Raw genomic sequence first — 243,843 nt, forward strand, 5'->3', positions numbered from 1 at the left:
GTCATCCTCACCAGTGTCTTGACCTGACTGCAGTTCGGCGACTTCAGTGGGCAAATGCTTACCTTTGATGGCCACTGGCACGCTGGAGAAGTGTGCTCTTCACGGATGAATCCCAGTTTCAACTGTACCCGGCAGATGGCAGACAGCATGTACGGCGTCATGTGGGTGAGCAGATTGCTGATGTTAACGTTGTGACAGAGTTCCCCATGGTGGCGGTGGGGTTATGGTATGGGCAGGCATAAGCTATGGATAATGAACACAATTGCATTTTTTCGATGGCAATTTGAATGCATAGAGATACCGTGACGAGATCCTGAGGCCCATTGCCGTGCCATTCATCTGCCGCCATCACCTCATGTTTCAGCATGATAATGCACGGCCCCATGTCACAAGGATCTGTACACAATTCCTGGAAGCTGAAAATGTCCCAGTTCTCCCATGGCCTGCATACTCACCAGACATGTCACCCATTGAGCATGTTTGGGGTTGGTCTGGATCGACGTGTACGACAGCGTGTTCCAGTTCCCGTCAATATCCAGGAACTTCGCATAACCATTGAAGAGGAATGGGAAAACATTCCACAGGCCACAATCAACAACCTGATCAACTCTAGCCGAAGGAGATGTGTTGTGCTGCCTGAGGCAAATGGTGGTCACACCGGATACTGACTGGTTTTCTGATCCACGCCCCTACCCTTTTTTTTTTTTTTTTTTATGATATCTGTGACCAACAGATGCATATCTGTATTCCCAGTCATGTGAAATCCATAGATTAGGGCCAAATTAATTTATTTCAATTGACTGATATGAACTGTAACTCAGTAAAATCTTTGAAATTGTTGCATGTTGCGTTTATATTTTTGTTCAGTGTATATAGGCACTTAGAATTACTGTTCGTTTTATTTCATATTGCACGTCACAAACAACAATATACAAAACAATTAAAAACAAAGCATTAATGTTGTACTGGTATTATAGACACATATTGCACAATAACTCAAAGCAAATTAAATATCTACTTGCTGAAGCAGTTTTTAATTTACCGAATGAGGTGTTCACGTGTGGCAGCAATGCACTAGCAAAAGTCACAAGGCAGTGACGTCAGCTCCCTAGCAACAAGCCTCCTATGTTGTTGGGAATTTGAGAAAAGTGAGGAAGACTAATGAAATGAATCACTCATCATAACCTCATCACCACCAGTGGCACTGAAACAATTTTTAAAGTGGGGGTGCTGAAAGCCATTGAACAAAACTGGAACCCCTGTATATGATAGAAGCCATGCAAAGCCAGGGGGTGCTTCCGCACCTTCAGTACCCCTAGTTCCAGCACCCTTGATCACCACTCCCATCAGCTCTAACAACTCGTAACCTCATCACCCACCCCCCCTCAGCACTGGCTGAGAAATTATTATCATATAAAACAACTGCAGGTGTGTACCGGTAGCAAGCCTGTCACGTACCAATACCGGTAAGTGTACCACAGGTTGAAAACCACTGATACAGCAAACATGTATTTTCATTTTTAAACAAGATATCTGGTACTACACTAAAAATGATCTTCTTACAGGATATGTCAGATAATAATAAAAAAAAAAGGTTTTCCTGTGAACCAACAGCTTTAAATGAAACCCACCCCTCGTCGCCCTGAACTTAACTTGTGGGCACTTCCACGCCAGGTACTTCAAACCACAGAAATTTATAATTAGGGTCATGGTTGGAAAAAAGACCTGGACTGGAAGTCCAACGTTTGTCTACCCATGTTCTAATCTTTTTTCTAAGACTTGTGAGTTTGGTAATTTGTTTGCTGTGACACACACAAAAAGAGTCCCGCCCCCACCTGAAATGACTGGCTTTACTCTGCAGTGTATGTTAATTCTTGAGCATGCGTGAACCAGGAAGTACAAAATATGAGGAAGTGAGTGTGGGTAGCTGTGAAAGCAAAAGTAGAGCAGTAAATAAGGCTTTGTGTTCAGTCTGTGTTTGTTTTTCATCTTCGCTACACAGTCCTTCTTTGGGCAGGCCAAGCTACACTGTAGCAAGAAGCAGGGAGACAGAGAGCCAAGAAGCATTAAGCAGGATCGACAGGCCATAAGGGGCTGCTGAAGCCAGTCAGGAAAGGCGGTGGAGCTGCAGACAAGGAATAAGTTAATGTTCACCATGCAGATCTCCAGCTAAACAGCGGGGGAGGTAGGAAAACAAAAGGCGAGACAAAGGAAAAACAAGAAACTAGACCAAAACAGCAGGGGAAACCCAGGAGAGAGGGGGCAAAACAAAAAAAAGAGAAAACACTGGCATTGCACAGAGGGGGAGATACAGAGGATTCACAGCAACAGAGCAGGGGGGAGGAGAAAACAAGCTGGAAGGCAGCAGTGTTGACAGCAACAGTCACTATAGAAGAAAGATCAAGAGAGTAAATGTTTAAATGTGGTAAAAACATTAGAAAGGGGCAGATACTCGAAAACAGGTAGACACTTCACACACACACACGCAAACACACACAGGCGAAGTGTTAGTTTTCCGCGTGGGTGACAGTAACTCGATATTTACAAGCAGCAGAGTCAATTGAATTATCCAGTTTAGTCAGAGAGCAGCTGAGGTTATTTACAGGGCAGATATACCTGTAGAAGACAAAATGGAAACTGCAAATCAGTCAGGACAGGAGGATTTGCCCAGCGATGGAACCTGCGATGCTTGTGAGCCTGATGAACCACAGCAGGCTGTGAAGTTCTGCCAGGATTGCAACTTTGCGTTCTGCGCAGTGCATGCTGACAAACACCATAAGAGCAGCCGTCACCAGCTCCAGGACTGGGGTTCTACAGGACAGGGCAAGGAAATAGCACCAGGGACAGGGGAGGCAGCGGGGAAGCCAGAGAGCCCAGGGGGGGATGCAGAGGTAGGTGAGGGGGAGGAGGGAGCAGTTGGCGTGAGTGCAGAAGCAGCAGCCTCTCCCAGTAGGGTGGCAGAAGAGACTGTGGAGGATGTTATTACCAAAGCCAAGAACACTGCCACTGTGGAGAGGCTGCGGTGTACAGAGCATGGCCAGGAGGGGACTCTGTACTGTAAATCAGACGAGAAAATCATCTGCGTGATGTGTGCCATACAGGGGGCTCACCGGGAGCACCAGATCATCACTCTGAGGGAGGCGTACCTGGCTTTTAAAGTGAGTGCACAGAGGAGATGTGACAGATCCACACATCAATACATTACAACATACAGATACAAAAATGCTATTGTTTAATTATCCTCCCCTGTAAACTGTTTATGTTACAATTTAATATTTGCTTAGCAGACACTGCCACCCGCAGGACAAATACTGTAATTGTGGTTTCATAAGCCCCAAATATTAATTCATTAGAAAATTCTTGACAGCAATGTGAACAACTCAAAGACTCATTTTTAACCACTCTATGGGAATTGGAAAGGTATATGCAGCAATACAAATGCACATGTGTGGCATACACATTCAAAATCAGTGGAAACCAGTGCCAGAGGAGTAAAAAGACATTTATTTCCACTGTCAGGGACAGCCTCTCTATATATAATATATATATATATATATATATATATATATATATATATATATATATATATATATATATATATATGTGTGTGTGGGGGGGGGGGGTGGGGGGGGGGGGGGGGGGGGGCGGGGGGAGTTATTGTGCTTAATTCAATTTGAAATGTTAATGTTCTTAAGGGTAATTATTCCTATTTCAAATGGACCGTAACATTTTAATGAATGTTCAAATAATACGGATATAATATTTGTTTTTGAATGACATGACTCTTCTTGATAACACATAGAGAATGCTTTTTTTTTTTTTTTTTTTTTTTTGTTGACACATAGAGAATGCTCAAGTGGTGCAGTATACTGCGATAGGTCAGCTGAGGGCTGGTCAGGTAAAAGCAGGCAGTCACACACAAGAAAGTGTCCTTTTAAGTGCTTTGAACATTTGCATTGTTTTTAACAAATAAAGCTAAAATAGCATTCAATAAAGACAAATAAACAAATTGGGCTAAATTCTCAAAGCCATTCTCCAAATTGTCATTCGTGTTATTTTTGTCTGAAAAGAAAAAACATCAAATACAATTCTTATACAACTAAGAAACAATTTTGGACTATTCATGACCCCCTAAATGAAATGCCTGAGTCGTTTATTTCTGATTTGGTCAGTTTATTGGGTGTTTTTTTACTATCTAAAATGATGATTCTGTGTAATCAGCTTTGAGAATCTATCCCATTGCCTCCTGTGTGGTAGTTTACACCGTCCCAGCTGTCAGCACACGCTACATTCCTCTCTCTTCCTCTGCGGCCTTCCTTATATCCACCCGGTGGATTCATAATGCTAAATTGATTAATTACCAAGCAAGGCCCACATTCCTCCATTCCAACCTCATTGTCACATGGCTGGAATGAAGGAAGCCAGTGATCCATTTCCATGCAAGGAGAGGGAGTTTCAATCCTATCCCATTGTCTGCTAAGCTACACCATCATGTAAACTAATGATGTGACAGGGAACCTCAATCTGCCACAGCCAGCACGATTCACACATTTGTTGGCACTTGAAGTTACAAATATAGAACTGGAAGTGAGAATGACAAACCAGTGATACAACTTACAATAGAAAGAGAATGATATAAACCTGTCTCTCGTTTTCTCAAGGAGAAAGAACCAACGGATCTGCTAGGGGCCACAATGCAAATGGCAGAAAACATAAAGGTGAAATGGACAGATCCCAATGTAAGTACGGTGGGTTAATGCAAATATCCCTCCACACACATACAGTACACAGCAGCTCTCCAGAGCTCTAGTTTATTGTTATTTAGTTCTGTCAGATCATACTAAATCCAACATGGGCTGCAATTTGTGTAATTGAGGATTATCAGGGTATTAACTACCTCACAGACACTTTCATTAACATGCAGGAAGCTACCCAGGTGCTGTGGTTATATTTAGCAGTGGTGCTAATTAGAGAACAAAGATGATGGCCAGGACTCTCACAATCTTTCTGAGCACGCCTGGATAAAAGCCATTTCCAATCAGCTCTAAATGTAGCCATCGGGGTTGGTGATTCTGTAAGATAAATCATGTCACGGACATGACTGTGCATAAATTCACGACCAAAAAAATGACTAAGACCAACAATAGTGTTCTACCCTGCCATTACCATTTTTTTAATGTTTCAAATCATTCTGAACAAGTTATATTGCTGTAATATTGAGTTTTCTGTGTGCTCTGCCTTATAAAAATTTACTATAGTAAAAGCTTAGCTACAGTGGCTCTCAAAAGTATTCAACCACCTTGGACTTTTCCACATTTTATTATGTTACAACATGGAATCAAAATGGATTTAAAATTATGAGCTTTTCCCACTGATCAACACAAAAAAAGTCCATAATGTCAAAGTGAAAAATAAATCTACAAATTGTTCTAAATTAATTACAAATATAAAACAAAATAATTGATTGCATAAGTATTCACCCACTGTATGTGTAATACAGCATAGTAAAAGCATGGTAAAGCATAGGTAAGCCTTGTAAAGTCCAGAGATGTATGGTGAAACATATTAATAAGCATAGACTATGGTAATGCATCGTATAACCATAGGAAAAGCATGACAAAATTGCCAAATTACTGTGCAGATTTACTTTGGTAAACTTTTAGAAGTGCTGTTACTCATTATAACTGGCTGCAAATATTCAGAATGAGCCAATAAAATACAAAATTGAATGTAAATAATCAGTGCAATCCATTTCATGGGGAACAATTAAAAACAGATATACCGTACCACCCAGTTGTTGGTAAGTGGATAGCATCTGGTGTAACACAGCACTTATAAGACACCTTGCATATTAAAATAATGTTCATATGTTTGACGGAAGGGCTGTTATCTTGTCATGTGTACCAATCTATTTAGTGCTACGTATCCCTCTGACACAGGGATTGACTTCAAAGCAATTGAAAGTCAGACTACACATCGATTTGAGACACTGTCAACCCAGGTTAGGATTGAGGGCTGACAGAACTCAATCTCTCCAGCTCTTTAGTGGAAGCTACTGAAAGAGGATTCAATGAGAAGGACACAAGACAGGTTTTAAATCTCCAGCTGCAGAAAACAATTTGTATGAAGAACCAAAGACTACGAATATATTACACTGTCAGCAAAAATGTTGGAGACTGGTGAACACATTTATAAATAGCAGTTATAAAAAAAAATTGCTGAATTGTGTGATTGAACTACATTCTAATGTGCTTGCATCTTCGCATTGGCAAATTCTTGTAGTTGGAATGTTTGTCATTCAAATGTAGTTTCTTTTAGTATTTCTTAATTCAGCCCAATTGAGTGTTTAATAGTCATGGATGATTGCTTGCTTGTCACAATGTAGATTTTTTTCAGCTCCAGAACTATATATGAATGGATAACAGCTTCCTGGTTTGTAGGTCACATCGCAGCTAGACAACTGGGTCTGACCCGCAGAAGAGAAAATCACAAAATTCCAGGAAGAAACAGTGACAAACAAGTGAAAAGATGTTTCACACAAAACAGGGACCAGTGATCAGTTGCTAGTGCAAATAAGGGGTATGAAAACAGAAAACTCTCATTATCAATCCAGTTATTATCTCCTACTAGAATATAATGCAAGCACCTGTACTTCCATTCATATGGAAGTAAAGGTTTAGGAGTTACATACTGTATATAACTCTACATGGAGATAGTGTGTATGTATATACAGTAAGTTCCTGTCTGTCTGAAGAAACATTGTATCCATTGCAGATTCTGAGCCCTGTCATGAGATGACGATTGAAGCTCTATAACCACACCATGACCACTCTTTTTCATTGTGGTAATGAAGCTCGCTTGTGGTTGCTATTTTATGCCCACCTATCGTTCTGTTACACTAGTGATGCAAGAACCTGGTAAAAGCTTTAGGTGGGCAACATAGTTATTTCTTTTCTGTAATGCAGATCATTTGTAGCAATAAAAGTAGCAATTCCTATGTGACAATACCTTTGGCCCACCATGTACTGTATCAATATGAATAAAAATGCTTGCTACAAAAGTAAAAATATATTTACATAGAGCTGCCGTTTAAATGATTGCCGATGCAACTTTAAACTAACTTTTTTCTGGTCAAGGAAACCACATGTGCATGGTCATGAGGTCTTGAATTGCTTTACACTGATGTAATATTTTATATTAAAATAAGGGCTTCTGTTTTTTGTTTTTTATTAATTAAATTTTTCAGTGCTTATTTTTAACTACTTTCGGTTACTTTCCAAAGTGCTTGCACGTTTTTTTGTCACGCTATGTATAGTAACTCGACAGCATTTACATACTTACAGTAAGTTGCAGCTTCTTTCTTTTGCAGTTTTCTTCAATGAAATTGTTATAGTCACGGGGCACATTTTTTGGTTTTTTTTGTGTGTCTAGGCATTTTTTTACATTTCGACACAATTTGCAATTTTGTTTTAAATTCAATATATACAGTATATTAGAAAACAAACAGTAGTGATGTAATTGAATGTCTCTTAAGCACACACAAGTTGTTTGTTGTTAAGTTTTGTAACTGATGTAATTTAAAAAAGGATGGTGAGTAAGTAGATTCAAGAAAATGCAGAGCCTTTATCTTCAATCAGTTAGGTTTATTGAAATATGCAGGGAGTCTGGTCCCAGGTACAGGACAAACAGCTTACTCGTCCTTACAATTTTTGCTTGACATTAAATACCCCTCTATAGATGGTCCACCTCCTCTTTCTCTGACACTTAACCAATAGCAAAGGTACAACACATAATTCTGTTACCATATACTATATGTATTTAATTTAGTGTGTATGTGTGTGTGCGTGTCTGTGTGTGTGTAGTCTAGTGTGACGACCTCTGAACTCAGTGCATTCCTCTTCAGACCCCTGGTGCCCCAAAAGGTTCATATATCTAGTTTTTGTCATCTTCCTTGTTCATATTTCTCCGTATTGCTTGGGACCCTTTGAGTTCAGTGGCATTATCTTTTACTCTCCCTGAGAACCTTTGGGTCCAACAGCAATCCCTGCTGGGCATTCCAAAAGTCTTAGAGCCTGGCCCCTTCTAGTCCACAGAGAGCTGTTATAGCTTGCAGTCAATGCTGGGCAAGAAGTTTGTAGGCGTAAGGGCTCTATCAGTTGTTAGCAGTACATGCAATTTGAACCAAACAGTTTGCTATCTGCAATATTAGTCTCATTTCAGAAAAGAACACCGGTATAGCTCTGCCAGTCCACATGCGTAGCAAACTGATAATCAATTCTCCTTCCATGTTTTCCAACAGTAACATTAACTTTTAATTTTCTCCTTTAAAAAAATAGGAATTCATTAAAAACTGGAGTAAATGCTTTGAAACTATGACCAAAAGTCCTCTACTCTTCTTGTAGAAATAAATATGACATTGTCTTACATTTCCTATTCATTCCAATGTTGTACCATACTAAAGTGGTAGAACTGGTACATAGAGAATAGTATAATACTCATAGCTGAAAGATTACAAATATTTATAGACACTAATTACTTTCATGGGTTCTGGCAGCTCCCTTTGGCATTGTCTCATTGGTATGTAGGCTGGGAATTCTTTATTCCCAGTATATGGCACTTTTACAGTTTATCAGTTTCTGGGAATTACCCCGATAAAGGCATTAGTTTGACTTCCGACAAAGTTTGACCTTCTATTTCGATATCCGTGAAACATTGTAACCATATCTAGATGAATGTTTGTGAGTAAATGTTGAAAAGCAGATGTGGTATGGATTCTCACTCAGTCTCTGTACACTTGTTGTCTTCTTTCTCACCCTCAACTCTCCCTCTCCTCCTCTCAGCAATCCTAGGCGTCACTGAAGCTTAGCATGCTAGTGAAGTCGTAGTCGACCGTTAGCGCATGCAGATGAGCTGGACCCCTGTATCTCTTGTGGGAGACTTGTAGTACATTACTGTCAATTAAGTTTAGGATGCATCTCTGCTCCCAATTAGACAGATGCACTATTCAGATCTCTGTGAAGTGTGTGTGTGTGTGTGTGTGTGTGTGTGTGTGTGTGTGTGAGAGAGAGAGAGAGAGAGAGAGAGAGAGAGAGAGAGAGAGAGAGAGAGAGAGAGATGAGTGCTTGTATTGTTTGAATGAAATGCAAATTGCCAATGACTTCATTCTGCAATAATGCAGACCTGGAATAAAAGATAATGCCATTTCATAAAAGCATGAAATGAATCATGCTGCTCTTGTTTGGTTCAACATGCTTGTCTACTTGATGAGGCATTCCAAATGCTGGAACATGGCTGTGCCATACAGCCCTTGTGTATGTTTACCATAGTAAAGGCATGGCAAAGTGTAAAAAACATATCAAAAGCATGTTAAAACATAGATAAAACATTGTAAAGCCCTGAGAGAATAGCAAAGCATGGTAAACTCTGCTAAATGCATATTATAACCATAACGGAAGTTCTGCACATTCTAATATTAGAAGAAAGAAATTCTGAAAAATATGACTAGAAAACCCCCAAACATGTCTCTTTGTGTCACTCCTTCAGATGGGGACAGAGGCGTTGCAGGACTTCGTTCACGGGCAGTTTGATGAATTGCATCGGCTGGTGCTGCTGGAGGAGAAGCGAGCACTTCACCTTGTCGACCTGAAGGAGGCGGTAGCAATATCTCAGACGGCCGAGAAGATGGCAGAGATCAGTGCCCAGACAGAGAAGCTGAAAGAAGAGATGGCTGAGATCACCAAGAAGCTCAGTGCCATTGACCACGGGGAAGAACCTAACCCAGACGTAAGCAGCCTTCACAAACCAATCTCAGTAGTGTTCACTATGCCTTATCTGTGTTCTTTCTCATTCTCTCATCATTTCTATAAAATAATTCATTAGAAATGCTAACCTTTCAACTAGAGTTCCTTTTCAAGGCCTTTATAGACGTTTGTTTATTTAATGTTTTATATGTTAGTGATTAAAGTAATTTGTAGCAAACAAAATACAAATATTTCATAAATTCCATTTTGTACGTCTTAGCTACTTAGATCTCCAATATGCAAACATGTATTTTCATTTTAAAACAGACATCTTCCAGGAAGTGTGTTACTGCTTTTGCTAGCTTGGTCATTTCACCCCAGCAGTGTCTTCTGGATAAAAGGATCTTACTGGATGATAGCATGTCAGTCAATAGGGGAAGCAGCTGATTGGTTGTTGACAGGAAACAAGCCATTAAAGGTGTAGGTTCAATTCACCCTCTGAGTAAAAGGACCAAGAAAGTGCAAGGCAAACACATGTCTTACATACAGATTTTTTTAACTTAGTGTAGGAGCAGATATGTTTGCTAAAATATTTGTTTCTTTCAAAACTGCATGTTTGAGGTCTATATAGTGAATGGATGTGCATGGTAGAGATCAATGATGTAACTATTTTGTTAGCTACTATTACTTTAAATACAGCTGTACTTACAGAGAATGGAGAGTGTGTGTGAACAGACAATAATGGCAGTTTCTCATTGGCCAAGGCTTCTCTTATGGTTCTGACAGTATCCTGGACAGACTAATGAACCAGGAAGGAGATGTTGGTCTTTTCAGAGAACTTAAACATGAAAATAAAGATAGCAGCTGGAATGTTCAGAAAGGAGAAAACAGACACAGTGGGAATATTGAACAATAACATTTAGAACATAAGAACATTTACAAACAAGAACAGGCCATTCAGTATATCTAAGCTTGTCCTATTCTTAGAAGCTGATTGATCTCAAAATGTTGTCAAGTTGGGTCTTAAAGAAGTCAAATGCTTCTGCCTCAACAACATGACTAGGTGGCCCATTCCATACCCTCAGCACTCCCTGTGTGAAGAAGTGTCTTCTACCCTCAGTCTATCTCCATTGAAATTTCACGTGCCCTCACATTCTAGTTTCTGTGCTGCTCTTGAAGTATTGGTTTGTGTTAACTGTGTCAACTCTTTTTAAAATTTTAAAGACTTGGGTCATGCCCCCCTAGTTCTTCTTTGCTCTAGGCTATATAGATTTAGTTCTTTCAACCAATCTGAAAGGTGCTAACAATTGTCCCTAACCCATGTTCCTTTTGCTTTTGTGGTGATTTTGTTATACAGTATTGGAAAAGATGGAAATACCTGTCAAGATGTCAGGAGAAAGCATTTTGAACAATTTTATTGTTATTTTATTAATTACATATTTTGATATTCTTAAAATAAGATTTTACTTTATTATCCCAAGTATTTGATGGTAAAAAGGAGATCCCTATTTCATACTTTTGGTTTTGCTTCTCTGAGAAATATCAAAGCTCATAGGTGACATTTATGACCTGTAGATGCTGGAAGCCAGCGAGTGTTTGTTTAGTGCACAGAGACGCAGAGGCGGCACACAGAGGCAGCAGCTTGTGTGTCTACAGAACAAGTCTCTTGTTAATCAGACTCTAATGAAAGTAATTAGCCTTTAAAGGGCAATGGTTGTCACATTATTTTGTATCTGTTTTCGCTGATTAGACTTGATCCCAGGGAGTGCACGCTATGTTTGATGTCTTTCCACAAGAGCAACACGTTTTCCTTGGACAACATTGGGTAAACTATGACAAGCTCCCTCTTGTGGTCAATGGTTGTGTTTAGTTATCTGAGCTTGTTTGCCCAGGGGACACATCTTTAACGTGAAGCAATTGTAGCTAACAAAATAATTACATAAATGTGCCTGTTTTTCACTTTCGCTATATAGGTGTCAAATGTGCAGTTTTGAAAGAAACATGTGTTATATCAAACAGGTATTGTTTTGCAATACGTCCAACTGTTAAAATGTATACAAAAATAACTTTATATACTATCATTTGTTTCACCCCTCCTCCCCTTTCTTTGTAGCAAAAAAATGACAGACTTCTGATTTTCTTGTTTACAGGATATGATGACAACACTGAGGTAAGGAGACGGCATATATATATAGAGAGAGAGAGAGAGAGTAAGGGATTGGTTCATTAAAAGACAATGTAAACTAACTGGTTGCTAAACAAAGTAATTCATGTGAAGTGTTTGGGATTAAAAACTAAAAGTGGGTTAATGATTACCCTGGTAAATGATGAAGGTGTGTTAAATCAAACCTGGTAGTGGTTACAGGTGTCAGGATCAACTCCAGGTTTATTTAATTGACTAATTAGCAGATTAATTAAGGTTTAAAAGGGTGTGAGTGTGTGTGTGTTTGGGGTGGGTGATAGTAGGAGTTTGGTTTAGAGAGTTGGAAAGCAAGTGGATTATAGTGAGACTGGAAAAAACGAACTATTGGAAAAGGTATTTGGGATTATAATTTGGATTGTGAATTGGTTTTGACAACAAGGAAACAGGCTTAGCCTGCCTCGTTATTAGATAGAGAAAGAACTGTTTAGCTAGGGCCCGAGAACGGGTTAGGTTTTGTTTTGTTTATTTTTCTTTTTAATATTGTAAACAATAAACACACGCTACTGCGTTTCTTGACATCCTGTGTTTAAAGCGTTTATTTGAAGAAGGAAAACGTGTGATGGGGGACAATCCATCATATAAACGTGTGATATATATACAATATAGATATACATATATACTATATATATCCATATATATATATATATATATATATATATAATATATATATATTACTATATATATATATATATATATATATATACAATCTTCAGATAAATCCAGGGCAGTTTAATTTATTGCCTATCACACACAGAATATAGCTGAGAGACAGCAATTTAGCACATGTTACTGCTAAAATAAATTAGAGCTTGATAGTGGCCCAAATGTTGAATGGTGTGTTAGTCAGAAGCCTTTTGAAGGAATAGCATGTAAGTGATTTATGTAAAATATCAGAACTAAATGTGGTGTTAAAAAAAAACCTTCTGTTATAGCTTTCAAAATAACTCCATCTTACCTGCTGCACTAATAACTTACCTGCACTATTGACTCTGCATCCTTCATAATATATTAGCTCTGCTGAGAATATCATTTAATTTTTAAAAGCTGAAGTAAGCTGAGTATACTTTAAGTGAATAAAATGATGGAAAAAAGAAACACCAAGATGTACATTTAAATGAAGTGCAACATATGTATAATAAGACAGGTAATGGCAGAATATTGTATTAGTTTAATGCCCTTTGATCTACATTCCTGTTACAGTATGTAACATAATGCTTGGGTATATAGTCAAAAGTTTAGACTGCAAATCCAAGGAGGTTATCACAAGGTTGTATAATGCACTGGTGAGACAGTACTTTGTACTTTTCTGTCACATAGTACACTGCAGCCCTTGAGTTAAATTAAGAATAAGCAGAATAATCCCAGAGTTTAAAGGAATTATCTTAAAGAATCTATTAATCATAGAACAAAGAAGAATTAGGGGGGCTTGACTTTAAAATCTTGAAAGGAACTGACATAGTTAACCCCAACCAGTACTTTAAATGCAGTACAGAAACCAAGACCAGAGACACTGCTGGAAATTATGTGGAGAGACAGACTAAGGAGATACTTCTTCATACAGAGATTGGTGAGGGGATGGAATGGGTTACCTAGCCATGTTGTTGAGGCAGGATCACTGCAATCCTTTAAGAGCAAACTTGACATCAACTGCTTGGTACCAGATGAGTTTAGATGGGCCGAATGGCTTCTTCTCGTTCATTAATTTTCTACGTGTCCCTCAAAATAAATGTTGATCTCACATGTTTTACATAAAAGGTGCACACATTATGTTCAATGTGTATTTTAATTTTAAAGGTATTTTTTTCATAGCAAGAAAATTAACGCCTTTTGCATTCTTTTCAACATTTATGTTATATTTTATTCAAGTTTTGGTTCTTAAAGAGGTTATTACCCATTTGGTAATGGTTACACTCCTATTTCAGGTAACCAGGGTTATGATAATAACTTAACGTTTGCTGCCACTGCCAGTAAGGATAAGGGACTATTTATATGTTTCATGGCTTGCTTGCCAGTAGCTTCTGATGGATGCCTTATATTTTGTGACCCATTATAAACATTACTTACTGTGTTCCAAGCCCAGCTTTGGTGAAAATATACAGCAGTAGATTGCATTGAATGGTTTGTATATCCACCACTTGGCTCAGCTTTAACAACATTGAACCAGTTTAATATATACCCATTGGCTCTAGTGAGTAGATGGTGTGGAGGTGCTGAGGATGTAAATAAAAAGCAGGTGGGTTTTCAGGCATTTTGTATTGCTGTAGTGAAAGTACAGGTCTGAGTGGATTATTAAAGTCCTCGTCATTCCACTATTTCTTTTTTGTTTGTTTCAGTGTGGGAGTTCCAATTTTTCTTTTTATTGATTGTTACTGTTGCATATCTTTTTAGTGATTCATCTTTTTTTTTTAATGGTTGTATTACTATAAAGGGTTTATGAATTGAATCATCTTCTATTTTCTCCTCTCCTTTTTCTCTCTGTTTATCCTTTAGTGGATTCATATTGAATTATTAATATTTTGTGAGGGGGCCCCAGCCGTGGTGATGTTGTGAAATGTTTTAACGGGTGGAACTTGAGATTGATCAAGAGAGCAGCATTTTATAATGTACTATATATGAAAGTTAAAAAAAAAAGCCCTGGATATGTGACATGCAGGGTGCACAGTTCCTCTTTGTATGTTTCCAGTTGCAGTTGTAATTGGTACGAGGACTGTAACAGATGTTTAGTAGCACTTCCTGGAATCAAGGGTGTCTGTATAGCAATGTGCCTGCAAGCAGAATCTACAGTATACAAATCTCGTGCAGCAATAGTACACCTAGCACTTGAAGTAGCTGTCCATAGATGAACACTGCTCAATGGAATATGCCTTGTAAATGAATTCAAGGCAACAAGCCAAACCGAGATACTGTTCTGCTCGTGGGATGTTTCCGATGAGTGGGTGGCTCAATGTTCATCAAGAAGCAAAGATTTAACATTACCATAGTAAACCTCTGAGACACTTAATCTGCTAGAAATAATACCAAGGCTGAAACATTTATTTTTCACATCACTTGGGGGGGACTGTGAAGTAAAAAAAGTAAAGCAATGGCACAAGCTTGACAACGAGCTACTCTAATGGCCATTTATTTATTTATTTATACCTGGAAAGACAATTCTTAAAAGAAGTAATTTACAAATTCCACACAATGCAGGTCTAAGCATTCCATAATTTTAAATATCCACTTTTAGTCTTAAATACATTAATAGTTCAAATTGTAATTCCATGAGACACAGCTAATACTCTATAAATCCTTGCCAGCTAGATTCACTACAAAACCATTTACAGTGTTAATGATAATAATCGCTAACATGGAACAACAGGATATACCATGCAATGTGGTAGCACTGCGAAAGAGAAAAGCAACTGCACATGAGTGGTTTGAAGCTCTTTGCCCTCAGATGGCGCTACACCAGCTTCTTTTCAGCACCCTTCTTAGCAGCCCCCTGTTGGTGAGATGAAATTAGTTTAAAAGCTTTATAACCATGAATACAGACGAGCCTTGTGGTGGACGGGGTCACCGGTTTGTGCCTAGCCTCCATGATATAAATATTAGAAATACTGTAGGTATTGTGTATTGGGACAAGGATTTCAAAATTCAGACTAGCTAGTTATGGGAGAATGTGACTGGCCTAAGATGCAGTATGTTTGACTTAATGGGGAACTTTAAAACCTGAATGGTCAAGCTGAATTGGTTAATTGATTTCCCGTTAAGCTTTATCAGTGTATACAGGAGGATCAGTAAGACAGCTGCTCAGTTTCCCTGTCTCAAAACCTGCTGCCTATAATATACTATTTCTACTGCAGTGAAGGAAACCTCCCTCCAGCACAACCCAGTTTGACATCTTTTCATCTATTTTCTCACAATAGTTTTTTGCAAAATGTTGAATTTGAGATTAGAATGGCCACCTGCTCCCACTGTTTGGTCTAATGCCCTCCAAGCTGTAACAACTTGTTTTGAGAATCTAGTTTCCTGGAATGAAATATAATTCTTCAAGCTCAGTCTTTGTCTTGTCATTTTGCTGAAGTGTCTTAACTAGACATGCTGAATGGCTTTGCTTTTTGCTTTTTTAAAATTCTGTACCTGTTAGTTGAGTTACTTGGACTGTTAATATTATAGTATGTGGTGTAATATTTTAGTTTACCCATTGCTCTTTTAAGTGAACTATAACTAGAATCTCAACATTCATTTGCAACGGTTGTAAAATGCAGCTCGGCTGCAGTTGTTAAACCACTGTTCTCTGTCCATTTACTGCACTTTACAAACATACAGAACATCACTGCTGTAAATTCAAGATGAGCACTATCAGTATGACAACAAATCCTGGGCGTGCCAAGTTCCCAATCTTGGCTGATGGCCCACAGATAGGGTTTGTTGGCCTTTACATTCCTACATGGTACGGGAAGAAAATCAAATGTAAAACTGGGTAGACATTGTTTTAAATTGATTACATTTATATAACAAAAAGCATACTTTAGCTTGGATTTAAGGGGTATTCTTGAAGGTTTTATTTGTTTAATAATCTATGTAGTTGTTAAAAGAAGCTTTGATGACATTATAGAGAAGACCCCATATTACCAGATCTCAGAATTAAACAAGACTTCAAGGAGCTGCTGCAGCTGAGCAGTCTGCCCAAGGAGCAGGAGCACTCTTTGTTTTCAGATGACTAATATGGTAATGTCTCCCTGAGACTGGCCTCTAATTATTGTGAAGCTCTTGATGTTTATTAAGCTGAGGCTGGACAGATATCACAGTGAATTTGTTACGGGACCCTTCAGAGTGTCCAGCTCTTATTACTGGTTATAATTACATTTCACTGTTTGGCACTTCAGGGAGCTTTCAGAGCAGCCTAACTAATTTCAAATCTATACAACACAGGGACTAACAGGTCAGTAGAGCTAGTGAACTGGGACACAGTGTGGCTTAACGCAAATGCAGAGTGACTGGGCGGCCTTGTGGTCTAGTGGTAATGCTGAGGGAATGGGCTGCAGTGTGATATAAGGGTTTGACATTATATCATGTAAAATAGTCCAGATGGTTTCCTGGGGTTGAGTTTATCTAGAGAAGGAGTGAATCTGTGTTGTGGGGTTGAGCTCATCTAAAGAAGGTGTGGATCTGTTTTGTGGGGTAGAGTTTATCTAAAGAAGGTGTGGAGCTGTGTTGTGGGGTTGAGTTCATCTAAAGAAGGAGTGGATCTCTGTTGTGGCACTTGGTTAGAGTCTAAATGGTACAATGGTAGTAGTGTTAGTTTGAGGCCACTCAACACTTGGATGTCATCAAGGTCATTAATAGCCCTCTCCTGTCATTACTCTCCTGTTACCTCCTCCTGTGTCGTTATCAACCCTTTGAGGTGAGAGGGGTGTTCAGTGAGTGGATAAAGGGCTGTATTTCAGAGGTGAGGGGTTGTGTTCAGGGACTGGATAAAGGGCTGTATTTCAGAGGTGAGGGGTTGTGTTCAGTGTGTGGATAAAGGGCTGTATTTCAGAGGTGAGGGGTTGTGTTCAGTGTGTAGATAAAGGGCTGTATTTCAGAGGTGAGGGTTTGTGTTCAATGACTGGATAAAGGGCTGTATTTCAGAGGTGAGGGGTTGTGTTCAGGGACTGGATAAAGGGCTGTATTTCAGAGGTGAGGGGTTGTGTTCAGTGTGTAGATAAAGGGCTGTATTTCAGAGGTGAGGGGTTGTGTTCAGGGACTGGATAAAGGGCTGTATTTCAGAGGTGAGGGGTTTGTGTTCAGAGAGTGGATAAAGGGCTGTATTTCAGTAATCTAAGCTGATGGAAGAGATTGAATATTTACATTCCCTATGGAGATTAAACTGGCTGGGCACATGAGCCCCAACTGGAATTACATACCACATTGCAGCATCCTGTTAATAATTAATTTATTAACGTGTCACTTCCATCAAACAAGTATGTTTCAGAAGAGACTGCAAAAGATTGAATTCCTCTCTGACTATTCATCAACATGATGTGGAAATGTGTGTCTTCTCTCATGGTATATGGCAGTAAATCATACTTACCAAGGTCTTTACTTTTCTTTAGACTTATTTTTAATTTTTTTAATTTTTTAAATTAATTTTTGTTACTTCACTGGTATTGCTGTCCACTGTCTACTTTATATTCATTACTATTATTTTTCTTTTACTAATATATTTAAAATATGCCGATCATTTAAACAAAATCTGGCCAAGCAGGTATTTTACGATGAGACCCATGAGACCCGATGAGAAACATGCTCCCAACAATATACTGAAGAATGTCTATTTATGACACAAGAATTATTTGCAGCAATAAGGTCATAATGCCCATAAACCTATTTTTAATTATTATTTTTCAAAAGTTCATAAGATCAGTTTTGAACTTTAAAAGCATGAATCTGACACAAGAAGGCAATTTGTTCTTATATGTTCTCAATGCCCAATTCATGATTCCATTCATGAATTAGAACTTGAGATAAATTTATAGATATATGTTGCATAACTAATCTTCTGAGAAAGAGTGAGTTTGATCAACCTTAATATTGATGCGCTATTTATGAAAAAGGCTGCCATTTCTTCTCTCCAAGTCCTCAGTTTTAACCACTCGTTCTTCTAACTCACTAGCCCACTATAATGTCAGTATGAAATCCAGTTTTACTGAGTAAAGTCCCTCTCTTTCTCAAATACCTCTAGAGTGCTATTTGGTCTCTTGAGATGAGTGGTTGTATCAGATACTGTGTTATTAGAAAAAGCAGTAAGATAGTAATAAAAACAAAGACATAAAGATGTGGAGAAATGCGAGCCTCAAGACCCAAACCTCCTCCTGCGAGAGTTCTGAGCTGCTGTTCGGAAAACTAACCAAGATCAAGCTGGCTTTCAAGGTTTAATAAACATATAGAGACTGGATACTTCGGGTTTTGTGGAATGCTTTTTCCCTCATGTTGACATAGTGTCTTCCAGGGGACAATATAGTCCTCAGACTTTGGCTAAGGGCAATACAATCCCCTGTCAGACACTATACCCACTTCAGGGACAATAGTTTTCCACTATATGCCTGAGCTCCAGTACATATTGTATAACATTCTCACTATACAATAGGAAGTAATGGTTTGTTCTGGTAACATAAGGGTGAAGCAGTTGCCCTGAGTGTAGCATCCTGTAGATAATTGTAGCTATGTATTCTTGATGAACGTTGCTCCACACCTCCTTGACTGGATCAGCTGGATTTCTAGGCTTGGGAGATTACCTTCTGCACTTCATGTCTGTTACAATCCATGCATGCTCTATTGTTCAAGTCAGGGTTGGCTTGTTCTACACCTCTTCCTCTCTGGGCACTGAGCAAGCCCAGTGAGATGAGGAACCATCTTCCATAGGTAACAGCTAATGTTTTTCAAGCAACGATAGAACTCCATGCTTGCTGTTGCAGTAATTAACCCTTTACGGATCATGTGTTTCTATGGGCTAGGGAGCCAAATGGCTTCCCAGATCACCACATTAAAGCAGCCTTCTCATTTTGCTGTTAGCTGAAGATGTTTCAATTTTTTATGAGGGCATTTGGCTAACAAAAATGCATCCAATATCTGTGAAATGACAGAACTGAGATTCTTCTTAAAAAAAATGTTCCAAAATGTTTCCCATTCATGCAGCATTTGGGTTTCTCTCTCCAGTGTCAGCTTGCTGGCTTAAATGATGCAGACTGACATTGATATGCCTGTAGTTTGTGCCAGAGCTGCAGCCAATTGTTTCCATTTCCTTCCAATAATCATCTAAGCACTCTGAGATTGACTTGTGGGATCTAGTGTGCCTGCTTGAGTAGCTACATGTTTTACACTTCTAAGTTGGAAGTTCACAGGAATAATAGCTGAGAACCAAACTGTTTGCAAACTTTGAGATGACTTTAGCCAGCTTGTTCAACAACCTGCCCAATTTAAATGTCTCTCAGTTCTCTGAAACCTGCTGTTTGTGGAATGGGGATTTCACCAGTGATTTTCCAGGTGGGTGTGCTGTTTGTAACAGTTCTCCTTAACATATTCAATGTGTTTCAGACAGGCTTCCTGCTGGAACAGTTCCTGACTGTACTTTCACTGTCCTCACTACTTTCATGAGTACTAAATATTCAGAAAAATAAAAATAAATGTTCACATGCCTATAAGAGTGTGTGCTACAAAATATGTGTCTTAGAAGATTTACAAGTGAGCTGTGATGAGACTTGATGAGCTTTATGATTCCTTTCTGTCCACCGTTTAATGAGCTCAAGAAAAAGATTCAGAAATATGAAGGGGTAGTTTTAAAATAAAAAATAGCTTCCCTATGCCTAGAAGAAAATCCCTCACAACCCACACCTAGCACTTGTTCATTACGAGACTTAGCTCAGCTCCCCAATATTGAAAACAATAATTATTTTTATCCTACTAGCAATATCTTTGTACCAGCTGTGTTTAATTTATTCAAAGCCAAAAGACTTTAAAAGCATCAAAACACACTTGTTAAAATGTAATGCCCAGGTTCCTCGAATGGCTCATCCAGTTTAAGTTAAAGTTTAAAGGTTTAAAAGAAGCAGCTTTAGTAAAACAAAATCCAAAGTTTAGCTTTTTTTTAGAAAAAAAAAAGACAAGCCCCTACAAGACAGCTGTGATGTGGCTGACAAAAATGACGAGGAGCAAGTCGGCCCATGGAGCTGGTAATGCTGAGAAACTGCAGGCAAAAGAAAATGCGGTAGAAATGCAACAGACTCCTAACTACATTCGAAGCTGCTCAACAAAAGTTAAATTTATCTAGTCGGTGCCCAGGGCCCCGGGAGTTCTTAATCCGGCCCTGACACACACACACACACACACACACACACACACACACAGTAGTCTCTGTGTATAGGAACACATCCTAAGAGAACACTTTGACTGAAGAGAACACCCTTGTGGTGAAACTCATTTTTCCCATTGTAAATGCTCCGGTTAAAGGAACAGGAACTTTGCTTAAAAGAAGACCTTCTTGGCACCACTAGCGATTCGTTCACAACGAATACAGTACTATTTTGTAACCCGATCATCAAACAGAAATTAAAATGGTTTATTCAGTCTTTTCAAAAGCGACTTGTCATTGTGAGTGTGTCTTGAGCCACACTGATTGGTTTATTAAATCTTTCCAGCACCTCATCACTACAAAATGGCATGTAAACAAAACGGTGAATGTGCCGCTGTTTCTCTTGCTACAAAAAGTTGGAAATTGTTCAAACTCTTGAAAAAAAACCTGAATCAGACACAAGTCGCAGAGCAATTTGATGTTTCCCGTTCTGGTGAGTTGCTTCACCATTCTGTTAAATAATGTGCATATCTTGTATATTTCTGCTGCATTTTTTAACATGTGTAGCGGTGCTGTGACAATTTAGTTTGACAGTTACTTTATTGTTATAGTTGATTAACATACACTTGCCTATTGCTTTTCTTTTACTTATTTAGTTCATTTCATATGTAATTGCACGTGCGTCATGACATGTGAAGCAGGTTGGCTGGGCGTAGTGACGTCACAGACCAGGAAGATAAACATGCAAACGTATTACTGGGGTAAGAACACTTTCGGCGCTTGTATTTAGTAAAGTAAAATAAATAGTTTTAACAAAACAGAAACAATCAAAATAAACAGCATAAAAAGCGGGCAAAATAGACAGATAAACAAAACAGTGGACAAACCCTCAAACAAGTATCGTGCTGGTCCTTCCTTACTTAATGGATAATATATGAAAATGTGTAGTTTTTTATATAAAACATTCACCAAATGAATGGCATATATTTATATTATAAAAAGAAATATAGATTTAGATTATAAAAAACATGTATTTAGATTAAATAAAACATGCATTTAGATAATAAAAAAAACATGTATTTAGATTACAAAAAACACATTTAGATTATAAAAAAAGACGTATATGGAGATCACTGTGTGTTACATATACTAACACATGCAATCCTTATGTAAAAAAGTACTGTAAAATCAGGTCAATTTTATAACTATTTTATTCATATACGTCTAGAGTGTAATTGGGTTTCCTGAGATTAGTGGTTGCATCGGGTACTGTGTTGTTAGAAATAGTAGTAATCTTGACAAGTAGGTTAGCCTTCTGGCCTCAGAATTACAGGACACTTTAAATCAGTTTTTTTTAACTCACCTCTAAACCGCAATTTCTTTGATTTACAACATGGAATGTGAGTATGAATTGTATGCAGTGTCGCTAAATGAATGTCATTGTTTTACAATGACTCGCCTATGGGCGGGATTACTTCCATCAAACAGACCGGTACAGCTGGCTGATTTTTTTTATTTGTCTGATTGTTTGATTGGGCGAGACTGTGTGAAGAAGGAAGAAATATGCAATAATGAAAAAAAGTGTGGGTGAGGTCAGTTCTCTATAAGGATGGAATTTAACTATTTTGATAGATATTTTTACCATGTCGGGCTGGTTTCACAAAGCCTGGTCCAAGATTAGTGCTAATCCGGATCTGTGAAACCAGCTGATAAAAATTCAAGAAATATGATTTTAATCTCAGGATGGAATCTTCGCCTCCAGCAAACAAACAATGATATCCATTTAACGAAGCAGCAATTCACACTCACTTTACTTGTTGATTAAAATCAATTAATGTGTGGTTTATAGGTGATCTTAAAAAAAAAAAAAAAAAACCTGACCAGTCTTCATGTGTGCTGGAATTATGGGGCAAGTGAAATCTCAAGTCTCCAGTAAAGAGGAGCTTGTGAATTAGCGTGCTTCATTTTTTTTTATTTTTTTTTATAGTAAACTTATTATTTATTTGACTTCTTTGTGAAATGGTCTACTATTGTGTTATATGTATATTTATATGTATGTGTCTAATTCATTATATTTCACTGTATTGGCAGCCAAGTTGTTACAAAATCGTCAATGTGTGTTTGGGACAAAATGGCAAAAAAGAAATACCTTCCAGAGATCTTATGCATACTGCTGACATCAGATGTGAAGCCTCACTATCATCATGGTAACAGAATCCAGAACCAGAGGCTAGTCTGATCACAATCATCCAGGATCCAGTCCTACACACTGGAATGCAGTTTCAACAAGCACAATGTATATGATTGGTCAATGAGCTGGTAAACATTGTGAGCATGTGGATAAGAATTAAAAAATCCATGTTCATGCAGCTACTGTGTAGCTTTGACTGATCAGTGCTGCCACCGACACATACCACCGCCATGGAGCCCACCCTGCAAAACCCTTCCCTGTCCATCTAACTGATCAATGCACCCACCTACATCTGCCAACACCACAGGGCCCACCCTGCAGAACCCTTCCCTGCCCATCTAACTGATCAATGCACCCACCTACACCTACCACTACCATGGAGCCCACCCTGCAAAACCCTTCCCTGCTCATCTTAAATCCTGGAGGGAAAACTATTTCACCATGTTTCCTCAATCATACTGTAGAGTTCACTATTGAATGCTAGAGTTGAATGTTTTTATTTCAAAAGGTTTAACAGCTCCGATTAAGAAACATGCCAATGCATTTTGGAGACTACTGCATTGTTCAATGTATTGAGACAGATTTCTAAATATGCACATATTCCTCATGTGCAAACATATTTTAAAGCTAGACATAAACCACCTTGACAGTGACATGGTATCTCACTGATTTTGTATCATTAATATAGCAGCATAGTAACATATATTTTGGTGTTTTCCTGTACACACAGATCACATATTTTAGGAACTGCACAGTACTAGGATGATTTAGGTCTTGTAAAAGTCATCGGAGAACTGAAGTTCCTATACTAGCCCCTCTGCTTTAAAAATTTCTCGTTGTTCGCGGATCACAGAGAGGGCTTCAGTTGTCTGTGCTGTCAGTCCTCTTTTCACAGGTACTGCTGTAACTTTTGTTCTTTAGTACTTGTGTCAAGTTTAGATGCTGCAGTGAATTGTTGCACAATGGGCTCTTGAGGCCTTATTTAATCAGTTTTTATCCAATATCCAAGGTTGCTATGGAAACATGCTATAACTGCTTGCATTGGCACCTTGGTAACATCTTTAATGAAGCAGGGAGGAGTATACAGAAGTATGGGTAGAGCTAGGTGGGCAGATTGGCTGTGTCAACAATGCATCATTTCATGGCCAGGAAAGATATTTAAATCACACAGAATATAAATGAACAAAACAGGATGACCGGCGTGCCATAGAGTATTCTGTTCATGTTCCCCTTATCCCTTATACACGTTTACCACAGTCATTGTGCACAGCAATTTTGCAGTTTTCTCATGCTATTCCCATGGTTATACTACTGTATGAATTTACCATAGTTTCCCATGGCTTTTTAATATGGTTTGCTTTACCCCTGTGGGCTTTGCATTGTGCTTTATGTCATTTTTCTGTGCTTTACTATGGGAATCGTTTATAAGGGATCTTCCATGGGAGCTCAGGGTGTTTTGCATTTCCAGTGTGGTTCGCTCTTGAAGGTATGTAGGCTTTCGCGAGGATTACAACCTTTTTCCAAACCGTACCCCTTAATGAGTACAAACTTTCAACATGCATCTGTTTCACAATACCCTTTATTGGAGTCCGGTGAGATCTAGTTTAGTTCAATGTTACTATAATAAGGTTTTGAAAATTGTTCAAAGGCTCTGTAGGGTCTATTCAATTGGTCTAAAAGATGGTGGGCTTTCATAACAGCATCTCTAACAGTGTCTTTGCATCTATTTAATGTATTGTTGTCTATTAAAGTAAAATGCCTGGTATGGCCCTAATTTAATATTTAATGCTGGCTATTTTAATATCTGCCATAAATTAAGATCAATTGAATATTGCCTGGTACTTAAAATGTCTAAATCTATGCTTTTTGTCTACGCAGACCCTCAAAAGTGACTCAATTTGGTTTGAGACATTATATATATATATATATATATATATATATATATATATATATATATTCTTTATTTTTGAATTTCCTGTGTTCTGTGTTTATCTAAAAATATAAAACGGGTGAGAAACGTGTAATACCCAGAAACAGAAAAGTAGCTCATCTGTTTCTGTAGCTGATGCATGCATAAAGATGATTCTATCTGAAATAATGAAAAGGTGAGGGGGGCATGTCCCCTGTGTAAGTTACTCCTTTGTAACCACATAATAGGCCTAATATTTATTTAGTTAAAAATAAAATGCTGAATAATATTATTATCTGTATTATAAAGTGCCAACACAGCTTTTCTTCAATTCAGATACTGTATCAAAAGGGAGAGATAGAAACAGAAGTTAGACTGAGAAGTTGCTTACAGTTTGAACAACACCGTTGTACTGTTTTTACTGTAGAGATATTGCATGAATCACTAGTATAGGGAATTGGGGGACATGCTGTAGGACTGTGTGGCAAAGTGGCTGAGTGGAAACAGGTGCAGGAGTGATGCAGTACGTTAAAGAAGCAGACAGAGATAATTGTAATCCGGTTTGGAAATGTTTTTATTGTATTTTCCAGGTCTGGTGACCAAACAATAACGTGTACTGCACAGGGTAAATAAAACAGGAAAGATAGTATAAACAATATCTGCACCACAATAATACAGACATGGTCATCAGTCCTGGGTGCATGCAGTAGTCCTTGTGGTGGGTGATACAAGTTTCTATTTGTGACAATGGTGAAGTGCTGTCTGGTTTAGTGCTAACTCTTGGTTAGCATCTCTAGTAATGCACAAGACAAGACAAGACAATTACAAGACAAATAAACAAAATACTCACAGTACTTTTTAAATGCAACAGGGTTTCTTACAGTCCTTGTCAGTTTATGTACACAAACCAATGCATTATTGCAACGGAGTCTCGCCCCCTTCCTACTTGGCCGACTTCCCTTGAACCCTGGGAAAGAACTGTCAGGCCAGCCCGTCCAAGGAACTCTTTTCTCGCTGCTTAGCACCCTCACAGGTCGAGAGGGAGATATTTCTGTCACATATCGCAACGCTCAGAGTGGAGCCGAAGGAATACTTTGCTGAAACTATCTTTCCCATTACTCCCCCTCCCGGGAAAAAATAATCTGTATTTTTATGGTCTTTCCTCGCACGGTGTACCATGTGGTTCATGAAGGGTTGCAACACCAGGTACCACGAGTTATCCGGGCATTGCTGTCCTTCGTTGTGCTTAACTAGTTGAGTGGGGCGTGGTCTGTGACAAAATCAAATGAATGTCCGAGAAGGTAATATCGTAAAGAGTGAGTAGCCCATTTAATGGCCAAACACTCCTTTTCAACTACAGAGTAGTTGCGCTAGTATCTTTTTACTGAGATAGTATCTTTTTACTGAGATACATTATTGGGTGTTCAATTCTGTCTACCTTTTGGGACAAAACAGAACCCAAGCCCACGTCTGACACATCGTGTGGAGGATGAATCTCTTGGTGAAATCAGGTGCGATAAGGCTGGGGGCCTGGCACAGTTTACACTTAATATTATCAACCCCCCCTTAAATAAATTTGGGGCACTCTTTTTGGTGAGGTCTACTAAAGGGTTAACCACTGTGGCATACTCAGGGATAAAGCGGTGGTTTACAACCAAGAATCATTATATTTCTGTCAGAGCGTTATATCCAAGGCGCATTATAATCGAGAGCCTTATAGCGAGGGAGCACTAAATCATAGACATGAGTATCATTAAGAAGCAGGATTTTTAGAGCAGCATTCTGAAAGATAGATTTTACAAATAATAATAAAACTATAAGAAACAAAAGCACTGTTAGTCAGAAATTTGTTTTTTTTTACAATTTCAGATGTTTTGCTCCATTCCACCCATTTCAGAATCTTAATTTAAAACTAATAGAAAGTAAGTCATGTGGACAAATGTGACTGAACAAACAAAACGACATGCTGGCCAAAGTAAATAGACAGAAAAACAAAGTGGACGAACCAAACAAGTATCGTGCGAGTCCTCTCGCACGAGTAGAATTTGTTATCTTTTAACTTTTAAATCTCTCCTCTCCACACCTGTTCTCCACTTACGAACACACAACCCCGAGTGAGTGAAAAACATGCTGCTTTTAGGCAGCTGTACCGAGACTCAATTGCTAATCAATCATTCAACTGGAGACTCTATACAACTGTACGTGAATTAATTTAGTGCAATCTCCCGTGCTCACGTATTATTACATTTTACCTGCATGTGAAGTGCTGTGCAATCCTCGTGCCTAAGTACAAAAATACATTTTAAATCACTCATGTTACACAGACCCATTTATATCCCGTGTACCAATGACTATACATCAACACCAACATTAACACGCTACATACAACATAAAACACTAATAAACACAAAGGGGCGGGACACGCCGCCACACACCGTCATGGCTTAAAACTGCAAAGCGCAACCCCTTACAAGACAAGACATTCCAACTTATCATCCTATGTGAACTGTTGCTTCTTTTTAAGGAGCAATGTTGTGTTGCAGATTTTGTACGCTGTCGGTGAGATGAGGTTTAAAGCTCTATAACCGTGAATGCAGTCCAGATATTTTGCATAGTGGTTAAGATGCTCACTTGTGGTGTGCAGGTTTACCAGTTCACGTCCAGTTTCCACCGCGTTGCAAAGGAAATGCAGATATAGAGGGTATGGTCTCAAAACAGCAAGCACAGACCACTGAACCAGTTTTAAAGCACTTTCTATATCAGTATTGTATGTGATCTCGGTAAAACTTGCTCTGTAACGTTACCAATGAAAGTGGACCAAGATGTCTTAATAGAACAAAGTGGAGAAACATGTAAGATTCATACGAATGTAGCTTACTGAAAGTGTCCCTTAGGTTTGCCTCAGTAACGACAAATGCAATCTCAAAGAAAGAACAGAACAGCCAGGAAGAAGACAGCTTTTCTATCCTAATGATTTTATCTACAAATTGTTATTCAGCCAGCTTACTAATTAGCTACCCCAGAGGCCTGGGTTCAAATCTGTTTTTAAATTCCCTAACGATATACTTTAAAAGGGACTGCAGCTAAGAAATGAATTCCATAAATCTTCCTTGTTGTGCATTCCATTCGTTATTATAAGTCTCACATATACATTTTTAAAAGAAACAATTATTGTAAACATGTTTTTCTTTTAAAACATGCTATCGGGTCCTACACATGGTAAAGAAAACTCTGTACAATATCAGTGCTTTCAAATAATGTTGGACTAGGGTCAAATTGTCCTCATCCCTCCAATTGCTTCTTTTCTGTCAATAACCAATCATCTGCTTGCCTTATTGGCTGGTATGCTTTCAGCCAGTAACATACAGTGCAAATATAACATAAAAACTGTGAAAATGGGAGAGAAGTAATGACACATCATGTTAAAATGAAAATATATATTTGCTATAACGTGTTGATGTCAAAACTGCATGTGAGAACGCTGCAGCTAATTGAAGTGCAAAATAGGTAAGATTTATGGAATTTTTTTTGTTGTTGCTACAATTACATTAAAATTAGAAACTGAACCTCTGACCACCAGCATACTCCTCCAGTGGACAACATAGATGGAACTCTCTGGGGTTAGCTTCTTTTCAACTGTGCAGTACAATAGCATAGTTCCTTTTCTATAGTAACACAGCACCTTTTCTGTGCAATTACTGTCTGTGTCCCACAACTCTGTTCACTACCTGTTCCACCGTCTTGATTAGCACACTGCTGTATGTTACAAACAGATGACTTAGACACCCACACGTGGAGCCCCATCTGTCTTCTACCCAAGTGATGGATTGTGTTTGTTAATGTTTGCTGGAGAATGACATCACATTGTTGTCGGAGTTGCAAGGCAGCAAAAAGAGTTTCTATTTAAATCTCTCCCATGCTCCTGTACCAGATTAATAGTGAGCTTTCTTGGTGTGCTGTTCTCTATTCCATTTAACCTCCATTGTGGTGATCAAACCTGTTTTTCTTATCACGTTTACTTGTTATGGCCACTGTATTTTCCAGCTGGTGCAGTACTTATTTTGTTGTGTTGGAACGTTGATGTGGATATGATCTAGTGAAGTGGTCAGAAAGGCACATGTCAACATACTTTTTATAAGCTGCTGCGCCTTGTCTGCTCATATGGTATGTAGTTTGCAGTCATCATAATCAAACAGTTTGTCATATTCAGTCTGAGATAGGATTTAGCTGCCATTCATAAAGCTCACTGAAACATAGGATGGTCTTAAATGAATAGCCGATAAATACAATTAGTAAATTGTACTGTGAATGCAGTGTTAATCACTATGCTTGTCTCATATTGTGGTTTATTAGTGAACCATATATTACATTTTTGATCCATGTAATAAAGTTCATGGGAGCAACACCTGACCTAGGAGACAAAGGCATTGGAAAAGGTATTGTGTGTCCAGAATGGGTTATTGGTCTTTCCACACAAATAGTTTTCCCTGTGTAGAAAACAAATGTAACTGATACTGTAGATTTACAAGAAACCTTTAAATGACTTTATAACATGACTTGACAAGGTTGTAATAAAGGGGTCCATGTGTGTCTCACCTGTTAAAGGCAAGGCCATGTGATATGCATTCTGAATCGCACAGTGAAGGGAGCACAAGTACGCGTCCTAACAGTGCAAAGTTGATATTCTTCACACAGTAAACATTTCACTGGCTCTGGGGCAGGTTAGGGAGACTGTTTCTCTTGACCACACTAAAGCAGAACCTACAAACTAAACATCCCTTAAAGCTCAAAGTGGACACTTGCAGTGCTGGCCTCACTGGTGTGGCGAGGCGATTGCCTTGGTTATAGGAATGGAGGAGCACACTGACTGAGCTGCTGGGATTGCTGCAGTGGACATAGTTGGACATTCGAAATGGTAAAGAAAACTTGGCACACCAAATAAAAATTGAAAATGGCCATGGAAAAATAATTTTGCATTAGAGCACCCACAAACATGTGATGAATCCTGTTAAAATATATTCAATATATTCAATTTTGTGTGGACGACCAGCACTGTACAGGTTGACCTCTGGGCTTGCCAGTCTTTACCAGAAGACGGCTTCTCATCATTGCTGACAGACATGCCAGTGAAGCTGAGCAGCTTGACTGTAACCCTGTAAGGGTGCATCACCCTGCTAGAGGAAGGGCTTGTCTGTGACCCTGTTAGAGTGCACCTAGACCTGTAGTTCAGAATGTGAGGGGTAGGCAAATACCCACCTAAACAACTGTTGGTTCATTCTGAAAATCATCTTAAAACTGGGACCTCAAAGAGGATCCCTAGTGGCTCAGCTGGTAAAGACATGGCTGCATGGTGTCCATCTTGAGTCATACAGTCAGGGGAGTGCAGCTTCCTGGATTGCAAAACTGGTCTCTCCTGGGGATTCCACAGGGAGTAACAGGCAAAATTCAGCAGATACTGTTTCTCTTCATCATTCTACAGAGGACTCTACCGGACAGGTGCATTTAACCTCACTTAAAGTGTTGGCTATTGGTCTGGTCTGTACCATTATTCCAGCCTGAACTTTGAGATGAGCGGATTAAAAATCTATGCTACCAGGATGTTTAGATCTTGTGCCCCCAAACATTGGCATTCAGTGTCAGGTTCTTCTTGAGTATTGAAGCAGTTTTCCTCCTGAAACATCTGCTTAGCCAGCATTCTTGCACTTTTCTTAATTTGTTAGTCTGCAAAGTAAGTGAATCATTCATGAAGGATGATATATAATTGAAACTGGTATGGTACTATATACATGGCATGTTATTGTATCCAAGGACAAGGTCAGTGTGCTGGCTGACAAATAAATAAGGTTAGATTCATGGAAGGGTGAATAGGTTAGCCGATTTTCTGCTATGTGGACTATTTCAAGAACAGTCTAGATATCAGAGTGAGTTCATAGTATGTGCTACCCTAATAAACTCACAGGGAAAACACAATGAGATTATAGAATATATTCATGACTCTGAGAGCTGTGAGTAACCAACCTGTTTTTTCCCCTAATGACTGACATGCTATGCACCCCCTGCTGGGGTAAAATGACCTCGGAAATAAAGCAGGAACAGAATCCCAGGAGGCAGAAGGAGAACGCTTTCTTTAACTCAGTGTACAGCTATGGAGACAGGTTTTGCATCACCCTATATAATTAACTCGTTTTGCTTCAAATGAAATCTGCTGAATACTATTACCTTAACATATTGAATTACATACCGCTTTGTAGTTTTCCATATACTGAAGTAAACCTGACAAAAATGTTAAAATCTAACATGAAATACTGTACCGCTATTATGTCGTCTGGTAGACTTTTGCGATATCATTTTCTTTGATTACATGTTCTAAATTATGTTCATGTAGTTTTTTTTCTTATGTCTCAAACCTAAAATTCTAGGTGATGCAAAACTTTTGCCCATAGCTATAGTACCAACATAAAAATGTATGGTTGCTATAGCATGTGTTTCTTTCAAAACTGCACATTCGAGACCTACTGTATATAATGAATAGTGCATGACAGGTATGATTTATGACATTATTTGGTTAGTGTTTCTATTGATACATATTGTTAGTGTTGCTGTTATTCTTAATTAAATAAATGAAGTTGATTTGAAATGCTCATTTTCTGATTTGTCCAACAGGAAGGAGTCCCGGCGTGACCCCCCAGGCAGCGCAGGGTCATCATCAAACCACGCCCCCTAACACAGAGCCATGCCCTCCTCTGTGCCCTGGAGCCGCGGCTGCTCCCTGCTTCATAGTTAAAAATTCTTACACCTTTAAGGAATACTCTCTGAATTGCAAAGAGTTATTTAATATCGTTTACACAAGCGTTGAGAGATGGAATAACCTTTTCAAATTCGATGCTGCTCAGTGAATATTTCTTTTCAATTTGGAATGTATCTTTAGTCAGTCATTTTAATCCAATGACGGGCATTCACACATTTATCCAAATTACATCGCTTTGCTAAGCGGATGTAGAGCTTGACCTAAAAAAAGTTATTCTCTCTAGCTTATATCATACTTGTTAAATAAACGTTTAACCTCTTCAAGGGCTTGTGGGCTATTCTGCTGTCCTCATTTTTGTAATTCCTGTTTTAGTCTCTGAATGTTAACTGTGTATACAGGGCCGGATTAACCAATCACTGGGCCCTAGGCATGTACTTGCAGGCCCCCTACCCCTGAACAAACAGCCACACACACATACACACACCTTTAAATACATTATAGTCTTTAAAACTAGCCCTCCACCCTTTTATAACAGGTATAATTCTCAGTTTGAAGTTATTATGAACAACTGAATGATTAAACTGTAGGTAGTGTGCTAAATACATTTCAGAATAAAACTGGAAAAAACTGAAGCCTACGTTAAATCCTGTAGCACAGCTCGACTTCGACTTTTCCTGATTTACTGAATAAAAAGGCAACAGTTCAAACAAACAAGGAAGTTGAAAAAGGTTGAAGAAGGTAATATATAGAAGGTGCTCAAACATTTTTCACTGTAAACGATAGCTCCACAATAGTCCAGATAAATAGTAAAAAACAAACATGCCTGTACATTGTTGTGTAGTCAAAATTACAGTTTTTTGTTGATCGGGTGGGTTTCGACTTGCTTCATTAAAGAAAATGCCCTTTTCGCAAGAGCAGAGAACTTACCAAAAGTGTTGGCATTCAAGTAGGTTCAGATGTTACATATGGTAGATGTCTGTACCCTTTGGAATTCTGTACCTGTGATGTTGCCATGCCGACACAGCTGTATTCAGAGACCACTGGACGTGAACGCATGATGTTTCTGAACAGTATTTATATGTAATACAATGAAAATGTGTTTTAAAAGAAAAGTTGTATAATGTTAATTGTATAAGAGTTTCACATATTGACCAACACAGGAGGCTGAATGTACTGTATATCTAGAAAATCAGTGGTGGTAAATTTTGCCACAGAATTAGTTTTGTTTTGTTTACAATATTTGTTGCAAGCTGCAGCAGAACTCAATGACAGTGTTTGAGAACACAACGGAACTCGAGTACAGAAATATCTTACGTGCATGTCCAGCGATCTTTTAAAAAGTGCATCTGCACAAGCATGGAATAATGTGGGGATACAGAATTCTATGGGGTAATGTTACAGAAATCTGCATAACACCTGTCTTAACAATCTGGTTTTGGGATACATACTTTGGTTCAAATGTCAGTGAGTGAAGTTTTTCCAATCAAACTGTATATGTAAAAAACAAACAAAACAAACAAAAAGAGCCTATGGTGGAGTCTTTTTAGAACCTGTGGCGGAGTCTCTCCCCCACCCCCCCTTTATGTTTATTAGTGTTTTATGTTGTATGTAGTGTGTTAATGTTGGTGTTTATGTATAAAATACATGGGATATAAATATGGGTTATGAGCACAAGTGTTTAAAATGTATATTTGTATTTAGGCACGAGGATTGCACAGCACTTCACGTTCAGGTAAAATAATATGTGAGCACGGGGAATTGCACTTTTATTAATTCACGTGCAGTTGTACCAAGACGCCAGTTGAATGATTGATTAGCAATCGAATCACGGTACAGCTGCATAAAAGCTACATGTTTTCACACACTTGAGGTTGTGTGTTCATGAGTGGAGAATGGGAGAGAGAAGGAGCAGATTAAAAGTGTAACAATTGCTACAGCGTGGTGGAAGTGCCAGCACGGCACTTTTTTGTTGGGTTTGTCCACTGTCTTGTTTAGTGTTGTCCGTTTTGTTTGTTGGCCAGTCATGTAGACTGTGTGTGAGTCTCTTTTTGTGTAGATTGGGGGTGTAGACTGTGTGAGTCTGTTTCTGTGTAGATTGGTGAGTGTAGAGTGTGTGTGTCAGTCTGTTTCTGTGTAGATTGGGGGTGTAGACTGTGTGAGAGTCTGTTTCTGTGTAGATTGGGGGTGTAGACTGTGTGTGAGTCTGTTTCTGTGTAGATTGGGGGTGTAGACTGTGTGTGAGTCTGTTTCTGTGTAGATTGGGGGTGTAGACTGTGTGTGAGTCTGTTTCTGTGTAGATTGGGGGTGTAGACTGTGTGTGAGTCTGTTTCTGTGTAGATTGGGGGTGTAGAGTGTGTGTGTGAGTCTGTTTCTGTGTAGATTGGGGTTGTAGACTGTGTGTGAGTCTGTTTCTGTGTAGATTGGGGGTGTAGACTGTGTGTGAGTCTGTTTCTGTGTAGATTGGGGGTGTAGAGTGTGTGTGTGAGTCTGTTTCTGTGTAGATTGGGTGTTGTAGACTGTGTGTGAGTCTGTTTCTGTGTAGATTGGGGGTGTAGACTGTGTGTGAGTCTGTTTCTGTGTAGATTGGGGGTGTAGACTGTGTGTGAGTCTGTTTCTGTGTAGATTGGGGGATTATAGACTGCACTGCAAAAAAAAAAAGAAAGTTGGAAAAAAATTATTCTAAAAAATAGCAATGTCACAATGAAATCTTCATCTGAGATTATTTTTCTTGGCTTTAAAAGACATTGATTATGTATGTTTCTAGTTTCTAGATTTTCAACACCTTTCATTACAAAGTGTTGCACATTCACGAATCAGCAACATTAAAAATGTTTTGAGCCCATCCAGTGGAATGAAGTGACCGTATGGTACCACTTATTCATCAGGGAGAAGTTTAAGAGCCTTAAAACATCAATAAAGCCACTGCAAGATCAGTTCCCTCCCTCACAACCAACCAATGCAGAGACCCCAGGAAGAGGGCAGCGAGGCGTACATCAGAATTCTGTAAAAAATGAAGCTGGAAGTCACTGTAAATTAACATATTATAATAATCATTTGCAAAGACTCACACACTGTTTAAAATAGTTAACATATTATTATTATTATTATTATTATTATTATTATTATTATTATTATTAACTAGACTTCATTAACTTTCTAGAGACAGATTAGATGAGTAGCGTTCCGCATTTCAGATTTATTCCGAATTTTACCGAAAAATCACGTAGCCCAGAGCTGACAGAGTTAGGAGCACAGAAAGCAGTAGTCATTGTATAACATTTGTGGAGCACAAAAAAACAAACCAAAAGAAAATCTGTCAGAGAAAGGGAACAACTTTTGTTGTGTTCACAGAAAATTGACCCAGAACCTATAATTGTTGCGCTCAGAAACACAAGTAAATTCCAGGTCAATCAGTTTGATTTTGCTTGAATACAACAAATGCTGTGTCTTTCTGGGGCGGCAAAGCATAAACACAAGAAACGCGAAGAAGAAGAATGGAAGCGGCAAAGCGGTGTGTTAGAAAGATTCTTACAAACAGGAAATTCGGCACTGTCATCTTCTTACACTGTCCCTAACCCTGGCAGTAGAGGATTCTCTGCCAACTAAACTATTGGTTGCAGCACAACCTTACAATCTGTGACAGAGCCCTAGCAACCTATTCTGGTGAACCTGCTGAGTGGACATCAATTGATGAAAAATTGTGTCACTATTTTTCGTTAAACTAGCCAAGCCAAAACGCTGGGGATTTGTCTACTTTATTGCGCAGGTATGAAACCAAAAACCGGTGCCTGACTAAGGAACATTTTTATTGAAGAAAACAAAACTGTACTCCGGATAGCCCCGCTGTGCCAAATACAGTGTGTAGACGGCCAGAACCCCAAGCTCCTCACCGCTGGCTCGTAAGTGGGTAGCGAGGCACTGGAGTAGGCTCCACCCTAACGAAGTGGCGGCTGAGGGCAGTGGAGAGGGCCTCGAAATCTCAGAGCTCTTCAGGACTAAAAACTAGTAGCAATTGGAGTGCTTGTCTCCAGTGCTGCAGCTTGCTTTCTTCTCGGGGCTCCAGCTATTTGCTAGAGCAGCCATCTTGAATTTGGCCTGGTAGGCCTCCCAGGGCGAGGCCCCATTGTAACGCACGGCCTTTGCCCTCCATCGGTTTCTCTTCAACCCTCCCACGATGTGCATGGGGCAGCCTTAACCCTTTAAGGATCAGGATCGTGTTGACATGATAAAAAAGCACTTTAATTATTTTTACTATTATTTTAATTTTAAACATTTATTTTGAGAAAATTGCTTTGAGTATTGCTTATAAAGACCCTGAGAATAAACGTGTATTATCTGTCATTGCAATCACTCAGGTGAAACGACGTCTTGTAATTTGCCCAATTATCAATGTTTTTCAACAAAACTTTCAGGAAGTATTGTAATTGTAATGTGACAAGCCCCGCTGTCTCCAGCGTGAGAGAGAGAAGTGCCGCAGCCAGTGGAGTCTACAGGACAACAGCTGGGCCAACCTCAGCAAACACTGCATTTGTCCCCCGTCGCCTCCCGAGGGTCCGCCGCCACCATCGCCACCCGAGGGTCCTCCCGAGGGTCCGCCGCCGCCGCCATCGCCTCCCGAGGGTCCGCCGCCGCCGCCATCGCCTCCCGAGGGTCCGCCGCCATCGCCTCCCGAGGGTCCGCCGCCGCCGCCATCGCCTCCCGAGGGTCCGCCGCCATCGCCTCCCGAGGGTCCGCCGCCATCGCCTCCCGAGGGTCCGCCGCCGCCGCCATCGCCTCCCGAGGGTCCGCCATCGCCTCCGGAGAGTCCGCCATCGCCGCCATCGCCTCCCGAGGGTCCGCCATCACCGCCATCGCCTCCCGAGGGTCCGCCATCGCCGCCATCGCCTCCCGAGGGTCCGCCATCACCGCCATCGCCTCCCGAGGGTCCGCCATCGCCTCCCGAGGGTCCGCCATCGCCGCCATCGCCTCCCGAGGGTCCGCCGCCGCCATCGCCTCCCGAGGGTCCGCCGCCGACATCGCCTCCCGAGGGTCCGCCGCCATCGCCTCCCGAGGGTCCGCCGCCATCGCTTCCCGGGGGTCCGCCGCCGCCATCGGTTTTCGAGGGTCCGCCGCCGCCATCGCCTCCCGAGGGTCTGCCGCCGCCATCGCCTCCATCGCCTCCCGAGGGTCCGCCATCGCCTCCCGAGGGTCCGCCATCGCCTCCATCGCCTCCCGAGGGACCGCCGCCGCCATCGCCTCCCGAGGGTCCGCCATCGCCTCCATCGCCTCCCGAGGGTCCGCCGCCGCCATCGCCTCCCGAGGGTCTGCCGCCGCCATCGCCTCCATCGCCTCCCGAGGGTCCGCCATCGCCTCCCGAGGGTCCGCCATCGCCTCCATCGCCTCCCGAGGGTCCGCCATCGCCTCCATCGCCTCCCGAGGGTCCGCCGCCGCCATCGCCTCCATCGCCTCCCGAGGGTCCGCCATCGCCGCCATCGCCTCCCGAGGGTCCGCCATCGCCTCCATCGCCTCCCGAGGGACCGCCGCCGCCATCGCCTCCCGAGGGTCCGGCACTGCTATTACCTCCCAAAGGTCTGTCGCTGTTGTTGTCGCTAAAACCACAGTATAACTTAAAGCCACCCATACAGAAAGAACACATATTTTCAATATATTATAAATAAATGCAATGTAACCATTATATGTTACCTATATGCATTCATATATTGATGTACATATATTCTTAATAAGTTTTTCACAAGGCGTGAGCTGGGGGTAGAGATAGGGGTAGAGATAGGGCAGAAGAAGCAGAAAGGAGTGGTTAGTAGGACAGAGTGCCAGCTAGAAAGGACCGGACCTAGGATAGAAGAGCAGGCGAGGCCCACTCTAGTAGCAGACCAGCGAAGCTGGACATGGAAGCTAGGACAGAAAGTGATCACTGACTGAGGGCAGCGATGCCGACACAAGCTCAGGGCCGACGGACCTAGCAACCGAAAACATATATGAGGGTTATGACTCGTGGAGCCGCCCCTCAGAGGAAGATGGTCCCGGAAGACTAGGACACGAAAGGAGATAGAGAGGGAGAGGTACCCAGCATCTGAGACTTCTGTAAAGGGGCGCTCATTAAACCCCCAACTGGCCGAGACTTCACGCTCCCTGGGACCTGAGATAAGAAAAATGCACAGAAGGTAGTATGGGACTCGAGCATGAGTAGCCACGTCCCGAACTGAGACAGAGTATAGAACCGCCTTGAGTGAGGCAAGATAAGCGCAGGAGCTGCGAAAGAACAGAGTGTGGCCGGGGGTCCGCTCTGACTCACACGGTGAGAACCCCCCTGAAGGTCTAGGGTTAGCTGAAGCCATGCCCTGAGGTCGGGGAAGTGAGATCACTTGCCCCCCAAAGGATGGACCCCCGGCACTCCACCAAATCACCCACACCGTGAGACAAACAAAAGAGCACATGCCAGAGCATAACATAAACAAAAGACTAGAAGGACAAACGGGACAAACAGGAGGATGGTTAGTAAATTTAGTAGGATATGACTATGTGTATACCTGCTGCTCAGTGGAGAGGAAAAAACCCTTTGAAGCTAATTAGGGGAAAACCTCTAGTGGCTCCGGCAGACAGGTAGCCCCCACTTCAGGCATACTAGCAATTTTGGAATGGGCTGCAACTATGTCAGAAGGAGATGAATGAACATAATAATCCACTGCAGAACAAGACCGTGCCACATGGTCTTGATCAGGCTCTGATTGATGCTGGCCCTTGAAGCGGAGGTGGCTGCACCGATATGGAAGGCACAGGGTAAATAGCTGAGGAGGGAGGCCTGTCCTGGAGAGGAGGGTGGAGAGGTGGGTTGAGAACCAGAGACAAGTGACAATGGATCTGGAAGAATTGATGAAGAGAGGGTCCGGGGGGGGGGGGGGGGGGGGCAGGGCTTCCTGCATGAGAGATACCTTGTCATTGCTGAAAGGGCAGAGAGCAGACTTTGTCCTTGAAAGCTGAATTAATTGACTGCACCGGAGTTGGTCTGTCTTTGAAGTGTGCAGCCAAATAAGAAAATAGGAGTTGGAAATAGAAGAGAGGTCACATAAATGAATATCCACAGAGGGGAAGCAAGAAGCTGAGGGAACTGTGAATTCGGAGCTTCGGAGTAAGCCAAGAAGACTGTGAGGCAGATGGTCTCCATGAGTAGATGCTCGTAGGGGAAGAAGCAGCCTTTCCGAAGAGTAGAGATGATTCTAGCATTTTTAGAAGGAGCAGCAACTATATCAGGGAAGGATGAATGAATGTAGGAATCCACTGCAGAGGAGGACCAGCTCCCCCACCTTCGTGATCAGGCTGGGGGGGGGAAGGGGAGAGTCGAGGGGGGGAGGCCTGCTCTGGAGGAGAGGGTGGAGAGGAGGGAGGTCTGCTCAGAGGAGAGGGTGGAGAGGAGAGAGCCATGCAAGGAGGCAAGGAGGGAGGCCTGCTCTGGAGGAGAGGGTGGAGTTGAGAAGGGAGGCCTACTCATGAGGCGAGGGTGGACAGGAAAGAGGCCTGCTTGGGGGGCAAGGGCGGAGGAATGGAGGGAGGTCTGCTTGAGACGAGACGAGTGATGATAGGAGTGAGATGAATCAATGAACAGATGGTCTGAGGAGGGAGTGGGGGGGGCTCCTGCTGTGGAGATGCCTTGAAAAGGGGGATAGGGAACTTGATACTTGACGTGTGAGTGGACTGACTGCGCTGAATTGAGCCGTCCTGAGGTATGCAGCCAAGTGATGGAGTAAGCATGGAAGGTGGCAAAGATGCAGCTGATCTCCATGGGTAAATCATTGTAGGGAGAGAAGTGGCTTTTCAGAAGAGTGGAAATTAGCAAATGTAGAATATCCCCAGTAATGTTGTTGAAGCTGACACCCTGGGATCCTTCAAGAAGCTGCTTGATGAGATTTTGGGATCAATAAGCTACTAACAACCAAACGAGCAAGATGGGCCGAATGGCCTCCTCTCGTTTGTAAACTTTATATTTTGATATAGACAGACGGGAAGGTGAGGCAGGGGGAAAGCTCTTAAGAATCCCACAGAGGGTCAGACAGAATGCTGAATATGGAGAGACTGGAGGGAGTTGGAGAGGATCCCTAGCACGGACCATGAGAGCCAGGTTTTGATTGAAGGGCTATGACTATTCGAATCTGGGAGCAGGGGATTGAAGACGCTGAGCAGGCAGTAGAATAGGAGCTTGAACAAGGTGGAGGGTTGCAGACATGTAATGCTGAGCAGATTGAAGGGGGTTACAGAGAGTAGGTTTCAGTTAAATAGCATCTGGAGAAGATGAGGATTCTGGATGGGGGTTGTGGAATCAAATGGGACCAACTGACTGAACTTGGATACCGAAAGTAGAGGCAGAAGAAGAGCTGGAACTGAGGGCTAATCGGCTAACATGAATCGGCTACTGGGGAAGCACGGCTCCTTTGCGCCCCATGTTCTAGAAATGAGGGTAAAGATGAGATGCCGCCTTCCTATGTGTTAGTTAATACAGGATCGATCAGCTGTTTGCTACTATCATGTCTGCTTGAAATGGAAAATTCACATTCAGAGATTTGGGTTTCGCAATGCCAGTTATTATCTTAATAGTGGAAATCCTTAACTCATAATCAAGACAGATTTCAAGTCTCATACCACATCTCAAACCAAGTATTAATGCTGTAACATTTGGGAGGAATAGGATTGCTGAAGAAGTGCCCCGTATTTTGATTAGAGGGAGAATAGCGTTAGCCTTGATTGTGGGAATACTGCCACGATCTGCGTATTGGAGGAAGGCTGGAGCATTGTTGGCTCTGGAGAAGTGCAGCTGCAGACTTCAACAGTAAACTAGAGCGACTTTGCAGCTGCGGTGGTGAACATATCTGAAGAGGGAGTGGAGATCTGCTGTAGTGAGGAACAATTAACAGTAGCGGGATCTACTGAACAGAGCAGAGGCCTGAGGAAGAAAACAATGGAGTGCTATCAGTAGTGTGCAGAGGCCCAGCTGTGAGAACAGAGATTTGGGCAGAGATGAAGATTGCAGAGATCTGAGACTGCTGCAGAACCAGAGAGGATGAAGAATGTGTTGCTCCGAGGCGTCTGCAAAACCTATTGATTGGTCGGAAGCAGTTTATTGTCTATTGGGGGTAGGAGGACACTGACTGGAACATTGATAAATTGTAGGACATGGTTCCATGACTGACTAGCGGCTCGCGTTGATGAAATGATGACTTTTGAGGAAGCTGGTCGGACCGGAGGAGCAGTGCCAGATGAGGAAACACGAATCTGGGAACAGGAATAAGTCGCAGGAATGGATGCGTGATGCAGGAAAGCAGGACGTTACTATGATGGTAGATACTGAACATCTCAACAGCTGAGTAAGGTTGCTTCATGACCAGGCCCTTGAAGAGGGGAACTGTTGAAATTGGAGAATGTCAGTTGCTACAAAAGGTTGAGGAGGAGGGGGTCTCCTGTAAATCCCTCGGAATGACGACAAACTGCAGGATGTGTAGAAAAGCTGGAGCATGTGAGCTTCACAGCGATAGCAAACCAGCTTAGAGACTGTGTAAAATTTGTGGTGTTACACTGCCATCTAGCGGTTGTGATTAGAATTAACCATTGGCTTGAGTGAAGCCGGGTAGAATATTTGGTTATTGTGATTAAAATCCTTGTCAGTGCAGAACAACAATTGCGTACTCTTTTAGATTTTAATATCTTCGTTACATGTTTTAGGACAGTCAGTCATGTATATGAATACGTTAACGCAGTATTTAGATGTCACAATTCGGAGAGTTGAATGAGCCCTCGCAGGTTGTAAAAGCCCAGCGGTAAGCAAGCCAGAAGATTGCTGTACTGAGGTACGGAGCTCGCAGTGCAGGGCAGGATCCTATGAAGGAACAGTAAATTTGCAGGCTCTGGGAGCGGAGGAGGTGCGCTTGATTGCAAGCGAAAAGTAAAGGAATGTTCAGCTGACAGATTTTTATGGTGGATTAAATAAAGGAGCAATGGCAAGGCAAACGCTGACGACGGGAATGTCGATGTCGTTGAAGGAGCTTTAGAGATTTTAGTGGAGGGCCAGTTTGTCTAATAAAGACGCGGACGAGATGAGAAATGAAGCTGCGGTTTGAACGGTGCTGTTGCTAGGCTGGAGACTGGAAAGAGCAGGAAAGACTAACGCTGGAGCTCCTGCAGCCGAATGGGGAAGCTGAATGATGAGAAACAGCACCGGAGCAGGTAGGAAAATATATGATAATATCTTGGTAGCGCTGCGCAGAGAATTGACCTCCAGTAAAAGGCAACGAAGTGTAGATTAGCGGAGAAATACGTCTGAGCGTGTGCTACACAAAAAAACGAAACACTAGACAGCAAAAGGTACAAGTGATCAGGGCTTAAATAGTAAATAGGAACTAATTGACAGGAAATTGGAAACCCCCTTGCTACACGCCTCCTGAACTTACGCAAGCTAACATTTATGTTAATGCCTACTTTTGAATGCATATTTTTCAGACACCAGAAATATTTTTGTAAATAGCATCACTCTCTGCTTAAATCTGCATTTTAAACTGTACACAAAAACCTGCATATGTCAAACATCCATAGGCCATAAAAGACTGAAGATAGCTTAGTTACACAAGACACAATCAAAGTTAGCTTAGCACCTATGCCATCTCATTGTTATATTTTACTAAGGAACAACCTTTGAATAAATATTAGATTTTCTATCAGTTACTACAAGACTTTGTGCTTTAGAATGATGGCAGGGAAAGATATGCCTCAGTTATCTGTTGTGTAACTCAACTATTTAATTCAGGTTTATTCTTTAATTTGTCCCTTTTTAGGCATGTTTAAATGGTTGCTACTTTTTCAAACTTGGCTTTTTGTATGTTAAATATTCTGATCAGATACTATACAAAAGAAGCCCTGCTGATTTGACCACAGCCAGCATCAAGTAAATACCCATAATAGTCATCCTTGAAAAAATAAACTGCTGCAAATAACTTTCTACAGCACATTTGGATATAAAAACCTCATTGTCCACCCCAATAACAATGGTACATCCTATGAGATGTGGCAGAAATGTCTGGGTTATGCATTCTCCAGTACTGGGCTGAACACTTACTGTATTTTGGATTGTTATTGTTTCATTAATCTAAATGTGTACTTGTGACAGGAAATGGCGTTGCGGTGACGTCAAGCCAGGAGGAGGAACAGAAACAAACCACTGCAGGTACGATGCAATGGTGCTTGCGCCGTTTTACTTTAATACACAAAAATAAATAAAATATTTAAACAAAAACCACTTGCTCACAGAGCACAAATAAAATAAATACACAAAACAACTCTCGAACACAAATAGGTCAGGGTGGGCAATCGCCTTCACTGTTCCTATAAATATTCTTAGTTTTTAAATGAATCAATCAATCAGTCAGTCAATCAATCAATCAATCAGTCAATCGACCAATCGCTCTTATTCCTCCTTTGAACACCCCACACAGAGTGCAGACTTTGATTTACTATAACCAAGGGGTTAAACTGTATCAATTCTCTCATTACCCCTTAGCCACATTCTGCACAAGTTTTAAAATTAGCAACTGGCAGAGGACGGGATGCCAATCCCGTCTCTGCCAGAACACATCTAAATTAAAACAAAACAATAACAAAACAAACGCGGCTACGTCGTCATATTTAAATCCAGTAAATAAATACAAAAATAATAACCGTGGCTTTCGCCGTCAAAACAATAACAAACACAATAAATAAATCATAACTAATTGTGTGACTGCCGACTAGTTTAACAACGCACTAGCTGACAGCCACACATTACCACGAGGTTTTTAAAAACAAACACACAGGGTCCCGCCATCATATATATACAAATACAATACATAAATCATAATACAAAGACAAAATAACACGATACAGGGGCGGAGGGGGAGACCCCGTTCTAAAAATAAACACAATACATTTAAACAGCAGGGCTCATATTTTATTATTATGTCCACTTTGAACAAATTGTAGGGTGTGGTAACTTTATTAATTTATAATGAATTAGACCATTTTACTTTTATAATTATTCGAATTACATGGTTTATTGATTAATGAAAGATTATTCTTATAGTCCATACATGGTTACATTTGTTTACATTCATTGGTTATTCATCGGTTATTTGTTTACATTCATTGGTTATTCAAGATACAGAAAGATCATAATTATTGCAACCCATTCTTCTAGTTGAATAATGGTAGTCACCTAACTTGCAGTCAAAATGGTAAAAAGCCATTACCTTCAACTGGGAACATCGTTTCAGAACAGGACCGGTAGGTCAGGTAGTTGTTAGTCCATTTTCAACCCGAGCGATTCATTGAACTATAGTCTCCCCTAAGTTTTGTATTAAATTTGGCTTTGCACATTATTTGTCTTAATCATATAGAATTCCATACTGTAACATCTGGTTTCAGTTTACATCTGATTCACATTAGCTGATACAGAACTCTTCACATAGCATGAACCTATGCAATGGTAGACCATTTCACCATTCTAACCATGGATACCCTTAAGTCTTGGACTCCTTCAAAATGCATATTTGTACACAGAGTACAATATTGCATGTTTATTTTCATGAAAAGACACAAAGTGAAACTGGCAGAAATGTATCTGCAGAGTTCAAAACGGTTTGGCTTAATTTCTACATTTTTCTTATTTGGATAATATATGAAAATATGTAGTAATTTGTATAAAACATTATTTAGATTATTAAAAATAAACATTTCTATTATACAAAACACATTTAAAAAAAAAACACATTTTTGGACTATAAAAAACATTAGTATTTAGATTATAAAAACATACATGGAGAGCACTGTGTTACAAATACATAAAATCCTAAAATACTACAAAATCAGACCAATTTTATAACCAATCCACATATAATGTTTATATAAACATATATGTACTGTATACACATAAAAAACAAATGAAGAAAAGAGGCATATAAATGTAACATTATGGGCAAATCCGTTACCACATTTCATTGCCTCTGAAAAAGGACCATTAAATGCTAAAAACTAAGTTGCTAAAAAATGTAATTAGATTACAGCAACTTGTAGCATATAATGTGTTGCCCCCAACACTGGATACATCTATATATAGTAGAGGCACCAGGGTCTGTCAGGAGAGCTTTACAGTATGGATGATATCTTTATATTATGTCTGATATACTGTATAATACAATATATATACAACACCCATAAGCTGTATACGAAGTAGTGTATTGCCCATTTAAAACCAGAATGCAAATTCTGCATTTCTGTAGATTTTTACTTTTTTCATTCAGTATGATTCCCAGTAGGCTATTTGCATGCAAACTAAGCAGGATGTAACTACAGTTCCAGGCCACATGTGAGGCATGCATTTTTGAAAACATATCTATGCTTAACTTAATATTTTTAAATGGGGAAATGCACTTTAATGTTTAGAAATAATGCAATGATCTATGAGCAATTATATATATATATATATATATATATATATATATATATATATATATATATATATATATATATATATATATATATATATTATTTCCTGTAGGTGGGGCTAGGTGACTTAACTGGCTGCCTTTACCCTATGGAGATCTGTATTAGTCCTGTTCAGGTCAACGTGAAATGAGTTTGGTGGTCTCACTGTCGTCCCCAGTGAAGCACAGCACAAAACGTCTACATTATTCAGCTGCATTGCAAGTCTGCTGTGCAAATCTGTGCCTCACCATAGCCAGTGCCATTGTTCCTCATCACTCATGGACACTACATACACAGCCACTACAAAAGAAAAATATGACCCTACTGTAGAGTAGAGGCTGAAACTCCGAGGTGGCTGTCAGTGATAAGTTTGGTGATAAATGCTGTCTTTTATGTAAAAAGGCGGTCTCTTATAACATCAGAAAATGCATAAACGAGAGGAGGCTCAGAAGTGCTTGTTCGGTTCCTAGTTAATGGTTGATCTTAAAACTTGATGATGGCTGAACTAAAAAAAGTCAGGTCTTAAAGGCTCTGCCAGGATGTGAGTGGTGTGGAAGTGAGGGAATGTCCAAACAAACAAGTAAATTAAAAAAATGTCAGTGTTTAATAAACCGATTTTACCCCCTATCCGACAATGGTTTGGGGGTGGGCATGGCGTGTTACAGTTCCCCAACTATAACATGTTTCAAAATGAAAAACCAATTGTAATTTCATGTGCACAGAAAGGTGCTCCAGTGGAGATGTGCCAGTGGCTTGCAACATGGCAGAGCAGGTGCTCCAAATATTCCTGCTGGCTCCGCTGTGTCAGCTCCCATCCACGTCTCCATCTGCCAAACAAAACAACAAAACACAACTCAGCGCAAGGGGCCATACCCATGCAGGTACAGGAGGTATATTTGCAGCTCAGATTCCTTCTTTCCTGTTCACAGGATCCCAATGATTTGTTTTATGCAAATGGAATCCTTGATACGTGTATAGTAATATATAAAAATAGCAGTTCCCTACTGCAAGCCAATGGCAATGGTTACGACAGCAGAGCTGACAAGACTTCAATACAGGGCTGATAGCAGACTTAATTAGCAGGTGCCCTGTTCCAAAGACTGCACAGGTTACTGATACAGTATTTTGCAAGGAACCATCTGAAAAGTGATCACTATGGGCAATTCTGGAGAACAGACTGAAGGAATTCACCGAAGAGGGTACTTGTTGGGTGATGATCACATCCAGAACAATTAAACCTCTTTCAGAATTCTCACAGACTTGAATCGTATATAGAAATAGGCCTGCCATTTGAATATGTTAACCATTTAATTTACTATAGGTTGTCCAAAATGTAAATACTTTCTGCCCTCTCAATTTGCATTTGTTATGTGTTTTATTTAGTTATGTATGTTCTTATTCATCATTTATTGCAGTTTCTGCACTCAGGGATATTTGGTATGCTTTATGAAGTCGCCATTACATTTCACCTTTAGGGCTGTCTGTGAGCAAGTCTGAGCAACATGTAATTTCTATAATGATGCCAGTATAAAAATAACCATGGACTGCATGCTCAGTTCAGTTATTTGTTCTAGGGCCAGATCTGCCCCGCAGACAGAATAACATGTTTCCAATCTGATTGGTTTACTATGGAAAGGAGGTGGGGTTTTGTTTCAATGACATTTCTCCAATTGATTGGTTTACATTTGGAGGCAGGGTTATTTTTTACTTTTGGCTGTTTATTATATTAACTTACAAACTTTTAGATTTAAAAAGCTTTATAAGAGGTGTTCCTTAAAACAAAACAAAATAAAAAAAGAGAAAATAAGGGGTATTCTGTGCTTATTTGCTTAAACTTGCAAAGTTTTACTTACTATTTTAACAAAACATGCATACATACTTTTATAGTATTAAGTAATCTTATTTGTAAGATTTTTTTTTTCTTCGTTTTCTGGGTTTTTCCTTTATTTAATAAATAATTTATTTAAGCTTCTCTCTTATTAATTCAGTAGCATTTCCAACATGCAGTCCCAACTGTATTAATAAGGAAGGCATTGTTTGAGTGTTTTACTTAATTTAGATTAGTAATAGAGGATGCCATGTTTTTCTACAGAATATTCTTATTTTGACTATTATTCAAAGAGCTATGTTTCAAAATTTCATCCTACATTTTCACAATGTAATACTGTTTTGCTATTATTTACTGCATAACCAAAAAATACAGATATAGATGTGTTTGCAAGAATGAAGTTCACAGAAGCGGTCATTCATAGTCATTCAGTTTAACAATAATATTATATGGGCCTGTGACAGAGATCGAATGATGCTTGGTGTTAGATCTCCCTCCCGCTATGTAAAGGGAACAGAGTACCCTGGACTAAAAGGCATGACAATTTATTCCCGTGGGTAGGTGGAAGTCGGCCGGCTAGAAAAGGAACTGAGCTACGGTACCCGAACTCAATGACTCGAACGGGAAACGGCGTGGCATCCGTGGATTGGAGAAGTGAATGCACTCATTAACCAAGGGGTCATGAGGGTGGGTATAAATAGGGGGTCATAGCAAAATAATCTGTTCCTTTTTAAATGATTGGATTTGACCTTGAAGGAATACAATGTTGCTGAAAAACTGTGAGTGTTTGTCTTGTGTTTGTTAATGTCAGCTGTAACTGTTGTTTGTCTCAACAGACTACCAGTAGCGCAAGCCAGCATCAACCCAGACATCACTTTATTCCCCTGAATTTCATGGAGAACTGTAATTACACCAGTAGCACCTAATATCACTCATTGTCTCATGTTTGTGTTTAGTATGGGTGTGTGTAAAACTGGACTTTTGGTTGCGGGTCAAAACCGGGGATTACAATTACGAGTGATACACACTGCTGTATAACTCCAACATTTAATATTTACAGGTGTTTACAATAAGGCTCTGGACATTGTCAAATCATATTTCAATAAACACCCTTGCACCTGAAAGTAACTGTCTGTCTGTTTTATATCCGCTTTGCACTGCACTCACCTGTATCCACTCACCACTTTGCTACAAGGCCATATATAATTATGTACAGGTATGGAATAATTAATATTTATGTTTACAGATTTATTATTGTCATGGTTGTCCTCTGCCTTGGGAGAATATGTGTTATTGTCAGTGTGAGAATCTGCCTTGGGGTAAGGTGTGTGTGTGTGTGTGTGTGTGTGTGTGTGTGTGTGTGTGTGTGTGTCAGTGTGAGAATCTGCCTTGGGGGAAGATGCTTCATGTCATTGTGAGAATCTGCCTCGGGGGAAGTGAGAGTGAGTGAGTGAAATACATTTTCTATTTATTATATTTTACTATTGGTAGATGTTAAGTATCCCTGCATTATTTTTCACTTATAGGTGTGTTCACTAGAAGTTTAAAGGTAGAGTAATTAAAAATGTAGAGTAATGTTGCAGGTGATGAACACAAAGGACATGAAGGATCCTCACCCAACCAGAGGTTTAGGTTCTGTGGTGATGGGAGAACATCATATGTTGATCTGATGAGGAAACTGATCCTGCTCTGTTCCATAGGTCTTGCCAGCCAATCTTGCGTTGTTCCACACTCTCCCATCTTATCCATTCTCCCTGCTTGGCTTGGGAAATGGTCTTTACACACCTGATCCTCTCCTGCTGCTTTTGAACCTCGTTGACTACCAGCTTTCTCCGTTGAGCTGGGGTTGCCTTGTGCCAAGTAAGAGGAGCTGAACTGAGACCAAGACCTCCTTTTCCATGCTGAACTTGACCCATAATATCACCCATTCTGGCAGCCTTAGTATCTTCCACAGCTTTCTTTGCTGCCCATTTTCTTCCAGTTTGCAACACAGGTGCTGCCTCCCTTACGCATTTGTCGGGTGAATCTACTAATGTCATTTCCAGTCGGACTTTGGCGCATTTAAACTCCTTGGTTAGAGCAGAGATTGGTAGCTGCAGGATTCCTTTACCATAAAGTTCCATTCTGCTGAGGCACAATGTTTTAAACTGAAAAGAACCAGTTTGGTTGTAGCATGTTACTGGCTAACTGCTTATCAGTCAATAAATATTGATACTTACATAATGAGAGGTGGTGATTTAGCTACAATCACTTTAAAACCAGTTAAAATTGATCTGATAAAATTAAAATATAAAATAAAAGTCTACCTTAATGTTTACTTACTGACTGCAGGAATTGTAATTTGATATTGACAGTCTATCTAATCAGATATTTTAGTTTATTTTCTGCTGATCTTATTGTTTGGTAATGAAATTATGAAAGAAAACAATAATATATATATATATATATATATAGTGAACTCCAAAAGTATTTGGTCAGTGACACATTTTTTGTTGTTTTGGATCTGTATTCTAGCACTTTGGATTTGAAATGATACAATGATTATGGGGTTAAAGTGCAGACTGTTAAACCGTTTAGACAATGCAGCACATTTTGTACATAGTCCCCACATTTTAGGGTACCAAAAGTATTTTGACAATTGGCTTCACAGCTGTTTTTTATTAGGCTGGTGTGTTTGTCTGCATCGTTAGTGCATGCACAAGAGAGCTGTCAATGTCTAGTCTTGATTCTGGGCTTTGCATTTGCCTTTGGAGTCTGTTGCTGATGTCTGACAATATGAGGACCAAAGAAGTGTCAATGCAAGTAAAGCTGGCCATCATGAGGCAGAAACATCAGAATAAATCGATCAGAGACAGAGCTAAAACATTAGGTGTGCCAAAATCAACTGTTTGGTACATCATTAAGAAGAAAGAAAGCACTGGTAAGCTCAGCAGTGGCAAACGACCTGGTAGACCAAGGAAGACCACTATAGCGGATGACTGAAGAATACTTTCAATGGTGAAGAAACCCCCCTAACAACAGTCCAACAGATCAGGAACACTCTCCAGGAGGTAGACATAGATGTGTCAAAGACTACCATACGCAGAAGAGCACACCAGCAGAACCTCAGAGGGTACACCACAAGATGCAAACCACTAGTAAGCCCCAAGAACAGAAAGTCCAGGTTACAGTTTGCTAAAAAGTACTTAAAAGAGTCTGTAGAGTTCTGGAACAAAGTCTTATGGACAGATGAGACGAAGTCTAACCTGTACCAGAGTGATGGAAAGAGGAAAGTGTGGAGAAAAAAAGGAACTGACCATGATCCAAAGTATACCACCTCATCTGTGAAACGTGGTGGAGGTAGTGTTATGGCTTGTGCATGTATGTAGGCAACTGGAACTGGCTCACTTGTCTTCATTGATGATGTGACTGCTGACGGCAGCAGCAGGATGAATTCTGAAGTGTACAGAAACTTCTTGTCTGCTCAGATACAACCAAATGCCTCCAAACTCACTGGACGGCGCTTCATCATGCAGTAGGACAATGACCCCAAACACACTGCCATAGCAACCAAGGAGTTTTTCAGGGCTAAAAAGTGGAAAATTATTGACTGGCCAAGTCAATCACCTGATCTGAATTCAATTGAGCATGCATTTCACATACTGAAGACCAGAGAAGGCAAAAAGCCCCTGAAACAAGCAGGAACTTAAGATGGCTGCAGAACAGGCCTGGCAGAGCATCACCAGGGAAAATCTGCATGGAAAGGATATGCGACCAACTACTAAACATGACTACTTTATTGTACGTAATGTTAAACTGTCCAAATACTTTTGGTACACTAAAATGGGGGGACTATGTACAAAACATGCTGTAATTTCTAAACTGTTCATCCGATATGGATGAAAATACCCTCAAATTAAAGCTGACAGTCTTTAGCCAGATAGTCATTGCATTATTTCAAATCCAAAGTGCTGGAATACAGAGCCAAAACAACAAATGTGTCACTGTCCAAATACTTTTGGTTCACTCTGTGTGTGTGTGTGTGTATATATATATATATATATATATATACACAGCACTGTAATATCTATGGTATTATTTTAAATCTCTTAACTCTACACACTTGTCACATCACAGACCATTTGCAATGTAAAAACATCCACTAACAATGTGGTGTTGGACTTGATTGAATCAACTATAAATGACGAGGACTGCTGGAGAGTCTGTTAATTTATTTTCTTAATAACCAGTACCCAAATACCAGCCCAAATAAAGTTTAGACATTTGACCTTGTTCACAAATGAAATTTTAAACAGTTTGGCACAACTGTTTCAACAAAACAATGTCTTGCAACAGACTTTAGTTCTAATGCTGATGCTAACTCCATACACACCCTGTATATCACATTTATCTCAATTTGGAATTGATTTGAAAATTCTTTGAATTACATGTGTTTCTTGATTTCCACTTCCTTGCATTAGACTTAAAACTCCCAGTCGCAGCAAAACACTCTAATGTATGTTTCTATTATACCTCATGACGTAATATGAGCGAGAGAGACCGAGGTAGAATGGTACCCTCGGGTACCGTGTGGTGTTCCACTTTGTTGTCTTGCCTTCCAGGAAGTCTGTTACTGCATTACTTCCTTCGCTTCCCCCCCAGTAGTGTCTTTGTCTTTGTGAACTCACTTGACGCACTCCTGTGTTAATTATAGAATCTGTGCAATTTGTGAAGGTGTAAGGCATTTGTTAACACCTTCTCAATGGAGTGTTACTAAAGCCAGAAGTCAGCTTTTAAAAAATAAGGTATCAACCCCATTATTATGTGTGGGAGCAGTAGGAAGATGTCTGCCATTCTTAGGCCCTAAGTAATTAGATTTTTACCTTTTAGGTTTTAGCAAAGCAATCAATCATTCCTGCTAGTGTTTCACAAAATTACGGTAAACAGTGAAGGTAAATTGCCTTCTCTTATAAAATGACAATTTGCCTTAAATTTAACAGCAAATTACCTTCATACTAAAAACAAGAAAAGATGTTTATTTTTATAGAACATTTCTTTAAAAAAAATCAGTTTTTTACATTAAAAAAACTAAAAACAGATATTTTCCGTTGTTTTAACAGACCGCATTTCTTTATAAAAAACATGGGTAGTGTTGACAGTTAAATACTGTAGATATTACAGTGCCAAGAAAAAGTTTGTGAATCCCTTAGGATTTTGACATATTTCACATATTTCAAACCTAAAATGTTATTAGATCTTAACCTAAGTCCTAATAATGATAAAGATAATCTGATTAAGCAAATGACACAAAAACATGATACTTTTTCAACATTTATTTATTCATAAATGATTTAACATTCAGGATCCATGTGTGAAAAAGTATGTGAACCTTTAGATTCAGAAACTGGTGGCACCCCCTTGAGCAGCAATGACTTCAACTAAGCATTTCCTGTAACTGTTGGTCAGTCTCTCAAGTTGGTTTTGAGGAATTTTCACCCATTCCTCCTTACAAAACTGCTTCAACTCTGAGACATTTGAGGGCTTTCTTGCATGGATAGCTCGCTTCAGGGCTTGCCACAACATTTCGATGGGGTTTAGGTCAGGACTTTGACAAGGCTATTCTAAAACACAGACTTTCTTCTTCTGCAGCCATTCTTTTGTAGATCTGCTTGTATGTTGAGAATCATTGTCTTGCTGCATGACCCACTTTTGGTTTGGCTTCAGCTCATGGACAGATGGCCTGACATCCTCCTCTAGAATCTTCTGATACAATGCAGAATTCATGGTTGTGACGGCAAGACGTCCAGGTCCTGAGGTTTCAAAGCTTCCCCAAACCATCACACTCCCACCATCATGCTTGACAGTTAAGATGAGGTTTTTCTGTTTGAACGCAGTGTTTGGTTTTCGCCAAACATAACATTTCTAATTGAGGCCAAAAAGTTCTACTTGTACGTCCAGAGAACATTGTTCCAGAAGTTTTGTGGATCATCTATGTGCTCTTTGGCAACCTTCAGACAGGCAGCAATGTTCTTTTTAGAGAGCAGTGGTTTCCCCCTGGCTATCATTTCTTGAACACCATTCTGATAGTTGAGTCATGAATACTCCCATTAGCCAAGGAGACAGTGGTCTGCACATCCTTGGATGTTATTCTGAGGTTCTTTGTGACTTCCTTGATGATTTTCCAGTTTGTTCTTGGAGAGGTTTTGGTAGGACAACTGCTCCTGGGTAGAGTGACTGTGTCTAGTCTGACAGTGGATTGGTGGAGGCCCAAATTCTCAGAAATGGTTTTGTAACCCTTTCTAGACTGATGATCATCAATAACTGTTTTTCTTGGGTTCAGGAAAAGGTTTGTCTAATTCATACATCATTTTATTTCAAAAGACATTAAATTGGCTAATATAAACCCTATTGCTTATTTAAGAAAAGACTGGTTTTGATTCAAGAAGGCTATCATAGTAAAATTATGGAATGTCCATAATTATCATTGGGGTTCACAAACTTTTTCTCGGCACTGCACATCTAATTACGTTAAAATTGGAATGCCAGAACCCATTGCAGGGCTGATTGCAAATAGTAGTGTTTTAACAGTGTTATTTGTGTTATTGTGTATTAAATGTACTGTGTGCTTGCACAATTATATGTCAATTTACATGTGCTTTGTGTTCCCTCACCATTTTATGTGTTTTTTCATGTTTTGTGTGGTCACCATCTTGTGGTAGGTCAGATCTGGGAGTTGGCTACCCCTCTATTCCTTGTATTTGTGTCTCCATTCTCTGCTGCTGGTAGTGCTGCTATAACGGCTGTAGCGGCTCTTTAAAGCATAGTAACTTTTTATTAAGAGTTAATTTGCTAAGCTTTACTAATCATTTGTTTTTATGGTATTTTACTGCAAATGTATATAAAAATATTAGGTATTATGATACTATTTTTATACAGTTTATTGCTGGCAACCCAACTGCCAGGTTTTTTTTGTCAGAAAAACTATAGGTTTTTTTTTACAGTGTGCTCATTCAATTCAAGGAAAAACAAGGTCAGAGTTGTCTTCCTTAATTCTGTGGCAATCTTCTTTCAAGATGTGTGAGCAGGATGGCTGCAGGGGTGAAGTCAGACCAGAAACACAGACTCAACTCCAGGAAATAGCGAGACAAAACTGAGATGTTACGGCACTCAGCGTTTATTAAATGAAACAAAATAAAGATTTATACAAAAGCAAAACACCAAACAAAAAGGCACAAGGGCCAAACAAACAAACAGAAACAAGTAGTATGCTGGTTATGAAACCAGCACATGTAGCAATTGTTTACTTCTCTTCAAGGTTGACTTTCTTTTAACACAGACTCATTTCGCCTCTCGAACACACTTCACTGTACAGCCAAAGCTACAGGTCTTTTATATTCTGGCCGAGGCTAGCTAGTAATTATCTTATTACCCCCGGGACATAATCTGCACGAGTCTAATAAAGACTGTAGGCTAGTTAAATAGTCAGTAGCTGATCAGTCACACATCCTTACGAGGTTTTTAAAATATATACACAAAACAATAACAAACAATATGGCTTTTGCTGTCATATATACATATAAATCATAATATAAATAAATAATAAACAAAGGGGCAGGACACTCCGCCACAAGATGGTTTGCACAAAACGAATGCTTTGTGAGGTGTCCTTTTATTTTATAGGAACAGGGTTGCTGTCTCTCAATGGTATTCATTTAACAAGACTCCAACAAGAATCCATTTCATACACAGCCTGCATTCTGAAAGGTCAGTTCAATGTCTGGGTGGTCCATGTAGGGACTGATAATCTGTGAAACAACCTCAGCTGAGAGTAATGGGCGTGTTCAGACCTGTTGATTAAAGCTCTGATATGAGATACGTTACATTAGTTTGATTTATTGCTTTATGCACTCGGTATACTACATACCATGTGAGACAATGAAGTTCCTATTACTGCAGATATTTGTAGCTAAATTAGTGTTCTTTCTTGTTGACTCAGGAAATTCATGAATTAATACGATTTTTAATTTGCATGCAATATATTGTATACACCCTTAGACATGTTTGCCATGGTAAATGTGTGTGGTAATTCTACAGTTTTCCCATGCTTTTCCTAGTTATACAATAGTCTCAAACTCAATTTACATGCAGGCCAATGTCAACCCTGAAATCCTACTGTAGGGCCAATGATTTCACCAAAGATTTTTTTAGTGTTTGCCAGACACCTGGCAACGCTTCAGTTCTGTGAGTCTGTTGATGTTTGGCCTCTGACTGAGCAGTTGAAACCTTCAGGATTGCAGCAAGGTGAGTATCACATAATTTTGTTCTGTATTTTGACTTGTTTATATTCATAGTGGAAAAAAGATTCTCACAAATAGATGTGCTGCTGAACAGAGCCATGTTTTTTCTGAAGCTTTTGCAAAAGCTGTGGGAAAGATGGTGGTAGATGCTTGATGAACTGGGTGACATCTTCTTGGGCTTCCTTGAATTTATTCTTCAAATGTGTATTGCATTGAAGATCAATGAGCTCCATCTGTAAATCACTTTGTGCTGTTTCCACATCAACTAAAAATGGATCAGCAAACAACCGGAAGCTTACTCTTTGCTTTCTGAAATCTGCAACCGTTGATCAAATTCTTCCAAATGCAGGTCAAGTTTAGCAGAGTATTCAGCACCACTGAACTGTATTTTAATGTCCAGCTCTTCCAGAAGTGACTTGCATGATGGGAAATCAGTATGATTACTCTGAGAAATCTGATTTTTCCAGTTTCAGTTTAGTTGTGAATGCTTTCACATCATCGCTGTTGTCACAAGCTGACCAGGACCTTGTAGCTTCAGGTTTGGGTTATTCAACTCTTGGGTGATATCAACAAGGAAAGCAAGATCCATCATCCATTTTGTGTCTTCAAACTCTGACAGAGGCATATTAATTCTTCCATAAATATTTTCACCTCTGTTTTTAACTCAAAGAATCTCTTTAAAACAGTGCCCCTGCTTAGCCAATGAACCTCTGTGAAGTACAGCAAGTCACCATATTTGGATTCAATTTCCTCCAAGAAAGCACAAAACTGTCTGTGCTGCAAACCCCTGGAGCGAATGTAGTTCACACATTTCACAACAGCGGGCATAACGTTGTCGAGCTTCAAAGATTTACTGCACAGTGCCTGCTGGTGAATGATGCAGTGTAATGCTACTGGTTGCTCTTCATTTTGTTCTTTTTTTGTACAAGCGCTATCAACCTGTTCTTTTTCCCAATCATTGCTGGGGCAACATCTGCTGTTAAGCCTGGTAAAGAATGTCACTGCAGACCAACGCTTTCTAGTGCGTCTCCTAGGCTTTGAAAGATCTCACTTGCTGTTGTTCTACTGCGCATTGTAGACAAGCTTAGCAGTTCTTCCATGACTTGAAAGTTATTATCAACACCTCTCACAAATATCACCCAAATAGGTGCTCTCATCAAGCGTGATAGAGTATGTACTGAATGCTTTGCCTTTCTTGCAGAGCTGCTCCTCAAGTTCTTTAGAAAGCTCAACAACACGCTCTGCTACTGTATTTGCAGACAGGCTAATACTGCTAAAAACATTTCTCATATCATTTCTCATTTCATATATCAAAAATATATATTGGTTTTATTTATTTATGGTAAAAATGATTTGTCTGTATTTCGTCAGTATTCATTACAAACATATAGCTTTCAGCTGGTTTGTACGCTATACTCCTAATAATCAAGCACATGCAGTAGGCAGTGCATTTTAGAACTCACTACTCAAAGGGTTAAGGCCATATTTGCTACACACAAGGGGGGGGTTGTGCGGGGTACGTCCACCCCTATGTTGACTCATTTTTTTTTAATTTTTCTTATTATTGTTTAATGTATTTGTATTGTTATTTTTATAGTTAAATGTAGATTGACAGGGACAATGTTTGCCTCTCGTCTCTGCCAAAGTACCTCTTGCGAGAATGCGTGGTCAGCAACTAATAATTTAGGGACAAACTGGCTGTTGACCGAATTATTAGAACACCCGTGTGGAATGTGGTCAAGGGATAAACGAGGTAATTGATAAGCAGTTAATCTTATTAATTTTATATAATAATTTTATATAAATCACCATTATGACAGGATTCTTTTATTCTACTTCCTCAGAATTCTTGAGGCTACTGGATTCCTTAGATGATATCCTGCATGTAGAAGGTCTTACGCACAATCATGGCCTTACTCTTGACCTGGTAATTTCTCATGGTTTAGCTGTTAAAAATGTAGCGACCATAGATCTCACTATTTCTGACCATCTTGCCATTCTTTTTGAGGAGAGTATGACAGTATTTACCAAAACCATGGAATGTACATTTAAAACCCAGGAAATTAATTCTTCAACTGCACTGTACACTCAATGTACTGAGTTTATTACCACTCATTGAAGCTTTTATCAGTAGATGAGTTGGTTAATAAATACAACACCTCCTTGACTTTAGCACCAGTTAAAACTTGGAGTGTCTTAAAAAAAGGTCTTTTACTGATGCTACTTAAATTGAAATACGAGGGTAGAAAATTAGATTGGAGATGGCGGGAATCGAAACTGAATGTTCATTACATCATATGGAAGGACCACCTAGTTAAATATAGGAAGGCTCTATTATTCTAATTTAATTGAAGCAAATAAAAATAATCCTAGATTTATTCTTGCTACCATAGATAAATTATTTAATCCCTCCCATAATAGTTCCAGCCTTGATATTGGACCTTCTCTTATTTCTTAAACTATTTTAAAAATAAAATAGTAGACATCAGAAATCAGATTCCACAAATGCCTTCTATTAAAGAGGATTGTAGTACAATATTACCAACTAGAGCTGTTAAGGCTACTATGGAGGTTTTTTCTTTGATTACCCTTGTGGCAAAGTGGTTTGTAGTGCTCCGGTGTATAGGTGATTTGAGGTGCTCCAACAAAGGACAAACACAAAGTTTACCGGTCAGGTTTCTTTTAATGCCCTTTAAACCAGGTTTCAAATAATAAAGCTGGCTCTACCCAGCAATGGGTATTGCCAGCAAAAATGGGACTCAAAATAATAAAGCTGGTTCTACCCAGCAATGGGTATTACCAGCTACAAAACAAAGGGGTTGCAGTCCCGAAATAATAACCACAGAAAACACGTCTCCAAACTGGGTGCTCTGGTTGCAGGTACGGTGCTCTGATTGCTGGTGCTCGTGCGCGTTCAGATCTGGGCTTCTCGCTGCAGCTCCAGCTTCGTATCAGCCGTCTGGCAAAACAAACACAACACTTCTCAATGAACCCACACTTCATTCAAGGTTCGGTCCTCGTCTCCTCCCATTAACCACAACAAAGGAGACGATTACGGCGTCACGTCCCCCTAAAGTACCCTAAGCCCCGCCCCCTCCGATAGCTAGTTCAATCACGTCTCCTCCAATTCATGACTGAAACTTCGCTCACCGTACTAGGACGATGACTCCAGGTACAGTAACGCCACCCTCTTCCTGAATGGCCGGCTCCCGACTGTCCCTGGGATGAACTGCCCAACCATTCAGTAGGAAGCCCGCAGCTCCTGTTGTACAGTGCCCTCACCGGTCGAGAGGGAGATTGTTGATTTGGATTCATTCGCTCTCCGTCACATATCCCACCGCTCAGAGTGGAGCCGAAGGAACACTCGGCTGAATCTACCTTACCCATTATACCCCCCTCCCGGGAAAAGTAATCCGCATTTTGATGATCTTTCCCTGCACGGTGTATCATGAAATACATGAAGGGTTGCAGTGCCAGATACCACCGAGTTATCCAGGCGTTGCTATCCTTCATCGTGCTTAACCGTCTGAGTGGGGCGTGGTCAGTGACGAGATTGAATGAATGACCCAAGAGGTAATAGCGTAAGGTCTGAGTGGCCCATTTAATGGCCAGACATTCCTTTTCTATGACGGAGTAGTTGCGCTCCCGAGGGAGCATCTTCTTGCTTATGTAGAGGATGGGGTGTTCTACTCCGTCGACCTGCTGGGACAAGACCGCCCCCAGACCAACATCCGAAGCGTCGGTGTGGAGGAGGAATTCCTTATCAAAATCTGGTGTGATCAGGGCGGGGGCTCGGCAGAGTCGTTGCTTAATGGTATCAATGGCCCCCTGACATTCCCCTGTCCATTTGATTAAATTTGGTGCGCTCTTTTTAGTGAGGTTCACTAGAGGGTTTACCACTGTGGCGTACTCGGAGATGAATCGACGGTAATAACTGGCCAACCCCAAGAGAGACCTCACCTGGGACTTGGTTTTCGGGATTGCCGCGTCCATCAAAGCCTGGACTTTGGTGGCGACGGGTTTCACCTGCCCATGTCCCATAATAAATCCCAAATATTGTGTTTCTTCTTTGGCAAAGGCACATTTACCCAAGTTAGCTGTCAGCCAGGCTACCCTCAGAGACTGCAAGACGGCTGCGACCCTAGCCAAATGCTCCCGCCAGGTGGAGCTGTAAATCACCACATCATCAATATACGCTGCTGCATATTCATGATGTGGGCGTAAAACCTGGTCCATTAGTCTCTGAAAGGCAGCGGGCGCACCATGTAGCCCAAACGGCATGGTTGTGAAATGAAACAAACCATCAGGGGTAGAAAATGCAGTTTTCTCACGTGATCTGCGGGTTAATGGGATCTGCCAGTATCCCTTCGTCAGGTCCAAAGTTGAGATGAACCTCGCCGTTCCCAGTCTGCCTAGAAGCTCGTCGACCCGAGGCATAGGATATGCATCGAATTTGGCAATAGCGTTCACCTTACTGAAATCAACGCAGAAGCGGTTGGTGCCGTCCTTTTTGGCGACTATCACAATCGGACTGCACCACTCGCTCCTGGAAGGCTCAATCACCCCAAGCTCGAGCATCGCCCGCACCTCTTTGCGAACGCCACTTCGTCGACTTTCTGGGATCCGGTAAGGTCTCTCCCGAACTGTGACACCTGGGGGAGAGATAATGTCATATTCAACGAGATTAGTTCTGCCGGGCACATCAGAAAAAACATCCCTGAACTCCTCAATTAACCTGCGCAGATCTCTCTGCTGATCTGGGAGTAACTGTTCCCCCATCGGAATGTTCTGCATGCTAGGAGCCTCTATACAGGGTCCAAAATCATCCTCTACCTCACATGGGGCTATAAATAAGGCATCCCTTGCCTGCCAGGGCTTTAATAAATTGACATGGTAAATTTCCCGTTCATTACGGCGATCGGGCTGCCGAATTTCATAATTAACTTTCCCTATAGCCCGAATCACCTCATATGGCCCCTGCCATTTAGCATATAGCTTGGATTCCGACGTGGGAAGAAGCAGCATTACCTTGTCTCCTGGCCGAAAGGTCCGAATCCGTGCATTTTTGTTGTAAAGCTGCTGTTGTCGGTGCTGCGCCGATTTTAGATTGTCCTGGGCCAAACGACCGACCAAATCCAGGCAATCACGGAGTAGGAGCACATTCTGCACTACGATTTTGGACGAGCCTTTATGTTCTTCCCACCCCTCTCTCAACAGATCGAGGATACAGCGAGGTTGTCGGCCGTACAGGAGCTCAAAGGGGGAGAACCCTGTTGAACTCTGCGGCACCTCTCTCACTTTTTTTCTCTCGTTTTTGCTCTTGATTCACAAATCGTCTCAGCATCTGCTTTAATGTTTGATTAAAACGTTCCACCAAACCGTCCGACTGTGGGTGATAAACAGATGTCCGGATGGGACGTATTTTTAATATTTTATACACCTGCTGTAGCGTTCGAGACAGAAAGTTAGTCCCATGGTCAGTCAGTATTTCTTTGGGGATCCCTACTCTCGATATAATCTGTACTAGTTCTTTGGCTATTGCAGCGGCACTAGTGGACCTCAATGGAACTGCCTCTGGGTATCGCGTTGCATAATCCACCACTACTAATATATGCGTACACCCAGAGTCAGAAGGTAGCAAAGGGCCAACTATGTCCATTGCAATGCGCTCAAAGGGAGTGGAAATGATTGGCAGTGGGACCAAAGGAGCGGGGCGCACTCGACCCGGCGCTATTCGCTGGCAGTCTGGGCATGTGGCTACATATTTCGACACTTCATTATGAAGTCCAGCCCAATAAAATCGAGCCAATATGCGTTCCCTCGTCTTGTCGGCTCCCAAGTGTCCTGCAAAGGGGATGTCATGCGCCAGCCTCATGACCTCAGGCCGACACAACAGGGGAACCATCAATTGCGTTACAGGCTGTCCTGTGCCCGTGGCAGGGTTTACCCTATACAGTAATTGCCCCTTGATAATGAAGTGTGGATATACTAGCGCCCCAGCGCCTTCAACATCCTTACCTTCAATAGACCGGACCTGTTCCCAAGTGTGCACCAGTGTGGGGTCGTTTTTCTGGCCCCACACTAGGTCCGCGCTTGAGCCCCACATGTCCGGTACATTGAGAGGGGCTGGAGTAGCATCTGCCCTGGATGGCCCAGTAACCTCACCCATTCGGTCACATGGCGTACCGACTTCCTTTGAGTGGCGTTTGATACCATCTGCGCTCTCTCCCACCAGTCCCCAGCCTCGTTTCAGAGATGCACCTTCCCATTTTTCGATCCGTCTCTCTTTCTTTGTTTTCCTAGGACGAAAAAGAGAATTAAACAGGTCGGCTTGCAGGGGAAAAATATCACCAATCGTTTCCCCTGCTCTGTCTGCCACGGTTACGGGTGTGCGGCAGCCTTTCCACCACCCCTACTGTGAGGTGGCGTTGTGTCGAACCTATCGACACGTATGCTTTTAGGGTGGGATATGTCGCCGTGTCTCCATGGATACAGGAGATCGCCACCTTGCCTTGTGGCTGCCACGACATACCGCCTAAGAGAGACGTTTGAATTAAGGTCTGTGCACACCGAGTCCACTAAAGCATGGGTACTCACATTACCAACCACTACATCAATAATACAAGGCCCCTCCCGACCCTTTCCCCGTACCTTACCTGCCTCAGATGCCAGATAACATGTCGCCACTTTGCACTCCATTGCCGCGGGGCACAAGCGGGCGATGTGTCCAGGCTCATGGCACCTGAAACAGACAATCGGGGCAGAAAGCACTGGGGTTAGCTGATACTGCAGCGGGTCGGGGGCGGTAAATCTACCCCAGCTGGGGGCCAACCGCTGTCTCCATGGTAGGGAGGTGGGCCAGCCCATTGAGGCTGGTGATCTGGGAGGTCTGGTTCCCAACTGGAGAGATGAGGGCACTGATCCGCGGGTGATGGGCGCGACGAGAGGGGTCAGTAGTCCTGTCTTTACGGAGACCAGGGAGTCCTCATAATCCTCCGCAAGTCTGACGGCGGCCTCCAAGGTGGTCGGATTGTGGCACCGTATCCATCCCTGGGTCTCGGCGGCGACCACATGGCAGAACTGCTCCAGGACGATGGCTTCTCCCATTTGCTGACCCGTTTTTTCTGCGGGGTTGAGCCAGTGCACCATGTGGTCACAAAGTTTTTGCGCGACGGGTCTCCCGTGGCCTCCGATACTCCCGGAACTGCAGCCGATGTGTCTCCCCTGTGATATTGAGGCGTCGGAAGATGGCCTGTTTAACCAGGTCGTACTGGCTAGCCTCCTCGTTGGTCATGGCCTGATATGCTGCCTGAGCTTCCCCGATCAGACAGGGACCCAGTTGGCTGGCCCAGTACTCCTTCGGCCATGACGCAGTGGTGGCCAACCGCTCGAAGACAACCAGGTACGCCTTTGGGTCATCCTCCGCAGTCATCTTTTGCGCCCGTGTATTAAGAGGCGCCATCACGGGTACTGCTGGAGTCCGGGGTGCGTTTCCAAGACCGACCCGCTCGATCAGCGCCGTGTATCTCTCCTCCCTCTGTCTATCCTCTGTCTCCCGTCTGTGCTCCAGTGCCTGTAGCAGCGTGGTTAGTGCAGCTATGTCTATGGATCCCACTGCTAACACCACTTGTGGCAAAGTGGTTTGTAGTGCTCTGGTGTATAGGTGATTTGAGGTGCTCCAACAAAGGACAAACACAAAGTTTACCAGTCAGGTTTCTTTTAATGCCCTAAACCGGGTTTCAAATAATAAAGCTGGCTCTACCCAGCAATGGGTATTGCCAGCAAAAACGGGACTCAAAATAATAAAGCTGGTTCTACCCAGCAATGGGTATTACCAGCTACAAAACAAAGGGGTTGCAGTCCCGAAATAATAACCACAGAAAACACGTCTCCAAACTGGGTGCTCTGGTGCAGGTGCGGTGCTCTGATTGCTGGTGCTCATGCGCGTTCAGATCTGGGCTTCTCGCTGCAGCTCCAGCTTCGTATCAGCCATATGGCAAAACAAACACTTCTCAATGAACCCACACTTCATTCAAGGTTCCGTCCTTGTCTCCTCCCATTAACCACAACAAAGGAGACGATTACGGCGTCACGTCCCCCTAAAGTACCCTAAGCCCCGCCCCCTCCGATAGCTAGTTCAATCACGTCTCCTCCAATTCATGACTGAAACTTCGCTCACCGCACTAGGGCGATGACTCCAGCTACCGTAACGCCGCCCTCTTCCTGAATGGCCGGCTCCCGACTGTCCCTGGGATGAACTGCCCAACCATTCAGTAGGAAGCCCGCAGCTCCTGTTTCACAGTGCCCTCACCGGTCGAGAGGGAGATTGTTGATTTGGATTCATTCGCTCTCCATCACAACCCTACAAGAGCTGACAGCGTTGGTCCAGGATATGAGAGCTACTACTTGCTCGCTTGACCCTATCCTCACAAAACTATTAAAAGATGCTCTTGCTGTTGTTAATACTCAGATTTTAAACATTATAAATGGTTCACTTTCCTCAGGTATAGTTCCCTCAGCACTTAAGGTAGCTGTTGTAAAGCCTATTTAAGAAACACAATTTGGACCCTATGTCCTCAATAACTATAGGGCAATCACTAATCTACCATTCCTAGATAAGGTTCTATAGAGGGTTGCTGCGAAACAAGTACAAATATTTTAACTCTTTATGGTGTATTTGAAGAATTTGTGCTGCACATAGCACAGAGACAGCCCTTGTCAGAGTTGTAAATGATTTGCTGATAAGCTCTGACTTGGGCTTTCCATCTGTTTTAATTTTCCTAGAGCTAAGCGCTGCCTTCGGCACTGTAGACCACTCCATCTTATTGAATCGGCTCAAATATACAGTGGGACTGTCTGGCCTTGTCTTATCCTGGTCTTATCCTGGTTTCAGTCTTATCTATCCAATAGGTATCAATTCACCTTGGGTTAGGTCGGCCAGGGTGTCCTCAGCTCACCGTGCACCAGTGACCCCTGTGGTCTGGCCAGGTGCCTGTGAGCTTGCCATTAAGCTGGCCAGAGGTGCGTTGTCCTCCGACACTGTAGCTCTGAGGTGGCTGCATTGTGGGCCTGCAGTGTGTAAAAGAAGCGGTCAGCTAACGGCACATGCTTCACTAGACAGGGTGTGTTCGTCTTCGCCGCTCCCGAGTCAGTGCGGGGGTGGTAGCGGTGAGCTGAGCCTAAAAATAATTGGCTATTCCAAATTGGGGAGAAAATGATAAAAAAAACAATTGATGACTACTAAATTAAAAAAAAAAAAAAGAATTGATTGCTGTAATGCACTCCTCTCTGGTATCCCAAAACGTGTGATGTCCCGCCTACAGCTCATTCAGAATACCGCTGCTAGTATTCTGAGTAAAACTAGGAAAAATTAACATATTACCACTGTTCTAGCCTCCTTAAACTGGCTCCCTGTACAACATAGAATTGATTTCAAGATTATACTATTAACCTATAAAGCTCTGAATGCATTAGTACCTAGCTATTTGCAGGAGCTACTGGCTGTGTATCTTCCAAATCGCACTCTTAGATCACAGCAAGTGGGGCTGCTGGTTATTCCTAGAGTCAATAAAATTAGCATGGGTGGTAGGGCTTTTTCTTTTAGAGCTCCTAAACTATGGAATGCTCTGTCTTCGTTCGTCAGGGAAGCTGGGACCGTTATAATATTTAAGTCGAGACTGAAAACATACTTTTATATAATGATATTTTTTATCTTAGTGGGTTTTAATGTAAATTATTTGCTACTTTTTAAACTTTTTTTTAAATCTGTTATTTGAATATGTTTTTATTTGTGGCAGATGCCGTATAACAGGAAATTTTGACTGGTATTAAATTCAGAGGATTTGCTACCTAGATTTTGATGTTTTTTGGATTGACGTTTTTCACTTAGCTCGTTTAGTATTTTAATTTAAAAAACATTAAAATACATGTAAATGTCTTCTAAAACAGAATCTCATTTACAGTAACTTGTTATAGCATCTACAATGTCACTGCAGCAACTTGGATAAGAACAAAGAAGGCCTTCTAAAAATGAGTTACAGCCAGGGTTGGGCAAAATACTCAGGAAATGTATTTTTGATACAAAATACAAATACTTCTAAATTGGCATTTGCATTACAAATTACAAAATACAAATATAATGAAAATACGTATTTTAATTACATGTATTTTCCATACTGCCCAACTATGATTACAGCATTATCGTTTTATAGTCCTTAATTTTAAGATACCAGTAATTGGAAAGAATTAGTAGCTGCAGTACTCTTTAACGGTAGGCATTTGCTACCTCTCAGTTTTAAAACGTAGCTCTGGTTTACTAACATAACACAGTGGAATGATCACAATATAATTTAGTAACTGTAGGACAGTATTGCCATGCGTGAAAATAAAGCTGAAACAAAAATGCTTTAAATTTAAAACTAGTTAACAGCTTAGCGAGCACTAGCAAAATCAACTCATTTTTATACAGTGCAGAACTAAGTTAACATACTGTTGTTTAGCGATGTTGCGATACCTGCACGGCGGGTGTCTTAATAGTAGTATCTACAACGAATCGACAATAACAATCCAAAGCCAATTTGCTTTTGTTACAGACTTTCTAACAAGTCTGGAATAAACTATTTTGGCTGTTTCAGTACTTAATTAACCTCTTATAAAAAGAAATAACACAAAACTGTTTAACATAAACAAGAACAGTCGTACAAGTACCATAGTAGCAGGCGCAGTTTACACTGCCTCAGAGATCATACACTCCAAATGGTCTAAATCCATTCATGTAAATTAGATTTTTTCAAGAAAACTGACTTCATCACTTGCTGCCATTTTCATATTTACTCTGACATCCGACACATTCTTTTCCTTGCCCAACACTTCTTTAAACTGTGCTGCATACCAGTCTGTCAGAAGCCGGGATCACTCACTATATGCCACAATTTGATTGGTGGCAGAATTATGGGTGATCCAATCAAAACCGCCAATAAAGCCAAAATAAATTCCTCGCCAAAATTTCCCGTTATACACACACACACAAAAACACAATAAAAAACGCAAATACAAAAAACCCGGGCAACGGAAGCAACCACTGAGGCGACTCTCCCAGATACCCCGGCACGCACAATCTCCATCTATGCCTGGAGAAGCTGAAGCTGTTTAGAAAGCGCAAGTTGAGTAATTGGTATCGCAACGATAAGCCATGCCCGCTCACTTTTTGACAAAGAAACATGTACAGGGTGCAGCGGGGAAAAGGGCGCTTGTATTATAGCACACAGGCGCTACAGCACCTAGAGATCCCAAAATAATGTTTCTTCAGGTTTCAAAATGTGTCGATTCATGACTGCAATAGACAGGAGAGGAATACGCCACCCAGTTCAGTGGCAGATAGACAGAATGCCTTTCAGTTTTCAGAGCCTTTTGCTGTGAGATGAGGTTTTTGTTTTGTTTTTTTTCAGCGCGAGAAATATATTACTTTTAAGGCTGGAAATATACAGATAACTTGGATAATTAAAGAATGGAAAAAATAACGCATTAGAAGGCGATAATATTATGGACGAGGTAGCGAAAATCTAAATTTCACCGGCACCAAAAAAATAAAATAAAACAAGCCAACCAACATCAAAGCATTCCTGTAACAGCCATTCTGCACAGCAAAGCAAAAACACTGACAACTTCAAAAGCAGTTTGATAAGCATTCACAAAGACAGAACTGACCGCGAATGCTGGAAATGCTGCTTTAATATGCTTTATCAATACATTCGTTATCAATGTAAATGATCATTTTCTTTTTTGTTTGTTTTACAAAACAAACATTTGTTTTAAAGTAAATTAAACGACTCACTACCCAACAATCAGCTCATTATTAGTAGTCGTCGTAGTATTGTTGTTATGTTGTTGCAAACTTTAAATAACCAGTAGACTATAAATATATAACCTGCTTTCATTTATCCGTAGAAATACTGCATTCAAATTACTTTTTTTCAATTCAATAGGTAGTTGTTCCATAGAGCAAAAGCAGCCATTAACTGAACTTTATATGCAGTACAAGTTTGGTCTCTTGCATTTTGTAATAATTCTGTATTACAAAATGCATCAAGTAGACTATAGTATTACATCTTATCTTTATATAGCAACACCTGTTACAGTTTTTTACGATTGCTTTGACTAATTTTTCAATACAGCGATCCAATATGCATAACTCTTAACACAATGATAAACTGAGTGGCAACCATTTAGACACATTTTTCCATGCTAACATACAACATGCATAACTGTAAATCACCTCTCCCAATCATAAAGTTGCCCGTCAACCATCAGGACTTATGTCAAATGCTAACACTTATCTGGTAGAGTTCTTAACTATACAAAAAAAAAAAAAAGTCAAATATTGTCTAACTAAAATAGTAGTTTTTAACCGCTAGTATTACTGTACACAAAACTCATTTATGGCAAACATGATATGGCTGCAGTACCAATTATAACATTGAAAGAAATATGCCACTTACTAAACTGTGCTCTGGTATCTGGGCAGAGGCCTTACATCCGTTGGTTTGTAGGCTTTTTGTATTTGTGTTTTTTTTTTTTTATTTGTATTTGTGTTTTTCAATTTGTATTTGTGCTTTTTGATTTGTATTTGTGTTTTTAGATTTGTATTTGTGTTTTTTTTTTTTATTTGTATCTGGCCTTTTCGATTTTGATTTGTGTTTATCAATTTGTGTTTGTGTTTTTTTATTTGTATTTGTGTTTTTCGATTTGTATTTGTGTTTCGCACTTCAGGGCCACCGTAGAAAATGAATACAGTAATTACTTCTGTGGGATGTATGTACCTCCTCTACCGGCCCGACCCGCTCCTCTCACCCCCCTCAGACCCTGCTGCCAGTCCCCGCCTACCTGTGTGACTGCAAGCCCGAACTTCTCTCCCCTACTGGCCTTGGCTCCAATTATCTAACTAGCAGAGTCTCGCTTCATCTGTATAACAAACTTACAAACTTTACCAGAAGAAAAGGTACTAAAGCCGAGAACCTCGGAGCTGCTTCCCAGTCTGTGTACAAACCCCCGGCTGGAAGCAGGCCGACGGGGAGGATGTGGATCTGGTACCTGTTGCTCGGTTCTGGCTCCGGTTTCAGCTCGGTCGGTAAGTCGCGGTTGGAAGAGAGAGAAAGAAGTTAAAGGGGCCGCCTGTCGCTGTTTACAAAGTACAGAAGCTCCAACACACCAATAAATACAACAAATAACACCGCATAGCGTTAGGCGTGTATCATGTTAAATTGTACCTCGGTGCCCTGCTGGATTGGAGTTTTAAAGCAGGTTACAAATTTGGACTAGCTCTTAAAATTTGTGCTCGAGTCTGTTTATTGTCTTTTTATTTTTGTATTTGGTTGTCCGACCAGAGTTACATTGGTTTGTTCATATCTCAGTAGATAATATGTGCCACAAAACGTTTTTCGCTTACATTTAAAAGTATGGCTTTGAGAATTGAGATGCTTGGATTCCCGTTATGCACTGCACTGTAATGTATAGCGTTTGCGGATTATGATACGTGGTGTGCCAGTTGGCATATGGAGCAGGGGGTGGCGCTGATATTGTTGACAGGAGAAAGTGGTGACAGCTCAGTCTCGGTCCCTGGCCACTTGACACGCAAATGTGTCCGCCCGGGTACAGATCTTTGTGATGTATTTGAAGTTCTACTGTGACACTTGTTTTGCATAGCATTACGATGTGTGTGATTTATGACTGACCAAAAAATCATATGTACTGAGCGTTTCATATAACCAATTTAATTGTTTAAAGTATTTCACAGTAGTTTTACAATCAGCATAAAATGTGTATTTTTGTAATACGTTTTTGGTATCTTGCATGAAAAAATGTGGTTAACAAATTATTTTACAAGATCGATATTTATATGTGAACGTTTAAAATATCTTTAATGTGTCTAATATCAATACTAGGAGATCTTATAAATGTAGTGCCATCGTATTCAAAAGACTGTACTATTATTGAATTCTAGTACACGTTTGGCACAAGTTTCAAACAGATTGAGTGTCCCTTGCTCATATCAAAACATCTTTATTGCAAAACACTTTGAATTAATGTTGTTGCTTGCTTAGTTTGTAATGTGGACCACAACTTTTGAAAGTTTGTGTTTTTTATGCATAACACGAGATCTGCCATAATTTGAGTAAGTGTCAAATGCAGATCTAACATAAAACAGTATTAAATAGGCCTATATATGAGATCAGTCATCAATGCAGTTGATTCAGCATGGTAGTTATATTTTAGCTCTTGTTTAACTAAAGGTTGTCTTCCTTCCATACAGTCCTGCTAAAAAAAGCTGTCTCAATTTTATTCCAGTGCCTGATTGAGAAAATAATTAAATGGCAGCAACACAATTTATTAAAATGAGTCTTGTCCAACAATGCCTTTTTGTTTCATGACTAATCCAAGTGTATACCCCAAATGCATTAAAATAAATAAATAAAAAATTCTCCCCCCACCTCACAATTGCTGTGCAGTTAAAGTTTTAATTTGCCATAGTGTTTGTGCTGATACATGGTAAGGACATTCACAAACATTCTATTGGGTATCAGATTCTGGGGATATACTGTATGGAAGTGCCTGCCCATCTGTGTTTGTAACACACGTTTATGTGCAGAGGATATTTATGACCGGATTACAATGAATGTAAGCTTTCAGATAAGGCTGAGGCGATGCATTCTATTGTTTGACAACTACTGATAGTCAAGCCTGTGCATCGTTTTTGTGTAAAGGATTTAAGCAAAGGAACGTTTTTTTTTTTTTAAAATTAAATTTGGAATCAGCAATTATTTTTTGCATTAAGCTCATAGCTTCTCTGCTCCCCTCAGGTCTGACTCACTGAATCTGTATGCGATTGAACTCACCTTCTCCCCCTGCCCCATCCCCTGTGAGTTTTTACTGATGGGATTGCATATGTGCAGCAGTCTTCAAAGTAACAGAGCAAGTTAAAAGCATTGTGCTGGAATTAAAAATACTTTTTTTGACTGAGCTACAAATAGAATGCCTTCCAATGTTTGGCAATTATTTTGTAATGTAAGATGGCAAGTAAGTAAGGTAAAGAAAGTGATGTTTGGGATACTCTGGTAATACAATTAGTCTGCGTGACCATTTCATGAGATGACACCCTACAAAACATCAAACAAAATCTGTGTTTATTCATCTGAATTACCCCGCAGTAAAAATGAAGAAAAACAACCAAGATTGTTCCAAAAGTTTTATCTTTGGTCAGAAATATTAAGCATCTCGGCAACGTCAGTCCCTAGTGAGCAGGTGTTCAGTAATGCTGGGCAGATTGTGAGCATGTGCCAGTCATCGTTTAAATTAAAACAAAATATGGACACTGTTCCTTAACACAATTAAAATACAAGCCATGGATAACACTGTTGTACTAAACTGCTGTGGACAGGGATAACTTTTTAAAAATTATTTTATTTCTCTTGATTGGTTGTTACTCTGACTTTTTATGAAAAAAAAAGACATTATATATTACTACATGCATAAACAGATGTAATCAATTTAATGTGCATAATAGTTTTTAAAATGTTACTAGCAATATTACATAGTAATCCACATCTCCATGTGGATTACTGCAGGGGTTTTTTTTGTGTTTACCCTTTCATAACATTGATCAGCTTTACTACAACGATCTATAGCCAATAAGAAATTGTAACACAGTGTAGCGCAGGAAGTTATTAGCTACCAGAAAGCATCTTGAAAATAAATAAATAAATCAAATAACCCAAATATCTCCAGCAGCCCAGAAGGAGAGTGATGACGATCCTGCTAACACTCATTAGAGGCAAGTCAATGGGGTTTAAATTCTTGTTTTGAGCTCCTTTAATACCATCAAAAAGAAGTTTAATTTTACCCAGCAAGGCTCAATTGCCATTCCTTGGAGACAAAGTTTGACAGTAATCCTTTAAAAAAAAAAAAAAAAATTGGTTTGACTATTTTCTACTTTAGACCAGCACCCTTGTGAGCTGTAGTCTTCTCTTTAACTACCATGGCTAGAGCGTTAGCAATTGTACCCCATTTTCTTAAGAATCACTGTAAGTGAATGAACGCTTTCATTGTTAAGTGGTTGTATAGCTAACAAAATAGTTCCATCTTTTTTTCCCACCTTGCACGTCCATTCTTTATACAGGATTCACTCAACTGTGCAGTTTTGGAAGAAAAGTCATTTTCCATCCTGATATCTGGTACAACACTAGGTTTTAAAAATCTTTGTTTGCAAGCCAGGTTTGTATTTCACCTGCAGAGTGAAACTGTCCCCATGCCTTCAGGGCCTTCTTTCATTTCAGTAACAAACCAGCGGCTTGGTGACTGTCATGCTTTGCAGCCAATTCAATGTTTTGACACCAAAGACCTCAAATGACAGGAAGTAAAGCAGTAACAGACTTCCTGGAAGACAAGGCAAGCAAACTGAGGACTTTAACCAAGTGCAGTACCAGGTGTTGTGTTTTAAAATTAAAATGCATGTTTTCTATAACTACACATTTGAGACCTATAGAATTAATAAGTGTGCATGACGGGTACAATTCGTGAAATTATTTTGTTGGCTACAACCAGAAAAAAACAAAAAAATTGTGGAAAATGTTAAAAATGGGTAACAGATCCAGAAAATGCATACAGTTTTAAGTTGTTGCCATTATGGGTAACCTTAATGTTGGGTGATATTTCTATCATGATAAATTACAAAGCAATTTTCATGTTGTTTCTAGTGAGGCTAGTTTAATTTTGTTAAAATAACCAAATATAAAATGCAGCAAACCAGAATTAGTTATCTTCCAATTTGGTATCTCCTTTCTGTTTACAGGCATGTACGAGGCAGGACACATACAAATTACGTGATTACATCCAAGTGGAATATTTACAGTACAAGCTGATAAAGACATATGGGACAACAGCTGTCAGAATAATTCCATATCTTTATTGATGTGTTCACCTTCACACCTGGAATTCCACTACCTGGATTTCACCATAAAACAGCTCACTATTCTCTAAACCTCTATGATCCAGACTAATAGGGTCCAGGGGATGCTCGAATAATCATATTACAACTGTTTAGAAAAAAGATATAATCCAACTCCTTTACCTCTGAAAACACAATAAGCAGTTCTGCACAGTACTGTAAATGACAGAGATGGAGGGCTGGTTAGCACATTTTCTGTGACTGGTTTTATTGGTTACAGTACATCTCTAACAAAACAATTCCAGTAAATGTTGTTTAATTTGTATTACCATCACTATGGTATTTTTTTTTTCCATAAAATTGGCAAACGTCTTGCACTTTTTTCCATGCTGTACTTCCTGTTGAAAGAACACATCTGACCCAGTGAGTTGTTTTAGGAGTTTGAGTTGTTGTTGGAAAAACAATTGTGAAACTATTTTTTTTTTAAACAATTACTCTTCCCTACTGCATTTGTTTTAAATATTTTTTTCTACTGAAAATTAAAAAAAAAAAAAAAGTGTGGCATTCACCACAATGTGGTGCTAAATATGTACCACCAGCAGCTAAATGAACTGCAGCAAACCTGGCCAGGTGTAAAAAAAAAAAACCTATCAAGGTTAAACGTCAGCATTATTGTATGAACTTGCGGTATAGTAACAACAGCTTTAGCAGCAAATGATTTTCAAACGGAATTTGTGAATAAAATCAATCCGATAATGCTTTGAAATTGAGTCGATTAAGTCGTTAATGAACAAATTTCTCGTTAAAAAGCTTAATTGTCACAGGTCACCTACATCACTTCTGACAACGGCTGGATAAGGAGAACTCGTTAATCAAAATGCGTGTTAACGAGATGAAGAAATGAATGGAAGCATAATTTGCTGTTATGGAAACTACTAGCATACAGCGAGGCGGCTCTCCCACCAGCGAGTAGCTGCTAAATGGAAATAAAAAATAATAGGAATATCTATTTTGTGTGTAATTTGTAAACTTCATTTAAAATTCAGCATTTTGTCATCCAGAATGTACATTTATTTAGAAAACTTAACATATAAAAAGCTGATTCACAATTATCTGGCGTGTGGGGGAAAAAAAATCAGATGGCACAGATTTAAAAAAACAAAAATTTACCCTCGTTCAGGGAGACATTAGTCATTTGCCCTCGTTCAGGGAGATATTTTGCCACAGCTTACTATATGCAATTCTTTTAACAAGAATTTTGCAGTCTTTTTTGGTTAAATCTACTTTATATGTATTTTAGTATGTACGATTGTAGGCTAGAAATAAATACGTTTGAAGTGCCATTTGTGTTTGTAGTTGTTAATTATTATACCTGTGTGTAACACTTCATTATATATTGAGCTTTACAATGACGATAGAACTCTCTAACTTAACATAGCTCTACATAATTTGTTTATAATTAATTGTTCAGTGAATTCCTCTAATCATGCATTTTCTCTGGTACTCTGTCGCCTCTGTGATAAATAAACTCAACATGATTAGAAGCAGCCACTGAAAACTTTTATAAGAACATTTTATATGCATACAAACGTGTGAAGGTAAAAGTGTACATTGTACATAAAGTGCGGGGGGAGTCGGACAGCATTACAAATGTGTTTAGGCAAAAATGTCAGGCAACCAATCCCCACTAAGGTGAGGCGAGAATGACACCAATTATTGTCTCAAGAAGATCATGACAATAAGATTCTTAAATTGTTTTAATTAAATTGCAACTTTCTCCATTCTTTCTTTCTGTCTGCTTTTTGCCTATTGGCTTTTTTAATAACAAACATAACAAGACCAATTTTATGTTCTTAATTTATATTTTTACGATACAAAATCAAGACTAAACAAGGTAATGATAATATCATAATAATCAATTCCAACCTTAGACCCTCCCCCAGTCATTCACCTTGTGTGCCGACTTCATCGATTCACATGGTGAATCGTGATATTTTTCTTGACGATACGTTTGTCGATACAGTGATCCTTGATCCAATTTTTTATTTATAGTTACTGATATAGTTGGCTACCCATCTGCAGTACAGATGTGCTAAACCTTGCCCAGTGGGAGGAGCTCAGACAGACTAAAGGCAGCATAGCTAGCCTGGGATTTTATGAACAACAGACCAACATTTGGACAAAGATGACAGTGTTCAAGCAATGTCTAAAATAAATTAATTTCTGGCAACTTACAAAACACTAATGAAGGCATCTGGAATATTTGTCTGACTGCCATCATTGCCGAGATCAGGTTTTAGCTAACCATGTGAATACTGGCATGCCCGGCTGGAATATTTGTGTGACTGTGTCATTATTGCCCAGGTCTGATTTTGGCTAACCCTGTGAATACTGGCATACTGCTGGTAGTCCTTTCAACCCAGGATGATATATGCAGTGACGATGGCTGTGTCTCGGAGGCTGCAGTGATGATGGCTGTGTCTCGGAGGCTGCAGTGACGATGGCTGTGTGTCGGGGGATGCAGCAAACTGAGTGCTTGGGAATATAGCCAAAAGTGTAGAGAGAAAATCAAAGGAAGTTATGAGGAAGTTGTATAATGCACCTTTAAGACTGCATTTAGAGTACTGTGTCCAATTCTGGTCACCACAGTACAAAAAGGAGATTGTGGCCCTGGAGAGTCCAGGGGGCTGGTAGTTATGAAGCACCACAGGCCCAACTGGACCGGTAACATTTTTTAACTGTATAATGTATATAGTACAGTTCACGTGGCTTCTGTTTTATGAATGCAGGAAAATGAGTCAGTGTGTCAAAAAGCTGAAAAAAAAAAAAAAATGAATTTACAAACCCGTGCACCCCCAATAGCAGCGTAATTGAACTCGTCCGTACTTTCCCGCCGCACGTCGTATTTGTTGTACAATAAGCATCTGAGACTACGTAATGAAGAGGAGTTGATAATACTCGTTACCTCGACATGGCAGTTTTTTATTGTTTTTTTAACAACTAAGCAACCAACTGCATCAATAAGCCAAAAGTAAAGTATTTAAATCAAGAATGATAAAGAAACAAATTATGAAAAAAAGACAAAAATATAGAGTGGAATGAAAAAAAGACTTAATCTGGCTTCATGATGAAAGTTAAATAAATGTCAGTTACCCAGACTAGCTGATAAAACAGCAGCTTTTTTGTTGGGAATTCAACATTTAGTTGCCCTCATATCCAGTCTCACAGTAGTAGTTCGCTAGGTAGCAGGTGTTTGCCTGCTGCTGTGACTATAGTGAGGGAAAAAAAATGCACTGATGGATACCCAGGTACACACGTGGAAGCTGGACAACGGGATCGAATTGTCTAACGTTTTGATTTGGGATACAATGTGTACAGGTCAGACATGCCATTCACAATCTTTACAGGACTTGTTTGTATCAGCAGTAAGGTTGGTGCTGACTTGGGAGAGGATACAGGCGACAACGATATGGCGATCTACAGTGGCTCTCAAAAGTATTCACCCCCCCCTTGGACTTTTTCACATTTTATTCTGTTACAACATGGAATCAAAATGGATTTAATTAGTTTTTGCTACTGATCAACACAAAAAAAGTCCATAATGCCAAAGTGAAAAATAAAATCTACAAATTGTTCTTAATTAATTACAAATACAAAACAGAAAATCATTGATTGCATAAGTATTCACCCCCTTGAGTCAATATTTGGTAGGAGCACCTTTGGCAGCAATTACAGCCATGAGTGTTTTGGATAAGTCTCTACCAGATTTGCACATCTGGACACTGCAATTTTTGCCCATTCTTCTTTGCAAAATTGCTCAAGCTCCGTCAAGTTGGATGGAGACCTTTGGTGAACAGCAATTTTCAACTCTTTCCACATATTCTCAATTGGATTGAGGTCAGGGCTTTGACTGGGCCACTCCAGGTCATTGACCTTTTTGTTTTTAAGCCACTCCAGTGTGGCGCTGGCTGTATGTTTGGGGTCATTGTTCTGCTGAAAGATGAATCAACTCCCAAGTCCCAGGTCTCTTGTAGACTTCAGCAGGTTTTCCTCCAGAATTTCTCTGTACTTTGCTGCATCAATTTTGCCCTCTATCTTCACAAGCTATCCAGGCCCTGACGCAGAGAAGCATCCCCATAGCATGATGCTGCCACCACCGTGCTTCACAGTAGGGATGGTGTTCTCAGGATGATGTGCGGTGTTAGGCTTGCACCAAACATAGCACTTAGCGTTGAGGCCAAAAAGCTCCATTTTGGTCTCATCAGACCATACAATCTTCTTTCACTTGAGTCTCCCACATGCCTTCTGGCAAACTGAGATTTGATGTGCGTTTTTTCAACAATGGCTTTCTTTTTGTCACTATCCCATAAAGGCCAGTTTTGTGAAGCACCCGGGCTATTGTTGCTGTATGCACAGTGTCTTCCAGCTCAGCAGTGGAAGACTGTAACTCCTTTAGAGTTGCCATAGGCCTCTTGGTGGCCTCCCTGACTAGTGCCCTTCTCACCCGGATACTCAGTTTTTGAGGACAACCTGTTCTAGAGAGATTCACAGTTGTGCCATATTCTCTCAATTTCTTAATAATGGACTTCACTGTGCTCAGGGGATATTCAGTGCCTTGGAAATGATCTCATATCCTACCCCTGATTGGTGCTTTTTAATAACCTTATTCTGGATTTGCTTTGTATGTTCCTTCGTCTTCATGATGTAGTTTTTGTTAGGAAATGTGCTAACCAACTGTGGGACCTCCCAGAGACAGGAGTATTAAACCTGAAATCATGTGAAACACCTTAATTGCACACAGGTGGACTCCATTCAACTAATTATGTGACTTCTAAAGACAACTGGTTGCACCAGAGCTTATTTAGGTGTGTCATAGCAAAGGGGGTGAATACTTATGCAAGCAATTATTTTTTGTTTTATATTTGTAATTAATTTAGAACAATTTGTAAATTTTATTTTTGACTTTAACATTATGGACTTTTTTGTGTTGATCAGTCTCAAAAACTCATAATTAAATCCATTCTGATTCATTGTTGTAACAATAAAATGTGTAAAATTTAGTATAAATCTGTTAACCTTTTAGCATTGCTAACAGTTTGGTTGCGAGTTTGCTTGAAAATAAAAATGAGTATTATTTGTACACATACATTTTCAAATTTTGAATACAGTATTTTCATTTTCTGACAAACACGCCAGTATCTGCAAGTTAAGTGTCTGAAATAACTACAATAGCATATATTGAAAGGCTTCGCTTAGCCACTTTTTATTTGAGACCCGGGCTCTGGTTACCGTACACATTATTAAGTATACAGAAATTAAGAACCATCATGAAAGAATATGCATGGAGCTAAAGTTTTTATTTTTTTTTTCTCCGCCCTTTTGGATTTTTTCAAAAGTGAGTCAGTCTGTGTTCATAATGCAGTTTGCAAGTGCACTCGGCTTGTTTATATGGTGAGTGAACCGGATGTTTACAATATCCTGCAAGGCATATTGAAAGATGGCAGCTATTGATGTATTGCTCCAGTTTTTAATATAGCATGTTTTAGATTCTTACACATTGTTGTGGAAGTTAGCACTGAGGAGCACTTCGCTAATTTAATAAATACATTTCTTGAATGCCTACAGTAGGATAGTGCACTTTACCCAGTTCTGCACGGTTCTTCTAATGTCCGCATTAAACACAGTAATTTGAGAAAAGGTTGAATATGTTTTACTATTTTGTGAGTTTTGTCGAGATGTTTGTGTCTGACCAAAGTTTGTACCAGAGCTTCAGTTTCTCGCACTGTCCTTGTAGTGTACCAGATTTCCACAGTGAAAATAAACGGGAATTTGTTTTTTTTCTTTAATTTACTGACCCCGTAGGGTGATACAGTGGGCACGTTGTTTTATACACCGGTTTTGTCGAGATGTTTGTGTCTGACCAAAGTTTGTACCAGAGCTTCAGTTTCTCGCACTGTCCTTGTAGTGTACCAGATTTCCACAGTGAAAATAAACGGGAATTTTTTTTTTTTCTTTAATTTACTGACCCCGTAGGGTGATACAGTGGGCACGTTGTTTTATACACCGGTTTTGTCGAGATGTTTGTGTCTGACCAAAGTTTGTACCAGAGCTTCAGTTTCTCGCACTGTCCTTGTAGTGTACCAGATTTCCACAGTGAAAATAAACAGGAATTATTTTTTTTTCTTTAATTTACTGACCCCGTAGGGTGATACAGTGGGCACGTTGTTTTATACACCGGTTGCTCCACCGGTGAGCCTGTGTGCTGAACGACCTGTTGTTAAGTCAGCCACCAGATTCACAGAGAAAAAAAGCCGGTGACATTTACCGTAAACAATGTATAGACAACATAGACGCTCCCCATGGAATCAGTCAATGTGGACTGTGAGCAGACTAAATTAAATATATAGTGGACAAGAATACTGTAAATTGCAAAGTAGTTAGTCCTACCAAATCCCATTAATTTAGGAACTTTTCAACCTTTAAATTAAGTATTCAAATTATAAAGCAAAAAATTTAAGTTAATGCGATTTATTTATTTAGTGGTCGCCAATTGTTTTTATAATTTAATAGCCAATTATTTGTAGGGGTGCATGGTGAGCAGAGGACACCCTGGCTAACATAACGTTTGAGCAATTCTAGTACTAGTATACATATTTAATGTCACCAAACTGTTGTTTTAATCCAGTCACTGGTGGATGTACTTCCGGCTCACCAATACATTTGCAGTAGTGAATAAAACAATGCGCCCAGTTTTGTTTGTTTTGTACTTATTATTGGGCCAGTTAAAATTGTATCCGGACCAGTAAAAACACTACCTCAGTGGCCCAAGGGACCAATAGTAAAAAAATCTGAATGTAGAGCCCTGCAGACTACCCCTGAGTTTAAAGGACGAACCTATGAAGGTAGGCTGAAAGAACTGATTTATACAGGACAGAGGGCAGGAGTCGTTCTTCAGACAGAGAGCGGTGAGGGTTTTTGCTTAGCCATGTTGTTGATGCTGAATAACTGAGTTATTGTACTGGAGAATGCAATGCTCATTACAATAAAATAGTTCAGGACGTGGTCTTTCAAACACTAAAACAAACAGTTTCAGACTAATCAGCCTGCCTGCTTTAATTCATAGCTGCTTGAACTGACATTCAAATTATTATTGTATGTTAGAAGCACACCCGTCACCACGGCTGTCAATATAAGGAAACAACTGATTGTTTTGAAAGTTGGAAATAGTTGTTTGCGTTTTATAATCTGATAATTGTTCGGATGGTCTGAAAACTATACCTGTAGGACCCTAATAAAAAAAAAAAAAAAATCATAGAGTTTATTTTACATTTCTGAATCAAAGTAACAACAGCATTGACTATAGTCTGGCAGTGTGGTGGTGGTTGCAGTGAGAGATACAAATCAATTGTGATGTTTAAAATACACTGATGATTTGATTTAGAGATGAGAATGGGACTTTTACAATGAAGTTACCTACGTGGTAAGTTTTTTTTTAATCATCATCATAACAAGATAGCAAAAGTCTGATGTTGCAGAACGTAATTGTTTTTGTGGTCCGTGATCGTGCCTCCCTTGAAACCCAGGGTAGCAGTTCCACATGTTTGCTCTTTGTAGAAAAGAATCTGCCATTCTATGTTATGTTACATTGTGCATTGTGAACATGTTGTAGGCTATGTGAACCTGGGACTATGTTTTCAAAGTGTTTACTCCATTCATTTTATTAACAATTGTATGTTAATGTTAAAAGCAGAGAAACAAACAACTTGTATATTAATATATTTTGGTTTAGTTTTAAAAGATGAACTGGTGTCTTTTGCATAGAGTAAATCTAATGTACTGTGTTTTTTTTGTTTTTTTTAAATTATTTTTTATTTATTGGAATTTAATAAAGCCCATGGTTAAAATATTACAGAAGTAATTTGTTTTTTTAGATCGAAAGTGTGTATGTAAACAAGCTTTTATATTGTGTGTTTACAGTAGTTAACCATAAAGTTAATTAACTTTTTTATTTATTTTAAATGATTAAGAACTACAAGGTATGCTTAACGTGATTATAAGTTGCTAATTTAACGTATAAGTATAATGATAATATAATGAGGAAAAGAAGACTGCACTCTGGCACTACTATGAACATGTTTTTAACTTTTGCTTTCTGCCATGTGTTCATGTATTCTGTGATGAGGTAGACACACATGATAAGAATTCTGCCAACTCCTTAAGTAATTGGTGTTGAAAACATTGGGACTTTGGCTCTTGCTAACATAAGCTTAAAAAATACCATTTGTATTTATACAGGGCTTGAATTTCATTTTTGTGTGCTGGGGGATTTCCACCTATTCTGCAGCCAATGGGGGGGGGGGGACTCCAGAATTGTAGGGGGGAATGGCAAAAGAAAAGATATATAACGATATATATATATATATTTTTTTTTTTACTGCATCATCATTCAAACTGGTGTTGCTTTAAAATAAGCTGCTTTCAGGAAACCTAACAGCTGTTTATCACTGAGACAGAGCACGCTCCATTGCTTTTGCCATTGCCTGACGTGAAGTTTTTGCTGCAGCATAAGAAAAATGTGCTGTTCTTTTTAACCAGCACTCCCTTTATCTTTTTTTTTAACTCTTTACACTCAGCACTATTTCAGCCTGTTTTGCACTGTTTTCATTTATGTATGTTTAACTACTGGTTAGTTTGTACTGCGTGCATGTAACATATCAAATGAAAGGATGAGAATATATGTAAAAACAAAAAAAGAAAAAACATTTTTTCAAAATAATCATGTTGGTCACTGCTATATATATTGTAATCATAGATTGCTCCAAAAAAAAACAATAAAAAAAACACTGTACCGTTGAACCTCAATATGAAATGAACATTGGGGGGGGGGGCTGAGTTTCTAAGCTTTCCAGCAATACCGTCCCTTTAAGTCTAGCTGCTTCAATGACAAAGCAATAGACTCGACACGAAACCTAAGCTGTAAACTCTGCCACATGATGAGAGGCTTAACTTCAGGTGATTGTAGTTCTGGTTAGAGTATGCCATACGCAGTGCTTACAAAGGTACCACAAAATGTTCCTGTCAGGAGAACTGAGGAAGTCAGCACCTCCGGTCACTTTTTAAAAGTAAAAAACGCTTATTCACTGCCAAACTTGAGCTACTTTGGATGTGTAATAACCAATCAGAGTGCAGTGTCCTGACAGGAACATTTGGTGGTACCTTTGTAAGGACAGCTACTGTATACACACACTGAATACGTCGTTAGAAAGCGACTGTACTTTTAAGCAAGACATGAACCTGGTTGTTGACTTTTATGGTTGCTTGAGTAATATGTACGTAACCTTCGGTGCGCTATCGCCCCTAAACTGTTTACTTACTGTAGTGTACTGAGTTTCTATAATCCTTAAAGATAACGTCCGAGAATCACGTACGAGAGAATTAAGTCTTGCAGCTCTTAAAATATCCAGACCTACTTTTATTTATTTTAACCAGAACTACTCAGAGTGTGGCTCATAGTGCTTTCGTCACTGACACCCACTTATAGATTGTTGTAGAGTTTCAGGCTTCTAAACTGGGTGAAAAATATAGTAGCTTGTTGTTTTAAAATAACTTATTTTTACATTTCTTTACTACATATATTTTAGTGTTTTTTTGTTATCCATACTAAGTAGTGATGTCCAGGAAGAAGGAGACAGTTTCTCCTCATGCAACACCGGACGGGAAGAGTTTTAAGCAATCGTCCTTACTGGATGAGATGACACCGGTGATCGAGCGAGCTCTGGCGACTCAGAGTGACGTCATTCGCGGCATAATGTCGGAAATGTTATCCGAGGCTCTGGGCCCCCTTAACAAGGCGATGCAAGATCTCAAGGAGAACTTGAACATCCACATCAGAACTGTAGAGAAGCTCACTTCTGTTGTAGATGCAGTGAAAGCGGACATGCATTCGGCTAAAAGGGAGGTTAATGACTGCATGCAACTGATGGATAAGTTCCAAGACAAACTGAATGATCTGGAGGACGGGTCGCGGCACTGTCACATCTGACTGGTCGGCCTGCCAGAGGGCTCAGAGGGAGATGAACCTGCCCGTTACCTGCAAAAGATGCTACTTTGGTGGATTCCCGGTCTTCCCTCAATGGCGCTGACTGAGATCGACAGAGCCCGTTGTGTTTATAGCGGTGCTTTGTCTGGGTCCCACAAACCCCTCACACTGCTCTTCAAGCTTCTGCGCTACACCGACCGGCAGGCCATACTGCAGGGCGTTCGGAAGGCACAACCTGTGGAAGTTAATGGTTCTTGCCTTAGTTTCTTTGCAGATTACTCCCAACCAACGGCTTCCAATCGCAAAGCATTCTCCGAGGTCAGAGCTATCTCCGTCATGAAGGCGTGAAGAGCTTTCTGATTTATCCTGCAGTGCTGAGGGTCTCATACGGAGGGCAAGACTTTTTTGTCTAGTTTGCCAAGTCCTGGGTCTTGGATCTAGGAAGTCTCTCAGATTTGACACTGTTCACACTTGGACGACACTTCTGCTCCTTAGCCACAGAGCGATGCTGTCTGGCTGCCATAAGAGTGTTTTTGATAAGTGAAGCTTCTTCCTTTGCTGTTCTGCTGTTAATGTTATTTGTGCAGTAGCAAGATTTTGCTTCTAATTTTGTTTGGGGAGGGGGTGTTGGAGGTTAATGATAGACATTACTGTGTGTTCGCCACGGAGTAACAATGTTGGGGCTGGGAGAGTGGGGGGGGGGGGGGGGTGGATTATTGTTCTCTGTTGTTTTTTTTCCTCTGGGGTTTATGGGAGGACAGTGTTCAGGTTTTATGTGGCAACCTATAGGGGGGAATAGAGGAGGACCCTAGTTATATTTTTTCCTCGAGATATTCCAGTAATCACATGTCTGTATCTACCATTGAACTTGGCATACGTTCACAATGTTGTGCTTATATTTTCTCTATCTTTGAATGTTTTTCTTACATGCATTTATATACATTAAACATGCATTGTCTTGCACTTCTATCTCTGATTCATCTCTCTGACACTCATGACTAATAATATTGGTAATATTAATCTATTCTTCTGGAATGCTCGCGGTCTAAATATTCCCAACAAGCATGTGAGTCATCTTGATCTTTTGCACAGGAAAAAAACAGATGCTGCCATGATTCAGGAGTCTCATAACAAACAGCAAGCTGTCCCTAGACTTGCTAATAAATATTACCAAGTGGATGCTTCCTCCTCTGCAAACAATAAAACTCGAGGTTCATTAATTTTATTGTGGATCAACTCTAGTTTTACTTTCCTGGGAAATGGATCTGATGGGGAAGGCAGAGTAGCATTTTTAAAAACTAGTTTTTCTGGTTAAAAAAAAATGCATTCGTCTCGGTTTATGTCCCAACGACATTTGATCCAAGTTTCCTGACCAAACTGCTTTCCGAACTTTCTGACTATAGCTTAATTATTGGCGCTGATATGAATTTGGTGTTAAGTGCAGCTTTAGACAGATCATGTATGCAGCAGGGAAGCTCACAGCACACCTCTTCCTCTGCCCTGCGGAGATTTACATATTTCCTCGGGTTGGTCAATGCCTGGCGAGTGTTTAATCCTTCGGCTAAAGGTTGTACTTTCTTTTCTGCTAGACATAAGTCTTTCTCTAGGATTGATTTTATTTTCATATCAATCTTTTTTTCCCTAAACACATGCTGTTGATGTTATACCGATGTCTTTTTCAGATCACAGTGCAATGTGCGCTAGTTTAATATTTCCAGATATTCAGAATAAAGCCGCAAGGTGGAGATTAAATACCGCCTTACTACAAAATGAATCTTTTTGAACTTCATTTCAGTCCAAACTAGACAAATTTCATACTTTTAATCGTGGTTCGGTGAGTCATCCCCTCATTTTGTGGGATACATTAAAGGGCTTTATTAGGAATTCCACTACACTAATCGCCTCTAATCTTAATAAATCCTGTTTGTGCAAAATCAAAGTGCTTGAATCCAAGCTTGCCCTTCTGGAGCACACGCTAAAAAGCTCATTCTCTGAAGCCGTTGCACTCGAATTAGATATTGCGAATATATTGCTTAGATGGCATGTAGAATTTTTTATCCATAGGGCTAGACAGAAATATTATTTCCATGGCAGCAGACAGAGTCACCTCCTTGCCTTAAGTCTTCGCAATAATGAAAGTTTTGCCAATATTTCCTTTATTAAAAATACTAGAGGTGATATAGTTTCTGATCCCACTCTGATTAACTCTGAATTTTGTTCATTCTATTCAAAACTATATATTTCTGATATTTCATTTGATAGTGACAAATGTAAACAATTTGTTGAAGGTCTCCAGTTACCACTTTACTTGGATGGTGAATCAGCAGCTTTAGGCACCCCGATCACTTTGATAGAGTTAAAAGAGGCATTGCAAAGTAGGAATACGGGCAGAGCGCCCGGGTTCGATGGCCTTCCGAGTGTTTTTTTTTGCTTTCTGGGACCAGCTAGGACCATTACTATTGGAAATGATGCAGACAGCCTCGGAGATGGGCCCCTTCAGCAGAGATGTTAACTCCGCTATTTCATTATTACTAAAAAAAGAAAAAGATCCTTCTCTTTGTTCCAGTTATCGCCCCCTGTCCTTAATAAAGTCTGACATTAAACTGTATGCCAAGGTGCTTGCACATAGACTTGAGACCTACATGACTAAACTAATTAATCACGATCAAACAGTATTTATTAAGTCCCGATTGGTGACAGATAACGTTTGTCGCCTCCTTCATATTATTCATGTCATCAGGGATAGTAAAACTTCATGTGCAGTTATGTCTCTACATGCTGAAAAGGCTTTTGATCGAATGGAGTGGGACAGTCTTTGGTCTGTCTTAGATTACGTGGGTTTGCGGACGGAATTTATCAAAATGATTAAAATGTTATATGCAAACCGGGTTCACGTGTTCATCACAGTTCTCTATTGCACGGGGTACTTGACAAGGTTGCGCTCTGTCTCCGTTGCTTTTTGCAATATCGTTGGAGCCTCTTGCACAAGCAATTCGACAGTCTGCTAACTTTGTTCCCATCAACATAAAAAATACGCAACATCGCATCTAGCTGTATGCTGATGATATCCTGTTAATTTTAGATCTCTCTCAATCATTGACATCCAACAAAAATGAATGTTCTTCCACGTATTAATTTGTTTAGCTCAATGCTTCCACTCCCGCCCCCCCCCCCCCCCCCCCAGGTCCAATGATCTGATTCAACGTGAAAGTTGCACTGCTAAATTTAAAAATTTCTGTGGAGGGGGAAGCGGCCACCTATCAAATTTCATGTACTACAGCGTGAAAAATCATCAGGGGGATTAGCTTTACCAGATTTCAAACTTTATTTTTGGTCATTTGTACTGTGCCTGCTCACAGTTTGGTTTGAGGATGATGCTCCTGTCTCATGTCAACAACTGGAAGAAAACTTTCCTCACAGATTACAAGACCTGTTTTATTCTAACATTTCCCTGAAGCAATGTAAATTACGAGTTGGTCCTATCGTCTCTTACTTGATTACAGTGTGGCGATTGGTCAAAAGACATAATAAAGCTAGAACAAAGTGGTTTTCGCAATCTCCCATTTTTCCCTTTCCGCTTTCTTCAATGGTCTAATTTAGGGATTCACACTTTTGCGGATATTATCAAAGACCTTTGTTCATTCCATGACCTCCAATTACGCTATAATTTACCAGGTACTTAGGTTACCTATGGTTACTCCTTATAAGATCAGCTCCTTTAGCGGATGTATTATCAAAGCGCTTTGGGAATGATCCGTGCCCACCGGGAAGCTATTGAGTGTTCTGTACTACATTGTGTATTGTCTTATTTTCCTTAAAATAATAAAAATTTGAGAGCAACTTGGAAAATGTGCAATTAAAGCAATCCCACACTGAAATTCAAGCCCTGTTATATGATTTTCTATTGTGAAATAGCTTATGATGGTTTTCAATTTAAAAGTGGAACCAGAAAGATACCATGTGTGGATTTAGAACAAGTTTATAGAGAACTGAAGCAAGGCTCTAATTCAATAAGAATCCAAAACGGCGTACAAAACAAAAAGTTAATTTGATTTTGTACTTCAGTAATGCAGTGAATTAATTTACCAGAAAAATAACAGTTACAATACTTACCTAGCACAGAAAGGGATCATTATTTTAGCAGGATGTTAGTTAATGTGTAAGGGACTAGAACTATGTCATATAAGTAAAGTGTGTTGAACTATTTTAAGACTTCATACATAGATATGTTAATGTAAAAGTCTGGTCTGGAATTCCTGAGTTCAAAGGAGTTGTTTAGCTTTAAACAGAAGGTGTAACCTAATCTCTCTCTTGGCTGGGGTAAAATAAAACCAGCGGCACTATTTGGAATGCATTGAATTGGATACCTAATGATGAGTGAGGCTCAGTTTCCAGCATTCATTGTACTCAGGCCTCCAAGTTTGCAATGAGATGTTGCTGTGCATCTCAAGACAGCTTGTGTGTAATCTATCGGAGTGCCGCTCTTACCCATTCCCTCCCCTGGATGATTTTTAATGCAGTCTTTCAGTGCTTGAAATAGTCTCCCCCTGAGGAAAGATATCATATTTTTAGAAAATGGCCCATTTTTTTTTTTTTTTTGTCGCCTACTAAAGTGTATCCATTCAGATGTACCTGCTTAAAACAAAAACTTCGGTCATGCATGCAGCAGCCCCGGAAATCCCAAAGGGATTTAGGTTGCACACACAATCAGGCATAACAAAATAAATGCTTTGTTAATAGGTGCAAAGTATTATATTCTGATCAGAAAAATGTCACATACCAAACAGTACATATAAACTGAAAGTACCCACGCCATATTGGACTGTGCTTCTTCATTATGCTTTGCCAGTACAATTTAGTCACAGCCTGTTTTAGTGCTCTGGAATAGGAAAAAGCTTATACAGTCTCTGCAACTCCTCTGCCTGTAACTTATTTTTTATTTGGCATACATGACGTCGGGTTAGGCATGATTAGTCGACTGAAACCTCATTTATCAAACTAGTCTCAAGCTGTCGATTTCCGGTGTTCATACACAGAGCACAACAGCTGGCATCAAAATAGAAAAGGGAAGAGTGTAAAGATGGAGTGGCCAAAACGAAGTTAGTGCTTAGTTCTGACTGAGTGCTGTAGCTGTACCTGAATCAACAGCCAGCAGCTAAAAAACCATGTGCAATAGACAAGGACAGTGCCATGTCAGTGCTTTTAGGTGAAGACTGTTCTAAAACTGGACGATAATACAGTTGTAAATAAAGTGGAAAGTTACTTCAGGGAGCCTTGCCCTGCATTGTATTGCAATCCATTGGAGTGGTGGAAAGCCAATGCGCACCCTTTCCTTCACTGGAAAAAATCTTAAAAAGTTACCTGTGCATTCTGGGATCCTCGGTGCCTGCAGATCATCTTTTCTACTAACTGTAAATATGTTGCATACAAGACTGACACTGGAACATGTCAACATGTTAATATTTCTGAATAAAAACCATTTATGTATTTATTTAAAAAATTTTTATAGCTGATTTAACCTCAGCAGGACTTTGAAAAAGTACTTGTTTAATCACAATTGGACCATATTTTGTTTTCTGAGGGAACATTTTGGATTTTTAGCAAAAGGCCAAGCACTTTCTTGGATTTTCTTGTTTAAGTAGTTACTGCAGTCATTTCATGTTCATTTTAAGATTCATGTTGGATGACATTTTTGCAATCTTTGGTGAGTACAGTGGTTTAAATGTTAGAGTTTTTTTTTTTTTTTTTTTTTTTAAACTAAGATGTTTTAGTTTAGTAGTTGTGGGAACATTTGTTAACCTTTTGATGTCCATTTATTCAGGGCTTGTCAGGAGTGTCAGGTCCAATTTATTTTCACGCACGTTGTTTATTTTACACACTGTTTTAAAATATTTTTTTCAGAGTAAAACAGGTTTCAAAGGCACTGAATCGCAAAAGCACACTCAGTACTGCATCTCCAGCCAAGCCCTTCCCCTTGTTCACTGTATTTTTCACATGCCTCTTTATAGATGTGCATACTGATAAATCCCCTCCTGATCACTCGTTTTATTACCACACTCCTCAATAATGCGATCCAAGTCATTATTTTATTACTATAACATCTCAAAAAGCTCTGCCAATGCCTTTGATATTCTTTGAGTGCTGGATGCAGAAGCAGCTATCTCCTTTGTTTATGTCTGTGTTATCTATGTGGTGCATGGGGCTATCGGATACTGCCTTTTTAAATTTTTTTTGTCTTTATTCGGCTCCTGTCATTCTCACTCGGCCATTGAAAGGTTTACTCAGCTTTTTCCGGAGAAGAAAAACGACTAGAGACCTGTGCTTTACGTCTTTTTAATGATGGTCTGACATAGTACCGCAAAGGGTTAAAGTTGCAGTTTATCTGTAGTCATTTCAAACCACAAGGAAAAAAAACTTGACATTTATGTACTTGCTTTTAAAATGGATTCATAGTATTAATTCATACGAATCTTGAAAAATGAATTGTTGATTCCTATGCTAAGTTTATGGGATGGCAACGTGCATTTTTTTTTTTTTTTACTGGTGTTTTATTTTATATGAAACCAGTGTCCCCTGGGGATACTAGAAACTTACAAAGGTGTACCAGTACACACATTGTCAATGTGATACAATCGTGATGCAATTAGTAGGATATGTGCTCTAAGCTGGCTCTTTTTATGTTTGGTAGACAAATGTCAATGCATGACAAAGAGTAAATATATGTGGAAAGTGTATTTATTTAAAGTGTATTTAGTGTTTCAGTGTAACTATGGTTAACCAATTAGAAATCAAATAGTTTAAATGCATTTCTTATTAAATGATATTTATATCCCTAATTTTAATATGAACGATGTTCCTCAGGGTGAAAAAGTCAACACTGGAGGGGCGAGGTGGGGAAGGTGCAGTCTGACACAGCAAAGCTTCTTGTCTTTGCTGCAACGTTATTGATCTCCAGCCTGGGTTGTGTTTTGTGAGGGTGTGGCAGGCAATGGCATTGCGGTGATGTCAGGCCAGAAGGCGGAAGAATAACAAACACAGGTCAGGTACTGCAGTTCAAAAGAGACGCGTGGTGCGCTGTTTTATTTAGAACAAAAATAAATAAAATATTTAAACAAAAACACTGTTCACAGAGTAAAACAAAAAGATGAACAAAAACAAAATCCCGAACACAAAATAACTAAAATAAAATAAAAAAGGTCAGACTGAGCAACCGCCTTCACTGATCCTTATTATTTTAGATTTCTCTCTCCTCTCTCGATCTCGTTCTGCCTCTCAAACACCCACCTAGAGCAGGGATAGCTGCAGGCTTAAATACCATGGCCGAGGGGTTTAACTAGTTTGTAATTATTCTATTACCCCTTGGCCACAATCTGAACGAGTTTATTAATTGTGTGACTGCCGGCTAGTTTAACAACGCACTAGCCGACAGCCACACATTACCACAAGGTTTTTAAAAACAAATACACAGCGTCCCGCCGTCATATATATACTAATACAATAAATAAATCAAGATACAGGGGCAGAAGGGGAAACCCCATTCTAAAAATAAACACAATACATTTAAACAGCAGGGCTTCCCTACATCCCTGCTACAGAGGGACTCTGATTTTTGCATTTTGTTTTGCTGGAGGGTAGGCGATGCCCAGGTTTCTTCTTTCTTATTGGCATCTACAATTAACCTTGGCCACATGCCTTTAAAAAAAAAAAAAAGGCTGGAAAGCTAGTTTCTTTGTTCTACAAACAGGGATACAGACTCTCTGGGAAGGCAGGTTGGGCAGTAGGGTCCTCACGACTGCATGTATATCCTGGGTGACAAACAAATGAATGACCACGTGTATACCGGAGTTCCAGTGTTTAGAATAGGGATTCATTTAAGGGAATTTTAATCCTGTGAAAGTGTATTTAGATTGGGGGAAAAGGTTCCTACAGCGGGACCTTCCTTTTAGTGGGAGTAGCGCTGAGCCACTTGATGGCTTCTGAGCGGCATTTTCAATTTCAACATGTGTGTCTCTTGCCCCTCAGCAGATACCCACACAGTAACAGAACACCCCTTGTTACACTGCTGTTTTTGTTTTCTAGACTTTGTTTTCCATTTGAACAGCGCAGTGTTGTAATTCTGTCATAAATATTGAAAAAAAAGATGACATCACCAGTCAGAAATACAGCATTAGATAATGTGTTGTGTATGCACTGTTTTTAGTCATATCAAAGTAAATGGGAGTTAAACCAGATAATATAGTCATTTAGCATATGCTTTTTTCCCCAGAGACTTGGGGGTGAACTTCATCACTGCTGTTGCAGAGTAATTTACATTAGGACCTTGTTTTTACGTCTCATTCAAAGGACAAAGCACAAGGAGGCTAAGCGCTTGGCGTTACACTCATGGAGTCAGTGGCTAAGCTGGGACTGAACCTGGAACCTCCTTTCTTTAACCACTAGACCACCAAGACTCCAGATGCCTGGCTATTTGTTTTCCAAAAGATGACAAGGCAGTTATCCTTTCAGATTATCTCAGATGGACAATTCTCTGTTTCTGATATCCTACAGAAAAGAAACAAATAGAATGTGGTATACCCTGCATGTTGGTAGTAGACTAAAATGAATTTCTTACCTGTTACAGTATTAAGGATAAGTGGCTCTTTAAGGTCTTCCGTTAAAAATAGGGACCCGTATGCACTGATTTTGTTCATCTCTCACGCACTTCCTTGATATGCACCAGTCTCCTCCAAACTTGTATTATACTGTACACTTCAAGCTTCTTGTTTTGAATTGCATTGGGCTACAATCCGATAAACATATTTTTAACCCTGTAAGAACTGTACTTTTATTTTAAAATTCTGGAGGCCCCTCCCTCAATATGTGTGTGCACTGGATCACGTACGCACAATTAGTGCTAATTGAGGTCTGTGAAACCAACCTGCTTCTTTTGGTTCCTGTCGTGTAGGTCTGATCGTTGGTGTGAATCTAACCTACAACACAAGTGATTAGTTACCAGGAAGCAGCAGTAACTATCTGTTCTCAGTTTATTTATTTATTTATTTTTTAAAAATCTGTAAAATAAACAAGAGATCATCATTACAAGGAAAGGGACGTGTATGATGTCACATGTTCTAATGCAAATAAAGAAATCTTTAAATTCCCTTATCAGTGGAACAATTTGCCAGGAGTTGTTGCACCTTAGGATTTGTAAGACAGCTCTATTATACGACACAAAATCCAGTTTAGTATAGGGTGTTAGTTTCAACTTCTTAAACGTTTAAACTAGGATTAAATGCATTTAAAATTACAACTTTAACATATATGTATTATACCACTCAGAAAAGCCATCATAAGAAGGCGTGCACACTTTTCATGAAGCACTCAACATGTGTTTTATGTATTGAAAAATTATATACAGATTCATTGTAAATAGAAAAAATACTGAAGATGTAAAATGTGCCTACTTTACATTGCATCCTATTTGTCGTGCACATTTCTGACAACAGTTTAACATTTAACCAAGTCTATATGTTTAATGCTTGGATAATGTTTAAACACTCTAAACCAGGGGTGGCCGACATTTCACAGACCAAGAGCCAAGGAAATAAAATGTACAGAGCCACAAACTTTAAAAGTGCTTAATTTAGCATTTCACTGATATGTTTTATTGTAATTACTATCACACACACTATTAAATTTTTTCCAGTACATACATAATATTGATATCCAAACAAATACATTTTCTCTATATATAAAAGCATAGTTTTGTTTCTGTTTCTTATTTGGGTGAGTAGCTAACTATTGTTTATTTTCTTATACCACATACAGGCAGGATCTGTACTCGGTGTGAGTTTTGGCATTCTTTACTTCGCACATTGAAAAAAAAACAAAAAACAAACAAACAAAAAAAACCTTTTTGGTTTATATAACATCTTAAGTGAGATTAATGGTTAATTCTGCTAAATACAAGATACTGCTCTCACTTTTATTGCGAACACAGCCATACAAATTGTTCAAACATATGTTTAGTGTAGATTTTTTTTGTAGATTTACCTGTTTTTTGTGATGCTCTTCTGAAATCAGAATAAATACCTTTTTTTTTATCTCGTGAATGCTGCGATTTACCATTGCATTTCTTGCATTCACACATTATTTCTGCCAGCTTCTTCTGCTTCATGGCAGTTGTCAAATTCGAACATAGTTTGCCTGTTATTATTTGCTTTATTTTATTATATTCCTCCATAAGTATTGTGGTTTTCCTCCTCTGTCCAGTTTGAGTTTCTTTTTTTTTTTTTTTATCAGCCATACTGTAGTTTTCCTTAACTGCCCAAATGTTGCTATGGAGACAGGATTTACAGAGTACAGTAAGCTACTTGCCTATTGGTTGCAATCTTAAATAGTCCATGCTTACTTAAGTGTTTTCCCTTAGCTAAGGAGACTGGTTAAGATGTTTTGTGCAACACCCTTAAGTTTTTCTCTTAGCTAAGTGAAAAATACACAAGTACAAGTGTCACACTTAAGTGAAATACTTAATAATAAGATGTCTTATGCAACCGGGCACTGGCAAATAAGGCACAGGAGTTTTCCATTGCGTTCAACAAAAAAATACATTATTCTCCCACTCCAGTAAGAAGATATTCATCTCAGATTTTCTTTTTCGCTATTTTTTTCTGCCATTATGAACAAAACAGAAGCCGGTTCTGTTCAAAAGTAAAGTTAACTGTTTCCAAGCTTCTGTAACTTGAGTCCCGAATGCACAGTAAAGTAAGGGTGGACATGATTTGCTTGTTAGTTGCTATATAACAAAAAAGTTTTGATGCAACGCTGCTGATTGGCTAAGGTCAGAAATGGATCGGGTTGTGATGAAAAAAAAAAAACTTGAGACTTATTGTAAAAATTATGCACATAAAAATAAATAAATAACTTATTTATTGTGTTCTGAAATATATGGGAAGTTCGAAGAGCCGCATTTTGACCACAAAAGAGCCGCATGCGGCTCGGGAGACGCCGGTTGGCCACCCCTGCTCTAAACTATGTTACTTAGTGGCTCTTGGAGAGCAATGGTTTAAGACAGGAAGCACAAAACCAGGCAAACTGTTTCCCTACAACATGTTCTTAACAAGGTTTGTGGGCTGGATTTTGAGAGGTGGTTTTATTATAGTAAGAATCATTAATTACAACCCTGGGCAAAATGTTACCAGTGTAAAGAATATAAACTGGCAGCAAGAACTCTGCTGTCTCATACATTTGGATTGATAGCATTGATGCTATTGACACTCCTGAATCCGCTCAACTGCTTTCTACCTTTTAGAATGAACAATTTCATGAGCTCTGTTGCCATGGGAACAGTTGGTGGTTAAAAGACAAGTGTAAACAGGTGGTCTTTTGAAGATAAATCTCCCAAAATACAGTAGAGCTTTTATAAAATGCAGTGCTACTTTTTCAAAGCAGGCAGTACAATGCGAGTTGAAGGCTGGCAGTGAAAACTCACTTTGACCAGTGGTGTTAATTGGCACTCTGCGTCTGTGGATTTTAGCAATTCAAGCACAAGAAAGTTTTAGGGTGAGATATATTCTAGATAATCCGGTACTGTAGGATAAAATGTAGATTATATTCTGAAAAATAAAATGAGTGGGACAAAGCAAAAAACGACCGGTTTTAACTTTGGACCTGTAGAAATGAGGATTATTTCACCAAAACATTGATTATCTCAAAACAAGATTCCTGGCAGTAACAGTTTGTGTAGTTTCATAGACACTGCACATACCTCTGAAAACATATGAGTTTCAGTACTGTTACAGTAACATTTACCAGTAAATTACTGTTGATTTTAGTTTCCCCAGAATTAAAGTCATTATCTTGGGTGCGCATAAAAAAGTGAACACTATACTTTTCAAAATATTTTTTTAAGACCTGCATCTCCAGTGCAGTTTTTGCCTTGAAGGTTCAGACACCCTCTTTCAGGATCAGCGTACATTGTGTTTTGTTGGCTCTTATTCCATGACAATGTTGTGGGTGTTACACTGTCACACTTATATCAGGAGTGTTGTTTGTGGTGGTGTGTCTATTCTATCCAAATACACATAAGGGGGGGAGGGCTTTAAGTCTTAAAAAGAATTGACAAACTTAACCTTAACCAACACTAAGCACAACACAGAAACCAGGACCAGAGGACACAGTTATACATTAGGTGGAGATTGACTTCTTCGGTTCATGTTTTCGAAAAATGTTGATGTTTTAGAAACACGCAAAGACAAAATGGCGGTCATGATGGGGACTGGCTTTTTATTAACTTGGATGTGTCTGGCTCTCAGCCTAGTTTTGCATCGTTATCTGTGGCTTCCTCTACTAACATCTAACCTACACCCTTCGTGTCTGCATTTACTTTGTGTGTGGCTTTCATCATACAAGGTAAGAATACGAAGATTACCTGTAATATGGTTTCCTGGTAGGATAATTAACTCCACACACCTCTGTCCTGCCTGCCTTTACTCTTTTTTACTGTCTTATTTTTTAAATTTGGATAATGAGCTGGAAATTGTTTGGTTATCGCAGTCATCTCTGGGTAAGAGATCAGTTTGTTCTCCTGACCCAAGCAACACACAGAACTGGAGTTCGCTTTATGTGTGGAGTTCGTCATCCGTGAAGAAACTGTACTACAGGCAGTCTTTGTATTCCTTCCTCTGAGCTTTCTCCTCGTTAAAGAAAATAGTGTCATGTTACTGTAGGTTGTTGTGTGTGTCATGTGCTTGGACACACAAGTAATTTGGAGAGACATTGTTTTTAAATCAAGAAAATGTACAAGAGAGAGGCCATTAAGCCTATCAGTGCTGCTCCGCTTCTTACCATTATAAAAGTTTCCAATTGTAAAAGCATAACAAATTGTAATAAAGCATAATGAAAGCAGGGAGGTATTGTACAGCATATTAAAAACATGGTAACTGTGGTAAATGCATAGTCTAAACTAAGGGAAACTGCAAGATTACTATGGTAAACTAATGGTAGTTGCTGGTTGATCTCAAAGCAGTTGGTTCTTAAAGAATCCTCATGGTCCAGCACCTTTAGCATGGCACTGAGGTGTGCTTGTCTAGCTGCTGTGTCAAATTTGAGTCCGTCTGCACATTTCAGGTGCAATGCAGTTCTCCCCAATTAACCCAATTGACTTTCCTTTCTGCGGTCTCCCAGTTCAGTTTGTGTAATCCGCCAGAACCATCGATAAATAAACTGTATACATGTTCTGCCTGCCGTCAACGTTTCAAATTTAGATGGACACATTACAGCTTTGGTTGCCAATGCTGATCAAACAATGTTTTCACGGTGGGAAATAGGCTTCTTATTGTACAACTTTTTCAGAAGTGTTTTACCTTTTAATATTATCAGGTATTACAATTAGGGCCCTGCGTTTTACATGACCTGCTTTCTTAGGCTGCACTTCATTCCTCCCACTGCAAAGTGGTCATGTAGTCTGCTTAATTAAACCACTTATTGATTAATAATCTCCTGATTCCTTTAATCATCTCAATTAGTCAATCTATTAACGTGCACGGACGCGCTGATTAGGTGACAGCAGCAGCTCCGGACATTTATTTAGTCATGCATCCCTTTATTATTAATATGCCTTATTCAATATTATTTCTTAGAATGTGTAAATAAATCATTTTAATATTTCAGTTTGAGTAGAAACACATAATTTGTCAACAAAATATTAAAAAAAAACAGCACTGATTCCCAGAACAATTTGTATAAAATACTGAAATCATATTATTACTGCTGTAACATATATATTACAAATATAATAATAACTAATGATTATGATAATGCAAGGTTGTTTGCAAGCAGCACATTAAGTGTCACTTAGTTTGATGAAATAAAATGCCCCATGCATTAAATATTGCTATTAAACTTAAGCATCGTCAGTTGGTTACCCCTGCCCTCTTTCATAGGTTGACGTTGTTCTGTAAAAACTTGGCCATAAGAAGAAACACTTCTTCTACAGAATTGGTTACAACTGACAAATATATTTTAGTCTTTCATGTTAAATTGGGAAATAATTCTTCAGCTTTAATCCTAAATTCATTCAGTCATTCTACTGCCGTTTTCTTTTGCATGCAGTGGCCCTCAAAAGTATTCACCCCCCCTTGGACTTTTCCACATTTTATTGTGTTACAACGTGAAATCAAAATTGATTTAATTAGGAGTGTTTGCTACTGATCAACACAAAAGTCCATAATGCCCAAGTGAAAAATAAAATCTACAAATTATTCTAAATTAATTTGTTCTAAATTAATTACAAATATAAACAGAAAATAATTGATTGCATAGGTATTCATCCCCTTTGCTATGACACCCCTAAATAAGCTCTGGTGCAACCAGTTGTCTTTAGAAGTTACGTAATTAGTTGAATGAAGTCCACCTGTGTGCAATTAAGGTGTTTTGCATGATTTCAGGTTAAATACACCTGTCTCTGGGAAGTCCCATAGTTGGTTAGTACATTTCCTAACAAAAACTACATCATGATGATGAAGGAACATTCAAGGCAAATCCGGAATAAGGTTCTTCAAGAGCATCAATTAGGGGTAGAATATAAGAAAATTTCCAAGGCATTGAATATCCCTCGGAGCACAGTGAAGTTCATTATTAAGAAATGGAGCGAATATGGCACAACTGTGAATCTGTCTACAACAGGCCGTCCTCAAAAACTGAGTATCCAGGTGAGAAGGGCACTAGTCAGGGAGGCCACCAAGAGGCCTATGGCAACTCGAAAGGAGTTACAGTCTTTCACGGCTGAGCTGAGAGACACTGTGCATATGGTAACAATAGCCTGGGTGCATGCAGTTTGGGATTCGCCATTTTTTCCAGGGGAATATTAGCACAAACAACTGCCTCTATCAAACCGAAAATTTTATTTTGGTTCCCCTTATGTTTTTTACTGGAGGACGGCGTCTCATAGCTGTCAATCTCAGGCTTTTGTTTTGTGTATTTTTCTGATGATAAATGTCGGTCTATTGTAGTGTGGTCCAAAGATAAATTGCAAATTGTGCAAAATAAATTGTACCCGTTGGTGTACAGAACACCTGGTGGCAGTGGCACTGAAACAATTTTTAAAATGGGGATGCTGAAAGCCATTGAACAAAACTGTAACCCCTGTATATGATGGAAGCCATGCAAAACCAAGGGGGTGCTACCGCACCTCCAGCATCCCTAGTTCCAGCGCCCTTGCCTGGTGGATATTGTTGCGTGTGTTCGCTCAATGAAATGCTTTTTGATAGCGATGTCTTTGACTCCATGTTTAGTTCTCTCGATTTTTCTTTTAACGCATCAATTTATTCAGTTCCCATTTATACTCATCATAATTAGCTTTTATTTTTCTAATTAGTCAAAGTGTAATGTGTTGATTTCTTAATTATGAATTTGATTACTATAACTGGAGTGGCTGCAGGGACATCTAGGGGATAGCAGCTGAATTACAATAAAAAAAAAAAAAAACAGGTCACGTAAAACGTAGGACCCTACTTATAATCTATTCACAATCTATTTATTTATTTATTTATTTGTTTGTTTGTTTTGTTTTGTCCAGCATAGGTGATAGTGGTTGTAAAGGATTAAGTGAGGCTATTTCTAATAAAAAGCATAATGAAGTTCTATCTGTTATTGTAGTATTGCATTTTAGAATGTAGGGCACTAGGACCACATGAACACCTTGGGTGCCCTAAGGCAGAGTAGATGTACTATGAGAGAAATGCAATAACCAAGGAAATGTCTGCTTTTGTCTGCTTTTTGATTTAATTTTATCCTCCAGAAACAAACTGCTAGCATGCAGGCATCCCAAAATGAATTCAGTGAAAATGTGTTTTGGCTGAAAGTATAATTGTAAATCTCAAAACACTACTCACTTCTAAATCTTTTGTAGTCATCTTTGTATTACTTTAGTATAAATACATGTTAATTTGGATTCATATGTTGTTTTTTTCTGACTTTATTTGAACGAAAAGACACACATTTGCCCATTTTCCCATTGGAAATAGTGATATTTTGAAATATCACTATCCTGGTCACAAAAGCAAAGTTTGTGGGGAATAATAGCCATTTTCTATACTTTTGAGGCATAAGCAATTAGGAAATAACACTTACTACCCAGGAACAAATTTTTTTTTTTTTTTTTGTTACACAGTGTAATCCTTGTGCTTAATATCCTGATATTTAGCATGGGTTATTTATTGTGATGTCCAAAATCACCACATAGCTACTTGTACTCTGACAGTTGCTTCTTGAATGATGAAAACATTTGTCTTTCATCTCATTTGTAAACCCCTTTATCTTCAGCTCAAAATGATAAATGTTAGTAATGAAGGACAACCTGTTTAAGTTCTATTGCTTAGCTGGGTAGCAACGAATAGTCTTCTAGTCCACTAGTTCAATAGACTAGGGATGGCTGACTGCAGAAACATCACATGATTGTGAAGAAATTGCAAAGTGTGTGTTTTTTTAGGAATGGGGTTGCATTGGGATCCGTTAACATATAAATCACATATTAGAATATAGTTACAAAAAACTCCAAGCAGTTTAAAAAAAAAAAAAAAGAAAAATAGTGCACACAGTTAGAAATGGCATGTGGTCCGAAATCGTCACGATCGCTGATCCCTGCATTGCAAAAGGATTTCTGTAAATACACAAAGCACCTTGATATATCTAAGGAAGTTTGTGTTGATTTCAACCCTTTTTTGTTTCTTTCTTCCTATCTGCTAACTTTTTTCTCTACATCTGTTTCATAAACAGTCAGAAAATTAACAGAAATGCAACTGCCTTTTAAAATGCACTGCTTCCTTTACTGAATTGGCTCTTCTCTCCCTCTTTCAGAAAGCCAGCTGCTCCCTGGGAATAACTTCACAACAGAGTGCAACATTCCTGGGAATTTTATGTGCGGAGATGGGAAGTGCATCCCTGGGGGCTGGCAGTGTGATGGGCTGCCCGACTGCTTCGACGAGAGTGATGAAAGAGGCTGCCGTGAGTGTTCTCTGTCTTTCTCTCTCTCTCTCTCTCTCTCTCTCTCACTCTCGTTGTGCATGCTGGGAGTGCATGGGCAGAGTTTCTGAGTGAGTGTGAGCTGCTGTTGGAAGGTTCTGTTTCTCTTTTTCTGACTTTTACTGTTTTATTAGAGGATTCGAATAAGGTTTTGGGTGTTGTTTTCAGAGGGGGCTGACATTTGTGAGCCTGTCCAATTATTATGACTAGTTCAAGGGGAAAGGATCTCCTAAGTTCTTCTTTTGAAAAACTTACCCATAGGCATGGAATTAAGATCACTCGTGAGCAATTTTGCCCCCTGGAAATGTGTGTGTTGGCGGTCGGTGAGGTTGTAAAATGTGAAAACATTAAATGTGCGGCACGAATGAACGGTGCTATTGTTCTGATTCTCTCTAACACGAAGTTGGTAAATAGTGCAGTTGAACAACTACCCCTTGCTGCTCTGACAAGAAAGATCTTTTTATCTAATGTCTCGCTATTTGTACGCAATGAAATATTAGAGAGGGAATTGGTCAGACACAGGCAGATTATTTCCGAGATCAAGTGAATCTCGCTGGGATGTAAAGCTCCACAGCTGAAACACATAGTCTCTTTCCAAAGGCAGCATTATATGATTAATAGTATTAATGAAGATCTAAGTGGTATATTGAAGTTTAAAATTGACAATTATGACTATGTAATATATGTTATTTCAGAATTGGTTAAGGGTTTCAGGTGCAGAAGCGAGGGGCATGTAGTTAAGAACTGTCCCAAGTTAAGAAAAGGAGTATGAGCGGGGAAACAGTGAGGCAGGTGGCTCTAGCTGCTTCCGAAGCTGTCCTACAGAGGACGGGCCCTCATTAGCAACAAGCTGGTAGCCTGCACACTGTGGCACAGGCTGGCATGTCTGGAACCAGCGAAAGGACTGCTAGCACAGGTGCAGTGTGCTATTTGACTTCTTCTGGGACAGTCTGCATTGGCTGAGGCAGGGCATGCTGTACCTTCACAAGGAGAAGGGAGGGAAGGGGCTGATTGACGTCACCAGTCAAACTGTTGCTTTCCTCTGCAGTCGGGTCAAAAGCTGCAGTACGATCTTGACACTCTGCCTGTAGACCGTCCTGCTTAGAGAGGTGGGAACGCTACAGCTGGAAACAAGCTTGTTTTTGATGGACACCACCAGGCTGAAGACATCAGAGCTACCCTATTTCAATTGGAGCGTGCTGGGGGCCTGGAGACTGCTGAGGAGATGGACACCCTGTCCTGGCTTCTGGAGACACCCATCGGTTTCAACCCCAGCCTGGATTCTGAAGTCTCCAGCCTCCCTGCTTACACAGGTTTTCGTCGGAGCCGGAGCCACACAGCTTTGCCACCTGCTGGATCTGCAGCAGAACTGCTGGTGGAGTGCCGAGAGCCTGGCCGCGGTGCTAAATAAGAGGTCTTGAGATCTAGTGGAGGGTGTTACATACCATCAGTGCTGTTAATTTATTTTATTAGTGTTCTTAACTGTTCAGTGTCCGACTACTGCCTGTTCTGCACTTAAGGGAAAACTGTTTTGCATTGTTTTGTGTCCTGCACGCGTTTACAGGCACCTCTTATATTTTTAAGAGGCACTTTTTAGAGATCTTAACCTAATAACATTTTATTTTGGGGCAGGCTAAAATGGAAAAACATGGTCGTATGTCTTTGAACCATGATGATCTGAATATATTTAAGATGCTAGTCAAACACAGTGTGAGAACTGATCATAATTATTAATCAAAATAATGCATAGTCTTGATTTGTTTGAAATGATCTGTTGTTTTAAAGGAGTAATATCCAATAATGTATAATATCTGTAGGTTTGCTGGTGAAACTTTTAGATCCTGAGTTAGTGTGTCTGTCTTTTGCAAAAAAAAAAAAAAAAAAAAAAAAAAAAACATGGTCTCTGTTTTGGTTTTGACAAATTTAAAAAAAAATTTTTTTTTTTTCTGTTTCATGGGTATTTTCAATTTTTAAAAAAAGAGTCTATATATATATATATATATATATATATATATATATATATATATATATATATATATATATATATATATATATGGATTGCTCTCTGGTCACATGTTTTCCTTCTTCAAATAAACAATTTAGACACAAGATGCCAGGAAACGCCATAGCATCTGTTTATTATTTACAACAAAAAAGAAAATAAACAAAACCCAATCTCAGGACCTATCTAAACAAATGTTTCCCTAACTAATAACAAGGCAGGATAAGCCTGTTACCTCGTCACCAAAACCAAATCTTAATCCAAATCATAATCCCAAATATCTTTCCAATAGTTTGTTTAAAGTTTTCCCCGTTGTTATTGGAGGTTGAGAGGTTGGTACCAACTCCTACCACACACACACACACACACACACACACACACACACACACACAGCTATGGAAAAAATTAAGAGACCACTGCAAAATTATCGGTTTCTCTGGTTTTACTATTTATAGGTATGTGTTTGGGTAAAATGAACATTTTTGTTTTATTCTATAAACTACTGACAACATTTCTCCCAAATTCCAAATTAAAATATTGTCATTTAGAGCATTTATTTGCAGAAAATGACAACTGGTCAAAATAACAAAAAAGATGCAGTGTTGTCAGACCACGAATAATGCAAAGAAAATAAGTTCATATTCATTTTTAAACAACACAATACTAATGTTTTAACTTAGGAAGAGTTCAGAAATCAATATTTGGTGGAATAACCCTGATTTTCAAGCACAGCTTTCATGCGTCTTGGCATGCTCTCCACCAGTCTTTCACATTGATGTTGGGTGACTTTATGCCACTCCTGGTGCAAAAATTCAAGCAGCTCGGCTTTGTTTGATGGCTTGTGACCATCCATCTTCCTCTTGATCGCATTCCAGAGGTTTTCAATGTGGTTCAGGTCTGGAGATTGGGCTGGCCATGACAGGGTCTTGATCTGGTGGTCCTCCATCCACACCTTGATTGACCTGGCCGTGTGGCATGGAGCATTGTCCTGCTGGAAAAAACCAATCCTCAGAGTTGGGGAACATTGTCAGAGCAGAAGGAAGCAAGTTTTCTTCCAGGACAACCTTGTACTTGGCTTGATTCATGCGTCCTTCACAAAGACAAATCTGCCCGATTTCCATCCTTACTGAAGCACCCCCAGATCATCACCGATCCTCCACCACATTTCACAGTGGGTGCGAGACACTGTGGCTTGTAGACGTCTCCAGGTCTCCGTCTAACCATTAGACGACGAGGTGTTGGGTAAAGCTGAAAATTGGACTCATCAGAAAAGATGACCTTACTCCAGTCCTCTACGGTCCAATCCTTATGGTCTTTTGCAAACCTCAGCCTGGCTCATCTTTGCTTCTCATTGATGAAGGGCTTTTTTCTAGCTTTGCACGACTTCAGCCGTGCCCCTAGGAGCCTGTTTCGAACCGTCCTCGCTGTGCACTTCACCCCAGCTGCAGTTTGCCATTTTTTTTGTAGGTCACTTGATGTCATCCTACGGTTGCTGAGTGACATTCGAATGAGTTGGCGGTCATCCCGGTCAGTGGAGAGTTGTTTTCGCCCTCTGCCGGTCTGTAGCTTTGTTGTCCCCAATGTGTGCTGCTTGACTTTGTTCTTGTGAACCTCCGTCTTTGAAATTTTAAGGATGGAAGCAACCCGACGCTCACTGTATCACTCTGCCAGTAAAGCCAGAATTGAACCCTTCTTTTCCTCACTCAAAACTTTCCTTTTCAACTCTTTGGGCATGGTCAATAGTTATTTTTTTATTCCAATTACTTTTGAGGTAGTACTAGCACTGTTTTGCCAACCAGCTGGTCCTATTGCAAGAGGATAGTGATGACCGCAGGAGTGTTTTTTATACTTTTCCTCGTTAAATAAGATTTGGTTCAGGTGATCCCCTAATCAGTACCTCATTCAGTAGTGTGTTGGAATTCAACAGACACTGGAATGGAATGGCTGCCATACATGTAGAGATGCTGATTTAAGAAAAATTTGCAGTGGTCTCTTAATTTTTTCCAGAGATATATATATATAGATATATATATATATATATATATATATATATATATATATATATATATATATATATATATATATATATATATATATATATATAAAATATTACAGAGGTCGCGTTAACGCAAAGTTATGACGCTAAATAAATCCACTGGTTGGAAAAAGATTTTGCCTTGCGTTCACGGGACGCACAGAATGGGAAAGGGACGCAGACATGCATATTTGTGGTAAGCTATTATACTGCATGACTGTAAAATACTTGCTTGTTTAAAAAAAATCTGTTGTAATATAACTGCACTGATTTAAGGTACACTCCAGACATGTAGTGAGAAACATTTTTGACTCTAGCTTAACCTTTGAGCCACATGTTAGGAATATTACCAAGTTGTCCTTTTTCCATCTAAAAGAACGTTGCTCTGCTGCACCCTGTCTTGTCGCTGTCTGCTGCAGAAAAGCTTGTTCATGCGTTTGTATCCTCCAGTAATGACTGACTTACTGGGGTGTCAAAGAATACCCTTCAAAAGCTCCAGTATGTTCAGAATTCTGGTGCTAGGGTGCTGACGAGGTCTCGCTCTGATGGTCACATAACCCCCATACTGAAATCATTACACTTGTTACTGGTCAAATACCGCATTGACTACAAAGTACTGCTGCTGACTTTTAAAGCCCATAGAGGTACCTCTCCCTCTTACATTTCTGAGTTAGATACCACCTACACTCCTAGTCGTGCTGTGCGGTCCTCTGATGCCGGCCTTATGGTTGTTCCCCTGATTAAACTGCGTACAGTGGGTGACAGGGCTTTGTCCTCCTGTTCTCCTAAGCTGTGGAACACACTTCCTTCTGAGATCCGTGATTCTGAGTCTCTGTCTATTTTTAAATCCCACCTCAAAACTCATTTGTTTATTACATAGGTATTACTATGAATGTGGGGACAAAATTTGAGAAAATGTCCCCACAAAGATAGTAGCTCCTGAAAAAATGACGTTGTGGGGACATCCCCACTTTCTAAGAACTAAATATGCCTTTTTAAAAAAATAAATAAATAAATAAATGTAAAAGTTCCAAAATATTTAGTTTGTTGTCGACTTTCACTCTGTGTCGAGTTTTGTCAGACTGGAGTTAGACATAATAAATAAAAATATAGTGAGAGTTAATGAGAAGTCCTCTTAAGTATAGGAATATAAGCTTGTGTGTGTGCCCCTTTTCCCATTGTACACCCACATGCCTTTTGGCTGTGTCCCAGAAACTGTGCCCCACCCAACCCTAAGTGCTTCCAGCCTGCACTGTCTGCAAGTTGAAAGAAATAGCCTTCGGGATAAACTTGGGTTGATACTCTTCTAGGTTTTGTCTAACTGGAGGCCCAGCTTTTTAAGTGGCTGGGGTTGACCAATATGGAATCACTTGGCATAAGAACATAAGAAAATTCACCAACGAGAGGAGGCCATTGGCCCATCAATCACATCAATAATATAGGAAGTGTTTCATAACTCTTGCTGCTTTAAATCAGAGATCTTCATGCTTTTAAAAGCTTGTTTTCTGAATGAAATATTCTTTCATTGAAACTGTGTAACACACATGTAGTTTCGTTACTTTTGATTATACAGTAGTCCCCGGCTAAGAGAATGCACCTCGGGAAGTAAGTGTTCTAGCCCTGGGATTAAGCGAGATTAAGGATTTCCTTAGCCGAAGTGTTTTCCAAGACAGCTTGCCTGCTCTCTGCAGATTGGTGATGCTGCAGATTGGTGACACAGTATTATTAATATTATTTATTCTCTCTTTTCCACCTTAACTCCGGCTGGAGTTTTATTAGTCTTGTTTTTTACAAGCATATTGTAAATTTAAACTATGTTGTGTGTGTATATAATATATATATATATATATGTGGTTGAAACTGCTGTATTTGTGTTTCTCCCTTTTTTTTTTTTATTCCTGGTGCTGTGTGCACGGCTTACTGCTTAAGCGGTCGCAAAGGTCTGGACTCAGACTTGCTTGCAAGATAGCACTCCTTATAGCCTGGAGGTCACCGGTTCAAGTCCAGGCTATTCCCCCGCCGACCGTAGACGGGAGCTCCCAGGTGGAGGAGGGCTTAGGTCGGCCAGGGTGTCCATGGCTCACCACGCACCAGTCACCCCTGTGGACTGGCCTGGCGCCTGCGTGCCTGCCTGTACGTTGCCCAGAGCTGCGTGGTCCTCCAACGGTATAGCTCTGAGGTGGCTGCATGGCAGGTCTGCAGAGCGAAAAGAAGCGAACAGCTGACGGCGCACATTTTGGAGGACGCGTGTTTCCGTTTTCATCTCTCCCGAGTCAGCGCAGGGGTGGCAGCGGTGGGCCTGGTTGAAATTAAAATAATTGGGAATTTCAAATCAGGGAGAAAATCTGTAAAATAATTGGCTATTCCAAATTATAAAAAAAAAAAGACGGTGCTCCAGGACGGGCATTGTGTTTACCTCTCGGGCTGCACAGGCTAACCTGCGGGATGAAGCTCAACATTAAGAAAGTGTTTTGCTCTGCTGCCCATGCCACAATAGCAAACAGCTTCGGCAGTGCTCTGTGAAGGCTTGTCAGTGGGAGAGAGCTGTAAGCTAGCGCTCTCAAGTTCTTGCATTGCATCCCTGTGTTGCTGCTTTGGTCACGTGCAGTTTGCTTAGCCCCTGCCAGTTCCAACTGTACCGTGCCACCGTGCACCATACCGTACCGCGCCGTGCCGTGCATACCATCCTTGCTCCAGCACCGTGCATTTTAGTGTACTGTACAGTGCCCTTGTGCACGATACCGTACATACCATGTGGTGCTCCCACTAGCCACTAGCGACTTTATTTAAAAGAGCCACCACAGTGCCATGGCCTCAGAAGTCCAAGCCGAAGTGCTTCTTATTTTGACAGGCCCTCAGCTCCCTCTAGAAGGACCTCGATGCCCCCTGTCCACCTGGACCTTCTGCATGAGATCCAATCAACTTGGGGACACCCTGCAATGGCCCCGGCCGTTCCCAGGGCTGCTGACCTGTTATATTGGGTTCACGACATGGAGCTTGGCCAATTTCCTCCTATCGCAGCATCCAGAAAGGCTCCTCAAGCCAGGAAGCAATCAGCGCCTTGGTGTCCTAGGGCTCAGCAGCCCCAGACTCTGCAGCTGACAGTGCCTGCAGGTCGCTGAGTTCCCCACCATAGGGGCGGACAGACACAGAAGGGGCATTGCGGGAAGTTCAAGATGCTGACAGTGAAACAGCTCTTGTGGTCTGTCAGACCGGGCGACTGGTTCACTACGGTGGACCTGAAAAGACACCTACTTCCATGTCCCAATAAGATCCGGCCATATTTTTATTTGCGGTTGTCCTTTTAAGGCACTGCTTATAAGTTCCGTGTTATGCCATTCTACAAGGCATCAGAGTGGTCAGCTATCTGGGCATCTGGCTCATATTTGCTGAGTCTCCAGTGTAGGCTGTAGCACACATGGAACAGGTGACTGCTCACCAGTACAAGCTCAGCCCGATGGTGAACTTGTCAAAAAGCCAGCTGCTACTGCCCCAGACTACCATCTACCTGGGAACCTGTTAAGCTGGGAACCTGTTAAGAAACCTGACAGAATCCAGAGGCTCCACATGTGCCTGAGGCTGTTTCAGCCTGGCGTATCATGGGAGGTTGTCACCTTCCAGAGGCTTCTGGACCTGATGGCAGCAGCATCCCAGACCCTTCAATTGGGTCTTCTCCGCATGCCCCCTCTCCAAGCGTGGTTCAGTTGCAGGGTGAATCATCCCCTTTTGCAACCACATCTCCGTCTGTCATTGCCCCAACACTCTAGGAGTCAAGTAAATCTGGTCTGTCATTCAAAGAATGCAAGGGAAGCTTCTCCAGTATCATTAAATTAGAAGTCATTAGAAAATAAGTAAAAGCTTCTATGAACAATTTTACTAAAATTTTAAGTCATTCAAAGTAAAAAAAAAAAAAAAAAAAAAAAAAAAGATGATAAAATGCAATCTCTGGTCATTTAATTAATTCACATGGTTAAAACGGTGTACACAGTTCAGTTCCTAGAATTATCCAGTCTTTGTGAATGGATGTTAAAAGTTTGCTATATGATTACAAAAAATAATGTAAACCTAATGTCATTCCAAGAAACCGCTCTCTGCATAATTTGTGTCGATGCTACTAATTGGTTTAAGGTGGATGTGACTTATAATTGTTCTTTAAAAAGCCCAAAAAAGTCTTCCACTTCAAAGGAAGCTCTTGTCTTATTCCCAGGTAGTTTGTTATACAAAGCTTGCCCTTCCTAGACCCCATTCACACTACTGGGCTGGCCCAGTGCTGCCTCAGGGGCCGTCTCATTCAGGTCTGCAACCCCGTTCACATTTGCGGTTTAAGGCACCTTTGCATGTTCAAATATGTGACTGAAAAGCAGGCCTAAAATGTGGTGCTTAACGGAAGGATCCTATACAATTATTAGTATTCCCCAAAACATAAAGCACCAAAGGGTTTGTACATGCTCGTTTAACACACTGATGACTAAACTAAAATGACCAAACTGTATATATAATATTATTAATAATAAATAATGAAAAACAGTTTACTTTCCGTAAATACCTTGATGACACTACGATATACTATTAAAAAGATTTAAATACCTTGTTAACAAATAGCCTGCACCTTCTCGAACCCTATTCCTAATAGAGGATTCACGTGACATTGTGCAGATGGTGTGTGTATGCGTATATATATATATATATATATCTATATATATATATATATATATATATATATATATATATAAAACATCAAAAGAAACTTATCACTATTATAACACATTTATTTTCGAAAAAAATAAGGTATATAAAGGATGGACATTGACGAAATGTTTTTGGTTTCTTTGTAATCAATCGATCATTCATCCTTGACCATGGCACGCTTGAGTGACTATGATGGAAGCATATACACTTAATCACCTAATTAGTGAGACAGTTGATTAGACACTGGATATGGAATGATTCATCTGTTGAATTGCAAGCTTGAATAAAAGCAATAAAGAAAATCACAGAAAAAAAAACAGTATCTCACATCTGTCAAGAGAGCAGCTCCTTCGTGTAATCAGCATGTTGAAGGCTGGACTGGGGCAGCGTACTGTGGCTCGCCGTCTTGAGTGCTCAGAGCCATCAATTTCAAACCTGGCGAGATGGTATAACCACTCGTTCAATGACAGGCCACTAACTGGGAGATCAAGAGTCACAATACCTGCCCGAGACTGACAGATCATTTTGCAGCATCTTCGTGATGTCAGTTGTTAATCAGCACAATAAAAAGTTACTGCACCTGCTTTAAAACAGAGTTTGTCATTTTTCGATCACCTCTAGTGAATTTTATCCATGCTCAAATATAAGTGCTGTTTATTTTGATGCTCAAATGTAAGTGATAAGTTTCTTTTGATGCTCAGTATATATATTATTGACTGTTTTGACTTTAATGTTATGGTGTATCAACAATCTTAATATTTGAGGATGAGAACAGTGTTTTATGTTTGTAAAAGCAAGCAGCTAAAATAAATAATCGACATTTTAATTTAAAGACACACACTTCTGTAGCTATGTATGTCTTGCATGCAAAATAAAAAGTGGTGGCTGAATATGTCCCCAGAATTATTGGTCATTATTGAGATCCACAATCCTGTAGTTTTTATATTTATCACTTAGTTACTAAATAACAGGATGAAAGGTAATTGTGACACTTTGCATAGCCATTTGTTACAGGAAGGTATTGAACAGACTATTGAACATACATTCTACTGATATCTAATCTAATTCATTTGTACTAAAAAAAATGTCTTTAAAATAAGCAATTTAAGGGTCCAGGGAAATTAGATGAAATAAAATGGCTGCTGAATAAATGGGGATTGTCTGTAAAGTTGGACTGTCAGACCCAAGGTATTGTGCAGGATGGCAGAAACCAAGTCTCTAAATATACCCAATAAATACCAATATATTTTATTATTAACCCTGGCAGTCAAACCGAACATGTATTGTGTATAAATGCAGACGTGAAGGATGGTTTTGTTTGCGGTCTACTTTATTGATAAAAGCTGCTGCCAAGTAAAATCCTTTTAATCCGAGTCCCTCTCCCAACACGTGAGTCCCCAAGTCACTGTGTTCCTGCCCTTCAACTTACACTGATAATACTGTGTTGAATATATTTAAAAATAAATATTCAGTTTATTTGAAAGAATATAAATAGTAAAAAGAATATAATGTCGATTAACCCCCCCCACCCCCGGAAGCACACAGGGTGCCATGGTGTTCCTTGAATTGTACTCTCTCTCCTCTCCTCGCTCTCTCTCTTGCTCTCACTCTCTCTCTCTCTCTCTCTGGAAGCACAGTCAGGGTGGGCTGGATGGAAACCAGCACCGGAGGCACCGCCGTAAGGTCTATACAAAACTCCACATTGTTCAACAATGACCACAATTAATTAAGAGCATAATCAAATGTATGAATGAGAGGAGGCCATTTGGCCCATCTAAACTTGTCTGGTTCCTACTACCAGATTAATCTCAAATTAACTCATTTTTTCGTGTTCGGTCTTAAGGATCCAAGTGATTCTGCCTCATCAACACGACTGTATTCCAGCCAAAATATACCTTTGGTAATGTGGTGACCAAAATGTGAAACGATACTAGATCTCACCAATGCATTATTAATGATCAGTTAACTAAACCAGTCTCGTACCGCGTAATTAAACCTAAATCAATATATGATTTCTATCTTTTATCATTTATTCTATTCCCTTAACATACTTAATAGAAATGGAGTCCAGGTATTTAACAGATGGGATGATTCGCACAGGACTAAAAACTGGTTTCCTCGGAGTTGGTCAAAAGGAGCGGACAAGTAATCTCCCAGATGTGGATTAGTTTTTATCAAGGACAGTCGGTAAATTTAGAATGAAATGTGATGTTGTGGCCAGAGAAGGCGATTTTGTTCATAATTTGTAAACAATGAATCTGGTTTAAATAACTTCCAAAGGCTACAAGAACCATTTCGTCCTTCGAGTGATATGGATTTCCATACATATCTTCAAATACACTGTTAAAAGCATTAATTTTATAAGAGTCTCCAATTATGTTTTGTATTTTCATCTATCCCCAATTTGGTTATGCCCAATTGTTGTGTTTTACTGGACTATAGATTCTCAGGACAGATTGTACAAATTTTACTATTATATTATGGTTTATTGCGAAGACTGGTATTGCCTTGAGGCGAATACCCCTGAAATGTTGTATCAATTGTAACATAACACTGACGTGGTCGATTCGCACGTTAGTAAAAATAACAGGAAACCTGAGTTTGAAATTTTACAGAAGGCACATATATAAAATAATCAGTGGACCACTGAGAACATTATCTGGGATAAAAAGAAGTGGACGGTATGCACGGGACTACATTTCACAGATGTCTGTAAAAATTCAGAAACCACCTGTTTTTGCTGTGATTTTTAGTCCCATGCGAATCGGGCTTAAGATTGCTCATAGTTACTGGTACACCTGGCGGTCCCAGCTGGAATTATTGGTACTTCAGATGAAAAGGTTGAAAACCACTGTGTGGCAGAGCAAAGCTCTGCCCTTTTTATATTGGCAGGGACGGGGTTAATTTCCCCTACCTGCCTGGGTTTATTATGTTCAGGTGGCTGGGGTTGATTAGTTGATTAGGTTAATTAACGATCAATCAGCACCCAGCCACCTGACATAAAAGGAGGCCTCTGCTTCTCATTTAGGAGGAGGGAGCTGAGGAAGCAGGTTGGTGTTTGTGGGTGTTTGTGATTTGTGATTTGTGATTTGTGAATTCTACATCCAGTGAAGGCATTGCCGAGCCTGGAAACCTTTATTTTTGTAAGTTTGTTTTTTGTACTGTTTTGTTTTTTTTGTTTAAATCCCTTTATTTTGCCCTAGTGCACTTTTATTTTGTGTTTTTTTTATAATAAAAGTATATTTTTTTGAACTGCAGACTGCCAAACACACTGGTTTAAAGGCCGTAGGAGAAATGAAAAAATCACGAATTTCATTTTCCATTAATGCTAGTATTAGCTGAGACCCAATGAAATAAAAAATGACCTTATTATCTGAATGTTGGTTAGTTAGTCGTATGCCACAAACATTGTTTAATTTACTTCAAAACTAATTAAATGTTTTCTTTGTAGAACAAGCAAAACAGAAAATGACCATGATACATTTTGTTTAGCTGTTATAGCCTACCTAAAAGCTAGCTATTTTTTACATTCTACATTTATTTACTGATTTGGGCACAAATTACATGAAAGTGTAATTACATCGAGTGTTTGTGAGAGCGCGCGAATGAATCTGAGTCAACAAGCTCCCTCCCGACCTGTGAGGCCATGGTATAACAGGAACAGTGCCCTGGGCTGGATGGCTTAACAGTTGATTCCAGGGTCAGTCAGAAGTCGGCCATCAAAAATGGGGTGAAGCCATGATACTAGAAGTCAGCACCTTACCATGAGTGTTTAGTGTTGTATTGTCTATCTCACTAACTGTTGTTATTTGTCATTGTAGACAGCAAAATATCTGGGGGTGGTCACTGTTAAGCCAGCATCAAAGCCGGACTGCACTGCACCACTGTTAGCACTATTAACTTGTAGTCACAACAACCGCTTGCACCCGGAGCACTCACTATTGGACTTGTGACCGTGTAGGTGTTTTAAAGTGTGTGTTTGTTGTTATTGTTTCGGGACTGAACCCCGTGGCTTTGACTTGGCTGTATTTATCAGTTAAATGCAAATAATAGTGTTATTGGACTATTGTTATTAAGCACTGCATCGCCTCTATACCTGTGCACTTCAAACCACTTTCACACAATGTTTAAAGAGTCTTCTGTAGTGTTACAAGATGACACATCTAGAAACATTTGCTTTCACATACAATGTCGGCTTCTCTGCACTAATTCTTTGCTATAAACATTTTTTTCCAGCATTCACGTTGTTAGTTCTCTGTGTCGCAGGTGGCTGACATACCTTTCTCTCCCACGTCGTTGAATCATAAATTTTGGGGCGGGAGGTGGTTCAGACCCCTAAAACCACCCCCTTAGTTACGCCACTGGCTTGCACATTTATTGATACTAAAAGAAACTGTCAGATGTTTCAACTATACGTTTCTCAGTGCTTTCATTGTCTTCTAATAATAAAAATATTTGTACAGTAGTGTCACATTGTCAATTTTATAGTAACATGGGACTCTGTTCTGTTTAGTTACTCTGTTCCTGCTTTTCCATAGTTTAGCCTATGTACGTCTGTACAAGCTGGTTGTATATTCAGGGACACACTCACGCGCTGACTCGAGAGATGAAGATGGACACACTCATCCTCCGAAATGTGTGCTGTCAGCCACCCACTTCTTTTCACTCTGCAGGCCCGCCATGCAGCCACCTCAGAGCTACAGTGTCGGAGGACCACACAGCTCTGGGGAGACTTACAGGCAGGCCTGCAGGCACCCGGCCAGTCTAGAGGGGTTGCTGATGCGCTGTGGGCCGAGGACACCCTGGCCGACATAAGCCCTCCTCGGACGGTGGTCGGCCAATTGTGCGCCACCTCTGGGAATGCCTGTCCACGGTCGGCAGTGGAATAGCCTGGACTTGAACTGGTGATCTCCAGACTAGGGTGATTAAGGGCTCATTAAGGTCTTTTACATGAATGTTCTTTTTTAGAAATGTCAGACCTAGCATGTCTGGTAAAACAAAATGGCTGCCATTCTGCCATATTTGAATGATTATGATTATTTTTCTTCTTTTTTTTTTTTTTAACCACACCCCCCTTTTAAGGGAGTATACTTGTTTTGTACAATAGCAGAGGTCATGCAACACCGTTTTGAAAATAGGAAGTATAGACCCATGGACTTATAATGTGAAAACCTCCTTAAATAAAATCTTTTTTTATAAACCAAAAGATTAACCGCACCTTTCGTTTTCAAATGTCTGTGTTTAAGTCTGTTTTTTTTTTTTTAAATATACCTTGATTGTTGCTGCCTGTCAACTTGTAGATGAGACGTATCTCAAGTACTCCTCTGAATAAATAATAAAAAGAAACTGTCATCAGAAGCGTCTTGTTATTCGTGACGTTCAAGTGACTGTCTTGGAATCAATCACAGCAGCAAGCCAGTAATCACCTCTGTCTGAGCACATCAAGCACAGCAATGCAATGCTTCCCTTTGTCAGCAGTTTGGCAGAAAGATCTTCAATGTCGCTAATTGAGTCTGGCTGTGTTCCCATGGAAACCAGTTTAAAAGTTCAAGGGAACAAAAAAAAAAAAAAAAAAAAAACACGTTTTAACAGTTGCAATGCCAGAGTGTGTTTTGGTTTTGACTAGATTGCAAGACACCATTTAGGGACATTGATACTGAAGGGAAGCAGAGTTTCTAACCAGTTGTAAGCAGTGCTCATATGTAACAATGCTGTCTGACTGAATGGAGCCACCCCCAACCCCCCCAGGAGTTTACCTGGCACGGTGAGTCATAAAGTCGGGAGAAAATTTTTTTAAATAATTGGGCAAAATGATAAATATATTGCACCTCCTGTCAATAATACAGATGGTTTCAATTCTAGTCGTGCCGCATTATAGCACATGTGAAGGCATTAGTGAAAATGTTTCTTCTAATTGTGTCCCTGTGTGCAGATGTGCTCCAGATCCTGTTTGCTCTTGGCAGCCTGCTCAGTGGTGTATATTAGCAGGGGGTTGCTTGATCTACAGGGAACAGTGCAGAGCCCTGCTGGGAGTACATTCCTGGGCTTGTTCACATGAGCTGGACTTGTTGAATTGGCACAGACATGCTTGCATGGGTAGACAATTAGACAGAGGACAGAACTCCAAACACAGTATTGTCCTATTGCAATGTCGTGTAATTGTGTTCAGTTTTATAGATCCATAGTTGACTACAGTGTTCTAAGATCTTAAAATAGTTACAGTATAACATGTTTTTGTACTAAAATCTACTATATTATAAGCTAGTGTACGCACATACAGAGGGTCCTCATAATTCAGTAGTAATCGCACAGTACCTGAAAGGTAAAAAATTATTTGTATAAAATTGAGAGTTTATCAGATTATAGCTGAATGCATTCTGAAATCTCTACAGATGTGACAGTTGGACACAATCGGCGCATAAGTCCCTAGTTTTGGAATGAGAACACTAAACAGTTTCAATGAGATATAAGTGCTTTATATCTTAATGTTTTCAGAATTCAGCCACCCCTTTTACTTTACAAAACTGCACCACTGCGAACAAGACTAATCATTTTACCAACCTGGGGCAAAATTCAATAAGCATTTGCCAATATTTGTACTAACTTTTGATGAGCTTCGGGGTATATACTGACAAGTGTTGGGACATCTGAACAACAGCAAGGCATTTTTTGTTAGTTTTATGCCATTAAATATCTTAAGCATAAATGCCAAAAAGATTCTAATTTGTAAGACATCCCACGAGTAGAATGGTCCAAAGCTAATATTGCCAGATCTAATAAGAGATGGCTTTCTTGGATATCTCTTTCAAGCTGGAAGCTCAGAAGGAGAACACTTCTAGAGTATATTAGTGAAGATGAATGACTGATGACAGTGAATGGAGGTCAAGATCTCATCCACTTTGTATCCACATTCTTCACCCAGGACAAGAGCATTTGCGTTTTTGATCCCCTGACTCTAATATACTGGTAAAAATAATATACGATATCTGAAGTGATTGCAATTTGGTTGGATAAGCTGTCTCTGGACTGATAGAATGAAACCGGCCCATTCCGTGTAATAGGGCACGCTGTACTATCAGTGAAAATGCCCCATTGCAACACTGGGTTATTCCAGATTACGTGCTGCTGTTACTGAGTTTGGGATGGATCACTTCAAATGAAGGGCTGGGTCACGGCTTACACTGAGTGAGCCTCAGTTTGTCAACAAATTGTCATCTGAACCTTGAGAATTATTTCTTCGTCCAGGGGTGAGACTACATAGTTGAATGATGTTGGAAAACATTTTCTATACATGTTTTTTTGTTTGTGCCCTAAAGTCTCCTAACTGCACTATATCCTGTACATTTTGCGATCAGGGACTGTGTATTTTTGCGCAGGCAGTGTGAGGCAGTTATCATCACTTACTGAAGAGCTCAGTTGTGTTAATTCAATCATCCTTGTTTTGGTAAATGCATTACATCTTACTATTGTTTATTGAATACCAAGTAAGGTGTATGTTAAGGGTATAAGATGAAATCATTGCCACCACTGTATAAATCAAATTAATATACTATATGTATATAGTGCTTATTTAGCAATAGATCATTTATTTTATAATGGCTTTCTGATTTATTTTTTTCTTCATATTAAAATTAGAATATGAATATGGTTTTAAAAAAAAGTTTGCATGATATATAGAACAGGATAATATATAGTGAAATCATATTCAGATGTATTGTTTTCTTAATAAACTAAAAATTTATAAAACAAAATAACTTTCTGTTTAACAATAATGGAGGTCTGGAGTGAGGGCAGTGTTTGTCTGAAACAGTTCACATAAGAGTTAATACTTTGTGAGTAGGGCTGGAGCATCTGTTTGAAGCATTCAGTAAGCGGTGGTTTTAGAAAAGTTGCCATTAATTACTGGCATCTCTGTGGTGCTTTATTACCTGATCTGTTATTGAGTAATAACAGAAGAGCTGACCTCCATAGCAAACAATTGGAGAGCAGTGCCTGGTTGATGTATAATAAGGGTTAACTCTCATATATACTGCATAATAGAGACAATACAGTGTGTGAATAAAGTGTGTGGGAATAAACTGTTGTTTGACAGTGCAGTCATTTCTTTGCTAGTTATTTCAGTAACTATTAGGAGACCCCTCCCCTGTGAGTGCGCACAGTCATGACCCTCTCTCTGTATGGGAGACCATGTTGAACAGTTCCTTGGCTGACTAAACGTTTCCTGGGAAAAGGGGGCCTGTGGCAGGGAGAGTGATTCTGAGAACAGACTCTGGAGAGATCCTGTCACATAAAAGCATGGTAGTCAGGGCCACATCAAACAACCTAATGAGCCTGTGACCAATCAGATCCCAGCAAGACTGCCAGGGGTCACTGAGTACCCAGCAGGGAGGGTCATCCAGCATGCAGTTAGAACAAACATTCATAAAAACTTCCCCTATGCTGTACTCACTCTGAAATACAAATTCAGCTCGACTTGTGTAGAATTTTCTCTTTGTTTCTATTTATTTAATATGGTGGTGGGTACCTCTTGTTTTCCTTTTTTTTATATGTATTTTGTATTGTCTGTTTTCAGGATTGGAAACAAATCATCCTATGCATTGCACTATATATTTTTTCTTCATTTAGATCCCCCAAACAAACTGTATACACAGTATAGACAAAAAATTGTAAAAAGTTAAATGTGAGAAACTCACCACAATAGGTTTACAGATACGCAAAGGGGTAAATCCATGGCAAATCAGCAAATCCAGGATTTGACAATTGTCAGGTCTAGACTAGTCCGTACTATGAACCCCCTAGTTTCCTAGCTGCATTATTTATAAAGATAAGGGAGATTTATTTAAGTAATACTTCAACGTGTCAATTTAATTAATCATTTAATTAATCATTTCAAGGAATTTAATAATTTCAAGGAATGCTATATACAGGTAGCCATGGAAACCACTCCCGGAATGGGATGTGCAAAAGATATTAGAAATTCAGAACACTCTTGAAAAAAATATCAATCAAACTAAATATTACTACTACTCAGAACCATTGCAAATATCATAAAAACGTAAAATTAAATTAAACAAAAAATGTATTTTTACGCACATAGCTGTTCAGTGTTTTCCGCTTATTTTCTGTGTTTTCCGCCGACTTTTCTACATGCCTTTAAAAATTCAACTGATCTCTGTTAAGCCTTTTGTTTATGTCAATCACAACTGAGAAACGCATTAATAGTAAAATTTAATTCATTTACGTTTTTTTTGTGGGGGGTGGGGGGGGTTCTGTGAAACTACTAAATGGGCTTTTAAATCGTAAGTCTTACTTTTTATTTCAAAGCAGAAGCGACTTATAGTAGAAGTGACATATAATACTTTATTTTTCATTATAGCTTTAATAAAGATTAGTCTCTTATTAACATGTTGCAATATCGTTTGTACATTCTGTTTGTTAATTACAAAATAAGCGATGTCCAATTTAAAAACTAATTTCACAACAAAAACCTTTAAATTAAATCAATTTTACTATAAACAAGTTTCTCAGTTGTGATTGACATACACAAATGGCTTAACAGGTTTCAATTGAATTCTTAAAGGACAGAGGAAAAGTCACGGTAAAACACCAAAAATGTGACCCTGGAGCTGCCTGTTGATTTGGCATGGCATGAGTCTGTCACGTGATTTTCTGCATAGGAGGATGATGCACAGAACCTAGTTCTTGCCTTTCCATACTTTTAATGTACAGTTCAAAGAGGCACAGTGAAGGAAATGGGTTCACAATTTTTATTAATAAACCAATTGAATGAAAATGCTTGTGTCAGGCAACTTCCTTGATTCTTTTTCCCTGGGAGACTGTGTCTATCCTCATCATTGCTGAGGTACACTGTGACTGGCTAGATGTGGGGTGGTGGCTTGTCTATTTAGAACTACATCTTGCTTTCAATTATACTGGATGTGTTATCACCCATAAATACTTTATAACATTTAGAATACATGGTGTACGAGACTTCAGTTATGTAAAAATAAGCTTACTTTTATAAAAACAAAGGTCAGTTCACCAAATCACCTTTGTTACTTCAGTGCTATTATTAATCAGCTTCGCTTTATGGTTGGTTCATTCACTGAGTGTAATCTAAACCCTAAGCACTGGTGCCAGCAAAGAGGGCTTTACACAACATACAGTGTCAGTCCAACAGCAAGGATTATTTTCACAAGTTCAGCATGTTGATGGACAGGACTGAAATGGCAACCCTTATGTGCTGAACGTGTCCGTCTGTCTGTCTATTACACTTTACATGGTGAGCACAATAATTGCCTTGATTTTGTGCCAATGTTTTCCTAACATTTGTCATGCACTCCTAGCTGTTAGCCTTCAATAGAAGTTTCGGGTTGCATTAAGCTGGAAATTCTTATCTTTTCTGGTATTTTGTGATGTATTAAGATTATCTGTATATGTGTGCACTGGGAGTTTTCAAGAAAAAACAAACGGTTGTGTTGGTAATAAAAGGACATCCTCCTCATGTGGATGTTTTTAAGACTAGAAATATGATGGAAGACGCTATTGTGATTTGACTACATGTACAGGACTGTACTATATAGGAAGGCTACAACTAACTCAGTTGTTTCAGCACCATTCAGATTATTTTTCTGTGCAGCTCTTGTATCCAGTACTATTTAAAATTATGTGGCTGTAGTAGGAGAGTCCAAAACGGGAACAAATCTTTCACATCTTTAGAGAGCACATTTTTTGTATGTAACTTGACCCTGTTTTGTAGTCATTGGATCTTTATATGGCTGGTCCCTTTATTCTAACTGCTTGTGTACATGTGAAATGTTTTTGTACAGATGTACTGTTTAAGTCACTGCTGCTATGTTTCAAGATTAGTCAGATAGTGAAATAACAAGGTGCTACTGTGTGTAAAAGGAATAATGCTTTTTAAAGGAGTACAGCAAACGATACAGAATAAAGACATACGTTAGTAATACTAAAAATTCTTTGACATTGAGAAAAAATTCTAGTTGAAACATTTGTCTAAGAATTTTACTTTTAGTGTTATTGCATATTATACCATTGAATGCTTCATTGTTTTGGAATGCAGTATATTTTTTAGAGGGTGAGGATAAACAATACATCATGTTCACTCTACTATTCGTCATCTTTATTTTAGTGAACCCAATGTTTCAGATCTACAGAAAAAAACCTGGTGATTGTGGTAAAACACTGTATTATGGTAAATATGAAATGTATGTACATTTTCAACACACATTGCTGTTCGTATGTGTGGCAAAGTGGTTTGTAGTGCTCTGGTGTACAGGTGATTCGAGGTGCTCCAACAAAGGACAAACACAAAGTTCACCGGTCAGGTTTCTTTAATTTCCTTAACCGGGTTTCAAATAATAAAGCTGGCTGTACCCAGCAATGGGTATTACCAGCTACAAAACAAAGGGGTTGCAGTCCCGAAATAATAAACACAAAAACACGTCTCCAGACGGGGTGCTCTGGTGCAGGTGCGGTGCTCTGAGTGCTGGTGCTCGTGTGCGTTCAGGTCCGGGCTGGCTTCTCGCAGCAGCTCCGGCTTCATATCAGCCATCTGGCAAAACAAGCACAACACTTTTCTCAATGAACCCACACTTCCCATTAACCACAACAAAGGAAGCGATTACGGCATCACGTCCCCCTAAAGTACCCTAAGCCTCGCCCCCTCCGATAGCTAGTTCAATCACGTCTCCTCCAATTCATGACTGAAACTTCGCTCACTGTACTAGGGCGATGACTCCAGGTACCGTAACGCCGCCCTCTTCCTGAATGGCCAGCTCCCGACTGTCCCCAGGATGAACTGCCCAACCATTCAGTAGGAAGCCCGCAGCTCCTGTTGTACAGTGCCCTCATCGGTCGAGAGGGAGATTGCTGATTTGGATTCATTCGCTCTCCGTCACAGTATGTTACATATCCTGATATTGACATCAAGGTGGAGTAGGTAATTAAAATGTTCTTATTTTGGATTTTGATATTTTATATTTGATGAGAACTCACACGTGCACGTTTTATAAAATAATTTAAAGTAGTGCATTCTGAATGTACAGATATTTACATTTAGAAAATAAATTTGGATTTTTCTTGTAGTGTAATTATTTAACCAAATGTATGCACGAAACCCTCATTTTGATGTAATTCCAACTTATAAGAAAAAACACAACAATAACAGCGTATTTAAAAAAAATAAATAAAAAAATAATTCAGTAAAATAACACATTGAAAACCTATATAACAAATGAGTTTCTTAATTCAAGGTACATGTCACAAATACCAGGGTTTTTTTTCATGACAATGTAGACTGTTTTTGTCGAGATTCTTAAATATACGTCAAGTAAAAATAATCCACTTATGATTTTTTTGTGTGTGTGTATAATGTACCAAACATTTTAAAACATCCTAATAAAATACATTTTCATAATAAAGATAAACTTGAACAAATGTTACAGTGCCTATTGGTACCAAGTATTGGAAACTGAACCATCACTACATTACATTTAGATGTACGAGAATTAAGGCAAAGTATTTGGAAGTCATTCAGAAGCCTGCATTGTTCTTTGTAAACAACTGCTGTGAAGATTTTTATCTTGGACTGAAACAAAACAAGAAAGGGAGAGATGAAAAAACAAGCCCAAACTAGTCAAAACCAACAGACTGGAGAGGTTGAGAAATAAATTGCCAAATTACATTTTTTTTTTTATAGTTTTTGTTTTGAAACATGTCATCTCTGTTTCTTGCTGCTTAATTTCCTCCTCCCTTTAAACAAAGCCATTAATGTTTTTTGTGATATATAAGCTTTTTGTGATGAAGTCTTCTGCTTCTCATCATAGAGGGTTAGCGTGACCAGCACTAGTGCCAGCAAATTAAAACCTGTCACTGCAGCTTTGCTAAAATGATGTTTAATATGACTTTTGAACCATTCTTTGGCAGATCAAATTAAACAGGTCCTGTTGAACGTGATTTACAGTTAAAGAAGCTAATCCTTAGATTGAGTTACAAATACTGACCTGACAAAATACCACTTTAAGTACTACTTTAAGATGGCTTTACATAGAAAAAACAACTGGTTTTGGTTTTGTTATGAATCCAAAATGTAGACCTGATCAGCATGTTATGAACCAGATTCTGCTTGTTTATGTGCCAGCCCCATATCCTCTTCCTGCTTTCAGTTTACCCATTTTGGATTTCTGAATGTCGGTAGGACCATGACTCGCAGCTAATCCTTAGAGTGTGCGTCTTCAGTAGGCTAGGACACTGGATTCACAGATAGCATTTTACAGTGTGTTATAAAGTTTCATTGTTCAGTGAGACTTGTAGCAGGTTTACAGGAACTGTGCTGCACTATTGTGGTCTTCCCTGAATGGTGTCCCAATTTGAGCTGTAGGAGTCACCAAACGCATCTGCATGGTCATTAAGAATAGGAGCTTCAGTGTGAACAAGAAACATCAATGACTTTGACAAACTTGTGTATCAGTGATGTATTTGAGAATTATATTTATAACTATATTTGAATCCTGTATCTGCAGCCATTCTCTACACTGTGTTTAAAAACAAACATTTGTACATGAAAAAATACATTTTTCTCTTTGCATTAAGTGGTGCTTGGAACTAAAATTATATTTACATGTGACCCGCGAGATCAGCTACACTGGTGTGTGGAGTCATGCGATCAGGAGCTTCAATTTTCCAATTCCAGTTGCGCCAAGTTGCTTATCTTGGTTGGGGATCCATAGGGAACTCCATGCACTCCAGATGTTTAGGGAGGTTGGGGGGTAGTTCAGTGTGCCACAGCAATCCCTACTGGTCAGATGACGTTTGGAGATTTTACATTTTAGGTGTTGTGTTTCCAGTTTTCCATTTCTTGTGCCTTTTGTGTGATAAGAATTTCCAAAATGCATAGACTATACAGATATTATTTATTATTAACTAATAAATATACTGTGGAGTGTTTTAAAGTAATCACATGTATGATTGATTAATAAACAAAGCAGATAAACCTTCTAGTGCATTTTGTGCTGTCTGAACTATAAGTCATACAACTTTGATATTCAGTATTTTGAAGATTTAAAACTTAAGGGGTCTAGGGTGGGTGGGTGGGGGTTATACGAGTGACCTTTTTGTTTTTTGCTTTGTGCATATTTGGCTTTTATTTTCATTTTTCTGATTAAGATGAGCTACTTTTAAAGGTTTGCACTTTGCCTATATGACTTTAACAAATGTTTGTTCTATAAATTAGATGTTTAGTTTCATAGAAGGTTCTTGTCATGTGTTTACATTCTCTTATGGTGTTGAGCTTTAGGGATACCCCCTCCTTGAAACCTGATGGCTTTCATAGCTAAGGAAGCAAAACAAATTAAATTGTCAGTATGTGGCTAGCGCAAACGCACCCAGTGTTTTTCTTAGTGTAAGTTTGAGTATTTTCTGCTTATTTAATTGGTCCCTTTGTAAGTTCCTTGTCTCTAACATGGCCTCCTCCTCATTCAGCCAGGGTAAAGTCCCGGTGTGCCCCCACGTTCTTCGCCTGTGCAAGTGGGATGCACTGCATCATCGGGCGCTTCCACTGCAACGGCTTTGAGGACTGTCCTGACGGCAGCGACGAGGAGAACTGCAGTGAGTACCGCCATGCACTTACCTACTGTGCCTATTAATGAGTCATACATGGGATTACTTATAAATACAACCAGGACGAGTCATTGTCTAAAAAGAGTGAAATGTTCTGAATAGCTTCTCACCTGTGTCGGTTGTGTACCTTCAACGTGAAATGCAGAATGAAAAAGAGTGCAAACGACCATAAAAAATACCATAAAAAAAAAAAAAAAAAAAAATCAAGTACGCATCTTTCATAGGAAGTGTTGGTAATACATAGTTGATGTAGTGAAAGTGTTTTGTTAGCTGGTGTACTTTAAAGGCCCAGTTGTTTCTGTATAGCCCCCTGCAGGTAACTGGTCTGTTCTCTCTCATCCTTGGCAGCTGCAAACCCCCTCCTGTGTTCCACAGCACGCTTCCACTGTAAGAATGGGCGCTGTGTTGACAGGAGCTTCCTCTGCAACGGACAGGACAACTGTCAAGATAATACTGATGAGGAAGATTGTGAAAGCACCTCCGGTAAGCCAGCTTGAAACCTCTCCCAGTGCAGCCATCTCTGCAGACAACTGTGAATATGAATCTAGGCACTTGCACACCAGCACTTTCGCACTGTGTCAAAACTGACACACAAGCTAGTTTCTTCAGATAGTGTTGCTGGCACTTTAACTGGAATTAGCTGCTGCCATCAGCTGGATGTAGCAGGCATAAGACTAGCAAAAGTCTAGAAGCTGTTTGACACATAAAATACATTCAATATTAAGCTTCATGAAATACAACAGGAGTAAATTGAGAGGATAATTGTAATGAAAACAAGCAGGGAAATTTGTGTAGTAAATGCCACACCAAATTATTTAGGAATATTCAGACATGTAAAGAACTGTATTGTACGATCAAATTGAGTACCACAATGTAGATGAAATCCCAAGCAAACCAATTTTCCTTGTTCCATGGCCAAAAAAAATCAAGAAAACACCTGCCCGGATCCATGCTGAACATGATGAAATCAAGGCTTATTATATAATAACCCTATAATCTATGCTTATTGTACAAAGAAAAATAACAAAGTTTAGGATTGTCCTGCAAGCTTGTTTTACCTCTGAGATACAAAATACATAATGTAATACATGTATTTGCACTTACTAGGATGCAGTATTAACTGGATAAAATAGGTGTCATATACAACCTGTATCTTTATATTCACCTTTGTGCAGCATGCAGGCACTATTGTAATGTAGAATAAGAATAAGTGGCCCTTCTTATTCAATTAACTAGCTTCCCCTTATACTAGGTGTTCTTAATTCTGAAATCACCAGGAATTCTGTATATTCTATATTTGTAATAAAGAGAGCTGAAGAAAATGAAATTAAAAATATTGCATTATGTAGAAGTATACACTGTTAATACATGTGCATTGTCATGGATAGTCAGGGTGTACATATTAAATTACATGGAGATTTGCTGGCATTTGTAATGTTAATTCTGTCACACAGCTATTAGCACATCTGCACTACATTTAGAATCCAGTGGATGAAGAGCAGTGTATAAATAGACATCCCTTTTATTTTTAGGTGACCATGTATAGGAAATAAGAACCTTTAGGTTCTAAAGATAAATATCTTTGGATTAGAGTATAATGGAAATAGAAAATAAGTTTTCTGGTAAGGTGTGTGTTTTTTTTTTTTTTTTTTGTTATAAAATGGCGGTTTTGTGACACACTGTGAAATGTGTTGGTTTTTTTGATTGTCATTCGTGAATTTCTTTTTAAAAAAAAAATACAGTGAATTTTCCGGGCCCATACTTACATAAGGAGATCAAATTTGATCTAGCCACTTAGATAGGAGTCATGCAGTGCAGGTTTAACCCATGTTTTCCCAGTGTTTATAGCAGGTCCTGAATTCCCTGCTGAAACACACCAGGAAATATATCTATTATTTCAGAGAGACAGATGCTCTCCTTGATATAAAAGTGGCCTTTTGTCAAAGTGTCTGGATTTGTAAATGCATTGGGGGCTATTGATTGCACACAGGTGGCACTGTCACCCCCCCGGATATAGAACATATCTTTCATAATAGGAAGCATTACCACTTCATTAATGTACACATGGTGTGTGATATGAAACTGAAGATTTACAGTGTGATCACCAGATATCTGGCACAGCACACAACCCATACATCCTCAGACAGTCTGGGATATATGAAGATTAGGAGGCAAGTGTAGATTGAGCTGGTTGGCTTCTTGTCCTGTGCAACAATTTCATCTGTTAATATATTTATTTAGTCACTGTGTATGTGTGCTATTCAAGTAGGCTATACTTTAAATAGCTTCATGATATACAAAAGACAATTATGGAAACTGTAAAGGTCTAATGCATTAATGTACACAGAGTGAGAGTTGAGGTGCAGTCGTAAATACAAGCAATCAAACAACATCACTGTTTTAACAGTAAAAAAGTATTGTTTCGCCTTTTGAAATGTAAATAATGATATGTACAGACAGAAAGAAGCAAGGCTGTATTCCTTATACACAGGGAGAGGGATGATGAGATGTTGTGACAGGGTAACATCTCTGGTAGTGGTGTTTAGACTTAGAAGGGAGGCAGGTTAAGTGCTCAGGTGCACGTTTAATAATAATAAACCGCAACCCAAACACTGGACAGAACACAGAACAAAACACAACTGCAAACCAAATACTGGACAGAACACAGAACAAAACAACCACAAACCAAACACTGGACAGAACACAGAACAAAACACAACCGCAAACCAAACACTGGACAGAACACAGAACAAAACACAACCGCAAACCAAACACTAGACAGAACACAGAACAAAACACAACTGCAAACCAAATACTGGACAGAACACAGAACAAAACACAACCGCAAACCAAACACTGGACAGAACACAGAACAAAACACAACTGCAAACCAAACACTGGACAGAACACAGAACAAAACACAACCGCAAACCAAACACTGGACAGAACACAGAACAAAACACAACTGCAAACCAAACACTGGACAGAACACAAAACAAAACACAACCGCAAACCAAACACTGGACAGACCACAGAACAAAACACAACCGCAAACCAAACACTGGACAGAACACAGAACAAAACACATTAACAAAATAAATGACACAAGGGCCAAAACAAAAAGCTCCACAAAAACACTCAGAGAGATGTAAATAAACAAACGAGACGGGACAGCCTACAACACAAAAACACTATATGTATTATTATGAATTTCTACATCATTTTGTTTGAATGTCTGAAAGTTTCAGTTTTGCTAAAGCTTTGTAAATCATATAAAACCTACTTGCTCAGATTGTTTTGCCTCTAGGCTTTTCTTGTTATATGTTATGTGACAAAAGATCACTGCTTTCTAAGCAAAGGGAGATGAACACAATGTTACTTGTGCAATTTAAAAAAAAAAACAAAAAAAAAAACATTATTTTTCAAACATTGCTTCACATTTACCAAACAGTAAATGATACTTTTCTAGTATGGTATAAATATAACATAGATAAAGAAAGGTTATTTGCACACATGTGCTTCTATGTTAGAGTATTAATTACCATAAAGTATGATCTTAAGCATAAACCAACTGCCCGTTAATTTTCATGTTTATCAAACATTCTGAAAATCTACAGGTAACTTACACAAGCAAATTATCAATAATGTGCTTGCTTTCTTATGTTATAATTAGTAGTGATGGAGTCGAAGGTTGGGTCTATGTTGTCATTTGAAACAACAACTCACAATTAAACCTTTTTTCTATACCGTCTTCAGTTCCAAATAGAGAGAAATAATTCATGATAAGCAAGCAAGGCAATTTAAATTCCACATTGGAGTTGTTACATTGGTTCCCCATGCAGGCCACCAAATAGTTTGTTATGTCCACTACAACTTCTACACCTTGTCAAACTGAGGATGATTCCACGGTGAGTCTGCCTTTAGATTTTACAGGGGGACTGTTTGTAACCAGATGGGGTGAGTTGTAACCAGATGGGATGAATTGTAGTGAATCAAAATATCAAAATATTTTTCCTTAAGAGTTTCCACAGTAGACCAGAAGTTTGAACTAGCTCTTAATGAATTAAAAAAAAAAACAGTAGCAGTTAAGAAGACAGGAAGTAGGTCTGTACGTTTTGCATTGCATTATTTAGTATCACACACCCGACCCCTAGAAAAGAAAGTGATTGCAACTTTACACACCATCGTAAATTGCCCATTAAATTCGATTTTCCATAGTATGGAGAAGCTGATGGCGATAAAGATCCACTTTCCTATATTGAACAGTGTGAAGAGTTTGTAACATTGCGGTCAGATTCCGAGCTACTAGCCACGTTGAATACAGTGCTTAAAGGGACCGCTTACGGAATTGAAGGTGAAAAACACATGAATGATAGAGTTCAAGGTTCAACCCAATCCATCAGAGACTTTGCATATCATGATAGATCTCTTTGTTTACACAGGAAGCCTAATATAACTGAGCCTGAATTAGTTCTGTTAATCTTGTGCAATTGTAATCGTAGATTGGCAAGCAATTTGAAAGGATCTGTATGTAGAGTAGAAGAACGAGTAAGAACTGGTGCCCAGATTGAACATGACTAGCTTAGTGCAAAAACAATACTGAGCAAAGTTCAATAATAAGGAAGAGATCAAAGGATTGAAGCAGTTCAGTATCACAGGAGTTAAGCCTCCAATCAGTCCAAATTTTCTGAAAGAATGCCGCTGCTACTTTCCAACATTTACTGGAGATTGTGTTGGCAAACATGAGAAGGAAAAGCTGTTTTGTTTATATGTTCCAAAACTGAAGAACATCTAAAATATCTGGATGTGTTGTTACATAGATTGAAACAGGCCTTTTTTTTTTATTTATTTATTTGGAATCACCAATTATTTTTCTTATTTTTTCCCCAATTTGGTAGGCCCAATTATTGTTTATTTCCACCTGGCTCACCGCTGCAACCATTTGAATTTGGCAAAAGCGCAGGGAAGGATGTTACAACAGCTACAGCCAGTCTCTGCAAGAAACAAGGCTAGATTGTTTAATAATGAGGAATGCCATTGAATTAGTATGCGATTGCAACATAGTTTACATAGTTAATGGATTTTCTAAACGTTTATTAGTAAACCAAATAGAGACATTTAAACATGTAAGGTGACAGCCTTATTTATCATAGTGCATTTTGATAAAAAACATATCTCTTTAATATAAAGTTCCACTAAATTTTACCATGAATAGGGGAGTGGTAGTGCCAATGAAAACCAAGAGGGCGATCATGGCTTTATTTGTTCTAATGTCTGCTTTATGTGCCTATGGGGTTCCTTGGGACTCAGATGTATGTCTTCATCCTTTGATAGACCGGCTGGTGACAGACAGCTGTTCATGAGGGACAGTCTCAACTGTCTATGGACACTTGCTAAAACAAGCAAGTAATACTCTGCCAATTGCAAAAATTTGGGAGTGTAAAATGGAAAAGCTGGGCTTTTCTCCTGATTGGGACAGTGTATGGAACAATACGTTTTTAGCTTCCAAGAACCCAGCTCACCAATTAGTACACTTTAAACTTATCCATAAAACATATGCTGCTCCATACATACTTTTTAAAATGAAAAGGTCCCCTAGTCCGCTCTGTGCAGTTTGTCAGACTGGTGCAGTGGACACATACCTACACATGTTTTGGGAATGTCCGATTGTGGCTGCGTTCTGGGACAGTGTAGCTCAAACAATTACTGAGCTGATGGAGGTTCATATCGTAAGAAATCCGGTTGTATTTCTATTGAATGATGACTCCTCCCTGGGCCTTTCTCTACACCAGAGCAGGATACTTCTGGCAGGGTTAACTGCAGCCAAGAAATCAATTTTACAGCTTTGGATAGACACTATACCTCCTATGATTGCTTACCTGGCTCTCGGATTTTAGAGGCATTGTTTTTTTGGAATGCTCCACAGCCAGGATTAATAAGGCACATCTGACAACTATACAGGCATGGAGTGCAACTGCTGCCGATTTGGCTACGCTGATGTTTAAATGACTTGGGCTTCCTTTCCATTACCTTCATACTAGCTTCGATTTTTGGTATGTAATTTTATTTTTAGATAACAATATTGTAGTAACTTTTTCTTAGTTATTTTATTATTATTTTAATGTGCAAGCATTGGCAATGTTGTAAATAGTTTATTTTATATTTTTTTTATGCTTTGTTTCTGTTATTAAAAATAAAAAAAACAGATGATCACAAAAAAAAAGAATATAGAGTTCTATTCTTGTTTGCTTCTCCAGTGCTTCCAGATTCTCAGATGGGGACTGATTCTCACATAGCTTACCAGTCTAGTCTAGTCTAGCCCCTGTACATTTTCCCTGTGAGGGACAAGCTTAGGATATCAGGAACCCTTGGAAATTTTCACAAAGTCTGTTGGAGCATTCGCCTATTATCTAAAGGAATTTACATTTTTGAAATGTGTGTAAATCTAAGATATAAGGAATGTTCAGTGTTACATTGGGTACAACGGGAACTGATCTAAACTGGCAGTGTTGCGGAGTGCTGCCCACAGGGCAACTGCTCAGCTCCCTGCAGGTCAAGCCTAATGACATTAGCCTCTGGTTTCCCGTTACAAAGACTGTCCACCCTGGAGGCTTCTCGCCTGCAAACAGATACTGTCGCTATGGAGACAGAACTGAATGGGAGCTGCTGTGCTTAGCTTCAGAAGTAATTCCTTCAGGACAAAGGCCTTCTGCTCTTGTTTTTGTCTTCGTCTTTTTCTGGTTCATGGTTAAAGCCTTTAGCAGTACTTGCTCTATCAAAGGCCTTATTGGGATGTAGAGACAGAAAGGGATCTGAGTAATTGAACTGTTTTCATAGAACAGCTGGGACAGTGTGTTGGGAGAGGTCATGTGCAGAACAGAAGTATGTGAATGATTTGTTGGTTAAAAATGAATGAAATCATAGCTTTGAATTTTAAATTGCAGTTTCTAAATGTAATGGAAGATATTGTAAATATTTGGGAACGGGGCCATTTTCGGGCAAATACAAACAAATTCAAGACTAAAATGTGTTTCAAAACTGGACTTCCTTTAAAACTAATCCTTTGATTATTGTGATTTTAAAAAGATAAGTTAAATGTTAACCCTTAATCTGTATTGTTATCATACTTCATTTAGATGTCTAATGAGCTTATTCAATAATTGATGTTGAAGTGAATTAGATTATATTTTCATTTATGAATTTTGGGATATGCTCATTGTATTGCTGTTCATGACAGAATTATTACGTACCAGACCTTCCAGTTGTATTTTGGCCAGTTATCTGTATTGGAAAGTTTCCTTATAAAAAGTTTTTCACAGTAAAAGCATAGCAAAGTATAAAGGCCGGGACAGTTATAGGCAGAGCACTGGTGTCTGCTATCAGGCAGCATTGTACAGGCAATATCAGACCAAAGCGATATGATTCTGCAGTACCGCAGTGTCACTGAGCGGTGACGCTCAAATAAATCCAGAGTGATATAATACTGCAGTGTCACTGAGCTGTGATGCGCAAATGAAATCAGGGGTGATATAATACTGCAGTGTCGCTGAGTGGTGATGCGCAAATCAAATCCATGAGGTGATGTCAGCGGATGAATGGCACGACAATGGGCCTCAGGATCACATCACAGTATCTCTTCATTCAAAATGCAGTTGTGTTCGTTGTCCATAGTGTATGCCTGCCCATACCATAACCCCACCGCCACCAGGGGGCACTCTTCACACCGTTGACATCAGCAAAACATTATTTACAGTATAATCATAAATCTCGAAAAACTACTCACTTCTAAATCTTTTGTAGTCATTTTTGTATTACTTTAGTATAAATACATGTTAATTTGGATTCATATGTTGTTTTTTTCTGACTTTATGTGAACGAGAAGACACACATTTGCCCGTTTTCCCATTGGAAATAGTGATATTTTGAAATATCACTGTCCTGGTCACAAAAGCAAAGTTTGTGGGGAATAATAGCCATTTTCTGTACTTTTGAGGCATAAGCAATTAGGAATTAACACTTACTACCCAGGAACAAAAAAAATAAAAAAAATTGTTACACGGTGTTATTTGTTTTCGAGAAATTTCTACAAATCATAATTACTGATAGAAGAATCAACCTCATATAGTGAACAAAACCACTGGAACAAAATCATTCCTATACTAACCATGCTAAAATAGTCTCCTTGTAAGAATCAAGCAATCCACTTATAAGAATCATTTCGAGGCAAACTGACTACATGTAATACCATACTGTATCACGTGCAATGACGTGTACAGCCTATAAAGCTGTTTTTGAATTTGAAAACCTCTCGTGTGATTAGGCACGTATACAGCGTGGATCATGCAATGATGCAGGAAACACTGCATTGTTTGTAATTAGTCAGTGAGTTCGCCACTGCATTGTGCAGGTATGTTTTTTGTGTTCTCTGTAAGTTGATTTGTTTCAATAAAGTGAATACACATTCATTGAGTACACCACTGTTAATGTGTGATAATATCTGCATGTAGAGGCGGGGGGGGGGGGGGGGGGGGCTTTTGGAGCTTTGCATGGCCGCAAACTGTAAGACATGCATTGAAACTGAAAATAAGTAAGCCACAGATGCTTACCTTAAATGCAGTGGTAGTCCTGACAGTATCATACTGATCCTGCAGCAATTCACAGCAATTCTCTTTTAAGAAACAACCGCTTATAACAATCAAATCATCCGGGAGGGATGTGACTCCTATAAATGGAGTGAACTGTATGTGTATAAAAAAAGAATCACGATTAATGTTGAGATGAGAAATTCAACTCCGTTAATCTTGGTTTTAATCGCATAAAACCAACCCTGTTTTCCTATTTCTGGATTCTCTTTATAGTTTTATATTTATTTGCAATCCATCATTTGTTGTTAAATTGTTTGATCCAACTGCTAAATCAGTTTATTACTCACTCATGGTCATTTTCCTTTACTCATAAACTGATGTTTTTCATTGCCATTTAAATAATAATAATTTTAAATTCTCTTATTAATAACTTGAAATTGCCTTAATAAAAGAAAACATTCACTGAGTAACGGCTCTGTCCTCCATAACTGTAAATAATATTGTTTAAAATAAATGTGGTTATTGAAATAAAGCAAAGCTACAGTGTTAAAGGGCCTGCAGTCGCTATCCAGCAGCACTGGTTATTGTGCTTTGCTTGATTCATGGGTTTGCAGCGATCCTCAATTTCTAAAAGACTACTCTGTCAAAACTGACGGGTTTCATTTGTTGTTGTATTGTTGTTGTCTGAAGCAGAAAAACTACTCAAGTGTATTTTGAGAAGTGAAAGCATGTTTAGCACGCAGGTGGTACAGCAGACTAGATGCATTTCTGTGATACTGGAACTCACTGACAGTAGATACAAGTAACCCTCTTTCTATCCGTCAGAAAGTTTTTAAAAAACAAAGTCCCATTCACAAGTCCTTCAAACTGAGTGGTTCTGTGACAAATTTTCTATTCAAACGATGACTACACTCATTCAAAAATGGTGCAACAGGAAATGAATTATGCTGTGCTAAGAGGGACAAGACAGGAATGCGATTAACGTGCAATAAAAAAATGTAATCTCCCAAAAACTGTATGCGTTAATCACAGAAGTGAGCTGAGATTAATTGACAGTCCTAATGTGTATATCTAGCATGGGATATATTTTTGTCATCTCACTTGAGTGGGATAACATGCTTACTGGGACTAGTTTCGAATGGGTCTTTGCTTCCATTCCAATCCAGTGGTGTGCTGCTGAAATTCTGCGCTTCGGTAGCTCAAACAATACTGCCACTGATACGTGCTTTATGACATCTTTAAAATGTCTGAAATAATTTCTAATTTCTATTGTTGTTTTGATTTGGATTCCAATTTCCTCGAGAACAAGTTTAGTCAAGAAATGCCAGTTATCTATCTGCCTTATCCAAACAGCCTGTAGCCCTTTCATTAATTCTATACCAGTAACTCTAGGAAACAATAGCGTTTAGTCAAAAAATGCCAGTTACTGATCTGACTGCATCTGGCTTATCTGAGCAGTCTGTAGCCCCTTCATTGAAACTGGTAAAGGTAGGAAACAACAGAGAGGATGTAAACTAACAGACTGAGCGCAAGGTTCTAACTAAAGATGGGTGCAACAAGGCCATAAACAGGGTTCGAAGTTATCTGTGTCGAAGTATAGTCTGTTGACAGTGAAAGTAATGATCCACCAGGTAAAATAATCCCTGCATTAATTGATTCAAATAAAAAAATGTACACATTTTATTGCTATTTATTTTAAATGTATACTTGTGGTATAAACAAAATACTGAATGATCGTTCGTGGTATACTGTTTTTATTGCCCTTAGGAGGATGTCCGTACATACCAGTGACCCTGTCGGGCTAATGATTTACTGGAACATCCTCCTGCAATGAATAAAAGCCATATACCACGAGTGGTCATTCAGTTTCCTAATTATATATATATATATATATATATATATATATATATATATATATATATATATATATATATATATATATATATAGATAGATAGATAGATAGATAATGTGTGTGTCTGCAATTACTGTAACGTATTTAACATTTTACACCATATTTTTGGAAATATGGACCTAGGTTTTTTTTTTATTGGGGTTTTTTTCAGTCATATGCAGCCCGTTCATTGATCAGATCCAATGTCACCGCTCTCCACCATGATTTCAGATCCTGCTGTCCGGCTGAATTTGGTACTTCAGTCCACTTCAAGTGGGTGACAGGCACTATCACCGTGGCCGAGATCAAGATTATGAGTTTTAATTTCTTTTAGTGTGTGATTATTTTAAAAAAGGAAAAAAAAAAAAAGCTTAATATCGAAGTGGCCTGAAGTCCTGACTTCTAGTGTGACAGCCAGTTATATAGAGGCCAATGGCAACTTTGCAAGAGCTACAGGTTTTTATGGCCAAGACTGGGCAAAGTGTGCATACGACAACAATATCCCAAGCACTCCACAAATCTGGCCTGTATGGTAGGGTGGCAAGAAGGAAGCCATTATTCAAGAAAGCCCACCTTGAATCCTGTTTTGAAGTATGCAAAAAAACACTCAGGAGATTCTGTAGCCATGTGGCAAAAAAATTTGTGGTCTGACTAAACTAAAATGGAACTTTTTGGCATAAATGCAAAGTTATGTTTGGCACAAACCCAACTCAGCGCATCACCCAAAGAACACCATCCCTACTGTGAAGCATGGTGGTGGCAGCATCTTGTTATGAGGAAGTTTCTCATCGGCAGGGACTGGGGCACTTGTCAGGATAGAAGGGAAAATGAATGGAGCAAAGTACAGAGAAGTCCTTGAGGAAAACCTGCTACCCTCTGCAAGAAAGCTGAAACTGGGACAGAAGTTCACCTTTCAGCATGACAACAACCCAAAGCATACAGCCAAAGCTACATTGGAGTGGCTAAGGAACAAAGAGGTAAATGTCTTTGAGTGGCCCAGTCAGAGCCCCGACCTAAATCCAATTGAAAATTTGTAGTATGACTGGAAGATTGCTGTCCATCAACGCTCCCCAAGGAACTTGACAGAGCTTAAACAGTTTAGTAAAGAAGAATGGTCAAATACTGTCAAATCTAGGTGTGCAAAGTTGGTAGAGACCTATCCCAACAGACTCACAGCTGTAACTGCTGCCAAAGGTGCTTCCACTAAGAATTAACTCAGGGGTGTGGACTTATCCAATTATGATCTTTCAGTTTTGTATTTTAATATAGTTTTATATTATATATATATATATATATATATATATATATATATATATATATATTATATATATATATATATTGTTTTTTTTCGGGGGGGGGGGGGGGGGGGTGGGGGGGTCTGAACTCTTCCTAAGTTAAAACATTAGTATTGTGTTGTTTAAAAATGAATCTGAACTTATTTTCTTTGTATTATTCGAGGTCTGACAACACTGCATATTTCTTGTTATTTTGACCAGTTGTCATTTTCTGCAAATAAATGCTCTAAATGACAATATTTTTATTTGGAATTAGGGAGAAATGTTGTCAGTAGTTTATAGAATAAAACAAAAATGTTCATTTTACCCAAACACATATCTATAAATAGTAAAACCAGAGAAACTGATAATTTCGCAGTGGTCTCTTAATTTTTTCCAGAGCTCTGTGTGTGTGTGTGTGTGTGTGTGTTTGCGTGGGTGCGTGCGTGCGTAATCTTAGTCATAATCATTCCACAGGTTCCCTGTGTGTTAAATGTAGTAATTTAAAGGGGAAGTCTCATTCAAACTGATTTTCTTATCAGAATTCTGCCCCACTGATTGGCGATGCCTTTTTTTTCTATCTTGACACGCTCCTTGTGTTTTCAGTTTGTGTTAACATATGAACTGCCCTAGTGAGGCCCTGCTCGCTGGCATCAGTGAGAGCTGTGTGCTTCTGCCAGAATCCTACTGTATTAGGGCCCTCTACTATAAATACTACCAACCCACTTCAAGAGAAAGATATTAAACTAGACAAAACCAGTCTGACTGACCTGTTTCAGAGCCCATTGGAAAGCTTTGGATCACTACATAGTGCTGCAGCCCAGCAGTCACATATTGCACATAGCTATAGCAAGCAAAGGCAAGCACACATTTGAGTATCAGCAAGGGTAGAGCACGGGCAAACATCCACAAAGAAAGTGTAACAGGAAATAAGAAATACAAAAAAGGCAAAAAACAAAACACATTGAGAAGAGCAGCTAAAAATAAAAGTTTGCCAATTCATTCCATACGAGTTCTAGTTAGGTAGGATTCTAACCCCAGCCCTGCCATATCTAACACAAACTTAAATGTAAACAGGCTTGGTTTATAAACCAAAAGCACACTATTTTTTCATGTGCAGAGCCTCAGCCCTGCCATAGTCGGTAACATACTAGAAGCATTAGAAGATGTATGTAACAGATTCTATCCATCTTCTAACATACCATTGTCTCCAAGATATTCTAACCGAACCTAAGATATTTTGGCTTCCAATGGGATAAAATATATATATATCTTATAATTGTGTATATATATCTATTATATATATTATATATATATACTACATACAATATATATAATATGCGTGACCATATATTGTGTATGGATCATATATATCATATAGACAATATATAATATAATATATATATACGGGATATAATATATATCGATGCCCTATCCACTAGAAGTTTGTATAACAGACCATATTCACTGGAAGCTTGTATAACAGGCCCTATCCACTGAAAGATGTACATCCTGCTGGTCAGTTCCAGCATAAACGTGATTCAGAATGCAACACAATGTAGGAGAAATAACAATTCCAGTTTATATTGGATAGTAATTTGCATTAATAGTCTGTCTCTAACACAATGTGCAGAAGCATTAAGGTTATGGTATGTAATAAGGCAGTAATGAAAATAACATTAACATGATCAGATAATACAGTACAGAAGTCCATACTGCCGCCCTCATTTTGCCTTTACTAATTCTTCTGTAAAACTGTAATTTTACAGGAAACTAAACTGAGAGCACCAGATAAAACGTTTTGCTCCTTTCATGAAGTTATTTTCAAATTCAGCCGAGGAGTCCTCCTACAAAGAAGTGCTGGTAGACGGAGCCAGTCCAGTTTATCTCTACGTGGCCTCACTTAGCACAATACTGAGTGCAGAGACGTTGAGCAGGTGCATTTGAGAGCCTTCACACAACATGTTGCGGTGTTGGCAGATGAACGAGGTGAGATTTGAATCTCATCTAAAGCAATTGAATGTCATTCCCTTGTTAAATGTGCACTATAGTGATATACTTGGAGCAATCACTGTGCTATAATCATATACTCGGAGCAGTCACTGTAGTTTAAGATTAATCAAAAGGATCTCTTGGTTTGTAATACATATCTTTACACAGTGACAGGGATATAGTGGAGCATCCCTGTGTGTGTATGTCACACTTTCAGTTTTACAAATAACAGAGAACTCATTATCCAATAGTGATAAGACTTGCTAAGAACATTTTTAATATATAGAGGATATACCATGAATGTTCATACTGTAGTTATTCCACAAATGTGGATAGCTGAATAACCCTTAACCATCTCATTAAATGCCAATTCACACATTTTTATACATACCTATTGAACTGCATATGCAGTTCTGATAGTTCTTAGTTCTGACAGTTTTTACCAAAATGATTACACACTATGGAAATGTAAGGTGGTATCATCAATGCATGTCACACTAACATTTTTACATACTATTAAATAACTTCTTATAGAACTGTAATCAGCCTTAGCAAGGACATTCTTTACTTGTTGGTCTATAGCTGTGGATGTAAGTCACTGTGTTTCTATAGTTCAGTGAGGTCTAGGAATATGAAATGCCCCCAAGCTCACACACACATAGACACTGACTTGCTGTCTGGCTGTCTGGGATATGAAATGCTTCCAAGTTGACACGGGTAGACACTGTGTTGCAGTCTGGATGTCGTGGATATGAAATGCTGTCTTGAAAATGAAGGGCTGGAAGGCAGATGGTAAGCCTGGCTTTCTGGATCTGATTCTACAGGAGGGGTGTCCTGTTTGTAGTCTGTAGAAAGCCATCCTAATCTGTTTGGAACACCCCTGTGCAGAAAGGCAACGTTGTTTGAAAAACATTTATTTTCTGTATAAGACTGCCACCTACTGTATGCCCCACATATCTAAACAAACTATTTAATATTCTTTTTTTCAATATACTCCCTTTGACTTTAGAAATTGGAAAATACATTATTAACCTATTAAGGCAATTTTATATAACATTGCAAACAAAATAAAGGGTTTTTCTGTTAATACTTCATTCAAAAGAGCAACCGTGTTGGTTTTTGAGTTACATATCATATGTTGTGGTTGAAAAAGTTATCATTCAATTAGTGATTTAGCAAATGTATTAAAAAATGTGATCTGGAATAGTAAAACAGAACAAAAACTATAGGACAAACGATGAGGTAAATGTTGAAAAATGGGTGAGAATTAAAACAAAACAGGACCACATTTAAATTCAGCTCCAACCACTAACTAGGTAAATCAGCCAGGCGGTTACTGAGGACGAGCTTTCAAACAGTGTATCCAAGCAACCTGCTTCACAAAGTTCTGCTGGTGAGAGAACAAGGTCAAAGGAATGGCAAACACAACGCATACATTTACATAACATTGTCCTGTAATTAATCAAAAATACCACAGTGAGAGGCAAAGGGCTCACACCTAGTGATTGTCATAAATACATATTTTGCCACCCCTTAAGTTTGGCCCTTAGTTTTTGTAGCCATTTGTTTCTATTGAAGACATGGTTTCTTAATGTACCGTTGGCATGGAAACATGACATTCAGATCCCTCCTGTGAGAGAATCTTTATTAACAAAGGCCTGGAGGTCCCTGTTTCAGGATGACATTGACGCTGCTGCAAAATCAGATCTATCATGGTGAGAGAAGGTGGTCTCGCTGTCTTGTAATGGCGCAGAGGGTGGGTACTGTCTTTATAACCAGACACTGGCTCAGAATCGTTTTTACAAATGTAGTTTAATTACACAATATTTACTGTCAGTTTGACTTTTTCGTTGTGTGAGTAATTGAATAGCAGAAAGGTAATCAACAGTAGTTAATGTAATCCATGCATTGAGAAAACTTTATTATTAAAAAGCACGAATACATCAGATTTTTCATTTGATTTAGCCACTTCTGTAAGACCTTTAGTCTAACAACATGCCAGAAGAACAGCATGAGGCTCCAAATAGGACAGCAGAGCCGTTGAGTCTCTCAGAATGAAAGCCTTGGAAGTCAATAAGTGACTCTTGCACCTCTTGTGTTTCATAACCAGGCTGCAGCTCCGAGAGATACTGAGAATGTGTTCAGGGGCAAGGGTTAGGGTCAGGCCCTTGACTCTCCCACACAGGCGGTTTTCTAGCTCACATGATTTCCCCAGCATGGTGGCTTTGAGTCTCTTGAAAACAAGGAAAGAAAACAGCAGATGGAGGTTAATCCGGTCAGGGATTTCACACGCACGCACAGTGTGGGGATCTCTAACACAAGAGTATAAGAGGGCTGGGCTGCACTGTGGAAGGCAGTGGGTTTGAGTTGCTCAGTCGTTAGTATCGTTCTGAACTGTGGAAGTCAGTGGGTTTAAGTAGCTCAGTGGTTAGAGTGCTGAGCTGCAATGGGTTTGAGTAGCTCAGTGGTTAGAGGGCCAGGCTGCACTGCGGAAGGCAGTGAGTTTGACTAGCTCAGTGGTTAGTGTCGTTCTGAACTGTGAAAGGCAGGAGGTTTGAGTAGCTCAGTGGTTAGTGTCGTTCTGAACTGTGAAAGGCAGGAGGTTTGAGTAGCTCAGTGGTTAGTGTCGTTCTGAACTGTGAAAGGCAGTGGGTTTGAGTAGCTCAGTGGTTAGTGTCATTCTGAACTGTGAAAGGCAGTGGGTTTGAGTAGCTCAGTGGTTAGAGTACTGGGCTGCAGTGGGGTTGTATAGCTCATTGATCTGAGTGCTGGGCTGCACTGTGGAAGGCAGTGAGTTTGAGTAGCTCAGTGGTTAGAGTGCTGGGCTGCAGTGAGTTTGAGTAGCTCAGGGCACATTTTCTTTTGACTGCACAGTTAAGAGACTGCGGCGAAGGGCTAGTGATGACAGTTGACACTACACTTGATCTTGCTCATTGGAACAGTAGTTATAAAAATGTAACACTGTGCTTGAGGAAACAGCTTCAGTGTACTTTACTACAATTCCTAATTGAAATTTCACCTGCTTTATGAGATGACTTAAAAACATAAAACACAGGAGAACAAAGGTGCCTTATCTGTGCCCTTTTTTATTCACATTTACAAGCCATTCAGCTGACGTGACATTCCCATTACATAGTGCTTCCAGGGATACTTTGACTTCACTTGCTTTGACTTGCTTGTTAAAAATAATCAAAGAGTGAAAATTCTATTGGACTTGCACTTAATAAGCTTGGGAAATTGAACAGGCTTTAAAAAGCTTTGCATTCTCAACGGTTCACAATGGCCTTACAGTAAGCAGAGGAACAGGATTGCAGTTTCTGAATCTGACATCAAGCTTCCTAACCTTCAGGGGTTCTGCAGAGACACAGTGGCACCACAGTGACAGGATCTGGGGTGTTGGGTTTTTATCCTGCGTGACTTTTCAATTCTAAAGGCATTTAGAGGTCCTGCCTGGATCATGTTTCCTCAATTAGTATTTTGTAGGAAGGGGAGTTTTGATAATTTGGTTTGTCTGAATGTGTGTCTGTCTACCGGGACGCAGCAAAGGCAAAGAAGTATGTTTATTTTAAACATTCTAGGGTGTTCTGAAACACTTTAAATTAAGGGTTAACAGTAAGATTTATGGGCTGTATTCTCATAACATTAATGACTGTTTTCATTTTTTATGATTTAATTATCATTTAATTAAATCAAATTTTCAGCTCACAAACCATGTTTCAACTTTAGCAGGATTTAGTCTCGGTTTTAGTTTTAAGTTTAATGTTAATCAGATAATTGCCTAAGTGACATGCAAAACATCCAGGAGTTGATGATAAAAGTTTTGTAAAGATTGGTTCCAAAGCAGGCAGTTATCTTGCCAGATGGACAGGTGGACACAATCAACATATAAGGGTCCCCATTTCTTGACCTTAATGACAATTAATGGACCAGTTAAACTGAACAAGTTAGTTATATACTACTGACACATTCAACACACGCTGGTTGTTTTGTCCCACATTGCACAAATCTTGAGAATTATAAAGTGAATGTTGCCTATATTTAAAATTGTAGTGGGTACAGGCATTTTACTTTTAGATACCAATAAAAAGGATTTTTTTTTTCTGTTTCATAATATTCTTTACCCATTTATATGATTGCATTGTAATTATTTGGTAGGGATTGTATCATATATAATAATAGAGACAAAAGAACGAGAATCATCATCAGTGCTCGTCCAGTTGCTGGGTAGCTGGTTGATCCCAAATCTTTGACAAGTCTGATTATAAAGAATCCCAGTGACTCAGCATCAACAGCATGGCTTGTGAAATCATTTCATACACTCACCGCTCTGTAAAGAAAGTGATTCGGTATCAACAGCATGGTTTGGAAAATCATTTCATACACTCACCACTCTGTAAAGAAAGTGATTCGGCATCAACAGCATGGCCTGGAAAATCATTTCATGCACTCACCACTCATTGTGTAAAACCTGTTCCTGTAGCCCTGTGTTGTGTGAGCATTTTGATTTAATGTATGTAGTTTATCAATAGAAATAATACTAAAAAAAAGAACAGTAAGTGGGTTTGGTTTACTGGAATTTCTTGTGAAGGTATTAACTGTGCATACCAGTAATGAGTGGTTGAGAAGAGACCCTGCTCTGAAACCTGAGCTGTTTCTTATTACCGTAATGAAAATGCAAGTGAATTCCAGCCTTTGGCCTACTCCTCTGAGACAGTCTGTTGTTGCAGAGTGAAAGGTTAAGTAAATGGAAAACAAGTGTTATCAAGGTCCTGGAGTCACTCCTTTAACACTAGCCTGGGCCCGGTAATCAGCTGCTTTCAAACAAACATGGAGCAGTCTGTATGTATTTTAAAATGCAGAGTCTGTCATTCCTATTAAAAGACTAGAGATTCTTACAGATTTGAGGCTCATGAAAGGTGAAGAGCAAAAGCTCCAGCCAACCACTGTCCTTTTTTGGAAAATAGTCCCGAAAAATGTTCATAAAAGATCACATGTAACTAAAAGAACTTTATCAAACAAATAATGTTGTACTTGTCAGAGCTGCTTATATTTTATCTGGACAGTGCCAGATATCTGAATGCAGCAATATTACTGAACTATCCTGTGGCAGAGTGTCCCACCCCTTTGTGTTTATTAGTGTTTTATGTTGTATGTAGTGTGTTGATTTTGGTGTTTCTGTATAAAATACACAGGATATAAATATAGGTTATGAGCACGAGTGTTTAAAATGTATATTTGTATTTAGGCACGAGGATTGCACAGCATTTCACGTACAGGTAAAATGAAATATGTGATCACAGGAAATTACACTTAATTAATTCATGTGCAGTTGTACCGGTACAGCTGCATAAAAGCAGCATAAAAGCAGCATGTTTTCACTTACTCAGGGTTGTGTGTTTGGTGAGTGGAGAACTGGTGTGGAGAGTAAAATGAAGTGAAAGAAAGTAAAGTAAATAGAACTACTGTTTTGACTCACCGTATTTGTTTGTCTGTTAGTCCACTGTCTTGTTTAGTGTTGTCCGTTTTGTTTACCTTTTTATTTCGGCCGTATCCTGTTTTGGTGTGCTGTTTTTCTGTTTAAATCTTTTATTTTCTTTTTTATTATTTAATAAAACACTGAGCGTCCCTGTGCCTCAGTTTCACCTGCTACTTCCTGAGTCTGTGTTTCTGGTCTGACTTCACCACTGCAAGCCATCCTGTTCACATATGGTGTCAGAAACGGGACGACAGCGCCTCCAAGTGTCAGACCAGAAATATGGCGGGTGAATTTATTTTTTTGCAAAAGGAGTGTTTTTATTTTGTTTGGGAGGGAAAAAAAAATGGGGAAAAGTGTCCGGAGAAAGCAGCAACCTCCCCAACAGCCAGAACAGGTGCTCTGGTTTGAGATGACTGCATCCAGGGAAATTCATGACGATTACCTGGATGCATTTGTGGAGTCGAAGGAGGCAGAGAGGGGGAAAGGTGAGGAGGAAGCAGAAGGAGCCAAGGTGGTGCACCCTGTGCATTGCCTATAGGCATGAGGACGAGGACTGCCCAGAGCAGGAGCCAGAGGATGATGAGCCCGAACGTCCTATGCCTGAGTGGGAGGAGCCTGAGCACCCATCGCCCAGAAGGGGGTTCACAGGCATCTACAGCCCACAAGGGGAGAGTCGGTGCATCCACAGCTCCAGAAGGGGAAGGCGGAGCGTCCACAGCCCAAGTCTCCACCAGCAGAGGGCGAGTACCTACTGGTTCCGTTTCTACTGCCCAAGGATGCCTGCCTCACTCCCCCCAAGGATGCCTGCCATGCATCGCCTGGGGTTGCCTGCTGCTCTGCATCACCTGGGGTTGCCTGCTGCTCCGCATCGCCTGGGGTTGCCCGCTGCTCCTCCCAAGGGTCCGCTGCTGCTGCCGTCGCCCCCCGAGGGTCCGCTGCTGCTGCCGTCGCCCCCCGAGGGTCCGCTGCTGCTGCCGTCGCCCCCCGAGGGTCCGCTGCTGCTGCCGTCGCCTCCCGAGGGTCCGCTGCTGCTGCCGTCGCCCCCCGAGGGTCCGCTGCTGCTGCCGTCGCCCCCCGAGGGTCCGCTGCTGCTGCCGTCGCCCCCCGAGGGTCCGCTGCTGCTGCCGTCGCCCCCCGAGGGTCCGCTGCTGCTTCCGTCGCCTCCCGAGGGTCCGCTGCTGCTACCGTCGCCTGGGGTCGCCGGAACTGCTTTACCTGGGGTTATTGTTAGCCCTGCTTGAGCCGCAGGAAATACTGTGGCTGGAGCTCAACAAGGGGGAGCTGCTGGCAATGAAGAAGGGGGGATGGTTCAGGAGACCACCTTCCCCCGCAGCACTTTCGCTGCAGGGAATTTGGTGGCCGGAGCCCCACAAGGGGGAGCTGCCGGCTACAGAGAAGGGGGAGAAGGTCAGGAGACCACCCCCACAGCAGCTGTGTACAATCGGCCTGGCTGCTACAGCTGTTGGGGTGGGAGGAGGACCTCCCACCGTGGCCGCCACCTTTGGCCCGTTGCTGCCTCTGTTCCTGGGCCAGGACTGCGACCGGGACATTGAGACGAGGGGGGAGGTGGCCATTGAGGCCAAGTGTGCTGCGTACGGGGGGGGCATATGTGGCGGGGTGTCCCGTCCCTTTATGTTTATTAGTGTTTATTGTTGTAAGTAATGTGTTAATGTTGATGTTTATGTATAAAATATAAAATACACAGGATATAAATATGCGTCACGAGCACAAGTGTTTAAAATGTATATATAGGCCATGATTGCACACCACCTCACATGCAGGTAAAATGTAATATGTGAGCACTGGAAATTACACTTAATTAATTCACGTGCAGTTGTACCGAGACTCCAATTGAATGATTGATTAGCAATCAAGTCTCGGTACAGCTGCATAAAAGCAGCATGTTTTCACTCACTCAGGGTTGTTTGTTCGGTGAGTGGAGAACAGGTGTGGAGTAAAGTAAAGTAATTAGAACTACTGTTTTTACTCACCATATTTGTTTGTCTGTTAGTCCACTGTCTTGTTTAGAGTTGTATGTTTTGTTTACCTTTTTATTTTGGCCGCAAGTGCCATATCCTGTTTTGGTGTGCTGTTTTTCTGTTTAAATCTTTTATTTTGTTTATTATTATTTAATAAAATACTGAGCGTCCCAGTGCCTCAGTTTCACCCGCTACTTCCTGAGGCTGTGTTTCTGGTCTGACTTCCCCCATGCAAGCCATCCTGTTCACGTGTCCATGTCTTGGTTTGTTTTTGTTGAAAGATGCTCAGCCTGCCATTGGCTGATTCGGCACAGAATGTACAGAACAGTGTACAGAACTGGTTTTGTTGGTGCAAAGTACTGATTGGTTGATTTTGGTGGATAAAAAATTGTGGACCAATTGTGTCTTTAATTAGTATTTGATGTCCAATAGATGTGAACTTTCACAGATTGATTTTAAATCACGCTGTTAATTTCCAGCGGGCTAGACGCTAACTGGCTGATGATACTGAATTGTTTACTGATGTGTGGTAGTGCCCAGCAATCGAGCTTCCTGATTAGTGAATGAAAGTTCTACGGTTTGTAATTGGTTGTTTTTGTTGTTTTAAGATAAACTCTGCCAGGGAGTCACATTTTGGAAAACAAAAAAATTGAAAGCAAAACAATTATTCATTTCAGTGTTGTTATGCAAAAGAGATAAGTACATGTTTATTAGGCACTAACTGTACTTAGTGGAGGAGCCTGCCTGTCTTCTCTGTCTCTCTCTGCCTGTCTACCTGCCTGTCTTCTCTCTCTCTCTCTCCTCTCTCTCTCTCTCTCTCTCTCGCCTGCCTTGCTCCTGTGCCAACTCTCGCAGCTGGCTTGAGACCAATGGAACTGGGAAAATTCATGCTTAAAAATTGAGAGAGAAGAACAGTGGGAGGTAATAATTACACCCTTCTCTGGGAAATGAAAAGATGTTGCTGTCATATCTGCAACATTCAGAAAAACAATTACGATGGTGATAAAAGCAGCTGTCCGTGCACAACCCAGAACAAGCAATTAAGGCCTTTCAAACCCCATAGCCTTTCAGGTTCACAGTATGCTTTCTTCACTAAATGAACAAAATATTTCCTGATTTCCAAAGTAATATATGAATCATTGTTGGCCAAAGGAGACTGTTCCATATTGAGTCTTTTTGGTTGCAGTAGCTTTGTGAATATGCATGAGCTAAAACACATGGCAGGGTGTACTGTTTCCTTTTACCCACTGATACCCCCATCCCACTTTCTCTTAAAACTGCTATAACAGTACACAGCAGTGTGCAGGGTCATTAGAAGCTCTGTCTTGTCTTGTTATATGCTGTCACACAAAGCAAGGTGCAGTACAGGTAAAGTAAGTGACATATAAGGATTGTGGGAAATCTTTGCACATCACAATCCACCAAACAGTTCAAAACAACCAGTCTGTGTCCCGAGAAAGCAAAGTGCAGCTAGGGATATAAGGAGACCACAGTTCTGACAGGCAAAGCTGGGCAAGGCCATTCAGAGTCTTATAAATCAAAAGCTAAACCTTAAGTCAACTCTAAACTGCACTGGCAACCAGTGAGGCTAAAATAAACAGGGTAGCTGTCCACACTTCCTAGTCTTTGACAGAACTTTCGCGGTATCGTTCGGTATAATCTGAAGTTAAGATGATAGAAGGATAATCTCAGTTCAGAATCAAATGACACTCCCTCTGAGAATTTCTGAGAATTTCTACAGCAGCCACTTAAATATATTCAGCTCACCTTCTACACCTGTGTCAGCTTCCCTGCTGACAATTGCGCTGTGATGGGACAGTTCAGTTAATTGCTGCTGCTAACGAGATACAATAAGACTTTTTTTAGTGCAGGAAAGCTTGCATAGTTGTTGAAGGTGAGACTGATAATCAAATTGCGCTCCCTCGCTTACCTTTAGTCTCACATTGATGATGCAAAAAGCCACTGTGGGGAACTAACTAGAAATGGTCTTTAGTAGAGAAAATATTCAAGGATGTGATGAAAAAAAAAAAAAAACAGAACAAGAATTGGAAGCCAAATAACATGAATGACACGGAGGTGATATAATTATTTAATTGTGTACATCCTGTTTTATTTTATCTTTTAAGATGTTCCAAAGCGGTGGAGTGATGAACCCTGTCAGTGAGAATGAGGACCGATTGTGTGCCTGAGTCTGAATCCATGAGTTGTTATATACAAACGGCCATTTCTGAAAAACGTACGACAGGAATGGCAGGTTTGTACAGAAGCGTATAGCTGCCATATAGAGCAAAAAACTAATCAGCACATATAACATTAAAACGAAATAATGCAATATCTCACTAGCTCAAGTACCAATTCAGAAATCAGGAGAGACTGTCACGCATGGCTGATGTAGTAAACAAAATCTGATTCTATTTTGGGTTAGGCCTGAACCATAAAGAAATTTTGGAATGTTCAGCACATTTGAATGGAATTGTTATAAGCATTAGAGCACTTAGGCAAAATCACCAATCTGATGTACTAGACATGGCGCTGCATTTAATGCAACACATTGAAAATTCTGGACAATTCTATTGGATGGTGATCTTAAATAAAATGCCTAACAACCTAGCAATTTTCATTGATCTTAAAGGATTTGTTTGTCAGCCAGAACAACAGTCTTACACAGCTGCTTAATATTACACTGAATCCCGTAAAGGTGTTCAATTTAGGCATAGAAATAGATCTTTATCAGAACTCACGCCTTGTTTTTCCGGTATCTTAAATTCCTACCATAGAACTAAGGACCCTATTTGGCATCTGGGATACGTGCGTAATTGCCACGTTAATACTTATAAGATGCAACATTTGATTAACTAAAGTTTACACAACTTGATTGTCAGACCGGCATCTCGGCCGTATACCTCCGACACTTTAGATTCTTATGGAGGCCCACAAATCAAGAATGGGGTGTCACCTCTAGAACCTGACTGATATGGGACTGACAAAAAAACGGCAAAGTTTTGTTAATAATGCAAAAAAAAAATTATTAGATGTACCGTCGATACATGGCGCTATACGCTTCTATAGGTTAGTTAGGCCTGAACCATAAAGAAATTTTGGAATGTTCAGCACATTTGAATGGAATTGTTATAAGCATTAGAGCACTTAGGCAAAATCACCAATCTGATGTACTAGACATGGCGCTGCATTTAATGCAACACATTGAAAATTCTGGACAATTACATGGATACAGATGAAGAGGTAGATGTCATCCTTAGCCAGATCCTGCAGGGAGATCTGGTGGAAGGTTTCCTTTATAACAAATGCTGCAATAACAATTTCTAGCCGGGTGCAACTGGCTGCAGGAGAGGACTGGGAGATAAGGATCCGGATGTTTGAGATTTTAGAATGGAAGTGAGATTTCATTGCATCTGACTGAAGTGAAGATGGTAGTGATTGGAGGTTTAACCAGACCGGTTGCAGTGAATAAATACTGTGAGTTTTTCTTTGTTAGTGTCAGTCAGATCTAACCAGTAAGATGTTCTGGTTTTGCCAAGGGCCTCAAGTCATATTGTTTCCAGATAGAGTGATGGATGTCAAGAACATTTCCTTCTTTCAGTTTGCATTATACAAAGCTTGGTAGTTAACCAGGGGGCTGATGAACACCTAACAAGTTTAAGGTGCTTGTTAAGCAATGTTACTTGTTAAAGAGTTGTTATACTTCTACTTGTATAGTGTGTCCGGTGGTCCTGTCTCAAGCACAACTGCAGAATGTTCCGAGATGCCAAGATCAATTAAATAAACATTTGATACTGAAATACAAAATGTGATTAAAAGATCCAGACATGACCCAGATTTATGAGTAGGAGATTTAAAATGCTGTGTATAATCAAGAGATTCTTTAAATCCCAGGAAATCCCTGATGTTGCAAGTATATACTGTACACAAAATATATGAGGAGACAAAACAATTTTAAACATTTATAGTTAATTTTTCACAAATTAAACTTCCCTACAGCATCACAAAATCCCCTCAGCATGTGGAAACAGATACTTACAATAAAATGTTCAAGCTTTATTCCACAGACTTAAACTAACAAGAGACCACAAGTCATTAGCCAATATGTTTGTAATGTTAACTTGTTTTTTTTCTCCTTTTTTCACGTGATAGGTTTCATTTAATAAGTCTCACTGGAGATCTTAAAGGCTTTATTTATTTATTTTTTATTTCATCTCCAGAATCTGTCCCAGGGCAGGACTTTGTGACGCTGGATTACCGGCTGCGCTACTACCCCAGTATCACATATGCAGTGATTGGCAGCGCAGCCATCTTTGTCCTGGTGGTGGCGCTGCTGGCCCTTGCCCTGCACCACCAGAGGAAGCGCAGTGTGCTCCTGCCTCGTGTGGGACAGCACCTTCATCGCCTGCACCAGCCACTGCTGCTCTCGCGCTTTGTCATCGTGGAGCCACAGCACTCCTGCAGCACCCCTGCTGCTTCCTACAGCACCACTCACGGGATCCAGCTGCTCTCCGGAGCACTGTGCCCACGCAGCTACACCATGGACACCCCTCCCTCGTACTCACAGGCAGTCCGTGACCTCAGGTAAGCATGGACACCTCTTTCGTACTCAAACACCATCTGTGACCTCAGGTAAGCATGGACATCCCTCCCTGGTACTCGCACGCCTTCCGTGACCTCAGGTAAGCATGGACACCCCTCCCTGGTACTCACGCCGTCCGTGACCTCAGGTAAGCATGGACACCCCTCCGTCATACTCACATGCCGCATCAAAATATCTTCAAGGGGAGCTTGATAAATTGTCAAAAGTCAAATATATGTCTTTGTTAGTGGCAAATGGGAGACCTCTGAAACTATAGCAATATAAATTGGGTAGAATTACTGACCCGACCACAAGTGCATATGTTTAAAATGGAAAATATGCACTAATGGTATCTGAGTGAGCCGATGCTGCCATCCTAACCATGAATTAACCAAACAACTTATGGTTGACTTAACAATTTGTTTGCTTTTGCATTAAGGGCACTTGAAAGGCTTATCTGACAGCCAGGGATTGTAGTTTCTGGAATAACATACCAAGGAACCCATGATATACCAGTCAAAATGACAGTATAGAACATCTTCAGCATTTAAATGACAAGGGACAAATTGAATTGCCTACACTTTATGCGTAGAAAGCTGTCTACAGAACACTTCTCCTGTCTCCTTATGAAAGCAATTGCATTCGTTTGCATTCTCTTCACTGTCCCTTCACCTTTTGTTTGTCCCTCAGACGGCCGCCCTGGTTTGATCTGCCCCCTCCCCCCTACCCTCCTGATGGAGAGGAGCCCGTCCCAGGGGATCTGCCCCCCTACCAGTCTCGCCGAGGGAGCATGCAGAGCCAGGACAGTCCCAGCGAGAGCCACACAGGGACACAAGCAACTGTACACAGAGAGGCCCAGTCCTAGGAGCCAGTCTGCCTGGGCTAAATACCACAGCATCCCCACCTCTACACCACAGCCTTGTACAGAGGATCCTGCTCCAATCACAGAGAGGTCCAGTCCTAGGGGCCAGTCTGCCAGGGCTACATGCCACATCATCCCCACCTCTACACCACAGCCGTGTACAGAGGATCCTGCTCCAATCACAGAGAGGCCCAGTCCTAGGGGCCAGTCTGCCAGGGCTACAAGCCACAGCATCCCTACCTCTACACAACAGCCGTGTACAGAGGATCTTGCTCCAATCATAGAGGACCATATCCTCTTAACCAGCAGAACAGCAAAGTTAAGCAATCAATTTGTGAAATTCTTGTGAAGTTTTCAGGTGTTCTGTTCTCAGCAACAGTGGAGTGGATACATGTTTACATAGATACTGGAATGATTTTGTCTGCTCAAAAATAAAATGGGATGCAGTCCAGTGTCCATTGCAGACTGACCTAGCCTTGTAAATAATATAATTTAAATATAAAAACTATTTGAAGTGGGAACAGGTTATTTATCAGTCTCGTTGACCTGTGCCTGCTTCCTACCCTTATTCTCAAGGGCTGTTCTAACAATTAGTGAAGCCCTAAATTGCATAATTAATCAAATAAAAGGAAACACTGAGCAGGCTGGAATCACTTGGATGCTGGTTACAAGTACTGTGAGTATGACTTGGCAAGAGGAGGCAATGTTAGTAAAGCTTTTCTGTTATGGGAACAATGTGCTACCGCATGCAGAACAGTTTTTTTCGTGGTCCACGCAGTGCAAAACCATCCGAATCTGTACTCCTTTATCACCCACTCTCAATCTTATGGCTCATGTTTATCGTGATGCTGGTCAGTCACTGCCCATACTGAAGAAAGCAATTCATCACAAAGCCTAAGGACATGTTAACATTGAAAGGTTTCAACATTATTCATTAATCAGATTCTGGAGCTGAAAATGAAGGAGAACACATTGAACATGTACCTTAAAAATACACCCCCTGATGGTGAAATGTATTTATTGTATTGCTTATCTGGACAATTTCCCAACCTTCATACTTTGTATCATATCCCAGCTATGACACTACAAAGTGGCCACAGGACTTTATGTTCACCGGCATTATCGCTCCAGTCAAGTCTGTGCAGTTACCACCCCTATATCAGAATGCAATTTGAACTATTCAGTTTAAATCACTCACCTATCTAAGGAACATACAATACTAGTTTTGCGTTGACTCTAGTTCTTCATTGAAACATCACGGAACCTGTTAATGGTACAGCACGTTTTAGAGGGTTTGCTAGTTAAAGTGGTTATAGCGAACAAAATACTTAAATTCACTGTGTAGGTCTGAAATTTGAACTTTGAAAAGAGAGTATGATATTATGCAAGATAAAATAAAGTTTTTAGTATGTCTTTAAGGAAATCTATTACACTAGTACTTCCTAGGTTATTTCACCTCTTCAGTGTCATCAGCTCAAAGGCTTTTACTGGCTGCAAAGCATGTCAGTCATTAAGAAAGGAGCTGGTTGGTTATTAACAGAAAAGAAGGCTGTGAAGGGGTGGGAACAATTTTACTGCCATGAAAGTGCAGGACTATAAGAAGCAAAGCCTGCTAACAGAGATTTCTTTTCCACTCATGTAGTATGAGATAGCATGTTTTAGAATGAAAATATGGTTGCAAAAAATATGTTTGTTTGATTTTTTTTTCGAAACTACACAATTGAGACCTAATTAGTGAATGGATCTTTCAATGCACACTTTATCCCTGATTAGGTGCGTTTAACTGGTCCTCCCTGAGACGAAAAGGCTGAGAGTGCAAGTTGGATGTTAATCATATCGGCACAACTAGACTAGACCAGGGAACGACGGACTAGATCAGGGGTGGGCAATCCTGGTCCTGGAGGGCCAGCGTCCTTGCTGTTTTTTGTTACAACTGTACCCTAAATTAATTAATTCGACCAATTAAGATTTTAATAAACACTTAATTGGTCCAATTAAAATTAAGTCATTTTTAGGATGCAGTTGGAAGAAAAACCAGGTGGCACACCTGCCCTCCAGGACAGGGATTACCCACCCCTGGACTAGAGCAACACAGTTCTTTCTGATTGGACGTGAGGGACAGTTTAATGTAGCTGAGATGATATAGGGATAGTAAAGTTGCAAAGCTTCTGTTGTTTATTTAAGATGTTCGTGATGTTTTCATGAAGAACCCCACCAACTCAAAACAAATACATTCCTCTTAAATGCATTTCAGCCACTCATTACAAATACACACTGAAACACCTGTGATTGCTGGCAGGCACAGAATTAACCCCATCCGTGCCAATCTTGCATTCACACATGCACTATTTACACAAGCAGGGCTTGTGTCCTGCCACAGATTAAAACCATGCACCCTTTCTAGAAAAAAATAAAGAGTTTCATATCCTGTTAAGTGTTTCTGAAGGCAATGAGGACCTTTAACAAATCCACAAAAATATTGTTGCTTTGCCTTTGTTTCCTTTTATATACATTAGCTGGAAAACTTGTCAGGTTAATAAAAAAGAAAGATCTTGCCCAATTTGTTCTGGGATACTTTTTAAATCTTCTTGAATTGTAGAAATACTTTGTATCAATGTATAAAACCTATAAAACATTTTATAATCATTTATGTCTTCTTGTGTTATGGTACTTTAATGTAATCTGTTTTTTTTTTTTTTCTAAAAATGTACAAATGTAAAGTAATATAAATGATTTTTCCTCAAAATGTTTTCATGTTTATATAATTATAAATTTGTATTAGCACACGGTTCGTCCTGCAGAGTACATCTGTGATACTGGAACTGCCAACATATACTAATAATGATCCACTAAACCAACAGAATTGACACTGCCCATTCAAAATGCGGTAACATTTAGGGTTTTGTTAATTGACACTGTCGTTTCACAAAGCCTTCATGTTTAGTGTTTTGTTAATTGACACTGTCGTTTCACAAAGCCTTCATGTTTAGTGTTTTGTTAATTGACACTGTCGTTTCACAATGCCTTCATGTTCAGTGTTTTGTTAATTGACACTGTCGTTTCACAATGCCTTCATGTTCAGGGTTTTGTTAATTGACACTGTTGTTTCACAAAGCCTTCATGTTTAGTGTTTTGTTAATTGACACTGTTGTTTCACAAAGCCTTCATGTTTAGTGTTTTGTTAATTGACACTGTTGTTTCACAAAGCCTTCATGTTTTGTGTTTTGTTAATTGACACTGTCGTTTCACAATGCCTTCATGTTCAGGGTTTTGTTAATTGACACTGTCGTTTCACAATGCCTTCATGTTTAGTGTTTTGTTAATTGACACTGTCGTTTCACAAAGCCTTCATGTTCAGTGTTTTGTTAATTGACACTGTCGTTTCACAATGCCTTCATGTTCAGTGTTTTGTTAATTGACACTGTCGTTTCACAAAGCCTTCATGTTTAGTGTTTTGTTAATTGACACTGTCGTTTCACAAAGCCTTCATGTTCACAAAGCCTTCATGTTCAGGGTTTTGTTAATTGACACTGTCGTTTCACAAAGCCTTCATGTTCAGGGTTTTGTTAATTGACACTGTCGTTTCACAATGCCTTCATGTTCAGTGTTTTGTTAATTGACACTGTCGTTTCACAAAGCCTTCATGTTCACGGTTTTCTCTGCAGTGTTTGTACATTGTTTTTCTTCATTAGATTTGTTTAGTGTAATGAAGAACTTAAATGGAGTTGCAGGAACTGTTACTGAATGATATGATGGACATTAAGAAATGAATCTTTGCTAATTAAAAGAAAAAAACTTCAACACAGTTGCCATGTAACCGCAGAAGTTAACTGCGATGAATTGACAGCCCTAATTTTAACACAGTAGTTTCAGTAGGTATTTTTACTGCTTTATTCTAGACTGCATTTGACATCCATAAAAAGCTCTATGCCTGTTTCCTCAAACTGCCCTCTAGTTTTTCATGGTGTCTTCTTCATAGCCTCACCTGACCTAGGGCTTGCAGGAAACTGGTATGGTACAGCTCACATGGACAGATATTTCTCATGCTGTGTGTTAGAATTATTTATATGATATTCTTTTATAACACATCTATCAACTTTTTGTAAATCCAATATTTTTATTGCATTAATAAGCGAAATCAGAAGTTGAAGGCATGCTATATTTAAAGCTAAATAATATTGATATAAGTGGTTCAAATCAACATTAAGTTCTTTTAACATAGACTGAAAAGTTTTTCATTTAGGTATTAACATCCCATGCAGCGGTCATTTCCTGCTTGATAGCTGACCAGAGCATCAGTTAGGTGCCCAGAGCCAAAGGCTGCTGAAGAAGAAATGAATGCCCTTAGACCAAAAACAGTGTGCATTTGCTATGATTTTTGTTCATTGGAAAAGATTGTAATTTAATTTACACTTGCTCGCATTTAGGGCAAACTTGTTTCCATCGAAGGAACAGTTTGTATTGCTGATATTGACAGGGGTTTTTGTTTGCAATGGACGTCTTTCAGTGGAAGATCTCCAGTAACTTTAAACGAACGATTTGTTTTCATAACCCGTTACAGACATTATTTCTCGAGTGTCAAGACCCGAGTTTGAGTTGTTGCACTGCGGTGGACATAATGCAGTGATTAGTTTATCTGCAGGATAACTGAGCTTTGGTGCCTAAACTGGACATCCATTTCCCAAGTAATTTTCCCCATTGTCTTGAAGGAGTACCAGGGTGATGCAGTGCTGCTTCGGTGGTATTCAGTTTTAATCAGATGAAGGTGAAAACATGGGGAATTTGCTTTAGATTTTGGAGTGATGCTATTGGACATGTTGGATCACTAGGTTTTAAGAGACCAGTCTGGTTATCTGTGTTTTTAGATTCTTTATATTTTCAGTATTGAAGGCTGGTTCTCGCACCTGCCTTTTCTCATTTATTTAATCACAGCAGTAACAACTTTGTTAGATTCAGTGAAGTTAACGCTTCTGTTTAATTTCATTAGTTCAATCGTTTCTGTTATTTTTCCTCAAAAGGTGAATTTGCCTAATACGTTGAAATCAACTGTTGTCGTTTTGTTTCTTTTTGTTAAGGTGACTACAGTATTGTCGTAAAATAGGCCCTTAAATAACTGTCAACAAGACAAATGAACATTGCCTTGTGAAACCAATAAGTTATTAATACCCGCTAAACACCAGTATGCTGTCTGTTTATCTGAAGCTGAAATAGCATATATGGCCTTGAGGTAGAAATGGTTATCAGTAGACTACAAAGGATGGCATGGTACAAACTAGTAAAAAAAAACTATTTATAGTTAAAGCTGTTGATCAGGGGATATTGATTTAAGTTTTAGTTAAAAAAAAAAAAAAAATGCTAGTAATGTACAAGAAAATTGTGGTCCTTTTTAAGACGGTACAAAACCTGTCACTCGTTGATCAGCCACTCCATTTCTAACACCCTCCGTATGGAAGCCCCGTTTGTTCTTGATACGGACTTAGGGCCCGATTCACAGAATGTTTTTGATGGCCTTAGAACCTTTTTTGTCTTAAAATAAGTGCTAATACCCTTCTTCAACAAATGATCTACCTCACAAAGGTCAGTCTGTGCTTGAATTAGTGCTGTTAACACTTTTTCTAATAGTGCTTTGTGAACTCACTTGGGGAGTTCCTGTGTTAGTTATATAATCTCTGCAATCCACGAAGGCGTAGGGCATTTATTAACACCTCAATGGAGAGTTATTAAAACCAGGAGAAGTCAGCTTTTAAAAAAGGTATCAACCCCATTGTAGCGTCAGATTGGGTTATAATACTCTGTGTATGAAATTAACAGAAATGGAATATATAGAGGTGGGGTCCTAAGCCATTGTCTATGTCCACTTAGTTTCTTTTCACAAACTCCCCCACTAATAAAGAATGCTTTTAAAAAGTCATAAACTAAATACTGGACAAGTGGTTTATCTTCACCAGCACTGAATAAATCCTGTGGCTTCCGTCGGTGTCTTACAAAAGGTGGAACCAGACGGTTTTGGAATGCCTCGGTACTATTGAGAGGGAACAGGCCCCTCATAAATACAGCCGACGGGGCGAAACAGCGGACCAATTGAGAATGTTGGGATGTATGGGAACGAGAACAACCAATGAGTAACACCCCAGGTGGACTCAGGCACAACCCAAAATAAACAAAGTATCCAATCACAGGGGTGAAGAGAGGATAACAAAAAGGATAACTGCGCGACTTTCAAACAGCGCTCCCTACATTAGAAAGTGCTCCACGCAAAGAACAGCACTCCAGGCAAGATAAACAATGTCCCCAACATGAGACCTAAGGTTCCACAAACAGAAACAAGTCTCTGAACTTTGACAATCAGGAGAAGTGCTTCTCAGGGGAAGTGGTGAGGCCTGAAATGAATTGAAAGCTGAACTGCTCTGAAAAAAGTTTCTAAAGTCATGGGAACATAGGTGCTCGAAGTCACGGAAGGCAAGGAAGAACCAATGTTCTGAAGAATAGCTAAAAATGTCTTCTGAGGAAGGGCCCTGCAATCTGTCCTGTGAGAGACTGAGCGAGAAAACAGGACACTGCATTAATCAGAAAGCGGGTCTTTGTTTTATGTCGCTGCATGAACCGAACTGAAGCAAAGCCGGCAGTTACGCTTTTGGAAGAGTCAGAGAGTTTGCAACAAGAACACTTCTACGAACGACATAACTTTTCAATTGCAACGCATTATCTAAACTGAGTTACGTCTGGTCAATGCTACCGTTTCCAGTTGGAAAACTGCCAAGAAATCAAGATTATGCTGCGAGACTACTGGAAATCAACAAGCTGATATCCATTTGAAAATAACTATTTGTTTATCGAAGCTGAATAAACACAATGCATACTTCAAGCAAAGTACCATCTTCTTTCGTTGGAACTTCAGATCCAGACAGACAAGCTGCAGTGTTCATCACCAAAGACAACTGACTTCTTTGTTGAAATCGATAAGTAGTCAACATATCAAATATTACATATTTTATGACTCGAGAAATTAGCTATAGCAAATGCTATCAAGATAGTGGATAAACTGTTCTAGGACTAGAATATAACTTTCTGTTTTAGAGTATGTAAAATGTATTTTGTTTGTTGAAAATAAGCAACTCACAGGAATTGTCTCATAAATGCAGAGAATTTGATCATTGCCCCATTTCTGAGTTAATTTGAATATATAATCAATTGAGGTTGATAACATGTTATCAGTTTGGTAGATCATATATAAACTAAATTAACACGATAAATCTAACTTGCTAAATTAGGTTCTGGAATGTTGGAGTCCATTCTGAATGGGAAGTTGAATGAATTCTCATGCATTTTGATATGAAACATGATCGATTACATTGAGAAACTAGTATTGAAAATGCTAATGCAAAGTAGACACTTTGTGTGATCAGCCATAATTAATATCAGTATATTAACCATGTATGCTAGTAATGTTATGGTGGTTGTAATCGTTTGACTATGGAGTCAATTCAATGAACTGTGTACTATTCACACATATCTCTAACCAATTGCCTTTCCTTTCTGTAGTAGATCAGTTGTGCCTCTTTATTCTTAAATAAACTATTGTTTTATATTTCTGAAATGTTGTGTAAATGTCGATTATTGTCAAGGCAATCCGAGTTCTACATGATCCTGAACTTAAATACGGTATACCTCATTTCTTACATTTTGGTGTCCCTGAGTGGGAGTCTAGAGACTCATTTTATATTTAAATAAATTGTACTACAGGAGTAGTAGGAAGAAGCGTCGGACAACAAGAATTAGGCAGGGAAAATCCGGTCCAGTCCAAATCAGACTCTGTTGAGGCTAAGGTGTTATCAACAAGTTTATGTAGCGATTATGGTGATACACTCCCTGTTTTAATATACAGATAGTACAACTGTAAAAAATATGAACTGTAGTGTGAAATTGTAATCACTTCAGCATTACTGTTAAGTCTTCCAAAGAAAAATATAATCACACAATTGCAACATAGCAGACATTAACAGATATTTACATATGAAAAGCAGTAACTTACAGTAGTTTAACTTAGTGGTGCTTTGCTTCTTTAATATCCATGGAGAAAAACAAGGTCTTGTTATCTTTATTATATTCCATCATCATTCACCTCAAAACCTAAATATTTCCATACATCACTGCGCAGATTTCGGGTTGTTATTTTTCTAACCATTCTGGAAGTAATTGAATCTTAAGCTGCTCTGTAGAAATTCTGACCTGTAAAAGTATGGTATCATGTAGAATTTTGCAATATTTTGAGTTTTTATACTATTTTAATGTCTAAAAAGTATATAGTTTATAATACCGAAAGTTCACAATAAAAAATATAACATTACACATCCTAGAGTTGCCACCTGGCCTCATAATTCTGGAACACTGCAAGGATTTTGAAGTTGCCTTTAAACTGAAGCAAACACGTGTATTAAGCTCTAAACTTTTGCTAAATTTCTGTTGATTAGTTATCTCGAGACAGCATGACAATACAATAGCTTTTTAACAAATTGAATAAATAAATCAGTACCATCGTCAATTATTATTTTAAAGAAAAATGTATATTTTTCTTTATAGTTCCTAATAGTATATTACCTTCTCCCACTCAAATCATTAATACTGACCAGCTGTTCACTATTCCTCACACCAGACAGCATGAACACATGATCACTGTTATAATCCTCGCATTGATCAGTACTTCTTACAAAGTCAGTCGAATGAAATCCAGCGTCAGGAAGCAAACCACAGTTCGCAGGATATCAGTACCCTTATCATAGACATGAGGAGGACCTGCATGGATGCAACTAGTGATGAACCTAATGATCCTTGTGAACCCGGTCAGACGAACCAGCGTACGAGAGAAAAGAACCTCAACGGGCACAAGCCTGGAGTTAAATGACCAAGAGCTTGTGATGAGAAAACTGCGTGGGACACAGTAAACACTGATCTCTGTTTTGCATTGGATAGGTTAAGTGGAACAGTTGAAAAGAAGATGCATACATTTCGGGACATCATCTACGCATATGGAATCGAGAGGTTTGGAGTTGAACAAAGAAAGGAAAAAGTACTAACATATTTCAGGAAAGTCTAGATGGCGGCGGGAGATTTAATGCTACACATTACACAGAGCTGAGCGCCTATAGAAATGCTACAAGAAAGAGCATGCGAGAAGTAACTTTTATAAAGGTCCATTCAAATTTATAAAAAAGACATTCACCAGTGAGAAAAATGGCCCACTAAAATCATCTAAATTTGAGCTGGAGAGATATTTGAAGGAAACTCATACAGATTCAAAAAGGCAGGTTCCTATGTCAATTCCTTCAGACATCCCACCTATCAGTCCACCAGAATACCAAATGGAGGACTGTTCACCTAAGTGGAAAGAAGTAGAGCAAGCTGTGAAAAAAAAGCAAGGGCATCTGTAGTTCTATGAATCCTGTGGAAATTGATGAAAGTGACATGGGAAAAACAGGTTGTACCAAAAGCATGGTGCCGAGCAGGTGGAGTCTTTATACCAAAAGAACAAAATTCTACAAGCATCAGTCAGCTTCACCCTATTTCCCTATTAAATGTAAAAGGCAAGATTTTCTTCAACATCATTGCTCAACTTGTCAACTTACCTATTACAGAACTGCTTCATTGAGACTTCAGTACAAAATGCGGGCATTCCCAGTTTCCCAGCATGCTTAGAACACATCAGCGTAATCTGGCAATAAATGCAATCAGCTAAAAAGGAGAGTAAGGAGGTCCATGTGACATTCCTGGATTTGGCTAATGCATATGTTTCAGTGCCACATGAACTTCTTTGGGCAGCATTTGATTTTTTCAGTGTACCGATGGCAATAACAAATCTAGTGTAAGCCTACCTTGGAGATTTGCAATTTTGTTTTTCAATTTCAGAATTCAGCACTACATGGCAATGCCTAGAAGTTGGAATAATGGCAGGATGTTTCATTTCGCCACTGGCTTTTACCATGGCAATGGAAGTAATTATTAGGGCATCAAAATGGGTAGTGGGAGGAGAGCACTTGGCTTCTGGAATGCGACAACCACCAATTCGAGAATAGGTGGATGACATGACAACCATGACCACAACAGTAGCCTGCACTAATCGGTTATTGGGCAAATTAACCAATAATGTTGAATGGGAACAAATGCAATTCAAGCCCACTAAATCAAGGAGCATCTCTATAATTAAAGGTAAAGTAGTAGATAAACGGTGAGGCAAATTCAACAGTGTCTGAGAAGTCAGTGAAAAGTCTAGGAAGATGGTATGATGGGGATCTAAAGGACACAGTTCATGCGGGAGAAGTTAGACAACAAGCAGTGGAAGGGTTAAAGAGCATAGACAGCAGGGCTTTACTGGGCAAACTGAAACACTGGTGCTTTCAGTTTGGTCTACTGCCAAGGCTGCTGTGGCCACTGACTGTACCAGGTTTCTTTGACAACAGTTGAGAAGCTGGAAGCTTTAATCAGTTCACACGTCAGGAAATGATTGGGAACTCCATGCTGCCTCTGCAGAGTTGGACTTTATGGTAAAGGAATACTGAAGCTAACAGTCTCTGCTCTAACCGAGGAGTTTAAGTGAGCCAAGGTCAAACTGGAAACTACATTAGTAGATTCACGCGAAAATGCATAAGGGAGGCAGCACCAGTGTTGAAAACTGGAAGTGGCCAGCCAAGAAAGCCGTGGAAGATGCAAGGGCTGCCCTTCAAATTGGTGATATTATAGGGCAAGTTCAGCATAGAAGAGGGGGTCTTGGTCTCAGTTCAGCTCCTCCTACATGGCACAAGGCAACTCCAGCTTAACGGAGGAAGCTGGTAGTCAACGAGGTGCAAAAGCAAGAGGAGAGGATGTGGTCTATAAAGGCCATTTCCCAGGCCAAGCAGGAAGAATGGATGAGATGGGAGAGTGTGGAACAACGTAAGATCGGCTGGGAAGACCTATGGACAATAGAACAGAGCAGGATCAGTTTCCTCATCAGATCAACATATGATGTTCTCCCACCACCACAAAACCTAAACCTCTCAGTAGGTGAGGATCCCTCATGTCCTTTGTGTTCATCACTTGCAACATTAAGGCACATTTTGATTGGATGTAAAGTGGGTCTTAGCTATGAATGGTCTTCTTGGTACCTTGGCCAGGTGCTGTGATGTTTGGCCTTAGCATTGGAAGACAAGCGTAGCATGACAAATAAGTTGCTATCAGTTCCATCAAAGCATTACAAACAAGAGGCAATATTGCTCCATCCAAGAGAGCAACCACCAGGAAAAGTTGTTAAAACCAAGCCTCACCTAGGACAATTGGAAGTTGCTAGAGACTGGAAAATGCTGGCAGATGTTGGTCAACAGCTTATTTTTACACCTGAGATTGCCACCACTAACCTTCTACCAGACATTGTCTTGTGGTCTGGATCAGCATGCCTTGTTCATCTGGTACAGTTAACAGTAACATGGGAGGATGCTGTGGATGAGGCGTATGAGAGAAAGAAACTTCGTTATGCTCAACTAGCTGCTGAAGCAGAACAGCGAGGACGGAGAGTCTGGATTTACCCAGTGGAGGTGGGTTGTCGAGGATTTGTGGCACACTCAACAACACGGTTTCTCAGAGATGTCGGGTTCAGTGGCCAAAAGTTGCGTCACACATTGAAGAACTTATCTGAAGCAGCAGAAAGGAGCAACAACTGGCCTTGGTTGAGACTTAAAGATTCTGGATGGGGATCTCAAGCACAATAGAAAGAAAGCAACGCTGATGTACGGGTAAGTAAGCTGGGCTGAGTTGAGTGGGGGACGGAGGGGGGTGATGCTGGGACACTAAAATCATGGTTGAACCCTCTTCAGGTGTCATGGGCTAGTCGATGAAACACAGAGGATAGAAGGTGCCCACTTGAAGTCCCCACAGATGTACTCTACTTAGCTCAATCCAAACAGTTTTCATGCTGATTCACTGGGGAGACTATACTGTGGTTGATCCCTGGAGCCAGTATCATAGTTGTTGTGTGCAGCTTGGGGAGCTGGTCTCCGGACCTCCCCCCTCTTCTTTGTAGCCGACAGCCCCCTTTGCTGAGGCGCCGGCCCCAGTGCTTCCGGTGGTCCTGCAGGATTAGCAGCAGCCCCAGGCGGCGCAAGCCAGACAGCGGCCCCAGGTGAAGCAGAGTCGGCAGTGGCCCCCGTCAGCGGCCCCAGGCAGCGCAGTGCAGGCAGCAACCCCAAGTAGCGCAAAGCCCTCAGTGACCCCAGGCAAAGCAATGGAGAGACAGGCAACCCCAGGCGATGCGGGACCTTCGGCACCCCCAGGGGAAGCAGGACTCTTGGCAACCTTAGGGGATATAAGAGAGACACAGGCAGCTCCAGGCGATGCGGAGCAACAGGCGGCCCCAGGCGATGCAGATGTGGCATCCTTGGGCGGTGCGAGGCAGGCATCCCTGGGTGGTGCGAGGCAGTCATCCTTGGGCCGTGCAAGGCAGGCATCCTTGGGTGGTGTGAGGCAGGGCAGCAGCGGTCCCTCGGAAGCCAACGGCGGTAGCGGACCCTCAGGAGGCGACGGCAGCAATGGACCCTCAGGAAGGTCCTTCGTTTTTTTCCACAGATGCAACTGGGAATATATCAGAAGGAAATATTTAATCTTGAAAGCAGTCATTTTGATTGGAATACGGCAAGCTGCATACAGCAAACTTATGTGCCTAATATAAAACGTATGTTATATATTCTTTTCTTATATTACTTTTAGAAAAAAAAACTTCGGTTTTACAGGTTTGTATGTACCAGTTTACATATATTTACACAACTGCGTCTGCATTTACAACACAGTTCCCTGATGGAGGCAGTCAGCTAGCAAACGCATACGCTCCTCCATAGAGTACAATGCAGCCATCGTACTGGAAGTAGTGTTATATTTTATTTTTATGTAGTATTAGAAACAATGATTTCAGTTTTATAGTTTTGTGTGTACATATACCTGTTTACACCTGTATATGTACATACCCATTTCTTTTGAAATGTGTATTTTATTATATTTTTTCACTGTTTGTAGTCGTGCTGTATATGCGCTAATTTAAAAAAATTAAGTCTTTTATGTTCAATTTTCCATTTAAATACGGTGTTTCTGCGATGCAAATGTTAGATATGATGTTCATGAATACAATTTTTCAGTTGTATCTGATAGTATGTTTTTCATTTTCATAATGAAGCAGTTTAAAAATATATAGGTCAAAATGACCCACGTGGCAGTTCTAGGTAGTTTGTAAATGCAGCAGTTCTAGTGTTAGTTGAACCCTTAATTTAATTATTCATTAGCTTAATTAGACCTTTTTAATTGTTTTCAGCTTTTAAATAGTTGAACATTTTGAGATAACTGTACCATTTTATAAGTAACTTCAAAACAGGCAGCTTTTTTGGAAGTGAGAACAATTAAAAAGGTATAATTAAGCACATTATCCGTTCAATTAGGTAATTAAGAACAGTTGGGATAAAAATCAGAAGACACAGTGGGTCCCCAGGACCAGGACTGAGAAGCTGTGATTTAGAGGACAGATCTCAAACCCCAATGCATATTTTGAAAATAACTTTGAAACAGACTTTAAAGTTGTAAAAAGTTGTCAGGATGTTAACAATGAAAATAAAAAATACAGATTAATTATTTAAACATTTGTAACAACACATGAGGATGTGTAACACTATATTTTCCGGGTCTGTGTTTGCTTTCCTGTTGTTGAGGGGCCGCTGCCGTCTCCAGAGCCAAAGGGGAGGAGCCGATGCCACCTCCAGACCAAAGGGGTGGAGCCACTGCTGTCTCCAGAGCCAAAGGGGCGGAGCCGCTGCTGTCTCCAGAGCCAAAGGGGGAGGAGCCACTGCCATCTCCAGAGCCAGAGGGGAAGCTTGGCTCCAGAGTCAACAGGGCAGTGGCCAGGCCAACCTCAACCTTTTTATCCGCAATCAACTCTTTAGCTGATTAATCGGTCTGATTAATCTTAATCATAACAGCCCTAGTAATAATCAATTATAAAACTTTGGAAGCTTTCTGGTGCAATATCATGTGAACTGTAGACAGCAATGCAATAACATACATCTTGGTGTTAACATTATTATTAATGTTTTTGCTGTAGATATTTGGGCCCAATGATGACAGATTTGCACGGGGTGCTCCAGGGTACCTTACTCGGTCTCATAAGCTGTGTCTTAGCTTGTATATTTGTGATTGAAATAACCTTAATTTGGTCTTGGATTTTCCTAATCAGTTCAGCTACATTCTTAGCAATTGTTCCTACAGTATAGACTTGGTGGTTTTTAAGATTTAAAGGGACAGTTCCAAAATGTGAAGGTTTGCAGTCGGCTATAAAAGATATGATATTGACAGCTCTACTCAGAACCTGATTGGCTTAAATGATCTATGAGGTTTATAATGTATATATGTGTGACTACAAATTAACCACGTTATTGTGAATGAGCAATAAAATTGTACTTTCACAATAATTACATAACAAAAAATCATCCCAGATTTGGAACACATTCCCTTCTTCTGTGTCTTACAATTGAGCAGCATGAAAAAGTAACCATTTCATTATAAAAACATTTGATCATATATACCCATTGGCGTTTAAGTATTTTAAAAAGAGTTAACTCAATGCTTAGCAGAATTGGAGAAAGAAAATCATTTGTATTTGATCTCCACAGGCACCCTTTCCACTGAGAGGTCATTGTATCCACTATCCCTATGGCCGCTCTGATAGCAACAGCAGCTCTGTATCTGCCCTACAGGGTCTGATGGCTCAGCCATTCCCGACAAAGGGCTTGCTCGCTGTCACAGTCCAGCTTTCACCCATGCTGAGATAAGGTGCCGCTACACCCCCCCCCACTTGCAGTCTCAACTGAGGATAATGAGCCTTGTGATTGGTACACTGGCCCAGACATTCTTTATGCTCGGATTAAATCTTTTTCTTCTCAAGTCAGCAGATTCTAATAATGCAGTTTAAAATGCTGTTCATCATCTGGACTTTACCTAAAGGAGTGATACAGTAGGCTTTATCACTTTCAATTTTAGGCTTGCTTTTCACAAGATGCCATCTTATCTACAAACACCTTTTGTTTAAAGTATTTGTAGCTAACAAAATAATTCCATAAATCGCACCTTATTTTAGCAGTATGATAGTGCTATAGTTATTGGTTTCAACTTTGCTGCTATGTTAAACTTCAACTTTTAAACATCAGCAATTAAGATCTCTGCAATGGTAGGGGGTACAGTGATGTCCTTTAGAACATAAAGACTTTGTGACATTGTCTCTTTAAATCTTTTTAGTTTATGTAGTTTTAAATTTTGTATTTATTTTTTAATAATTTAGTGTGTCAAATTATTATTTTGCCCCCAATATTTTCTACAATTTGGAATGTCCTATCACTTTCCCCTCAGTCACCTATATGTTAGATAACCAGAATGCTCAGCGAGGTTAGTTATTCACTAGAGTTTGTAAGTTAGTCTAGTGAGTGAATAGAAAAAAATGGATGGAAATGATTCACATTGTTTTTCTTTTTTGGAGCAAGAAAATGTATGCTAAGATTTGCATATAATTTTATTGGAGGCGCAATGCACATTTTTATTTAACATAAAATAAAAAAGCAAAGAAACAAAGGCACAGGGGCAAAAAAAAAAAGGTTCAAAATAAATAAATCTGGACACAAACACTACTGTCAGACTAGGCACTCGCCTTCACTGACCAGTTCAAAAACTCACCCCAAATTCCTCCACCAAACAAAGGATTCGGCTCCCTTATTTTACCATATGGCTGGCTTCTGCCCTGCCAGATACCTCCCCCCTTGTGCAACGCAAACATGGCCGCAGTCGGCCACCTCCCCACTTCAAACACCACTACCATTCCCTTTCAATTCGAAGATGGCCACCAAAACATCGTTATGGGAAAACGTGTACCAGAGCCATCACGAGGGAGAAAAGAATGGTAGCATACAAGGGACGTCTAGCCCTTCCTGACCAAGGTCAGCAGTGTGAGTGTGCAACCTCCAGGACCCTAGTACCCACAGAGGCAATGAGGAATCTATCATGTTCAGGCGATAGAACCTAGAAAAAGTATGCAAGGTAGTCCAGCTAGCGGCATCACAAATCTTAGCCATGGAGGCACCTCGAAAGAGGGCCAATGATGTAGCCACACCTCTCGTGGAATGTGCTGCTACCCGCCCAGACAGGGGTAAGCCAGTACCATCATACGCAGTTGAGACCGCCGCTGTGTCCGCAATCCAATGCGACAGTCGCTGCTTTGAAAGGGGCTGTCCCAGGGTCAGTGTTCCATAGCAGACGAAGAACTGGTCAGACTGACGCAGCACTCTCGTCCTATTCAAATAACTTCCCAATGCCCGAACCGGGCAGAGAAGGTTCAACTTCCTATCCTCCTCCGAAGCAAATGGTGGAGGGTGAAAGGACTCCAGTTCCACAGACTAATTCATGTGGAAGGCTGTAACCACCTTGGGGAGAAAAGCAGGGTTTGCACACAGTGACACTCTGCTACCATCATCCCAAATACGCATGCAGGAGCTATGCACAGACAGCGCCTGCAGCTCACTAACCCGCTTTGCAGAAGTGATAGCCAAGAGGAAGGTTGTCTTCATGGACAGGTGCTTCAACTCAATGGAGTATATAGGCTCAAACGAAGCCTGCTTGAGAGCTTCCAGTACAATCTCAAGGCTCCATTCGGGGAGAGTAGCCCTCCTTGACACTGAGTCAACGGGGGCATGGCAAGCAGAAATAGTCACTAGGTATATCTTCAGTGTGGATGGTGATCTACCAGCCTCAAGCAGATATTGCAGAAACTGCATGACAGCATGGGACAGGAGATTGGATCATGACCGTAAGTACGGCACCAATCTTGAAAATATTTCCACTTACAGGCATACAGCGACCTAGTGGAGTGTGCCATAGCATTCTGCAGTGTACCCATGACCGCGTCAGACAGCCCTAAGGCTGACCAGTGGTCCCTTTCAGGGGCCAGACCTACAATTGGAGCCTGCTCGGCTCCGGGTGCCAAGTGTTCCTCTCGCCTGGCTGAGGAGATCTCGGTGAAGCGGGATCTCCCAGGGCGGGCCATTCAATAGCTGGCACAGTGATGAAAACCAGATTCTCCTGGGCCACCTGGGGGCCACTAGGAGAACTAACGCCTTCTCTGACCAGCCCCCCCACCCCCCCCGAGCATTCTGGGCCATATACTGATATATTGTCCGTGCGGATCAGCATCACTGTTCCGCACCACGGGTAGGAAGTGCTGGAGGGCAAGGAACACTGCCTGCAACTCCAGCATATTGATATGCAAGGATGTTCAACGGCCTGACTAGGGCCCACTGACTCCTTTGCCTTCACAGACCTTCGTCACTACCCCACGGTTGTAAACTACTCCCATTTGGACACCTAAGTGCAGGTGAGAGGTAGCCCTGCACCAGCGCAGGGCCGTCAAGCAAGCAAGACACACTGTCAGCCGACCGTGTCTGTCGCGCATGGGATGCAGATGGAACGCATTGAACCACGCTTGCAGTGGGCGCATGCACATTAAACCCAGCCTGATTGCTGATATTGCTGCGGCACAAGACAAGGAGCACCCTCGATACATGTCGAAACAGGGATAGTTGGTGCTGGAGAGTTGCTGCTCTGTCATCTGATAGGTAAGCTTGCTATTAATTGCTCTAGCATCATTGAGGGTGAGACACAGTCTCAAACAGATGCTTCATCACAAATAGCTATGTAGGCCACTGCTCCTTTCTGCGACTGGGCAGATGAACCAGTCGTACAGACAATTCATCACCCTGATCGCTTGCCGACGCAAGGGAGCGAGAGTTGCATCCATGCACTTTGAAAGGTGCGGGGGTAGGGAGAGGCCGAATCATTGCATGGAAACTCAGGATGCTCCCCTGTAAGGCGGAGCGGAAATCATTCCTGTGCGCTGGACCCAAGGAACATGGAACAGGTTCTTCTGGTCCAGTGCGATAACCCATTCGCTGGGCCAACAGATTGGCGAGCCACCGTATGGCTCAGCCATGTATTGAAGCACTCAAGCACCAAGGATGCAGATGCACCGAGGACACTGAGTGAGGTAGAATACACTACTGGTGCACTGAAGCATCTGGGGACATCGAGTGTTACTGACATGCTGTGGCGCCAAGCACCAATGCATGGATGTGTGAAGTCAACACAACCTGGGGTAGCGCATAGCATACACTGGGAGGGATACATAGCTCGCGTGACTGCAGTAGGCAATCAGGAGAGCAGTACAGGGGAGCGCACGGTGCTGCACCATGGTGCAGGGCGGCGATAACCTGGTCCTGGACTGTGTGCAGTCACACCACGGGGCAGCGCACAGCGTATGCCAGAGTGGAACACACTGGCTCAAGGAACTGTGGCGTGTTAAAAGTGTACTGCTTTTCTTACGGTAAGGCAGTAATAGGATCAAAATACAGGCTGATACACACAGCCATTCGACTATGGGAGAAAACATTCACCATGCCAGACGGGTGACCAAGAATGCCAAGTAGGTGGGCTAAAATAAGCCTGCTGATTCAACTCAAGGCATTAAGCAAAAAACATGTTCACAACAGCAATTGTGAGGGTAAAATAACAGTCAATGGCAACGTGTGGAACTGTTTTGTTTTGTTTTGTTTTTATAAACAGCACGCTGAGTAGGTGGGCTGAAAATAAGCTGGCAGATTCAATTCAACAGCGGGACGCAGCAGAGCTGGGTTCCCGTGGAGGAATCACGCTTATTATTTACCTATTTCTAACTGCAAGGCAGTAAAGAAACGAATACATACCCATACATGCAGGCTGAACAAGCCGGCGTATGCAACACAACAGCGGGGTGCAGCAGAGCTGTGTCCCGGTAGAAATCATACTCCATTTTCTTTTCAAACTGCTTTGGCAGTAAAGAAAACGCATATACACACACCCAAGCAAGGTAAATAGTGGCTGAGGCAGTCAAGCAGAGTCAACTCTACAGCAGAGCCGTGGTCCGATGGAGGATCACGCGTCTCTTTAAACTGCAATAACAGAGGAAAACACAAAACAACAAGCGCTGTAAGGTTTAAGCAGACTGCAATCGCAAAGCGATGCAGGCTGTTACACAGAAAAAGAGTAACACAGCGTAATGGCTGGACAGGGGTGTCTAGCCTGGAGTACGTGCAGTCACACAACCGGGGCAGTGCATAGCTTACAACGGAGTGGAGCACCGTCTACCGACAGAGGAAACAAGGCACTGTTGCGCTAGGTCTGAAGCAGTGGCCAATCACTGTGTGCACTGCGTGCACTGTGCGACCCGAGCGTTATGCGCAGAGTACCGTGCACTATGTGCAACACGTACCATGGTCCGGCTCTACGCAAGCATGGGGACGCACATCTACAATCAAAACAAGGCCCAACCTGCGGCCAACAGGCGGGTGGTGGGCTAACTCGACAGCAGGGCAAAAGGCAGGCCCAGCCCCGTGGAGTAAAAGCGCTCTCCCGAGTAAGAAAGGGTGAAAAACACACACAATTCTTAATGAGAATACTTACCGTATTAAAACGTACAGACAGAAAGAAGCAGCCTGACACGCGGAGCGAGCAGGTGCTGATAGTTAGAAACAGAATAAAAAGGCTATGAATAAAACTACTGATTCCGGGGAAAGCGGCGAGGCCGGCTTTCAGCACGAAGTGCAGGGGAACCAGCAGTAGCTTACGCAGCAGTTTTTAGAAGAAAAAGGGCTCAATGCAACACAGTGAGGTCTTACTGTACCAATCTTGAGAAGCGAAGACAGTGAGCCTCCCTGTGTGACGGTTATGTCCCCTCAGTAAGCGGCACGAGGGGTCACCTAGGGGAGGGGGCCTATCAGCAGCTTTGATAGAAAGAGCTCCGTGACACCTACCAATAGGCAGGCGTATATCCCATAACAATGTTTTGGTGGCCATCTTCGAATTGAAAGGGAACTGAGAGATTCGTTTAACCTAAAGCAGCACCAGATGTCTTCAAATTAAAGTACATGTGTCCCATAATGTATGTGTGTGTGTGTGTGTGTGTGTGTGTTTTAAACTGCATATGTGAGAATTATGTAGCTAGTAGAAGTGCAAAATGGCTAAAATTTATTTAATTATTTTAAACCCTGGGATTAAAGTGGTTCCTCTGTTGGACTCTCTCCATGGCGACAATGGCCCTTTGGTGACCAGTACTGAACACAGCAGTATATGTCTGGTCTCACCAGTGCACTATACAACCTCATCAATCAATCAATCAATCAATCTTTATTTTATATAGCGTCTTTCGTAGTGGATCACCATCGCAAAGCGCTTTACACGATGCAATATCCTTTGATTTGTACTCTACACTTCTGGCTATATTCTCAAGCTTTCTGTTTGCCTTTATGATTGCTTCCAAGCACTGAGACTGCTGTCAGATGGTAAGACATCAGTTCTCATAGGGTTGCTACCCTAACATATTTTAATGGAAAGTTACTTATTTCTAGACATATTTGAACTTATTGGCCTTTAAGATATTGCCCAAAGCATCAAATTCAGCATTGTCCCAGATGTACAGACAGGCAGGTAGGAGCTTATATTAGTGAACATGGAGTGCAGCCCTTTGAAAAGGTAATCTGCAGATTCATATTCAAAGACAGCTTTTTAGCAAATGAGTGCTTGTGTTTCCTGTCTGTCCTGCCCCGAGCTGTGGGTTTGCTGCCATTGAGACAGACATGATGGTTCAAAACACTTAGGGGACTTAAGTCTCCTTATTAAAGTTCCCCACAATAAAAGCACAACAAAGTGTAATAAGGCATAATGAACGTATAAACATTGTACAGCACAGAGAGGTATGATAAAGCATATTAAAAACACATGATAAACTATGGTAAATGCAGAGTATAACCATAAGAAAGAATTGAAAAAACTGCCATATTATTGTAAGCTGGTAAAGGTGGTTAACAAACAGTGCCTGTCCACACTTCTAAATGAACTCGCTGTGTGTGTGTGCACCTTTGTACCCAGTGTTACACCACAACAGAATCCTAAAAGAGCATTACTTAATTTTAGAAGATTGATTTTATGTGGGCTGGAACAAAAGCCAAATAAACTGCGCTATCGCCTGTTTACTCTGTACTGCCGCAATACCTATCGAATATCTGCCAGTCCTTTTTCATCAAAAACAATCCGATGTGAAGACACAAAAGACCTTATAGAATTGCATGGCGATACATCAATAGCCGCGATACTTGGATTTAAGTGATGTTTTACAGCCAATAGTAATATAGGGGCGCGAGGCTGGGCGGCGACTGTCTGCAGAAGACATATCTGTGCTAAAGTTCAGAAAGACAAAAACCAGAGCAGCGCAGAGGAACAAGAAACAGTACTTAAACATCCATATCATTTAAAAACTGCATTTGTAAAATGGCGGGGAACCGAGACAAAGCATCCGACCAGATGAAAATGTGGAAGGAGAACAGGGGCGCGCAGGTAATAATCAGCGCGCTTTTAAACACACTGTATGGATGGGATAGCCTAGGGCGGCAGATAGGTTTGCTCTTTTAAGACATGTATGCCAGCGAAAAAAATGCAAGAAACTCCGGTGATGGAATGGAGAGAAAGGGGTGTTAAAACGAACTTGTAAATCGAAATGCTGGTTAAGCATTCTGTTTTGTTAATTTTTGCAACACACAATAGTAACGCGACTGGAATTGTGCACCGCAAGTGGATCTTGCACTATCTGCCATATATTTTAGTAAAATGGTTATATTGCTTCTTGGTAAAGTGCTAAATTGACCGGTTTTCTGTTTTGCTCCTGATCACTCTCATTAGAAAGAGTTGGGAAGTGTTTTCTTACTCGATAGGGTTTTCATTTAAAAACAAATCTGGAAGCATTTCACTTCAATGGATTTCACCTACATTTTAATATAATTCCTGTTTATATGTTGCAGTCTCTATGCTTGTTTGTTGTTGTTGTTGTCGAGTTCTGTGGTGAAGCATATCTGTGTAGCTCAGACTTCAGACACCCTCACAATCAGCCCTGAGCCATTACATTATAGGATATTTGAACTGGTAACAGAAATGAAATATCAGGGTCATGTAGTTAATATGCAGTAAAGCAAGCCTTTAATAGTGTAGTTAGGCCTGTTTATTCGTAACTCTTCATAACCAGAATGCTCGTCTATTAAACAGGATTGATTAGGGCTGGTCATTGCAGGAATTCACAAAAAAAAAAAGATTCTGCTATGCAGGGTTAAGGATAAATCAATACTTTTACTGTAAACGTCCAAAGTACTTATTGTGGGGTGGGAAAGTATAAACTGAAATATTCTATAGAATCTGTCAAAAAGCCTTGGTACTGTACCCAAGATGTAGCTATCATATAGATGGACTGTAGCATTCCATAGAAGGGCATATGGGACCATTGTTGCAAGGCCTTGTGTTACAGTATCATACAGCTTTACACAATGAAATATCGTGGTCCTGGTGATCTAGTTTCCCATGATACTCAAGTGCTGGATTTGTATTCACAGCAGTACCTGGGGGTGTTACTGACTTTCTTGTTACCTACTTGGTACTCACATCCACCAAAAAGTATTTTTTTTTTTTTTTTTTTTTTGTGGTTCTGTCTCCAATGATCCTGTGCTGGCTGTCTTTCTGCTTGGAGCGAAATAAAAAAAAAAAAAAAAGGCCTTGTTGAATTGTGTGGTGTTGAAGCACAGTGTAGTAGTGTGTGGTGTTGAAGCACAGTGTAGTAGTGTGTGGTGTTGAAGCACAGTGTAGAAGTGTGTGGCGTTGAAGCACAATGTTGAAGTATGCGCTTGTTTAAGCACAGTGTAGAAGTGTGTGGCGTTGAAGCACAGTGTAGAAGTGTGTGGCGTTGAAGCACAATGTTGAAGTGTGTGGCGTTGAAGTATGCGCTTGTTGAAGCACAGTGTAGAAGTGGTTTGTGTTGAAGTATGCGCTTGTTTAAGCACAGTGTAGAAGTGTGTGGCGTTGAAGCACAATGTTGAAGTATGCGCTTGTTTAAGCACAGTGTAAAAGTGGTTTGTGTTGATGTATGCGCTTGTTGAAGCACAGTGTAGAAGTGTGTGGCATTGAAGCACAGTGTAAAAGTGGTTTGTGTTGAAGTATGCGCTTGTTGAAGCACAGTGTAAGCGTGTGGCGTTGAAGCACAGTGTAGAAGTGTGTGGGATTGAAGGACAATGTTGAAGTATGCGCTTGTTTAAGCACAGTGTAGAAGTGTGTGGCGTTGAAGCACAGTGTAGAAGTGTGTGGGATTGAAGGACAATGTTGAAGTATGCGCTTGTTTAAGCACAGTGTAGAAGTGTGTGGCTTGAAGCACAGTGTTGAAGTATGCGCTTGTTGAAGCACAGTGTAAGCGTGTGGCGTTGAAGCACAGTGTTGAAATATGCGCTTGTCGAAGCACAGTGTAGAAGTGTGTGGCTTGAAGCACAGTGTTGAAGTATGCGCTTGTTGAAGCACAGTGTAAGCGTGTGGCGTTGAAGCACAGTGTAAAAGTGTGTGGCGTTGAGGCACAGTGTTGAAATATGCGCTTGTCGAAGCACAGTGTAGAAGTGTGTGGCTTGAAGCTCAGTGTTGAAGTATGCGCTTGTCGAAGCACGGTGTAGAAGTGTGTGGCGTTGATGCACGGTGTAGAAGTGTGTGGCGTTAATGCACGGTGTAGAAGTGTGTGGCTTGAAGCACGGTGTAGAAGTATGCGCTTGTCGAAGCACAGTGTTGGGGTATGCAGTACATCTCCAGAATCATGTTGCTTTCAGAGCCTGGTTTGCTGACTCAGGGGTAGAAGGGTAGAAGTGTGTGGCGTTGATGCACGGTGTAGACGTGTGTGGCGTTGATGCACGGTGTAGACGTGTGTGGCGTTGATGCACGGTGTAGACGTGTGTGGCGTTGATGCACGGTGTAGACGTGTGTGGCGTTGATGCACGGTGTAGAAGTGTGTGGCGTTGATGCACGGTGTTGAAGTATGCGCTTGTCGAAGCACAGTGTAAAAGTGTGTGGTGTTGGGGTATGCAGTACATCTCCAGAATCATGTTGCTTTCAGAGCCAGGTTTGCTGACTCAGGGGTTTCAGAGAGACTTGATTTTAAACTTTGCTTAGCAGTTCACACTGTTGTAGAAGAAGCATATCTACTCAGGGCAAAGGGATCAGGAACTGGCGGTTTTGTGCCGCTAATCCAGTCCTACAGGAAAGCTGTTCTAAGATCACCCTTATTATTATATATTTTTTCAGTTAGTGTGTCAAGGTCCAATATATGCACATACCGTTTCTTGTAAACAAGTAAAAACGTAAAGTTGCGGATGCAACCCCGGTTCTCTGAAAGAGAAAATAGCCATCAACTAATAGGTATCGTCGTCAGGTGATAGGATTATGCTGAGCTTAATATAAAAGCTGCCTTTAGGCCTCCGTGGCTCTGATGTCAGCGCCCCGCCCCTCGGGTGCTGAATTACTATGCAGAGCGTAGGAAGCCCAGCCTCTTTTGCTTCAGGCCGCAAGGGCTACTGAAGCGACCTCGCTGCTTGATGGCTTTTTTCTCTTTCAGAGAACCGGGGTTGCATCTGCAACCTTACGTTCTCTTTCAATTCGAAAATAGCCATCAACTAATGGGTACTGTGTGCCTAAGCAGTCGTGAGGGAGACCATGCGGCAGCAGGATCGGTCTACATGTAAAAAATATACATGGACCAGCGCCTCAGCGTGTGGTTCGAAAGACATATATCCTAACACTGTTCTATGAACAGTGGGTCTTTAACAGTACGATATCATACCGGAATACTCTTGCCACATGGGTAACGCTGGAGAGCGTACTCAGAGTACAGCAGTCTAATCCAGACTAACACTAAGTGGTATCTTTCACTGGTGTAATAGAGTCCAAGATCGAAGCTCCAAAGAGTGGAGCAGAGGAATCCAGCACATTCAGTCTGTAGAACCTCATGAAAGTGTGTGGCGTAGCCCAGCTAGCCGCAGCACATATTTCAGACACTGGGACACCTCGAAAGAGGGCCCAGGATGTCGCCATACCCCTGGTAGAATGCGCCTTCAATTGCCCCAGAGGGGAAAGGCCAGCAGATTCATAAGCCAGAGCAATGGGGTCCACTATCCAATGGGACAGGCAGTGTTTAGATAATGCCTGACCCAGTGTCCTAGAACCATAGCACACAAACAACTGTTCAGTGTGTCTGACACCCCTTGTACGGTCAATATAGCACCTCAATGCCAGCACCGGGCAGAGCATGTGCAACCGTTGGTCCTCCAGAGAAGAGAAGGGAGGATGATGGAATGCCATCAACTCCACAGATTGGTTCACGTGGAATGGGGATATTACTTTTGGCAAAAATGCAGAGTTTGGATGCATGGAGACTCTAGACCCGTCTCCAGCGAAGTGAGTGCAAGAAGGGTGCACTGAAAGTGCATGCAGCTCACTCACCCGTTTTGCTGAAGCAATAGCCAGCAAAAATGCAGTCTTTAAGGACATGAGCTTCAGATCCACAGTGTGGAGTGGCTCAAATGGGGCTTTTGTAAGGGCTTCCAGCACCACATCAAGGCGCCACGAGGGGAGGCTAGATGTCCTGGGAGGACGCAGCCTCCTCGCACCCTTAAGAAATTGGGATGCCAGGAAATGGTTTCCAGGCGATAACCCATCTATGCGCGTGTGACAAGCAGATATGGCTGCCAGGTACACCTTCAATGTGGAAGGGGACCTACCATCATCTAATAGTTTCTGGAGAAACTGTAAGATAACTGCCATGGGGCAGGTAACTGGGTCCTGGCCCTGGGCCAGACACCAGTCCTGAAATAACTGCCACTTATACGCGTATTGCGACCTGGTAGAGGGAGCTCTCGCGCTCTGAATAGTGGCAATAACTGCCGATGACAGCCCTAGAGCTGACAGGCGTTCCCGTTCAGGGGCCAGACCCATAGCTGCATCAGCTGGGGGTTTGGGTGCCACAGATTGCCCTGGGCCTGAGAGAGGAGATCCGCCCGCAGGGGGATCTGCCTCGGCTGGCCGTGCAGGAGTTGCACCAGGGTCGAAAACCAGGTCCTTTGGGGCCACCGAGGAGCTACCAGAAGCACTGTAGCTTTCTCTACCCTGACCTTCTCTAGGAAGGCGGGGAGCAGTGGTATCGGTGGGAAGGCATATAGGAGACAAGCGGGCCACTCGTGGGCCAGGGCGTCGACTCCTAAGGGACTGTCGAGGTCTCTCATCGAGAACCAAAGAGGGCAGTGCGTAGACTCCCGTGAGGCGAAGAGATCTACGTCTGCTATGCCGAACCACTCCCAGATGCGTTCCACCGCCCTGGGGTGGAGACGCCATTCCAAGGCCAGGGGACCTCCTCTGAGAGGAGATCCGCGGTGTGGTTGAGTCGGCCCGGTAAGTGGACTGCTCGAAGAGAAGCCAGCCGGGGCTGCGACCACAGTAACAGCCGAACCGCCATGCGGTGAAGGCTCGGAGATCTCAGGCCACCCTGGCGGTTGATATATGCCACGACCGTGGTGTTGTCTGTGCCCCAGCTGTGGTTGGAGGCATCTGTGGTGATTACTTCCCTCCGGAAGATGGGACCCATGGTTGTCCCCTGACGAAGGTTGGAGGGGATCCTCCACCAGATGCAGGGTTCTCCAGCAGGACTGGGATATCACCAGCCTGCGATGTCTGTCTCGTTGCGGGTGAAGTGCAAACGAGTTGAACCAGGCCTGGAAAGGCCTTTGGTGGAGAAGGCCCAAAGGAAGGGCCTGCGAGGCAGCAGCCATCAACTTGATTTTAAACTTTGCTTAGCAGTTCACACTGTTGTAGAAGAAGCATATCTACTCAGGGCAAAGGTGTCTGGAGCAGGCTATGGTCTCTGAAAGAGAAAATAGCCATCACTAATAGTATCGTACCGTTTCTTGTGATCGATTATGCTAAAGACCTACTGCTGAGTGTCTAGATCAGGCTATGATCTAAAAAGATCGCTGCTGTAGTGTTCCGTCTGGCCCCGGGTAAACAGTACACACACACACCGGTTCTCTGAAAGAAAAAAAAACAAATGTTAGTACAAGTAAAAAAAAATATACAGGTAATAGCAATAAGCTCTCAAAGTAATAAATAATAATAGTAAGCGAGACAGACTCAGAGTCAGCAAGCTGAAAAGAGTGAGAACGCTCGAATAAGTGACTCGGCCGAGTGCAGTGCCAGCTGGCACGCCAAATATGAGAGCTAAAGGCGGGCGCAAAATTCAACTGCCCGGTGAATTGCGGTCCGTGCTCATCGAACGTAACTAGGTTTTCACTGAGATAAACCCGGGGAAGGGGCAGCCGCCAGCTTCCTGTGCACAATTAAGGCAACGGAGGGTACAAACACTGAATTTAAAATTGTATTCTTTAATAATCAGATTGTTGTAGATCAACAAATAGATTACGCTCAATCCTTTTCAGCAGCTGAAAGCAAGAGAGGCTGGGCTTCTTACGCTCTGCATAGTCATTCAGCACCCGAGGGGCGGGGCGCTGACGTCGGAGCTACGGAGGCCTAAAGGCAGCTTTTATATTAAGCTCAGCATAATCCTATCACCTGACTGCGATACCCATTAGTTGATGGCTATTTTCGATTTGAACGAGAATGCGTACAGTCATGAATTAAATCCAATCATTTTGCCTGCTTATTTCTCTGCAACTGGCACACAAAACAAAATGCTTTCACTGAGGAGGCATGAGTTATACCCAGTGAGTTTGATAGGGTGCCTGCCCTCTGTTTTCCAGAGAGCGGACATGTTGAGCACCGGTGCAGGCGTGCCCGTGGGGGACAAGCTGAACTCTCTGACGGCCGGGCCACGAGGCCCCCTGCTGGTCCAGGACGTGGTGTTCACTGACGAGATGGCCCATTTTGACCGGGAGCGCATCCCAGAGAGAGTGGTGCACGCTAAGGGGGCAGGTGGGTAGAGTGCAGGCAGGTTCCAGTTCTCATGAATTCTGATCTAAGCATTCACATTTCTAAAAGGGTTTAGAAGTATTAATAAACTGAAACAAACAAAAAAAAAAAAAAAACATTGGAAATGAGAAAAAATGCCAAGTTATCAAAAGTGCCTAGCCATTTAAAGTAGAGATATCAAAAACACAAGCCAAGTTTCAAGAAACCATTAGGACAACCTTGACCACCACCAAGCAAATAGACACAACTGTAAAAGCGGTGGGGGTCAAGGTTGCCCCAATTGTTTCTGCTAACTTGGCTTGTGTTTTTCATGCAACTTTGATCCACTTTTGTAGCCTGTATAAGTATAATGGCAAAGGCATCTGAATGCAAAGTTATCATATTAGACTATTTTCATAACATTCAAAGTTTCAGGATGTGATATATGCACTTTAGTTATGTGTGCAAAAGTAAGTATGTTGAGTGAATGTTGTTCATATCAACTACATTTTTTCCACATAAAAAATGTGTCTATTACATAAATAAATGTATTTATTTTTTTAAGTTTGCAGTATAAACCCTGTGTGGGAATCGAACCCAAGACGTGGTTCGAATGCACCTTGCAATGCATCAGTTTTGAAAAATAACATTTTTTTAAATTTTTTAATTTAGTAAATACGTTTTACAGTTAATATAGTAAATGTGAATCTATTGATAAGCATAAGTTAAAAATTACAGGTGGAACCCTAGTTAGACAAGCTGTTAAAGACATGATACTGTATTATCGCATGTTTAATTACAAACGTCATAAACTATGTTCGTTGTTGTTTTGGGGGAATTATCCACACACATGCATAAGCGTAAAACTGGGACCAACAGCACTTATGGAATACAGCCTGCTGTTTTGAGAATAGTATTGAAACGTTTTTTCAGTACTGTATTCAGTTTATGTTTTTTCCTTTTTCTTTTTTTTAATGTTTTTAAAAAATTGTGAAAGCAAGGAACTGATATTGCACACAATTCAAAACAAGGGCTTCACTTTTTTAAAATGTAAAACTGACTCATGTACTTGTATATAACACTTCAGTACCACTGTCAGGTGTGCTTTGCAGAGTGACGTTTATATACAGTATAAAACTCAGGTTTGGGTTTTTTTTAAATAGTCATCTTTAAATAACCCTTTAGAGTGCAATGTATGTACATGTGTTGCTGTTTTTGTAAACGTCTGACGATCATGAATTACTTATAGCATTGTATTTCTTTAGTAAAACATGTACTGAATACTTGGTGTACAAGACATTCTAAGAGAAGTGCTAATCCTAACACTAATAATTTTTATTTCGAAAACTGAGAACTGGTTTGGAAATGTGTTCAGAACCTTTTAAGGTCAAAATGTACCATTCATCACAGCCCTAGTATTAACGTATTTACCTTTAAGCTGTTGAGAATGTCACATTCGGGGGATACATGGGGGTGTCTGTTTGTCCGTCCCTCTGTATGTTGCTTATTTGCATATACCTGGAGAACTGTTCATCCAGTTTCAATTTTTCTATACTACAGTTTATATGTCCTAATCATGAACGTTTTCACCACAATCAAAGCTCCAGTTTACAGCCATGGGGGAGGGATGTGTGTTTCTGACAGGCTTGTTTACTGCACCGTCAGTAATTTGTCGGGCGTCGAGGAGAGCAGGCTAAATGTTTCCTCTTGCACAGGCCAGGAGGCTCCAGTAGTGGAGTGAAGGAGTGGTGCAGTGATCTTTCCGTCTCTCCTCCAGGAGCGTTTGGATACTTGGAGGTGACCCATGACATCACCAAGTACACCAAGGCCAAGATATTCGAGCACATTGGCAAGAGGACACCCGCCGCAGTGAGGTTCTCCACTGTGGGTAAGGAGAGCACAGTCGCAGGTTTAGTAACGTGCTCGCAGCTAACAGAATACTTGCACAATTGTTACCGGACATGCAGTTCTGTTCACAATAGAAGTCTCAAATGTGGAGTTTCTGAAGAAACATAATGGCACAAAGGTGGTTTTTTAAATTTTTATTTTAAAACATAAGGTACTTTATAACTAAAATAGTAGAGTATCAAGAACTAAATCTTTTTTCAAAAGAAAGGCTTTCATGACATCTGTAATATAGAAAAAAAAAAGTGTTATTTTGTAATATTATTTGAGTTGCCCAGTTACCTTATCAGGTGAACCCAGCACATGTTTTTCACTTTTGCTCTGATGGCACTAACAGAGTTGTTGAAGCCCCTATCTATAACTCACATGTGTGCGTACGCCCAGTTCTGTTATGGTATAATAATATTCAAAAGTTGTTGTAAGAAGCAAGATCTAGGGCATGGTTTCAGCCTGTTTTGTTTTTAAACTGTAAATGTCCCCTTGTACCGGAGATAGTGAGCTTTAGCAGAAGTGTTTCTGATCTTTGATGCAACCGGTGTCTTTTTTGTTGAAGACGTTTTAAAGAAATCGTGCTGAGTTTTATGAAGTGTGTTCATTTATATTTACCAGACTGATGCAAGCTTCTTAATGCAGTGTAATAGCAGGTAGTGCGTCAATAAGGCAAACGTTTGCTTTATTTTGTATGTGTTAAATATGTATATTTACACTGTTCTTTCAGAAACTGGAATTTTCCTGGGGAACTACATATTACATGACAATGGGCACATTTCACAAAAATCAAGAAAGCTCTGATAAAAGTGAAAAAATATAGCCCCTACCAATCAAACCTGTTAGTAAAGCCAACATAAAAATGATCCAGAGAGACTCTGCAACTTTCTGTAGACTCTTCTGTTTTCTTTCATTTTTCTTTGGCAAGTAAGAAATGAATCAATTTTTGACTCGAGAAACAATACACAGGATAATCTGGATGTACTCTATCAAACACATTCAACCAGCCGCTATTACTGTTCATAAAATGCAGCTGCACCTAATAAATAAATATAACAAAAACGTACAAGTAAGAGTATTGTGATTTATTATTTGTGTTTACAGGAGCATTTATACTTCAAAAAAATGCAGAAAGATTGTGCTTTGCTGATTTAGTATTCAGTTATACGACAAGTTGAAAACAGCGAAGTTCGTAAGCAGCACAGAGTGCTCGCCATAGGCAGAATCGCCAGACTCCTGCTTCACTCACCCTATATCAGAGTGGAAATCAATGCGAACCTTTCAGCTGCTAAACAAATTAAGTATTAATGCAGAGTGGGTTAGAGATGATCTATACCGTTAAATAAATTCTAGATCATTTTCCTTCACTTTTTTAGTTGTCCTGCATAACCCGTGACCCTTTGAAGTACCCCAAGGGGAACGTGTACCCCCTGGTCTGAGAACCACTTATCCTATTTTGGTATTTACAGCAATGCATGTGTTGATGAATGTGCCCCATGGTGTTAGGAAACCCCTGACCTAGAACTTTTGTGTTCTTTTTATCTGCATGTCTGATTCCTCTGTGTTCCCACAGCTGGAGAGGCTGGCTCTGCAGACACTGTGCGGGATCCTCGTGGCTTTGCAATGAAGTTCTACACAGAAGAAGGAAACTGGGACCTCACTGGGAACAACACCCCCATCTTCTTCATCCGGGACCCCTTACTGGTGAGCAACGTGTTGGGCCTGTTCTTCAAGCTTTATACAGGGAACAATGAGAGGCCTTTGTTATCTGTGCTGCTGCTGCTCCTGAACCCCTGGCAGGTGTTCAGATGTACCGGTGCCACAGTTCACATTGCACTGATCTTGAGAACCGCTTATCCAGTTGTCATGAAACGTGGTATTAACATTATTTTTTTCTGAGAACTCGGGGGGGGGGGGGGGGGGGATATAGGGGCGTCTGTCTGTCCCTTCGTCTGTCTGTCTGTATGTCCCATATAGACGGATGTTACGTTTTTGCATATAATGTCCACAGAACCACAAGGTGACACGGCTGAGAGAATTTTTCCTCTGTCATCCTATCTGGTGACTGTCAGTTTCTCAGCACACAGTACAGTAGTCGCTCAGTAACGAGGTGCAAACAGGTGATTGATTGATCTGTAGGAGTGTTTACTAAGGTGCCTTTGTTTAAAAAAATAATAATAATTATAATTATAATAATAATAATCTAAATTTATATGCAGTGCTTATTTTTTAGGAAAATAAAATTTAAGCCTAATATTTTTAGAGACCCCAACTGTTGTTTATTCCAACGTAGGCACTTCACATAAGGACTAGTAAGTTTACATCAGGACTAGTAAGTTTTAAAATTCTGTTTAGTTTCTAACCCTGAATATGTTGTAGATTAATATGTAAATTCCATGCAGCGGGCTCTGAAAATGGTCTTGGTCTCTGACCTACATTAATCAAACAAACTTGTGTAAATATGCTGAAGTGAACCTGCGGTTACTGTACTTTGCTTGTTTGCTTTTCACTGTGGTACACTGCTTACTGATCTCATGGATTCACAGAGTATTAACTATTGGATTGAGGATCGAAGGGCACCCACTCCTGAGCTGTTGTGGGGAATCACTGTTTGAGGGAGAATTGGAAGTTCTATATTGGGAAGAACATCAGGGGTGATATACTGCAATTGGGCACACTTAAAATAGCTAAAATAAAAAAGTGCTTCCTGTGTGAATGTTTACAGTGTTCTTCCATAGTTTGGAATTCTGTGTTGTCTGCTTCCAGAAACTGGACTTGGTTAGCTTTTAGTTGTGTGAACATTAGTTGTCTCAGTGCCACGTTGTTTATCTGACCGTATTAATGGGACAGATTACCTGCTTTGACTTTGGGTTTTATAGTTGGTACACATAGTTATATTCTATGACTTTCTAATAAAGTTCCATTGTAGGCGCTGTCCAATGAGCATTAACTGATTCGGTGCCACATTGTTTTAACCTCTGACCACATTGATAATATAAAACGCTCACTGTCAGTGTCTTGACAGTCTGTGTTCTATGATTCTCTTCACTGGCACATTGTTTTAACCTCTGTATATCTTAATCGTGTAGCTCTTTTTCACATTTCATATTACTTCATGTTCACATACCTCTTCATGTATGCTACCGGGGATGCTTAGTTTTCTTCACAAAAAGTCTAATTTCTAGTTCAAGCATAATATAAAATATGTGTCTCCCTTTTTAAAATGTATTTAAATGTTTGCTGTTTTTGTATAAAGCTTACATTTTCAGCATGGGTGAAGTAACACTACTTAAATGAGTTTGGAGTAGTGCCCCATTTAAGTGTGTCCCCCCTGCCTGCTGTAGGTGTGTCACTATGGCATGTTTCTCCACAGTTCCCTTCCTTTGTCCACTCTCAGAAGAGGAACCCGCAGACCCACATGAAGGACCCAGATATGGTGTGGGATTTCTGGAGCCTGCGGCCAGAGTCCCTGCATCAGGTATTGTCATTCTCCATTTCAGTTCCCTGCTAACAAGGAAACACTGGAGGCGCACCCATAGGTATGTGACACTACTGCAAGGTTGATGAAACTTTTAAAAGGACGTCCTGAACACAAGTTATTGGGAGTACACTTCTTGCATGCATTGCACCTTGTATTTTTGCATTTTCTTTTTTGAACTGCTAATGCAATTGTGTTTCTTTAAGTTTGCAGTATTTCGGGTATTATTGCAAGTACACCCCCCCTCACAAAAATAGGTTGTTTTTAAAAGTACTTTAACCCGAGTTAATCTACTCCTCAACTCTATTGCCAGCAATACATGTTATTTGAAACCACTTTCATTCTTTTTTTTTAATGTATTTATATATTATACTATATAGTATTCCATGCCATTGCTTTAACTGAGAGAAAAATATTTATTTCACACCATTTTCTTGTAAGTTTGAGTTTGACCCTGATTTTGAACACTGTTCTGTGATACAAAGCAGCACTATAGTTTGTTTCTCCTCTCCCAATGTAGGTCACCTTCCTTTTCAGCGACCGTGGAATTCCAGATGGACACCGACACATGAATGGTTATGGTTCCCACACCTTCAAGCTGGTCAATAACACGGGGGAGGCTGTCTACTGCAAATTCCACTTCAAGGTATACACATGGGGGGCATTCTAGGTATTGGATGGGATGTGAAATCAGCAGAAGTTGTGTGAGGGCAACTATTTTCTGCGGGTTAAGGAGGCAAAACCATCCGGGACTGTTTCTTCTCATACAGCCAATTTCCTGGGTGTAAAGAGGCAATTGGCTGGGGATTGAAAGATGTCCACTGACCTTCCATTTTCCTGAGCTGTTGGGAATTGCTGCAGTGAGGGAACTTAATTTGACGTTCTAAATTTGGGTAAAATAATTGGGTAAAAAAGGAATACAAGTAAGTTACTACGATTTCATTCAGGTGAGTTGTTTGTATCACAAAATGTCCTTTTGCCGTTGTGCTTTGCATCAGAATAAGACACCAGGTTGAATTATCGTTGAATGCAGCACTGATGTGTTGGTTTCAGACTGACCAGGGCATTAAGAACATCCCGGTGGATGAGGCCAGCCGCCTGTCCTCCACAAACCCTGACTACGGCATCCAGGACCTGTACAACGCCATCGCCAATGGCAATGACCCCTCCTGGAGTGTCTTCATCCAGGTCATGACCTTCGAGCAGGCAGAGCAGTTCCGCTGGAACCCCTTCGACCTGACCAAGGTACAGACACTGGAGCAGCACTGCTACTGGCTGTCTGCTGGTATACTAATGACAGGGAACCCATTTCTGAGTTTTCTGTAGAAGTGATTCTGTCAGTATGATAAGAGTGCCCAGTCAATAACACTGGTAAAGTTAACGGAAGATGTTTGTAACCTGGGACTTTCAGTCTGTCACTTACTGTATGTTGTGATGACATCTCAAAGAAGAAATTGAATTTCATTTGTACATGATGAATTGTGACAACCATAATAGTTACACGGTTGTGAATTGTACTGAGGGCAGAATACTAAGATAATCCTCCAGCACCAACATCAGGATCATGTGCAGTCATGGATTTGGAACTGTTGCTCTGTCTGTCTACATCCAGCGCTCTTTCAGTTCCCCACATGCCGCTTGCAACTTTTCCTTGAGCTTTTTTGTTTAATGTGACGTTAACAGAGGGTTTAGTCCTACACTTTCTGAATGTGTTATAGTTTGTTTTAATGAGAGTTGACTGTGCATCATTACAGTGCTCGTGTCGCCAGGAACATGATGATACTGATGCTGAGCAGCCCCCTTGCCCTTCACGTTTTCAGACTTTGCCCTGCTGTGGTAACCTCCCAGTCTCTCTGCTGTCTGGACTCTGAAACCTCTCCTGGTTGATTCCTCAGGTTTGGTCTCATAAAGATTTCCCTCTGATCCCAGTGGGGAAACTTGTGCTGAACCGAAACCCTGTCAACTACTTTGCAGAAGTGGAGCAGCTGGCATTCGACCCCAGCAACATGCCTCCTGGCATTGAGCCCAGCCCTGACAAGATGCTGCAGGTAAGTAATGCAGCCTTGCCTTGACAACTGTTTCTCTCATGGCGATGTGAATCCCTATACTCACCAATCAGAACTTGTAGTGTGGCATGTAAACAGATAGATATACGAGAGAGATGCAGTTCTGACAGAAAAGTGCTGGCATACCCGATGGCTTGAACCACACAAGATTTTTTATTTTTATTTTTCAGAATCTTAGTCCAGAATCCTTTAGGTGCTTTTTTAGAGTGGAGATTTGGAATGAATCCGCCTCCCTGTACAGAGGATTGATTGATTTGGCTGGTATTTATTTCCTGGTATTTATTTCCTGCATTACTTCCGGACACTGCATAAATGGCAGCAAATTACTCTGTCAGAGGTGCTAAAACCCAATGTTACCCTTAACCTTGTACAGGGAGGCACAGCTGCTGTTTCCATTCTAAATTCCCTTTGGAGCAAATATAAATAAATAAACAAAACTACAAGATAATAAGACATTTTGTGACGGGGAAACAAGCTATTTAGCCCATCAGAGCTCACAATTTTCCTATGAACGAAGTCGTGTGGCTAGCAGCTAGAAATATCATGAGGTATTATATATTAAATAATGGTAGCTAACTGTTGATAGTTTTCTGGGAATTCAAATAAAAATTTAAATTCAATAAAATAAACTTCTTCTTTTTTTTTTTTAACTTTTAAAACTAAATAAAAAGCCTGCTGTGTAATTAACTTTTCTTACATTTCAACAAAATATGTACCAACATTTTTTAACAGCCAAAAAGATTTTCTTTTTTTTTTTTTTTTTTTTAAACTGCTGCAAATTGTTTTGAACCTTGAGAATGTCCATCATAGTCTTTTGTTTGTGAGGCAGAATATGTTTGCTGGAATTCACTAAGTAATTGTCTCAGAAAACCAGTTTTCCAGAATCGGCATCCTTCTGTTCATATGAAGAAACAAATCCTTGCATCTGTAGCACTGCTGTCTTGGTGTCTGTGCCACGGGTTTTTTGGGGTGTCTTCTTCCTCATTGCCACTGTCATTATCACAGTTACTGTTGTCCAATTTTGCCCTAAGTGCAATATGTTCTTGACTGACCCATGTGTCATTACGGGTGTGTGGACCGCGGGCATTAAGTCCACGTTGGCAATAATATACTGTATTTCAGAGATAAAGCCCTAATCTGCAAACTCTTCCTTGTCAAACTGCCGCAGACAGGTTTGGTAGCGCACTCGTTCTTGTTACATGGTCATCTTATAATCTTAGTAATCCACTCCATGTTTCATTTTGAATAAAGAGTTAGTCTTTATTATTAAAACATTGCTGCAAAAAATGAAGCACATTTTGACACACACTGTGTCTTCATTGGTGTCAAAATGCATCATATTTGCACCTCAAATTATCTGTGCACGAAATGACGTTATATATATGTATGTGTTATACATACACACTTTATACATATGTATATACTAATCTATATATATATATAATATATAATGAATATATATAATATAATATATATATATAATATATATAGATATAAATCTATATAGCATGTAATTATAATAATTTCACCTAGGTTCAAACTAAACAATATCATTAATTTTGATCATGCATGTTCCTATTTTGCTTATTTATATATGCATGTAATGTATGGATATGTGGTGCATATATGTAACATATAAAATGGTTACATTGCATATATTTATAATATTGTGAAAGTGTGTTCTTTCCGTTTGGGTGTCAAATACGAGTTTTGTTTTGGTAACATTAATAACAATAACAGTTTCTGAATGTTGGTTTTACTGTGTAGTTTGGTCCCTAGTTTATGCTTCTTTAAGTGTCTGAAGTGTAGAAAGTACAGATTTGTTTGGTGCAGGTAGTGCCCTTTATATGTATACAGAACTAGTGGTGGTTTTTCAAATGTAATTTTTTTTCCTGATTTTTTCCAGGGACGTTTGTTCTCATACCCTGACACTCACAGACACCGCCTGGGAGCCAATTACCTGCAGATCCCTGTGAACTGCCCCTACAAGACTCGAGTGGCAAACTACCAGAGAGACGGGCCCATGTGCATGTTCGATAACCAGGGTAAGAGCTTGACTGTGGCTTATTGGGACGGAATTCATTTCTGTTAAAGGTGCGATAGCCAAGGCTTTAAAATACATATTGGCAATGTTCTTTGCTTGTTTGCTTATGTAATTCATTGTTTTGTGCAGATTCTCAAATGCAGTGCCATGATGTAGATGGTACCTATTATTTTCTATGCCATTGGAGTGAGACTGAGCTAATTCACTCTACATGGTAAATATTATGTTTACAAAGCAAAACTGTACAATAAACCTTTCAACATTGAACCTTGCCAAGGATCCCAAGCTGTACATAACCACTGAAATAAGAGCTGTGCACCCTGAACAGCTGAAAACATACTAACCAGTCCTTGTGATTCTCATGTGTCATGTTCTCCTGTTCCAGGTGGAGCCCCCAATTACTACCCCAACAGCTTCAGTGCCCCGGATACACAACCCCAGTTCCTGGAGACCAAGTTTAGGGTGTCTGCCGACGTGGCCCGCTTTAACAGCTCCGACGATGACAATGTGACCCAGGTAAGCAGAAGCCACCATGTTTCAAATGCATTCTTTCTTTAAGCATCAATGTATCAGCTGCCACACCTACTACTGCTAATATCTCATAAACCTTTAAAGGCTGGTTCACACTGGGCATACGATTCAGACGGACGCTACAAACGGATGCACACTGAGCGACCTTCTCCCTGCGTTAGTTCATTCTGATTGGTTTTAAAAAAAAAAGACAACACTCTTCTGTGGTTTGAGGAGTCGTGCACACAGCCGCATTTAACTTATACACTGTATAATCGCAGAGCCTTTTATGTATTTATTTTTTATGAACAGTTGATCTAAAAAAAAAAAAAAAATACAAAATAATTATTGTGTGATTGACAGCAAATGCCACCATTCAGTTTCATGGTAAAATCACAAAATGACATTCGCTCAGACTTTGTTGAGCTGACCCGCTCGTCGCTTTCAGTAAACACTGTACGTAGGCTGCTGAGAGACACACATCAAACACGGTTTAAATTCCTGAATTGTTAGTTTTCATTCTGATTATTTATCTATTTATTTATGGAACTGTACATGTTTAATTATTAGTTCTTTAGACATTTTCCGCTACATCTATACAAGTATAATTTATTTCAAATAATAAACTGTAAATTCTTTTACTTGTAAAATCCTAAAGGAAAGAGAAAGGTGTGTGTTTGGTTGAATGCGAGTGACGTCACCAACTTGTGATTGACTGGTTGAACGCAAGGTGATGCGTTCGTATGAATCATATGCCCAGTGTGCACCAGCCTTAAAGCTGGCAGCTTCAAGTATACATTGTTGTGGAAAATCTAACGACACCTTTCACTTTGACCTGTGAGCTAAGATAAATGTGGTGGTCATCTTAGCTCACAGGTCAAAGTGAAAGGTGTGACCTGTTTGTGTTCTAGATCTAATGAAGATCTAATGCTTTTGGCACACAGCTGTGTTCTGTGATTCTACCGATCATGTGGGAAGTCAGTGAAAGTAACTGTCTACTTGCTGTTCCTCCACACAGGTGCACACTTTCTACTCACAGGTTCTGAAGGAAGAGGAGCGCCAGCGTCTGTGTGAGAACATTGCCAGCCACCTCAAGGAGGCTCAGCTTTTCATCCAGAAACGTGCAGTAAGTGAACACTGCTGCATTCAAACAATTAACAGGACGTGGAGTCAAGCTGGGTTAATGACAATGGTTCTGATCTGGAAATGTTTTTCTGGAGACTGACATTAGTGTTACAGAACATCCTGCAGTCCTCAGCTCACTGCGTACCAGCGACCGCTGTAGTCTGGCTGGGCGCCTGCGGGCTTGTCTGTAAGCTGCCCAGAGCTGCACTGTCCTCCGATGCTGTAGCTCTGAGGTGGCTGCATGGTGAGTCTGCAGTGTGGGAAGGAAAAAAAGCGGTCGGCTTACGGCACACGCTTCGGAGAACAGCGTGTTTGTCTTCGCCACTCGCGAAGTCAGCACGGGGGTGGTAGCGGTGAGCTGAGCCTAAAAATAATTGGGCATGCCAAATTAGGGGAAAATAAAGTAATTGGCTATTTTACTAATTTAAAAAAAAAAAAAGAAGAAATGGGAATTGTACAGACATGTTATATTAATGCTGTATGGTTGCAGACTGGATTGTAGAGAACAGATGAAAGTGGCAGGCTGGTTTCATGGGACATGTTTTTTTTCTGCATTGTCTGCTGGTAGTTTGAAAGGGGGCTGGGTAGCAGCAGTTGGCTTATAGTGAAACTGGGTTCTGTGTTTCAGGTGAAGAACTTCATGGATGTTCATCCAGACTATGGAAGCCGCATCCAGGCCCTGCTGGACAAATATAACACACAAGCTGGGGAGGTAATGAACACAGCGCTCCATTTAAACATCAGTCCCTTCATGTTCTCTCAGATTCAGTATGAGAAACCCTGCACAACATGTACCCTAACACTGAAATCCACTTAATATAAAGTATTACCTCCTAAAACTGAGGTGTGGCCCTTCAAAATTCCATTTCACATATTTTTATTTTTTTTGGGAGATATATTGTTTTGTCTTGATTTTTTGGGTGATAAGTTGTTTAGTCTTGATTTATTTATTGGACAGATCTATAATTGTATTATCAACGCAAATCGAGTTTCTGACAGTCATCGAAGCTATAAAGGAACAATGCCACTCCAACCAAGATGCTTTGTACCCTGTAACTGTAGACAACTGATTTGTCTGTACAGACATGCTTAAGTGCTGTGTACTTAGACTGGGCATCACAGGTATTAATTTAATTATTTATTTAGTCATTATGTATTATGTCATTGTCCAAACCTTAGTACACTTACATTATGAAGCAGAAAGCGTGTAGTGCAGTGACTGAACTATGGCTCCCTCTTAAAACTTAACAGTGATGGAGCACTGCATTAATTTATGTAAGGGTACTGGCATTGCTGTGCTGTTACAGGGTAATAACAGAAATCTCGAGTCAGTAAAGCCCAAGAGGTCAAGTGCATTATTTGAACAGCACAGCTTTTTAACGTTACTTCTGTATATACTGCTGCCTGAGAGAATCATTGTAGTTCATGAAAGAGGTAACTTTTGACAAGGGCTCGAGCGTACCACCAAAGTATCTTTAATTAGGGTTGTCTTTTCCATTATTGAGTTATAATAGAACAGCGACCTTCATAGAAAACCATGGGAGAGAAGTGTCTGGTTGCTGTGTAGGTCAGTCTGAGTACAAATGGTTCAGATCACTGTAAGGGCAGTCCTAATGCAAATGCTTCAGATCACTGTAAGGGCAGTCCTAATACAAATGGTTCAGATCATTGTAAGTTCTTGTGTTTTCTTCAGAATGTGATCCATACCTATGCCCCCAACGCTGCGTCCCTGACTGCACGTGAATCGAAGATGTGAGCGAGATGTCTTCGTCCTGTCCCCTTGCCACCGTGGGACAAAAAAACAATAATTAACACTATTAATTCTGGAAATTCCACTACTAACGCATACCTTGTTACTGATATAAGCTGCACAGCCAGAATAGTATTAGACAAAGATCTCATAAATTCCATAAAGGATTGTGTGCTACTGTTTGTAACGATCTTATAAATTCCATAAAGGATTGTGTGCTACTGTTTGTAACGATCTTATAAATTCCATAAAGGATTGTGTGCTACTGTTTGTAACGATCTTATAAATTCCATAAAGGATTGTGTGCTACTGTTTGTAACGATCTCAGAAATTCCATAAAGGATTGTGTGCTGTTTCGTAGCAGACATGTTTTGAATCTTTTTCTTTTGAGTTTCAGTAATGCGCTGGAACAGACCTCTGGTACAATCTGTGGAGCGAGTGTTTTTCACTATAGCTTTTCATATGGTAGGCAGGGATGACTGGCTCCACCCTAATTCATTTTCCTGCTGTGGGGTATACAACGCTTTAGTTTTTTTCAACCACCCACAGCATTGATACTGTCCAAAAGACACATTCTGTATAAAGCAGGCTGAATTACTTGTTAGCCTGGAACTGTGATTGTAACTGTGCCTCTACCACGTCAGGGATCCTAGATGTCTGTTTAGTGTTTATTAAAATCGGGGGGAAAAAAGCTGCATTAGCTTTGTGGAATTTTACTGTGTGTCTAAATAGCATGTTGAACCCATTCACAAGGGTTTTAATTAAAACTAAACTGAATGACTTGTTTTACTTCACATGTATGGATTAAAGCTGGCTGTGTTTTTTGAAAACTGATGTTTCTTAAATAATGTAACTGCATTTTGATGAAACTCTGATTGTGCAGGTCTTATAACAAGCTAAAATAAACGAATATACAGTAATGTGAATGTAGTCTATGGTAATTCATCCATAGTGCATATTTACAATAAATGAAAAAGGGTAATTCTGTGAAAACAGTTAAAACAGCTGACCTGGTTCTGTTCTTTGTTAATGTAAATCTGAAGCAAAGTGCTGTATGTTAAACAGACAGCCCATCTTGCATTAAAACACATAAATGTATCTACTGAATGCAAAGTAATATATTTTTACATTCTTGAGTGGGCCAGATTTGTGGTGAAAATTGTTAAATGTTGATTGATTAGCTTTTGTAAAACCTGGAATTGTTGGTAAATGTCTGTGAACTGAGAAAAAAGGGCCTTGAGTCCATGCAGGTGATTTACTGATCTCCAGTATTCTCTGGAAGCACATGAAGTCTTCAGGGACAATTCCACCAGTGTGCTGCAAGAAGGACTTTACAACCTACTCATACTAATCACATTTTAAAATGGATATAAACATGCTGATAATGTAGGACCTACAGAAAAGCACAGGTGTTTTTTAGTCAAGTTCCATTAAAGACGATACATTTATTTTAACCACTGACCAGATCTTTGTCATATCTATTTTAGTTCAGGTTCACAAACGATTCTGTCAGTTAGGCTATCCCTTTACATTATGCCCACTGAGAATATTGCGTTTTTCTATGTTAAACTGCACCACAGTTTTGAAAAGAAGTAGAACCAGCTCAGAGTGATTCATTCCAGGAGTAAACCTACTAAAGGTGAGGAGTCTGATGTAAAAGTTTGTAATATATTGAATAATAATAGAAAGTGTTATGCTGAGCTTAGTAATACAGTTTCAATACAGACCTATATCTGTATTGTCCTGCGAAGGAAATGTATAACTTAGTTGTTTACAATTGCTTTGACTCATTTTTCAATACAACACTCCAATGTGCACAACTCTTAACACTAGATGCTGACCTGCTCATTTAGGGGTCAAAATCCCATGCAGAGTGCAAATGAAATACTACTGTGTCAAATGAGATAAATACATCATGTAAAAGCAAACCATAGCACCAAAACATCAGATGCTTTGATCACTGAAGTTTAATCATTGAAGCATTGCTAAATAGAACGCCCATTAGCAAATAATACTGTCAAACACAAAATAATTCAAAACAAAACAAAGTCTAAAAGTGTCATTTGCTCATATTCAAATGATCAACATTACAATGAGCAAACCCTACAGAATCAAAAATATTCTGAATAATGTACAGTAAGCATTCAGTGATATTCTACACAATTGTATCAAATATTATGTAGCAGTCCAAAGATGACCAAAACCCAAACTACTGATCAAAATCCTATATATATATATATATATATATATATATATATATATATATATATATATATATATATATATATATATATATATTGCAAAATGAATGCAGTGAAGTCAACCATGCAGCAATAAAGACACTGAAAGCAAATAATGTGTCCAAAACATCAGAAACTTGGAACATTTTCTTTTTAATCTTTGGAACAAAATAACATAAATGATTCTTACAGTAACAATAACAAATACTTCTGTTGGGGGGGGGACTACAGTAATAGAAAGCTCAGAGCTATATGTAGTGATGAACTAATTATCAATTAAGCTGTCTTACATTCTCACATAGAGAAAGCGATTTGCAATTATGACCCCCAATTGTTACCATGTGATCAAGTTAAGAACCCTACCAGATAAGTGCTAGCATTTGACAGAAGTCCTAAATGGTTGACAGGGCAACTTTATGATTGGGAGAGGTGATTCACAGTTATGCATGTTGTATGTTAGCATGGAAAAATGTGTCTAAATGGCTGCATTTTACCACTCAGTTTATCATTGTGTTAAGAGTTATGCATATTGGGTCGCTGTATTGAAAAATGAGTCAAAGCAATCGTAAAAAACTAACACTCATGTAAGTTTCAGCTATACAAACAAGACTTCCAATGCTTAATACAAGGAACAGGGTTACACGAGTAGTGTCCTCCCCCTAGTGGATTAAATGAGTAAATGTGTGGAAGTTTGTTGAACACCTTTTCCTTGGCATTGGGACAAAGCGAATACAATTGATTTATAGTTGGGTTTTTTTAAGACTGGATGCATGAACAATCAAAAAGGTCTTGCAATGACTTATCACGACACATTGGAAATATAAATGCATTTTAAATAGAATAAAATGTGAAATACATGCTATAAAATGTCAAAACAATAACTAACCTACTTTTATATGGGAAATGACTTCAGTAAAATTAATCTGAAATGTGTACAAGACTATGAGATATTAAATTAAACAGTCAATTTTATCTAAAATCTGATATTAAACACTGAAAAAGAATGAAGGTGTTGTCTGGTACTGTGGCATGACAGGAACAGTCCCCTTTCTGGGAGGAATGGCCCTGTGGAAGATAATGACTGGAGAACACATGCCAATTTGAAACCCTATACAAATTCAGACAAAAGAAAGAAAAGCTGTCCTCATCAAAACAACCTCAACTTCTTTCCTGTGTGTTCTACAACAGAAGATCCTATTTTTACAATTCTTGCAGCAAGCCACAAACACATTGTTTAAATGTTAGGAGCGTAGTTCAGGGGGCATTGAGCTGGGGGCTTTTAATTTTCTGTCAAGTAGTACCTACAGTGGCTCTGAAAAGTATTCACCCCCCTTGGACTTCTCCACATTTTATTGTGTTACAACATGGAATGAAAATGGATTTAATTAGGAGTTTTTGCCACTGATCAACACAAAAAAAGTCCATAATGTCAAAGTGAAAAATAAAATCTACAAATTGTTTTAAATTAATTAGAAATATAAAACAGAAAATAATTGATTGCATAAGTATTCACCCCCTTTGCTACGACACACCTAAACAAGCTCTGATGCAATCAGTTGTCTTTAGAAGTCACATAATTAGTTGAATGGAGTCCACCTGTGTGCAATTACGGTGTTTCACATGATTTCAGGTTAAATACACCTGTCTCTGGGAGGTCCCACAGTTGATTAGTACATTCAAAAGCAGATCCAGAATAAGGTTCTTCAAAAGCACCAATCGGGTAGGATATGAGAACATTTCCAAGGCATTGAATATCCCCCGGAGCACAGTAAAGTCCATTATTAAGAAATGGAGAGAATATGGCACAACTGTGAATCTGTCTAGAACAGGCCATCCTCAAAAACTGAGTATCCGGGCGAGAAGGGCACTAGTCAGGGAGGCCACCAAGAGGCCTATGGCAACTCTAAAGGAGTTACAGTCTTCCACGGCTGTGCTGGGAGACACTGTGCATATGGCAACAATAGCCCAGGTGCTTCACAAAACTGGCCTTTATGGGAGAGTGGCAAAAAGAAAGCCATTGTTGAAAAAAAATTGCATCAAATCTCGGCTAGAGTTAGCCAGAAGGCATGTGGGAGACTCTGAGACAAAGTGGAAGAAGATTGTATGGTCTGATGGGACCAAAATAGAGCTTTTTGGCCTCAACGCTAAGCGCTATGTTTGGTGCAAGCCTAACACCGCATATCATCCTGTGAACATCATCCCTACTGTGAAGCATGGTGGTGGCAGCATTATGCTATGGGGGTGCTTCTCTGCGTCGGGGTCTGGACAGCTTGTGAAGATAGAGGGCAAAATGGATGCAGCAAAGTATAGAGAAATCCTGGAGAGACCAGGGACTTGGGAGAAGATTTATCTTCCAGCAGGACAATGACCCCAAACATACAGCCAAAGCCACACTGGAGTGGCTTAAAAACAAAAAGGTCAATGTCCTGGAGTGGCCCAGTCACAGCCTGGACCTCAATCCAATTGAGAATATGTGGAAAGAGTTGAAAATTGCTGTTCACCAAAGGTCTCCATCCAACTTGACAGAGCTTGAGCAATTTTGCAAAGAAGAATGGGCAAAAATTGCAGTGTCAAGATGTGCAAATCTGGTACAGACTTATCCAAATAGACTCATGGCTGTAATTGCTGCCAAAGGTGCCTCTACCAAATATTGACTCAAGGCGGTGAATACTTATGCAATCAATTATGTTCTGTTTTATATTTGTAATTAATTTAGAACAATTTGTAGATATTATTTTTCACTTTGACTTTATGGACTTTTTTTGTGTTGATCAGTCCAACACACTCCAACTTTTCTATCCATTCCTGCAGTTCGTTGTCACTCCCAGGGATTCTCAGGAGTTCCCCTCCTGCCTCAACCTTTTGCCTACCTATATCAAATGACATTCTTCAATTTCAACTCTTCCCTTCTTTGAGGACCTGGTCATGAAGCAACGTGCTCAGCTGCTTTTTGAGATCCTCAGAATCTACCATCAGTAACTTCCAGTTTCCCTGTGTCAGGCATCCATTCCTGTGACTTATTCCTGTTCTCAGATTTGTGTTTCCTCATCTGGCTTGACCACCTCATCAAGGCACTTTATTCAACTTTCAAAGTCATCATTTCATCAACTCGAGCCGCCAGTCAGACACGGAACCATGTCCTACGATTATCGTTGTTTCAGTCAATCTCTTCCTACCACCAATAGTCAATACTCTCATAAACTGCTAACAACCAAATCAATAGGTTTTGCAGAAGCCTCGAAGCAACACATTCTTTATCCTCTCCGGTTCTGCAGCGGTCTCAGACCTCTGCATTCTTCATCTCTGCCCCGTAGTCCTATCTCCGGCTCCATCTAAATCTGCCTTAACACTGAAAGACCAATATCCACCGCAATCAGCAGATCCCTACTCTCTGCAGCAGACCACCGCACTACCAATGGCAGTCCACTGTTCACTATTACAGATCACTGCTTCAGCAGATCTCGTCTGTCTACAGCAGGCCTTTGCACAGTACTTACAGCACTCCATCATTTACTTCCTCAGACCTCTGCACTGTTTAGCAGATCCCGCCCTCTACTGTTAATCGCTCCTCACTACAGCAGAGCCCCCTCCCTCTTCATATCTGCTCACTACTGCATCATGCAAAAGTTGCTTTAATTTACTGTTTAAATCTGCAACTGCACTTCTCCAGAGCTTCCAATGCTCCAGCATTACTCCAATACGCAAATCACGGCAGCATTTTACAATCAAGGCTAACACTAATCCACATCTAATCAAAATACAGGGCAGCTGACTTTTTCAGCAGTCTATTCATATGTCTGCTCATTCTCTCAAATGTTAGAGCATTAACACATGGTGAGAGACGCGGTATGAGACTGGAAATCTGTCTTGATTACGAGTTAAGGAGTTCCACTATTAGGAGAATGACTGGAGTTGTGAAACCCAAATCTCTGAATGTGAATTCACCTTTTCCATTTCAAGCAGACATGATAATAGCAAACTACTGATCGATCCTATATTAATTAACACATAGAATGGTCGGCATCTCATCTCTCTGCCCTCGTTTCCAGAATATGGGGCGCAAAAGGCGCTGCGCTTCCCCAGCAGCAAATTCATATGTTCGTTCAGTCCAGCTGCCACCTCAGCTCCAGCTCTCCTTCTGCCTCTATTTTCGGTATCCAAGTTCCGTCAGCTGGTCCCACCTGCTTCCACAACCCCCATCCAGAATCCCCAACTTCTCCAGCTGCTATTTGACTGAATCCGACTCTTCAATCTGCCCAGCATTACATGTCTGCAGCCCTCACCCCTTCTTCAAGAGCTTACTATTCTACAGCCTGCTCAGTGTTTTCAACCTTCTGCACCCAAAATCGAATAATCATATTCCTTCAATCAAAACCGGATCCTGGCTCTCATCATCCATGCTAGGGATTTTCTCCATCTCCCTCCCAGCATAGGGATGCTAGGGATTCTCTCCATACCAGCAGTTCGCCTGACCCTCCATGAGTTTCTTAAGAGCTTTCCCCCTGCCTCACCTTTTCATCTTCCTGTCTATATCAACATACATTTTCCATTTGCTCGTTTCCACTCTTCAGAAAGGCCGCTTCTCCCCCTACAAGGATCTTAGCTGCCTTCGATGCTTACTTCATCATTTGGCTACATACCTCCAAGACAGATCAATTTCAGCGTGGTCAGTTCATTCAGCCTTCAAGTATCAAGTATCCTCCCTTTTTTTTCAACATCAAGGTATCTCCCCAGCAGGAAACCCTGCCCCCCCAACCCCACAGACCCTCTGTTCATTGATTCCTCTCGCTTCTATCATCACTCTTCACTGGTTCTCAAACCACCTCTCCACTCTAGCCTCCAGAGCAGACTTACCTCCTCGACTCCACCCTCACCTCCACAGCAGACTTCCCTCCTTGACTCCACCCTTGCCTCCAGAGCAGGCCCCCCTCCCCCATCATTCGGTATAGGCGCGCCACCTCCTCAATGAGGGCCAACATCAATCACAGCCTGATCATGAATGTGGGGAGCTGGCCCTCCTCTGTGGTGGATTTATACATTCATTCATTCATCCTCCTCTGATGTAGTTGCTGCTCATTTTAAAATTGCGAGTATCCCCAGAGTGGGGGCTTCCTTCTGCCAGAGCCACCAGAAGTTTTCCCCTAATCAGCCTCAAGGGGTTTTTTCCTCTTCACTGAGCAGCAGGTGTACACATAGTCACATCCTACTAATTTACTAACCATCCTCCTGTTTGCCCCATTTTGTCCTTCTGGTCTTTTGTTTATGTTATGCGCTGGCATGTGCTGTCTTTTGTTCGACTCACTTCCCTGACCTCAGGGCTAGGCATCCGCCTCCCTTACCTTCAGGGGTCCTCACCATGTGAGCCAGAGCTAAATACAAATAATAAATAAGATTTATATTTGTTTGTATGAGCCACAAATAACATTTTTAATCTAAAGATAAGAATAAGTACATAAAAAAAGGAACTAGCTGAAACGCTTGCTGCTTGTCTGAGTTTCTTACCTTGTAATTCTGATTCATCTTGTGAAGCTATGGATGAAAACATGAAGTGAAAAGTAGTCCAATATGTTTGATGCGCCTAGCAGCACATCAATGGAACACAAAACAGATGTGTATTTAATACTGCTGCCGAACTGACTAAGTACCGTTTTTATGTAGTTTATTTAGATTTTAGCAATGTTAACACATTGTTCTTTGTATTATAAATGTCCATTGACATTTTGAAATACAATTGTACTGCCTTATAACTATAGCTCTATTGATCTCAAATACAAAACAAAACCATGCTTTAAAAAAAACAACAAAAAAAAAACAACATTATTTTTACAACTGTCAGCACCACGAACAATGTATTTAATGTATGCCCCTAATTTTTTTAATCAAAACAGTTTTGTAATAAAGTTGACCCGCAACCAGCCCTCGGAACTTTCCTCAATTGTATGTTTATTTAAATAGACAGGAGCCAGGACTGGCTGCAGCAGAGCTAATGTGAGTTTCAAGCCATGAATGCTTAGTTGTGCACACACTTGCCTTGAAGTAGATGCTGTTGGTTCAGTGGTAGGTGATATTGTTGTTGTTTTGCTGTACCTGTAAATGCTGAAGGACAATGTTTGGAGTTGGTTTGGCCAGTATAAACATACATGCTTCTGTCCTGCTTAGTGATCCTCATGATTGGTGTCTCTACTCCATGCATTTTGAGTAGATCTCACTTAGATGTGCCTCTTTTCTCATATTGAACACTGGCTTTTTCATATCAGGTGTCATTTGTTGGGTTTTGAAATGTATTTCTGTTCATCCAATGGTAGTTTTCTGTACCGGTGCACTGTGTTGATATTTTCTGCTCCAGTGCACGGTGTTGATATTTTCTGCTCCAGTGCACGGTGTTGATATTTTCTGCTCCAGTGCACCATGTTGACATTTTCTGCTCCAGTGTATGGTGTTGATATTTTCTGCTCCAGTGCAAGGTGTTGATATTTTCTGTACCAGTGCACTGTGTTGATATTTTCTGCTCCAGTGCACCGTGTTGATATTTTCTGCTCCAGTGCAAGGTGTTGATATTTTCTGCTCCAGTGCAAGGTGTTGATATTTTCTGCTCCAGTGCATGGTGTTGATATTTTCTGCTCCAGTGCATGGTGTTGATATTTTCTAATCCAGTGCAAGGTGTTGATATTTTCTGTACCAGTGCACCGTGTTGATATTTTCTGCGCCAGTGCAATGTGTTGATATTTTCTGCTCCAGTGCAAGGTGTTGATATTTTCTGTACCAGTGCACTGTGTTGATATTTTCTGCTCCAGTGCACCGTGTTGATATTTTCTGCTCCAGTGCAAGGTGTTGATATTTTCTGCTCCAGTGCAAGGTGTTGATATTTTCTGCAATTGTACAAAGTGTTGATAATTTCTGCTCCAGTGCACAGTGTTGATATTTTCTGCACCAGTGCAAGGTGCTGATATTATACTGCCTGGTAAATATTGTAGGTTGGTGAATGCATTTAGAAATAAAAATGATACAAAAACTCTTGGACTATTGCGTGAGGTCTGGTTGCAGAGTGGACTGCAGATGGAAGCGGCTGCAGCTCCAGTTTTATATTGGAATGAGACTAGAGGGTATTTTATAGGCTGGTTTCATGGTGCAGGTGGATGGAAAATGGACAAAAGTTCTCTTGGTACACAAAGAGCCTTATTAGGTGATAAACAGTTTAGATCATTTTAGTAGACGCAAGTAACTATTAGTATGTGAAACACCATTCTATAAAAACATTTTTAGTGTAGGGGCCCCTCGTAAAGATACCTTTTTCCATAGCTGTCCCCAGGACAAACTAAAATCCCCAAATATCCAATTGTCAAACATTCACATTATAATAACAATTTGTTCAGAAATATAAACAGCAAAAACCCAGTGGATCCGTGTGACCCTAGTTTAGTGCTGCTTGTCTTCCTTCCAGCCGTAAGCTTTCATCCCAAATTTGTACACCAGCCTCCTGTCCACATGTTCCAGAATCCCATTCTTATAGTAATATCTGCAGGGAAATAAAAACATCTGTTTACAGTTCCCTTCTTGTATTCATTGTGTGGAAGGAAATAAAACAAGCTACCTGTGAGCATTAACCAGGCTCTGCCAATTCATTTGAGTGCTACATGCATTAACCAAGCTCTGTCAATGCATTTCAGTTCTGGTAATCATCCTCAGCCCTGAGCTTCACACAAGGAGAGGCAGCTGCAAAGTGTACCGGAGAAACTACTGGATTTGAATCTGAGTGGTAATGGAACAATTCATTAAAAAAAAAAAAACACCCGCTCCTTCGCTTCCCTAGCCCCTCTGTGGTGGAACCAGCTACTAGAGAACTTCTGGACTGCCCCGTCTCACACTGCCTTCCCCCGCCTCCTCAAGACCCACCTGTTTAGACTGCACTTGTAGATCTCTTAAACTACCCTTCCTAGTATGCACTGGACTTGCCTGACTGAAGCACCACATTACTGGATCTTCGGCTAATATATTATTGCACTACTATGTCATTGTAGACATAATTGTTGCAATCCTAACTCCTATTTCATATTGTATTCTATTAGTAGTATTGCACAACTATTACTGTGAAACTGGTATACTGTGGTATAGATTGCCACAGTTTTAAACCCCAACCATTTGTCTATTCCATGGTTACAGAGTTTACAGTTTACCATGGTATGGAAAAGTAGTTCATGTTTTTATGTATCTACCAATTGCTGCTTGTCAGTTTTAAAATCAAAAAAAAAAAAAGACTGTCACTGCCTCGTCGCCTCTTCACGAAAGTATCACCCATCCCTATATAGCGAAGCTCAGGTATATAAATTCTTAGTATACTCTTAATCACGTTTCTATAATTTAAAATACACTTTGTTTTGTGCACACGTAATACATGTTATGATAACTCTATACAGTCAGCTTGTATTGCTGGGGCATTGGACCTGGCTAATCGGGCCACAATCCTGCGAAGTGTGAAACCACGTACCTGGGTCGGACCCGGGTTAACCCGGTTCCAGTGCCCCACCTCAGGATGTAGGCTGACATGCTTTGACCCCGGTTGAGCGAGACAAAATGCTTGATGGCCATTCGTGAGCCAACGCAATAAAAAAAACACAATGCCTGTGTGAAAGTTTCACATCTGCAAGGAGCGTTTCTGTTTATTCTGTTTAGCCATATTTTTGTTGCTTGAGACACACCATGAGCCAGATTGCAGCGAGGATGAAGAAAGATTTGCTCTAATCAACATTTGGGCAGACAGTTCAATCCAGAGAAACTTGGATGGAAGCATCAGTAACAAACTGTCACCCAGGTCAACCCTGCTATCAAAAGCAAAACCAATCCTCAGAGTTGGGGAAGATTGTCAGAGCAGAAGGAAGCAAGTTTTCTTCCAGGACAACCTTGTACTTGGCTTGATTCATGCCAAAGCTGCCCGATTCCAGCCTTGCTGAAGCACCCCCAGATCATCACCGATCCTCCACCACATTTCACAGTGGGTGCGAGACACTGTGGCTTGTAGGCCTTTCCAGGTCTCCATCTAATCATTAGATGACCAGGTGTTGGGCAAAGCTGAAAATTGGACTCATCTGGGGGTGCTTCAGCAAGGCTGGAATCGGGCAGATTTGTCTTTGTGAAGGGCGCATGAATCAAGCCAAGTACAAGGTTGTCCTGGAAGAAAACTTGCTTCCTTCTGCTCTGACAATGTTCCCCAACTCTGAGGATTAGTTTTTCCAGCAGGACAATGTTCCATGCCACACAGCCAGGTCAATCAAGGTGTGGATGGAGGACCACCAGATCAAGACCCTGTCATGGCCAGCCCAATCTCCAGACCTGAACACCATTGAATACCTCTGGAATGTGATCAAGCGGAAGACGGATGGTCACAAGCCATCAAACAAAGCCGAGCTGCTTGAATTTTTGTGACAGGAGTGGCATAAAGTCACCCAACATCAATGTGAGAGACTGGTGGAGAACATGCCAAGATGCATGAAAGCTGTGCTTGAAAATCAGGGTTATTCCAACAAATATTGATTTCTGAACTCTTCCTAAGTTAAAACATTAGTATAGTGTTGTTTAAAAATGAATATGAACTTATTTTCTTTGCATTATTCGTGGTCTGACAACACTGCATCTTTTTTGTTATTTTGACAAGTTGTCATTTTCTGCAAATAAATGCTGTAAATGACAATATTTTAAGTTGGAATTTGGGAGAAATGTTGTCAGTAGTTTATAGAATAAAACAAAAATGTTCATTTTACCCAAACACATACCTATAAATAGTAAAACCAGAGAAACTGATCATTTTACAGTGGTCTCTTAAATTTTTCCAGAGCTGTATATGTGTGTGTGTGTGCGTGTGTGTGTGTGTGTGTATGCGTGTGTATGTGTGTATATCAATGGCACATGTGAAGTTTCTTGCAGCTCCAATGTGTGGGCAATGAGATGCATTGGCATATGATATGAATCAGCCTGTTATCACTGTGTGCAATGAGATGTATTGGTATATGACATGAATCAGCTTGTTTACACTGTGTGCAATGAGATGTATTGGTTCCTCTGTCTGACTTTAGTTTTTTTTTTTAAAATGATATAACTGTTGCATACATTCCACATTTAAATTAAACTCCAGACCTCACCTTAATGCCCGGCTGAGCTTCTCATAGGTCATCCTGTCGTTCTTCTTCCTTTGGCCCCAGCCCCGCGCCAGCTCCTCGGAATTTACCACACGGAAGACACCGTGTTCCTTGTCTTCCCACTCCAAGATGCCCTGTGTGGGAGTCAGCAGGAGGTCGCGCAGAAACTCCCACAGGTGAGGGCTCCTGGGGTCTAAGCACACAAAATGTGAACAATGACCCCCAACAGGCTGTGCACGCACCAGGTGGGCTGTAAGGTACGATGCAAAACAGCCCTCGTAATATACCACTTCTCTGAGGGCTTCACCTTGTGCCTTACAGCACCACAGGTGTGGCATATTACATGTGTTACTGCATATAGAATTATTACATGATGATTGCACACTCTGTCATGTGTTACTGCATATAGAATTATTACATGATGATTGCACACACTGTCATGTGTTACTGCATATAGAATTATTACATGATGATTGCACACTCTGTCATGTGTTACTGCATATAGAATTATTACATGATGATTGCACACTCTGTCATGTGTTACTGCATATAGAATTATTACATGATGATTGCACACTCTGTCATGTGTTACTGCATATAGAATTATTACATGATGATTGCACACTCTGTCATGTGTTACTGCATATAAAATTATTTGCACATTTTGAGACCAAATCCTTTCAGAGAGCTTATTCTTACAAAATATGACAAATAGCTGATTTCTTCTTTCTTGGTTGATATAATCTACGCTGTGGAAAAGAAACCTTTCTGGCCCATTAGCACTAATCGCCAAAAGCAGCAGTCAGTGTATGTCTGAGAGCCTATGAAGCTGAGAGGTGCTTTGAAGTTTCTGAGTCACCACAATGAGATTTCCCAATGATCTCCCTATCGGGGCGAAACCCTCACTGTAATAGTAAATGGCTGTTATTGTGTTTATTATTATTATTATTGCTGTCATTATACTGGTGATTGAACTGTGGGGTATGTATATATGACGGTATCAGTGGCGCAACCAGCATTACATTTTTTTTTTTGGGGGGGGGGGGGGGGGGGGGGCTGGTTGGGGGGATCCCTTTCAGACAGACTTTCTGAAACTTCTTTGATTTATTAATAATATCTATACGGTGTTTTTAGATAATAATAATAATAATAATAATAATAATAATAATATATAATAATAATAATATAATAATAATAATAATTTTGTTTTTCTTTTGCCAGTCTTACTTGACTTGAAAGACATCTTAAATGGGGCAAGTAAATTCCTACTTGGGTTGATTGAATGAGCACAAAAATCTGAAAATAAATTTTAATAAAGAACAACACGTTTTTAATAATAAAACCATTCTAGCCTACTTCACTAAAGTAAAACCATGATTTTGTTATTTTGAAATACCACTGCTTCAGATTATTACTAGTGCCTAATAACAGTAATAACGTTTTATTTAGAGTTGGTGCTGAACTTAAGTCTGTTCGTGGCGCAAAACAAACCTACTTATTATAAAAATGAATATAACTGAATTAACACTAGAACGGGCCATACATACACACCTAGAACTACCGCAGCGGTCTATTTTTACAGTCTATTAAAATGCATATAAAACTACAGCAGCGTCGCACGCTACGAAACTGTTCTGTGTTAAGCCCTTGTTACACGAGTCAATTTACCAGAAACTTTTACCGCCTGCGACCAAATCGCGTGAGGATCGCCCCGTGTAACAACCACGACAACGTATTATCAACGTTCTGGCAACTGCCTGGCAACGCGATTGCTTAGGTGGACAGCAATCCTACTACAGGCAACAGGTTCCAGGCAATATCCAATCAGAGCACCGGTGTGTGTCACATGATTCTGTCTGCTGCAGTGAAAACAAGATTTAAAATGGACAGGAAAGCCGCAATTACTGGACTTAGGACAAAAAAATACTTCTCATAGAGTTATATGAAGGTTGGTGAATACTGGAAGAGTTACTTTTAACAAGTTTTTAAAACTTCTTAAAACCTTTGGTCCAACTGTGATTAACGATAGGTTAATAACAGTGTAGCTGCTGTAACTCTACTAAACCGATTTCCATATTCTGTTATTTTGTTACCTTTTTTAAAGTGTTGCTCCGCAGCACTGTGATAATATAACCATGAAAGGCCGTTTTTTATTATGACAGACAAAAGAAAAGAAAAAAACAATCGCTTTCTGTTCATCCCTGTGTAATGTGTATACACGTAGCATATATATATATATATATATATATATATATATATATATATATATAGATAGATAGATAGATAGATAGATAGATAGATAGACAGCGTCTGCCAATCAATAAATAAAATATATTGTATTGCCTTATATTGTACTTGTTCTCAACTCTGTAACTGGTTGCATCGTCGCTTTGAAGCTCATTCAGTAAATAGCAGCCTTTTCCTGTCGCTGTGTAAGAGCCACTTCTTAACCCAAATGCTCTTTCGCTGGCAACGTGTTGCCATTGACGACAGCGCGAGGTATTTGACACTATACAACGAACAGGCAACTCACATTCGATACAAATTGCCTTTAATCCAAGTAATATCCAATCATATTTAAGAACTAACAATAAATTAAAAGTTTGAAATGGCAGCCATTAAACAAAAAAAAGGACATAAGTAGGATTATGTGTTATTTGGACGTAAATCACGGAGCAGTCACGGTCAATGCGTTTAAAAGCACTGAGAAAATGACAGAGGGAGAATAAAGTCACGGGGATAATAAATAAATAAATCAAATAATTGCCTTTAATAAAAGCATATTGCGGCGTTGGTGCGCACAGGTTCAGCAAAGAAGGACGAGACAAGCAAATTAAATTTCAATGTGTTGATTTTTTATTTGCTCTGCAACGGTGACTACTAACTAACAGTAACGTTTATAAGCGCTGAACTAAGCAGAGAATAAAGATGCAAACGGGGAAGGGTAACAGACGGCAAGCGTAACACATTGGGGGCGAGAAATACACACGAAGATCACAAAGAGGGTGTGGGGCTGATAAGAGACACGTACATTAAGTGCAACCGTACAACAATTAAAACACAAGTGGAACAATAATTTCAATTAAAAACAGGAAAATGTTAAATGTATGTATCGCAGCGAATGCTGGCAGTTAATATAGCACACACACGCACGTACACATATAGACACACTGAATTTCTGAACTGTTAACATAACTTTCACGAAGTATTTAAATCGAAGAGCTTAGTCTGATTCATTTTTTCTGCTTTCAGTTTACCGAATGAGCTTCAAAGCTACGATACAACCAGTTACAGAGTTGGAATGAATACAATAAACAGTAATAAGAGATATTTTACTTATTTTTTGGCAGACGCCATTTATCTATCTATATAGTTAGCTAGATATATAGATATACTGTATACACATATTTTGATAATAAATATAAATGACATGCTACTGTATACATTACACAGGGATGTACAGAACCACTTTCGTAGTTATATTATCACAGTGCTGCAGAGTAACAGTTTAAAAAAGGTAACAAAATAACAGAATATGGGCATCGGTTTAGCAGAGTTACAGCAGCTACATTGTTATTACCCTAGTTAACCAAAGATTTTAGAAGTTAAAAAAAAAAAAAAAAAAACTTGTTAAAACTCTTCCAGCATTGACCAACATTCATAAAACTCTATGAGAAGTATTTATTTGTCCCGAGTCCAATAATTGCGGCTTTCCTGTCCATTTTAACTCTTTGTTTTCACTGCAGCAGACAGAATCATGTGACACATACCGGTGCTCTGATTGGATATTGCCTGGAACCTGTTGCCTGTAGTAGGATTGCTGTCCACCTAAGCAATCGCGTTGCCAGGCAGTTGCCAGAACGTTGATAATACGTTGTCGTGGATGTTACACGGGGCGATCCTCACGCGATTTGGTCGCAGGCGATAAAAGTTGCTAGTAAATTGACTCCTGTAACAAGGGCTTAACAACTCATTTAAATGTAGTCAAAACAGCCTGTTTATTTTAACATACCAAACATAGCGCTTACCTTTAATTCCAATTTCCTCACTTGGATTTTCCCATAATTTTTGTAAATCAGATTTTTTGATGTTATTGTTTGTTTTCCATCAGGATATTGTCTGTGACAGGTTTTGCAGCCTGCTTGTTACACGCGAGGGAAACCTGTTACAACACGAGCACTGACGCTGAGATTTTGGGGGTAGCGTTGGAAGGGGACTTTGTTTGACTGTTGAGTTTGACTTTGTTAGCTATTCAACGACAATTCCCGTCTCCATTCTTGCAATAGCTGGTTTGGGACACTATTATTCAGTAACTTTTTTTTTTTCAATATAATCACGCCTAAGTCTTGCTGTGCAGTCATGCGTTGTATTGGTTTATTCATTTAACTAGAAAATAAGTATTTTTTACAACTGTTGATAGATAAATCACGTCTGAAAATGTCTCCTGTAGCTATTCAAAACAAGCATGAAGCTCTCAAGTTCAGCAGCACTAAGCCAAACCCACTGTTTTTACTATTACAGTCAAAATGACAGCTGCTGCAGCCCTAGGTATAACGTATTATATCACGAAATGTTTCTGCAATCCTGGGCCTGCTGCTGGTTTGAGATGTAATATATATATATATATATATATATATATATATATATATATATATATATATATATATATATATATATATATCAAAAAAGCATATATATATATATGCCTAGCTGCCAATGCATGGAGAAAAAGTCAAAAAAGCACAGCTGCCTAGCTGCCAAATCAGTGGAGAAAAATGCATTTAAAAACTGTGATGTGCCAAAAAGACAGCTCAGGTAGGGTTAATACATAATAAAAACAAACTAAACTAACAACTACCTAGCCTATATTATTTAATAAATATTTGTTTTGTAGTCTCCAAACCCAAATTGTCCAGCATCTTGTAGACACGTTACTGCTAACGTCATCTGTAAATGGCAGACCTCTGGCATCTTCTTAATGATTTCAGGTTTCTTGTTATTATATTTTAAGCTTTTTAAAAGGCAAAACCATAACAAAATAATAGTGTCTTCTCTAAAAAGTAAAGGGGCAAAATGTATACCAGTATTGCCACCCCATGCAGTTTTCTGGCAATGGTTAAGCAATGACGTATATGCCTTTGTTGCCAAATTCGTTACTTAGCAACCACGGAATATACAAATAAAATCCGCGGAAACAGCCAAGGATACAGAAGACAGACAGAAAAAACTAAAACTGTAGTCTTAAACAACATATAGTGCAAACCTTTTCTAAGCACTTTTTCCATGACTTTTACAATACTTTTTCCAGGCCTGAAATCGCTGTTTTATAATTCAATGTCTTCTCCGTACGAATCAGACATTATATTAACCCCTCCCCTACAGTTATGCCCTATAGTCTGCTCAGCCCCCCTTGGTGCGCCACTGGATGGTATATTGCATTATTTAGATTGTGGTGCTTACCTTAATGAAGTTGCAGTACATTTGGGACAAGTGTTTTGTTATAGCCATATCATGTACGATAATCTTCTAAGAGAAGTGGGAATGCTAATGTTCAGTTCAGCTAATGAATAATAATGCTAATAATGACAATGATAATAATGGTAACTCATGCAACATTATTGTTTTGCACTGTTTTCAATTCTACTCAAATGTTTACATTATTGAGCTATCCCCTAGTAGCCAAACAGTGCATCACAGAGCGTCCGGTCATAGACATTCCTTCACGTACCACCTGAAATAGTTGTAACTATCCATAGGTCTTGTTGAAGTTGAGCGTATAATACTGCCTGCCCAGTCATTCCTATCTGGCTGCCCTGCAGTCCCTGCTGTGCTACTTACTGCTTCTCTTGAGCGCAGCAGGAATGATGCAGCCCGGCCTCCTGACAGGGTCCTCTACCTGGTGATACTTGGAGTGATTTCTACAAACTGAAAACAAAAACATGCACCGACGTATTAAACAGTTTGACAGTTTTCATTACAGTATATAAACTATACCATTTAAGAGTGCCCAATTATTTTACCACTGATTTTCTCCCCAGATTAGAATGTCCCTGTAACAGGGCCGGGAGCCCTGTGCAGGAGAAGGGGGCAGGACAGAGCCTTGCTCCTACAAAATGTATTTGTTTTGTATTTTTATTGTTATTGTTATGATTTATTATATATTTTGTATTTAAAAATGTATTGACAGTGTAGCCATGTTTTGTTATTGCAGCGTTTTGTTATTGAAGCCCCATCCACTAATAAAAACCTTGTGCAGAAGGTGGCCATCTCCCGAATTAATTTAGCTGGGTAATTGTTGCTAATTGGGAGATGGTCACCTGTATATCAACCCACAGCTCTCTGCACTCTGGGTGGATGTGTTCAGAGGAGGAACGAGAGCATGAGCGAGAGAGAGGCAGGAGCGAGAGAGATATTTAAAATTAAAAGAAGATATAAGGATCAGTGAAGGCAGTTGCCCAGCCTGACCTTAGTTTTAGTTATTTTGTGTTTGAATATTTTTGTTCACCGTTTTTCTTTTCTGTGCTCTGTGAGCGTTTCTTTTTGTTAAACCTTTTTATTTATTTTTCTTTTAAAAATAAAAGGTGCACCATGCGTCTTTGAACTGCAGCAGTTATCTGGTTTGTTTTCTGTTCTTGCTTCTGGCCTGATGTCACCCAACGTCATCTTGTCACAGTCCCATTATAAGAACATAAGAACGTAAGAAAGTTTACAACCGGGAGGAGGCCATTCGGCCCAACTTGCTCGTTTGGTTGTTAGTGGCTTATTGTTGCCAGAATCTCATCAAGCAGCTTCTTGAAGGATCCCAAGGTTTCGGCTTCAACAACATTACTAGGGAGGTGGTTCCAGACTCCCACAATTCTCTGTGTAAAAAAGTGCCGCTCATTTTCTGTTCTGAATGCTACTTTATCTAATGTCCATTTATCATGTCTGCATATGACATGTCTTTTAAACCCCAAATAATTCTGGTCGCTCTTCTTTGCACTCTTTCTAGGGTAGCAAAATCAATTTTGTAGCGAGGTGACCTGAACTGAACACAATTTTCTAGATGAGGTCTTACTAATTACTAATACATTTTTTAACATTACTTTCTTTGATTTAAATTCAACACTTTTCACAATATATCCGAGGATCTTGTTGGCCTTTTTTTATAGCTTCTCCACTTTGTCTAGATGAAGACATTTCTGAGTCGACATAAACTCCTAGGTCTTTTTCATAGATTCCTTCTTCAATTTCAGTATCTCCCATATGGTATTTATAATGCACGTTTTTATTGCCTGTGTGCAATACTTTACACTTTTCTCTATTAAATGCCATTTGCCATATGTAAATATCTGCAAATTTAACAATTTTAGAGCAGTTTCGAAGCAACAACAGAGCAGTTTCGAAGCAGAAAGGAGAAATTGCATCTTGAATTGCTTTAATCAGAAAACAGAGGACATTGGGGAAACACAGCCGTGTGTGTTTTTCTGATAACAAACAAGCTGAAACTCGGAGCAGCTGATTCAAATTCAGCGCCGTTTTGAGACACGGGCGAGGGGAGGAGCCGACAGCACAGCAGAACAACGCAGTTAAACGAGGCAGTCTTCCCAGCGACAGCAAGTGGAAGCGACAGCGAGTGGGAGAAGTACAGCGTGGAAAAGTACAGAGCAGTTTCGAAGCAGAAAGGAGAAATTGCATCTTGAATTGCTTTAATCAGAAAACAGAGGACATTGGGGAAACACAGCCGCGTGTGTTTTTCTGATAACAAACAAGCTGAAACTCGGAGCAGCTGATTCAAATTCAGCGCCGTTTTGAGACACGGGCGAGGGGAGGAGCCGACAGCACAGCAGAACAACGCAGTTAAACGAGGCAGTCTTCCCAGCGACAGCGAGTTGAAGCGACAGCGAGTGGGAGAAGTACAGCGTGGAAAAGTACAGAGCAGTTTCGAAGCAGTTGGAAAGCAGGTTGACAGCTGCAGAAGAAACTAAACTTCAAAAAAAAAAAACCCTCAACATGGTCTTCAAGCCAGTAATCTGTGACACCTGCTTGATGTGGGAAATCCGAGAAAACCCAGCGGAGCTAAACCAAGTGTGCGTAAAGTGCCGCGCGATCCAGGATTTGCATAAACTAGTAAGTATGCTAGAAATGGAGCTGGAAGAAGTGAGACAGCAACAGGATCTTGAGGAACTGGCACACCCACAATTCATGGAAGTCTGCATCACCCCTAACAGACTGAAAGCCACCAGGGAGATAGAAGGTCAGAACAGCTGGGTTCAGGTAGGCAGAAGCAGGGAAAAAAAGAAACTTCGTCAAACACAACCACCAGAAATCAAAACAACCAACAGATTTGAGTCACTTCAGAATTGTGATGAGCAGAACCAACAACAAGAGAATGAAAGGAACAACATCCAGGACCCTATTGACAGTGGTGACAAGACAGCAAAAAGAAGGGAGGTCATGATTGTTGGGGACTCCATATTGAGAAACACAGCAAGTTCAGTTCGCAGTTTGGACCCCCTTACTACAACAGTGTGCTGCCTTCCGGGAGCCTCGGTCAAGCACATCACTGAAAACGTGGACAGGCTCCTAGAACGAACAGGAGACGACCCGGTAGTAGTCGTCCACATCGGTACAAACAACATTGGAAGAGACAGACCAAAATCCCTGCAAAACAAATTCAGAGAGCTAGGAAGGAAATTAAAAGAGAAAACCAAAACTGTGGTATTTTCTGGTATACTACCCGCACCTTGCAAAGGACCATATGGACAGCTGGAAATAATTAATCAAAACGCATGGCTGAAGATGTGGTGCACACGGGAAGGCTTCACCTATCTTGATCATTGGACCACATTCTACAACGAGGACTATCTGTATAGACGGGATGGACTGCATTTAAATAACAAGGGAACTAGTCTACTTGGAGAAAAGATCCTCGAGCAGGTTCGGAAGCATTTAAACTAGAAAGGAAGGGGGGAGAAATCAACAAAAAAACAGAAGGGAGACCGCATCAAAACAAGAACAACAACTCAGGTAAGACAACCATTAAATGTATTTATCTAAATGCTAGAAGTATCAGAAACAAAATTCTAGAACTTGAAGCTACTGCACTAACAGGTAACTATGATGTGATAGGTGTTACAGAAACTTGGTTATCTGAGAGTGATGGGGACGAATATAATATTTGTGGGTATACACTGTATAGGAAAGACAGGCAGGACAGAAGAGGAGGAGGGGTAGCGCTATACATAAGAAACAGTCTTGAAGCCCAGGTGTTAAACCTGGACAAAGAAAATAAAACCGAATCAATATGGGTCAGAATAACAGACAAAAATTCAAAAGGCATAATAATAGGAGCATGCTATAGACCGCCAGATTCAGACGGTGAGCAAAATAATCTGTTATACAATGACATTAGAAATGTGTGTAGCAAAGGAGAAGCCATACTAATGGGGGATTTCAACTTCCCCCAAATAAAATGGGAAAACCCGGTGGGTAGCGCGAAGGATGAAATAGAAATGGTGGAAATGACAAATGACTGCTTCCTAACACAATTTGTGAAGGCACCCACTAGAGGGGAGGCATGCCTTGATTTAGTCTTTTCAAATAACGAAGATAGAATAACTAAAACAGAGGTCAGAGAACCACTGGCAAACTCAGACCACAACATGGTCTCATTTGAAGTGTTTTTTAAATCCTCAAAAGTAAAGACTAAAGCTAAGGTTTACAATTTTAGAAAAGCAAACTATGAAGGTATGAAACAGAGACTAACAGAAGTAGATTGGAGTAAAATAGAGAAAACACCCACAGAAGAAGGATGGTTGTTCTTCAAAAACGTAGTACTAGAGGCGCAAAACAATTATATCCCTAAAGTAGACAAATCTAAATGTAAAACTAAATTGCCAAAATGGTTTAATAGATCAATTAAAAAAAATATTCAGCGAAAAAAGGCACTTTACAGAGCATTAAAAAAGGACCAAAAAGAAAGTACACAGAAAGAGTACACAGAACTGCAAATGCAAGTCAAAAAGGAAGTTAGAAAGGCCAAGAGAGAAATAGAAATGAACATTGCTAAGGGAGCTAAAACCAATTCCAAAATGTTTTTCCAATATTACAACAGCAAGAGAACATTCAAAGAGGAGATTAAATGTTTAAGAGATACAAATGGCAAAATCGTAGAGGAAGAAAAAAAAATAGCAAATATGTTAAATGATTACTTTTCACAAGTTTTTACAAAGGAAGATACTGACAACATGCCCCACATGTCATCCAGTTCCTATCCAGTTTTAAATAACTTTAGCATAACTGAGGCAGAAGTGTTAAAGGGACTAGGAGCTCTTAAAATAAACAAATCCCCTGGGCCGGATGAGATCCTCCCAGTAGTACTCAAAGAAATGAAAGAAGTAATTTACAAACCGCTAACCAAGATCATGCAGCAGTCTCTTGACACAGGGGTGGTACCGACAGACTGGAAAATTGCAAACGTAATACCGATCCACAAAAAGGGAAACAAAACTGAACCAGGTAACTACAGACCAGTAAGCCTGACTTCTATTATATGCAAACTTATGGAAACTATAATAAGATCCAAAATGGAAAATTACCTATATGGTAACAGGGTACTGGGAGACAGTCAACATGGTTTTAGGAAAGGGAGATCGTGCCTAACTAACTTGCTTGATTTTTTTGAGGATGCAACATCGATAATGGATAATTGCAAAGCATATGACATGGTTTATTTAGATTTCCAGAAAGCTTTTGACAAAGTCCCGCACAAAAGATTAATTCTCAAACTGAACGCAGTTGGGATTCAAGGAAACACATGTACATGGATTAGGGAGTGGTTAACATGTAGAAAACAGAAAGTACTGATTAGAGGAAAAACCTCAGAATGGAGTGTGGTAACCAGCGGTGTACCACAGGGATCAGTATTAGGTCCTCTGCTATTCCTAATCTACATTAATGATTTAGATTCTGGTATAGTAAGCAAACTTGTTAAATTTGCAGACGACACAAAAGTAGGAGGAGTGGCAAACACTGTTGCAGCAGCAAAGGTCATTCAAAATGATCTAGACAAGATTCAGAACTGGGCAGACACATGGCAAATGACATTTAATAGAGAAAAGTGTAAGGTACTGCACGCAGGAAATAAAAATGTACATTATAAATATCATATGGGAGATATTGAAATTGGAGAAGGAATCTATGAAAAAGACCTAGGAGTTTTTGTTGACTCAGAAATGTCTTCATCTAGGCAATGTGGGGAAGCTATAAAAAAGGCTAACAAGATACTCGGATACATTGTGAAAAGTGTTGAATTTAAATCAAGGGAAGTAATGTTAAAACTGTACAATGCACTTGTAAGACCTCATCTTGAATATTGTGTGCAGTTCTGGTCACCTCGCTATAAAAAAGATATTGCTGCTCTAGAAAGAGTGCAAAGAAGAGCGACCAGAATTATTCCGGGCTTAAAAGGCATGTCATATGCAGAAAGGCTAAAAGAATTGAATCTGTTCAGTCTTGAACAAAGAAGACTACGTGGCGACCTAATTCAAGCATTCAAAATTCTAAAAGGTATTGACAGTGTCGACGCAAGGGACTTTTTCAGCCTGAAAAAAGAAACAAGGACCAGGGGTCACAAATGGAGTTTAGAAAAAGGGGCATTCAGAACAGAAAATAGGAGACACTTTTTTACACAGAGAATTGTGAGGGTCTGGAATCAACTCCCCAGTAATGTTGTTGAAGCTGACACCCTGGGATCCTTCAAGAAGCTGCTTGATGAGATTTTGGGATCAATAAGCTACTAACAACCAAACGAGCAAGATGGGCCGAATGGCCTCCTCTCGTTTGTAAACTTTCTTATGTTCTTATGTTCTTATGTACTATACCAAAGTCAAAGTCATTAATGTAGATTAGGAATAGCAGAGGACCTAAAACTGATCCCTGTGGTACTCCACTGGTTACCTCACTCCATTTTGAGGTTTCTTCTGTAATCAGTACTTTCTGTTTTCTACATGTTAACCACTCCCTAACCCATGTGCATGCATTTCCTTGAATTCCTACTACATTCAGTTTGAGAATTAATCTTTTATGCGGGACCTTATCAAAAGCTTTCTGGAAATCTAAATAAACCACATCAATTATGTTCCCTTCCTGCAGCAATTCCCCACAGGTGAACAGGTGAAGGTCAGTGGGCGTCCTCCTATCACACGACCAAGCCAATTTCCTTTTTACACTCAAAAACTCGAGAGCAGATGTCAGCGAGCTACCGGTCTCTGGAAGATAAAGTTCTCTTGAGCTCTCCAAGCACCTGGCCAGTAGAGTTTGCTGTAGTGCGATAAGCCTACAGTCTTGCCGGTTTTGCTTCCCTAACCCGCTGTCAACTTGACATTCATTCTGGAATCCCCAGCGGAGGCCAACGTCTTCTCATAAACATCCATCATGAATCATTTTTACTTATATTCATCAACAGGCTCAAAACTGCGTTAAAAACCCTTGATGGTGGATAAATCTGTACAAAACAAAAAGAGTTTTCGAGATTCTACCAAGACACTGTATTACAGGAATGTCTAATTACTTGGTATCTTTTAGCATCTTTAAGGTTAAGGGCTTTTAATGACTTTTCTATTCCTATTCTTCAAACTGCTCTAATGGTTTTGACCAGTATTGTTTTAATGTCTAATGGGGTGTAGATTTGAGGTCAATAGCTAACAAGAATATTAATACTTTTTTTTTCCTATCTGGGCCCTTTTAAACCATTGCCTGTGATTAAACATGCAACAGAGAGAGTGTACCGTGAAAACAGAAGGGTGCTTTCAGTTAACACACAGAAACCTGGTATGCACAGTGTTAATGTAGTGAGCACTGACAATGTGTTTGATCTTGTATTGATTGTGGTCTTCCTATTTATCTCTGTTCCTGCTCGTCAGTTCTTTTCCAGGGTGTTCTTGTATTGATTGTGGTCTTTCTATTTGTCTCGCTGTCTTTATGTAACTGGTACTACTTCTTGTTCTGATGTAGATGGGTTTTATATTTTTTCAAATTCTTTAAAAGCAGATCATTTTTTAATAAAAAAAATAAAATAAAAAATACACCAACACCTGGCCTCAGCTCAAATCACATCAAAACAAGACCAGTATTTCTAGTTTGTGTGCTTTTCTGTAGTAGTCAATTTAGTCAAGAAATGCTTTGCATGAAGTCACTTGCTCTGTGTGCCAAAAATAAGTCAATAAAAAAGTTATGCGTAAGATTAATGACTTCTTAGTAAACTTATGATCCACTGTGAATGCTACGGTGTTACAGAACAACCTGCAGTGCTGTAATTACTGTTGTCCATAACACAACACATGTTTTAATACAGATTCCTGATATTTTTATATATATATATTTTTTTACATCTTATGTAAATAAACAAAGGAATTTTTCTTTCAGCTTTTACTCTAACGTTCACCAGGAACATTCATGTTCACAGTGTATCCAGTTAATGCTCTTTTCCACAACAATGCTGGTGATCTGATTGAATAGGTAAGCATTGTAAAGCATATTAAAAGCACAACCTATGGTAAATGCATTTTTCATTATTTTCTATTAACAATAGCACAGATAAATTAGGTTTTGTGTTTTCAGTTGCCTTCTAACTTGCTTATTCTTTTTTTCCCATCCTGGTTTAACAATTCTATACAATTTAATTAACTATTGTCTTCCATGACAGAAACAGAGTATGTCCATATATTCCCTATCTACAGGTAAGTAATATGCATATGAATCCCTTTATTTTACTTTCAATAGACTATGCATGATTTCTCAAAATGAATGAACGAAGTAGGGATTCAAGGAAATGCACGCACATGGTTCAGGGAGTGGTTAACATATAGAAAACAGAAAGTACTGATTAGAGGAGGAACCTCAAAATGGAGAGAGGTACCAAGTGGAGTACCACAGGGATCAGTATTAGGTCCTCTGCTATTCCTAATCTACATTAATGACTTCGATTCTGGTATAGTAAGCAAATTTGTTAATTTTGCAGACGACACAAAAATAGGAGGTGTGGCAAACACCTTTGCAGCAGCAAAGGTCATTCAAAATCATCTAGACAGCATTCAGAACTGGGCAGACACATGGCAAATGACATTTAATAGAGAAAAGTATAAGGTACTGCACACAGGCAATAAAAACATGCATTATAAATATCATATTGGAGATACTGAAATTGAAGAAGGAATCTATGAAAAAGACCTTGGAGTTTATGTTGACTCAGAAATGTCTTCATCTTGTCAAAGTGGGGAAGCTACAAAAAAAGGCCAACAAAATGCTTGTATATATAATGAAAAGTATTGAATTTAAATCAAGGGAAGTAATGTTAAAACTATACAATGCATTAGTAAGACCTCATCTAGAATATTGTGTTCAGTTCTGGTCACCTCGCTATCAAAAAGGATATTGCTGCTCTAGAAAGAGTGCAAAGAAGAGCGACCAGAATTATTCTGGGTTTAAAAGGCATGGCATATGCCAACAGGATAAAATAATTGAACCTATTCAGACTAGAACAAAGAAGACTATGCAGCAATCTGATTCAATCATTAAAAATTCTAAAAGGTATTGACAGGTATGTCCACCCAAGCGACTATTTCGACCAGAAAAAAGAACCAAGGACCAGGGGTCACAAACGGAGAATAGAAAATAGAAACAGAAAATAGGAAGGACTTTTTTTACACAGAGAATTGTGAGAGTCTGGAACCAACTCCCCAGTAATGTTGTTGAAGCTGACACCCTGGGATCCTTCAAGAAGCTGCTTGATGAAATTCTGGGATCAATAAGCTACTAACAACCAAACAAGCAAGATGGGCCGAATGACCTCCTCTCGTTTATAAACTTTCTTATGTTCTTATGTTATCTTTCAAAGGAATTCATAATGCTCTTCTGTTGTCTGCATCCTTACTAGCCAAACCAATAGGTCTTATTTCTTGTGTGTTACAAATCAGAATACTTGTCTTATGCATCAATAAAAATTATTGTGGTTATAACTTTATGTGTACCCATGTTCTTAAAAGGTTGTCATGGTTTCTCTGTGCTGATTTGATTTGTTCTATGGGTCTGTGTGGCAAAGTGCCCACCCCTGTGTATATTTTGTGTTATATGTTGTGTGTTAATGTTGGTGTATAGTCATTGGTACATGGGATATAAACGGGTCTATGTAACACGAGTGTTTAAAATGTGTATTTATATTTAGGCACAAGGATTGCACAACACTTCACGTGTAAGTAAAAAGTAATAATATGTGAGCACGGGGAATTGCACTTTATTAATTCATATGCAGTTGTACCGTGACTCCAATTGAATGATTGATTATCAATCGAGTCTCGGTACAGCTGCATAAAAGCAGCATGTTGTCATTCACTCAGGCTTGTTGTGTGTTCGGTGAGTGGAGAATGGGTGTGGAGAGGAGAGAATTAAAAACGAGAAAAGTAAACAAAGTAAAATATATATAACCGTTGTTTTCACTCATCGTGTTTGTTTGTTCGTCCACTGTTTGTTTAAACATTAGTCCATTTTGTTTGTCTGTTTATTTTGGCCTCACGTACTGTGTGCTGTTTTTGTTACAACCTTTTTATTTACTGTCTGTTCATTTATTAAATGCTGAGCGAGACCATTCGCTCAGCTCCACCAAACTCCACCTCTCTGACGTTCATTTCCTATTTCCTGTTTCTGGTCAGGCCAGAAACAGATACCCCACAGACCGGTACTTGGGTGAAAAAGCACACTGTGGTGCTGTGTTTATTACACAAAAATTATTTTAACAGAAACACTGGTCAGGCTGGTCAGGCTGGGCAGTCGCCCTCGGTGATCCTATATAGTTTTTCTTTTTGTTTTGCACTCCTCTCTCGCTCCTGTTCCTCCATGAACACCCACCCAGAAGGCAGAAAGCTACAGGCTTTAATACATGTGACCATCTGTGACAATCAGTTAATCAGTCCGGAGATGGTCACATTCTGCATGAGTAATCTGGCAGAGGTGTTAACACCCCTTCTGCTAGAACACATTCAAACCAATAATATAACACTGTGTTTCTAACTAAACACAAAATACATTTATTTTAAATAATAATCCCTCCATACATTTGAAATCATGATACATTCACCCACATAAATACACAAACTATTTGCATGCAGGGTCTTGCCCTGCCCCCTCTAATTATGTGCAGGGCTTTCTTCTGCCCTGCCACAGGGTCATTCACCCTGAGCCAAGTTCATAGTGGCAGATACTTCCTCCCTAACTGAACAATTACACAATATATTTATGCAGCAGGTTGCACCATAATGATACTTAGAAAGTATGACAAAAAAAGTGTAGCACTGCAGTTATTTAATGTAGCCTTATGACCCCAACTAACAATCCACTGCATTTTACCCTGGTTTTCTCCCCAATTTAGTGTGCCCAATTATTATCTGTATCCTCAGCTCTGCTCTCAACCCCCCTGCCGACTCGGGGAACGGAGATGGGAGCGCGCGTCCTCCGAAATGTGCTCCTGCCAATCCGTCATTTTGCACTGCGGATCCACAACAAGGCCTGACGAGGCCTGACCTATAGCGCCGGAGGACGACACAGATCTGGAGGCTCCACTGCAGAGCCACAGGTACCCTACTGGCCACAGGGGTCGCTGATGTGCGGTGAGCCGTGGATTTCCCTGCTGACCAAAGCCCTTCCTACCTGGGCAGCGCTTGACAGCCTGGACCTGGACCTGAACCTGCGATCCCAAGGCTATAGGGCATATCCATGTGGAGTGCCTTTACTGGATGCGCCACTCAGGAATCCCCCACTGCTTTGTTTTTAATAAACACAATGGAACATTTCCAGTAAACCCAATATTGGATAAATGCATACCTTATGCATCGTCACCGTGGACTTACAATATCTTATTTTTGTGTCCACAATGTATAGTATATTGCTTGTCTGTGACACACTACTATAAAAGGATGTATATAGTGGATAAACGATGAAGCCCCATTGAATACTGAAAATATACAACAAAAGCAAAGCTGGAATGCTTTATTTGACCCTTCTGCACTTTGTTGAGTATTTTCCATATTCAATGGGGATCCGTTGTTTATTCTATTTATACCACAAGACTAATATCCATTAATAACAAGAAGAAGATAAAGAGTAGATTCAATGCATTCTATTTTCATACCATTTAGATTATTTAAACAAAAACATGCCCTGCTTCTTATGCAAGGCCCCAGCCAGTTTCCAGGTGAACTGTAAAAGTTCTGTTAATGCTTTGGCCACTGGCTGTGAATACACAAACACTGTTCGTTTAAATTAAACCAGCTTAATTTGTGAAAGAGCGGGAGATTCAAGTCACTCACAGTCTGATTGAGTATAAACAATAACTTGTCTTAGGTGGAGTCGTTTTTAAAGTAGCAGCATATAGAGAATAACTCAAAATACAATAATAAGGTACACAGTATCTCAATTACCATAAATAAAACATAAAAATAACATCAATAAATAACAGAAATATGCATAAATTACACAGCTAAAGTAAGACTTTCAGTCATGTTTTGTAACTTGGATTATAAATTAAATCACTTCCCAAACTATAAGAACATAAATCAAAAATAAAACATTTTATAAACACTACCATGTCATACTGTATTGTCATTGTGAATGTCACTTGGACAGGACATGATGCATACAGATGAACTACACTCAAATAACTAAGCTAGCAAACCAGGAGAAAATGAAAACTACAAAATTGGCGCATAATCAAGCATTTATACAAGTCAGCTAAATTATACATTCATGTTTATACAAAGATAGAAGTAATTACTGATTAGTGCAGACGACTTACTGCTTAGTAAAGAGCAAAAACATTTTGGCATTATTCAGTTCGCAAAATGAAGTCATTAAGGAGATTTTGTTGGTAAGGTTCTTTTGAACGTGCAGAACTGCCGAGTGATTCAGTCATTCTTGGCTCATACATAGTCTTGGTAGGCAGACTGATACACTACCATATGAATACAAAAATAAAATACACAAACATAAAATATTAAATAAGAAATGGCAAATGAAGTGGACCCTGACACAATCTGGCCCTTTTGGTTCTGTTGCTTTGTGGGAGAGCTTGTGGTCTGGGAGACATGAAAGGCTTGTATGAATGACTAGGGCTCAGAACTTTCACTTTTAACAAAGGACAAATAATGCTGATTTCTCTGATTTCTGATGTGAAATGTTATTTGCTAGGTACACTGTTTCTCACGTATTTTACCGTTATGAATTTTATTCCCATCAAAAGGTATGCACAACTACTATATATAAGGTCACACACTGGTGGGACTGGGCCCACTTTCCAGAATACTGGTGGAGCACGGGCTCTGTGGGCCTATATAACCCGACACCTATGGTGCTGATAATGACACCTGTTCTAAAACCACTGCTTCACCCAGACACTCAAGATCTGGTGTCCAAACCTCTTTCAGTAGACTGCAATGATTATTTCAGACAAACAAAAGGTAAATAAATAAGTAACTTTAAAAAGTGATTGTTTTCAAAGTTTCCCTGGAAGGTGGCATCAGTACTACAACATGGATTTTATTCTCTTTTATCAGATGCAATTTTCAGAGAACAAGTGGTAAGTGGTACTAATGAGCAATAATATCACAAAGGATTATTGTCCCAAACCAAGCTGATACAGGGATGAGATGGTAAGTCTACCTGGAGTTGTGATCACTCTGGGTATCTGGATGGTGGTATACTCTGCACCTCCCAATACTGGACACCAGAAAAGGCTGGGATCCATGGGTGGGACGTTCAACACTGTGTAATGGGGGCTGGCAAGATCCAACATAACACTGCAAAAGAGGAAAGACACCACACGTTCCACCCTCTGCCATATCACATACAGAATACAATCCATGTAAGCAATGGCATCTGCAAATGGAACAAGACAGTTCTCAGTAATATATTCTCTTTCCTGTTTGCAAGTTGTTTGACTTAAAACTATTTAATTGTGAAGGTCATTTTTCCCAGGTACACCACTCTCTGTCATATGTTGAATATATAGATGCTTCGGTGGCGTTGTGCGGCATGTGACAAAGTCGAGTTCCTCCAACCCCCGAGAAGTTTGTATATTCAATGTATACGGACGACCTGAAGGGCCTTATCAGTCAATCAAGGTCAAACAGTGTATTTGAAAAAAAAAAAAAGCAAAAATCATGTTTAGGGCAAAACATTATTAGTTTTTTTTTTATTTTATTAAATTTTTTGGGGGTATTTTTTTCTGTTTTGCTGTCTTCCAGTTCATTTAATTGTTCTTCATCTAAATCAGCATGTCTGCTTACTACTTTGATTTTTTGCTGGTAATTTTACTGTGAAATTCTGTATTTTATTATGAAATCATGTGTAAATGTTAGCACAAAACACCACAAGAAAGAAAACAGCAGGAATTCACGTATCATTATATAAAACACTGGGGCCGACCATTGAAATATAAGAACAGTGGCTCCTTCACGGTTCTGCTTAGCAGTTATAACGCAATGCCACTTGATGTTTTCACAGTGATAAATCACAAATATGCAAATCATTTTCAGTTAACAAAGAACATGTTTTGCTTTTGGACAAATGCCTTGGGGGGGGGGGGGGGGGGGGGGGATATGGGTGTATTTAATTATTTTAACTTTTGATGTATAACATGGAAAATGCAGAGTAAAATGTCGTAAAGCTAAATGAAAACAGTGCAAGAACGGTAAACACGGTAAACAGTAAACAAACAATGTTTCACTAGTTGGTCCTGCAAACCTAATAATAAGTAATGGAATTCTTTAGGGTTACTTGTTAAAAATGTTGTAACTAGTGTTACCAAAGGAAGATGCTGGCACAGGGGTTAGCCCATATTCTTACCTTATCATACTGCAGTAGTTCACATGTAATTGCTATATTATATACACCATATTTCAAATGTTAAAGATAATTATAATTAAAACACACAGATGTGGAATTTATAGTCACAATTTGTATTATTATTATTATTATTATTATTATATTATTAATAATAATAATAATAATAATAATAATAATAATAATAATAATATATAATAATAATAATAATAATTGCACATACACATAAGTGAAATATAGAGGGATGTGTATTTGCATTATTGAAATATAGTACTACAGTTAACATTCTAAGAAACGCATGTAATTACTATGGAAACAGCCCTGTAGTTGAAAGACTCTGACTGTACCCCTGAATAATTTTAGTTTGTTCTCTTTGTGCAGCACTGCAAGCCCATGTAAAAGCAGCAGGTTTGTGCAGGAGAAGTACTCACATTGTGGTTGTGCTGTATTGCTGTTCCAGGTAGTCCTGTGTCTTGTGTCACACACCTGCCTCCCTGCCAGGCTCCTGCAGGTTTATAGTCGTTCCTCGGCCCGCCTTCTCAAGGACTGGGATGACTCGCTCTGGGAGGGGTGAGGATATCAGGTACTGTCTAGCAACAGAGCAGGAAGCATCCTGTACAGAAATGTACATGTGTTCTCCTTCTCACATTCCTAAACCGTGTGTCACGTACAGTGCAAATGCTTTCGTAAACCTAGCCAAGCAGGTAGCAGCAAGTCAATTGGACAAAAAGAACAAATACACAATAAAATACAATTAAGACACAGGCAAATCACATTTAAAACACTATATCACATTTTAAACAAAATACACACAAGTTGTCAACTATTTAAAACAATTACAACTCTCAGTCACGAAACCATGCAGTTTACTCTTAAATTGCAATAAAGATATCTGGGTCTGCAGCTTTAGTTTGGACTGGAACTCATTCCAGGACCATGGGGCATAATAAGCAAAGGATCCTTTACCTGCCTCAGTACGCATATTTGGGATTTTAAAATACAAAAAAGAATGTGATCTGAGGCTATGGTTACTATGGGAAGCTATAAAGTATTCATTTAAATAAGTACATTCATATAATTTACATTGAATAGCCTTATATACCAGAATATTCAGCTTCAACCTAAGTAGAGCCAAAGAAGTCCAGCCTACCAAATCGTATAACATACAATGATGAGTATTAAATCTTGTATTTGTAATGTACCTCAATGCTGCATGTACACTCTCTATATCTACATTCTCTGTATCTGTACTTATTTGTCTTACCTTTGTTTCATCAGTTTGATATAATACTAATTTTCTTTTGATTTCACTAAAACTTTTCTGAGGAGTGCCCATAATTCTGCTGTTCAGTGACTCCTTCAACTTGATTTTATAGCACAGATAAAACAAAGGTAAGACAAATAATTGTACATAAAGATGGTATCATTTTTCTTGCACACAAACTCAAGTAGGGAAGCAAGTACAGACATGCCTGTTGAACCAACTACTTCAGCACTAGATAGATGAGCAACTGTCCTTATTTTCACAAATAACAACCGGTAGAATACTCCAATCAGCTTTAAGGGACCACTCCAATGCAGACAGTGTGCAAACAGTGTGCTAGTGTGGGAGTTTAAAACTGAAACTGAAATGAAAGTGATCCTTTTTTTTCCTCTTGTTTATTTCATGCAGTTCCATGGTCAATTAACTCAGCTTTATTGACTCACAATTATTTGTAGTAAACTTATTTACTACAAAAAACTAGTTTGAGTAATAAGCATTGATGTGCTTTAATTGTTCTTGAAAAAAATCCAAAAACTCATTGTGAATACTAGTTTATACTCGTTACTTAGCACACCTCTTGTACTTTAGTAAATCTACTGGTATGTATGCCTTACATGCCATAGTTAAACTGTAAATTCATGAAGTATTATTGATACAGTTTCAAAAGCAGGATGCCATTCGGAAAAAAAATCCCATAGAATACTAATGTAACCCTTTTAGATGTAACAATCTGAGATTTTTTCTTTTTTTCAAAGAAGGGTCCATAGTTGTGAATGCAGTCTCAATACAGAAGTCTTTTTTTCCTAGAGCTTCTGCTACTTGTCTGGATGGCCATAATAAAAACAACAGTTTTCTTACAGTTGCATGATGCAAAGAGATAAACGTTACTGTCATGTTTCAGCAGATATTGAGACCCTGATCATTAACAGCACTTTCTTATCTAAATGCACCACAGTTTATGAAAAACATTAGCCAGCACTTTTTTGTATCTATTTATTGTTTGTTAAATATATTTGGAGAAAAGCTTATCCTGTTGAGCTGAAACTTGAAAAGGATCTGGTGGTATTTCAAGGTCTCTGTCTGTCTGTTTGTCTGTACATCACACTAGCGTGACGTACAAACAAACAGAAACCCTTATTCGTGGTCTCAGAGGGCTCACCTGGTAAAGGCACGACAGCGTGATTTGAATGGTGAATCGGTCAGTCAGGGGTTCATTGCTTCGATATTCACTCTATTAGTGTCCCCTACTGGCCAGCCGCCCAGTGTACTCCCCAATACCCACTGTTAGTGTCCGGTCTCCTGAGCTGTTGTGAATTTCTACAATGGTATTGTCATTATTTGATATTCTAAATTGGGAAGAAAAGAAAAGATATGAATGTAACAGGCTTTAACACCTATCACTTAATTAAAAATGTATTGAAATGTAGCCACTACGCCACTCCCAATTATAATAGGGAGAAAAAGAGAATCCTGATTAAGGTTCGTTTAATTGAGCAAGGACTTATGTCGATACTAGCATTACTCCCAAACACATGACCAGAAAACAATTAAAAGTTTACAAAGTTTACTAATACAAAAGGCAATTCAATATAACAGTGATTGTTTCCAATTAACAATTTAGAGATGGCAACAATAATTTAGATATAGCAGCAATAATTTCTATGTAGCAGCAATGGTGCCAATATAACGAAAATGGTTTCAATATAACAGCAATAATTACAGTGCAACAGCAGTAATTTACATGTAGCTGAGATCGTCAAGTTACCGTCAAAAGTCCCAGCCCTTAGTAGCACTGCGAACATCAAAGAAAAAAAAAATCAAACGTGCATTTTAACACACATACAGTGCACAATTCCCTAAAACGGAGCATGGAGGGTAAGCAATTAGTAATAATTTAAGTTTAGTACTTATCTATACAGAATTCTACACTGTAGATCTCCGAAGTTACAAAACAATGCAACCGGCAGAGCAGAGAGAACGTCTCAATGCAAAGACACAGAAGTCGGTTTTCAAGCACTCTCAACAAGACAGCCCAATAGTCCGCACGGCCACGGCCACAGCCACCTCCACCTCCACCTCCACCCTCCGTTTACAAAAAGCTTTCTGTCGAATGATGGTTGACTCGGTTTAAGTACGTTTACCTACCAAAAGACACTTAGAACACCTAACAAGCAACATGTGTGTTCTCAATTGGTACTTACATTTTTAAAGGTATAGCATGTCTTTCATAGAAATGGGTTCTACATGAATGTTCAGCAGTATACCTCTTAAGAACTAACTCTCCATTATCTTGTCTGTTTAACTTCAGCAAATGCTGTCTCTTCCCCTGTTATTTGTTTAGTTTGGGTTAGCTTTTGAATGATCATGTTGTGATCACTATTTCTATTGTTTGTAGCCTGTCCTGGTTATTAAATAATACCAGCTAGAAGAGGTGTATTCTTTCTTTGGGGGTTGTACACATGTTTCAAGAACCAGTCTACCATGTCATACAGCACCAGACATGATTACTTCCTACCTGAGTTTAAGATGCATAGTCTATGGTAAATATATATCAGATTTTTCTAAAGCATTTGTTTGTAAGTTATTTTGATGCTATCTAACTGCTGTCAAATGTATGCATCTGCATTGTAGTTCACTTTGAATTGTTTTTCCATTTACAGTAACTCCAAATACAACTCCTCTATGCTCTATCAGTGGACACTCATTGCTTCCTTGTACTTTAAGGTCCTTCTGGTTTTAGCCACATCCATTCCAATTTAATGTAGATTTCATATTGGCCTGTTGTTGATGGCTGAAGTGTAATGCTGGCTCCAGGATTCAAACAAAGTGTGGCTTCCCTAGCACCTCAGCTTGGCAACCCATCTGGAATGAGCTGGGTGGGACACTTAGCAGAGGTCATCAGGTGGACACCTCTCTTCTCCAGTGTTTCACTGACTAGCCCACAAGACCTCAGAAAGACTCAGCAGTGATGCTGGTGTCCCAGCAACACACTCTTCCATCACCACCCAACCTGGCCCTGTCTACTTACCTTAGCCATCCACCCTCTTTCCATCGATGTTAACTTCCTCCCTCACCACTCTTTTGAGGTCCCCAATCAGAGCCAGTTAATACTTCTCTCTGCCTCCTTGGCTAGAGCATTCACTATATGCCTCAGTTCTTGTTCACTGAATCCAATATCTCTGAGAAGCCTGGTCATGGAGTGCGTGACGAATGCCCAACAAACCCAGACTCTTCACCCCCGCGGATCCACCTCTAGTGGTTAAACCCTGACTCTCCACCCTCTCTGATCCACCTCTACTGGATAAACCTGGACTCCACCCCCGTTGATCCACCTCTGCTGGATAACCCCAGACTCTCCACTCGCATTAGTTCACCTCTACTAGATAAACCTGGACTCTCCACCCCCGCTGATCCACTCCTACTGGATAAACCCAGACTCCACTCCCGCTGATCCACCGCTACTGGATAATTCCAGACTCTCCACCCCTGCTGATCCACCTCTACTGGATAAACCCAGGCTCTCCACCTCTACTGGAGAAACCCAGGCTCTCCACCCCTGCTGATCCACCTCTACTGGATAAACCCAGACTCTTCACCCCCTTTGATCCACCTCTACTGGACAAACCCAGACTCTCCACCCCCTTTGATCCACCTCTACTGGATAAACCCAGACTCTCCACCCCCGCTGATCCACCTCTACTGGATAAACCTGGACTCTTTACCTTATACCTTTAGACTCTTTGTACCTTTATACATCATACAGTACATCATTTTTTGCAAGTGTTTGCACAGTATCATTAGAAAAAAGTATTTCTTTGTATGTTCAGCAGATAACATCTAATCCTGCTTGTCTGCTTCATTTGGTCTTTCATTGGTTACGATGCCAGATCTTACAAGAGACAAACACTGAACTTAAATGAACACGCTCGGATACCAGGAAACTGGTTTTTAATGGAAACCATGCATAAACTATATGGCAGTGTAGGTTAATTATTGGTTACGTGTTTAGAAATCCTCCATTGGAGGTTGATGGTGTGATGTGAAAGAGAAAGAGATCCAGGACAGGTGTGTGCAAAAATAACTCCTATTCTCTTGGCAAGAACTGCTTGAGGGTAAATATAATTAAATCTGAGCACATTTTTCCATGTGGTGGGTTACCTAGACAAACTGGTATTATTTTACTACTAGTCCTTGTTGGGTCTGTGTTGGGTTAGGGGGCTTAGGACCTGATTTATTTATATTTAAAAAGTATGACAACAAAGCTGTCCAAAAATAACCTACCTAAGCAAGATTATGTCTAAGAAATCAGTTACTTGTTAAAAAAAAAACTACATTGCTGAAATGCTTTAAAGTTTATTTAAGCATTTGCTTTAAATTGCATCTGACATTTAGCTTCCAAGCTCTGAACCTAGCCATGACAGTGCTGGACTCATACAGCTAATGCAAGTTTAGCATCACCCTATAGAACTACCAAATTTTGCTTCATAAAGTCAAATGAAACCTGCTGAATAATGTTACATTAACTAATTGAATTACATACCGCTTTCTAGTTTTCCATACGCTTACCAAAAACTTGAAATATTGTACTACTATTATGGCTTCAGGTAGACTTTTGCAATATCATTTTGTAGTTTCTTTGATTACATTATGTTAAATAAAATATCAAAATTATGTTGGGGTGGTGATAAGGCCCGAGGCGTCATCCCATTAGTGATATGTATCATCGGAACCGTGTGGCCTTGGTTTATACTGCCTATAAAATGGCTACCTGTCATTTGGGGGATGAAAAATAATGAAAACACATTTTAAATTAAGACAAAACCAGAAATTTTTATTGTGTATACATCCGCAGTGTCATATAGTCCCAAATTTAATTTAATGTATTGTTCGCTTATTAAAAATAAATTGCACATGTTCGTTTATTGTGAATTTCTGCATTGAAAGTGGCATCTCACTAGAAACTAGAGGACTGAACACACGCTGATGATGGGCAGAGTTTCAAATGACGCTGAGGAAGGGGAGCAGCTGTCATAGATGCTGAAGCTGTATCTGCAGGTGAGTTTGTGTACTCGTTATATGTGATGCTGTGACAGGGTCTTCCTCATGTCATGCGCGTGGGTCGCCGCTGTTCAAGCATACAGAGAGACAGATGTGGTGTTGATGTTGAAAACGCCGGCACAGGCGCACAGGTTTTATTAACAAACAAACAGAAAACGAAAGTAAAATAAAGGTGGTCACATGACGTTACCAGCGATGGTAACGCATAGAGGACTAATACAGCAAACTGTACAGCAAACTATCAATCAAAATGTGCCGTTAAAACGGCAGGCCTTGCAGCAGCCCCGATCACAGAGATCGCCATGGTTTTATACTGACGCTCCATTGACACGCCCACCCGCCTGCTGGAACAGCTGATTGCTTTCAGCTGCTGCTCCACGCAGACGGGTAATCGTCCCCAGCGGAGCGCCACAGCAGCTAAACAATTAAATCAATATTAACAATCAACACAAAAACATACAATAAACTACATATTCCATTGTGCAAGGCTTACACTTTGCCACAGAGGCACACATATTCAAGTCCATTTTCATCCTTACGGATCTCAAAAGATATTTTTGATATTTATCGGACACCTTCGTGTTCAAGTTGTGCAACATTAAGTTGAAGATCAAACCAGAGTTTACACTCCAATCCGACCGCGGCGTCAGGGGACAGTGTCTCAGTTTCCCGCAGACTCTTCAAATCCAGACTGGTAATCAACAGGTGGTGTCTGGCCTGGTCTTTACCTGCTTTTCTAAAAGTTTTCATGACTGACAGGAATACATTATTGCTGGTTTTAAACTCGCTGCCAGCAGAGATGTTAAAACTTCTACTGTTAAAATATCTATTTAGTCCAGCTCAGCTTTATAGAACTGAAGACTTGTCCCCAGTTGAACTTTTTGCACTGTCTTAAAATTCCCTTCAGTTGTTGAGATTTTTTTTTACTTATTTCCTTAAAATGAATGTCCATATTTTTTTCTTAAACCAGTCTTTAAGTACATTAACAACCCATGCTGTAGTTTGTTTGTTACTGTTTTTTCAGTCTTTGTTTTCTTCTATTTCATTTAGCTGTTCTACTGTTATGTGTCTACTCTTGACAGTTGCTGGTGCACTTTGTATTTTTTTCAGCTGGACTGCTGTCTTCACTCAGAAAGTTGCTGTTGTACCAGTTATCTAGAGTTTCATCCCCAAATATATTAAAGGAAACAGGTGTAATGTCATTCATTTTTGGCAGTGGTTTCACAACTAATAACAAATAAAATGGCAGTTTCTCGTGGAATTTAGAATGCAGTGGTGCATAGTGATTTATACAGTGTGAAGGGGCTCATTAGTATGCAAGCTGTGCTATAAGCCATAGAGTACAGTGGATGTAGGTCATGTTACTGTTGGCTCTAATTTCAAATTCATAGCTGTCACTGACATGCTTGTTTTCTTGGCTGTTCTGTGTGTTTAAATATGTGCAACTGTTTCTTATGACCTCAGATTTGATCTACATTCCTCATTCACAAACAATCAATAATTAAAAAAAAAAAAAAAAATACACAATTCAGGGCTTTAAATTAGCACAAAAAAAAGGGGCAAAGCTGAACTGGCCTTCAATAAATTTGTATAAGGCAGCAAGTTCACTAAACTCAAGGCCAAAGTGTAGGATGTAGTGTAATTCTGTCTGGAATTCATATACTATACAGATAATTGAGCCACGTAAAGAAACAACACAGTTTAGCTTAACTATTTATTTGTTCAGAAAATAAGCTTTTTTGGCAAAAGCTTCCTCTGTACATAGTTAATTGTATGAACTGTCCCATGTTCTTTTTGCTGTCTATAATAACCAGTTACTCGTCCTGCTCCTTCCTAGCACCTCTTCTCATGACAGCAATGCAACGCTTGGCAGACAGGGGGTAACTGTGCATTGAGAGGTGGAGAGATCCCTGACCGGGAAATTAAACCTCACTGGCAATCCAGCCAATTGCATTGCTGCTGAGCAGCCCGCCAGCCTGGCAACCAGCAGCCTAGATTTGACTGGAGCCTGTGAGGACGTAGCTCCCTGCACTGAAGGCATTGGCTTTTGCTATTACACCATGGGACCATTTTGTAAAAGGCACTGTGTTTCATTTATGGTTGAATTGAAAATCCATAAAACGATCTTTATCGAAAGATGGAAAAATAATGATAAACCCTGTAATGCAATGTAGAATAGTATTTCCTACCGTTTAGGTTTCGTTGTGGTAAAAATAAAGAAATTAAAATAAGGGTATAACGGCAATCAAACCATATTCAAGTTAGTTACTCTACAATTTATTTATTTATTTATTTTTTAAACCTGAAAGAAAACTACTTATTTTGCAGAGTGTGCCTGGCCGCCTACTCTTGTTGGTTTTTTTCCCGCTGATGCGACGTAACCATGCAAATCACGCAACCATGTTATTTTTTTTATATTGAGAAGGGTACCCATGGCAATTGTAGCTGGCTAGTGTTAATTCCGAAGCCACGACAATTTAAAACATAAAAAATAAAAAAACACAATTTTTTGGTGGTCATCCAACCATAACAAATTAGACTAAATGGATGAATTAGTTCTGGGAACCGACGATATCAAGAAAGAGTGACAGCAATCTTACCTAGTAACCCCCAATACTATGGTGCCATCTGATCAATCAATTAATGAAATCTGCAGCTGATGGCTTGTTTTACAGACCCTGATTAGCACTCTTCTTACACTCTGGTGCCAGTTAGGTTTTCCCAGATCAGTGGGAATAGGCTCTGTGAAACTGCTAATGTATAATAATATAATGCCATTGTATATGGGAAGACATATGTTGTACTTACTGATTAAAAACAGAATAGGAAGATGAAACCCTTTAGCTACCACTAAAAAGGAGGTAGACAGTGATGAGACTCACCTTCATCTGCACTAGGCAGGTGGGCACTGCCATCCTGGTTATAGAGTCTGAAGCTGTTTTGACATCCACTCTCCAGTCCATATCCACCAGCTGAAGCAAGGAAACTGAAACCACAGAGTACACAATCACACTGGGCCAGTTACACGACTTCAATCTTAAATATCCCCTTCACTCACTGTGTTCAGAATTTAACCATGTTTCCAACTACGTATCTACACTGAACAAAAATATAAATGCAACATGCAACAATTTCAAAGATTTTACTGAGTTACAGTTCATATAAGGAAATCAGTCAATTGAAATAAATTCATTAGGCCCTAATCTATGGATTTCACATGACTGGGAATACAGATATGCATCTGTTGGTCACGGATACCTTAAAAAAAAAAAAAAAAAAAAAAAAAAAAAAAAAAAAAGGGGTGTGGATCAGAAAACCAGTCAGTACCTGGTGTGACCACCATTTGCCAACGTTGACATCAGTAAACCACTCGCCCACACCTCACCATACACGCTGTCTGCCATCTGCCCGGTACAGCTGAAACCGGGCTTCATCCGTGAAGAGCACACTTCTCCAGCATGCCAGTGGCCATCGAAGGTGAGCATTTGCCCACTGAAGTCAGTTACGACACCGAACTGCAGTCAGGTCAAGACCCTGGTGAGGATGATGAGCATGCAGATGAGCTTTCCTGAGATGGTTTCTGACAGAAGCCGGATGTGGAGGTCCTGGGCTGGCGTGGTTACATGTGGTCTGCAGTTGTGAGGCCAGTTGGATGTACTGCCAAATTCTCTAAAACAAAGTTGGAGGCGGCTTATGATAGAGAAATGAACATTCAATTCTCTGGCAACAGCTCTGGTGGACATTCCTGCAGTCAGCATGCCAATTGCATGCTCCCTGAAAACTTGAGACATCTGTGGCATTGTGTTGTTTGACAAAACTGCACATTTTAGAGTGGCCTTTTATTGTCCCCAGCACAAGGTGCACCTGTGTAATGATCATGCTGTTTAATCTGCTTCTTGATATGCCACACCTGTCAGGTGGATGGATTATCTTGGCAAAGGAGAAATGCTCACTAACAGGGATGTAAACAAATTTGTGCACAAAATTTGAGAGAAATAAGCTTTCTGTGCATATGAAACATTTATGGGATCTTTTATTTCAGCTCATGAAACATGGGACCAACACTTTACATGTTGCGTTTATATTTTTGTTCAGTGTATTTTATAATGCATGTATGTTTTTTTTCAAAGTTTTGGCAGCAACTTATCAAACTTCATAGAGTTCACACAAATGGTTTTAAAATTTAAAAAAAAAATGTAATAACAAATCGTGACTGAAGGGGATACAAGATCTGCTATGAAAATTCTAATTACATTCAGAATGAGATTTTACTGCACGACCAGGACTTTGGAAATGAGACGTTACAACGCTCCAGCCCCAGCCCATTAACGTACTTCCTAGCATTCTATGGCAGTGTACAGGAGCTTAACATCATAAGACAGTTTGTTAACGCTTCAAATAGGAAGCTATTCAGGACCTCTTAGTAGATTTGCCTAGTTTTGCCCTAGGCTCTGAATGTTGCAAACAAGCCCCTTACATTAGAGCTAGTGGAGTCGGCATATCTCTAAAACTAGAGAGAGTCACTGCTACCAGCACATTTTGATCTTCTCATTTTGCTGTTAACAACTGATTTGTTAAGTGCCTTGTGTGTAAACTAGGCATCAAAGAATTATATGATTATTTGAAAATGAGGAGAGCACAGTGCTATGGTTTTATTAAAAACAAGCAAAATCAGTTGGGAAAATGTATTATCCAAATGCAACCCAGTGGTTTATCATTAGACCTCATTGTAAAAGTATAGCATTAAAAAGTAATAGCTGCAACAGTGTATTAAAATAAACTCCTTACTTTGATTGGAAAGGGCTTCATTTCTCCATGTAGGGCTGAAAAAAAAGGTATGCAGTTTACTCCACCTAGTTCTATATGCTACTTTCTTTTTTACTTAAAGGTCTAAAAGTGAAATATTTTAATGCTGACGTCTGTTTTTAAATTTATTTGTGCAAAGTAAAGTTGCATTAATTGGGTTTTTGAACTAATAATATCAAGGTATATTCTAGAAATACTAAAATAGCCTTAATAAACGTAAATGACAAATGTTTCGACTAGAAGTCTTTCTCAAAATGAGAATGAGTTCACATATTATTTTTTTTAGTTTTTCTTTAGTGCTTTTAGGTTCAGAACAGTGTTTAATAGTTATTGATGAATTCCCTGGTGTTACACAAATTGTTCGCTGGTTTCTCAGGAGCACTGTGGTTGCTGCATTGAGTCATGTAGAATATCAAGACCCAAAAAAGTTAGATATGGGCTTAAGCTTCCTTGAGTGTGTTCAAGAGTCTTTATTTAAGGTATATCCCTGCGCACTATAATTTCAACATATTCTTCCTTAGTGTCCAGAAAAGTGTTCTGTAGTGAGGGAGAGACTGTGTACCTCTGCTCCAGGAGGATCGTGATGAGCAGGAAAGTGTCCTGTAGTGAGGAAGAGACTGTGCACCTGTGGTCCAGGAGGATTTTGGTGAGCAGGTTCTTCAGGCTGGGGTGACTGGTGTCTGGGAAGACAGCGAGGAGCCGTTCAGGAGAAGACAGGCCATGGAACAACACATGGTGAGAGAGACTGTGCAGAGCGCTAAGCAGCTGACAACAGAGACACAACCACACATTCGGCTATTTTATTGGAACAAGAGTTACAAAATGCTAATTTGGTGCAAGCATCACACATCATGTAAATCAATTCTTATTGTGTGTTGCATGCCATTTTATGCATTCACAAAAAACAAGCAAGTGTATCACCTTGCCTGCTTTACCAAACAACCTGTCTTCAGCGCAAGCACTGCGCAATGTGTAGAAGTGTAAATGTCATTGAAACATGCTTGTCCCGGTAACACAGGCTAGCATTGAAACATGCTCGTTCTGGTAACACAGACTAGCATTGCAACATGCTCGTTCTGGTAACACAGACTAGCATTGAAACATCCTCGTCCCGGTAACACAGGCTAGCATTGAAACATCCTCGTCCCGGTAACACAGGCTAGCATTGAAACATGATCATCCCGGTAACACAGGCTAGCACTGACACATGATCGTCCCAGCACCAACACAGGCTAGCAACTTTACTTTTACTGGAATTACGATACAAATTGAAACATGCTCGTCCCTGTAACACAGGTTGTGTTCTCCACAATACATTATTTGTAACATTAATATACCCCAAAAAACTTCCAGATTTTAAATGTATACACGATGGGTAGCACCAAACAGTCGACTAGCCAAATTATAAAAAGCTCAGAACATGGTCGTACACTAATCTCACGTGACATGATTGCGAAGCAAGCGGTTTCATGGGGATGGAAGTGCAGTTGCAGTTCTGCTCTATTAACACTGAATTTTAGAACATAAAGAGTTTATAAAAATTCGAAGGAGTTTTCAAATATAGCACACAAATAGCAAAGTGTTACGAAACAGTAAGTTCACAAATAAAGCACCAGACTGGCCACTTTCTTTACATCAACTACTTGACTGTGTTAAATTAGTAGTCGCTATACCCTACTAATTATCTATCTATCTATCTATCTATCTATAAACTAAAAGAGATAGAGACAACCCACTTCTCCTCTTTGGGTCTGTAAAGTAATTTAGTTCATTGAAATACATGTAGCACATTAATTTTCAAATATTCAAACACATATTTTGAAAGAAGGTGAAGCCTTTTTTTAGCCCCTTTATTAATAAACAACAAATATATCCAAATCTACTTTAAAAAAAAAAAAAAGCTGTGGTGTCTGTGGACAGCATGTAATAAGATACTGTAAAAGTCTGATCAAAGTCATGCGACCAGTTTCAAAGATTTAGCATTAACCAGTCCCCGTATTCCTTTCCATAATGTTTTCATAATGACTTTTTAAATTGCTGTTCGAGTTCAAATTCTGCACTTTGACAAGCCCAACGATTAATTACAAGTAAGCAAATCACATCAGGCACCTCATTCCACTTTTACATAAAAACGAACAAGTGCCACTTTTAAAACTATTTACTTCTGAAACTGTTTATTAATTTCCCCGTTGTTTAAAAACAACGTCTAAATGCCTTTCTAGACGCTAAACTGGTACTAGCTACATGTTCATTCGTAGTTACGTCGCAGGTGGATGCAGTGGCGTTGCTATTCACAGTAATCGTCAGATAATTAGATTATTGCTCTATATAAAGGGCAACTTGCACCTCAATTTTAGGCAGCCTTGAATGAAGGGCAGTGAACTACGTCCCGTCAGTGATGCACTATCTTGTGATCATGTGATCGCACACTCACACGCTCACATGGGTCTTGTCATGTGACAGGTTCCCAAGAGTTCCCTCAACGTCAGTGTGTGTGTGTGTGTGTGTGTGTGTGTGTGTGTGTGTGTGTGTGTGTGTGTGTGTGTGTGTGTGTGTGTGTGTGTGTATATATATATATATATATATATATATATATATAAATCCATTTTCGTTGTAATCATTTTTACTGACATTTTGTGAAAGTACAGTTCATGGAAAATCACAAATAAGTACATAATAATGAGTAATACTTGAACACAATATACATAGAGAAATACATTTCAGTAGGATTAAAACACATGCTGGAATTACTATTTGGGTCCAAAATAAAAATCAGTTTACTTTTAGCAGTAACAGAGCTGTGCCTATTGGCTTACAGAGTGACGCAGTGGCTAGGATTTATTTTTTATTATTTTTTTGTTTTTTCAGAAAGAGTTTGTTTCTATCCAGTTAATGAATGTGTAATTTGATGTGATTGGCTCTTTATTCTACCATACCTATTGTGGTAATACAGTAAATGAATATTCTAGGAATCACGCTTTAGTCAGACTGGATTAGAAGCTGAGATACCTGAAAACAGAACCACATTGTACCCTAACCTGGTGTTTTAGTCAAGGCTCTGTTCTTTTATTGCAGCCTTGAATTGCTACTTTTGTGCTGATTGGCTAAAGATTGACCATTTTAGATTGCTGTAACTGTAAAAACCATTAGTAATGAAATACTGCCGCTGAAGAACACAAGTCCCTTGACTGTGCAGCAATGCCCTGTGCCTTTGACATCAGACATTATACCACAAGCCCAGGCACGTGTGTAACTCAGGAAATTGTTGAAACCAGAGACGGACAATTGCGTTCCTTATGGTCCGGAGCCCTCCCACTCTTTGGAACATTAAATTACTCAACTGAACAAATTAACCTCCTCCCAAGTACTAACAGGGTAATTAAACATACATGAAATGTAATGAAGCTACTAAATTGCTCTCAAAAGTAGGCTGTACCGTGGTACAGTATTTAGTTTCTTGCACAGACAATGTAGAAGTCACATTCATGTTATAGTCGTTAATTACCAGTAGGTGGTGCTGGAGAAGAATGGAAGGAATTTCTATTATTTTTTTTTTGACCTTGTATTAAAAGCCCTTGTGATATCTTGGCCTAGTTTTATATTGACCAGACTACAATAATCGGGAGTCACAAATTAAGTAATACTGTACAAAAAATAGTTTAGCTTCTTGTATTGATCATTATATAAGCCTAATGTCAGTCAAGTAAATCCTCACTTCCAACCTCACATAAAATATAAAAATAAAAGTTTTTTGCTCATTTGCCTCACACGTTGCCTGTTTCTCAGCTAACAAGGTTGTATAATACAGGCGAGTTAAGTTTCCACACTGCGTGGACTATATTTAGCTTCCATGTAGTTAGCTTGACATTAACATATCTAAACGAGACCACTTCATACATGTAAAAACATATTTTTCAATATCAGTATATAACTATAGTTGTGAATATAAGAGAGAATATGAAAAAAGTGATTATTGCTAATAAGAACGGGTCATTCTCTATTATTACCTTAACAACTGGCTTCACAGATCCGGTCAGCACCAATCCTTGAATAGCTTATGTTACCTTAGACAAGGGGGCCCCTATGGCAGTGCGATTGCCCTGCACAGTGGTAAATTAGTGTTGGTGTGGTTCATATGTGGGAATGGGTTTATTTTGTGTCGTTTTGGGACTTGATTAGTTTGACTGTATTATTGATTACAGACGGGCGCTCGATTGAGACTTGCTGCCTGCTAAGCTTGGTTGACGGGAAGGGCAGCAAGTGATTGGCTGTGCTGGTCCTCAATCAGCACGTGGGCGGGTCTCGACCGAGTGTCCGTCAGTTTAAAAACATCCGCGGGAGATTGCTCGGGACTGCTGCAAGGCCTGTCGTTTTCACGGGACCTGTTGAGCTATAGTTTGGGGTATTGTGTTTTATTTTGCACTTTTTGTACAGTTTGCTGTACAATTGACCAAGTGCTGCCCAGGCAGGGTAAGTATTAGTTGGCTAGGGAGTCCCTGGCTCACCGCACACCAGCAACCCCTGTGGTGGGCCAGGCGCCTGCAGGCCGGCCTGTACACAATCCAATCAAGTTCTGGCTATGGCTGCACGAGTTAGTTCAGGGGTTGCAGCGGTGAGCCAGGTTGAATAATAACTGGACATTCCAAAGTGGGAGAAACTTGGAAAAATTAATTTAAAAAAAATCTCACAATGAAACTGACACAGCTCTGGCGCACTCAGATACCCAGTTGTGATAGGGAGAGGTACTGCTGGACTGTGCTGCCGTTGGAGTGTACTACACGGAGGCCCTAGTCAAAGGGACAGGCCCTGCAGTGCTAAATACAGCCTGTGTATTTGTATTTGATTCTGTTAATAAACTGCACTATCTGATGAGCTTCAAGACTTGCACAGCGACCTGTCCAGGTCAGCAGGGAGTAAGCAGTCCAGTAACAATATATTAAAATAATATGTTGAGATATGTTTTCCAATATTGAAAAATACAGTCAACGCAAACTATTTTTTCCTTAATTATTTTAAAATATATTCAAGAATATATTTACAGTATGTATGTTTTCCAAAATGCATTCCCAGTTTTGTAAAAATGTATAAGAAAATATATGTATATTTGTATTTTTAACTTTACAATAATATATAACATACATTTAGAAATATACTGTATATTTTACAAAACCTTTGACTATATTACTATATATATTTATAATATGTTTATATTATATATATTTTTGAATTGTCAAAGTATTTTCTTAAAATGGCAATATTTTGTATATTTAAAAATATATTGCACCATGTTACAATATATTTACCAAAAATATTGCAATATATCATGACGCATCATTTAAAATACATTCCATTTCCATTTGACATATTTTTTAAATCTATTATATGTACATTTAAATTTTTTCCAGATACTAACCCTTCAGGAGCAGACCTTGCTTGTCTGAACTCTGCCTGTTCCAACTGAGTCCAAACGCTACCTTTGGGCCTGGCGGGAGGCTGTTTGGTTTATAACAATGCTGGTGGTTCAGGAACCCCTGCCCCCCCAGTACTGTGCTTCCGAAAGGAAACCCAAGTCTATATTTAGCACAGCCCCTCGGTTTCCTTGCTGGAACCTGGAATCCTGTGAAAGGAAAGAGTCTGTCTGACGTGCAGAGACAGAAGCTTGTCAGAGGTAACGCTTCTACAATACTGCAAACCATAGTATGCTTTGGTAAATGCACAGTATAACCATTGGAAAAGCGTCCGATAACTGCAAAATGACCGTACTATGAAATAAGCATAGATTTTGTATGTTTAACACAGGGATTGAATTGTGAAAACACCAAGGTTATATGTAGCCCCTGTCCCTGTGCATTCAGCTCCAGATCTCTAGCACTGAGCTCTATTACGTAATTACAGATCCTCTTACACTGATCTGCAGTTCACTTAAGTCCAGCTCTTCATCACATAGGAATTAGAAGCAGAATTGAGTGCAATATTGACAGTGTCAGGGCAGGTCTTTCATGTTTTGTGCCTAACTCTTGGACATTAATGGAAACTATAAATAGTAATGATTACTGTTCAATGTTCTAGAAATGTATTGTGTAAGTTGATGACTGTGCTGTAGGTTATAATGACTCTTAGTGCAATGTCATCATAAATGAATTGCTGGGTTAGTGTGTAGAACAGGATTTCACACTTAGCAGTCTGGTTTCTGCTTGCTCCACTTAGCGTAACACTCACTTATAGGATGTGTTCTAGTGGTACAATAAATACTAACTGACAGAGCTGACTGAAGTAAAAAATAGCGAGTAGGTCAAACAGTCGACACTTCAAAATAAATCAGTTATGAATGTATATGAATGTTCTAAAACTGCTTTGATTTGTTATTTATTAATGTCCTAAAATGTAATTTTTATGCTAATGGATAGCCACAGCACTTCTGAAACCGCATGCTTTATAATGACTTCACAATCCCGTGACGTGATTAGTTGACTTCCAGTTTCTGGGGTCGACTGTCACTTTTCTACTGGGCTTGTCAACTATTCAGTGCTACCCTTAACTACCCTTAAAAAGTTAACCATTTGTTCAGTAAAAGAGTTTTCATATGCTTTTACTATGGTATATTATGCAAATACTAAAGTTTACAATGGTTTGCCATGTTTTTAAAATCGCTTTACTATATCTTTTTGTTATAACTACACATGCTTTACGCTGTTTTCACTATGCTTTATCGCATTTTGCTGTGCTTTGACTGTGGAAAACTTTTATAAGGGTTATTACCATTATTTGTTTTTCTTTTTAATATGTTTTACTATACCTCTCTGTGCTTACAATGCTTGTCTATGCTTTACATTGCTTTCATTGTGCTTTATTACACTTTGCTGTGCTTTTACTGAGAAATATTATAAGGGCTAGATTACCACATTTTTATTTAATGTATCTAATTATACATTTTCCCCCGATTTTCTGCCAATTTGGAATACCTTAATGCTTTTCTCCCAACGGCAGCAATTCCTCACATGGCTCAGAAGACCCGAAGATTCACTGGGCGTCCTCCAATCCCAGGACCAAGCCAGCTTCCATTTTTAACGTAGGAACTCGAGAGCGGATGCCAGCGAGCTACCAACCTCTGGAGAACAAAGGCCAGCCCTGCAGGTGTCCGCTGTGAACTCACTGGGCACCTGACCAGCAGCACAGCAATGAGGAAAAACAGTCCCTGACGGTTTTACCTCTCTTACCCACTGGAGCGCCTGAGCCAATGCGACGCTCCCTTCGGAGTCCCCAGGGAAAACCTACCTACTTCAATGGTTTGTTTTTTTAATAGGCTTTACCTAACCTCTTTGGGCTTTCCAATGCTTATTTGTGCTTTATGGTACGTTCATTGTGCTTTATCACATTTTGGTATGCTTTTACTGTGGAACATTTTTATAAGGGTAGTAATGCCTTAAAGGTGCCCTGCATGAAGTACAATATCCAATTTGATTCATGTAAAAGTTTTTTAAACTGTAATATTCATCCCATTAGAGGCTCAAGATAACTGATATGTTCACATAAGTACTGACCTGGTCAAAAAAGGTCTCCTTGCTATTTACATAGGGAATTCAAAATAAATTACTTTAAAGGGTTTAAGAATACTGAAAAGTGAAGAATTGATTTCAGTTATTCATTTATATCTTATATTTACTATGATTAAATAATTTTGCTATGCAAAATTATTATATATATATTTAGGTAAACAGTACACCAGCACAAGTTCACATCCTGGCTGTGTGGAGTCGCCGATCTTCGCTAGGGATTCCAAAGGGAGCGTTGCATTGGCTCTGACACTCCCATGGGTTATGAACTGTTTTTCCTCATCGTAAACCCTGCTGGCCAGGCACCCAGTGAGCTCAGAGCAGACACCTGCAGGGCTCTAGAGGTTGGTAAGTTGCTGATATCCGCTCTCAAGTTCCTTGGTGTATAAGAAGAAGCTGGTTCGGTCGTGGGATCGGAGGACTGCCACTGAACCTTCAGTTCTCCTGAGCTGTGTGGCGAATTGCTGCAGTGAGGGAAAATAATAATTGGATATTCCACATCTGGGAGAAAATTGGGGATAAAATAATTGGTCACACTAAATTATATCGGTTAACTCGACACCCCACAGGGCAGCCATTTAGTGTTGACTTATCCAAGGTATCGAGTTATCCATGTGCACATGAGTCATGGCATTAATTGCATATAAGTGACAGAACTCGCACATTTACAGTATTACAGTATTTACAAGTTTATTTTTAGTTAAATGTCCTTATGAAAACAATTGAAAGAACTACAGTGAATTAATCAATTACAGTATACAGTACTGTACAAACTCAGTACAACTCATAGTTTGATTGAAATAAGAATTAATAAAATAACTACAGTGTTATTTTTATGAAAACAATCTAACCACAAACTGCACAAACTGTTGACTATATATATATAATTTTAGGCATTGGCTTGTATTGACTAATTTGATGGCTTAAATAGCAAAAGTTAACAAATGTACATTATACAGAATTAACGCAGTGAACAAAAACACACACTGTTTCACACAGAAATCAAACATTGACTATAGTTTCGCATGCAAAACACACGCTTTGAAAGTTCTGCTGACAAGCTTGTTATCCTGAATAACCTGAGCTTTAAACCGAATTGAAATTTTTCACCTCTCACTCATTGTGAACTGATGCTGTAATTTGGTAGTTGCGAATGAACAATCCATTTCTATCAGGGATCAGTCACGTAAAACAAGTGTCGCATAAAGTTCAGTCACATGAAATGAGTGTCAAGTAATCTACTTGCCTTTTTAATAGTTTTTATCCCTTCAGTACCAGTACTAGTATAGCATGGTGTTGAATGAAAAAATTAAGAGGAAGGATGCATATAAGGAGGCACATATGGAGAAAATCCGGGACCAAGGCTGTCAAATTAAGCGAAGGTGTTGAGTGATCCACCAGTCGAGTTAACCAAGGTTGATATATATATATATATATATATATATATATATATATATATATATATATATATATATATATATATATATATACAGTGGCTTGCGAAAGTATTGACCCCCCTTGGCATTTTTCCTATTTTGTTGCCTTACAACCTGGAATTAAAATGGATTTTTTGGGGGTTTGTATCATTTGATTTACACAACATGCCTACCACTTTGAAGATGCAAAATATTTTTTATTGTGAAACAAACAAGAAATAAGACAAAAAAACAGAAAACTTGAGTGTGCATAAGTATTCACCCCCCCAAAGTCAATACTTTGTAGAGCCACCTTTTGCAGCAATTACAGCTGCAAGTCTCTTGGGGTACGTATCTATAAGCTTGGCACATCTAGCCACTGGGATTTTTGTCCATTCTTCAAGGCAAAACTGCTCCAGCTCCTTCAAGTTGGATGGGTTCCGCTGGTGTATAGCAATCTTTAAGTCATACCACAGATTCTCAATTGGATTGAGGTCTGGGCTTTGACTAGGCCATTCCAAGACATTTAAATGTTTCCCCTTAAACCACTCGAGTGTTGCTTTAGCAGTATCTTAGGGTCATTGTCCTGCTGGAAGGTGAACCTCCGTCCCAGTCTCAAATCTCTGGAAGACTGAAACAGGTTTCCCTCAAGAATTTCCCTGTATTTAGCGCCATCCATCATTCCTTCAATTCTGACCAGTTTCCTAGTCCCTGCCGATGAAAAACAAACATGGTGTTCTCGGGGTGATGAGAGATGTTGGGTTTGCGCCAGACATAACGTTTTCCTTGATGGCCAAAAAGCTCAATTTTAGTCTCATCTGACCAGAGTACCTCCTTCCATATGTTTGGGGAGTCTCCCACATGCCTTTTTGCGAACACCAAACGTGTTTGCTTATTTTTTTCTTTAAGCAATGGCTTTTTTCTGGCCACTCTTCTGTAAAGCCCAGCTCTGTGGAGTGTACAGCTTAAAGTGGTCTTATGGACAGATACGCCAATCTCCGCTGTGGAGCTTTGCAGCTCCTTCAGGGTTATCTTTGGTCTCTTTGTTGCCTCTTTGATTAATGCCCTCCTTGCCTGGTCCGTGAGTTTTGGTGGGCGTGCCTCTCTTGCCAGGTTTGTTGTGGTGCCATATTCTTTCTATTTTTTAATAATGGCTTTAATGGTGCTCCGTGGGATGTTCAAAGTTTTGGATATTTTTTTATAACCCAACCCTGATCTGTACTTCTCCACAACTTTGTCCCTGACCTGTTTGGAGAGCTCTTCATGTTGCCGCTTGCTTGGTGGTGCCCCTTGCTTAGTGGTGTTGCAGACTCTGGGGCCTTTCAGAACAGGTGTATATATACTGAGATCATGTGACACTTAGATTGCACACAGGTGGGCTTTATTTAACTAATTATGTGACTTCTGAAGGTAATTGGTTGCACCAGATCTTATTTAGAGGCTTAATAGCAAAGGGGGTGAATACATATGCACGCACCACTTTTCTGTTATTTATTTTTTAGAATCTTTTGAAACAAGTTATTTTTTTTATTTCACTTCACCAATTTGGACTATTTTGTGTATTTCCATTAC

At 39.9% G+C, this 243,843-nt stretch overlaps 4 protein-coding genes and 1 long non-coding RNA gene across 8 annotated transcripts; 4 read left to right on the plus strand and 1 right to left on the minus strand.

Annotated features, from left to right (window-relative positions):
- Positions 1-1,890: 1,890 nt before the first annotated feature.
- On the plus strand, positions 1,891-31,928 carry LOC121294904 (tripartite motif-containing protein 44-like). 2 transcript variants are annotated; one of them, XM_041219084.1, is made up of 5 exons: positions 1,891-3,158; positions 4,662-4,739; positions 9,544-9,783; positions 11,891-11,910; positions 31,519-31,928. In XM_041219084.1, the coding sequence occupies exons 1-5, from the start codon at positions 2,631-2,633 to the stop codon at positions 31,577-31,579; spliced, it is 927 nt and encodes a 308-aa protein (XP_041075018.1). In that variant the 5' UTR covers positions 1,891-2,630; the 3' UTR covers positions 31,580-31,928. The 2 variants fall into 2 exon arrangements, with proteins under 2 accessions (XP_041075018.1, XP_041075019.1); XM_041219085.1 differs by lacking the exon at positions 11,891-11,910.
- Positions 31,929-37,074: 5,146 nt separating this feature from the next.
- On the plus strand, positions 37,075-48,007 carry LOC121294435. 3 transcript variants are annotated; one of them, XR_005946789.1, is made up of 4 exons: positions 37,075-37,171; positions 42,750-42,806; positions 45,820-45,978; positions 47,762-48,007. It is a non-coding gene; the product is annotated as an uncharacterized LOC121294435 (long non-coding RNA). The 3 variants fall into 3 exon arrangements; XR_005946790.1 differs by lacking the exon at positions 47,762-48,007 and adding an exon at positions 47,487-47,527; XR_005946788.1 differs by lacking the exon at positions 47,762-48,007 and having other exon boundaries at positions 45,820-47,425.
- A 19,991-nt stretch (positions 48,008-67,998) lies between these two features.
- On the plus strand, positions 67,999-152,677 carry LOC121294579 (low-density lipoprotein receptor class A domain-containing protein 3-like). Its single transcript, XM_041218402.1, has 6 exons — positions 67,999-68,327; positions 99,016-99,162; positions 122,409-122,534; positions 122,895-123,029; positions 147,965-148,328; positions 149,017-152,677. The coding sequence occupies exons 1-6, from the start codon at positions 68,276-68,278 to the stop codon at positions 149,189-149,191; spliced, it is 999 nt and encodes a 332-aa protein (XP_041074336.1). The 5' UTR covers positions 67,999-68,275; the 3' UTR covers positions 149,192-152,677.
- A 17,634-nt stretch (positions 152,678-170,311) lies between these two features.
- On the plus strand, positions 170,312-190,853 carry LOC121294756 (catalase-like). Its single transcript, XM_041218824.1, has 13 exons — positions 170,312-170,656; positions 176,920-177,091; positions 178,845-178,955; positions 180,534-180,664; positions 182,334-182,438; positions 182,959-183,084; positions 183,492-183,683; positions 184,334-184,486; positions 186,411-186,549; positions 186,934-187,064; positions 188,077-188,184; positions 188,812-188,895; positions 189,877-190,853. The coding sequence occupies exons 1-13, from the start codon at positions 170,591-170,593 to the stop codon at positions 189,937-189,939; spliced, it is 1,581 nt and encodes a 526-aa protein (XP_041074758.1). The 5' UTR covers positions 170,312-170,590; the 3' UTR covers positions 189,940-190,853.
- A 6,610-nt stretch (positions 190,854-197,463) lies between these two features.
- On the minus strand, positions 197,464-234,425 carry LOC121294407 (ETS-related transcription factor Elf-5-like). Its single transcript, XM_041218076.1, has 8 exons — positions 233,866-234,425; positions 233,286-233,320; positions 231,380-231,483; positions 222,607-222,736; positions 220,994-221,130; positions 208,142-208,228; positions 202,307-202,496; positions 197,464-199,689 (listed from the first exon to the last, which is right to left on the minus strand). The coding sequence occupies exons 5-8, from the start codon at positions 221,124-221,126 to the stop codon at positions 199,590-199,592; spliced, it is 510 nt and encodes a 169-aa protein (XP_041074010.1). The 5' UTR covers positions 221,127-221,130; positions 222,607-222,736; positions 231,380-231,483; positions 233,286-233,320; positions 233,866-234,425; the 3' UTR covers positions 197,464-199,589.
- Between the last annotated feature and the right edge of the window lie 9,418 nt (positions 234,426-243,843).

Source organism: Polyodon spathula, chromosome 19, assembly GCF_017654505.1.
Source record: "Polyodon spathula isolate WHYD16114869_AA chromosome 19, ASM1765450v1, whole genome shotgun sequence".
NCBI classification, from domain to species: domain Eukaryota; kingdom Metazoa; phylum Chordata; class Actinopteri; order Acipenseriformes; family Polyodontidae; genus Polyodon; species Polyodon spathula.

What these genes read in the sequence shown, in the direction of transcription:
- LOC121294904 (XM_041219084.1), top strand. Translation starts at nt 2,631, where the DNA reads ATGGAAACTGCAAATCAGTCAGGACAGGAGGATTTGCCCAGCGATGGA. An exon ending in AGGCGTACCTGGCTTTTAAA is followed by an intron (nt 3,159 to 4,661) that starts GTGAGTGCACAG and finishes CGTTTTCTCAAG; the next exon opens with GAGAAAGAACCAACGGATCT. An exon ending in TGAAATGGACAGATCCCAAT is followed by an intron (nt 4,740 to 9,543) that starts GTAAGTACGGTG and finishes TCACTCCTTCAG; the next exon opens with ATGGGGACAGAGGCGTTGCA.
- LOC121294579 (XM_041218402.1), top strand. Translation starts at nt 68,276, where the DNA reads ATGTGGATCTGGTACCTGTTGCTCGGTTCTGGCTCCGGTTTCAGCTCG. An exon ending in GAGTGATGAAAGAGGCTGCC is followed by an intron (nt 99,163 to 122,408) that starts GTGAGTGTTCTC and finishes CTCCTCATTCAG; the next exon opens with CCAGGGTAAAGTCCCGGTGT. An exon ending in AGATTGTGAAAGCACCTCCG is followed by an intron (nt 123,030 to 147,964) that starts GTAAGCCAGCTT and finishes TTTCATCTCCAG; the next exon opens with AATCTGTCCCAGGGCAGGAC.
- LOC121294756 (XM_041218824.1), top strand. Translation starts at nt 170,591, where the DNA reads ATGGCGGGGAACCGAGACAAAGCATCCGACCAGATGAAAATGTGGAAG. An exon ending in GTGCATGTTCGATAACCAGG is followed by an intron (nt 186,550 to 186,933) that starts GTAAGAGCTTGA and finishes CTCCTGTTCCAG; the next exon opens with GTGGAGCCCCCAATTACTAC. An exon ending in ATAACACACAAGCTGGGGAG is followed by an intron (nt 188,896 to 189,876) that starts GTAATGAACACA and finishes TGTTTTCTTCAG; the next exon opens with AATGTGATCCATACCTATGC.
- LOC121294407 (XM_041218076.1), bottom strand. Translation starts at nt 221,126, where the DNA reads ATGTTGGATCTTGCCAGCCCCCATTACACAGTGTTGAACGTCCCACCC. An exon ending in CAGAGTGATCACAACTCCAG is followed by an intron (nt 208,229 to 220,993) that starts GTAGACTTACCA and finishes TTTTGTTTTCAG; the next exon opens with TTTGTAGAAATCACTCCAAG. An exon ending in AAGCTCAGCCGGGCATTAAG is followed by an intron (nt 199,690 to 202,306) that starts GTGAGGTCTGGA and finishes ATTTCCCTGCAG; the next exon opens with ATATTACTATAAGAATGGGA.